This window comes from Podarcis cretensis (assembly GCF_951804945.1).
Source record: "Podarcis cretensis genome assembly, chromosome: 4".
NCBI lineage: Eukaryota > Metazoa > Chordata > Lepidosauria > Squamata > Lacertidae > Podarcis > Podarcis cretensis.
Window position 1 is genome coordinate 78,453,484 of NC_137173.1, and position 288,358 is coordinate 78,741,841.

At 43.8% G+C, this 288,358-nt stretch overlaps 5 protein-coding genes across 19 annotated transcripts; 3 read left to right on the top strand and 2 right to left on the bottom strand.

The window, feature by feature from the left end:
* Nucleotides 1-64,552: 64,552 nt before the first annotated feature.
* On the top strand, nucleotides 64,553-101,371 carry MRPS9 (mitochondrial ribosomal protein S9). Of its 2 annotated transcripts, none has more exons than XM_079972924.1 (11): nucleotides 64,553-64,709; nucleotides 72,312-72,491; nucleotides 81,821-81,883; nucleotides 81,973-82,003; nucleotides 83,546-83,625; nucleotides 90,074-90,162; nucleotides 92,653-92,728; nucleotides 95,338-95,506; nucleotides 98,282-98,390; nucleotides 99,849-100,018; nucleotides 101,167-101,371. In XM_079972924.1, the coding sequence occupies exons 1-11, from the start codon at nucleotides 64,620-64,622 to the stop codon at nucleotides 101,256-101,258; spliced, it is 1,149 nt and encodes a 382-aa protein (XP_079829050.1). In that variant the 5' UTR covers nucleotides 64,553-64,619; the 3' UTR covers nucleotides 101,259-101,371. The 2 variants fall into 2 exon arrangements, with proteins under 2 accessions (XP_079829050.1, XP_079829051.1); XM_079972925.1 differs by lacking the exon at nucleotides 64,553-64,709 and adding an exon at nucleotides 64,819-64,866.
* A 5,625-nt stretch (nucleotides 101,372-106,996) lies between these two features.
* GPR45 (G protein-coupled receptor 45) lies at nucleotides 106,997-120,854 on the top strand. Of its 8 annotated transcripts, XM_079972938.1 has the most exons (3): nucleotides 106,997-107,121; nucleotides 109,390-109,437; nucleotides 116,916-120,854. In XM_079972938.1, the coding sequence occupies exon 3, from the start codon at nucleotides 117,150-117,152 to the stop codon at nucleotides 118,284-118,286; it is 1,137 nt and encodes a 378-aa protein (XP_079829064.1). In that variant the 5' UTR covers nucleotides 106,997-107,121; nucleotides 109,390-109,437; nucleotides 116,916-117,149; the 3' UTR covers nucleotides 118,287-120,854. The 8 variants fall into 8 exon arrangements, with proteins under 8 accessions (XP_079829064.1, XP_079829062.1, XP_079829065.1 ...); XM_079972936.1 differs by lacking the exon at nucleotides 109,390-109,437; XM_079972939.1 differs by lacking the exons at nucleotides 106,997-107,121; nucleotides 109,390-109,437 and adding an exon at nucleotides 107,392-107,559.
* TGFBRAP1 (transforming growth factor beta receptor associated protein 1) lies at nucleotides 120,276-146,004 on the bottom strand. 4 transcript variants are annotated; one of them, XM_079972569.1, is made up of 13 exons: nucleotides 145,605-145,734; nucleotides 143,580-143,685; nucleotides 141,027-141,728; nucleotides 138,387-138,581; nucleotides 136,340-136,494; nucleotides 133,683-133,765; nucleotides 130,991-131,332; nucleotides 129,696-129,753; nucleotides 128,428-128,571; nucleotides 127,751-127,897; nucleotides 125,585-125,744; nucleotides 123,061-123,494; nucleotides 120,276-121,567 (listed from the first exon to the last, which is right to left on the bottom strand). In XM_079972569.1, exons 2-13 carry the CDS (start codon nucleotides 143,623-143,625, stop codon nucleotides 121,379-121,381), a joined length of 2,655 nt encoding a protein of 884 aa, XP_079828695.1. In that variant the 5' UTR covers nucleotides 143,626-143,685; nucleotides 145,605-145,734; the 3' UTR covers nucleotides 120,276-121,378. The 4 variants fall into 4 exon arrangements, with proteins under 4 accessions (XP_079828695.1, XP_079828694.1, XP_079828692.1 ...); XM_079972568.1 differs by having other exon boundaries at nucleotides 145,601-145,734; XM_079972566.1 differs by lacking the exon at nucleotides 143,580-143,685 and having other exon boundaries at nucleotides 145,605-146,004.
* A 5,184-nt stretch (nucleotides 146,005-151,188) lies between these two features.
* LOC307214281 (ashwin) lies at nucleotides 151,189-159,086 on the top strand. Of its 2 annotated transcripts, none has more exons than XM_079973100.1 (4): nucleotides 151,189-151,371; nucleotides 153,546-153,712; nucleotides 155,422-155,791; nucleotides 157,708-159,086. In XM_079973100.1, the coding sequence occupies exons 1-4, from the start codon at nucleotides 151,246-151,248 to the stop codon at nucleotides 157,762-157,764; spliced, it is 720 nt and encodes a 239-aa protein (XP_079829226.1). In that variant the 5' UTR covers nucleotides 151,189-151,245; the 3' UTR covers nucleotides 157,765-159,086. The 2 variants fall into 2 exon arrangements, with proteins under 2 accessions (XP_079829226.1, XP_079829225.1); XM_079973099.1 differs by lacking the exon at nucleotides 151,189-151,371 and adding an exon at nucleotides 151,478-151,606.
* A 4,006-nt stretch (nucleotides 159,087-163,092) lies between these two features.
* FHL2 (four and a half LIM domains 2) lies at nucleotides 163,093-200,418 on the bottom strand. Of its 3 annotated transcripts, none has more exons than XM_079973046.1 (6): nucleotides 200,262-200,418; nucleotides 175,741-175,920; nucleotides 171,393-171,567; nucleotides 165,471-165,640; nucleotides 164,874-165,060; nucleotides 163,093-164,524 (listed from the first exon to the last, which is right to left on the bottom strand). In XM_079973046.1, exons 2-6 carry the CDS (start codon nucleotides 175,894-175,896, stop codon nucleotides 164,373-164,375), a joined length of 840 nt encoding a protein of 279 aa, XP_079829172.1. In that variant the 5' UTR covers nucleotides 175,897-175,920; nucleotides 200,262-200,418; the 3' UTR covers nucleotides 163,093-164,372. The 3 variants fall into 3 exon arrangements, with proteins under 3 accessions (XP_079829172.1, XP_079829173.1, XP_079829174.1); XM_079973047.1 differs by lacking the exon at nucleotides 200,262-200,418 and adding an exon at nucleotides 191,432-191,607; XM_079973048.1 differs by lacking the exon at nucleotides 200,262-200,418 and adding an exon at nucleotides 181,331-181,432.
* Nucleotides 200,419-288,358: the final 87,940 nt, after the last annotated feature.

Consider the following 288,358-nt stretch of genomic DNA (forward strand, 5'->3'; position numbering starts at 1 on the left):
TGGTTTGAATCAGATACACAGCACAAAGAGGAGCTTGACTGCAAAAGAGCCTTCTGTTTTTGTTTGTATGGAGTATGGGGCGGTGGCAGCGGGATCGGGCAGAGATAGTTCTGAAGCTTCTTTGCTCCTGGAGCCAACCAACAGCATGCTCAATGGAATGGCGTTGCCGCAACTGCCTGCATTATAAGCACAAGCTAGCATGAAAGCAAACCTGCAGAAGAGTCACTCTACATCTGACCTGACTCTCACCATTTGAAAACAAGAACTTGCATCTTGTGCAGATGCCATAGCCCTGGGGTACCACAAAGGCGACAAGTTTAACCACAAGCAGGGGGAACCAGTAGCTACCAGGTACTGCTGGACTCATCCATCGGCCCCAGCCAACATGGCTAGTGGTCGGAGAGGGTGGAGGTGTAGACCAGCAGCAACTGGAGAGCTACAGATTCTCCATCCTTGGGTCAGAAGGATTGACTGGGAAAGACTTGGAGAAGGGCCATAGCTCAGTGGTAGAGCATCAAGACAGACGGTCCCAGATTCAATCCTGATCAGCTCCAGCTCCAGCTGATGGAGCTGGAGAGCTCGGTTGGTTGGAGCGTGGTGCTGATAATTCCAAGGCTGCAGGTTCAACCACTGTATGGGACAGCTGCATATTCCTGCACTGTACTACAATCGGTGGAATGTTGCTCTGCTTTGGTGGTGTAAGGCCACTACCTATGTTCCTATGACTTGAGATCATCTGCAAGGGAGAGCAGGAAGCCTTAGACTAAGTTCTGGGCCTCTTCCTATGCTTACCCCGCAGAGCCTTAGAGGGAATGCTTGGCTTTAATGGAGCTTGACCCTAATAATAAATAATAACAAGTTTTTATTTATACCCTGCCCTTCCCAGTTCAAAAACTGGGCTCAGGGTGGCTAACAACAAATTTAAAATGCTTAATTGATGCAACAACAAAAAAACCAGCATAAAATACAGTATAAAACATGAATAACAATAAATTCAAAATTCAAAATCTATTTAGGGGGGAAATCCATCCAATAAACATTAGATGATCACCAGGGCTAGCTGGCTAAATTAGTCCTATTTGGGCCAGCGTGGAGACCAGGGGAGAATTAGCTGTGGGATCCCAGAGCGGGTAATCTTCATAAAAAGGGGAGGGGGAGGGAAGGAAGGGGAAGAAAAGATCAGGCTAAGTTCAAGTTGAAAGCCAGGTGGAATAGCTCTGTCTTACAGGCTCTGCGGAAGGGCCCTGGTCTCATGGGACAGAGCATTCCACCAGGTCGGAGCCATCACTGAGAAGGCCCTGGCCCTGGTGGAGGATAATCTAACTTCCTTAGGGCCCAGGACCTCTAAACTATGATTATTCATGGACCTTAAGCTCCTCTGCGGGGCATACCAGGAGAGGCTAAGTACTGCTGGTTTTCATAATTGAGTGCATGGTCTCCATTTATTATATTCCAGCTGGGGAAGCAAATATAATTCTTGGCATTGGTGGATTGAAACCATTCAGGAAATAAACAGCAGAGATAATGCAGCTGGTTTTGGGTTCTTGGGCTCCATTTGCCAGTGTATGAAGATGTAAATAAATGGGGCTAGTTCAAAGATCACAGGAGTCTATGTATTTTGGGGGGCTTATCTACCACCCTTCCTCCTAAAGGAGTTCCAAAACATCACTGTTTGCAACAATAATTAAACTTCTAAAAACTATGGAACAGAAGTCGTAGTAAAACACAACAACACTGTATTTTCACTTCTGGATTCAAATTGGATTTATCTCTCCAAAGGTCACGGGAACCACTTTGTATTCAAAATGGATATCTAACTGTGAGCAGCATTTGGGACAATCACACTTCCCCAGGGATGGAATTGCAGAGTCAGGGCACTACCACGAAGAAAGCCCTATTCCAACCTGCCACATGAGCCATGCCAGTTGATGGAATCAGAATCAGAGCCTTCCCTGCTGAGGCAGTGCATACTTTGTACTGGCAATCCTCAACTGCATGTGAGAACGTCTCGATTTGATTGTCAGGAAACCATGCCACATTTAAAGTCAATGAAATACTGGAACTGCTTATAATGCATTCCCTTGAGATACCTTTTTATTCACTCATTCTGAAGATTTACACCTTTTTATTCATTTATTCTGAAGATTTATACCTAACGTTAAATCTACATTAGGGTCACCCTAAGAGCAGGGAAGGGACAGAGTTGAATTTTGATTTGGCATCAGTTCCACCTTTGACATGGACTGTGGCCTAGGTGTGACACTGTATGCCATCTATAAAATTAGAATGGAAGTGTCCTAAATTGCTTTGGCACGATCTTGCTGATATCACTGCTCAGGAACAAATAATTATAAGAATACTTTGGAGAAGAATGTGCCAGTTCTGGATTGGTCTAGTCTTCAGTCTCCCTTCCTAAGACCTCAAACATCCCCAAAGGTTAGCTAGCCAACTTTTCCTTAGAAACTTATAAGGAAAGAGATTTCAAAAATGAATAAATACAAGGGTCCTATATGTATTTTCTGCTAATCAAGGAAGCAGCTACCAATATGTATTTTGGACTTAACCAGGAATAAAATATTTTCCTCCTTTTTTCGTATTTTCCTTCCACACTCCTACCCCAACCCCATTTTGGTATGAAGATAGAGGCAACAATGTTAGAGAAGTGAAACCACTTGGAAGCCCTTCACTACAATAATTCTTTCCCCTTTGTTGATATGTGTGGTAAACAGTTATGCAAGTTTACAGAGGGGCACATGAGGATAGGGACATCTGACTAGTGCCCATGGCATCACCAAGCTGCTATCACCCACCTCGCTGGAGAAGTTTTGCAAGGATTTTGGGGGGACTTTTCATTTTACGTGGCAAGTTTCCTCCCCCAGGTGAAATGAAGACAAAGACACGTTGATTTAAGGTTAATGGGCGTAAAAGGCCACAACTTTATTGATTACGGAAATTCAATGCCTTAGGCATTGGCTTCTATCGACTACCCGGCATGGTGACCGGGAAGGGTTGAACACAAACTGCAGGAGTCCTGTTGAAGTACGCCAACTAGGATCCCACGGGTGTCAACGCTCGGGGACGTGCCGGAGGCCCTACCTCTCCAGGCTTCGGACAAGGCCACGCCCCCCCTGGGAGTCCTCTACCGGACTACCCCTTCTCCTTGGGGGAAGGTGATGGCGCTCCCTTCCCCCCTCCTTTTTCTAAACTTGCCCCATGCCAATGCCTAACCGCCAATACCCGGAAGTTGTGACGATTGCTACGAGGTAGGCGAAAAAACCAAAAGGCAGGAAGTGCGCCAATTTGGAAAAATTCCTACCAGGCCCCTTGTGGCGACCAACCGGAGTCCATAGCAAGGCCAATTCTAGCTAAACCTAAGGGTGGGTGGGATGGGAAAAAGCCGCTCAGCTGCTGGGCGAGAGGGAAAAGAGGGTGGTCGCTGGGCGTGCCTGGCCTCAAATAGCCCAGGTCGCGCCTCCCCTTGCCCGCCGATTGGCGGGCTGGGTTGCAGGCACGTCCAGGGATTCCCCAGTTCTCGCGGGGGCGAGGGAAGCCCCCGCGAATGTGGGAGTGTCCTGCCCGCAACACCCTCTCCTCTGCAGGCTCGGAAAGGGCTTTGCGTGGCAAGTTTCCTCCCCCAGGGGAAATGAAGACAAAGACACGTTGATTTAAGGTTAATGGGCGTAAAAGGCCACAACTTTATTGATTACGGAAATTGAAGGTATTGGCCTTAGGCATTGGCTTCTATCGACTACCCGGCATGGTGACCGGGAAGGGTTGAACACAAACCGCAGGAGTCCTGTTGAAGTACGCCAACTAGGATCCCACGGGTGTCACCGCTCGGGGGCGTGCCGGAGGCCCTACCTCTCCAGGCTTCGGACAAGGCCACGCCCCCCCTGGGAGTCCTCTACTGGACTACCCCTTCTCCTTGGGGGAAGGTGATGGCGCTCCCTTCCCCCCTCCTTTTTCTAAACTTGCCCCATGCCAATGCCTAACCGCCACACGAGCAAGGCTCGCCGCCAATACCCTCAAACCCGCAACCAGTCCCTAATCCCTGCTATGATGTCCCCCAACCATATGTCATTCCCCGCATCTGACAGATGCACGCCATCCCGTCTGTAGAGGGCCTCATTGCTGAACTGGATGCCGGGGTGTCCAATGATGCACCCGCCCAGATCCGCCACTCTACACTCCACAGCCCGCTCCAAGACCTTTCTTGCTTTATTAACTCCCGCCGGGCTCACACAATCCCTCCAAGTCCTCCTCTCCAACAACGAGGACCACAAGATGGTAACTTCTGGATAAACTGCGCTCAGTTCAGACAAATCGTCAAAAATACTCCATCTCAGATCGATGGCCTTGCGATATGCCAAATCATTCTCTCCTAGCTGAATTAATAATGCGTTGGGTGGCCCATCGGCGGCAGCTCTCGCCAACACCACTGGTTTGAACTCGTTCCAGCGCATCCCCCTGCGCGAAATCCAGGACAGCTCAACATTCGAAGGCAGGTTCAAATTATGCCCCAATCCGGAACTCATAGCACGGTTCCTGGCCCAGTACACTATGCTGTGGCCCACCAACCAGATCCGCACCTTCTTGGATTCTGCAAGGAAAATGAATGGGAAAACCAAGGTCAGGAATACTGCAGTTAGTCATAAGTTCTTTCTGACGTAGGCTCTGTAGGCATTAGATTTCCACCAGTGCCGTGCGCAGCACGCGTGTGAACTGGTGTCTGGCCAACGGTGACCCGTCCGCATGTATAAGAAATGGGCCGGGGCCGCTGGGTCTCAGATAGAGGAAACGCCTCGTGTCCCTTACGGGACAGGGACCCCTGCCTTGCACTGCCACTAACCGTAGAAGGGCCCCCTTTCCGAGCTGGTCCGTCTTCGAGCTCCGCACCTGGACGATTAGCTCGGACTGAGTCAGGGACAGATTACTTAATAGTAAACCCCTCTGAGCATGAGCCGTCTCACGTTCACAGACTAGCTCCCCAATGCGCAGGGCGCCAAAGAATGCAATGGAGTAGGCGGCTGAGAAAAGGCGCGCCTCATATTTTGACCAACAAATTAAACGTAACTTCTTGTGAATCTTGGCCAAAATGTCAACTGTTATGGGCCTCCTCGTGTCCACCCTGGGGGGTGCTGCCTGCGCCAACCCTCAAGCGTCTTACGCACCAAAAAAGCTGAACATGGGTCTTTGTCGAAAAAGGCCTTACAAAAATATGAAATCCCCGCGGACTGAATATTGAGTGTTTTAGGGGCCCTGCCCAATTCCCTCAGGTGTGCTAGGTAGCAGAGAACCTCCCTTGTTGAGGGAATGGAATACAGCCCAGAGTTGGGCCTACTGCTGCGAAACTTTAAGAAGTCGGCCCAGGCCTTCTTGTAAGATCTCATTGTGGAAGGGGCCACGGCGCCGAATACCCCTTTCATCACTTCTTGTTCCCAATGCTCCAAAGATGCTCCGGGAAAGGCATCGATGACTGCTCCGCCTCTGGCGCTAATGAGCGGAAGCGCTCCATCTGAAAGCGAGATAAAGCATCCGCGATGTCATTGTCAACGCCAGGTACGAATTTGGCCGAGAAGTATATATTATGCTCTAAACACAGAAGGACGAATGACCGAAGGAGATTCCCTACCCTGGTGGAACGTGCTGACTGTTTGGACAGAACCACAACTACCGCTTGATTATCCGTATTGAAACAAACCCTATGGTTGCGAAACTGCGCTGCCCAGAGATGTACAGCTACTACAATAGGGAAGAATTCCAAGAAAGTGAGGTAATGGGCTGGCCCTGCCACTCAGGGGGCCACTTTTGGGCACACCATTGTCCCCGGAAATAAACCCCAAAGCCCAGTGATCCCGTGGCGTCTGACTGAACTTGGAAGTCGGCCTTCAGAAACAAGGAATCTTGCCATAAGAATATGCCATTGTAATTGTCAAGGAATTTCAGCCACATACCCAAATCCGCCTTAACTTCCTTGGAGAGGCGTACTCTGTGCTGGGGGGCCCTAAGTCCCGCCGCCAGCCTGGCTAGGCGGCTGCAAAATGGGCGGCCTGGGGCCACCACCCTACAAGCAAAGTTTAAGTGGCCCAGCAAGGATTGGATTTGTCTCAGGGTGATCTTCCTAAGGGGCAGAAGATGCTGGATTACTGCCCTGAGGGCGGACAGCTTCTCCGTGGGCAGTCTAGACGTTTGCGCAACTGTGTCCAATTCAATGCCTAAATAGACCATGGAAGTGGCAGGACCCTCCGTTTTTTCGGCGGCCAAGGGCACACCTAATTCCTCTGACAGGGCTGTGAAAGCATCCAGGAGGTCAGAGCAGCCTTGTCTGCTATCCGCAACTAAGATAAAATCATCCAGATAATTCGAAACACCCGTAGACTGCGTTCTAAAGCGGAGGGCCCACTCGAGAAAGGTACTAAAAGACTCAAATGCCGCACAGGCTATGGAACAGCCCATAGGCATTGCCTTATCAATGAAATACTTCCCTTGAAATTTGAAGCCAAGCCAGCAAAAGTCCGCTGGGTGCACCGGGAGGAGGCGGAACGCAGACTCAATATCGCACTTGGCTAACAGCGCACCCTTCCCAAATTGATGAATCATTTTTACTGCGTGGTCAAAGGAGGCATATTTTACCGTACAAAGTTCCTGGGGGATGGCATCGTTGGCAGAGCCACCCTTAGGGTATGATAAGTTATGGATCATTCGAAATTCACCTGGGGTCTTTTTAGGAACAATGCCCAACGGAGATAGGTGAAGCCCAACCAATGGGGGCGCGGAGAAAGGGCCAGCTACCCTACCCGCCCTAATTTCTTTTTCTATCTTTTTTTTGGCTATATCAGGCCTTTCCCTAACAGACTTTTGGTTTTGCGATTCTCTGGGGGTAGGGGGAACCAAGACGGGGATCCTGAACCCCATAGAGAATCCCTCCCAGAGGTATTTTGCGGCTTTTTGGTCGGGGTATAGATTTAGCAGGGCCTTTAGGGGCTGAAGTCTGATAGGGGAATGGGCCAACCCAAGCTCGAGGTTACTGGCGGTTACTGGGTCCTTGGTGAGAGGGTCCGGGGGCAACCCTGGTGTTGCTGTGGAAGTACCCCCTGCCCCCCAAAAGGGCTGTTGTTTATTCTTGAAGCATGAGGAGGCGGGGTGGTTACCCCAGCACCGCTCGCATTCATGGGTATACTTACAAAAGGGGCGAGAACACACCCCCCGATTGAACTCCCAGCACAGGCGGCGCCTTTTTGATTCAGTCTTACCAGTTTTTGCCGAGTCCAGGTTTCTCTTTTCAATGTAAGCATTAACGTCCTCTCCCCAATAGTTAGGGTCGGTAAGGTCCCAACGGGTGGCCGGCAGGAGAGAGGCGTTCCTATGAAAATTCTCGTCATATGTTAGGGCAGCGTTTTCTCCAGCGAGCGAGAACGCCCTTCTAACGTGAGCCAGGTAGGCTACCAGATCCATGGATCGCCGGGGATAAGCGGCGCAAATGACTCCCATGAAAACCTGGTAGCCATCTAACCAATTCTCAAAGGTACGTTCGGCCCTAGGCATTCTATATCTCCGCTTTCCATAGGAGCGCCTTTTTTTCGCCCTTACCCGTTAGTTTTGCAGGGGGGAGAAGAGTAAAGATATCGACATAGTCCCCGTTGAGGATCTTGTTCCTTTTCTTTTGGGACAAATGATTCCCCAGAATGAAATCAGTTGGCTGGTTGGTGGAAACCTTAACATCCTCAACCAGCGCCCCGTCCCGCCATTCTAGCACTCCATTGAACGTTTTGTGGTGGGAATTGGCCCTCCTTTCATGAGCCCAGAGCGGGATCCCATGATTGCTCTCGCCTATACCCCAGTACCCATCCATCTGGTCCTCCGAGTCTGACTCGGAAGAGGACGTACCTGAGTCATCCTTGGTTTCCGATTGCTTGCTCCGTTTCCTCTTCACCGACGTATGTTTCTTCTTTGCCTTCCTCTTACCCCCTTGCGCCTCGATGATTGGCGCGCCTCCGCTGGCAGCCGGCTGAGCGCTTGGGGGATCTGGCTGCTCCCCCTCAGAGGCGGAACCCGCACTGTCTTCCGTTGAGCTATGCTGAGGCTGTTCCTCCTGAAAGACACTAGGGATGTCTGTGGATTGTGAGAGGGTGTTGCCACTAGTTCCTTTAGCAGGCGCCTTTCCTTTGCTGTGGCCCCTGACCGGTGCCTTCCCTTTACCTGTGCTATGGCCCGCCTTCCTAGCAATCGCTGTCTGGGCACAAGTGTTGGGGCGGCTTGCAACAGGGGGCGCTGGGAGTGCGTTGCCCCCCAAATTAGACTCTGCTCCCTGCTGCCCTTGATTAATCGGGGGAGTATCCGGTATCACGTCCTGAGATGGCTCAGGAGCCGGAAGCGCCAGAGCACCTCTAGGCCTGCATTGTCTGTAAAAGGTTTCGAATGCCATAAAAAATTGGGCGAAGGCCTGGGGGTCACAAGGCATGGCCGGCATCTGTGCAACCCCTGAACCATTGAGTGTGGGCTGGGTGCCAGAGGTGGATGGCTGCTGGTCACCGCCTGATGCCATTCTTAAATCAATGGGAAAAAGCACTGACCGTAGGATGTGGGCTACCCTAAGGGTGTATGCGTTTCCCTTATTTTATTTTATTTTATTATATTTTATTTTATTTTATTTTATTTTTTATTTTTTATTTTTTATTTTTTATTTTTTATTTTTTATTAATAAATTTATAAATTTATTTATTTGTTTATTTTTTTTTAATTGTTATCTTATTACTATTTTTTATTAATTATTGGCTATTTGTTTACTATTATTTATGCGAATTGACAATTATAAGACGCAACTCAGTATTTATTTATTATTATTATTGTTGTTGTTGTTTATTTTGTTTATTTATTCAAGTATTATTTGGTATCTGTCACTTATATATCTCTGCTTATTTAGTTTAGTTGCCTATTTATTATATTTGCTAGACTAATAGAGATTCAATTACGCATATATATCCTATCAACCACAATTATGCAAAACAATCAACCTGATAGGCACACAATCAACGGCTGCTGCCGAAATGAGGGAATAAAATTACACTTCCGAAAAGAGCTGCTATTATGTCTTCCGCCACTAGATGGGGATGTTCGCCAGGGGTTTGCCTGCAAACTCTAAAGGAGAAGCTTACAAACGCAACTTAAACTTGGAAATTTATTGCGTACCCGAAGGCTAAAGAAGCAGCAGCCACTGAAGCTGCAAAGCCTAAGGGGAATATATATAAGCGCAAAAGAATTGCAAGGCAATACTATTTAAAGATCACGTGTAATTGCTAGACCCTTTCCCTTAAGCAAAATGGACGCCCCTGCCCTCACACGTGGCTACCCAAAATGGCGGCCAGTGCCCTATTCTGCCCTTTTTCAAGATGGCGTCTCTGTCTTCAGCCCGCAGTGACAAAACAGTTCGCCAGGAGTTTGCCTGCAAACTCTAAAGGAGAAGCTTACAAACGCAACTTAAACTTGGAAATTTATTGCGTACCCGAAGGCTAAAGAAGCAGCAGCCACTGAAGCTGCAAAACCTAAGGGGAGTATATATAAGCGCAAAAGTTTTGCAAGGCAAGACTATTTAAGGATCACGTGTAATTGCTAGACCCTTTCCCTTAAGCAAAATGGATGCCCCTGCCCTCACACGGCCAGAGCCCTATTCTGCCCTTTTTCAAGATGGCATCTCTGTCTTCAGCCCACAGTGACAAAACAGTGACGACCTGTGGCTTGGGGACTCCCCGGAGCCCTGCAGGGATTCAGCTGCAATAAAGACCCGGCGCACGAGTAGAACTGGACAAAGGAAATTATTGGGGGGGGGGTGAGGAAAATTTAGCTGGCAAGCGAAACCTACGGGCAAGCCAACCTGCGGAAGAAAAGGCTGGAGAGTACAAAAAATGAAAAGAGGCACGAGCGCCGGGCGGCAAACAGCCGGGAGAGACCCCACACAGACAAGAGAGAGAAGCCCTGTAGAAGCACCAACTCTGCAGCGGTCGCAGCTGGACTTAAACTCGGCGCTGGGAAATGCAGCAGCCGGCGCGACAAGCCTGGGAAACCGGGGGGGGGGTAAAAAGGCAAGGGCAGCTACGGAAACACAAGGGGGGGGGCAAAACCTTTTCAATGAATAAAAATGAATAAAGCACACAGCTAAAGTCCGATAAATAAAGCGCCCGATGAATAAAGCACAGAGCTAAAGTGCGCTCGCTAACCGCGCGTACGTTACCCTTCTCTGATGATCCTTTATCTGCCCCACCGTCCTACGATGGACGTCGTGCTGTTGAAAGCCAGGTAAGCTCCCCCTTTCCAAGGGACCGCTTCCTCTGTGCAGGGGATCCAAAGGAAAAACCTCTTCCCAAAAAAGCAAGACAAAGAAAAAACTACCAAGAAAAAACTGCTCAGGCTCCCGAAAAAAGCCGCTCAGCTGCTGGGCGAGGGGGAAAAGAGGGTGGTCGCTGGGCGTGCCTGGCCTCAAATAGCCCAGGTCACGCCTCCCCTTGCCCGCCGATTGGCGGGCTGGGTTGCAGGCACGTCCAGGGATTCCCCAATTCTCGCGGGGGCGAGGGAAGCCCCCGCGAATGTGGGAGTGTCCTGCCCGCAACACCCTCTCCTCTGCAGGCTCGGAAAGGGCTTTATCAAAAAATTAAAAAGCAGTGGATGAACATCTAGATAAATTAATGTACATACGTGCTTTTATAAATAAAAAGGTACTCAAGCTGCTTGAAAGTCAGTATCTGACTTAAAATAATATCTGTTTTGCAAACTTTAAAGCTAGGATGAAGCTGGGTTCATGTTGCTAGTGGAGAGCCTATTCTCATTTCTCTTTTCTTGCCCTGTGCCTCATCTCAAAGTTGTGGATATCATGAACAATACCAAACAATGCGCAGAGACTACGTGGCACAGAAATGGAAAGAAGACCCCAGCAAACCAGTTAGAATATCTAGTTCAGAAGGTTTGTAGATGAAGAACAGCTTGCCGTGTCATCTGAACCCGAACAAATGTTCGTTAACTTTAATGATGCTTCAATGAAACAAGCCAACTTCAAATTGTAGTTTAAGAAGTTGGCTTCTTGCACCTGTTGCCATCTTGGGGTCCTTTGGGAGGAAGGATGGGGTGGCAATTTAATGACGAATTACTAAATAAATACAACCTCTAGGATGGGCTGGGAGAGACTCTTGCCTGAATCTCTGGAGAACAGCTGCTAATCATTGTGGACAAGGCATGGCTAGTAGAACCAGTGCTCTGACCTGGTATGGGAGAGCATCCCATGTTCCCAGTTCAAATCGCCTCACCCCAAATGAAAATATTGACATGGATAGAATAACGAGCATTAGCAGCACTAGAAGAGTAGGGGAAAGAGACGTACAGCCAGTTAAAACAAGGGCAGATGTTTTTTTTTTAAAGCCTTTTGCTATTCCAGATTGTGAACCAACAAAAGCAAATATGTTTCTGCTTTCACATATTTAAAAAAAAGTGCAGAGAAGAGCTTTGATACACTGAAAAGAAGAAGGAAAAAACATTTATGGCCCATCTACATACTGTTAAGTGAACAGAAGGCAACACGATACAAGATGCAGCCAAAGGCTTCAATCCATGTTTCAAAGAAGCCAACCACCTCCAGGATTTGGAACTGAGGAAGTTGGGAGTGATCACAAGGAAGGAGGACTGGGAAGAGCTCCGGCCAAACAGAAGAACCTTATTCATCCCACGATAAGCAGTGGTTTTTAAGCTGAGGTTGGGTGGCTGTCTGTTATGTGTGTTCTGCTTGAGATTTCTGCATTGCAGGGGGTTGGGTTATACGATCCTCAGAGTCGCTTCCAACTCTACAATTCTATGATTCTATGAAATGGCTTGATGCATGTGAGAGAGACACAAGTGTGTGGCGGGAGGGGGCAGGCTAGGAAAAAGGAAGTTGGATATTCAAAAGAACTTGCTTGAGTAAAGCGTTCAGGTAAACACAAGTCACTTTGACAGAGTTGCAACAGAAGACAGCTACTTGCAGGACATGAAAATCGGGATAATTTAGACCAAGTTCTCACTGAAGTGGTGGCCTTGTGTTTGGACTGTTACTACATGGTGCCACTTCAGACCGCAGGTGGTGGGTCACATGACTCAGTGCCTACCCATCCCATAAATAAAAACAACAGGGCGGCATGGCCATGACTGACACCCAGCAACCTCAAGCAGCAACAGAGGCCTAAGCACTTCAGCAGAGCCCAAAGGAACCTGATGTTTGGCATGACCCTCCAGCTGGTTTTCATAGGGCAGGGTAAGGGGCCGCTGGGAATGAGTTTGTGAAACCACTGATTTAAACCACTAATCACTAGTTTGGTAATTGTTTTTAAAATGTTCCATACTGTTTATGCACACCAGGGGCAGACCTTGGTAACATGCCTCCATGTGCTAGGCCAAAATTTGATGCCCTCCCTGAAGACTCCAGCTCCCATCATCCCTGACTATTGGCCACACTTGCTGGCGCTGATGGGAACCAGAGTCCAACAATATCCACAGGGCACCATGATGGTTGCTGCTGCTGTAGTGGCTCCTTTAGTTACTCCAGTGTTGCACGCTTTGCTCAGAACTGCAACTAAAAACTTTTCCCAAACTTTTTCTGAAATGTGAGGAGACTTGAAGGTTGGCTGTTGTTGTTGGTTTTGCCTATAATTACATATGAATAAATCAGACCATTTCTGTGCCACTTTTCCATGTGTTCACTCATGAATTCAATTTGCCCAGCTTCAGCATTCAACTTCTGATGTCGTTCTTTTTAATCCATGTGAAAATTCAAATACATATTTAGCACTTTTGCTTAAGAATATGTAATTTTGGTCCTTCTTTGGAGCTCAGAACTTTGGAAGTGTGAAAACCATGTGAATAAAAAAAGTTCCAAGCTGTACATTTGTGTCTGTGTATATCAGATCAAATTTGTATTGGGGTTCACAAATAAAAATACTCTCTAGGCATCCTGAGACAGAATTGGGTAAACAATGCCCAAACACGTCATTTCTGATGTTATGTAGCATCTAGAAGTACAGGCATACCTTGGATCCCAAACACCTTGGTACTTAGACGTTTAGACTCCCAAACATACCTGGAAGTGAATGTTCTGGTTTGCAAAAGTTCTTTGGAACCCGAATGTTCAGTGGGGCTTCCGTGGCTTCCGATTGGCTGCAGGAGCTTCCTGCAGCCAATCGGAAGCCATGCGTTGGTTTCCTAATGTTTTGGAAGTCAAAAGGACTTCTGGAACGGATTCCGTTCGATTTCCAAGGTTGCTTTCATTTAGAAATATGGTTATTGTTCAGTTTTAGGAAACCAATGGATTGCATGCGATTCTCAATGGTGTATGATAGTCCCTCAGTTTACAGCCAACATGGCAAAACATGAATGAAATCAAGAATGCACAGAAGATTCTTCTGGAAGCTATACTTAAAACGCAACTGTTTTATTACCAGTTTGCAAACTGCTACAAGTACTAAAAGAGTGACAACTGTGGTCCTCATTACCTTATTTTACCTCATCCGTTCCCCCCACTAGATGGCTTTGCCTCGCTGCTGTCGCTTGTCTACTTAACTTGTAAAATGCTAAACAACTTCTGATATTTACCTGTTTATGATTAAATTGCAAAATGATCTGCTTCGTTCTGTTCTAAATTAAGGTCTGCATTAAATGTCATAGCATTTATCTTTCATAAAATGAGACAGCAAGGACACTAATTTCCTAGGTATTCAATCACTGCCCTGTGCCACTCGAGAGGCGGCTTGGGAATGAGCCTGCCCACAGTTCACAGCTCACTGACAGCCCCGAGATGGAATCATAAAAGTCAATTAATCATTAAAAGCTGTTACAAGCACATATCGAACCAGTCTGGCACAAAATGTTAATCAGTCCCATATCAATATAATAAATTCGTGCAAATTGGAGTGATCGATACCCTTTAAGGCCTAATGAATCAATTGAAGGGCTCTAGGCCTCTCCTCAGGGCCTCGGGAACATGGCTGCCATGTGGCTGCGACATCTCCAGGCATGCTGCCAACAGAGGTCACCTATCCCAACAGGCTGTTCACTTCAGCAGCAGTTACCACGGTGACAGCATGTCGCCGTTGCCCTGGTGTCCTTCTAGGTAAGGTGGAAACCAATGCATCACTGCCTTTGATGGATTTGTCAATAATACTTAGCAGGGGAGGGGAACCACTCACATAACATTCGCAGGGCCGCAGTCCCTAAGCAGTTTGGGGGTGATTTAATTGTTTGAAGGGATGTGTGCTTCTGCATATATGCAGGGGCTAAACAGCGTCTGTAGAAAGCAAGGGGTAGGCCATTTGAATGGCTGCCTTCTGAAACCTTGGGAAAACACGGGCCTGTCAGCAGCAGAAGTGGCCAGCCTGGTGGTACATTAACCAAGATGCCGCGCAAGGGAGGTATAACCTGGAAATCTGTGGACTGCAAATTTATTATCTACAGAATTCTAATGCATTACTTATGAATGGCTGTGGTATTGTTTATTAACTCTCCAGGATCCGGGACAACATTTACTTACACCTTCTTATTTCCTGTCTGTCAGGCAAAAGGGTAACCAATTAAATGTCATCAGCAGAATTTAGTTCCTCTATTAGTTTTGACTTTCTATCACCTGCTAAAGATTGGCAGTTAAGGCTGCATCCCAAACATGCTTACCTGGAGTAAGTCTCCTTAAAATCAATGGGATCCCCCCCCAGTGTCATCTTCCACAAACAGACATGGTTTACTGCTTGACCAATGGCCAGTGGTCATTACCATAATACGGGGAAAGTAAATAAAATAAACCAGCAACAAAATGATAAAATGTGCCAACTGGTAAAAACTCAATCAATCTTGTCCTATTAAAGCCTATTAAAACAAGTCTGATTCAGTCCCTTCCAAGATGGTCCACCACCTTAGTCTTTGCAGGGCATTTCTCAGTTTTTCAGCAGCAAAAGCAAATTTGCTTTTCAAGTAAGCAGGTTTAAAATGGTGTGTTACGATTAATCTACATGGGTTTGGGGAAAGCATACACACACACCTCTTAAATTCATGTGATGACAGTACATGTGGTTAGCTGCAGCAAGTAAATGAATGGAAGAAACCCTGACCACTGCTTTGCAATGGGATGAACTTTGCAGAGGGCGAATGAATTACCTGCTTTGGAATGTCACCTGGTCAAGCACCTGTACGTTTGCATTAGATATATTGCTGGTAGAAATTAGATATGTGTGAACTTAGCTGGAATTCTGGAGAATCTCAAGCCCTGACCACAGACAACTGGCCTAGTAAGCTGCTGTGGACTGAATGTGCTCAGCACTGCTTAATTGTCAAGTAATATGAGGCTCCTGGATTGGCCACATCTGGTATCAATAGGAGACTGTCATACAGAGCAGTACTTCTTGCTTCGAGCTTTATGCAGTATATACTTCAGGGATCCTAAGGTGGAGACCATTCAGGTCTAGATTTAGGTCTCACCATCCATGCTTCTGGTCTGGGCAGCTCAGTAATGGAGTGTTGAAGTTACTAGGAGACAATCCTATATCTGCCATGTTTGGGGTAACTAAAGACTCCAGGAAGAAAATGCAAAATTATATGTGGAAGAACTTTGAACTTACAAGCCGTGTCTATGAAGCTTATTGTGTTCCCAAAGCTTACCTTAATTCAGCATTGAAGGTATCGTAGAGGAGAAGGAAGAATTATTACATATATGTGGATTCAGAACAAGCTCTCAAGAGATAAATACAATACTTGAAATCAGTGGTGGCCGGTGCCCATTGGAAGTGGACCACACACCTACCCGCCATGAATTTGTCTAATTATCTTTCAAAGTCTTCCCAATTTGGGGTCTTCATTGCATCTTGTTAAAGTGAATTTCATAGATCAGAATCGATACAGAAGTTTGTGGTGTTTAAATGAATAAGTAATAATAAAGCAGTAAATAACCAAGAAGACTTCTGTGAAGAGAAGGACTAATTTTGTTTGTAGGCAGACAACACTAAATGTAACTAGATGGGAACGTACCCAGAAAGTGTAAACTAGGGCAGGAACCCAGGGGTGACTGGGTCTGTTGATATGGATTCCCCCCTCAAAAAAACCCCACAATGTGTGAATTGGCACTTAGATAGGGTTGCCATACATCCGTAATCTCCTGGACATATCCAGAATACTGCAGTTGGCAGCAGTGTCTGGGCAGAAATTGGCAAAAATATCTGGGAAAATCCAGATGTATGGCAGCCCATGTCGGCAGTGCTGTTTTTGTCTGGATTTTCACTGTTTGAAATATGGCAACCCTAATTTAGGATGATAGTGATGTATGGAAGTGAGAACTGGACCATAAAGAAGGCTGATCGCCAAAGAATTGATGCTTTTGAATTATGGTGCTGGAGAAGACTCTTGAGAGTCCCATGGACTGCAAGAACATCAAACCTTTCCATCTTTAAGGAAATCAGCCCTGAGTGCTCACTGGAAGGACAGATCGTGAAGCTGAGGCTCCAATACTTTGGCCACCTCATGAGAAGAGAAGACTCCCTGGAAAAGACCCTGATGTTGGGAAAGATTGAGGGCACAAGGAGAAGGCGACGACAGAGGACCAGATGGTTGGACAGTGTTCTTGAAGCTACCAGCATGAGTTTGACCAAACTGTGGGAGGCAATGGAAGACAGGAGTGCCTGGTGTGCTCTGGTCCATGGGGTCACGAAGAGTCAGACACAACTAAACAACTAAACAACAACAATTTAGGATGAATTTACACATGACAATCGCAGGACCTAGCAATTTCACTTATGTGTGAAACAAGCCAACGCATATCAACCACACCAGACACAACTTTCATGCCCTCTTACATCATCTCCAACACGAAGCTTTTTTAGCTGGGATGGTTCACACATACACCAGGAGATCTATCAGTGACAGATCACCTACTGAGGGACATACATGTGTGAAGCAACCTGGAGCTTAAAGAAATCTCCTTTCCAAACGACCAGCGAAGTGGGTGTTCAAACAAAGTAATGCATTGCATCTCCTTAATTGCCCTGACTCTTTGCTCAGTTCCTCCAGCTATATTATGAGAGCCAGCCCCCCCCCCCCGCCGTTGCAGCCTTCTCATTGTTATTAATTGTATTCCTTTTTAAATGTAATGTCATATCGCTGCTGGCTGAACTAATGAAACATCCCCATATTACTAAAATAGGCATATTTCTTTTCTCCCTCTTTTCTCTCTCTACGGCACATTCTATCAGACCTGTCTGCTAAAGACATCCCGTTAAAGACCTTTTCAGAGAGTAATACAAAGAACATCTCAGGCACTCCAACATTTCTATTACACGATTATTAAAATGCCCAGGAGGACCAAACAATATGGTGTGAATTCAGCTAGGCTTTAGAAAGATGGGTAATTCCTGCCATTGATTTTTAGGTTAATATTAATGCCCGATTACATTGCGAGGGCTCCCAAACACAGCCACCACATACCAGTTTTCACAAAAGGAGCCACTCAGCTCTGTTCAAGAGCCGCACTCCCCTGTTGTAATGAAAATCTGAATTATTTATCTCAGCTTATTCTATGGTAGGTCACTTGACCTGACTCCCCTTTTCTGCTCTGTGGTTCATCAGGCATGAAAACAGCATTTTCCACCACAAATATCACCAGTTCTGGGCTTTCTTTCTTTTTTAAAAAAAAAGAACAGTCAACATGTTTGCACTACGTCTCCCGCAGGTAAGGAGAAGAGAACCCAGAGCCACTGGCTTGGACATCAAACACTGACACTGACCTGCTTTAAAACATCACTGGTACAACAAGTACAAAACTGAATCATGGCAGCAACTGCCCACTTTTGATGACCCAAGAAAAAACTAATAAAGTGGTACCTCGGGTTACATACACTTCAGGTTACATACACTTCAGGTTACAGACTCCGCTAATCCAGAAATAGTACCTCGGGTTAAGAACTTTGCTTCAGGATGAGAACAGAAATCGTGCTCAGGCGACACAGTGGCAGCAGGAGGCCCCATTAGCTAAAGCGGTGCTTCAGGTTAAGAACAGTTTCAGGTTAAGAACAGACCTCTGGAATGAATTAAGTACTTAACCTGAGGTACCACTGTAAACAGGTACAGTGGTGCCTCGCAAGACGAAATTAATCTGTTCTGTGAGTCTCTTCGTCTTGCGGTTTCTTCGTCTTGTGAAGCACGGCTATTAGTGGCTTAGCGGCTATTAGCGGCTTAGCGGCTATTAACGGCTTAGCGGCTTAGCGGCTTTAAGAAAAAGGAAACAAACTCGCAAGAACTCGCAAGACGTTTCGTCTTGCGAAGCAAGCCCATAGGGAAATTCGTCTTGCGGAACGACTCAAAAAATGGAAAACTCTTTCGTCTAGCGAGTTTTTCGTCTTGTGAGGCATTCGTCTTGCGGGGCACCACTGTATCTATGTAGAAAGACGTGTTTCAGGTCTAATCTGAAGCCAAAGCTTATGAAGAGTCAATCATCAAATCTATTTCCAACATCTTAGTTCACCCTGAAAAGGAAATCTCCACAGCAAGAGGTGGTCGAGGTCACTGATATAAACGATAAGGCCAACAGCCTTATGTAGGGCATCTTTGGCCCACCAGATGTTGCTGAACTGGAACCCTGGCTGTTGGTGATGCTTGCTGGGGTTAATGGGAGTTGTAGTTCAGCAACAGCTGGAAGGCCAGAGGTTCTCTACACCTGACTTACACAGATCCTTTTTGTATAGAGAAAGCCTGACTTAAATGAAGTTTGGAATGGGTGGTGTCTTCTCAACAGACCAGATGATTTACAGCTGGCTCCCTTATCTCTCCTCCAGAGAAAGCTGACAGCAGCAACTGGGAAATGCTGGGGAAGGAATTTCAGCCAGGAAGTTGATGCTCCTGGTGCTTGTCTTATTGCACTAGACTACCATTCCTATTCAGCCCTGATCACTGGACATGCTGGCAAGTAGTGGGTGGGGAAGAATTTGCAATTGCAATTTGCATTTAAAGTGAAATAGATCAGATTTGCGCTTTTCGAAACAATATGCAAACCTTCAAAATTCATACTTATCTGAATTTTGCAAGGCAGCCAACCAATGCTTACAAAAATGCACGTATTACATAAATATATGCATTTGTTAGGAGACATTTGCACTAAAAAGGATTTTTAAAAAATAAATAAATCACAGATTACTACAGAGATGTGGAGAATTGAATTTAAGGTGGGGGAAAATGAGAAACTGTGAGAAGAGAAATTGATCAATCCTTCCATCCCTCCTGGGTGGTCCTGATGGGAGTTGTAGTTCAACATCTGGAGTGCCACAGGTTCCCCATGCCCAACTATTGCTTAGTCTTTTCTTCTTCTTAGTGTTCATATGAACCCTGAGCATTGGGTGACAGGGCAAATTAGAACTCTAAATCAATAATGACTCTTGACCTTGAGTTCAGAAATCACTTTGCATCTATCAAAATTGGTACGGTTTACTTCCTGCTATTTAAAACCACTTATATCTTCGCTGGATAAGAAAGTGCAGCCTCAGCGTTCAATTTAACAAAATCTAATTTCAAACACTGAAACCTGGTTCACAATCTGAGTGATTTCAGATACATCTGGGAATATCAAAACACTATTACCCTCAAACTCAATCCTCATTTTTTTTAATTAAACATTCTTGTCCCATCTATGTACCTGAGAACTTAAAAGGCAGTAGAAGCGACAGCTGAATTTTTTTTTTCTTTTTTAAAGTTAAGAATCTAATTAACTTACAGGACAGTTCTGTAAGGAAATGCAGTTAGTAACGCGTTTGGGAACTACTGCTAAGGGCTCAGATTTGTCCTTTATTCTGTACTAGTGAGAGTTTAAATAAAAACTTTGCTGTTTTATCTTGGATTTATTCATTCATACTCGTCATCACATTAGATTTCAGGCTATTAAAAGAAACAATACAATAAAACACACTATTTTTCAATTACAATTCTGTAAATCCAAGTTGTACAATTACAATTGATTGGGCAATCTTGCACAACAAACCTGCTTCTCATAAATTTTGGACTTTTGCAACAAGGTGATAGGAAACCGCACTGAGTCATGTGGGGTAACACTTGGTGGATGCAGTGTCATCTAGCCTCCCCCTAAAATCAGGTTGAATGCCTACTAAACAGCCAACATTGTTTAGCCTTCTTGCAGACAAATTGGATGAAAGCTCCATAATCAGGTCATCTGAAAGAGCACCCACAGACCAAAAATAAAAGCAATAGATAACCCTCAAAAACATAACAAGAACATGACTGGTACTATTCATTTAAATATTAATAAAAACGCTACCATGATGTAAAAGTGCATCTCATCCTAGTTTTTATTATTTTGAGGTGACTATCTTATATTATTATTATTATTATTATTATTATTATTATTATTATTATATACACCTGCCCTTTGTTAAAAATGGCCATTAATATGAGCATTAATATGATGGGAACTACAGTGGTACCTCGGGTTACAGACGCTTCAGGTTACAGACTCCGCTAACCCAGAAATAGTACCTCGTGTTAAGAACTTTGCTTCAGGATGAGAACAGAAATCGTGCAGCAGTGGCACAGTGGCAGCAGGAGGCCCCATTACCTAAAGTGGTGCTTCAGGTTAAGAACAGTTTCAGGTTAAGAACAGACCTCCAGAACGAATTAAGTTCTTAACCCAAGGTACCACTGTAGATGCAATAATCATACTATTGCAGCCTCAATATTAAACATACTTCCTAGGGAATAGACTCCACTGAACACGGTGGGACTTACTTCAGAACAGAAGTGCAAATTATTACACCATTGAAAGTAAGTCTGTGGTGCTGTAATAAGATTTGCATTGGCTCCCACACTTTTTCGTTAGTCTTTCGGCATAAAAACAACAAATAAACCAGCAAATATCTTGCATAATGTAATAATGGGAAAAGTCTGGTGATTGTCTTTCTTTCATCCACCTTAATCATATCAACCTGTGTGCTTGCTTGAGCGTAACCAATGCCAAAAAGCCTGCTGGCATCTCACTGCCTTGCCAGTTGGTATGGCCTGTATTTCTGTCTGATTCCTTCCTGCCTAGGAAGCAAAGGATTTTGGGGAAGGCGGGCAGGGAGAATCCCTGGGGTGAAAAAATGGAAGCAAGTTAACACGTTTTTGCTTGCTGAGGCGGACAGTGACCTCAGCTCTTGGGAGATGTGTTTAATCTTTGGAAACTTCTTGCTATATTGAAGCCTCACCTTTGCAAAACCATCGTGATTTCAGACAAATCTCAAGACAGAGAAATTCAAGACACATTGGAGGAAAAGCAAGCTCCATTTGAGTTGTGAATCTGGGTCCTCCTGAAGTTTTGGGAGCAATTTGGAGGCAAATGGAACCACAGACAGTGCGCCTGCAAGAACGATAACATTCTCTTTGCTATTTGAGGCAAATGGAGAACTGTGTCTGACAGTTCTAACTTCCACACAGAGGGAATGGTTTTTTTACCAGCATTCTCCAGTCGTGGGGTTGTGCCCAGCCAAGTCAGGCAAGGACTTCCGGTTCAACAACAGAACTTCCACTCCATCTTTCTCCCCGTGTGCCCCCAAAATATGTGTCTGCTGACTTGCCTACCAGAAGAGCTGACCCCCATGTACACTGCCTGCGTGCTAATTGCCAGATTTCCGGGCAACCCCACAGGAAACTTCATGTATCTGGCACAAGGCAGATGGAATTTCCTCTGAAGAGAGTCACGCCCATTTGAGGTTCCTACCTAAAGTGTCGGCTGTCCCTTTGTGACCCCACACTTGGTGGGTTTTGCATAGTCACAAAACAGCTGATATGGGTGGGAGGTGGGGGGGGGAGAGAGGTGCCAGGACTCCATACCAGTGAGTACCACCACACACAAAAAGCCCTGCTCACCATCCCCAGAGGAAGTCCCTAAGTCCCACCTGATCCTGTGTAAGCCAATTTCCTTTTCCACCTCTAAGACAAGGGTGAATAACCTGTGACCCTCCAGATGTTGGTGGATTGGGGCATGCAGGGAAGGGGTGTGTGTGCTTGTTGTTCCAACTAAAATTGCCTGACAGAAGCTGTTATTTAGCCCCAGGGGAGAAGATGCCATTGGAATAAAAACTCATTTTATCGAATAAGAAAGACAAAGAAGTTTAAAAGTTTGGCAAAGTTTTATTTTTTATATAAACACTGCTAACAATATCCAGACTGTTTGAGTGAGATATGCCAGCGTTTCAAATGTTTGCTGCCTGCCAACTACCACTGATGACTGATGGTGAAATTTTAGATGCTGGACCTCCTGCTAAAATCTACAAAGAACAGAACTGGGGTGGGGGTGAGGGGATACTTTATGGCAACAGCATATTGTTTCCCCAGCAGGGTGGTCATTGTTTCTTCTTTTTCTTTTCTTTTTCTATTAATTTTTTTTGTTCTTTCTTTTCTGGTTACAGATATGCACATGTACCTATCTGTTGGTGGGAAATTAAATAAAAATATTACTCAATATATGAAAAAACCTGCACCCTTGATTCACTGGTGCTTGTGTGGGTGACAGTTTTTGAGAACATGAAACCACTGGGAAGTTTAAATTTTGAACCTTGCCACACAAAAAAGCACAGGGGTAACTTGCGTTCATTGGGCAAACCAGTGAACTTTTCTGGTAGGAATTGGCTAAGCTGTGGTCCTCCAAATGTTGCTGGACTCCAAATCCCATCAACCCCTGCCAGCATAGACAATTGTCAGGGGTGCTGGGAATTGTAATCCACCAACATCTGGAGGGCTGCAGGCTCCATCCCCTCCCTAGTTGGTGGGATAAAGTTTGGCATTGGCATCTAGCTTAAATTCTTGACCATTTTTTTGAAGATCTGTATGGGGCAAAGGTCAAATGAAATGCTTAAAAAATAATTATTATTATTGGTTGTGTCAGATTATAAATGTGTGTTGTAAGATCTGCCCTACAGAAGTCAGATCAAAAAGACACGTTCTAAGCACACACAGAAGGAATCTGGAATGTGGATAACTTCATGCCTTACCAAGCCCGGTTTGTGTATGAGCTGCCAACACATCATAGACTAGAGACAAACTACAGGAAAAGAAGTGTTCAGAAGTGGGGAAATGAAGCAGCTGGGATATTTCCTTTTCATCCCCTAATATGCAAGAGACTCCTTTTTCCGCCTCCTGTTTCCTAGGGCTGCTGTGATCTTGTACGGCATCTGCAACCACTCGGAGCTGTTCTTACATGACTGTATTTATTATTAAGGTGAAAGCTGCACCTGAACAGTTAAGGCTGAGCTGAGAATATAATGGGGAATAAACGCAATGTTTTTGAAACTGCACGGGGGATATTAAATTCTCTTCACAGGGGAAGGGGGTTAGCTCTCTGATCTTTCCGAGCCAACCCTCCAGGTGTATTCTGCAACATGTCCTTGATATAATAATAGTGTGTCAGTGGTGGGATTTATACTGGGCTATCCACAATCTCTTCTACTTTATTGGTACTGCAATGTTCCCCCAGTATTACCACATTAAGGACCCCGGGACGGTTAAGTCCAGTCAAAGGTGAGAGGGGGCCACTAGGGGGCGCATCGGAAGATGGCTGACGATAACATCTCTCCGACCCACACGAGGTAATTTGGAGGCTATGATGGGAGTAATTAGCCTCCCTACCCCCCCCAGGATGGTGGGGGGGGACTGCCTTGCCTGCTGTGCCCTATACCACCCCCGAATTTGAGGGGATGGGGCACTAGGCACAAAGCCCTCCTGTGGGATTCCGGTGCTCCTGGACGCCGTCCCTGATCTGCGCCACTAGCTGCAAGAACTTCAAAAGAAACAATTTGGATGAAGGAATGCACATATTTCAAGGAAGGAGGGGGAGTAAAGACTGCTAACAGAAGAGATCTCTGATAAAACAAGGCAAGATTAAATCATGAGAAGATACGCCAAGACACGCTATGGCAAATGACTGATGGGGGAGGGGGGGAAACTTTCCTTTCTTTCCTTATGTGATTAAACAAGAATCCCCTGCCATCACGAGTCAGAAATGTCGTTTTAAGGACTTAAGCTGTGGATTTAAGGCTGTGTGGAGATAAACTTTCGAACCAAAGCATGTTTTAAGAAGAGCGTGGAATGTAGAAGAGCTTTGGAATGACGCAGTTAAAAATGCCGTCGCCATATTGGGAAGTTCTGTCGGAGGACTTAAGTCTGAGAGGAGAAATAGAGAAATAGAGCTGTTTTTATATTGTGGGTGAAACTCCTCAGTGGGACTTAAGAGCGACAGTTTTGCGAGATTAATGATGGAAAGAGCGATGTTATCTATGAAGGCGATGATATATGGAAACCATCTCGATTTGAGGGTTGGAAGAATGGAAAAATTCACACAGGATTATTATTGGTGTTTATCGGCTTAAGGAGACTATCAGAAGAGATCATAAAGAAAAAAGAGAAAATATATGAACAAGATGTGATGTGGAAACAGCAAGATAAGACTGGATAGAATTATGAACTCTGTTTGGACTGATTTGGATTGATTTGGACATTAACGCAGTAGCAAGAAGATGATCAGAATCCTCCTTCGGATCTTGAAATATGGGTCCCCCCAACAAAAATTTAAAATTCGGCTTTGTAATTCGGAATTTATGTGATGTGATTTAATTTGATTTGATTGGCCAGTTAATAAAAAATTATTTAAAAAAAAGTCCAGTCAAAGGTGACTATGGGGTTGCAGCGCTCATCTCACTTTTCAGGCCGAGGGAGCCAGCATTTGTCCACAGACAGCTTTTCTGGGTCATGTGGCCAACATGACTAAACAGCTTCTGGCGCAACTGGACACTGTGATGAGTGCCAGAGCGCACGGAAACGCCATTTACCTTCTCGCTGTAGTGATACCTATTTATCTACTTGCACTGGTGTGCTTTCAAACTGCTATGTTGGCAGGAGCTGGGACAGAGCAACAGGAGCTTTGAACCACCAACCTTCTAATCAGCAAGCCCAAGAGGCTCAGTGGTTTAGACCATAGCGCCACCCACCTTCAAATTATTGCAACCTGGCAATCATAGCACAATGAAAGCTGGACAAATGAACAAAACCACCCTGCCCCATAACTTTTCTGGAATAAAAAGTTACAGTATTTCAGAAGGAAGCTACAGGGCTTGCACTGACTGAAAATGAAGCATCATGCCCTTCCCGAAACCTTTGCAGGCACAAACAGTAGTGGAAGTGGGGCTGTGTATAACTGCTCTATACCATCATGTGCACAATTCATCATGGAGGCGCAATAAAAAAGGACTTCTGCTGCTTCATCGGGAATGTACCAATCCAGGCTGCAGTTGGAGGAATGTATTGGTTAAATGCTCCTCAGTGAAAAGTGTCCCTGCAGATAGAAAATTATAATGTCTACTAGAGCTAGTGTTAGACCCTGACATTAGGTTAGTTAATCATGGGGTGGGGGATAAATTTGATTCAATTCACAATTTTTATAGGAACCTGCCTTCCCAAAACAATAATCAAACCAAATCACAGCTACTCTGGTATGTTCACACTTCCCTGCATTTTGTGATGCAGAGCTCCAACCCAACAACCTGTTTTTAAAAAGTATATGAAGGGAAAGCATGCATTTAAAAAAATGCACATATTTGTGAAAATACCACACAAAACACATTACATTAGACGAAACGGCTTACTAAAATGCTGACGAATTTTCGTGAGAACATTTTTAAATTTTTAAAAAATTCAGAAATGGGTAGAGTGAAATTTAAGATCAGAAATGTGAGAAACTGCAAGAAACTTAAACCAGCAGAATTATCCGCCCCTGGCAACTACCAAGGTCCCAGCAGAGGCGGTTTAAGGGTAATGTGATTAGTCTGGCTGCACCAGGAGCTGCGGGGGTCCCAAATTTTAGCATCGACAAGGTGCTGCTGAAATTTTGAGAGCCCCAAATCTGCCACTGTTCCCAGGGCCCTGGCAGGATTCACTACTGATGTCTGTCCTGATGCCTGAATTCCGCCCACTGCCTGACACACCAAGCAGCACTTGGAGGTTGGGTTTTAGGCAGCTTGAGATTGTCCACAGTTTCCTTGAGCCACTTCCAGTCAGGGGCATTATGGGAAAGCAAGAGGGTGCCACCATGTTGCGAGGTAAGCCCACCAGAGTCCACCATCAGAAGCGAGGACCCACCACTCTGCCTATAACCTCCTCAGATTTTGAGCCAGCTCTGCTGTCATAGAATCATAGAATCATAGAATTGTAGAGTTGGAAGGGACTCTGAGGAACATCTAGTTCTAGTCCGACCCCCCGCAATGCAGGAATATGCAGCTGTCCCACACAGGGATCAGACCTGCAACCTTGGCAGTGTCAGCACCATGCTCTAACCAACTGAGCTATTCAGTCTGGCAATAAGAAGGACTGTGTGCTGAGCTTCTTCCCTGGAATGATCAATGGCTATGGGAGTTTTATGGGTCTGAGTACACACGGTGCAGCATAAACCTTCCTTGTGCAGTGTGTGAGCGATGGGGGCAGGGGAGAGGAACATGCCAACTTCCAGCTCTCCTTATTCTAAGCTGGAAAAATCGAGATCGTGAGAAACATGGCAGCTGCAGAGAGCTGGCTGACACATTCTATGGGCGTTGCCATAGAAGGTTGTTCACTATCACTACCCTGCTTGTAATGTACTCAACATTTGATGTGGCATAATTGCATTCTGACTTTCAGAGGCACGCCCCTTGCTAAGAGCCACAACGTTGACAGATTTATTTATTTATTTAGACAATTCATCTGCCACTTAATTGCTATCCTCTCTGAGTGGTATACAAGCTCCCCAACAATACACTAAAGACAAAATCTGTTATCAAACTATAAAATTGAAATTCAGTTAAAATGCCAGTTCTTTTCTTTTTTTTAAGTAAGGGACGCGGGTGGCGCTGTGGGTTAAACGACAGAGCCTAGGGCTTGCCGATCAGAAGGTCGGTGGTTCGAATCCCCACAACGGGGTGAGCTCCCGTTGCTCGGTCCCTGCTCCTGCCAACCTAGCAGTTCGAAAGCACGTCAAAGTGCAAGCAGATAAATAGGTATCGATCCGGTGGGAAGGTAAACAGCGTTTCCGTGCGCTGCTCTGGTTCGCCAGAAGCGGCTTAGTCATGCTGGCCACATGACCTGGAAGCTGTACTCCGGCCCCCTCGGCCAATAAAGCGAGATGAGCGCCGCAACCCCAGTGGGTCATGACTGGACCTAATGGTCAGGGGTCACTTTACCTTTACCTTTAAGTGAAGAGGTTGATGAGGTTGATGACCTACAATCAGCTTATATTTAGATCCCCGTCCAAATGTAGGAAACTGCCTCAGTCTGAGTCTAACCTTACAATTCTCAGTGAAAAGCACAAACTTCTTCCCCCCCCCCCCCGTATTCTTCAAACAATGCATCCCAAGATATCACAACGACCTCAAGGAGAAAACCCCAGATCTGTGAGGGTCATATCTGACTGTGATGAGTGAAGTTATTTTCTGTTTGTTTTTACTGAACCTTGAAAATTAGGTTTAAAACCAAACAGATACATATACCTATATGTTTGACTCTGTTTCCTCTTTACAGCAAATCCAAAATTGTCCCTGAGAGTGTTCAGAAAATTTCAAATTTTCACCCATATCAAACTTTAATCATTGTCTGCTATCAAGGAAAGGTACGGAAAGCAATATTTTCCCATCAGAGATGAGCAAAATGCAGTAAAGAGATGTCACTTCTTACATGATACACCATCTGCTGAAGTCCACAGGAGTTTAGCCACAATAGAAGCTGGGAGAAAAAAGATCCCATTTTAGCATTGAAAAATGTTATTAATTTTACCTTTCTCAAAGCAATTTCACTGACATGGGGGAGGGGGAGAGAATTTCCCTTTTTGCAGCTCTCTCTTTTCTGAGCTCAAAACATTTTATACTTTCATGAGTCTGTCTTCTAAGAGTGTGAAAAATCAAAAAGAGATGGACAGCGAGATAGTCTGGTTAAAAAGATGCGCCGACTTTATAAGAAAGTGTTTGCCTGCCTAAAGTTGTCTTTTATCATCACAATGACAATAATGTCTGCTCATATGCCTGGATTTGTAGAAGTGGTTTGCTTTTAATTCATTCACAAGATGATATCTTAAGGAGAAGGAGCTACGTCTGCCTTCTTCCCCAAAACAAAATAATATTACTAAACAATACATATTGCATATCGCTTCAGAATTCCAAACATGGTCACATATAAATAGATGGTTTAGAGCTAAACTCTCCCTGAAAAAAAAGTAATTAATTGGTGCAATACACAAAAGACTTTTTTTTGGTAACCAGCACAGCTTTAATTACAAGTAATTGTTCTCAAAACCCCGCTGTTCACAAGTTCTACATTCTAGACAGTGATTATGCATCAAGACGCTAATCTATCACTTTCATTATTTTAGTCATCAGGGGTATGTTCATCAAAGTCCTGTGTGTAATCCAAACAACAAGCCAGACACATCCCAAGCTCCTTTTTAAAATCTATCTGTTTTCAACCATTTTTAATGCTTATATAAGCCAGATACCTTTGTTTTAAATGAAGACATTATGTTCAGTTCCCCTGTTCTTGATTTTTAGGGTCAATTTATTTCTTCATTTTTTAATATTGCCGTGTGTGTGTGTGTGTGTGTGTGTGTGTGTAAGACAATCAAGTCCTTTGGATTTCCCATGCATTCCGCCTATACCCAAGTCATGTAAGTAGCACGAGATCTAATCCATCCATGTTGGTGGCCATAACTACCTCTTGCGGGTAATTGCCGTAGTTTAACTATGCGCTCTGTGAAGAAGTACAGTGGTACCTCGGGTTACATACACTTCAGGTTACATACACTTCAGGTCACAGACTCCGTTGACCCAGAAATAGTGCTTCAGGTTAAGAGCTTTGCTTCAGGATGAGAACAGAAATCATGCTCCGGCGGCGCGGCAGCAGCAGGAGGCTCCATTAGCTAAAGTGGTGCTTCAGGTTAAGAACAGCTTCAGGTTAAGAATGGACCTCCGGAATGAAGTGCTTAACCAGAGGTACCACTGTACTTTATTTTGTCTGTTCCGCGTCAACCAATATTCCTATGGGGGAGGGCCCATAGGAGTCAACTCCTAGGAGCTGAGGTCCCTTTGGCCACCCTCAATAAAATTTGCCCCCAAATTGGACATTGCCATTCAAATGGTGTGGGTGCACCCTATCATGTGATCGATTGAGAGAAGTGGGGCTTACCTAAGCGCCCCCTGTTTTATTCAAGTTGGCACCCCTGGCTCCAAGTTCTAGTACTATGAAAGAGGGAGAGAGAAAAATCTTTATCCACTTTTCCCATAACCTTATATACATCTATCATAACCCTATCTTACTCATATTTTTTTCCTAAATCAAATGCCCCAAACATTGTAAATACTGTAGGCTGGATCAGGGTGACATTTATGTCTTCCTTCAAATATATGAATTGTGGTGCCTCAGACAGAAAATCCATATGGGATACCAACCACTAAACTAGCACGAGGCCTAACTCTGTACAAGCCACATTCGAAGTAAAGAAATAGCTCCTGTTTGTGGAGTTTGTGGGGTTTGTGGAGAAGAATTTCCTCATGGGATGCGCCCCACAAATCAGATCTGCCTGTCTCATGCTCTGCTACCCTGAACGGCACCCCAAATCTGCCTTTTGAGGCAGAATGTAAAACTTCAAAGCTATGTTTGTAGGGGTGAACTGCTTTCAGGGCATGGAAGCCAACTTTAGCTGAACTAGATTGTTTGTGCATGAGGTGTCTGTCAATTGATACCATAGATAGCCTGATAACCCTTTTGATAGTAGACTATCAGGGAAAGTGCTATTTGAAGTGCTAGAGCTTCAATTTGCAAGGAGGTTTACAGACTGGCTATTAGGTGACTGCACAAAGGATTATTTAACAAGTAGTGGCCTCTCTCCTGCAGTTGGTGTTGAAACCCCATGGGGAGCCAGTCCTCTGTAGCATCATACACAGTCACCTTCGGTCTGAAATCCATAGGGAAGTGTGTGAGTGGATGCCACAAATGGCAAGCCTTTCTCATTATTGCGTCCAAGTTACAGGGTAGTAAATGGTCAGCTCCTGAGCCTTTTGGAGGAAGCTAGCAAGAAGAAGATCCTTGTTTCTTACATTATGCAATAAGTCAGGGCTCCTGTGCCTTCAACACAGCTTCTTTCATCAACTTTTCGTTCTGTCTTCTACATATATCTACGAAAAGCACAGACTTTTCATTTTGTGTGGATTCCAGTAACTTCACAGCCAAATGCCTATTTCACCAGCTACGTAATGTTACAAACAATGATTTAACAATGTCACACAATGTTACAAATGATGTGCTGAAGAATACAGTGTGGCAGACACTTGCCCCAAATGGAAAATTGGGATGCGGGGCGAATCTGTAGAGCAATTGTAGTCCATAACCAAACAGAGACATAGCAGCTGATTCCGATAGAAACTGGCTTGCCTAGCGATGCCCCAGGAAATGCATAGCCGATGTGGCATAACTCCACTGGGCAAGCACCATTTCACTCTTCAAGCGCTCTCTCTATACTTCCAGAATCCCTCTATCAAGTGACTGTATGCCCTCCTCTATGACCTCCACACTCTAAGCTGACTTGCAGTGCATCACAAGTCTTGAATCGTATCTCAATAGGAATGTCACTCATGTTTACAGCTCGGCATGGCATCTTTTACCGCTCGCTAGCATTTTGTCAGACAAATATGAATAATCTGACATGTTTCTCACACTACAATAGAGCCCAAGCCGGTTCCTATTAAAATCAATAAAATGAGTACCAGGGAGGCGGGGGGGACATGGGTCTCAGCCACTGTAAATGAGACACGAGTGCGGAGCAGGGAATTGTGTTGACTGCACAGTATGGATCCGACCTTCCGATGGTGTAAAAACATAAACATTATTGACCTCGTTGGGCTCTCTCAATTTGCAGTAGCTATCTGCACCTAGAGCTCTTTTCTTTTCCGTCGTTCAAAATGAGAACCATATGCTACAAAATAAAAGGAGATCTCTACACAACAAATTAAATTATTCACCCCACCCCACCCCCGCTCTGAAGTGCCAACCGTCTTTTATTATGGTTTACATAGCAGTTTGAGCAGGGCAAGCTCGGTGTAATTTTCAATTTCTGACATCATTTTAACCATTTCAAGAAGCTGTGCAGAATCTTCTGTGCAGAATCAATGTGTATTTTCAGAAAGGAGCACTGTGCAAAGCGGAGGGCTCCTCCAGATGGGCTCTATATTGAGCACTCCTCACGATTTGTGCTCATGATGTTATCGGGCTGGTCAAACACAATCCCACTCTCAGAACCATTTGTGTCTGCAAAGGTTTTGGAGAGGCCATACTTCTTCATATGTGGTAGCTGCACGTCCCGCAGTTTCCTGCTAAAAAACCTGAAACTTTTCATATCACAAAAGTTCCAGGGTTTCTTTGGGGATATTTTGTTCTGCTTTTGTTGCGCTGTGTCCCTCCACATGGCAAAAATGGGGCAACATTTGGGAAGCATTACAGAGGAGACTCTTGAGAGTCCCACGGACTGCAAGAAGATCAAACCTATCCATTCTGAAGGAAATCAGCCCTGAGTGCTCACTGGAAGGACAGATCCTGAAGCTGAGGCTCCAATACTTTGGCCACCTCATGAGAAGAGAAGGCTCCCTGGAAAAGATGGGAAAGATGGAGGGCACAAGGAGAAGGGGACGACAGAGGACGAGATGGTTGGACAGTGTTCTCAAAGCTACCAGCATGAGTTTGACCAAACTGCGGGAGGCAGTGGAAGACAGGAGGGCCTGGCGTGCTCTGGTCTATGGGGTTATGAAGAGTCAGACACGACTAAACGACTAAACAATAACAAAGTTCTAACAACTCTCAGCACCTTTAACAAACTACAGTTCCCAGGATTCATTGCGTGAAGCCATGAAAGTGGTGTAAGAGCATTTTAAATGTATGGTGTGGATGTGAGCACAGACTCTCTTTGATAATGAAAGCACCAAATAGTCAGAGCAGACGTTGCTCCTGTCATTATTATTATTTTTTTGTCATGATCCAATGTTCAAGATGCATGATATCCAGTGCAAGGAGAGAACCACTACAGGTCAGAATAGCTTCTTGATTCCTTTCAATGAAAGGAACTGATTTGCATGTGCATTCCTTACACAGAGATCTACTTGCTCCACCAATGGAGACCTACTGTGCAGAGATTCATGAGCATGAATGAGCACTAACAGAACTGCAAATAAGGATGTCTGTGGTATATCTCAATCCCATAGACAAAGCAGGGGTGGAACCAACGTCAAGAATCTTATTATTTCGGGTAAATGCAATTTTACAAGGTAGTTGATAACACATTTTTAAACTTTCTTTTCTGAGCACACGGAGAAGGGTGTGTGAAAATTGGACTGAGTGAACCCTCTGAGTTCTGTTGATAGTACTACAGTAGCTTACGTCTCGTGGGGGAGGGAGGGAAGGTGAGCAGAGGACTCTGAAATTAACACAGTTTGGATACATCCAATTTCATTTTCACACTTTAAAAACAACAACAATCATTTCAAATTGCACAAATCTCACGAAACATTAATTCATTATCAGAAGAGGGGAGGACCCCCACCACAACCCAAAAGTGGCAAGTTGGATCTTATTAAAATGTTCAGCTAATTTAACAATTCACTTCAGGCATTTTGCAAGCTGTGAAAACAGAAGTGTTTTTAAGATAACAAATGCTGCATGTTTGTTAATGAAGTCCATATATACTTTTTTTGCCATTTGTGTGGTGTGTTCTAATGGATGCTCGCACGTGATCCTTGTCAATTGATTTACCAGTCCCAAAAAGAGAAGGGATAACATATTTTCTCCACTGCACGTATAATTGCCTTTTATGCAGGTCTGGCAGATTATTGCTAGCTGTTTACAAATCCCGCTTTAAAGACTTTGCAAGCAAAGGAGAGACACATACTTCCATTGTTTGCAAAATGACAGCTCTTAAAGGATCACATTAGCTTTCACACAAACGACGGAACCCTTCTCAGTAAATTATTATTATTTTTTTGTTCCCTTCTAGAATTTTGTTAGCTCTGGGATGTAGGTGCAAACTCCCGAGGAAACCTGAGCACACATTGAGGCTATTATAGATAATGTTTATTAAATAAGCCTCTGAGGATGTTTTTCTTGGGCCGCTCTCAAGCATTCTGAAGGAGTCATGTTCCATGTTTGAGGTCCCATGTTTCTTCCTCTCAAACTATGAGCAGCTGTAGCACATGACCTACTTCTGTAGATCTCTGTAATGATTTCCTTCCTTCAGTGGCTTCAGGAGTCCCTCTTTGCCCTGCGAAAAAAAGGGACAAATATTTTAATCCAAGCAAAATGCTAACGCAGGTTTTGTTGGTTTCAGGGAAGAAACTCAATACAGCTACATCACTGAGTGTAGGCCTCAAATTGGAACCATCTGGACTGCAGAAGCTCCACAAGTTCTTTAGGGAAAGGCATGGAGACTCCTCCCCCCCTCTTGCCTTGGGCTGTAATTCCTACACCTGCACACACACACATACACACACAAAAAGGGTGGGGGAGGCTATAATGGCAGACAAGCTGGACTAATGCAGGAATTCAACCTTTCTCACACAACTGAAAAAGCAACAGTGGCTAAAGTGCAGAGGCTGAACGGATATATTTCATAAATGCAGGCTCCGTGCAGCGTGGTTGTCACAGAAAGTTTTGGATGAGTTAAGGTCATCCAAAAGATGACTGTAAACTAAGCCCACGTCTTCTGGCCATTCCTCACCAAAGCCACTGGGCCGGCATGGAAGTCAAGGCAAAGGAAAGCTCATATGGGAACGTGCACAACACAGGCAAGGAAATATTCTAGAGAACCTTTTTTTAAAGCATAGGAAGTTGTCATTGCTCCATCCTGCTCAGTATCATCTACACGGACTGGTAGTGGTTCTCCAGGGTTCAGGCCAGAGTCTGTCCTAGCCCTGCCTGGAAACACTGGGGATTGAACCTGGAACCCCCTGGAACATACAAAGGATGTGCTCTACCACTGAACCACAACTCTAACCCATGAGGAGTCTGTTTCCTTAAAGGCTTTTGAGAATAGCAGCCCAATGGCACAAAGACGGAAAGATGCAGCCCTACCCACTATAGATGAATGGCTGATAAAAAATATTGGACTTGGCTGAGATGACAAAGTTAACATGCTTAATTAGAGAAAAATCATTATCGGCATTTATTCAGGACTGGAAACTTCCGACGGACTTTTTGCGTGAAAGAGAAAATGAACTTGTAATGTTGGGATTTGAAGGTTGAAAAAATACTGGTTTACAGAGGTTGGATTTTAAGGAGCGAATTTAGCTGCGGGGCAGAGAACCAGAAATCCTTTTATCTTCCTTTATCTCTTTTCTCTCCTTCTCTTCTTTTGTTTTCTCTTTCTTTCGGTCTCTCTTTTCCTTTTCTTCTTTCTGCCTTTGTTCATTTTAAAATTAAGCAGCTATTTCAGTGTATTATAAAAAGATACTTTGTAATGGGTATGAACTTTTGTATATTTTTGAATAAGTATCAATAAATATTTTTTATATGTATATAAAAAAGAGGGAATAGCGGCCCAATGGTATTGCTGTGCTTCTTTGCTCTGGTGACTCAAAACCATACAAAGTTGCCCTTACCTTTTCCTCCCAAAGTTAAGTCACCATATAGAATCCTTTCCGCACTTGGGGGCCTGAGTGTTTCTGAAACCCCTGCACTTGAATGAGCTAGAAATGGAATTATAACTGCGGTTCCACAGAACACTTAATACTTCCCTGTTCAAACTCTGCCCTTACAACAACAAAATCGGCATGGTTCTTTCTAATTATCGTTCTTTAATTTATGCAACCAAACTTCAGAACAAAACAAAAGGCCAAACTATTCTAAGCTTCACTTGCAGGCCACAGGGATTGACTGGGTATATAAGGGATGAGAAAGTAATAAGAAAGATGGTGAGTTGCCTAATCCCAGATTGTCCCTCTAGCCCAGTATTGTATCCTTTATGGGCAACAGCCTCTCTAGGGTCTCAGGCACAATACTTACTACCTGATTCTTGTAAACAAGCTTCCACACTTGAGTGTGGCATCGTGAGGAATGGACAGACCTGTCCAGTTCATTTCTCTGTAGCTTTCATCCCCCCCTTTCCATCCATAAATTCAGTTCTCCACATTTCCACAGCAATTTGCAATCTTAAAAAGAAATCTCATGAAAGTTTGTGAGCATATTAGTGTCCATTTCTCCCAATAAATATATATTTTTATGCAGTTTTGACTAATACACACCTTTTTTGCCAGCAATTTCCCTACTTTAATGCATTTTGTCTGATATTTTCAATAATATGTGTTTTCATGCATGTTTCCCCCCCCCCCCCCCGCCCAATATATGCATTTTCGTACATATTACTTGGCTGGAGAACTGCATCGCAAAATTCAGGGAAGTGAGAATTTTGTAGGGTAGTTGTGTCTTGGTTTGCGTGGTGGTTCAAGAAGTATGAACTAGGTAGTTTTTCATTAAATCACAAAGGAAATTGAATTTCCCCTCCATCCCTTGTCTTGACCAATGCCTTGGCAATTCGAAACAAAAAGTGTATTGTGAATACTAGTACAGGAATAGCTTTTGCTTCGTTTTCATGAAATTCTAACAATTTTAGGCAAGGCTTTAGTGTCAAACAGGAAAGTGATGAGTGGGCAATATTAGTGTATGTAAACAAGTTTTTCTTGCACCACCATGGCCATTCTGACAGTCTGCTCCCAGAGGCTGCCAAGGACCAACATCAAAACAAATTTATACAAAGCTAACTAACTAACTAACAGCGCAGGTGGCGCTGTGGGTTAAAGCCTCAGCGCCTAGGACTTGCCGATCGAAAGGTTGGCGGTTCGAATCCCTGCGGCGGGGTGCGCTCCCGCTGCTCGGTCCCAGCGCCTGCCAACCTAGCAGTTCGAAAGCACCTCCGGGTGCAAGTAGATAAATAGGGACCGCTTACCAGCGGGAAGGTAAACGGCGTTTCCGTGTGCGGCTCTGGCTCGCCAGAGCAGCGATGTCACGCTGGCCACGTGACCCGGAAGTGTCTCCGGACAGCGCTGGCCCCTGGCCTCTTAAGTGAGATGGGCGCACAACCCCAGAGTCTGTCAAGACTGGCCCGTACGGGCAGGGGTACCTTTACCTTTACCTTTAACTAACTAACTAACTAACTAACTAACTAACTAACTAACTAACTAACTAACAAAACAACAACAACAACAACAACGTGTTCTTATAACAACCCTGTAAGAAAACATGGGGTATTATCATTCCTCTTATGACAGATGTAGGACTGTAGTTGAAGGAAAGTAGCCTATCTAGTGAGTTCATGGCTGAGGTGAGATTCCAACCAGCTTTTTGCAATTCACAGCGAAGGCCACAGTTCTAGACTCACTTGCCTGGGAGTAAGTCCCACTGAATTCAATGGTTCCTACATCTGAACCGACACTTAAAGAATTGCACTTTAAGTCTCATGTACTGCAATCCTATGTATGTTTACTCATAAGTAAATCCCCGAGGTGTCCAAAGGGGCTTATTAACTAGCAAGGCAGTGGTGATGATAGAAGCAGCCTTTCCTACTATACCGCAGTAGTTAACATTTGTACTGTCTATAAGAAAAAAGCATTTATACCTAAGCTATTCTTAACTCCCCTTCTTTCTCTGTTCCATCAGTCCTCTTTTTCTCCCTCCTTGAAAAATAAGTCTGGGGTCCAGATGTTTCCCTTAATGTCTAGATATTTTCCTCTGACTTCCATCTCCATCCAGGTATAACTTTTGTTTGAGTAATTCTTTCAAGGGATATGTTTCATGAAGGCAAAGCTCACACACACACACACACACACACACACACACACACATTATCCAAAGATTTCCCACAGACTCCCTCTCCCCCCCTTTTTTTTCTTTTGGTATAGTGTCATCCAAAGTAGTAAAGACAGCTTTCAGCTAAGAAGCAAGAAAGTGGTAATACACATAGCTGCTGCAGCGGGATTATCCTCCCTGCATTACGGAAGATTTGGTGGGCCCACGAACACTTTCTACCTGTTTTAAGATTTGTAACTGGGGGAGTTGAATGGATTACCTTGTGCGCTTGATTTGCCTGCAGTTCCTCTGAGCTCTGTTGACATGATTTATGTAAATCATAAAGCGAAAGCGGCGACCTCAATTGAGTTCTCACTTGATTTTTGTGTAATGTGGAAGGAGGAGGGGGAGGAATGCTACATACGGTGAGGTGCGGCGTTATTGCGCGGGCAGGCAAGATTCGCTTCACAACGAATGTGCTTTTCCACACAACTGGTGCGCCGGCATTGGCCTCCGACGTATGTTTTGCCTCCCCCCCTTTTTGCTTTCGCTTTTCCTCTTCCGCCTTGCCCTTACTGTCAAGTGGACTTGTCAGCAACTCTCCTCTTCTCAGCGGGGGAGGAAGGGAGAGAGGTAGGGAAGCAGGACAGCTACATTTGCTGCCATTTCCAGAACAATGCTTTGGCTAATGAACAAAGGAGGCTAACAAAGCAGAAGCCAGCTCTCTCCTCTGGCAGAAGCCGGATGTGTTATCCCTGCACTGTGCTTCTGATGTCTGTTCGAATAAGGTCCCCTGGACATACGAATTCTGGCTGTTAGCACCGCTTACACCACCCCAATTAGTCTTTGCAGATAATTTAGTTTTGTTTTGTTGCTTATTTATCAGGGTTAAGGGATCTCAGACCTCTTGTCCCCCCCCTTTTGGTATTGATTATTAAAAGCAATGGGTTGTTATATTCTGCACACACACCCTTCTCTTGAAGCCTTTTGATTGTATCCTTTCTTTGCGGGGGTTCGTGGCCTCCAACTGGAACAAATTATTCAAAAGGAAAGTGGTTTGTGCTTTTCAAATGTGTTAGGCTTCTTTCCAGAAGCAACTTGCCTCTTCTCCTTCATGTGTTGTTGCTATCCCCATCAAAAGGGAACAGGGGGCAGGCAGTTATGTAGGAGAGATTTGTCGCCCTTCCTCAAATTTACTGAACTCTGCAATGTTTCAGTTTAGTTTAGCAATACTTTCAAGGGTTCCAACAATGCGGTTCATCATGGATACGTATGTCTTGTGTGTATGTATGCTCCCTTTCTTCCAAGAAATGCAAGAATTTGTAACGGAATTTTGCAGCAAGAATTTGGACCATTTCCAGACCACCGTTATATTTGGGTGGGATTCAGTCATGTATTGGCAAATTTGTGTTTGGCAACAGAAGCTGATTTGGAGATTTACTGTATTTTTCACCCTGTAGGACGCACTTTTCCCCCTCCAAAAATTAAGGGGAAATGTGTGTGCATCCTATGGAGCGAATACAGGCTCCTTGGCTTCAGCGATAGCAACGCGAAGCCTCCGAAGCGCAGAGGGAGCTCTCCCTCCATGCTCCGGAGGCTTCGCGTTGCTTTCGCTGAAGCCTGGAGAGCGAGAGGGGTTGGTGCGCACCGACCCCTCTCACTCTCCAGGCTTCAGCGAAAGCAACGCGAAGCCTCCGGAGTGCAGCGGGAACTTGCGCTGCACTCCAAAAGCTTTGGGTTCCTTTTGCTGAAGCTGGGAGAGCAACAAATGGGCTTTCTGCAAGAAGGAAAGTAGTGGGGAAATGCTCTGGAAAGTGTAGGCTTAATACTTTCTTTGACTGAATGTCAGTTAACCTCTCCACACAAAAAAATCAGAATGAAAGCATATTAAATAGCCAACTTCATCTAATATCCCTGCAAACAAATCTGAATGATGAATGTTCAATATTCAGGTTGTCTGGAAATGCCCTTAGTCAAACAGCACAGTGGAGGCAGGAGAAACTTAGATCTCTCCAGAGGAGGAGTGAACACAGTAAGACTTTTAAAGATACCTTTGTACACTCACACATACTAAATAGGTCTTTTCTTCCCGGTACTCAGAGTTGACGTTGTTGCTGCTTCATCTTTATCTTCTTCACATTCCATAGAAATGGAGGCACTTTATTTTATGCATACATGTTTGTTTATTTAAAATAGCTCTTTACAGAACAGAATGCTAGATATTTGCTCTGATCCAACAGAAAGCCACAACATTAGCAGGAGTAAGTCTCTCACGCCCCATTTCCTTCTTTTATTAATTTATGGAAAATACTTTGAGGCTGCCTTTTAAGGGCAAAAGCCCTGTCAAGCAGCCTACCAGATAAAAAATAATAATACAGCACAGCCACACGCAAAAGCCATGCTTAATAAAAACCAGTTACGTTTAAAAGATTAAAAAGAAAAACATGCCAGCCCCAAACCAATAGCTTTGCACACTCCAGACGCATCACACTCTTGAGGAATGTGCAGGGTGAACAAACACATGCAGAGATTTCATACCCACCTCAGAAGAAAAGGATAGAAATTTTGGAAGTGGAAGTAGGCAGATTCAGGCAGCAATTACATGAGAGTGAGCTCCACTTCACTCAGAGAGGCTAACTTCTGTAAAGGGTTGTAAAGTTGCACTGCTTGAAGTCCATTTCAGAGAAAGGGGGGGGACCATTTTCACCCTGGGGGCTGCATTTCCTCATGGAGAACCTTTCATGGCATTCCAGTGGTGGGTGGAGCCAGACACAAAAGTGGGTGGAGCAATGGATATGAACTTTGCCGTGCAAAAGCCAGGTGTTCCAGGCAAGCAAGCAGCCTGATCACAACTCAGTTATTTATTTCTTTATTCAATCTAAATTCCACCCTTCCTCCTGAAGGTGCCCAGGGCAGCAGGACACATTCAGGCCAGGCGAAAGCATGATGCAGGCAGGAAGCTGGCTGTGTGATGAGTGTGGCCTGGGAAGGAGAAATGTGGCCTGGGAAGGGCTGTGGTCTTAGGGCCAAACAGAGAAAAAGGTCACATCTGGCCCCCCGGGTCAGAGGTTCCACACCCCTTAGTGAGCTGGGAGAGTCTGTAGCAGAGAGAAGCCCAGAATCAGCGGCAGAAGCTGAAGCAGGAGAGTGGAAGGAGAGAGGCCAAGAGGCAGAGGTGAGTCTGGCTGGTGAAGAGTCACAAGTGTCTCCCCCTCCCACTGCGACAAACTCCCCTCCCCTATTGTCTACCAGATCCAGAAGAGGTATGAAAAGGGCAGAGGAAAGGTTAGCTGCATGCAGGCACAGTCTCCGATTGCTTGGAGAAAACCATGGAGAGGAGGGGACTGCGAGGAGGCAGGGACTCAGCAACTGATCATGGGGCTACATGCTCTGCTCATTAGGTCTGACACTCAACCAAGTCTGTGGAGATCATGGTTTTGCTAATAAAGAGTTAACTCCAACTGTGAATGGTGTGATTTACTGCCAGCACACTCCTGTGGCGGTAGAGCAACAGAAAACAATTTCCCTCCACCTTCTACATGACAGCCCTTTCGGATATTCAAAGGCAGCTGCCATATCTCCTTTTGTTCCTCCCTTCTCCAAGCCAAGCACGCCCAGCTCTTTCAACCATTCCTCATAGGGCTTGGTTTCCAGACACTTCCCCCTATCCTGGTCAGCTTCCTTTGTATACACAATCCAGTTTGTCAACATTCTTCTTAACATGGGGTGCCACAGCTGGACACAGGAATCCAGATGTTGTCTGGCCAGACTAGAATAGAATGGAACTATTTGTTCCTTTGCTGCATCAATTCACCACATGGATTGTGCAGGGACCTGAATCGCATGGGGTGCTTCCACACATAGAAGAGACCTCTGCCCCTCACAGCAGACCTTTGCCTTTCAACTTGTGAATGGCTGTAAAGGTAAAGGGACCCCTGACCATTAGGTCCAGTCGTGACCGACTCTGGAGTTGCAGCACTCATCTCGCTTTATTGGCCAAGGAAGCCGGTGTACAGCTTCCGGGTCATGTGGCCAGCATGACTAAGCCACTTCTGGCAAACCAGAGCAGTGCACAGAAACGCTGTTTACCTTCGCGCCAGAGCGGTACCTATTTATCTACTTGCACTTTGATGTGCTTTCGAACTGCTAGGTTGGCAGGAGCAGGGACCGAGCAACGGGAGCTCACCCCGTCGTGGGGATTCGAACCACTGACCTTCTGATCGGCAAGTCCTAGGCTCTGTGGTTTAACCCACAGCGCCACCCGCATCCCGGTGAATGGCTGTACACAGGAATAAAAGTGACATGCCAGAGGGGGCGGGGTTTGGCAGCATGCTCCCATTTCCCATCATGTGACTGTTTACATGCGATTGCAGTGAGGGCCCAAATGGCTCATGATGCTCCGAGAAGCCCCCATAATTTTATTCCCTCCCTTCCCTCAGACGTTTATTAAGATTATTTCCCGTAAAGTAAGGATAATCCACATTTCCGTAGGATGAACAACAAAGGAACATAGATTTTAAAAACGCACTAAAATTAACTTCCTCACCACAGAAAACACACTACAAATACATATTACATATGTAGTTGGCTTGTTATTTTGCAAAAATTATGAGATCTGCACTCTGCCACTGGAGAGGAGGAGTATGTGTCCTTCAAAGAAGCGATGAAATAAAAATGAAAGCCAGAGCTTCACAGAAATTCAAGGCATTGCCACGATGGGAGGTGATCGCTTTAGAGGTTTCCCCCACTTCTGATCATATGTATCTTAAAAAGACCAAATGAATGCTTGTCAACTTCCCAGCGAATCCATCACTATTTCAGGCCAATTAAACATCCCTTCCTGACTGTTAAGATCATCTTGTCTTAAGATGCCAGCATAAGGGAGCTTTCTGAGGTGCTGAGAAAACTAATTCTTTTGTGAAACTTACTTAAACATGGAAAGGAATTAGAAGATGTGGCATGAAGCAGAGCCCATATGAACCTGTCTGTCCATGAAGATCATCTTGGGAAGCTGTTCTCCGCTTGCCTCAGCACCTCAAAGGTAGCGATGGGAAAATCTGTCAATTTCAGTTTCTCTCCGTTTCCAGTCTTCACTTCAGTACAGTGGTACCTCAGGTTAAGTACTTAATTCATTCTGGAGGTCTGTTCTTAACCTGAAACTGTTCTTAACCTGAAGCACCACTTTAGCTAATGGGGGCCTTCTGCCGCCGCTGCACCGCCGCTGCACGATTTCTGTTCTCATCCTGAAGCAAAGTTCTTAACCCGAGGTAATATTTCTGAGTTAGCGGAGTCTTTAACCTGAAGCGTATGTAACCTGAAGTGTATGTAACCCGAGGTACCACTGTACTCTACATTTTCAAAATAGTTTGTGAATCCCCCCCCCTTTTTTTAAGTCCTCATGAAAATTTGTCACTATTTTAGTGCAAATTTCTCCTACGATACACATTTTCCCCCATACAATTTCCCCTAATATAATGCATTTTTTTTTAAAAAAAAAATTGTTATTTTCACTAATATATACATTTTAGGCATGTTACTTAGTTAAAGAACTGCATCGCAACATTCAGAGAAGCACGAATTTCAAAGGATGGTTAACGCATCAGATCGCATATCGTTTCAGAGACTGCAAATTAGGTAAAGTCACCTTTAAATGAAGGCTGAATCTAATTCGTCCACACACACCCCTTGCCCATCCCTGCTCAAAGATTAGACAGCTGGAGACCACTTCTAATGAGAAATGAGATTTTTTAAAATGAATTAATACTGCAGTTATTAATCGGCTACTGTTCTAGTCCTGTTTTATCTGATGGGGTAAATCTGAACTGATCAACAGCAGTCTGCCTTTCATGACTGTTCTGTACCAGGAATATTTTGCACATGGGTGTCATGGCACATGGCCCTATCATATGACAGCAAAGGGGGGGGGGGAGTCCTGAGACCTTGTATTGCACATGCTCAGAAGGAGGAAGAGTTGCTGAAAGAACACTGTTTCAGTGTTTATGTCTGCTGAGTGCCAGATCCATGAAATCAGCTCTAGCTTTCTTGGTTACACTGAATTTCAAAGCTTGAGGATCTGGGCAAAAATTGGGTCGTCCCCCCCTTTTCTCTCCCTCTCTCAATCTCTTTGCACACAGGCTTACCAAAACTTTCTACCTTAAGAACACTGTTTTACATTACCAGGTAAATTCCCTCCCACCTCTGCAAGTATGGAGAAACAGTGACATTCAGTGGTCAGTAAGATTTATGGCATCTTGGTTTTTTTCTTGCAAATCCCTGGGGTGTCAAATGCCCTGTGATAATCTTGTTTTGTTTTCAGCTCCTTTCATCTTTTGAGGAAGTGGGTGAAAAGGAAAGAGAATGAGAAGGAAATGCTTCGTGTTTCAGTAGTATAAAGTCACTCGAACATTAATTTCAGATTAGCTCAAATGTGTTTGTGTTGCATTTTTCAGGGGAATAAATGTAATGTAAGAAACGACACGCAAGAACAAAGAATCTCATGATGTTGCAATAAACCGCTTAGGCTTTCTTCTTGCCTGCTTCCAATCCCTTGTACTTGGAAGTAAAAAATGTATATTCAAGTCAAGGAAAGAATAAAATGCAGGGAATACTGTTTGGCTTTAGGCATTTCTATTGGGCTAAAAAGAAAAAGAAAAAAAGAGAGAAGCAATTATGCCAAAATGCAAGGAAGGGGAACCTCTGGCCCTACAAATGTTGTTCAACTCTGACTCCAATTAACCCCAGCCAACCTGGGCAATAAGAACAAAGGAAGTTGTCTCACACACTCAGACCATTAGTCCATCTAGTTCAGTATTCTTTACACCAGGCTTTCTCAACCTCGGCCCTCCAGATGTTTTTGGCCTACAACTCCCATGATCCCTAGCTACCAGGACCAGTGGTTAGGGATGATGGGAATTGTAGTCTCAAAACATCTGGAGGGCTGAGGTTGAGGAAGCCTGCTTTACATTGACTGGTCGTGGCTCTCCAGGATTTCAGAGACTGGGTCTTTCCTAGTCCTACTCTTACCGGGAGATATTGCGGATAGAACCTGGATAGAACCTTACCTTCTGCGTAAGAAGTGGATGCTCTGCCATTGAACTGCAACCTTTCCCAGGACAGTCCAATAGCATCAAAAGGGCCACCTGTTCTGCATCCCTGCCATTATTTATTTCTTTGCGGCATTATACCACCTTCTCTAAGGAGCTTGAGGTGGCACACATGGTTGTCCACCTCCTTCTTTAATCCCGCAACAACCCTGCAAGGTAGTTGAGGTGGAGAGTCAAGAAGGCCCACGGGCAGCTATTGAGCTTCATGGCCAAGTGGGGATTTGACACACTAACCATTAGACCACACTGGCTCTCAGTTATGTATATATTAGCTGTAGGGGACATTCCAGTCTCTGCCCTGTGCACTGCAATGCATGGGCTCGGATCGAAGCACATTCACACAACTTTAGGCCTGCACGTAACTCTGTGAGTGGAGGAGACATTGGTGGGGGAAGAGATGCACTTCTGTGGAAGCAGTGTGTGTGTGCGCACGCGCACACACACACACACAGCACCACACATATAAGAGAATGGGCCCCCAGTGTCCCCTAAGTTTGCAGCTCTTTTCATTCTTACTTGGAAATAAGGTCAACTATAATCAAATGAACTTGCTTCTGTGGAACGTGTTTAGGATAGATCTATTTGGATATACCGTACTTTTCTGTGCATAAGACAACCTTTTTTTACTGTAAAATAATGTTCAAAAATGGGGGTCGTCTTATACATGGATAGTGCATGGTGGGGATGGGTGATTGGTTGCAGCCGCGATCAGGAGCTTGTCAGCGGCTATTTTGTGGGCGATTGGTGGTTGCATAAACCACCATGCGTGATTTATGGATCAGTGATCCATGCGACAGTCATCTCCAGGCTTGACTACTGTAATTCGCTCTACGCGGGGCTGCCCTTGAAGCTGTCCCAGAAACTCCAGCGGGTGCAGAATGCTGCAGTGAGGCTCCTCACGGGGTCTCTGCCATGGGAGCATATTCACCCAGTGCTTTTCATGCTGCACTGGCTCCCGGTGGAGTACAGGGTCAGATTTAAGGTGCTGCTTTTGACCTTTAAAGCCCTTCACGGCCTAGGACCCTCGTACCTACAGGACCGCCTCTCCTGGTATGCCCCGCGGAGAGCCTCAAGGTCCATAAATAACAACACCCTAGTGGTCTCTGGCCCTAAGGAAGTTAGATTGGCTTCAACCAGAGCCAGGGCCTTTTCAACTCTGGCTCCGGCCTGGTGGAACGCTCTGCCTCATGAGACCAGGGTCCTGCAGGATCTGATTTCTTTCCGCAGGGCCTGTAAGACAGAGTTGTTCTGCCTGGCCTTTGGCTTGGAGCCAATTTGATTCCCTCCCTCCCTATCTTTCTTTTTTCTTTTCCTTCTCCTCCTGCGATGAGGCTACATTTTAATATTTTAATGTTCCATTATTTTAATGTTGTATTTTATTTTTGTTTTTAAGTTGTAATCATTCATCTTGTTTTTATTATTGCTTGTAAGCCGCTCTGAGCCCGGCCTTGGCTGGGGAGGGCGGGGTATAAATAAAAATTATTATTATTATTATTATTATTATTATTATCATCATCATCATTATTATTATTATAAAGTGCTGCTTTTGATTGGCTGGTGCTGTGGAAATTTGGTGGGTGATTGGTTGCTGAGGCAAGTGTTGCTCTGGATTTGCTGCTCCTTTGGTGATTGGGCTTGCATTTCCCATTTGCTGTTTGTGATCGGGCAGACGCATGTTGGCTTCAGCGACGTGAGCGATTGTCAGGGTTTGTCATTTGGGTTAGTGATTTTCTGCATCCCCCCCCCCCGAAAAGCTAAACAACCCTGTGTGCAATCCTCCCCACAAAAAGCTCAACAACTCTGGGTCATCTCCCCCCATTTTCTTAAATTTGAGTCCCCAAAAATAGGGGGCATCTTATACACAGAGGCGTGTTATACATGGAAAAATATGGTGTGTGTGTGTATAATGCTAAGAAATGGCTTTTAGTCTATAATACATCATATGGTGAACATTATTAATGTGATCGAGAAAAATGGAGGAAAGCCATTTTGAAATTGTATATTGTCAGGGGCTCAGGAGCAGAGGCACAGGGAAGAGAGGAGATGGAGAGCGAAGGAGAAGAATCCGAGGGGAGCATAGGAGAAGAGGACAGTGGACCGAGGGATTCCATGAGCCTCTCCAGCGAATCGGAAGATTCACAGAAGGGGGCGCCGGTGGCCAGGGCAAGGGGGGTCCCAAGGGGGACACCCCAGAAGCAAGGGGCCAGCGGGGACTCCCAGAGCAGCAGTTGGAAATCAGGACCAGCTTCCCCACCAGAGCATAGTGGGGGGGAAGAGTCACAGGTATCGGGAGTAGCGTCTCCCCCAGCAGGGAGAGGAGAGGAGTCAGGGCTGACCACGCCTCTATCGGAGAGTCAGACAACGGAGGGGAAGTCAGATCCGGCCAGTATCCCGGAAGAGGGAAGCAGTGACAGAAGTAGTGTAACGGTCAGGAGGAAGGTCACTGGGTTGGCGCGAGAGGCAAGTTCAAATGTACAGGAGCGTGGGACAGCAGAGAATGAGGATTGGGAACCGGGTCCTAAAGCCCGCCGGAGGCAGGGGGAGGAGCTAAGCGACTCAGCGTCAGAGGAGTCCAGAAAGGGCAATGCCCCAGCGGGCAGGAGGACCCAGAGGAGAAGAGAGCAGCGGAAAAGGTGGAGCAGGGCTAGGATCTTAAACTGGTGTCAGAGGGGAGGAGATTCAGACGGGACTTCGCCGATCTAGGGTTTAAGATGTAGGGCTGCGCGCTGCGGCTTTGAAATGGAAATTGAACTTCAATAAAGACTTTTGTACATTACGACAGCCTAGCGTTGGTCCTCTGTGAGCTGGGACCTAGAGGCAGCTCTGACATATATGCATTCCAATCAATGTAGCTTTTAATTCCACTTACAGATACAGGAAATGTTTTTTAAAAAGAGCATCATTTCTGAAGAGGCCTGGGCCAAACTGTAGACGGAAAAAGATAGTACAGTATTGCCAAAGTATCCCCAAACAGACCAGATGAGGGGAAACAGAGTGGCTTAAAGCCCAGTCCTGTGAGTCATACCAGTAAAATGGCAGTTACTGGCTGCAATGGTCACTCAAATGGCAAAACGTAACAAATTGTTTCTCCGTCAGTAAAAAACTAGGGCCTGATAAAAGGTTCTCCATATTATGCTTGTGTCTCAGTGACAGCGATGGCTGAAACTGCAAACCTGTTCCTTCAGAGAGAGTTCAATTCCGGCCAAGTTGTGAGGGTGCTTCTGGAGCCATTACTGTCACTTGAGGCTCAGGTGGCCTCGGTGCCATGGATTACCTTCCATTAACTTTGACTGGTGCTCTAGGTGCAGCCCTCTCTTGACAGGGACAGCCTAACATCTGTTGTATGTGCTCTTGTAACCACAGGTTAGATTACTGTAATGTGTTATACATGGGGCTGCCTTTGAAGATGGCTTGGAAACAGCATCTGATGCAATATTCAGATTCCTGACCATGGCAAGACGTTCTTAGCATGTAAAGCCAAATCTGGCATGACTGCACTGCCTACAGATTAGTTTCCAAGCTCAGTTCAAAACACTGTTTTTGACCTATACAGGCGTAGGCAGCTCAGGACCCTAATACCTCAAGGAACACTTCTCCCCACAGGAAGAAGAAGAAGAAGAAGAAGAAGAAGAAGAAGAAGAAGAAGAAGAGGAGGAGGAGGAGGAGGAGGAGGAGGAGGAGGAGGAGGAGTTTGGATTTGATATCCCACTTTATCACTACCCAAAGGAGTCTCAAAGCGGCTAACATTCTCCTTTCCCTTCCTCCCCCACAACAAACACTCTGTGAGGTGAGTGGGGCTGAGAGACTTCAAAGAAGTGTGACTGGCCCAAGGTCACCCAGCAGCTGCATGTGGAGGAGCGGAGACGTGAACCCAGTTCCCCAGATCACGAATCTACCGCTCTTAACCACTACACCACACTGGCTCTGGGCTCTGCATTTGGCCTTTGTGTGGAGGATGGCAACATGTCTGAAATGGGGAGTGTCCTGGATTTTTTGGGATTCCCTATGTGATTTGGAACCCGGGAAAACCAGGATTCTTAAATGCAAAGCCAGTCTCCAGGTGGAAGGAAAGCTCTCTTCAAATTGTTGCACTCCTTGGGTTGGTGGACAATGAAAACAACAAGGGTAGGGGGACAGAGCTAGCGTGTGTTAGTTTCCACTGCCCTCCTCATGTGTTTTCTTAATGGTAGCGCCTGAAGAGGGCTATAATGGCCTTTGAATCCGGTTACAGCTACCGGTTGGAATGAAACTGACATAACGTGGCAAGACAGAACTGTTCCGCTGCCTTTTAACAGAATGATGATGTAGCTATATTGATGCACTGTGGCAGCTATGCATATTTTTAGGATCTGGGTGCCAGAGCCATAACAGAGCGTTGACATATAGCTATAAAGGAACCTGCTTTGCTTAAACAGCAAAGAGCAAGTTCTGGAGTTTATGTTGTTCCTCTGTTTATTAAAAACGGATGGGAGCACTTGACAGAAAAATCAAACTTCTGGTCATGGCTCATTAATCTCGGTTGTATCTGTCAGATATGTGTGTTTAGAGTTTCAACAAGGCTCAGAAATTAAGATTACTGCTGTGCTTTTGTGTTTGCTCTAATTCTGAATGGAGAGAAGCACTACTGATAGTTTAAAATGAGAGACAAGAAAAGGGTCATTTTATTAAACGAGATATAGCGGATGACATTTACAAGTTTAACTACGTTTGTCCTCAGTTTCAGAATCAGCTGACACTTATGGCATATATTGACTGCAAATGGTGTTTGGGCAGATTAGGCTCTCTAAATATATAGCTATATCTCAAAAATTCATAATTGAAATGCATTCCTTTTTAGTTAGAATGTGATTTTCAATGACATTTCAGAAAGAGGTAGCTGCATTTTCACTTCCTGCTTTCACCTATGATGGGTTCAATTATAAGCAATATTATTGAAGACAACAGAGTTTCCCAAATAGAAACAGCATCATTATTGTTATCAGAATTTTCAGGAGAGGTGGAAATAGCTTGCTGGTGATGTTGCGTTGCTAATAGTGGGAGCCTAATATTGAAAGTGGAGAATATGAAAAGGCATGGGGCAAAAGGAAAAACATTGTGGAATTCCCCAAAACCTGTTTAATTCACCTTCTTCCCCCACTTTCTGAAATAATACTCAAGAATCTCAGAAAAATGCATAATTACTTTAATTACATAGGAGGCCACATTCAGGTACTTTCTCTACTAAGGAATTCATGCATTATTCCAAACAAATTATTTCCCCTTAGGAAGAAGACATAAAGGTATGACACTATTCAGCCTCTGCCCCGAGCTGAGTTATATGGGAAACATTATTTCTGAGTGCTAACAATTTGTATGTTTGCCTGTTCTTAGGGAAATACTGAATGATTAGTGTTAATAGTGACTTTTCATCCTCCCATGGTAGAGAGTAGGATCCTGGCCAAATTGTGTCCCCTGCAATGACGCTATTCCTCAGATTGCCTCAGCCTCTTCAATGGATTGTATTTACCACTGTGAAGGTGTTCATCTTGCTTGCTGCTCAACTTAAAGCCTGCTGGCTATTTTCTTATTACAAGGTAAGTGGAACAATTGCCATATTGTCAACTGAAGGAAAATGCAGAATATTGAAGAAGGGCAATATATGTGCCAGCCTTTGTATGTACATACCGGAAGAATGAGAAAGCAAAATTCACATGAAGAGGGTCTCAGAGCATGCTTTGCTGAGATAAACCACATAAACTATTGCCAGATCACAAATACCCTTTTGCCATTCCAGTGGCATCCTCTAAACGAAAAGGAATAGGATATGACTTCATCCTCTCTTTGAATGTAATTCTAGGGTTCTTACATACTAACAGCAAACTCATTTGCTCAGTGTGGATCCTTGCTCAAAATGGCACCGACCTTCCACATGAGGGAGGTGTCTGAAGGTTGGGGAGTGCCCCATGGTTTGTAGAAATGTGAACAGAATATTATTTGGGAGCAGGGAACCTAAGAGGGAGACACTCCAAAACAGCCTGAGCGCGCTTAGTGAGCACAAAATGTTGCCTGGTTATTGGAGGGAGGAACTGAAAAATGGCTGAGAAAGTAGACAACAAAAGAGTGTCCTGGAAAAGGGAAAGGCTACCTGGCCAAAACAAAGAACATTTTTTGGAGGGTCCCATATGTACTTTGGAATGAGCCAGTCAAAAGAAGTGTGGAATTAGCACTTTTTACGGATTCTTTGGTGATCACTCATAGCCAAGTAAGATTGTCTTCCGTGAACACAGTCTTAACTGTGAGTCCGTAAGTGACCGTGGAAGCCAATTCTGGATCCACATGTCCTTCTACTGTGGGGACATAGGTTTCTGGGTGGGAGTTGATCGTGGTGAGGGTTTGCCAAGCGTGCCTTCCTCTTAGCGCGTTTTCCCCTTTCGTTCTGAGTTTGAGCGTCTTCAAAGTCCATTACACCTTTGGTAAAGGCTGTTCTCCAATTAGAGTACTTTGGAATGAATCAGTGTGAAATTGGCACTTTTATGGATGATACATACTTGCACTTACCAGCTCTCAAGATTAGTACACATTTTTGGATATAAGTGTTGAGGGGGGAAGAAGGTGAAGGAGAGGAAGTTTGGGAACAAATATTTTTGCAACATCTCACAGGAGCGTGTGCTCTAGCACTGAGCTATGGCCCTTCCCTACAGTCCAGTACTGATAGGGCTAAAAGGAATAAAAGAGAGTTGTACTTCCTTCCCCTTTGGTACCCATTCCTGGCAGGAAATACTGTAAGAAGCATCCTTCATGCCCCTGTGGTAACAGGGTCCTATTGGACAACATCTCACTAGGAAACAGAAACAGCAGCTGCAGTGGGCCTACCCTGGAGTTCTTTGCTTTGACACTGCAAAATCCTCTTCAAAGTAACTCTAAATAAAATTGGAGTTGTGGAGGTCGGCTAATGTATACCAGAAATGAAAATGGAATGTTCTCTGAAATGTGTGAATACAGCTGATTTACATCTGGAAGCAAAGCAATTTTTTGCATCTCCCTTGTAATAGCCATGCATTTATATATATCAAAATGTGACCAACAGCAACAAAAAATTATAAACCTTGGCATGGTGAAAAAGAAAACCACAATAGGAATATTACCTAAAATGAAATAACATAAAACACCACACAATAAAACCCTGAATTTGTTTACCAGGGTGCAGACTTCTGATTGTTCTGACAATATGTATCTTATTCTCCATGTCACGTGACCTGGCTGAAGTAAGAACTTCGTTTTAAAAAAACAAAAACAAAATCTACCCCCAATTCATTTTTAACAAAACAAAAAAGCAAAGTATAAAATTTAAATGAATGCAAAAAGAAAGAAGAAAAATCAAGATATTTAATCCTTAAAATAGAGCCGGTCCAATACTATGAATATGTTTTGTTTTTATGCATTGATTTTATTATTTGCAAAGGTTCTCTTCATTTAACCCGAACACACACAGATACGCTCAAAGGTAGAAGTTAGAAAATGGATGAGGGGGGATATAGAGCAAAACATAATATAAGGAATTGTACGGTCCAGAGTGATGCATAGATATGGTTGAAGTAAGCCTGAAATCAAACCCCCTGACTGAAAACAAATGTATTTCAGTGCAGCATTACTCAGAAGTCAATGGGTTTACTCTCAGGTAAGTGGGTACAGGACTGAAGCTTCAAAGCTCATGGCTGGTTTCAACAAAGATGCATTTCGCATTCTTGCCAGCTGCATCCCCGTTAAGTGTCCCAGACAGTTGAAATAATGTGGAAGCCTGCAAACTACAGGGGCATAACGGACAGGGGAGCCCACCACAGTCCAATGTCTGGGATAATGGGAGAAAATAAACTTTCAAACACCAGGATTGAATGACTAGCCTCTGCTGGTTCAGTAGATTTCACCTCTGCACAAAGAGTTGCAGCAGAACTTATTAGCACTGCACTTTGGACTAAAGAATGAGTTAGGCTAGCCTAAAAATCAGTTTGGGAACAGCAACAGGAAGAAAGAAGAACACTTTCCATGACTAAAAATACATGTGTCTAGAAATCATTTGCCAAGTAGCTAGCAGTCACTAAAGACATAGGTCCAACAGCCATGTTCCCCCGCCCCCTGGGTACAATTCCCTTTGAGAGCAATGAGATGTCATTAAAAATTGCTCTCAGGGGAATTTGCTCTATCCCATACAAAGTGAGCAAGAAAACCTGTGTTGTATCCACTCTAGGCTGTGTGTGGCTGGATGACTTATTCTGAAGCTTTCTGAAAGGAAAACTTGAAAAAGAAAAAGACTCAGAAAATGCTGGAGCCCTTGGACCATCTCAAAAAGGTATGTGCAGGACTGTGACTTCTAAAGGGAAGGGAAGTGGACTCATGGTCCTATGTGGGTCATGTTAATTTTTGTTAAATAAATAAGAAGTGGTGCACCTGGATCAAATCAGGTGAGTTTTGTGGATTCTTCCACCATTTCTAGTAACAATATAAAGTGGAAATCTTCCATCAGCCTAGCAATAACCTGGTAATTGAAATACTTTATTGTCACTTGCACAACTTGTATACAGTGAGATTACATGAGCAACCCCTACTCAGCTCTCTTAGTCTTAATTCCCCTCATTCATTGATGCACATCCACCAAACCCGAAAGTCAGTTGCCCTGTTGTTATCTTTTCATTCAGCAGCCTAACAGCCCATGGATAGAAGCTGTTCTTTACCCTGTTGGTGCGACTAATTGTGCTTCTATATCTTCTGCCCGAGGGCAAGAAATCAAGAAAGTGCTGGCCAGGGTGTGAATCATCCCTGAGAATTTTCCTCACTCTCCTGAGGCAACGTTCTTCCGCGATGTCATCCAGTAGATTCACGGGACAGCCCATAATATCTTATGCTGTATTCACCACCCTCTGTAGGCACTTCCTATCAGTTGATGTCAAACCAGCCTACAACACCGTGATGCAGTATGAAAGGACACTTTCTATTGTGGACCGGTAGAAGGAGATAATCAAAAGTTGACTGACATCGTTCTTTCGCAATATGCTGAGGAGATGGAGTGCTGCGACTTCTACTTTTGTCAAAAAGTGAACGACTGGTTGAAAAGCCATGTCCATCATCATGACCTACCTACAATAACAGGGTCAATGAGAGACAGAAGCACATGTACTCAACATAGTATATACTGTACTTTCATGCGGGTCACCCTCTATGATATTGCTCCACCTCCAGATACCAGAGGACACATTGGCAGAAAATGACACCGCCCTATGGTTCGAAAGCTAGACACTCCATAACACCACGCACAAATGAGCAAGATATCAAATTCTTCCTGGCTCCTGCTTCTCAATCCATTTTGTTGTACACCTGTAGGCCTCCAACAGCAGAAGAGTTTGCATAGTTCAAGAGGTTATTTCAGGAGACCCTCAATGCTGAAGCTGGGTCAAGAAGAGTCAACAACTAATTGGTTCCACTGTTCTAAAGGGGATGTTGCTTACCAGCCAAAAGAAATGACAAAAGTGACAATGTCAAATAAAAAAACCCCTTCAAACTACCCATGATTCACCAGGAGAAAGGTCATGTAGGAAGATAAGAGAAACTACATCCTATGATTCTTAGAACAGCTGTGGGCCACCTCTCTACTACAATGTTTATGACAATTGCAGGGGAAAGAGAGTGAAAATTTACCCTGGTAGAACCAAATCATGTACCATCTGGCCACCACTGTCAGAGAAAACCCCATCAAGAAACTTCCAATGTAGTGTGAATAATCCCTCAGTCAGCATTCCAGATGCTCTTGCACCAAATTAATGATAATGGCTTATTGTAAACAGTGTTTAAATTTATATAAGGGGGGTGCCATTGAAATCCCCCCCAACTCAGGGCCTATAGAATCTGCTGGCTAGGTGTCAACTTCTAGAATAGGAAGATTCTATTATACATGTGCTTGCACATGTTGGAAACTATTCTTGTTTAGCAGAAGATGATAATGCTAATGCACCGGTGATGAGGATGCGCTTTATGTGACTTATTATTTGAAATCACTTAGGTCAGAGGTAGTCAATACGGGGCTCTTCAGATGTTCTAGACTACAACTCCCATCATCCACAGTCATGGGCTGATGGGAGTTGGACTCTACACGTTTGGAGGGCACCACATTGACTACCCTTGATTTAGATTATTGCTCAGTTTATGTTCCAGCACCGTTACATATTTCATGCTTAGAAAGGAGTCCAAGACTTGGACTATATCTCTACTTCTATTATTTTATTCTGGTAGGATTGTGCTTTATGCACAATTTTTTTTCAGGGCAGCAATCTTATGCGGCACCCCAAAACACATGATTTGGACCGCTGTGCCCGAAAAAAGTGCAGCCTGAAATTGTGTGAGATCACGACACCCATTTTTGCCACTGTCCTCTCACAAGAAAAGAATGGGATGTCCCGTTTTCTCCGGGGCAGTTGAGGGGTATGTGACTCTTGGACCAGTTGCTGTCTCTCAGCTTAGCCTACCTCATGGTTTGTTGTGAGGGTGAATTGTGTGGGGGGGGGCAGAATCATGTATGCTTCTTTGACCTTTTTGGAGAAAAGGTGGGATATAAATCTAATAAATTAAATGCATAATTGGTAACATCATGGAAGGAGTTACCATACATCTTCAAAACTCCATACACATTGAGAAAAGGAACTATTTCCCTTGTGGACCAACTCTTCCCTGAAATATCCACAGACATTTTTTAATTATTATATTTTCAGAGGAGAATTGGAGGGCTAAGCATGCCTCCCATCACCTAAGAACCAATGCCATTATTTCAGCAAACACAGATTTGGGGACATGTAGTTTCCAGGATGTCTGGAAGTCTGAGGGGGAAATTAGGCACCAGTCGAAATGCTATTGTGTGGCCTTGTGTGGCTTGCAGTTATAAGGAGGGTGGAGAATCAGAAATCCATTATTTGGAGAGGTACTCACATGATACAACTTATCCCTAAAACTGATCCAAAATCTAGTTAAACATTATTTTTAAATGAAGGAGGAAGAGGAGGCAGCCGTTGTGCTGTAGAGAATATTATCATGTGGACTAGTGTGCCTTGACTTTCCAACAACTAAACCATTGAGATCTATTTGTTTACTGTTATAGATATGAGCAGTATTACATATCAACATCATGGGGGTGAAGCATACACCTTCAAATCTCCCACTCCAAATCAAGAAAGAATGCAAATAAATCCATTTTAATTACAGGTGATTAATTAAAACAAGACACCAGAAAAACATTAGTTTTAAAGCTCAAAAGATATATCAGTCTGGAGACGGTCATTTTTGCCCTTTCGGAGGCTGCAGCATCAGCTCTTGAAGGTGATTAAAAGCTGTATTCCAAGATTAAAGGAATTTGTTAAAGGTATTTTATTGGGAGGGCTCTTATTTAAAGAGGTACTTCAGGAAGTAATCAGCTGTTTTACGGTTCCATTGAGAAAGCTATTTCTCTGTCAGTATAACCTCAAATAATAAGCATATAATCAGTCTAAGAAATGAGATGTGTATAATATTTCAGAACAAACTGTGTGGAAAGCATCTTGTAGAGCTGCATAATATGCCTGATTTTACACACACACACACACACACACACACACACACACACACACACACATACTTGATTAACATCAGGAGTTAGAAAGCCATCACAAATTTTTCAGCAGCAAAAGACTGCAGGGAAGGAATGTACAGCAAATATTACTGAATACAGAAAATATTAATTTCATGTTTCCTTTATATACATAATGGATAAGAAACGGGTTCTGATGGAGTTATCCACATTTATTTTTATACACACATATATTTTATCATTACTATGGTTGGGCAGTATGTCCAAATATTTTATAGGAAAAATAGGCAGTTTTCATTCAAAATTAATCTGACTGGGTATCGGAGACATTACTATTGCATTGCCTAAAGTGTAGAAAGCATAAGAGTGAAAGCCAAGGTCTTTAGGTTAGATAGATAGATAGATAGGTTTGTATTACAAATCCTTAAACTTCTGCTGGAGAACTAAACAAACTGCAGTGACCTTCAAGATAAAGCTCATACTTATTATGAGTAATGCTGATTCTAAGAATGCCATGCTATGTGATTCTGTACATATGCATTTTGGATTTTCCATTCCATTCCATTCTGACCCGAGATCATTTTGCTACACCGGTCCAGAAAAAACCATAGCGGGTCCTCTAACATTCTGGTGTAGCTTCCAGAGGCCAATATGAAGGCAGGCTCAGAAGCGCCAGAGAATTGGCAAAGGGTTAGTACCAGTGTAAACACTCAAAGGATTAAGTCACAGCTATGAGATCTGGACCTATGGCTTGTATGCTTCACTCCATTTCCCCCAGCAGGTAACAACAGCTTGGGTGTACATGAGAATGGGAAAATGGCACAGGGTATGTGTGGAATACTTTGGCCACCTCATGCGAAGAGAAGACTCCCTGGAAAAGACCCTGATGTTAGGAAAGATGGAGGGCACAAGGAGAAGGAGACGACAGAGGACGAGATGGTTGGAGGGTGTTCTGGAAGCTACCAACATGAGTTTGACCAAACTGCAGGAGGCAATGGAAGACAGGAGTGCCTGGCGTGCTCTGGTCCATGGGGTCACGAAGAGTCGGACACGACTAAACAACTAAACAACAACAACATGTGTGGAATGGTTAAACCTATCTTTTCCTCCATACCCCAATAATTGCCTAAGCAAACAAACAGGCTGCCTACCAGCAGTGGCTGAACAAAAGGAAAATATTGGGAGATCTTATCATAGTGCTCCCACATCATGAGTGGTTTGGCTGTTAGGCACCTTTCTGGAATGCAGCTTTATTTTTATTTTTTTAAAAAAAATAATATTTATTAAAGTTTTAAAAGTTACAGAAAGGAAAGAAAAAGAATTAAACATAACAAAACCATACAATACAATACAAAGACAAAAATACTACATATACATAACAAAAGTAAAACAAAAACAATTTAAAAAACCCACATCCAATACTTTCAATGTTGTTAACTTTCATTTACTTGTTTCAGCGACCTCCTCACACCTCCCTTTTTTTGTATTCCACTTCGATTAATTGTTTCAGCAAATCCTTTCCATCTTCCTCAATTTTCTGTCCTATCATTTAACTTAACAAATTCTAACATTTTTTTCCCTTTAATCCATTTACAATCTATTGTACTTAATTCTTTATAGCATTTCTGCTAAAGCCATGTAACTTCATTCCAACATCTTTCTAACATTCCTTAATTTTACAATATTTCTGTAGATAATCTTTAAATTTCTTCCAATCTTCTTCCACCATCTCTTCTCCCTGGTCTCGGATTCTGCCAGTCATTTCCGCCAATTCCATGTAGTCCATCAACTTCAACTGCCACTCTTCCCGGGTGGGTAAATCTTGAGTCTTCCAATACTTTGCGATGAGTATTCTTGCTGCTGTTGTTGCATACATAAAAAATGTTCTATCCTTCTTTGGCACCAATTGGCCGACCATGCCCAGGAGAAAGGCCTCTGGTTTCTTCAGGAAGGTATATTTAAATACCTTTTTCATTTCATTATAGATCATCTCCCAGAATGTCTTAATCCTTGGGCATGTCCACCAAAGGTGAAAGAATGTACCTTCAGTCTCATTACATTTCCAACATTTGTTTTCGGGCAAATGATAAATTTTTGCAAGCTTGACTGGTGTCATGTACCACCTGTAAATCATTTTCATTAAATTCTCTCTTAGGGCATTACATGCCATAAATTTCATACCTGTGGTCCATAACTGTTCCCAGTCAGCCATCATAATGTTATGTCCAAATATCTTGTGCCCATTTAATCATAGCAGATTTCACCATTTCATCCTGAGTGTTCCATTTCAACAGCAAGTTATACATTCTTGACAAGTTCTTAGTTTTGGGATCTAACAATTCTGTTTCCAATTTTGATTTTTCCACCTGGAAGCCCAATTTTTTATCTGTGTTATATACCTCCATTATTTGGTAGGAATGGAGCCAATCTCACACTCTATTTTTTGATTTTTCAAAACTCTGCAATTTTATTCTGTCTCCATCTTGTTCCAAAATTCCCCAATATTTCGGCCATTTGGCCTCCATATTGAGTTTTTTCTGAGCCTTCGCTTCCATTGGTGACAACCATCTTCGGGTTTTATTTTCTAACAGATCCTTGTATCTCATCCAAACATTAAACAGTGCTTTTCTAACAATATGGTTTTTAAACGCTTTGTGTGCTTTAACCTTGTCGTACCACAAATATGCATGCCAACCAAATATATTGTTAAAACCTTCCAGATCCAGCACATCAGTGTTTTCAAGAAGCAGCCATTCTTTCAGCCAGCAAAATGCAGCTGATTCATAATAAAGTTTAAGGTCTGGCAGGGCAAATCCACCTCTTTCTTTAGCATCAGTTAATATCTTAAATTTTATTCGAGGCTTCTTGCCCTGCCAGACAAATCTAGAAATATCTCTCTGCCACCTCTTGAAACAGTCCATTTTGTCTAGAATTTGCAATGTTTGAAACAAAAACAGCATCCTTGGCAATACATTCATTTTTATCACTGCAATTCATCCTAACAATGATAACTTCAAATTTGACCATATTTCTAAATCCTTTTTCACTTCAGTCCAACATTTTTCATAGTTATCCTTAAATAGATTCACATTCTTGGCAGTCATGTTTACCCCTAAGTATTTCACTTTCTTAACCAATGTTAATCCTGTCTCCTGAAACTTATCTCTCTCAATCACAGTTAGATTTTTCTCTAAAACCTTAGTTTTCATCTTGTTCAACTTAAAACCTGCAACCTGACCAAATTCTTGAATCAATTCCAATACACTTTTAGTACTAGCTTCTGGCTCCTGTTAAGTCAATACCAAATCGTCAGCAAAAGCTTTCAGTTTGTACTGTTTAGCTCCCACTTGTATACCTTTAACCAATTGGTCCTTTCTAATCATATTTAGCAGAACCTCCAGGACACTGGAATGCAGCTTTAAACCCTATCAGATCACAAGACAAGTCTGGGTGCATAGTGATTGCAATCCACAAATCAGCACTGAGGTAAGAGATTATCTGGAATTGCATCCTAAAAGCCCTATGGGATCTTAAGAAGAGTCCTCCTCAGGGACTCATGGTTACATTTCCAGTTCTCCTTCCCCTCTTTTATCTGAGAACTGCTGCTTGAAAATTCAAGTAATATAAAGGTGAGGTTACAAAGGGCTTTCTCGGTAGTATATTCTGTTGGAAGCCACCCAGAGGGGCTGGAGCAACCAGTCAAATGGGTGGGGTATAAATAACAAAATTATTATTATTAAAGGCAACCAGAAGCACAATCTACCTTTCCTAATGATTCAGAACAGGACTGGCAAAAAGAAGCACTTCTTCAAAGAGCATATACAGTGGTACCTCGGGTTAAGTACTTAATTTGTTGCAGAGGTCCGTTCTTAACCTGAAACTGTTCTTAACCTGAAGCACCACTTTAGCTAATGGGGCCTCCTGCTGCCGCTGCACTGTCGGAGCACAATTTCTGTTCTCATCTGGAAGCAAAGTTCTTAACCCGAAGTACTATTTCTGGGTTATCGGAGTCTGTAACCTGAAGCGTATGTAACCTGAATCGTATGTAACCCGAGGTACCACCGTAGTTAAGTTTTGGAATTTGCTGCCACGTGATGTAGTGCTAGCCACCAACGTGGGTAGCTTAAAAAGGGAGTTAGTGCAAATTCCTGGAGCATAAAGCTTACTAGTCACTATGGCTTGCACTATGCCAGTATGCCTCTGAACACCAATTGCTGGGGAACTTGGGCAAAGAGAGTGCTATTGCATTCAGAAATATACTCGGAGTCGAGAGTGGATTTCATGCTCTTTTTTCAGCTCATAGTGCTGAGGAGGAATGGAAGTTCCCCCACAATATCTGCTTTACATACATTATTTACACAATGGCTGCACATGGTTGGCTAATTCCGGGATTCTCCTGTAGGCCAATCAGGTTGTGGATTCACTTCCACCTGGAGCTGGATTGGGTGGCTCCTGCTGACCAATCATACTGCTGCATTGTTCTAGGACCAATCAGACTGCTGCATTCTGAATCCTATTGTTCTAGGACTAATCAGACTGCTGCATTTTGGATCCTATTCAACTCAGTACATAACACATTCAGATCCTGCTTTTGGGTTGGCCACTGTGAAAAAAGGATGCCAGACTAGATAAGCCTTTGGTTTGATCCAGCAGGACTCTTGTGCTCTGTCCTGTTGAAACGCCACATGCCTCCATGGCTCTATTACAGAAAAGACTAATTTGATCTAGGGAAGAAATGACACTATAAGAAAGTACTGCTATCATCCAATTTCTTATTTAGGAGTAAAGTACATGTCTCTGTTGTTTTTTTTATAAGGAAAATGCTGTAGCACTGTGAGCGGGGGGAAAAGGAGATCATTATCAGGTGAAGATGAAGAAATGGCCCTGCCAAGATTGGAGGGGAAATTCCTGTATCAAGACAAGAGTAATAGGCCTATCAAGAAAAGTGGCAAAGAGACAATGGACAGAGATGTGGAAGGAATAGCCCCACCAGAACCACCATTCAGTCCCTCCTTATTCAAATGTCAGGAGAAAGCAGCAAAGGAAATCATAGGATTTCAGAGAACCAAAGTTACAGATGGGGCGTCCATACGACAGTACAGTAGTGCCGTTCCGCGATTCTCTTTGTCTAGCGGTTTTTTCGTCTAGCCAGAATCTTAGTCTTAATCTTGAGCTTTTCTTGTGAATGGCTAATGTCTGTCCTTGTGAGTTGTGAACTGTGTTGTATTGCTTGTGGCTTGTACGAGTCCGCTGTTTTATTTGATTTGTTTTGTTTTGTTTTGTTTTGTTTTGTTGTGTTTCATGATGGGCGTAAAGCCGAATAAACATTTTGATTTGACGGCTTAGCGGATTAGCGCTATTAGCGGTTTAGCGGCTTTTAGCGGCTTATCGGATAAGCAGCTTAGAAAAAGGGGGGGGGAAGGGGAAAAAACCCGCAGGAACTCGCAAGACATTTTCGTCTTGCGAAGCAAGCCCATAGGAAATTCGTTTTGCGAAGCACCTCCAAAATGGAAAACTCTTTCGTCTAGCGAGTTTTCCGTCTTGCGAGGCATTCGTCTTGCGGGGCACCACTGTATAACGTTGTTATCAGAATCATATTTATTTTCAGAATGAGAGGGAAAAAGATTTGAGAATTGTGTGGTTTTATCATTTTGGCTTAGGATCTGTTTGGCAGAGAAGGGGCAAAGACCAGTCTACTCTATTTTTACTTCTCTGAACTGTTTTCTGTAACAACGTCTCCTACAACTCCCTTCATCCCTGACCATTGGCTTTGACGGTTGCAGTTGATGAGAGTTAAGAATCCCACCAACACAGAAACTGGAGAGCCACAGGCCTTTCTCTCCTGCCGCTGCATGAGGTAGCTGACCTCTGAAATCAACAGTGACCTGCAGCTTCAGAACTCTAGAAGGGGCCAGGCACGGATTAGATCCAGAGATGAAACTCGATGACCTCCAACACAAATTGGAGGTCACCCATCTTCACTGTTTTGTAGCCTAAACATCATGCAGGTTTTCTTTTATTCAGTGTCACAAGCTTGTAATGTTGGGTAAAGGTAAAGGGACCCCTGACCATTAGGTCCAGTCGTGGCCGACTCTGGGGTTGCAGCGCTCATCTCGCTTTATTGGCGGAGGGAGCCAGCGGACAGCTTCCGGGTCATGTGGCCAGCATGACTAAGCCGCTTCTGGCAAACCAGAGCAGCACACGGAAACGCCGTTTACCTTCCCGCCGGAGTGGTACCTATTTATCTACTTGCAATTTGACGTGCTTTCCAACTGCTAGGTTGGCAGGAGCAGGGACCGAGCAACGGGAGCTCACTTTGTTGCGGGGATTCGAACTGCTGACCTTCTGACTGGCAAGTCCTAGGCTCTGTGGTTTAACCCACAGTGCCACCCGCGTCCCTCTTGTAATGTTACATTTATGCAAAAATGATAAAACATTGTTCTTTTTCTGTGCCAAGCATATTTTTTTAATTGTAATTGCTGTACACTTGAAACAGAAAGAAATCCTCTGATCCAGATATTGCATTCTTGATCATTAATTCTCTCTAGGCTTGCAATCCTAGTAGGGAAGAACCTGAAATTGAGGTCTGTAGAAAGGGCATTTGAGTAAACCAAAACCAGTGTACAGAGCTCACAGATAGGTGTGGTGTCATTTCTGAAAAGTCAAAAATATTCAAAGTAATCAAGGAAATTGCACATTGAATAAATGTTGATTTTTATCAGTGCATGCAAAAGAAATGGCAGTTTTTAAACTAACTACCTGCGTTTGAAATCTTTCCCATTTACGCAGGCACATTTGAATTTGCAGCTGGCTTCCCTGGCAAGAGGGGCAGCCTATACAGCAATTGGAATGACGGAGGCGTTGCTGGATGTAATATGCACTGGTCATTCTTTCTAACGGGAAAGAGGTTTGCACTCAATATCCCCAGACAGAGATTGTACACTACATTTAGCTGCAATTATGCAGTTAAGATGCCAACATCTTCTGGAAAAGGGAGAGTGAATATATTGGAAATAGTGACGTGGTATTTGGCTGTAGATTGGATAACAACTGATTGCGAGGTTTTTAGATTTCATGTTACTGCTTCCCCATCTGTCTGTAGGTTAGAAGGCATGTGCTCTCTGAGCCAGAGCCTTTGATTTATTATTTAACAGTGGTACCTTGGGTTGCAGACACTTCAGGTTACAGACCCTTCAGGTTTCAGACTCCGCTAACCCAGAAATAGTACCTCGGGTTAAGAACTTTGCTTCGGGATGAGAACAAAAATTGTGTGGTAGCAGCGCAGCGGCAGCAGGAGGCCCCATTAGCTAAACTGGTACCTCAGGTTAAGAACAGTTTCAGGTTAAGATCGGACCTCCAGAATGAATTAAGTTCTTAACCCGAGGTACCACTGTATTTATTCAATATATGCTGCTTTTCGACCTACAGGTTCCCCAAGCAGCTAAAGTCCAATAAAATTATTATTTTAAAAATCAAACAACTTAAATACATATGACGTCCCAGCAGGTTGCACCATTTTCTGGAGGTCAAATCAGGCATTTGATTAACAGTCGCCACAACATTTTGGGCAGTATCTGACATTATTCATATATAGAGTAGATCCACTGAAATCAATACTGGATGTCACTCATTGCAGAACTATGGATTCTAGAAGCATTTGTTCTTCACTTTGCTGCAGTTCCATCTTGCAAACATGGATAAATCCAGGTCTGCTTAGCATACCATTAGTGGTAAATTGTTTGAAGATTTTGTTTTTTGGAATTTTAATACAGACATCATCTGCACTATTCATTTACACACTATACACTGTACTATACACACTATACAAGCAGTACTATACAAGCAGTATTATACCACTTTATACAGTCATGGGTCTGTCCTCCCCCCCCCCCCGAATCCTGTAGTTTTTTAGGAGTGCAGAAAGTTGCTATGGTCTCCCTCGTTACTTCACAGAGCACCGGTTCCCAGAGTTCCCTGGGCCGAAGGATTGACTGTTAGGAAACAGTGTTGGTAATAAATGTTGAGTGACTATTAGTGGCTGTTTTTCCTTTTCAATGTTGCATCACACACAAACACACAAAAAAAAGAATTTCAACTAAGCGGGGGGGGGGGGAGGAGATGCTGACTTCATTACATTTGGGCATTTTCCCAGAATGCCAACTGACCCCAAGAAGCACAAATTTTATGGTTCACGCAAATTTGCATCCCTTCTTGCACATTTCCAGGTTTAACTCAGTCCTATACTCCTAGGCAAATGTGAATAAGACGGGAGCCTTAATTTACCTTTTCCCAGCCCTGAAACTACAGAGTGTGTATCCTAATAAAATGAACAATAACAAGACACGAAGAAGCATTGGAAGCACGTTCCCCACCCCCTCAAAGAATTCTGGGAGCTGAAGTTCACCCTGCACAGAATTACAATTCCCAGCACCATTTAACAAACTACTGTACCTAGAAATCTGGGGGGGGGGGGGCAGAAAACGTGCTTTGAATGCGTTTTAAAGACACAGTATGTAGGTAGACACACCAGCCACCTGCAACCCTATCTACTTTTTTTATTGCAGAACTACTGAAGATCCAGTCGGTTATCCATAGATGTTCCTTAATAATGCTGAATATCCAACGGCTGGGAGATTACACAGCAGCCACTCATTATTTTTCTTCTAAAAATCTGGCAACTGCGGACAGTCCTGAAAAAATAGCAGCCTTTCCTCCTTCCTCGGGGTTCTGCGGCTCCCCGGGGTTCAAAACAGAACCCCGGGGGAGCAAAATATATATATGCTGCTCCCCTTCCCACTCAGACTTATGTTGCACGCGCGGCTACATAACTATGAATAGCTTTGCCGCTTCACAGCTCGAGAGTCACATGACTCCTCCTGAGGGCGGAGCGTCCTCTCTTCATCCCTCCAACACTCCCCCCGCCCGCCCGCCCGCTCGCCGCGTTTTGCGGCCAATCAGGCGGGACGTCTCCGCCGTCGTGCTGCTGTGTGTGCGACAGTTGGAGGACCGCTGAACGGAATACGGCAGATAGGGGAGGGGTCTCTCCGTTTGCCCCGCCCTTCTCTCCCTTAGCAAATATGGTAGTGGCGGCGGTTGGGCGCGTGCTGCTCGGGAGCCGCGCGTGGAGCGGGGCGGTGAGGACGGGGAAGCGGTTGGCGGGGCCGAAGGTAAGAGAGAAGGGAGGGAGGAAGAGAGAGAGAGCGCGGGGGGGGGGGGAGGGGAGTAGCCGCTCACGTAAAGAGCTGCCGGTTTCTGAGCGCTCGGCGGCGCATGCGCTGTTTTTTCTCTCCCATGCCACCTCCCCCCCACCAAGTCCCATGTGAGGTAACTTCAGTCCCCGAAATCTTTCCTTCCTCAAGGTTCAGAAAACATTGCTCCGTAGCCCGAAGTTGACTCGAGTCAACTCGCTTTCTGCCTTCCCACCTCGCATGCCTGTCAATAGGTTTATGTGGCAGGGCTGTGAAATGCCTGCGGTCGTACTTTGGCATTAAAGTCACGGCTCTCTCTACACAGACACACACATAGATACACATACTATATGTCTCTGTGTGTGTATACACACACACACATTGTGTATGTGTACATACACACACACACACACACACAGTCATAACTCGTGTTTCGTTAGGTTCATGTTGCGCCTTTCCGGCTTGCAAAGGCTGCAAGTGTATATTTCCGGGTATCGCTGCATGCGCAGAAGCGTTTTGCGCACTTCACACATGCGCAGAAGCACTCTTATCGCGCTCCACGCTTGCGCAGAAGCGCCGCTCTAGTTGCGGACATTTTGGGGTGTGAACGGCACCCCGGAATGGATCGTGTCCACAACTAGAGGTGCCAAAGTACATCCAGTCAGATGGGTGGGGTACAAATACATTATTCTTTACACACACACAAATTTGCACACATACATGGCTTCTGTGCTGTTAGGATAGGAGTTGGGCCTGCAGTCACATCTGGAAGACCACACGCCTCCCACGCCCATCATATTTTTATATACAAACGTTGTGTTCGGCTCCTTATCACAAGGGATCCCTGTATTATTATTTTTTGTGCTGTGGAGCAACTTCTTTATTTTATTTTATTTTATTATATATACTTTTCAGATATATACATTTCACTGTTTTTACAATCATTTTGACATTTTAAAACTTGACTTCCTTTCTCCCTCTTTCTGCAGTTCCTTAAATTTATTTTTAACATCTTACACATATGCAAATTAACTTATTTATCTTCTTTAAATATATACAGTACTCTTATGTAGCTGCAGGTTATTACAATAAGGATTATTACAAATGATTTCTGTAATTGTGCATTGCAACAATGTAAAATAATGAAATGCAATTAAACCATATAGGCTCACACTAATGAGAGAAGCCCAACACTACTCAGAGGGTCACAGGCAGAAATGACACGGGTAAAGTTCATTCTCTTTTTGACGATGTATTTAATCAATAATAATAATCCAACTACACTTGGATTCAAGAAAACTATTCTCAGTCCTAAATCAGGAGGGTCAGTGTGGTATAATGGGTAGAGTGCTGGATTATGACCAGAGAGACCCAGGTTCAAATCTCTGCCTAGCGATGAGCTCACTGGGTCACTGTCCTAATCTGCAAACCAAATGTTTTTAAGGTATAAGGGCAAAGGTGCGTGCATGTTTAGCCCTGGTTTAACTGGAAGAAGAATAAGGAGGGGAAACCATCATGAATCATAATGGATAATAAATGTGGTGGTTCTGTTTGTGAATATGTCTCATCTGTTTGGGTATACTTTGCTTTCAACTACAGATAAATTCTCAGCTGGGCTCTCCCATCAACCAGTTTCAGTTTTGCATAGTTCAGCTGCCACCACATCATAGCCTGGCAGGGTCAGGAGCCCCCTTGATCTCAAAAAAACTTAACTAATTTATTAATTATACCACCCTCTACCCGCAAGTCTCAGGGCAGTTCACAGAATAAAATCAAAATATAAAACCACCCAATACATAATCAAAATAACAACAACAACCCAATACCCCCCCCCCCCATTTTAAAAGAGCATAGGATCCTTAAATCAATAAACTGATTTGAGAAGAAAGAGGGGAAGAGTTGTAGGAGAGGAATCCCCAATAAGGTTCACACAAGAGCTGTAACTTAACAACCAAATGGGTTTCCGGTAGTTATACGCAAAGGGTAAAGGTAAGGATAGAAAGTATAACCATACAGAGTGGTCTCTTGAAAAAAGACTGAGTGCTGCCCTTCCAATATAATAGGGCTTGTGCTGCATCTGCTGGCTCCTTTGAAAGCCAGACCCACCACCTAGCCTTGCCAATTTCCAAAACAAGCTAACTGCAGTTGAGAGCTCTGTTCTTCTCCTGCTTCCAGTCTCTGTTGTAGAGGGAGCTTCCTTCTTGACAGGCAGCTTCTAAGGCCCAAGCTCTCAAGCCTGCCAGAGTACTTCATTGCAACAGAGGAAGGATTTAATTGGAGCTATTGGGGCATCTTTTTCTTTCTTTGGGGCTATCCTAAACACAGGTTTTTGTCTCTTGTAACTGAAAAAGTGGGCGGGGGGGGCTTTTCAGGTTGCAGAAGGTGCAAGTGCAGGTCATGCCATTGCTCACCTGCACACCTGCTCCGCTAGGCAGAGGAGAAGCCAGAATTATACCGCAAAGTACCAAGACCAAGTTTAGAAGCCAACTTTCCTTTGCTGCAATATATGGCATCTATACAGCACAGAAGAAACCCGGTTATCATTATGCAAAAAGGACTTGGGATAATCCAAGGTGTGAGACAAGAGGGCCTGTACTTGTGTTGAACAACATGTATCATTATTTACTAAAATCACATTGCACAAAATACTGTAGGAAGATAGAACTTGTAGAACTTGTAGAACAACAGTCAAAAACTGTATCTACTGTGTTAAAAATATGGGAATGTAATGCCCACTATTTCATCTGATTTTATCAGACTTTGACATTTGATGCTGGAAAAACAACCTAATTAGATAGAAAGATTAATAAAAACCAGAAATATGAGCAGTTACAGTGGTGCCCCGCAAGACGAACGCCTCGCAAGACGGAAAACCCGCTAGACGTATTTTCCCTAGCTTGCTTTATTTAATTAATTTCTGTCCCAGAGCAGGGTCACCTAATGAAATAGAAACTTGTTGCATACTGCTATCGTATCACGTGACCAACACTAAAATTCTCAGCATAGTAGTACCTAACTGTTCCTGCAAACAGCACAATCAATGCTGACTGCGCCTCCTCACAAGCCCTCCCTACCAAAAGCATCAACAAAGAAATGAGCTTTTAACTGGTAGCTAAAACCAAATAAAATTCGTGTCCGTCACATTTGAGGTGGGTGGGAGGGAGGGAGTTCCAAAATCCAAGTGCCACCAGAGAAAGGCCCCTGCTTGTTTTTTGTTTTTTTGTAATATGTATAGGCTTATATTGGTAGGATCTGTCTTACAGTGGTGCCCCGCAAGACGAATGCCTCGCAAGACGGAAAACTCGCTAGACGAAAGAGTTTTCCGTTTTGGAGGTGCTTTGCAAAACGAATTTCCTATGGGCTTGCTTCGCAAGACGAAAATGTCTTGCGGGTTCCCCCCCCTTTTTCTAAGCCGCTAAGCCGCTTATCCGTAAACCGCTAATCCGCTAAGCCGTCAATGGGCTTGCTTTGCAAGACGAAAAAACCGCTAGACGAAGAGACTCGCGGAACGGATTCTTTTCGTCTTGCGAGGCACCACTGTATCAGTCCATTGGTCCATCTAACTCAGTATTTAATAAAAATAATAATAATAATTTTTTATTTATATCCCACCCTCCCCAGCCAAAGCCGGGCTCAGAGCGGTTAACAACAAAAAAAGTAACACAGCATTCTAAAATCAATTCATTTTAAAATCAGTTCAAAATCAAATTAATGGCAACCATTGGGCTAGAGTTCTGTGAGGATTACCAAAGGAGGGAGTCAGGCTGTGCCCTGGCCAAAGGCCTGGTGGAACAGCTCTGTCTTGCAGGCCCTGCGGAAAGATGTTTGTCTGAGCTTTCTAGCAGTGGGTCTCCAGGTGTCTTCACCAGCCTTACCTGGAGATGCCAAGGACTGATGCATGCAAAGCAGATGCTCTCCCACTCACCTCTGACTCTTCCCCACTTAAATTTTGATTAATACAACTTATGCCTTATATTAATGAATGGATGCTTACAAGTCTGGGGCCATAATAACGTTCAAGGCAATGCAATATACAAAACTGTACTACCAGGATGAACAGACGGGACACTGGTCTTTAGTTGGTGGACTAGGACTTACTACCAGGTTGTGACTTGACCTAAAGTAGGTTGCAACAGCAATATTACCATCATACCAATATAGCCATATTCTAGGATTGCCATACGTCTGGATTTTCCTGGACATTACTGGGATTTCGGGGGGGGGGGGGTGTGTGCGGATTTCCGAAAGGCAGTTCTTTGTCCTGGATCTTAGGAGTCAGTTGAAAAATCTTGTTTTTTGGCTCAAAAAAGCTCAACAACTTTGGGGTTTGTCTAAAAAAAGCGCAACTATTTTCAACATAATAGTAATAAATTAGGGATCAAAATAATGCTAGCAGTGTCTTGCAGCTTTAATACAGAATTACCTGCAAATAATTAAGTAAACATCTCTTACTGTAAAATCCTATGCTTGTCTACTCAGAAATAAGCCTCTTTGAGTTTGCTTCTGTTTGACTAAAACATAATGTGTGTAGGTGGTTCCCTGTGTGGACAATTCACCTACAGGGGTTGGGTCTAAAAGCATGTGTGTGCGTGTGACAGAGACAGAGAGAGCACTCTCTCTTGCCTATTCACCAGCTTCTAACAGTTTCAGTCTAGCTGGTGGAGCCTGTAGGGGGGAGCCACAGTTTATGCAAAATCTGCCTTCTGAAGGCAGATTGATCATCCTGCTAATGCTCTGCTTATATATTTCTAAGTAATGCAAATATTACAAATACACCATAAACCTCCAGTGCCCTTCTCATCCAAATCCCTGGTGTTCTGCCTCTTGAACACCTCATATCTTGGAACTAGGGAGCACGTGACAATACTTAAAAGTATCTGGGCAGGCTAATGTATTTATCTGTCATGGATGAAAAATACTATCCAGGTTAAAAGAGAAAAGCCAAGAAATCACTTTTCCCAGTACCATTTTCTATTCCTGGAAAGTGGGAAGAGCCACTGAGCTCTGCCTCCCTAGGACTCATCACTGTCCTTGTTTCTGCAGTGGTTTTCAGACCTTGAAAGCTCATATTTAACTACATAAAAGATGGTTGGGATATCACCAAAGAAAAGCTCTTGTGTGGCATCAGGACAAGATGCCATTGGTTCTATAACTGGGGCTTGCTTTTTATGACAAAGAGTGCTACTGGTAAGGGGTAATACAAGGAATTATAGGAAGGACACTTTATTTCTTTTGGCATGAGGCCTTCGTTTGTTGCTGTTGAAAGGCCTTGATAATTCGGTTAGAGTGTGTTGCTGATATCACTAAGGTTGCAGGTTCAATGCCCGTATGGGACAGCTGCATATTCCTGCATTGTGGGGCATTGGACTAGATGATCCTTAGGGTCCCTCCCAACTCTTAAAATTTTATGATTCTAAGAAAGACTATGGAAAATATTTCATATCTGAATTCAGCACTTCAGCTATTGGACAGCAAAAAAGGCCAGAAACTTTAGCTTGTGACTTGTTGGGAATAGGCTCTCTTTTGAAATCCTTGGGACTTTCTTTTGGGTAGATCTGTATAGCTAGACACGCAAGGCACAGAACTCAAACTGAAGTAAGAATATGTGTCACATTGTAGCCTAAAAGATTTGACCACTAGATGGCCAACTCCTTAAATTGCTCTCTAGCAAAACTGTTGAGTAGATCTACAAGATTTTACCTTCCAACTTCTTTTCCACCCTCCCATTTATTTTTCTTGTTTCTTTCCAGGGAGACAACTCCAGTAATCTGTTTATGGAATAATTAGACTGCTGAGAAGCTTTGTTAATATGAACACAGGACAAATAAAGTAGTGCATAAGGATGGCTCTTTGCCAAGCTTGAGCCATTACTGCTTTGCCAGTGATTCTTCTGTTCCTTTGGCAGAGTGCTTGATTGAAATTACAGTTGTCTTACCCACTGATTATCTTGGTAAAAGAAAAACAAATCTGTCTAGCCATATCTTACAGGATTCCATAAAAGCCAGAAGATAACTGTCTTTTGGACCATTGTTTTGAGCAGAAATTGTATTCGCTAGTAGGCATTGATGGCAATTGCACTAGGGTTTTAAGAGGGAGGAAGTAAATTGCTCAGCCAAAACTGTCAGCCAGGCTTTTAAAATGGGCTGTCTTAGTCAATATGGTAGGCAAATATGCTAAAAAGCTTTGAGTCCTCATAATCTGAAGTTTTAAGAATTGGTCAACATTTACCAAGAACGGTGTAGAATTTCTTTAAAAATAAGTGTTTGCACGCATGCATTCAATACAGTATATGGTACTAAGACTGTATTCTTGTAAATTAGTTACACTGAGTTCAGTGAGACTTATTCCAAGTAAATGTGCTTATGAAATGCAGCCTTAATATATTCTCAGTGCACTCAAGAAATATATATTTCTATCATTATTTTTTTTACATCTGTTAGCTAACACATGAAAGAGGATGTGAGCCAGATTGGATTTGAGTGTGTGAAATTTGGCCTCTTGAATGTCCTGAGTTTCATTCGCTTCTGAAAAATCAGGTGCATGAAAATATTGAAAACTAAGTAACCTGTTTTACTGAAGGTGGCACATAGAATTCTAGAGGAGTGGACTCTCTTTACAGCTCCTTTTCTCTTCCTTCTTCCCATCCCACCCCTGTTTTCTTTGCCAACACTTACCATAAGTGACCTAGACCTATCTTCCACCTTCCTTATCTGTGTTCTTGCCAGAAATATCATAGGAACACGTTACCTGATTATTAGTTATATTAGTTGCGTATATGTAAATAAAATACGTCTTGTATGTTTAAAGGCAAGCATTTTGAAAAAAAAAACCAAATGATTACTTGCTTCATTGTGACATCTGTCTCAGAAAACCAAGTTTCTCGGAAAACAATAGCCCCTAATGAGAATTTATTTACAGAGCAGATGCCAGATATTTACAGAGCAATAATTAATCTTGCCACATCACTTCTTTTATAGAATAGGGCTTTTCTTCTTCTTCTAGAATAGGGATGTGGCCCCTTCAGATGCTACTGGGCTATAAGTCCCATCATCTCTTCTGCTGGCTGATGCTGGTGGGAATTGGAATCCAACATCTGGAGGATCACAAGTTTCCTACCACTACTTTAGAGCTTTATGTTTGAAAGGAACAATGAAATTTCACTCAGTTCATATAAATCACAAGCTCCAGATCCCTGGAAGTGTTCCAGTAGTATTTAACTGGAAAATTAAGTGGATTGTCTTATGTTAACATGTATTAAATTTTAAAATGTATTGGAGTTTAAGATGCATTTTAGCTCCACAGCAATAGCCCTGTGAGATGGGTTATGCATTTGGGAAAGTATAATTTATCCAAGAATTCAAGTGAGCTCACATCTGTATATGTGTTTTTCTACAGTTATATCCTGCCTATCTATCTTCTGTCAGTGAAATAAAGGCAGCATAAAAAGAGTTCCCTGGTAGTGTCTCTACCAGGCACTGAGGAGTCCAGACTCTTAGCTTCAGCACAGTTGCCGGATTCTATGCCTTGATCCATGCTGTCCTTTTTATTTTGAGGTTTGTGATCTGTGTTTCCCTTCCCTAGACATTAAGACTGATCTGCACTACCACAACAGTGCAGAGGAAAAATGTTGCCGCTTCAGGACCTGAAAAGTACACAGAAGCTTTTATCAAAAAACAGACTGAAGATTTCAACATAGGAAAGAGACATTTAGCCAACATGATGGGAGAAGATCCAGAAACTTTTACCCAAGAGGATATTGATGTAAGTATGGTTGCTCAGTTGGAGAAGTAATTTACTGCAGGGTTTCAGAATTGAAAGCTCTTTGCTTCAGCATGAGCCCCTCGGCTCTCCGTGAATTTTAATCGAACTGTCAGCGTACAAGCGAATGCTACTATACATAGAAAACATTGCAACTGTGGCTCTGAATAGAGATTCTACCCCTACTACTGTGCGAGGTCAGACACCACACTGCAGAACTCTATACTATACCTTGCTAAAGCACAGCAGGTTCTTTTTAAAACTACTAATGGATAATCCCCTTGATCTGAGGTCGTAAGAACCACTATCAAGGTTTATATAGCATTTGGAAGCATTTACCCGTAATTTGACCTGCTGGGTAGACTTATGCTGGGGTTTCATGTATGATACTATAACAGCTAGCATGGCAAGTGACCTTTTTCAACACTTAGGGCCAACACTTGGGTTGCTACTCTGCATGCTTATTTTCGAGCAAGACCTACAGGAGGTTATTCAGAGTAAACATGCCTGTTCCGCTTTTGATTTGTGACTTCAAGTACATATTTGACATTGAGCTTTAATTCTTTCTGGTTGCCCCTGTGTTAGGTGCTTTGCTGATCAAATAAAATAAAAAAAATCATTGGAACTAATATTTCCTTCTTCCCTCCAATCTAATCTCTCCCACCCCACCACATTCTACCCTGTGTTATTTTTTGATGGTATGGCACAAAATGTCAGTAGTTGTGAGCCATTGCAGTTTAATGTAACTTCCACATAAAGAAGCAGAATATCTCTGAATACTTGGTGCTGTGATGAGCAAGATGGAAGCACGTTAACTTACCTACAAATGTTGGAAAGCAGGCTGTGTAGGTGGCCATGGTTGAAAACAAAATATTGCACAACTGTTCTGATCTAGCAGGGCAATTTTAATTCTCCTTGTTGTTTCAGTTTTTTAAAATAGTGTTATCTTCCCTCTTGGTCCTATCCTTTTTCCTCATTCTTTCCAGAATGGCACATGCACCTTGCTGGTTGGTTCTGCAGTGTACAGCCAAAAGCTCTTGTGCTACTGGGACAAAGGGAGAGATTTATAATATGCTACCCCCCCCAGTACAAATTTATTTATTAGACTGGTTCTAGTTTTGACCTCCACATTGCATGCCTCAGCATGAAGCCATGTTTATATGGAGTTGCATTGATCTCTGAGCAGCTTTGATGTAAAGGCACACACTAGAGAGTCTGTGTCAGCATTAAAAACCTTATGATAAGCAAGTCAGTTCTTTAAGCTTGAATTACTTGAATTTCCTCATGTTTATTAACTTCGTTAAGGCTAACAGACCAATTCAATGCTTGTTGACCTCCCTTGAGATTGAAGGGAGATTGTTAAGATTTGGGGCACAGATTTGGCTCTGGTAAATTTAAAATGGTGGATGATTCCGTAAGCCCAGTGCCAAAAAATCTGGAACTCAGACTCCTGTGCTACTCCTAACAATGCCGCTGGTTCAAAACACATACCAGGACGCTTTTCTCTCTGATCCTAGGTAGCATGTGCCACAGCAGCCAGGAGGTGTTAGTGATGTAGCCCAAACAAGTCAGTGATGACTCCAACATTCTTTCTGCAGAAAGGAAGACTGGCCTGGAAATGAGGGTATAACAACTAATATGTAGGATGGAAAAGCTTTGATTTACACTAGCCAGGGGCAGTTACTCCAATTCATCCTGCAGTGGGAAATTTCAGCAGCCCGGACAAAGTGATTGCCAACATCCCTATTTGAATGCTGGGACTGGTAAAAATCAAAACGGAAAGTGTTACTTTCCCTTGTGTATTTGCAAAAATAGGGAACGAAGCAGTGGGCGAGAATGGGGCAGTTGAACTCATTCCTTGCCTTCTTTCTTCCCTCAGTCCCCTAACTTGGTTGACTGCCTCTCCCTCCCACCTTTGTAAGGGATAAGTTCTGATCTTGAAATCAGGCCAAGGAAAAAGCATTTGGGGAAGAGATCATTCATTCATTTTGCAGGGAGGAGGCATGGGTAGAGTGTGGAACTCTTTGCTCTTTTCTCTGCAAAAAATGATCTCCCCACCACACTGCTGCTTTTATATGTATTTACTAGTGCCTTGTGTTTTAGAACACAGCTTGCCTCCAAACAGTCTAGTTAGATAGACTCTTAAACTCACAAATGTCAGTTCTTCCCCAGCAGTTCTTTCCAATAATATTAGATGCTTTGAGGGGGGGGGGAGTCACCTGAAACTATATTGAGCCCTAATATGACGTAATCTTAAGATCCTGTACCAAACCCCAACCTTGTGGCCAAGAAACACAGGAGGTTTTAGATACAACTTTGTGGATTAGGAGTTAGGCAAACTACCTTCTCAAGAAAACTTTTCCTCGAGAAAAATGAGGTATATCCTGAAAAATCTCATTTTCTCCTTCTTGCAGATGTCAAGTATAAGACCAGTTCAACACGTTATCTTTTTTAAAAAAAGAGAAGACAACAAAGAACAACATTTTACTTAGCAAAGCATAGTACTTGTAATGCTTGTTCAAATAACATCAGGTGTTGTAAATACTTAGGCTGTATAACAGTGTCTGCTATGCATAATTAAATTTCTGTTATAAAAATATAAAAGCCGCTTAGCACTGGCAGCAGAATTATCAGGCTTTACACTTGGAATGGTAATAATTCCTTCTGATGAGTACTTATGCATCTCCTGTCGTCTACTGTTAATCAGTGTGTGTTGTGCATTTCCAAAGTAGACATCCTAGGGTTCTTTTTCTTACTGGCATTTTGGATGTGTGTGTTTTGAAACAAGTCATACAGAGAAATATGTTAACGGGGTTGTCATTGTGTTCACGAGATATTTTTTTGCGCAGAGTAGTGCTTTCCTGGTGGTTTTATTTTTTAGAAATAAAAAGTTAAGCTATAAATTACAACTGTGTGTCTTTGGGAGAGGCGGGGGGACTCCAGTAAATTGATATATAACTCTGCAGAAGTCTACCAATTGCTTTTTAATTGGTATTATAGACCGTGCTCTGAAATCCGGATGTTTTATTCTCCTATGTGTGAATATGCAGTATGAAGTTTCTCTAATTGATTCGCTTTGCCCATTCCATTTGATGTATCATTTTTCACAATATTTCATAATTTGTGCTCATTTCTAATGAACAGAGTCGTTAGGACAGGCATGTCTAAGTACAACTGACAGCTAACATTAGGTGCCAGATGCAGTTTATAAAGCTATGTAGAACTGTAGAGAACAGTTTAAATAAATTAGCACCTGTACATTAGTCTCACTTGCTGGTAATTTATAAGCGAATCAGTAGAGATGACATTTAGGTAAGTCATTGATCAAGTTAACAGCTGCATACCCGCTGCCCAGCTGGGATACCTAATTAATAGAGATTGCAGTCCTGACCTAGTGCTTTTCCCTGGGTTGAGAATGTAATCCTTTTATTTTGTGATTTCATTTTTAATGTATGGTGCAAACACACCTTAGCTTTGAACAGTTGGATGATATTAACATATAACCATTCAAAAAAAGGTAGCCCTACCAGTACCCAAGCCAACTTGGAATGATATTTTATAATCCATTAAATGCAGTCACATCATCCTGTTATTTATTTTGGACTTCTGTTGAAGACTGCTTCCTTGTTCAAAGCTTGATAAAGAAAGGTGAGAGTTGTTGGTATATGTGAGCGCTAAATAAGTTTGTGGGTAGGGTAAGCCAAACATCTGGATTGTACTGATTTGCAGACTGCCTGTAGCATTTCATGGAATCGTAGAACTGTAGATTTGGAAGGGACCATAAGGTTCATCTAGTCCAATCCCCTTTTCGCCCATTGTGGGGCTAGAACCCACAACCTAATGCATAATGACCTAATGTCTAATGCATAAATGTAAAACAAATGTTTTAAGAAACTAACTTCATTGACAAATGCCTTTTTCCAAGAGGCAGAGCAGCATAGTTCTCTCTGACGAATAATTTTATTGCGTAAATCATATTAATTAAAAGGAATAAAAGGTGTAGGGAAAGCTTCCTTTGCTCCAAAAGAACATGTCTCTCCCCTGCCCCCCCTTTTTTGCTGCAAATCTACCAAGGGGGAGGTTTATGATACCTTGATTTTTATTACAAAATATAGAGTAGCTGTAGGTTGCTTTTGAAGGGAGTTGGAAGAAAGTTGGAGGAGATGTTGTAAAGCCTGTTGGCTAAAACTCATATTTCAGAAGAGAATAAAACATCAGTTGAGAGACTCCTATAAGAAAGCATGAAAATACTTTAAATTTTTATATATTACCTATACATTTGGCTGGTAACATAACATCATTTTTTATACCCAGTTCTAAATAAAAATACTGGGGTTCATGCAGTTATGTGATGATATCACCTGGAAACAGACATCAGACCTAGTTTGTATTTGAAAACGAATTATGTGTCTTCCTCTTGATAACATTTGATAACATTTTATTGAAGCCAAAGTATCTATTTTCTTTTCATGTGAGGCTATAGTAATTCCTGCTTCCTTCAGGATCCATCAGAACATGTGATTGCAGCTCACTTAAAAAAGGGTACCAAAGTCTACATTAATTTTACCCTTAACGTTTATCCAGAGTAACGTTTTTGTGTAATTTGGGTCCTGAAAATATGGGAGTATATAACCCCCGCAGCAGTTTTAGCCTACCTATTCATCTTTCTTTTCTGCTCATATTTGATTTGGCATGTATAGGTCTATTTCTCGAGATCCGTTTCAGCTGAATGTTCAGCATAGCATAAGCTGCTGTCTCCCCACCCCAATATCAAATTGGAATATAAATAATAATTATAAAGGAACACATTTTTATGAAACAAATCAAACGCAAATTAGACGAGTACATATTACTAACTTTACAATAAAATAATATTAGGTCATTTAGAATTCTATAGCCCACCTTCAGACTTAAGATAAGCTCTGCTGCTGCTTGCACATTTATCCAAAGACGAGATAGACAAGTAAAAAACAATCAGATTAATCAAAACTGAAAAACTGTGTTGCCATAGTTGCATATGAATCTAACTATTTTTTTAAAAAAAATGTGACTAGTATTGAATACATATGCATTAAACATTTGGTAATTAATATTTTCAAGACACCTGTAATTTGCACTGGATGCTTTCTTTCAGCTTCTTTAGTTGTTTGAACAGAATTATTTGAGTGGTAGTCAACTAAGCCGTACTCAGTGTAGGCTGTTTCAATTTGTATAAGCTGCCTTGAGTTCCAATGTGAGGAAAAGGGGGGGGGGGATATAAATAAATAAAGTAATAAAATAAGAGAAATTACTGAACATGACTAAGTTAGGTCCATTAACAGTAATAATTTTATTACTTATACTCCACCCATCTGGCTGGGTTGCCCCAGCCACATTAACGGCAGTGGGATTACTTTGAGTAAAACTTACTTGAATGCCACACCTTTTCTTTAAAGTCTTGATTAAAAAATAAATTAGAACTTTTTGGTGGAGAAGAAATGAGAGGTGAGTCATCAGGAGTTTGTTTCTTTTTCATAGAAGGAATAGACTTAAAAGTGTTATTTGTAGAGTGATGGTATGCATTGGTCAGCTCACCAGCACTGCTCTAGTAGCTACCTTTTGGAAAACGTGAGGCACCTGTCTGCTACTGAAGTCCCAACCTCTAATCTTGGCACAGCGTATTTTGTCGCTTTTATGACCCTAAGACACTTGGAGAAATACATGGGCCTCCAAAGATTTTCATCATATTAATACTGAACAACATTTGTAAAACAAAGCACCTTCTTGACTTGCACTTGTGTGCCACAGTTTCTCTCTTATTTCATTCAGCATCAGGATCTTGCATTGCAGCAAAGATCACATCTGAAGCTGCCCTGAGTTTAAGGAGATGGTGTGGTGAGCTGCTTCTGTAAAGCACGGTCTTCATAAATACAGATGTCCACAAGAAATCGGGCTTTCTGCTGCGATTTTAACCATTTTAAAGTTTTCTTTAAAAAACAAAAAAGTGTTGTGGTCTGAGGGCACCAATTGCAGTAGCTTTGCTGAAGCTAAGCATCACCAGTGACTGGACCGCTTAAGAGCCCTATAGTACCTTGGGCTTCATGGTGACACGATATGAATGAAAACATTAGAATTTTCATTGGAAGCCGCATAATAAGGTGAAAAAAGTCGTGGATCTGTGGAACAGTAACAGGGTTCTGACTTAAGATTTCAGCATCCTAATAGCACTAATTGAAGGAGTCCTGATGATGGCACATGCTGGAGCAAGTTTTTTTATTCTAGCATTGCACAGTAAGTCACCTTTAGGTCGTTGTCCTTTAGAGTGCCATATGTTTGCATGATAGATATGAGCAGCACTAGCAGCTGGATCTTCCTGTGCCTGCAGTCTAGATGAACATGTCCTCCTTGCTATCTCAGATCACCCCAAAAGTATGATTTTAAGGTTGCAGGTTAGCTCAGGTTGAGCATGATAATTTAATTCTCAGGGTTGTGAGTTTGAGCCCCATGTTGGGCAAAAGATTCCTGCCGTGCAGGGGGTTGGACTAGATGACCCTCCTGGTCCCTTCCAATTCTACCATTCTATGATAAACCAGCAGAAAGTTTTGCTGTTGTCGAATCTTTTTGATAGAAATTTTATTGGAAATGCCTTACTTGGGATTGCATGTGCATGTGAATCCATTTTAGCCATTTGGTTTCAGTTCAGATTTTCAATGAGGGTCCAAGTGGATCTCTTACCATTCAGTGATGTGGGAATGCTACCAAGAAAGAAGCAGATCCTTGAAAAGTCTTGTGCAGAGCACTCATAGTTTGTGCTCATCATTGCCTTCACCTCGTTTTCTACCTCTTTAGCATGTACACAGGCAATATTCCGTTCTACTTTAATTACAGATATGTAACAGTCAGTGTTTATGCTCTTGTAGCTGAAATTATTGTTTGAATCATCAAGCAGAAGCTGGCACTGAAGAGACTGCTTAATAAGTATACATAGTCAGTCCCAGTATTCTATAATATATTCTTTTGATATGTTATTTTATATGGTGTTTAATATCCGTTGGCTTGCAGTGGGTTTTTCTATTGTCATTATAATTAATCCCCATTTGTTCACAAATGAATGTTCACCTACTCTATATATGTACAATATCCCCATTGACTAACAAATCGGAATTCATCAAGTCACTAAGAGAATCAAAATACTATTCCAGAAAATCAAGTTAATCCTTTCTGTTTGCTGCTGAATTCTCAGAATTTCTGTTTGGAATGCCAATAGGGTATTAATAAAGTAATAGGTGAGGTCTTTATACACTCCACGCATATTAAGTGGGTTGATAGCGTTGACAAACCAATCTGTGTCCACAGAAAATATTATCAGTGTGTAATAGCCTTGAGTTAATGTAACCAGCAATACAACACAATTCTTCAGAGAGAGAAATATTAACTGCAGACTTGAGACTTTTTCTTCTCATTGTAGACAAATTTTGCTTGCACTAGTATTTCTTTATGCAACAGTTCAAGGTTCAGAATCATAATGAATTTTACATAATTTTATGTAACCTCTGTGCTACATTGTAGCACAGGTACGCTATATTAGATAGCTTTAAAATTATTAAGATGTCATACTAGATATCTTCCTGGCACACCAATGTAAACACATTAGCCCAACTCAGAGCTTCATCCACTCTGCTGACATGGAGCTCAGAGCTATTACGGACTTCCTTGTTTGCTGAAAAGTTGGAAATAGCTAGCACTTGCAAGTGCTTTCACCTGCAGCCTGAACCAAGTGGGGAAAATGCATGCGTGTGCATCAGACCTTATGCAGACTTGAGGTGTCACAGAGTTGGAGCTATTTTCTTACAAGTTGATCTCAATGGGTTGGATCTAAACTGTTGGTGGATAGAACTCACTGGCAAAACCCACCTCCCACTCTTCATCTGGAGCCTCCACTGGTTCTGTGTTTCCTCCATGAAAAGACCATGTCTTTCCTATTTAAGGATGGGTGTCTGGACACAACACAGTGAAATCAGGTACTTCTTTCCAGAAGCATACACACCAATCTCTGAGCGGTGCGGGGTTTCAGGCGCTTACCCAGGATTTGGTTTCCTTGGAATGAGGGATAGCTGATACTGTGGTGTCTTTAAGATATAAGGTTTATTTACACATATAAACAACCTAAGCTTATGATGGAGGGACTCAGAGCATTAACACCCCAAGAGGGTCTTGCTTCTCTCATAGCTGCAGGCTTTGATTCAAACAGGAATCAGGCATGGTTCTGTCTCTCCCAGCTGTCTGCCCTGCAGAAGCTAGAAGCTTCTTGCTTCTAGCTCGCACACACAAATCCCAGCCCTGGCCTTTGCCTTTCTGACTCCCAGTGAGTTGAGGGAGGGGGCTGTCTGGCACAGAGCCACTTCCTTTGTTACCTTAATGGCCCATCCCTACTTAGATTTTAACCCTTACTGGATCCAGGAATTAGAAGGGACTCAGGCATATAGCCTCCCTCCTGCCCTGCAACTCGCAACAATGCAAATCATAAAATTGGTGATGATAAAAAAGGCAGCAGCCAATAAGAGTGTATCAGGGCCAGTTATTTTGACCTTCTAGAAGTCACATGATGTGGATGTACTGATGCTTTAGAGGAAGTTGCCGCTGATGTCAAGGATCACGATAGGGCTTCTCCTCTCTCTGGAAGCATAGGCCAAAGCAAAATAAGATTGTCTGGCAAACTCCCGCTGGCTGTTGGTAAACGACATTCTGTTCCCTTCTCCAGCATCCTAAAGCAAACAGAGGGTATTGGATTATACATGTTCCCAAATTAGGACGGTAGTGTATGAGTTTAACCTTGACAGTTAATATTATCTGAGTTGATGAATCGTAGGCAAATTTATGTGGCTGGCTGAAAGGAGACCATGATCTGCCAGTAGACCTCAGAGTGATTTGCAGCAGATTGACAAGTGTTTCTGTCTCCCAATCGTTGAACAATGGCAAGAACACAAAGGGTACTTTCCATCCAAAATAAGACTGCTGAAACAAAGAAGGCTTAGGAGGAAATCAGGAGTAAATTTGTGTGTGAAAGGACTGTGAGTTTTGTTCTGGGGCTTAGCATGTGCTCAGAGGCCTTGCTTCTCAATAAATACTGTATGTTGGTCCATCTGCCTCTCCAGTGGTATTTTTTATCTACCTCAACTTGGAGATCTAGTAAAAAGAAAGTCAAAGGGTAGAGATCCCACAGGCATAAAGCCTACCCATCTCTCTGAAAGATTTCCTGAGATGAGAGCTGTAATTTATGACTCTTATTATCATCAATAAAGGGTTTTTTTGTTTTTGATTTTTAACAAATTCTTATTTTTCTCTTCTTGCAGAAAGCTATTGCCTATCTCTTTCCTTCTGGTCTGTTTGACAAAAGGGCCAGACCTGTAATGAAGGTAAGAACATGATTCAGTGCTGTAGATATAAAGAGAGTTTTTGTATAAGTTGTGCTAACATTTATCTATTTTATTATATTTTTAAACAGCATCCCGAAGAAATGTTTCCAAAGCAAAGAGGTATGTGGAGGTAGACTGTGTATGTGAGACCACTTAAGTTGTTTTCTGTTATGTTCACATGTACACGAAAGCTGGGATACAAAAAGCTACTAAATGTGCATCTGGAATTTTGCCATGCCCACTGGGTTTTTATATGTTGTGGGTGGCACTGTGGGTTAAACCACAGAGCAGAAGGTCGGCAGGTTCGGATCACCGCAACGGGGTGAGCTCCCATTGCTCGGTCCCTGCTCCTGCCAACCTAGCGGTTCGAAAGCACGTCAAAAGTGCAAGTAGATAAATAGGTACCGCTCCGGCGGGAAGGTAAATGGCGTTTCCGTGCGCTGCTCCAGTTCGCCAGAAGCAGCTTAGTCATGCTGGCCACATGACCCGGAAGCTGTACGCCGGTTCCCTCGGCCAGTAAAGCGAGATGAGTGCAGCAACCCCAGAGTCGGCCACGACTGGACCTAATGGTCAGGGGTCCCTTCCTCACTAGGAAGCAAAGATACCCTTGACACATCACAGACTGCTTCGGAATACCTGTTTCAGAAGTGGCTTGCTGTGTGTCAGTGGGGGTTGAGGATATAGTAAAAATAATAAAACAAGTTCAATACTCTTTGGGTATGCAGAATAATTTGCCAGGCCCTTTGGATCCCAGGCCATATTTGTGTGATTCCTTTATTTGTTATTTTGCTCTTCTTTTAATCTTCATATGGTCATTTCTCAGTTGACCAAAGAGATAGTGAAATTTATTGGCGATCGTAACGAAAATGTAATATTGGGACAGCGGAATTCCCCACCTTTTTAACCTTGCAGGTGGTGGTTAAAGCTTTCTGCAGTCACTAATCAGTGTTTATATCTTATCCTTAAGGTTCACAAATCTTGGCCCTTAAATATCTTGACTTTTTAGATTGAGGGAAACGGTATATGTTTTTAAAAGAGCTGACCACAGCCTGTTGCTGTAGTTGCAGCTCTATATTGCTGGTATATCTTTATCTAATCTGGAGCTGCACTTTTCATACCAGTTCATTCTTGTTGGTTTCTCTTCTGTGTGTGCTTTGCTATAATTCCCTATGTAAATGTGCCTGATGCCAACTTGAGGTTGCAATACAGAGCATGAACACTTGGAAGCAAGTTCTATTTAGATCAGTGGGAGCTAGTATTGGGCTATATTATAGAAATAAGCATATTTAGCTGCAAATAGATAAGGCTGAGGTAGTATGTGCCTTTTTAATATGCTAAATGTTCCTATAAATGCTTAGTTTCTGTGACCAGTAAGACCAGGCTGAGAGGTAATAAGCTTAGAGTGAAGAACTGTCACATATTAGACAGGATCATAACCTTAGCATGGTTAAGCAGTGGGATAAATTATTAGTTGAGATTGTGGTGGCAACGTTGTCTTTTTATAAAAAATTAACAGCAGAGAATATCCTGGCATTCTCTGAACAGGGTGGGAGGGGGTTCTGGGTGCTGCATGGGGTTTTATTATTCCTGTTTAAACTATAGTTTGTTTTTTAGACTTCTGTGATTACCATTACATTTGCTTCCTTGTTTCTTTTCCTTAAGCAATCCAGTGGGACAAAGATGGCCGCCCATTTCACTTTCTCTTTTACACTGGCAAGCAGTCCTATTATTCTGTAATGCATGTAAGTAATCTAATGGTTTTTTCCTAGTGGACCAAAATAATTGTCACTTATTACATAATGTGTATGTTTGTCGTAATTTTCTTAGGGCAAACTCGTTACCAAAGGAAGGAATGACTATTAGCTTTGGTTTCCCCCATAGTTACTAAACAGGTCTTGCTACGAAAGAATTTCAGGCTGTGATAAGTAAAATACTAACCAAAGATGACCAGAGGCAAATTCGTATGGTAATCCTTTTTAAAATGTACAGTATTCTTGAAGGAAAGGAAAGTTGCAGAAGGCAGCTAGATGTTTCTTATTGACGGCCATATTAGATAATGTGTGAAGCAGGTTTAAAGCTTTAACTTACATTTCCTTGTAATAGCTTGACATTTGAGCACACAGGAAATTTGCAAGAGGCCAGTGCTGTGTTTTGACTGGCAGCTATCCTACCCTTTCAAACATGAAAATTGATGTGCGTTCCACTGGAGTTCACATTGCTTTGTTTAAAATTGGGGTCCTGAGTAAATCACTAGCCTCAACCACTTTTGCATTTTTTTACTCGGAGGCTACAAAGAACAGCCTCTCCATAGAGCATGGGTACTTTGTGGCTCTCAGTTATCTAGATCCACTTTGACACTGACTCGATGCTGGTACAAATCTGGGTAGAGAATGTGGGAGCTACCCACATGCTGTTGCCCACTACTGCATTGTGTTAGGATATGAACATCGGTAGTGGTAGAAATCCTAAGCCTCATGCCTGATCATTGTGGTTGTTGTGTTAGTCCTTAGCTTGTCCTTTCTTTCCTTTTTTCTGCTGCCTTTGCACATCTCACTTCACACATTAGGTGGTCACTAAACAAGTGAGCTGATTTCCCATCTGACTTGTTTTGTTTGCTAAGCTGTAAGAAATCTAGCTTTAATTTTATTCAATTGTCCTGCATCAGTATGGTGAAGAAAGTCTGCAGCTGCCTATTTTTTTCTTTTAAGAACAGGCATTTATGAACTTACAGACAAGTTCCTTCCCCAGGTCCAAAAGAGAATGACACCTCTGAAGTGTGGGCATGGGATTAAGGTTTTTTTGTGAAATTTGCCAGAAATTGTAAAAATTAGTAGGTAGATTAAAAGTCTGTTCAAGTACTGTCCAACACTACCCAGTAAGGTACAGGAGGAAACATCTCTCCATGCCTATCAACTGTAATCGCTAGGCATCAGACATCCGTGTTAAGTAACATTATGTCTGCCTAGCTTGCCACAGCTGAATTTCTGGATTAGATGGAATTTTGGTCAGTCCAGCATGGCAATTCTTAGTTGAGCCCATGCTGTGATTTCTAGTGACATAACAATCCACTAAAGCGTGGGTAGCTAATATAGTGCCCTTCAGATATAGCAGGACTACATTTCCTATTATTCCTGACCATTGACCATCCAAGTTGTAGCTGATGGGAGTTGGAGTCCAAGAATATCTAAGGGCATCACTAAAGAATCTCTGAACCTATTTCCTACAGAAGGAAAATATGGATAGTATTTGATGCATGTTGTCTATTTGTAGAACTTGATTCGCTGACTTTTTGGAAGAATCTAGTACAGTCATGCCTTGGGTTGCAGACGCTTTAGGTTGTGCGTTTTCGGGTTGTGCACCGCGCCAAACCTGGAAGTGCCGGAATGGGTTACTTCGGGGTTTCGGCGATCACGCATACGCAGAAGCGCTAAATCGCACTATGCACATGCACCAAATCTCAACCCATGCGTGCGCAGACACGGCGCTGCAGGTTGTGAACACTGCGGGTTGCGAACGTGCCTCCCACACGGATCACATTCGTAATATGTATATGTATATGTATATATGTAATCTGATTGATAACTTTTCAGCCTGGTGATGCCACTGAACTCTTGTTTCCCTTGGTGTCTACTTCTGGTTGCAGTACCATATAGAGGACTTCCTCTGTAAAAACAAAAACAAAAAACACTGTGGCTTTACTGTGCATTTTAGAATTATCTGGTGTGTGTTTGTACTCCACACACCCAAAGGACAAAATCCCCACTTGTCAGGTACATTTATTTCTGTAGAGGGAGAAGAGAGGAATTATTTTTTCTTTTGGTTGACCTTGGGCAAATGAGCTTCTTGCCCTGGCAGAAATGAAATGAATGATAAATGTAGAGTGTGTCTTTGCTGAGTAATGGAGCTGCAGCGTAGGCTTTCCAGAGAGGTTTTCTCCTGCACAGCCTGAGGCAGCCTGAGGACCCCTACTGTTCATTTAAATAGGTATGTCAAATCTGCCTCGAAACGCTGCTGGTTTGATCTGTGGTAATATTTGTGAAGGTTCCATATGGACTTGAGCCCCCTGCAGTGCTAAGAAATAATGTACAACGCTTCATGGTGCAGACGCAAATTTTCTCTGAAAAGGGATGCAGCGCTGCGTTTTAGCTGTCGGAGAGGATGATGGAGCTGACGCGCTAGGCCTGTCAACTTGTTACACGGATGGGTTGCACGCAGAGAGGCTGTGGAAAATCTGTGCCTTTTAGCTTTTCTACTTAATCACGGTTGTAGCATTGCCTTTAGACTGTATGCTACATTAATTCTCTTCCTGCCTTCTGCCTTTCATCCCAAGTTTCACGGAAAAAAGTAAAGCATGCAGGTCTTGTCGAGGAGCCTTATCAAGCAGCTGTCATCTGACAGGCCATTTGCATTTGTTTTGGCTGAAACAGAGCAAGCCAAGGGCAAGATGTTTTGTTGCATTCCATCATAATGAAGAAATTAAAAAAAAATATTACAAGGCGCCCAACTTTTATTAATTTTTTTACCCATTGCTTGCCTTTTGAAAGTGGCATGTGAGGTTTTCCTGAGACACACGGCCTTTTCAAAGAATAGCTGTGCTCACCACTTGATTAAAATCTTCCTGCACACGAAATCCTTTTGACAAACAGAAATGCAATCATTGTAGAATATTTGTAAATTTACTTAAGTCGTGTCAGGGCGTTTAGAGATGTCTTCATTAAAAAGAGTGATATAAATCATTTCATTAAACAGGACTCATCCCATCTTCTGCTCAGGAAATGTGAAATATGTGTAAGGGTGTTAAAGATGAGAATCGTAGGCTAATGGAAATTAGAGAGATACTTGTTAAGTGCCAAACTGACACTTTAAAAAGTAAATGTAAAATAATTTCACTTTTTTACTGTATCTTGTGCTCATAGCCTTTTATAATTTTCAATATTAAAAATTTTTATAAAATACATTTTGCCTACATGTGTCTATCACCATTTGCTTTACTGTCATATTTCAGTTATTTATTTCAGTTGAGCCAACCACCCTGCCATTTATATAGGTTACTGGATGCAATATGAATAGGCTTCCTTGTAGCATCTACACTGACCCATCATCCATCTTGTATATTCCATTTCACATGCTGCTTACATGTTAAAGCTTATTACTACTTTAGCATTTCTATTCCCAGTTTCATCTTTGTTTCTCTGTTTGTTGAAAAGAGTTTGGCTTGGGACGTAAAAGGTTTCTTTAGTTGCAAATTCGACTGCATCCTGAAATGCCTTAACCCCTTAAATTATTAAATTTGTGCGAACCATCAATTGGGAACCGCTGTACTAGAAGTCTTCAGAATATCATTCATCTTTTACAAGGTTACATCATTGGCTTGTTTAAAATGGCATTGGAAACCCAAACATGTTATGTCGTATATGTACAGCTATATGTAACAAATTAAGAAACAGAATACAAAAACAGACCAGAAGAGTGTTTTCCAACTAACAGCAACTTATAGAATCTGTGTCTGGCATTTTAAGATATTGGTTGCATATGAACTCCACCCATTTCCTCTCTCCAGTGCTTCTGAGCCTGGGGGCAAGAGAACTAAGTCTAAATGTATTGATGATGTTGATAACCTACTATGTTTGTTTAAGATATAGTTCAAAGATCCAGTAGCCTGGTACTTGCTCTTAACTTACTATTCAGCAACAGCTTTGTTTAAAACTGTCTGTCTTGTTAATTGACAAGATCGAGGATGCAGTCCTCCTGTTTTATGACAATATATATATGGCTCACAAGTATCTTATAAAATCTACTGCATAATGGCCACATTTGTAAGGGATATAGGCATGTATATTTATGACTTTGCTGTTACCTCTGGAAACTGTTAGTTAAATCTTCACCTATCCATTCTGCAGAAGCAAGAATTCCTTTCTGAAATGTTTCAGATGTGAATGTTTTCAAAGTGACATGCTTCTCAGATTCTTATACCATTGCAAGATAGCATGCATCGTTATCCTGTCCATTGATTTGTTATCCTGCAAATAATTTTGCACATGCCTTCCTTTATAGCTATGCACATCAGTAAAATTTAAGAACAGCCGAGTGTTTTGAGGAATGAAGGAAATGGGATCTGAAATGAGCAAGTAAAACTTCCCATGTCACAATGTACCCTTGTCAGTAGATAAAAACTCTTTAGGTTATCTTTTTCCACCCCATGTAGACTGTATTTGAGAAAAATAAGTGAGGGTGGTGAAATACATTTAGCCAAAGGTGAACTGAAAATGCCCATCCTTTGAGGAGCTATACAATATATTGTGGGCAATTATGACCTAGCCACATTCACACAGCATTATAACAGGGCTGGGAGAAGGGATTTTTTTTGCCAGTGTTCAGGAAGACAGCATGGTTATCGAGGTTGTGTTTGCATTGCATGCACCATTGGCTGTGAGTCTGGTGCACAGCTTGACTCTTTTTAAAAGTTTGCAGTCCTTGAATTCACAGAGAAACTTGAAAATGTCCAGGCATAGTAAGCTGAAGACTCTGAAACTAGAGAGGTTATTTGGTAAGGGCTCCCAAAACATATTGGTGTGCAAATGTCTAAAGGTTTCAGTCTGAGAAACTACAAGGCAGATCCCAAGTGTAGGTAACCATTTGTTCACTGCATGGCTACAAATGGGAAACAAGCAATTCACCATGTGGTTAGAATCATAATGGAGTAAAAGTGGCCATGTAGCTTTATGAACAAACTATAATTCCAGCTAACACAATAAGTGAAGCAACATCTTCCTCTTCTTCCATCCATGTAGAGCATCATTACCAATCTCAAGAATGAAGGACCTCGCGAGGATAATGGGACATAGCAACCTGTAATCTTCCCTCATAGGCTTGAAGGAAGTTTTCAGAGCCTGCTATCAGATTGTTATAGAGAAGAATAGAGATGAATGTGCCAGTGTGCACTGTATTTTTTATGGTTTGGCTAGCTTCATGTGACAAGCTTCCATTTTAAAAGGGTAGTCAGCAGTGTTGTATTTCTAACATGGGCAAGACCGTCTCTTATCCCACCCTCTTCCAAAGGTCCTGAATTGCCTGGGTTGCTGGTACATAGAGAAGAATGTAATAGAAATTATATCAGTCCCTGGAACCTGATTCAAAGGTGGAATCTACACACATTAAAAAAAAAATCTGAAAATGCTTTTTTTTAAAGTGTTTTTAAAAATACAATGGATTTTTCATAAGGCTTTCCATCGCCATCTAGTATCACATTCTATATTGCACTTAAAACACACTTAAAACGTTTTATTGGCAGCTGTATAGCTGAGTCCAAATGCTGAATAATTTTCTTATGAGCCAAGAAATGTAGTGAGCCAGCCCTGCCCCTGTTGACATAATCTTTCTTGATTTGGTTTTCACAAACTCAGGCCTGTTTTACATATAACATTAAAATTTAAACCATAATTAAAAATAAATCAATAAACTACAGTTTTATATGAACGAGCAGCATACTGCTTTATAGTGTGCTACTCCCCGGCTTTTGCTATTGCTGTGCTGGGAGGAAGCAAACCAACAGCTGATTTACCATTACGTGCAACTTGGACATGTGGTTTGTTTCTCTCCAAACAAACCACAATTGGAAGGCAAGGTTTGTTATCAGCTTATCACTTATGGTTTTTTTAGAGACAAATACACCATTGTCGAGTGCTCAATCAGAACCTCTTTTTAGGAAGTTGTAATCAGATAAATATCCTTGTAATCGGATAAATGTCCTTATTCTTTTGTGTTCTGGCTTAAATGGGGTGATTCTACAGCTAAAGAGCCTGAATTGTTTGAAGAATTACATTGTTTTTCTTTTGGTTATTACTACAGACAAACCACTGGTCACAATGGTTTGTCATAACTGAAATTAGTTAAGGTATGTGCTATGCCCCTTTGTACCACAGTTTTTTGGGGGGGAGAATATGGGAGTTATGATACTGTATTCTTGTGGTTGAACTTCTAACACACACAGACACAAAATTATTGTTTTTATTAAGAATTTTCTTGGGTTACAAAAGCACGTACATTGTTTCCATTTTCAGGTAATAGAGTCCTTTCTACAGATTAGTTACATTAATTGTGAGACATTAATGTTGAACTTCTAAGTGATATTTGATGCCAAAATTTTCAGCAGAAGGTTTTAAGTGGAACTCACCCTTGTACCTATTCTAGGAATTGTATGGTAAACTACTTCGTATTGAGGAACACCAAGAACGAATGCGTGCTCAAGGATTATTACCGCCTGAGAAGACATCCCAGTTGTAAGTTGTCTCTTTGTGATCATAATGAAAGTATGTTGGGGATGAGGGATGCAGATGCAGTTCTCATACAAGATTTTCAAGATATATCATGCTATGTGGTATTATTGAGGGACGCAGGTGGCGCTGTGGGTTAAAGCCTCAGTGCCTAGGACTTGCCGATCGAAAGGTCGGCGGTTCGAATCCCTGCGGCGGGATGCGCTCCCGCTGCTCGGTCCCAGCGCCTGCCAACCTAGCAGTTCGAAAGCACCTCCGGGTGCAAGTAGATAAATAGGGACCGCTTACCAGCGGGAAGGTAAACGGCGTTTCCGTGTGCGGCTCTGGCTCGCCAGAGCAGCGATGTCACGCTGGCCACGTGACCCGGAAGTGTCTCCGGACAGCGCTGGCCCCTGGCCTCTTAAGTGAGATGGGCGCACAACCCCAGAGTCTGTCAAGACTGGCCCGTACGGGCAGGGGTACTTTTACCTTTACCTTTACCTTTATGTGGTATTATTAGCCTAGGCCAGCCTTTCTCAACGTGGGTCCCCAGATGTTGTTGGATTACAACTCCCATCATTCCTAACTAGCAGGACCAGTGGTGGGAGGAGATGGTGTCAATGCAAAATGGTCTGAAATAGGTGAGAATTGGGAGGTAAGCAGAGGAGACTATTGAGGAGTGGAGACTTGATAGATACTCTGGCTTTATTGTGTTTATCCTTTCTTAAATGTAAGCTTTTCGGTGGTCTATGGGGGAGATGGATGAAGTGAAAGATTTTAGGAATGAGTCAAAGTTAAAGCAGAGATCGCTCAGGCAGTGAGTGATAAGAGTCTGTGGGAAAAGAGTATAATAATTGCCTAGCTTGGAAAAAGAACAGAACTTAGAGCAGGAAAGAAGAGCAAACACAGTGTTGACAGTGAGACTGCACATGTCACTTTTGCTAGTATCGCTGCAGTGAATGTAACAGCCCCCAAAGAGATTCTCCACAGTCTTTGCTTTGCTTTCACATTTAGAAATGATTTCCTCATGGAGGACAGCCTCCTCTGTATGCCTTCCCTCTTTGCCTTGGATTGATCGTCATCCAAATGATTGTGTGCAGAGCCAAGATATGTCAGAATGAATTGGCACTGGGACACCTTCAGGAAACTAATCGTTTGCTGAGGAGAACCAGCTGGTACCAAAGGATGAGCCATTACTTGGAGTGGTGGTGTAAGGAAGACTTATCCAAGGTGTGGATTAGGAAGGCCAAAAGAAAATGAAATTGGAGGAGGAAGTTGAAGCCGAGCACTGGAAAAACAGTGGCTGCTGAAATCCCTGACAAGAAGGTTAAAAGACTTCCAAAAAACAACAGCAACACCCCTTGTTAGGACTAGGCTTGGGGTGCATACACACCATTTAAAGCAAACCCACCCCAATAATTCTGGAAGCTGTAGCTTGTTAAGGGTGCCAGAAACTATAGCTCTTTGCAGGGTAAACTGCAGCTCCCAACCATTTTTTGATCGTTTTCCTTTGAGTGGGTGTTTTAAATGTATGGTGTGTACATAGCTTTGGTGAAACGTAAGATTTCAACTGGAGGGAAAGGTTAGCATGAAGAAACAGAATTCTTCTTGAAAAATGAAGCGAAGAGGTAGAATGAGGGATAAAAGATAAAGCCGTTCAGGAAAAGTAAGCATGAGAAGAACAGAAGGAAAGTAAACAGCCTAAAGGGCAAAGGAAGAAGCTGATAAATGAACGGCACCAAGCCCAGGGGGCGCTCATCTTTCCGCTGTCCACCATGTGGTGATATACAAGATGTATGAAACAAACAACACCAGAGAACGCCTGGTTTCTCTTTTGCCTGCAGCACATGGCAAGCCAGTAAGATAGTTATTTTTGTTTTGAAATTGTGGCTAACCCAATCCTATGCTGCCCCTACTGATGCTGCCCCTACTGTGTTTTACCACAGCTCTTTTTGATGCACGTCATCCCTGCAGGAACTGAGTGTTCTGCAATTGGCCAGCAAGTGGTCAGTCTGTCTTGCACCAGAGCTGATCTAGATAAGGTGTTGAAATCCCAGAAGACTTTGTATTCCCTTTCTACTTCAGTGCTTCACACCCTGAAATTACCACTAGATAGAAGGGAAGTGTTATGGGGAAGATAAAATACTATTTCTTGATATGTTTGCGGTCTTTTGTGTTGCGTTTTTTGAAATCTTGTGTATTAAATTTCATTCTGGTACAGCTGATTTACATAGGCAATAGAATGCTGCAGAAAGTTGCCTTTAAACTAAACTGATGCCCAGACTTTTAACTCTCAACCACTTTAGAAATATTACTTGTTAATAAAGTAAAATTATGACACTGGAGCTACTGCTCTTTGCTTTTGGGAATAGAAAGTTTGTAAATGTAACTTGCACTTTTTCAAAGTAAAAGACAAGTATATTTCCAAATGAAGTGTGACTGTATGTGTGGCCCTTTGCAATCTTAGTCTAATTGCATGATTAGTTAAAAAGAGAATATATGTGATATTTTAAACAGAAACCTGATTGGCAGCAGATGGCTGATTAAAGAGGAATTGGAAGAAATGATAGTGGAAAAACTGTCAGATCAAGATGTGAGTAATTAATCTCCTTTATTTAATGAACCTTGTATTTTAACGGAACAGCTACATGAGTTTTTCTTTAAGGATTCTGAAAAAATCTTTTCCTTGGAGACAGGAATTATTCATGTTCTTGGTCTCTTTCGTGCTCATAAACACACATATTGAAGAATCTGTATTGATTCCTATACAAATTACGTAAGCCACATTTGGACAACTTGTTCACTAAAACTGTGAGAGACTGAATGGATTCTCTCAAAGCAGCACTTCTCTTTAGTTAAATCTGTCTGACAGGAACCCAAGAGGAGATCCTTCCAATTTAACTTCTTCCCCTATTTGAACAAAGTGATAATTGTCCCAAGCATCCATCTGCAAAAGTTTCCTGTCTATTTGACCTGCTTCCTGGTGTCCCGGTTCTCTTCCTCATTGTTTGGCCTTTCCCTATCCAACCTTCTGCCACCCAAGGTGTTTCTTTTAATTTTCTTTGTATTCATTGAAACATCTCAAAGAGTCAGGCATATTCCAGGCATGCAAGCTGAACTTCCTAGCATGCTCAAAGTGTAAGGCTGGCTAGATCCTAAGTTTGTTTTAATTTTAATATGCATTCTTCTTAATCACTATTTTTTTCCTTAAATGAACTCTTATTTGGAAAACGGGAGGATTGGCTAGTTGCTTTACTTCACTGCTTTATCTCCCATGAGCCTGGCCACTCTGGCAACAGGCTTCAAGGCTTGTGGAAGCAGGAAATATGAAGAGAGGAAGTGGGCGGTTTCCTAAATCCCAAGATAAGCGCTTAAAGGCTGTGAGCTTCCCTGCTGGCAGTACTACCTAAAGGTTGGAGACCTGGAAGGCTCTTTACTTCTCACAGCGTTGGTGCAGCAGGGAACCCCGTAACAAAGAGTTTATTTATTAAGAGAAACATAAAATCAACAAGAACACTGCAGAAACAAAATAATAATGGCTCACAACGTGCTAGCCCGATATAATCCCTTGCATGTTGTGGTGGTGTTAAACAAATGTCCAACAGTGTGTGTGTGTGTGTGTGTGTGTGTGTTTGTGTAAGTGTGTAATATGCAGAATATTTTGGGTAACCTAGGATAACCTTTTCATTTGTTAGTCTCCATGTGATGGTAGTTGTGTGAAGAGAGCATGTAGGGCTGCACCCCTGACCCCACTATTGGGTCCCCTGCTGGTCCTGCCTTCCCCACTGCTCACACTTTAGGGCAGTGGTTCTCAACCTGTGGGTCCCCAGATGTTGTTGGACTACAACTCCCATCATCCCTGAGCTCTGGCCTTGCTAGCTAGGGGTGATATGAGTTGTAGTTCAACAACATCTGGGGACCCACAGGTTGAGAACCGCTGCTTTAGGGGGAATGTTTGTAAAGGGAAAGCCTATTGCGCACTCAGGCTCTCCCCACTTGGTGGGAAGTGTTTATGGGCGTCCAGTAGGCTTCTCTTTAACAGCCTTCTCCAAAATATATAGAGAGCAGGAAGGGGCAAGGATGGTGTGGCCCCAAAGGCAGTGGGTGCTGCTCCATGTGCTCTCTCCATATGATTATAATTGTGTGGAGAGGAACAAGTGAAGAGGGCTTATGCCAAACAAATACTGCTACATCTGCCAATTGGATTACTTGTAATAAAAAGGCGATGATGAGAGATCAGGTATTCTGTACAAAGAATTACCTGCATCTTCATTATGTCACCTCTGTTGCTCTCTTCTCCCCCCCCCCCCCCCCCATTAATTCTGTTCTTTATTTCTGTCTTTTGTGTGTGCACTAAACAGGTATTAAAGATCTGTGGTCATCAATACAACAATCGTCATCGACACAAACATGTGTGCCAGTGTGTGAAAGACTTTATACTTACAGCCGCTTCTTAAATTTCTTGTTGCCACAAGGCCTTCAGATAAGCCTTAATAACAAGACCATGTACTAGCAGTGCGGCGTTTTACTTTCTAATCACATGTTCACGATGTAGGGAGCGAAGCACACAGTAGCAAAGGATAATTTATTTCAAGAGATTGCCCTTTAAGTCAAGTATCTCTTGAATTTTTAAGAAGCTTGATTGTTTGGTTTAAAAAGAAAATTATAAACATTTAAAGTAACTCCCGTCTGAACAGCCAGTGGCATAGATACACATTTTCCGTATGTATTACGAAATATAATCACCTAAGAAGTGGCGTTTAGGAAAATAAAATTATTTCCATTTAAATGTACATATCAACTTGGTTTGAAATGAGTTGGGAAGCTTACCTCTTGCCACTCTTCATCAAAGAATTGGATTCTGTTTTGAGGCCTGCAAAATATTTCTTTGAAAATTAAGATGAACTTCATTTTAATGTGGTAATCCCGTCTTACAAAGAGGTTGGTTGTATTTTTTTTGAATTCTGGATTCATTTGTTGCTAGGGTTGGAAAAAAAAAGGATTAGGTATCTTTATTCACATAGAAAATGATACATCTGCATGTTGTTTTGAAAGCAGCATGCAAATGCAGAAGTGTCATCCTGTCAAAAGTTATCAATAAGAGCAGAACTGGAAAGATCAAGCATGTAAAAATAGAAGATGTTGGCAAATGCAATTACACTTGCACCCCCACCCCTTAATGATATTTTTTATTGTCTACAGTATTCACGGTGTATTCAGCTGCTAGAAAAACTGGTCGCAATGCCGTGCCATGAGATTGAAGATGATTATGTGCAAAAATTCCGTAAGCAATTACCTGTGCAATCCAAAAAGCAGAACGTAGAACCCCTACAGTATGATGAGCAGGGCCTGGCCTTCAGTGCCGCAGAAGGTAACTTTTTGTTCTTGTTTTTCCTTTGTAGAGAGAAGGGCAGTTCCTGGTAGACCTGAGAAATCAAAGATGTTCTAGTATTTTCCTAGTTGTCCATTCACAAGCATGGAAAAGGCCATAGCTCAGGGCTAGAGCATTTGCGTTGTGTACAGAAGGGCACAGAGGGACGCGGGTGGCGCTGTGGGTTAAACCACAAAGCCTAGGACTTGCCGATCAGATGGTCGGCGGTTTGAATCCCCACGATGGGGTGAGCTCCCGTTGCTCGGTCTCTGCTCCTGCCAACCTAGCAGTTCGAAAGTGCGTCAAAGTGCAAGTAGATAAATAGGTACCGCTTTGGCGGGAAGGTAAACGGCGTTTCCGTGTGCTGCTCTGGTTCGCCGGAAGTGGCTTAGTCATGCTGGCCACATGACCCAGAAGCTCTCTGCGGACAAACGCCAGTTCCCTCGGCCTGTAGAGCGAGATGGGCACATAGTAGTCCCGTTGAAGTCACTGGGCTTTACTTCTGAGTAAACACAGGCTTACGATCAGGCTGTGTATTCACCCCTGGTTTCATGATAAAAGAATACAATGCATGATGACTGTATCTATTAAGCAGTGTTTCTCATTTATGTGGTTTTTTTTAACCTGATAGTTTATTTGGGCTAGTTCAGTACCTTATTTTCTTAACAAGCAAAGCTGTTCAAATTTCACCTGTTGTTAACCCAGTTTTCACAGCACCACAGTGACTCGGATTGACAAGATTCTGGGCTTGTGTGTGTGTGTGTTAATTCTTCCATTTAATATTACTGTCTGTGCTGAGAAAGATTAGAGACTATGGCTGAATCTTCTAAACATGCTGGTGATATTGTCATACCAACGAGACTTAATCAAATACGGGTATTTGTTGAAAAGCATAATCTTTTCTTTAAAGATTTTCAGTATCCTATATGTAAAGATTATCTGAAACCTCTACAGAAAATAGTAAGGAATTTGTTTTTGAAAGCATTCTTTGTATCAGTAGTAGATTGCATCATTTTATTTTCTTGCATCCCTAAATGCATAATGGGCATGATCAAAACAATTTGTAACTGAGTTCAGCGGGACTTACTCCCAGGAAAGTGAATATGGGATTGCAGTCTTAAAAACATAGACATAGTCCCATGTATGACCTATTCACATGCCATAGTAAGCCGCAGTTACTGTTTTACTGTGAACGCAGAGATTACTCCCACATTGCTCTTCCCATACCAAGAGCAACATACCACAATCTCTAATTTAACAATACATCTGAACTGGGGATTGCAACATGCTGTGTTTGTTTGACTCCAAACTGTGATCTGAAGCCAAGAAAAAACTTGGCTTCAAATCAGGGTTGGTTTGGAGTTGAACAAACCATGATCCCTAGTTTGGAAATAACGCTAAGTCGGGGATTGTGGTTTGGTGCTCCTTTTCACCCTAGCGGAAGGGTGTTGTGTGTGCATCTGCACATTCACAGTAAACCATTAGCTATAAATTACCATGATGTATGAACACAGCCATTGATTGCGCTAATGTGTCGTTTCTGCATTGAACATTCTTCTCAGTTCGCAACAAGCTGCCTTAAGGTTCAGGTCCATCACTTCTTCATACTTATTATTTAAAATACTTATATCCTACCATTCCATTGCATTTGCTGTTCTCAATGCTGCTTACGACAGTTTTATAAACCTGTAAAATCAATCAGAAATTAATCAACAATAATCAACAGCTGGGGAAATCTCACTGCCCTAAAATCTTGCAATTGGCACATAGAGCTAACCTTAAAAATCACTTTATCTGAAGCCCTGTGGCTTTAAGCATATCTAATTTCATTTGAAGTAAATGAGACGAGCTGCTAAGTATTTATGCTTAAACAGAGTTTTGGGTCACTATTAATGAATAATTCTCCATGTATGTTGTATAGGTCTGAATCTAACTAACTATCTTATCAAAATCCAGTTTCTCTGTTGAAGATGCTGGCTGCCATTTTGAATTATCAGAGTATGCTTCCCTCTGCTGGAGGAAAAAAAGAAATATTCATAGCAATGGCGGCAATATGAATATTTTATCCACCATGTCCCATTTTTCTTTAATGGGATGAGACATTTTTGTTCTTGCTGTTTATCCCTTTTTTCAATTTATTCAGATCTTTTCAGTATTTTTATAACAACTACTTGCACGGATGGAGAGAGATTATGTGTAAAGCCTTTGTTGTTGAAAGATGCTAGTGTCTCTGCCATAAGACAATAATACTAATCTCAGGGCTTAGCCATACCACTTGGGTTTCCCAGCAGCTAAATAATAAATAATAATAATAATGCAAATTTCCTTGGTATCATTTAAGCAACCATAGATAAACAAGCAGCATCAGAACCCACTCAATGGCCAATACCTAGAATAACAGTCCCTATTTATTGGCTATGAGATGGACTCTGTTGTTTCCATGACCTGAACAGTTGAGGCAGCTTCACCCATACGGAAGTGTCAAAAGGCAGGCAACTCAAGCCTTTCCCATTCCGGAACAAATTTAGGCACTAAATCAGTATTGGGCCCCAGGATGGATAAAATAGTTTTTGTTACATTACAAATAGAAACTTTGCCTCATAGGAAAAAGAAACATGGGCAGTACTGCAATTGGCCAGGAAAGAATGCTGTGTGATGAACTTGGATTAAATATTTATTATGAGAGAATTTCACTTTTGCAAGGATTTTCCCATGATGAGCATGCCACGTGTGATTTTTGAGATGCTAAGTATAAACGTGTGTTATTTTTTCAAGGCTGGAGAAAGACAGCAAAAGCAACCGTTAAGGTTTATGACAATGGAAGTGGGAAAATTACTATAAATGGAGATGATTATATACTTTACTTTCCAGTCTTGCAGGACAGGTGAGTGAACTAAGTCAGTGTTTACTGTAGATAGTTATTTTATTAAAAACATTTCAAGGGGATATGTTGCTGAAACAAAGACTATAGCCAGTCTAGTCTTAGCAAAGACTTCTGCCCTGGGTGACTTCGAGAGGAAGGCAGGGATATGAATAGGCTTCTTAGTTTCTTCAGTTTTCATTTTTGTTTAAAGATTAAGGTTGTATTACATGTGCACACCACCCTACCATCAATACTTACAAAAAATTGGGAGCATCTTATTTCTTGCCATGGTTTAACCAAAGTCACAAATGTCTGAGTTGAACACCGCCCATCAAGAGGACTTCCAGGAAGATGATGGACTAAAGACATCTCACCTGGAGACTTTTCCATGCCACCCAATAAAACCTGGGGTCCCCGAGTGCAGGGTTGCGCTGAAAAACAACAAAGTCAAAAGCATTTGTAAACAATTAGACTATGGCTGAACGAGTGGCATAAATACTGTATATTAAAAAAAAAAAAAAATGTTTCCTGGGCTAAACTATTTCCTTCTATCACTGTATTTTTGTTTTTGTTTTTTGCACTCAAACTGGATAAGAATTCTGCATGATCTTTTGTCATAGCACCTAATACAAGTTGGAATCCTGGGGCCACCTTGAAACTGATCTGAAGCTCTGTGTTTGTTCATCTTCTCACCAAGTGGATTGTTCCACTTGAGAAAATGTACCACCCAACGTGAGAGAGTGATGATGCAAATCTATTTATCAAGCCAGGATTTCAGAGATACAGTGCACCTAGTCTCGTTAATCTTGGGCACAGATTGGAACAGAGGGGTATTCTAGGTGCCATTTATGCAAGAGCCCTACCAGATTGGAGCAAAGGCATCCTGTTTGTAACTAGGGCTAGATTAATGCATTTAAACTCACAAGAAGGCTGCAGTTTCCTTATTGGAAACTGATCTTTAGAGGCCTGCATAAGTTGTTCCCCACCAAGCCAAATGCAGCCTTTCAGAAGCTTAACAAAACTCATTTGTTTGTTGTCTGTGACACTGCAAAAGAGAGAGAGAAAGAGAAAGAGAGGGTTATGTTGGTTATCTTTCTTTCTTTGCAAATGAGCCTGTTCTAGATATTTGCTTTGGGAGTTTTCATTTGACATAGTTTTATATTAACATCATTTTGCGGGCAACCATGCTATGTTTGCCATTAAAGGCAAGCTGAATTTTATGGAATATATATATGCAACATAAAAGAAGTGAAAGGAGGGATAAAAATGCAATTACAAACCATACAGCATCTAGCACAGTGCATTACAGTTGATACAACAGGCAATAATAATAATAATCAAGCGGTCCACCCAGACCCTCTACAATTTTGTGGGGAAAGATCGGGAACCACTGATCTAGATCATTTCCACCTGTCTCCCTGAGTGTTACAACTGGACTACGCGAGCCAATAATGCTGGATGCATTTGTATGTTTTTCAGAGAACAGCTGATGTTCCCCTTCCAGTTTCTCGATCGCCTGGAGAAGCACGACATGGTCTGCTCTGTTTCTGGGGGAGGAAGAGCAGCACAGGCCGGAGCGATCCGCTTAGCTTCCGCAAGAGCGTTGTGTAGCTTCGTCACCGAAAACGAGGTGGAGTCCATGAGGCAAGGTATAATCATGAAGAAGAAAGTTGCCCTGGCTCATCTGTGTGTTTTACATTAGATACGTTTGGGCTGCATCCAGCATTGCTTAAGTGGACATCCATTCACACAGCAGGACTTCACCCTTCTTTCCTCTTCCACCCCAAGCAATCCCTTTGTACTCCTTCCCAAATTGCTCCAGAAGGTCTCCCAACTGTCCAGAGCAGATGAGGGGTAGGGAGAAAAAGAGGAATTCTTGCTGCCTGAACAGAAATTTATTTCTTGAGGCATGGAATCCATCGGCTGCAACACTTATGAAACCCACTCATGAAAAGTGGTCGTACTTCATATTTTTATTTTTTGTGTTCTTATTATTAAATTTTATTTAACATAATTATTACAAAATACAAGCAAAATACATACAAATACACACATATATATATTTTTCAGATAAGCACACATATATAAAAAAAGAACAAAAAAGAGAAAAGGATAAAAAGAAAAAAGAAAAAAATAAGAAATATTGGAAAAAGGAGAAAAATTGGAAGAATTTCCTCCAAATTCACTCCACAAATATCTCAACAATAAAACTTCATTGATTGACTTCCATTGCTTACACTGCACTTCCTATATACCCGTATTTTTCGCTCTATAACACGCACCCGACCATAACACGCACGTAGTTTTTAGAGGAGGAAAATCCGTAGGCATGCCACCCGTAGGCATACCCTCCATAACACGCACAGACATTTCCCCTTACTTTCTAGGAGGAAAAAAGTGAGTGTTATGGTGCAAAAAATACGGTACATTTTAAGCAAATTTGTATCTGTTATTCCGTATTTTTCCCATACAATCTCATACAAATATTCTAATCAGTAGGTTTTCTAGATCTTTCATAAATCTATTCTAAACACAACCAATACCTTACACTTAATCCTTGTCTGCATAAATAATCATTTAAACATTTGTCTTTGATAAGACAAAAACCAAAAAATATAATCCAGAAACAATGGAAATGTACTTCATAAAGTGTACAATCTCATCATTAGCTGATCTCATCCCTCTGGGCTTCAGCTTACACCTTCCTGTTTTCTTCTCCCAAGTTCAGCTGCTGTTCTGAGTGTAGTATAGAAGCACTGTGACTGAACTTCTTCTAACCTTTCTCTTGCCCCTGCAGCTGGTCTCCTAGCAGTTGATCCACGTGTGAGAGAGCGGAAGAAGCCCGGCCAAGCGGGATCCCGCAAAAAGTTCACCTGGCAGAAGCGCTAAGTTCAGAAGTGAAACAAAGTGCATTGCATCTGTTGCGATGGATAAATTTTAGACATGTGGATGTGTGTAAATATATATCTATATATTTGTAATTAAATTGTTTCTCTCCCACCCACCCCCAATTCCCATTCATGTTTTTTCTTCTTTTACGAAAAGGACAAAACAAAAAGAGGTATCAGTTGGAGGTATTAAACTTGCTTGATGTCAAAGTTGCTTTCCTACTGAATGAGCAGCGGGAACTAACTTTAATAAACGTGGGGACAGGATAGAGCGGAACAGAATAGAGGCAGCTAAACATGGAAGGAAGTGCAGAACGAGGCAGCAGTTGTAGGATGAATAGGGAGGCAATGTGAGTTGCTCTTCAAGAGCTCTGCCATTTGTTGTTAAAGCAGAAGGTACAAAAGTATCGAGCCTTCAGTATGAAAAAGCAGGACAATGAATTATTTCTTCCTTGGTGAAACTATTCTTTCTGAAAACAGCATGTTTGGTCTATGTTCTGTCATCATATGCAAGTCATATTTAGAATCTGTGATGCCCCAAGTCACTGTTTGCATGAAAAATGTATACCTTCTTTGCAGCTTTTAATCCACACACAAACTATTTTAATCAGTTTTTAAAATTGAATTTAATTCTGGCTGTCAATACAACCTTCTTACCACAAGATGGAGCTGTTTACAGTCTACCTTACAAAATTACATAGGTTTCCAAAGGGGGCAAAAATAAGGAAATGTGGAGATTGTGTAGAATTGCATCAGACTTTTTAACACACATATGCTTATGAAACTATTTAAATCATGAGCTTGGTTATTGTTAGAGCCCAGACTGTTTTACACAATACTTTTTTTGGCATTGCTGCCTAACTAGTGTAAGTAAGGTCACTAATTTGGAGGGTTTTTAATTGCTTGAACATTATGAGGGTTGCAATAATTAGTTGATTGGTTAGAGTAATCAATTTGCAAACCTTTTGATAAACTAAAAAGGTGTCCCTGTTAATCAGGCAGCCTGTGTTTAATACAAGTCATTACAAAAACCCCAGGAAGCAGATAGCATCTTAAGAGACATCTTCTCTAAAATAATTTGTGCTTCAACACCTGTATGCATTATCTAAAAGTGAAGAATGCTTTTTTTTTTTGCTCTCTCCAGAATTATTTTATTCGTATGCAGATTTATGCAATTATCATACAGTTAATGTACTATGATTATCTTAATTACTAGCCCTAACAATTATTATTTGGGAGGGGAGGAATGCTGTGGGAGACTTACGCTAATGTCAAAGACCCACTGAGGATAGAGGAATAATTGTGTGAGCTATACAGGAACAGATACGGTGAATTCAGGCAGAAGGTAAATAACATGTCTCTGTATTGGTGCACTGCATAATCATTATCTCTTGCCATTGTAAATAACAGCCTGGATAGCTCAGTTAGAGTGTTGTGCTGATCACGCCAAGGTTGCAAGTTGGATCCCTGTATGGGTCGACTGCACAGTCCTTCACTGCAGGGGGTTGGACTGGATGATCCTTTCCAACTCTACAATTCTAGGATTCTAAAACCATGTTGATAAATTCAATTACCAGCTGTTACAGAAAAATCTAGGTGCGAGCCTGCTCAGTCACCCAGCTCGTCGGGCAGAGCCCACGGGTCCCTGCGGAATAAAGGATGGAGTTCAGCCAGCAACCGGAGCAAATAGCTGTAGACCAAAGTTTATTGCGCAACAGGTTCAAAGAGGAATTTTGAACCCCGAGGATAGGGTGACAAGGACTTTTAAAAGTTTCTGTTTTATCCCAGCATACAGTTCATTAAGCATCATCACTACATCATTGCTACATCAGAAAAGGGGAGGGTTATACATGATTAACACAGGCGGATACTGGATATGTATTGGGAAGTACATTCTAAGCACCTACTACAAAGAGACCATAGAAATTTGGTTTGCATAGTCTGCCACCTGGGCAAGTCTGGAGGACTGCCTTTGCCCAGCGATTGACACCTCTGAGTGAGTACTCCTGTGAGTACGGCCTCCCACTTGAGGGATTATGGCGGGGACCGAATGGTTTCCAAGTCCTTGGCTGATGAAGCAAATTGGCGGCGGAATGAAGGAAACTAGCAAAGGAGTTGATTTTATATGATTTTTAAAGCTAGGTAACTTCCCTGCTAGTCGAAAGGATACATTTATGCACAATATTTGTATCATTTAACAACTTTAAAGATGTGCCCCCCACCCCCCACCCCGGTAATTTCCGTAACAAGCTTTTCTATGGACAGTGGCTTTCTATAGAGCCTAGCCTGTGAAAGGCTGGGCAGCAGCCCCAGCATCATGGAACCACGGCCTACACCGGTGACAATGCAGTAGTTGCAAGAAAAGAAGCTGGATAGTGCATTGTGGGTAACCAGTTTTGTTTTGTTGTCGTTGCATCTCCTGTAAGGATGCCCAGAGACAGCAGCTGCCTACCCTCCCAATGTAAATAATGTACTTAAAGGTGCAAGAGAAAAGCAGGTTCTGAAAAGAGGAAATCACGGCATTCCTCTCTGAGAAGCCAGCAGCACCAATATTTTGACAAGCTATTTAGACCAGCATGTCTGAACTGAACCAAAGAACACCCAACCCTTGAAATTTTAATTTGCACCAGAAGATTTTGCAGAGAAGCAAGCTGGAACACAACTTTTTTCTGACCATTGTAGGGAAGATGCTTCCACGCCACGTGCTTAGAATGGAATTGCCATTCTTCACTTGCTCTTTATGAGGTATCCGCACGACACCATCATCCAATCATTGTCATCCTGTTTTCCCCCAATGGCTCTTCTGCCAAAAAGTGAATTTTCAGAAGAACGAATGACTAACACAGGCTTGATACCTGTACGATGCCTTTAGCTTTACTCTTCCATCTTTTTAAAAAAGTATTATTATTATTTTAGAATACTGTATTTATTGAATTAAATTTGAAAGTATTTCAAAACCGCTTAATGTTTTAAACGTTTCCAAGTGGTGTGCAACAGTATGAATCCACATAAAAACATTTAAATCAATATCAAAACAGAAGCCCATTGATTCAGAGATCAGGGAAAGCTGGCACAAACAGATACATCTGAAGATATCTGAAGCAAATAATTGCTGCTTCACGTATGGCAGAGTGAAAGGCATTCCAAAGTGATGTAGCAGCAGAAAATGCCCATTTTAGAGCTATCATCCTATGTTCTGTAGAGTGGTGCCATGAGTAATGTTTCCCTGGGTGATCTTAGAAGTCTATCGGGATGAGCACCCTGCCCACAAGTTTTTGTGGGCTTTATAATGTTAATAAATGTTTACATGGCCCTGTGACTAGTCAGTAGCCAGTGCCGTTCCCTCAGCATAAAGATAATGGCTGCATGTCCAGGTATTCCACTCAACAATCACTGCAGGGTTCTGGAGCGGCTGCAGTGGGATGGACACAAAAAAACTGCGGTATTCCTGTTAGTTTGGACAAATCTGCTTGTAGATTATTGCTAACGTAGCACTAGCAAGAACCCTGTAAGGTAAGTCAGTAGAATGGAAAGTGAAATACTGGTGGACTACAAAAGAGGTTTAAATATGCTCACAAGGCAAATCTTAAAAAATGCATTTATAAGCACAGAAAATTGAGAAACACTGGCCTGCGAGTGCTCCTAATTGGGGAGCCTTTACCAAAGGCATCATGGACTTTGAAGAAGCACAAACTCGGGACAAAAAGGAGAAACAAGCTAAGAGGAAGGCACGCTTGGCAAATCCTCAAATGTGATCAACTCCTGCCTGGAAACCGATGTCCCCACTGTGGCCTCCACAGTTACTTCTGGACTCACTGTTAAGACTGTGTAATGTCAAGAAGAAAGTGGCACAATTACAGTTTACATACAGATGCAAGCTCCTTACTCTGTGTGCTTTGGGAGTGGCTCTAAATGTTCTGCAGATGTAGTTTTTGTTGTCTTTAGTTCCATTTGCTCACTTCATTGCTTTTTATTTATCGGTTGGTGATAAGGAGAGGGAAAGGGAAATGGGGGGATGTTCCATAGGAGCCACATTGTTTTCTCTTGACTGATAACTCTGTTGGTAGATCAGGAGGCTCTTAATCTCAGGTTGTGGGTTCGAGCCTCACGTCGCACAAAAGCTTTATGCATTGCAGGAAGTTAGACTATATAACCCTTGAGATCCCTTCTAGTCCTACCATTCTAGGATTCTATGAATGCAGGATGCCAGTCCTTCAATTACATTGTGGGTGGGTGTGAAAAGGCATCCATCTGTGGAGTCAAACTGTTGTGTTAGCAGCACTGAAGTGACCGCCCTGGGACACAAACTTGGGCACTGTATAGAAGTCCTGGGCTGCTGCCCAGACAAGACCTCGCTGAAATGGTCCAAAGGAAAGCAGAGCAATATGTCTGGCACCAGCTTAGTTGCAGGAGTTGCCAGAAGGAAGGTGTACAAAGCACCATCCAACCGTCTTGGGGACTGCACTCTGGATTTGTGTAGGGTTCACTCCTTAGCCTTTTCATCTCCCAAAGATATCCCACAAGGCAGTGGAGGTTTAGGATCAGAGTTTTCCTTCTCCTAGATGGGCTACCTTCCCAGGTGAATTTGCCAAAAAGACCTTCTTGACTGTTGGACCCACTATTTGTCTCCTCTATTCAATCCACTCAGCCTACCTTTGCATGCAGATTCAGCCGGCGAGTCAAAGCCACTATGGCATACACTATGGCTGGCCAGCATGGCCACTATGGCATGCTGACAATTTCTAGGAGCCACAAGAGAGAACTGGGTCCCAGGGTCATCTAGTCCAACCCCCTGCAATGCAGAAATCTCAACTAAAGCATCCATGACAGACAGCCATCAAGCCTTAGCACTTCCAATGAAGCAGAGCCCACCACTTCTTGAGGGAATGCCTTCCATTGTGGAACAGTTCTGATTTACAGTCAGAAAGTTCTTGAGATTTAGTCGGAATCTCCTTTCTGGTAACTTGAAGCCATTGGTTCGAGTCCGACCCTGCGGAGCTGGAGAAAAGAAGCTTGCTTCATCTTGTTCTTTTGTATTATTATTATTATTATTATTATTATTATTATCCGTATCATTAAAGCTATGGTTTCCCAGTAGTGATATATGGAAGTGGGAGCTGGACCACAAAGAAGGCCGATCGCTGAAGAATTGTTGCTGCTGAATTATGGTGCTGGAGGAGACTCTTGAGAGTCCCATGGACTGCAAGAAGACCAAACCTATCGATTCTGAAGGAAATCAGCCCTGAGTGCTCACTGGAAGGACAGATCCTGAAGCTGAGGCGCCAATACTTTGGCCACCTCATGAGAAGAGAAGACTCCCTGGAAAAGACCCTGATGTTGGGAAAGATGGAGGGCACAAGGAGAAGGGAACGACAGAGGACGAGATGGTTGGACAGTGTTCTCGAAGCTACCAGCATGAGTTTGACCAAACTGCGGGAGGCAGTGGAAGACAAGAGTTCCTGGCGTGCTCTGGTCCAGGGGGTTAGGAAGAGGCGGACACGACTAAACAACAACAAGAAGTATTATTATTATTATTATTATTATTATTATTATTAGCCACTGGGGATGGGAATGGTTAGCGGTATAAAGACGTACAGTATCTATTTTTGTTTCCGAAAAAGAGCGGGCCCTGGCTTGTAGGTTGTGGGCCGCGGGGTAGCGCCTGTAGAGGGGGCGCTTTCCCCTTCACCGTCCTCGGCCGCCTCCGAGCCCTGGAGCCGCTTGGGCGCGGACGGGCGCTCGGCGGGAGCGCAGAGTGCGCGCTGGATGGAGCGCGCCGGGGTCGTCGCCGTCTCGGGGGCGCAGGCGGCAGGGCGCAGCGCTCGCCTCTCCGCGGCTGCCTGCTTCCTTGCAGCGGAAACGAGGTACGTGGCTCGGATGCGCGCACGCGTTGTCTGGAGGGGCGAGCTACCGGATTTTTATTTTTTTAAGGGTTTGCGGGGAGTGGAGAAACCTCCTGCTACCTTTTAACTATGCATATTCATCTGGCCTGAATTAAACTCTCAGCAACCGGGGATCATCATGCATAGCAGAAAAAAGAGGGGGGGGGGGGGAGCCGTGCATTTCCCGGTGCTGCAAGAAACTGAAGCCCGGACTGGCTGTTTGCGTGGCGCTGCCTGCAGTAGCTGTCTAGCGCCAAGGTGCAGCACTTTGGTCTGTCTGGGAGCTCTGATGGTGCGCTTCGCTATCCTGCCGGTTTTCTTGGCAGCAGCCTGTCTCTCTTGAAAGGCATTTTTTCCAAATACTCCTCCACCACCACCACTAAATTGGGGGTGTTGCACCGATCTCTGCAAAATGCTACGGTAAGCGAGGTGCAGGAGAGGAAGCTAAACGTATTATGTAACTAGCCAGCACTTCTGCCTCATCATCTTTTCTTTTTTAAAATTGCACTTCACAGCATGTGCAGCGTAGAAACGAACGGTCAAAGCTGGTAAGGAAACACTGTATGTAGGGTCCTTATGAAGGGATGTGGTCAAAAATTTTAAGGAGAGCCGGAACTTCGCTAAAATGATGGCTCAGTTGGAAAGTCAACAGTCCCTTGTGGGGAAACCCTGTTTTTTTTATTGCAGTGGTTTTTATCTCCTTCCTTGGAGGTTTTCAAGCAGAGGTTGGATGGCCATCTGTCATGGATGCTTTGGTTGAGATTCCTGCATTGCAGGGGTTGGACCAGAATGACCCTCGAGGTCCTTTTGCAACTCTGCAATTCTGTGATTCTAAGTTGGCGAGGCAGAGTCGCCTTCATTCAAGACCATTCCCAGGCCATTCTGCTGCAAGGCAGTGGTCCGCAGAAGGGTGACACACACACACACACACACACACACACACACCCCACCACCTAGAGCGTGGCTCAAAAACAGACCCAGTTCGCCTCCCGAAGGAATTCCTAATTGATGAGGTGAGTCAGGGTCACAGAAGGACCTTCCAGACATGCATCACTACTAAAGGGAAGGCTATCGCTCCAACGCGTGCTCTCTGCCTTCAGTGTCGGAGGCAGTATTGCTCCTGAATATCACTTGCTGGAAACCACAGAATGGGAGAGTGACCTCGTGCCTGAGGGTTTTCCACAGGCATCTGGGTGGTTGCTGTGAGAACAGGATCTTGCACTAGATTAGGCTTCCTCAACCTCAGCCCTCCAGATGTTTTGAGACTACAATTCCCAGCATCCCCGACCACTGGTCCTGCTTGCTAAGGATCATGGGAGTTGTAGGCCAAAAACATCTGGAGGGCCGAGGTTGAGGAAGCCTGCACTAGATAATCGGCCTTCTGGTCTGGTGCCTGGTTTATACCTCACCTGATCCACGATTTCCAAAGATCCTGTGCACCTGGGCGTGAACTTGAGATGCTGACTTTGAAGTAAGTGCATAGAAGATTGTTCAGTACAGTGGTACCTCGGGTTAAGAACTTAATTTGTTCTGGAGGTCCGTTCTTAACCGGAAACTGTTATTAACCTGAGGTACCACTTTAGCTAATGGGGCCTCCTGCTGCCGCCACACCTCCAGAACACAATTTCTGTTCTCATCCTGAAGTAAAGTTCTTAACCCGAGGTACTGTTTCTGGGTTTGCGGAGTCTGTAACCTGAAGCATCTGTAACCTGAAGCATCTATAACCCGAGGTACCACTGTATGGTGCTAATGGTTGTGTATTGCTGTACTGCATGTTGTCTTCATGGCGGTTTGCCCAAAGGAAGCTATTTGTCAGTTTGTCTGGGTGGCTCTTACTTCAGGCATCTGATGTACAGCTTCATTGCAGAGCAAATAATTCACCTCTGGTATCTCACAGCCAAATTGCCCTAGAATCATAGAATTGTAGAGTTAGGAAGAACCTCAAGGGACCTTGCAATGCAGGAATCGCAGCTTAAGCATCCATGATGGCAGCAGAGCCCGTTTCTCCTAAATGCAGGTCTCTCCCAATTACCTATGAAACGAGGCCAGGGATCCTTTTATTTTATTATAAACAATATTTCTAAGGAGATAGAACAAAACCTTCTGGCGTCATAAACATGATGTATAAGATGACAAAGTGCAAAAGGGGGGAACACAACAGAGACATAGTAGCTCAGTCAGTGGAGCATGAGACTCAATCTCAGGGTCATGCGTTCAAGCTCACATTGTCAAAATATTCCTGCATTTTAGGGGGTTGGACTTGATGACCGTCGTGGTACCTTCCAGTTCTTCTATACTGTGAGTCTGATTCTAATACATATGCAATTAGGAAAAGTTTTTTTTTAAAAAAAGCTGAAAATTTTGTAACATAGAAAAATAAGTGACCACACAATACCTTGCTATTTATTATTCTGGACACAAAGATATTTCTGTGTTTTCTCAAATTAGCTTTCCTTAATAGTACTGTTTGCTGTTAGTAATGCTTCTTGAGCCAAACTGAAGAGGAATAAATTTTGAGAGTGAAAGGAATGTGTAGGTCAGAAGTTCTGAGTCTTCCTAACTTACCCACGTCTTAGAGGCTCGCTCTCTGTTTGATGAGGCACTTTTTCCCCACTGGAGTTGACTTCAAAGGTTGGAGCCTAACCGAGAAGAAAATGATTACTGGGAAATAGACTGTGGAGAGAGGTAAGCCTCAAATGGATGAGGGATTTTTGAGGGGAAATTTACTGAGACCTTTCATGAATGCCACAGGAGTTCCGTGTGGGCGCCAAGTTGGGAACCCCTGGGTTAAGCAGTTACCTCTTTCCCCCCGCCCCCAATAACTGGTACACTCTTTAGTGAATACACTTTCCCTCAAGTTTATATAACATATAGGTTATTAATTCTCAGGAGAATTGCCTCATCTGCAAAATAATAATAATAATGCAGCAGTTTGATGTTTTTGTCTTTCTGTTTATTTCATATTTTAGTGTGTCCTGTCTATTGATTGACCAGATTTCCAGAGTTTTGAAACCTTTCCATTTTCAGTGCTCATAACTTTGCTTCTTTCTCCCTTTCTGCCACCCCAAGTTCTTAATATTTTTACAAAACAGCCGAGCCTCTCTGGGGCAATAACAGATGGAACACCTGTTTGAAGTGGATCTCTCTAAAACATCTTCCAGCTCGGCGTCATCTCTTAAAATGCCTTTAGTTAAAAAACTAAATCCTTGACTTCCTTAGCCTTGTAACCTAGCTGAACCAAGCAGGCTGGCGTCTTAACTCACTGTGCCAGTGATTCCACCAAGATCCTGCACAGTATTTGGGTAAATCTGTGCTTCAGACTTAGGCCAGTTTAAGAGTTGTTCTTTCTCCTAGGGATTCCTGGAAACTGTCATTGCAGGGTGTAGTGTAGTTCTGGCATGCCCTCAGCCTTTCTCTCCAAAAACCTACGGTTCAGTCAGCTTCTGTTCCCTAAGGATGGGAAGACCATGTAGTCCAATGCACCAACTTAGCATCTCTCAGGGAAGCCTTGCAAATCTGGCACTAGTTATCACCAAGACAGCCCACCTCCTCTACAACTTTACAAAAATGGCCCTTTCCTGAAGTACATCTCAATCACTAGCATGCTCTAGTTATCTCCCGCTTGGACTACTGCAATGCACTTTACGTGGGGCTACCTATGAAAGTGACCCGGAAACTGCAACTAATCCAGAATGCGGCAGCTAGACTGGTGACCGGGAGTGGCCGCTGGGACCATATAACACCGGTCTTGAAAGACCTACATTGGCTCCCGGTACGTTTCCGATCACAATTCAAAGTGTTGGTGCTGACCTTCAAAGCCCTAAATGGCCTCAGCCCAGTATACCTGAGGGAACGTCTCCACCCCCATCATTCAGCCTGGACACTGAGGTCCAGCTCTGAAGGCCTTCTGGCAGTTCCCTCCCTGTGAGAAGTGAGGTTACAGGGAACCAGGCAGAGGGCCTTCATGGTAGTGATGCCTGCCCTGTGGAACACCCTCCTTGTCAGATGTCAAGGAAATAAATGACTATCCGACTTTTAGAAGACATCTGAAGGCAGCCCTGTTTAGGGAAGTTTTTAATGTTTGATGTTTTATTCTGTTTTTAATCTGTTGGGAGCCACCCAGAGTGGCTGGGGAAACCCAGCCAGTTGGGCGGGGTAGAAATGATTTTATTATTATTATTATCATTGCCTGGAAGCTGCCTGGGCACAAAGGGGCACACATCTTCATTTTGCAACTGACACCAGAAGCTTCTCAGACAAGACCATTAAGAGTAAATTTTTCTATGCTAACTTTTGCCCAGTGTAGGGTCAGACGAATGTTCTGGTTTACTGCTTTATTTTCATTTTGATTGCACAGACTTGGTGTTTCTCACCGTTACCCCATTTTCAAGACAACTTTAAAATAACCTGCTTAATTGGATACTGATTTTTGGACACACTCAAGGTTTGGTGGTTCCCCCATTTTGCTTAGAGCGTTTGGGTTAGACTAATAATACTTGATAAAGTGGCCGGGAAAGGACGCAGACTGTAGTTGTCAAGGAGGAGACTTGGATTTCTCCCTTTTTACCTACTCCTGAGTAGACCACTGAAAGGGCATTCTTCCCCCCATCAAACTCTGAGAGGCTTGAGACTGAACCAGGGACTTTCTGTGCAAGTATTCAGGCATCATTCTTTCTCAGCCCTACGCCCAAGGATTGAACCTGGGACCTTTTGCATGCAAAGCAGATTATTTATTTATCTAGACAATTTATATACCGCTTAATTACGTCTGTCTCTAAGTGGTGTATAGGAGGATCAGTACAATGGAACTGAAACGAGTGAAATCAGTGAAATCAGTATTCCATTGGAAAGCCTGTTGGAATGCCAAGCTCTTCCATGAGCACCTGACATGCAATAAGGAGGAGCCTGTCTGACCTCAGGTGGAAGGGAGTTTTGTAAAATTGGGCCCACAATACTGAACATACAGCAGCTGGTGGCTACCTAAGCCATGAGGGGGCACTACCTCTGACTCCCTTGAAAATCCTAGGGATCTGGTAGAACGATAATGGATCAGGTGGTTCCTAAGGTATCCTGGACCCAGGTTGTTCAGGGCCTAATAAACTTCTGTATCGGGAAGTTTTTAATGTTTGTTCTGTTGAAAGCTGCCCAGAGTGGCTGGGGCAGCACAGCCAGATGGCTGGGGTAGAATAATGCAAGAACGTTGGACAGATGGGTGGGGTGTAAATAATAAAATTATTATTATTATTATTATTATTATTATTATTATTATTATTATTACAGTGGTACCTCAGGTTACAGACACTTCATGTTACAGTCTCAGCTAACCCAGAAATAGTACCTCGGGTTAAGAACTTTGCTTCAGGATGAGAACAGAAATCGTGCGGTGGCAGTGGGAGGCCCCATTAGCTAAAGTGGTACCTCAGGTTAAGAACAGTTTCAGGTTAAGAACGGACCTCCAGAACGAATTAAGTTCTTAACCTGAGGTAAAGGTAAAGGGACCCCTGACCATTAGGTCCAGTCGTGACTGACTGGGGTTGCGGCGCTCATCTCGCTTTATTGGCCATGTGGCCAGCATGACTAAGCCGCTTCTGGCGAACCAGAGCAGCGCACGGAAACGCCGTTTACCTTCCTGCCAGAGCTGTACCTATTTATCTACTTGCACTTTGACGTGCTTTCGAACTGCTAGATGGGCAGGAGCTGGGACTGAACAACCGGAGCTCACCTCGTCGTGGGGATTCAAACCGCTGACCTTCTGATCGGCAAGTCCTAGGCTCTGTGGTTTAACCCACAGCACCACCCGCATCCCTAACCTGAGGTACCACTGTATTATTATGCAAGAATGTAGGGCAGATTCATTCCTACTGAGCTATAACTGATTGAACGTTGAACATTGCAGGTAAACCTCTCATTGTGGGAAGCCACCTACTTAAATAAGCCAAGATTGTGAGACCCACACTTGCCTCTCTAGTCCTTGTTTCTGGAAGTGTTCTGGTCTCATCCAGCCCAGTCGCACTTCTACTTTAGGGTGCTTCTCTCCCCCCCCCCAGCTTTGTTTTCTAATTTCCCCCCAAGTTGTCAGTTTGCTTCAAATATGCGCTATTCTTCCTTGGTTACGATGGATCGCTCACTAATTTAGCACCGAGGTCGTGTCTCCTTTTCAAGTGAGGGATTGCCATGGTGACACCTTGACGGATATGAATGCTGTTTCCTTGCCTGACAAGATCCGAGTCAACCAGCTAATGGAGCCCCGCTGAAGCCTTGCGTGGGGGAGAATGGCATGCACAGCTCTGTGCCATTCACAAAGAGCTACCTTGCTGCGACAGTTCATTGATCAGAGATAGCCCTTATCGCAAGGTTCAAGTTGGAAGCCTTGCTTTTGTCCAACATTTAACAAAGCACATTTATTTAAAGACCAATGTTTCATTTCAACGGGAAGCATTTGGAACTGTCAGGTTAAGTGGCTCATTTAAATATTGCCCATGTATCTCTGTCGTGTCAATTTCTTTAAAAAAAAAAAAAGGGGGGGCAATTTTTCACTACCAGGCCTGACAGGCAGCGGGTTATAATGACAACAGATCAGGGGGTAGGTTGTTCCACGACATCCTTTTTGAAACTTCTTCCTCAAATATTATTTTTGTTGTTTCAGAGCAAACTCGGGAAAATACCGTATTTTTTTGCTCTATAAGACTCACTTTTTCCCTCCTAAAAAGTAAGGGGAAATGTGTGTGCGTCTTATGGAGCGAATGCAGGCTGTGCAGCTATCCTAGAAGCCAGAACAGCAAGAGGGATTGCTGCTTTCACTGCGCAGCGATCCCTCTTGCTGTTCTGGCTTCTGAGATTCAGAATATTTTTTTTCTTGTTTTCCTCCTCCAAAAACTAGGTGCGTCTTGTGGTCTGGTGCGTCTTATAGAGTGAAAAATATGGTATTTAATTGGGGGGGGGGGAACCAATGTATCTTTTGTTGGGAATAAATTAAAGCAAACTTCTGGAGGGAAAAAATCAGATGGTGGGGTATAATGATCATGGTGATGTGAACAGGCTTTATTTTATATTTCTTTACAACTGATCGTGGGTCCAGATCCAAGAGTTAATGTTCTGATACCTCAGGAGGTTAGCGGTGGGGAGCTAAACCAAAAAAAGGCAATGCACAGGAAATTTATCCCTCCTTGATATTGCAGATGGTGAACTGCTAGCCTGCAGGCCGGATGTAGCTCATTGCATCTTTGGGTCCGGCTTCTAACTCCACAGCTGCACCCAGCCACTGCGCATGGTTGCTGCATGAGGCAAGTTTTATGAGGCTGACAGCACATGGAGGGGAGAGTGAACACTGAACAAGAACTGCAGGAAGCAGGACCCAGACTCAGCGGTTGTTCTAAAGGGCTAGCTCAACATTCCTCAAATCTGCCTGTGGAGGAAGGCAAGAATCAGTTGACCCCTGATTATTTTGCTGAATCAGGAGCTGGGCACCTTTGCCTTCCAGCGGTTGCTGAACTGCGGCAGCTATCAGCCCTCAAAAGCGTGGCCAGTGGCTAGGGATGATGGGAGTTGTGGTTCAGCAACCTCTGGAGGACCAAAGGTCCTCACTCCTGGGTGAAATCAACCCACCTGAGCAAACCCAAACCTGCAAGTGAATGCACTGACCATCACCCCCCCCCCTGCAGTGTTGGAAGCCGGGGGCTACATATGAGTTGCATTTGTGTGTGTTAACTTCTTAATCGTAGCAGAGCAATATTGGGGGGGGGCGGGGGGGAAGGGATTTGGAGCAAACATACTTTAAGGCAGCCTAGGACCCTACAAGAGAACTTACTCATGCCTAGGAGACCACGGGAGGTGCTTGTTTGCCGCTTGTGGAGAGAACATTGTGCAGAAAAAGAACATCTTGTTATTGCTGAGCTGATGGTTCTGCAGAAGGGAACACTGCTGTTCCAAGGCACTTTTTCCTGCTTTTGTTACTTCCGATTTCTGATGTTCCGAATTGCATTACTGAATAGACTGCATTACTTGAGCGGCCGCAATACAGTTATGTGTAGAAGTGTTTCAGTTGGTTTGTATTTATTGACAGGTAGGTCGCCGTGCTGGTCTGCCATAGTCGAAACAAAATGAAAAAATTCCTTCCAGTAGCTCCTTAGAGACCAACTAAGTTTGTTATTGCTATGAGCTTTCATGTGCATGGCACACTTCTTCAGATACCTGATGCATGCACACGAAAGCTCATACCAATAACAAATTTAGTTGGTCTCTAAGGTGCTACTATGGGACGCGGGTGGTGCTGTGGGTTAAACCACAGAGCCTAGGGCTTGCTGATCAGAAGGTCGGCGGTTTGAAGCCCCGCGACGGGGTGAGCTCCTGTTGCTCGGTCCCTGCTCCTGCCAACCTAGCAGTTCAAAAGCATGTCAAAGTGCAAGTAGATAAATAGGTACCGCTCCAGCGGGAAGGTAAACGGTGTTTCCGTGCACTGCTCTGGTTCGCCAGAAGCTGGCCACATGACCTGGAAGCTGTACACCGGCTCCCTTGGCCAATAAAGCGAGACGAGCGCCACAACCCCAGAGTAGGCCACGACGACCTAATGGTCCGGGGTCCTTAAGGTGCTACTGGAAGGAATTTTTTAATTTTGTATTTATTTGTTACACCTAGGGCAGCCATATGTGCGTGTTTAATTCAAGTGCCTGCTTTGTTCACATACAGAGAAAGGGAGAAGGAAATCCATTCTCTACAATAGGAGTGAGGAACTTGTAGCTCTCCATAAGTTGTTGGACTCCCATTAGACCCAGCCAGAATGGCCAAGGGTCAGGAATAAAGGAAGTTGTACTCCAGCAAAGATCTGGCTGGTCACAGGCCACCAACCCCTGCTCTACATGAAAGAGAGCAAAACATGCTCCCTTCTTCATCTTAGGTTGCTCCATGCTGCTATTTTAAGCATATTTTTTTCGCAGGCTGATTCCTGTATCAGAGATAGTCCTGCCCCAGCAAGGGGATTGGTTTCTGAATACAGAGCAGGATCAGCAGTTAGAGCAGCATTTAGGCCTCTGGTACAGAATGTGTTTGCTGTAGCCATCAGCAGCCATGAAACCTGATCCTGCAGTAATGAAACTAATATAATTGGCACACTGTGGAGGTAATCACAAGGTGCCAATATTTTTCAGATAATGCTGAACCATGTTACAACTCGGAAGCTTGCTTTTGCTTAATGTTTGTCCATGCAATTTTGATTTGAATATTTCAATAAGATCATTTAGAAATACTATAAACAAAAAGGTTTTAAGGTTCGTGTCGGAAGGAAGCTATTAAATGGCCAGGCAACCAGTTTCCAAGGTTTTCCCAGTCACTGAATAAGTGGCTTACCAAAGTAATAGATCTAAATGTAAGTAGAAGCTAGCTGTTGTAAACTAAGAAGTGGCACTTTGTTGTATGATACAGTGGTACCTTGGGTTACATACGCTTCAGGTTACATACACTTCAGGTTACAGACTCCGCTAACCCAGAAATAGTACCTCGGGTTAAGAACTTTGCTTCAGGATGAGAACAGAAATCGTGCTCCGGCGGCACGGTGGCAGCGGGAGGCCCCATTAGCTAAAGTGGTGCTTCAGGTTAAGAACAGTTTCAGGTTAAGAACGGACCTCCGGAACGAATTAAGGACTTAACCCGAGGTACCACTGTACTGAGTATTCAGTACCTTGCCCATACTTTTTCAATGGAAAGGAAACCATCAATGTAGACATATTACTAAAAAACCAATAGATGAGTTACCACCATATTTCTTTTCTCTGATTTTCCAGAGCCACGTCTCTCTGAAGATACGCACTTGATAATGGCCACGCTTCTATTTGGGTGTTGCAGAAGCCCGTGCTCCTCTAAAATTGCTGCAATCTGCTTTGTCAATGCTTGCTTAAGAAACATTTTTTCAGACAGACTTAGCCACAGACTAACACCTGGTTTGAGTTTGTATGGCCGATAAGATGGGAAAATGGCAGCCGCCATTGAGTTAGCAGGAAGAGGGTTTTGCATCTCGGATGCCGGCATTTTGCACTGTGATGGCATGCAACCAGACTCCTGCAGACTTCGTTGTCGCTCTGAATGTAAGCACCTGGCTCGCAGACCCCAGTTACACAGTGCTCCCAACCCCGCTCAGGATACTGCTGGCCATTATCATGCTATTCATGATTGCTGTTGGATTTCTGGGCAATGCTGTCGTCTGCCTGATTGTCTACCAGAAACCAGCCATGCGCTCGGCGATCAACCTGCTTTTAGCTACCTTGGCTTTCTCGGATATCATGCTGTCGTTGTTCTGCATGCCTTTCACCGCCGTCACTATTCTGACGGTGAGCTGGAACTTCGGGGCTCGCTTCTGCCGAATATCTGCCATGCTGTACTGGTTCTTCGTCTTGGAAGGGGTCTCGATACTCTTGATCATTAGCGTCGACCGATTCCTCATCATCGTCCAGCGCCAAGACAAACTCAACCCCCAGCGCGCCAAAGTCATGATTGCGGTTTCTTGGGCCTTTTCCTTCTGCATCTCTTTCCCTTCAGTGGTTGGGTGGATGTTCGTAGAAGTCCCGAGCCGCGCTCCCCAGTGTGTCCTGGGCTACACAGAATGCCCTGCAGACCGAGCCTATGCCGTGATGCTCCTTGTGACTGCTTTCTTCGTCCCGTTCAGCATCATGCTGTACTCTTACCTCTGCATCCTGAACACTGTCCGCCGCAACACTGTCAGAATCCACAACCACGCCGAGAGCGTCTGCTTGAGTCAGGTGAGCAAACTAGGCCTCACCGGGCTGCAGAAGCCTCGCCAGATGAACGTCGACATGAGTTTCAAGACCAGGGCCTTCACGACTATCCTCATCCTTTTCGTCGGCTTCTCTCTGTGCTGGCTTCCGCACACGGTGTTTAGCCTGATGTCTGTGTTTAGCAGAAATTTCTACTACAGCCCTTCTTTCTACATCACCAGTACCTGTGTGTTGTGGCTGAGTTACCTCAAATCCGTATTCAACCCTGTCATCTATTGTTGGAGGATCAAGAAGTTCCGCGAGGCCTGTCTGGAGTTCATGCCAAAAACATTCAAGATCTTCCCCAAAGTGCCTGGACGAACGAAAAGGAGAATAAGGCCAAGCACAATATATGTCTGTAGCGAGCACCAATCCGCAGTTTAGGAACCGTAAAAAGAAAAAATACTGAGCAGCTTGTATCTTCCGTCACTGCCCTCACAGCACCATGCTGTTTTCTTTAATGTGTTGATTGTAACCCAGAAAACTTAGGGAGTTTTGTTCTTGTTATCCATTAAATTGAAGCACTTCCCACACTAGTCTCATTGTCAGATTAAACAAGTGTTGTGGTCTTACCAAATACACTGCCAAATAAAATATACTGCCTGTATTTTCTTCTATTTTCTTCTACTTAGGAAAAAGCATCACCAACAGCCAAGCGCACACGGTGAAATAATCGGTATCGGATTTTAGCTCCATGACTCCCCATTATATTATTTAGGTTTGTCCTGCGAAGAGCAACACGCGGCAACAAATTGGCAGTGTGAAGCCCAACAAAACACAATGAGGCAGAAATCTTCCCTTGTGTTTTATCTATCATTTTGCACAATCTAGCAAAAGTGGGTTGTGATTGAAAACATTTAATTTCATGGAAGAGCCCAGGTTATGTATGTGCTGTTAAATGCAAGATCACATTTTGTTCTTTCTAGGTTTATTCTCTTAAAAATAACAGTAAGAGAGAGAGAGAGAGAGGGAGAGAGGGAGAGAGAGAGAGAGAGGGAGAGGGAGAGGGAGAGAGAGAGAGAGAGAGAGAGAGAGAGAGAGAGAGAGAGAGAGAGATATCAGTTTTGGGACCACGGAAGCTGCAGGAGATGAGCCCAACCCCCTGGCTGCTATACTGATGAAGGACCACCACCCACCATCAGTTTCGTGAACAAAGTTTCTAATGCCCACTGGAGAGAGGAGCTCTCAGGAATGGCACCCCAGTTGTGGAATACCCTTACCTGAGAGGCTCATCTGGCGCCTTTAGGTGCCAGGAGGATGTTTAATTCTCTTACACCCTTTGTGATTTTAACATCTCAGCTATAATCCACTGTTTTATGTCATGTATCTTGTTTACGGTGTGAAAACTAGTTCTCCAATATATAATTTTTGGCTGCGATTGTTTCTGTATTTATTTATTAATGTTTTAAATGGTCTTTTTATAGTTTCCTGCTTGTTTGCTGGTCGTAGGAGGTTATTAGGCAGCCATGATAAATAATGCCGCACCTAGTCTGACCCTTAAGTCTACAACTCCCATCATCCCTAAGCTAGCAGGACCAGTGGTCAGCGATGGTGGGAATTATAGTCCAAAAGCAGTTGGAGACCCAAGTTTGGGAAACTCTGCTTTAAACAATCGGTTCTATTCAGTCACTAGCTAAGCACAAGAGTTGACCGAGCCTTCTGGGAGGAGAAACCTCTTGAAACATTCATGGTACACCAATGCAACTCTGCAGCCACTCTGCCCATTTTCGTTCCAAGGACTTTTGCTTCAGGTGCAAAGTACAAAAGCCTGTATCAGGTGTGGGGGACCTTTGACCCTCCTGATACTGCTGAACTGCTCCCCCTGCCCACGATCAGTCCCAGAGAGCAGGGGACGAAGGGAGTTGTTCGGCTGTATCACACCTGCATTATAAGGTGCAGAAAAGCACCCAAAGCTTGCTTTGGGTTTTCTGGAGGAATAGCACAGCCTCCCCAAAATAAATGTAAAGGTTTCACTCAAAGAGGCAGCACTGCTTTTCCAATCTTTTAAACTGAATAAAGTGGTACCTCGGGTTACATACGCTTCAGGTTACAGACTCCGCTAACCCAGAAATAGTACCACAGGTTAAGAACTTTGCTTCAGGTTGAGAACAGAAATCGTACTCCGGTGGCGCAGCAGTAGCAGGAGGCCCCATTAGCTAAAGTGGTGCTTCAGGTTAAGAACAGTTTCAGGTTAAGAATGGACCTCTGGAACGAATTAAGTATTTAACCCGAGGTACCACTGTGTTAGGAGTGACACAGAGCAACACAGATGGGTGTGTATGTTTGTATGTATGTACAAATAATGTAGTAAAACAGCACATTACCTACACACAGTGGTGTCTTTTCAAAAAAAAAAAGTTTGGCACGCTATACTTCCGTATCCACAGAGCATTTATTAAGTGTTATCAAGCTTACTGCGCACCATCGCGATGCAACCACGGACGTTGCGGTGACTGCATCCCTTAATCCCTTTGAATGAACCCATTCTTGCAAAGGAGCTCAGAACCGCAGATTATTTCTTCACATAACCTCAGGTGTAGACTCTTCAAAAGCTATACCTGGAATTACCGGTTACATGTGTTTGCTCTAGGGGAATGCCGATATAAAAACCATTTCATTCAACTGTATTTACAGAACATCTGTATGATAATAAATAAGTCGTTACAGTTATTAAAGACTCTTCCTTCCTTCCCACCTACCCACCCACACCCACCTCCGGTCGATGGTTTATGAATCCAGGTGGCAGACCCTGGTGATTTTGCTGCAATTAGTAGTGTCAGAAACAGTGGCTTTTTCATAGCATGGTGATCCTGTCATCATGCATCCTCCCCATTTGAGCAGGAGGTCCCATGGGGTCCTAGCGCTTCGAAGAGGTTTTGTAACAAATGGACTTGCATGGCAGAGAATAAAGGACAAAGGCTCAAAAGTGCAACAAATCGTTTTTGTTTTTTTTTACAAAAAAAACAGTATCAAGAGCACAGAACAAGTTCATGACGCTGTCCCGGCAGGCAAAATTTAGACCCGGCAGAGAACATAATGCAGGCTATGCTCTACTCTCAAGAGAAAAGTGCTCCTTCATGCCACTTATTCAAGAGACAGAATCGGTTTTCTGGGGAAGAGATATTTTTGCTCATCAGCCCCTCTCCTTCCTAGACCACTTGATCACCGAATTCAGTGCACGTTTTAATATAGGTATATGTATTTTTAAAAAGCTTTTCCGTTCCCCACCCCCTCCCCAGCACCCTTACCGTGAGGAAAGTATTTGTTCGTTATATAAACACCTGCAATTTCTTGTGCTGCCTACATTCATAAGAGATCAGCAGTTTAAGAGGCCGTGTTTGACCAAAAGTCCTCCTCCATCAACCCCAGGGCAAACTCCTCTCTCCTCGACTTATTTTTGTTTCGCCCAGCAGAGTCCCCTTCGGTTACTCTAAGGAGTTAACCAACGCAGCATCTGGCACTATCTTGGGCATATTTCATGTCCGTCTGCTGGGGCTGGAGAGATGGTGGTTTGTGCTGGAATTCACATGTCGGTTCGCAGCGCAGTGTGTGTGGACCACGCTGCCGTTTGGGTACCTGACGAACGCAGGCTCGCCGAAAGGGCTTTGACACATCTGGCAGACCTTTCTGTCCGATAGAACCGTTGGGATCCCTTTTAGCTTCACCTGCAAAGCGGGAGAATCAAGCCAAAGAGCCGCTGAAAACGTGAACCGATGAGGGTGCTAAGAGGCTGTCGTTTTGTCACAGGGACTATTGCTACTCTGAATGGTATTCAGTGCTAGAGTGGAGCCATTGAAGTGAATGGACAGGAGTCATTTAGGTTCATTCATTTCAAAGGGGCTACTCGTGAGTTGGACTTAGCTGAGTGCGACCCTCTGCGTACTTCACTGGTGGCATATGCCGTCTACTAGAATTGGTGCAATGATCATTCCCTGACATGCTTTTTTGGTAAACTAATCAAGCTACAATTCCAAAGTTTCTTTCTGGAAGCCCTGACAGTAAGGGGTATTAAAAAGCTCTTTAGGGGTACAGCCATGTAGTTCATCTGTACATGAATGCAAAATTCCATATGTAGGATGTAGACGTTTGCTTTAATCTGCTTTTGGTTTATGGCCAATTTAAAATTTTAAAGAACATTTAAATAGTCGTTTTAATGAGAATTCTATTGCTTTGTTTGTTTTTAAAACTGCTTTGAGGTTTGCTTGCTTTTACAGTCAAGCAGCGTATCAACTTTATGAGACAAATAAGGTCTATGGAAGGCGGTGGTAGGGCTTATAGTTCACTATTTTATATATTATATTCTGGTAAAGATGCAAATACTCCCCTCTTCCCAACTCTGCTTCCTTCTCCCAGGGCAGCTTTGGGAGAACATCCATCACACCGGTTCTGTGTGTGTGTACAGCAGAGGTAGCCAATCTCATACCTTCTTGATGCTGCTGAACTTGAAATTCCCATCAGCTCCAACCAGCCTGGCCAAGAGGCAAGAATGATGAGAGCTACAGTTCAACAACACCTGGAGGACCGCAGGTTTCCCACCCCAATGTCTATGAAGGCTTGCCTCTTTCCCGTGGCTTATTACCTTCTGACACAGCTGAAAGCCTGCCTTAGGAAGGTGCCTCCCCGTGCCCTTGCACTAAAAAGGTTTTGCCACGTTGAACAAAAATGGCATACAGTGGACCCTCTAGTTATGTACCGCTCTGGATACGTAACTTTCAGGTTACGAATGTGGCAAAACCATTTTAGTGCAAGGGCACGGGAGGCAGCTTCCTAAGGGAGCCAATTTGATTCCCTCCCCCTCTTTCTTTTTCCTTTCTCCTCCTGTGATGAGGCTGCATTTTAATATTTTAATGTTTCAATATTTTAATGTTGTATTTTAATCTTGTTTTTAAGTTGTATTCATTCAACTTGTTTTTATTATTGCTCGTTAGCTGCCCTGAGCCTGGCCTTGGCTGGGGAGGGCGGGGTATAAATAAAAATTATTATTATTATTATTTAAACATGGCAAATACTTCCGGGTTTCGCCACGTGCGCATGTGCTGAAGCGATCTGTGCACCTCGTGCATGCACAGAAGCGGCGCCTCTGCCTACGGACTTTTCGGGTTGCGGATGGACCCCCAGAATGAATTTAATTCGTATCTGGGGGGTCCACTGTACTCACCTTCTCGTGCGTGTAAGTGAGGTTCTCCGCTTTTGCTAAGCTCAGTGCGATCTGCGTCATTCTTTGTGCATGGATGCTTTCCCGCATGGAGCCGCAGAGAAACGAGGAGAGGAGCTGCACCGACCAGGTGTCCGGTATGAGCTGCAAAACGCAGGCCGCGTCAAATTCGGCCGCATGGTTGTTTAGGAGGTCTACAGCCGCCATGGCCAGTTGGTGCTCCGATGTGCTGGAATTTAGATACTCCGAAAGGAGCATGTGGAAAAGCTTCTTCCTGTAAGGAAGGTCTTTGCTCTCCGAATTCCACACGCAGTACTCCTCCGCAGCAGCAAAGTCCTTCAGTTCGTGAACCAGGATATGCAAAGCTTTATCGTGCTGTTCCAGTTTCCCAAAGAGTATCGCACACTCCATGTGAAGATCTGTGCCGCTGATTTTATCTGCCGAATGTAACGTTTTAAGCAGAGGCCTTGTTAGAGTGCAAGAGAAAGCTATATTCCTAAGATAAGCTAGCCGTCTTAAAAGAACAACGGAAAACGAAGAGCAAGCAGAATGATAAAATCAAGAACAAAAATTCCCTCCCGACACTTGGCAGGGCAGTTACGTGTAGAATTCTGGGCTCATCGTTATGTTTCTGAATACAATGGTACCTCGGGTTAAGTACTTAATTCGTTCCGGAGGTCCGTTCTTAACCTGAAACTGTTCTTAACCTGAAGCACCACTTTAGCTAATGGAGCCTCCTGCTGCCACCGCGCCACCAGAGCACGATTTCTGTTCTCATCCTGAAGCAAAGTTCTTAACCCGAGGTACTATTTCTGGGTTAGCAGAGTCTGTAACCTGAAGCGTATGGAACCTGAAGCGTATGTAACCCGAGGTACCACCGTACAATGAGCAGGATGGAAATAAGACTCATTCACGAACAGAAGACATTCCCTTTCCGACACAGGGCTGGCATCCCACCTAACGCAGCTCTTTTACTCATTACTCTGCAGGATTCCCCCAGTTCTCAGAAACAGTTTTTGGGGAGCTACGAGGAAATGCAGCAGAAAGCAGAGCCCCGGGGAAGACTCTGGTGCAAGCCTGCTACTGGGATCCCTGCTGATATTTACCTTATTTTTGACAGTGCGGTTGCATTTAACGCATTAAACACACAGTTTAAAAGACCTATGTTCTTATGCCGCTAAAGCCACTTCTTAGAATTCATACATTGCTGGTGAGGAGATTTCACCCCTCCCATATCCAAGAATCTCCTGATGAGTCTGGTGATTTTCCAGAGAGGAGAGGCAGTGTTCTGCTCTCTACTTAATCTGCTCCAGCACCACATCAAAGAATCAGTCAGTGTGTCGGGGAGAGAGAGAGAGACTGAGTGTTAGAGATCGTGTGTATAGATAAGGTTGCTGCTAAGAGCAGCTGCAGACACTCAGTCCAGTTCAGCTTCTCCATTTAGCTCTGTATATAATTTGTATGATAGTTGTAGATAGAATAAAAGTAGTTATTCTACGGGACGCAGGTGGCGCTGTGGGTTAAAGCCTCAGTGCCTAGGGCTTGCCGATCGAAAGGTCGGCGGTTCGAATCCCTGCGGCGGGGTGCGCTCCCGCTGCTCGGTCCCAGCGCCTGCCAACCTAGCAGTTCGAAAGCACCTCCGGGTGCAAGTAGATAAATAGGGACCGCTTACCAGTGGGAAGGTAAACGGCGTTTCCGTGTGCGGCTCTGGCTCGCCAGAGCAGCGATGTCACGCTGGCCACGTGACCTGGAAGTGTCTCCGGACAGGGCTGGCCCCTGGCCTCTTAAGTGAGATGGGCACACAACCCCAGAGTCTGTCAAGACTGGCCCGTACGGGCAGGGGTACCTTTACCTTTACTAGTTATTCTACAGAGCTGCTCTCCGAGTTGTTTATGCTCTGCTATACTCTGCTGTGCGATGACTGTCTTCTTGTTGGAGTGAATCCGGTGCTCACAACTCTAAGCTGTGAGTCCACAGCACTTTGACCTGTTCCTGTGCAGAAGGTGGTCTCTGGAAGTGCTACCCAGCTCGCCTAGCCCAGTCAGGGCTGAAGTGTATGAGTCCAGTTGGTGGCACTGGCTCAAGGGCGATGCTGACAGCTGGCTGGGTTCATTTGTTGCCATACTGCAACAGGGAACAGACCCACACACTTGCCAAAATTACCTAATATGGGCTATGTCCAGTTGCCCAGGATCCCTCACTTCAGAAGTTATAGTGGAAGGATTCTGGCAATCAGGCACGTTACGCTGATGCCTGCATCAAATTCTGGAACACACTGAATTGCAGGAAGCTGCTCCTGGATCCCATAGCAAGCTGAACTAGGCCCGAGTTATCCTGACACTGTAATGATGCAACAGGAACCGGCATCAACACAAAGCATTTAGCGTTATCCCTCAGACAACTTGAGTTCAAATCACCCTTGTGCAATTCAGATGTTCTTTTCCTTTTCTCTGCCTGTGTAGCTGGTTAAAAAACAACAACACGCCCTTCATCAGACGCATATAAAATATAATTTCAGTTCTCTTACCTAAAATAAAACGAATTCTATAAAGGTCAGATTTCTGCAGAAGACTGCGTAGCTTCGCCTGCGATTTGCTCAATTCTTCACTCTTCTCTGCAGCCAGTGATTTCAGACGCAGGACTTCCTCCAGGTAAAGGACTGCCAGGTGGGTGTGGAATTTTTCCTTCTGCCAGTATAAAAGACAATATTTTAATTCCAAGACTTTCTCCATAAGTAGCTTTATTAATACTCCAACAATTTTTCAAAAACAACAAAATGGTTAAAAAGAAAACAAAACCATTTCAAAAGGACTGGGCACCTGCGCTCTGACAAATTCAGAAGTTTGAAATTCCACGTGCGCTGCAAGAGCAAAGGGATTCCGGAGCAGCACTTAAACATAATTCATTTGCCTTTCAAAATATGATCACCATTAGCAATAACTCAAGGAGCACGAATCCTATTATCTATTAATTCACATGCCACTTTTACCTTATCACAATTTTGTCACTCCTTCCTCTCATTTGCATCTCACCCATTCGAATTCAGCGGGCTTACCTAAGCCAGGGTCCTTCTTGCTTTTGGTAAAACAATTATTATATAAAATCGTGCTTCTAAAGCATTTGAAGTTATGCAAAAATTTATAATCTTGGAATTACTTCTTCCTAACCACCCACTGGCTGGCTTTTAAAAAAGAGAAAAGAAAGTGTGTGTGTGTGGGGGGGGAGCTCATCTTTTTAACAGCCTAATTCTCGAGATCCTACACTCCTAGTGCAAGGAGATAAGGCAGCTTTTGCCCCGTTGATGCAGGAGAAGTTGGGAGACACCAGTCATGCTGGAACACCCAAAACCAGAGAAAACACTTCATCAGACAAGGGAGATTTGGGCAGGGGTGGGGGATCCTTTGCAGCCCAAGGGCCACATTTACTGTGGGGAACTTTCCAGGGGCCGCATGGCAGCGATTGGTGGGGGCAGGCAAAATGAATGAAGCATTTTTAATGTTTATTTTTTTTTACAAGAGGATACATTCCAGCCATGCAAAGAGTCATCAGACAAGCAAGAGGCATCACCACAATTTAAGGACAGAATCCAACCAATTAAAAGCACTTGAGGAAGGGAAGGACCAATGAGGGATGCGGCTTGGGGGTGGGAAGAGTCTTGAAGGTCAGACAGAGGTCAGGAGGGGCACGTGTGGTCCCTGGGCCTGAGGTTCCCCGTCCTTGATGTGAAGCAGTGTTTCCCAAATTTGGGTCTTGAATTACAACTCCCATCGTCCCTAGCTAGCAGGATCAGTGGTCAGGGATGATGGGAACTGTAACAACAACAACAACAACAACAACAACAACAACAACAATAAACTTCCCTAAACAGGGCTGCCTTCAGATGTTTTTTAAAAGTAAGATAGTTGCTTACTGCCTTGACATCTGCTGGGAGGGCATTCTACAGGGCGGGCGCCACTACCGTGAAGGCCCTCTGCCTGGTTCCCTGTAACCTCACTTCTTGCAGTGAGAGAACCGCCAGAAGGCCCTCTGAGCTGGACCTCAGTGTAGAGCAGGCATAGGCAAACTCGGCCCTCCAGATGTTTTGGGACTACAACTCCCACCATCCCTGACCGCTGGCCTTGTTAGCTAGGGATCATGGGAGCTGTAGTCCCAAAACATCTGGAGGGCCAAGTTCCTTTTCTAGTCTGGTATAGAAGGACATTGTACCTTTGCCTTAGAAGCTGCCCAAGAGCACCTTTCTGGGATTAGGGGTGGGGCGGACATGCGTTTAGGGCTGCTCAAAAGCAGCCGGAGAAGGGAGCAGGATTCTATAGGAAGCATTTCCTCCTCTGCTTACGCTGCAACAGTAAATAGAACTGGGCTTCTGAGAGCAAATAATGTAAAGGGTAAGTCTTGTTTTTCCGTTGCTCCCATAGATAAGCAAAAGGGTCACCTTATGTGTGTACTTTGTGCCATAATTGCCTCCTGGTGTTAAATTATCCAGCTTGGTAATGGGCCTACTTAGAGTCTCAATAAGCAAGCAGAATGGAATAGGAGAAGTATTTTAAAGCTGCAAGTTACCATGGTTGCCCAGCAGCAATCTAGAGAACTAAAGGAACAACCTGGACTTATTTTTGAGCTTCAGACATAAACTGAACATCGAAACAGATGCACACCAGTTTTTATGCTACCAGATCCAACTATCGCCACTTACTTTCACTCTTCTTTCTAGAACCAAGAACTCTAGATATTTTACTAGTGATACGGGATATTTGTTAAGGCAGCTGATGACGTCGTCTGGATTAAAGCTGTTCTTCTGTTCTTCTTCCAAGGGTCTTCTAGTGAAGATGTACACACCAACCTAAAGCAAGATGCATTAAAAAAATATTAAGATTTGCAAAGCTTACATAAATGGCTGATGCCACACACAAGTCTCTGGTGCCAGGTTATCAATACCTGTTGCCTCATACTTGTTAAAAGGGACTGAAAATATCTGACCTTTTCTAGTGCTAATAAAATCAATGAAAACATGACAGTGTGCAACAGTGGATGTTTGAGGGAGGGAATGCACAATATTCAGTTTATACAGGATTAATGGTGGGGACACACAGCTGTGCTGCTGCCTCTCTCTTTAAAATATATATTTAATTTGAAATTATATCATGAGGCGGCCCATCTCACCTGGATCCGGGAGTGGATGACATTAAGAAATACAGATTTGTTAGACCTGGAAGGTTTCGACAACCAATATGGATGGCACACCTACCTAGGGGTTGGACTAGATGAATCTTGGGGTCCCTGCCAATGCTACAAGTCTATGGTACTCAAATATCCCAAGCAACAGCAATTTCAATTTCAAAAACCTCACCCCACAAATACCCAGCCACAAACCTCTTCACTTCGCTGCAGGACCCATTCTGCATACTTCCACACCAATTCATGGTCAGCGCAGGACGTAAGGAAGTCGACTATATACTCATAAAGATCTGTGCGTGTTGAGTCCTGGATGTCACCGTTAACAATTTTCACCCATAACTGAAGCCGAAAAGAAGCATGAAACAATCAAGTTCAGGTTTAATCCCACGGCAATAAAGCCAGCTGCTATTTTTCTTCAGGCTGTTAGTTAATATAAATTTACCCAAACCAACAGACTTAGCACACCGATGCGAAAGACTTGTGTAACAGCACCAACAGGAGCTGAGCACGGGTGCAAAGTGCAGGTCTTTCCCCTTGCCTCTGCGCTGGACTCCTAGAGCAAAAGTAAACATTCAACACAGGGCTGCCACCAAAAAGGGGACCCTGTGTCAAAATCCTTCCCTGCCCATCATCCTGGCAACAATTGGGCATGCTTACCCATGCTGTGCCATCTCCCCGATGTGATCTTCCCCGTCTACACTCCAAATCATTGCCTGCCTTCTTCCTTTTTGTATGTACAAATCTCTCCACCCCCTTTTATTCACAGAACACCAGCATTCTACCCGATTCTTAATAAGCGAACCTGCTCCCAGCTTCTAATGTTTTGGCCTGTAAGTGCAAAGATATCAGAGTGACCACAAGCGCTCCAAAGCGGATTAAAATTAGGTAGCTACTATTTCACACTGACTTATGAACCTTCCCCCACCTGCAGAGAGGCAAGAGGGACTTGTCCTGAGCTGATCTTAGATGAGCTATTGTGGTTTTAACCTCATACAATAAGCACTTTTTTTTTTTTTACTGCCGCAAGATAGGCAAACCAGAAATGTCCAGAGAAATGTCCAGAACAGCTGGACAAGGAATAGAAACAGAAGCCAGGAGACAACTAGATGATACACATGGCTAGAATGGTGGGTGACCAGCCACCTGAATAGCATGCCTGACCTTCAACTGATTTTGCCACGCGGTCACTGCTGCCGCCACCCTCTTGCCCAGATATGCTGAAAGAGCTGAAAGGTAACCAGAAAAAGGGAGCAACACAGACACACCAGGAATTCTGTTCCCCTTTCATTAGCTCAGCTCTCTACCTGGAGAGCAGCAACAACAACAGCTTTAAATGCATGAACATGCATGACAATTGCCTAATGGCCAGAACGGGAACTGAAACGTGAGTTGAAACGTTTTGCTTCGCCATGAAAGGTTTACGTGTTGCTTTGATTTCCTTGGAGACATTGCTGCGCTCTAACCTGTAGTGCCGCCGCGTCTTGACCGTTTGCGTGATACAGGAGTCCGAGCGCGAAGAACCTGTGTAAGAAGCAGTATTGTTAAAAAAAAGGCAAATGTGTAGAATCATTATTTGGCATTCTGCGTGATAAACGGGCTTAATGATTTAATTATTGAGGCTGATTTGCGATCGTAATAAAGACCAACTGAATTGGATTTGTTCTTGCAAAGTTTCTGTGAGCTGGGTCTATTTATTCCCACTTCACATGTGAAGGAGGTCACATTTCTTCCTCCTATTTGCTACTTTGGGGTGAGGTTGCAGCCTTGATTCCAGAACACAACACAGCCAGCATCTGAAGAGCGCACACAGCAGGACCAGGTGGGCCACTGGCCTGATTCATCAGGTTGTTCTCACGTTCACTTGGAAGAGAGACCGATAGTCTTCTGCCCTCTTCTCAGCTGAAGCAGGAACAAGTCAGTGGGAAGGATCGACATAGGTGGTCCTTCAAACCTTTGCTCAGCCATAAAGTTCAGGCTCCTACAGTTAACGCAACAAGCACGGCTGTATTCGGATGCCACAGTTACACAACAGCTAACAGTTCTTATGTGGGTGACTCAAGATCCTTCGGAAGAAAAGGAACATTTCTCGAAAGTTAGGCTCTCTTTTCGAGCTATGATGATGCTAAAAGGCAAAAAGGGGAAGTCACTTAGGGGTTATGAGGAAGAAATGTTTATTTTAGGAATGTGCAGTGCTTTTCTTCGGGAAAAAAAATGGTGCCAGGACTCACCATGAAGTTGCCACACTTTTAACCACTGCTTTTCTTCGAGAAAAAACAGGTGCCAGTACTGCTTACCCTTGAGCACCTCCAGAAAAAAAGCACTGGGAATATGTACTGTGCTGAGCTTGCTTTCCCCTCCTCCCTCCCATTCCGTTTTTCCTCACGTGCCATGACTTTGTGGACCAACACCCTGAGGGCAGGTACCATCTTTTGCAAGCTCCTCTAAAATCCCTTTTTTCAAAAAACAATATTAAATAATCTTACACACACACACAGAGTAGTCTCGGGAGTTGGCACTAGGGGACTTAGAATGCTATTTTGCTGCTTGCATTTTTAAAATCAAAAATGGTTATGGAGAAAAATTAGTTGCTCACTGGAGGCCTCATACCATTAAAAATGGAACATGGGCATCTAGTTAAAAGATGTTAAAAAACAACAACCCAGAAAATAATAAGGGTAGCGACTGGGCATTTCTAAGGAAACCCAATTGCTCACTTTGAGCTCTACTGGGGGTTAGTAAATGTCACCCAGAGGCTTACTTTTTGTGCTTTTCCAACCACGCGGTGCTATCGGCGAGAAGGCAGAAATTCTCGGAGACCAGCAGATCTAGCAGGCTTTCATGACCGGACTCCGCGTAGAGCTTGAGCAGGGCCGTGTCGACGTCTTCCTTGTAGCCGTTGGCCACGTCGGTGCTGCGCACTTCGTTCAGGTAGCTCATGAGGAACTGCTTGCACTTGGCCATCTTCTCTTGGTCCCCCTGCGTCAGCTGGTTCAAGTCCGCATATTCGTGGAGGGGAGGGTGAGTCCGCATGAAGGAAGAGGAAGAAGGCAGCAGGAAGGGGTAGAGAGAGATCAGCTCCCGGACGTCCAGCTGGCCGCCTCTGCAATTACAGGGTCAAACTAAATGAAGCAAAAAGAAAGGGGAAAGTATACAGAGGAGCATGCGTGCGCATGCACACAGAGGACACTTAGCTTGGTACATACTTCAATCAGTGCAGAATTCAGTGACCGGGTTGCTCACAGGAGCAGGACAGTTTGAGCATCTTACATCTATCCTGGTCCGACTGTACTGGCTACCAGTTACATTTCCAGGCCCAATTCAAAGTGCTGGTTTTGACCTATAAAGCCTTAAATGGCTCAGGACCACACAATACCACCTCTTTTCATATGAACCTACCCATGAGACCACCTTCGGAAGCCCTTCTTTGTGTGGCAGCTCCTTGTGAGATCTGGAAAGTGGCAACACGAGAATGGGGCCTTTTCCGCACTGGCTCCCCGTCTGTGGAATGCTCTCCCCAGGGAGGTTTGCCTGGTGCCTTCATTTTGCCTTTAGACACCGGGCAAAAACGTTCCCTCTCAACTGGGCCTTTGGCTGATTGACATCAGATGCCCTTTAAAAATGTGTTTGGGGGGCAGTTATTGGGGTTTTTTTGTTTTTATTATGTATTTTGCGCTTTTATTTTGCAATTTTATGTTGTAACCACCCTGAGTGGTATACAAATTGATAAATAATACTAGGGAAATGTGGACACTTGTTACAGCTGCCCATAACTTAGCATTAAGAAATCTAGATTAGAACCGCAGCGGGGGACAAAGGGTTAAAGCACTGCAAGCCCCCTCCTAGTGTCCCACTAGGACCCACAATTGGGCACCCCATGCAGATGAACGTATATGGGGAAACCCTCTCTCCCTTCTTCGATGCTCCAGGTTGCTTCCCCTGCACAAGAAGCTCTAGACTTCTCCTGCCACCTCATCCTCACTCATAAGGCAGGATCCTGCTCTTTTCTTCCTTGTTCCCCTTTCCTGAGGGGCAACTAGGAGTGTTGGCATCCTGGAAAGCAAGGCTGCAGCTGCCCTGCCCTCTTCCCTTCGTTTGAATGCCTGCAGCTCATGTGGGGAATGGCAGAGGGCAGGCCCATGGGAAGCCAAGGAAATTAATGCACACCACAAAAGTTAATATTTACTTGTTTGTTTGTTAATTAATTAATTATATTCTGCCCATCTGGCTGGGCCTCCCCAGCCACTCTGGGAGGCTTCCAACAAAATATTAAAAAACTATAATGCATCGAACATTAAAAGCTCCCCTAAACGGGGCTGCCTTCAGATCTCTTCTAAAAGCCTTGTCGTTGTTTTTCTCTTTGACATCTGGTGGGAGGGCATTCCACAGGGCGGGTGCCACTACCAAGAAGGCCCTCTGCCTGGTTCCCTGTAACCTCACTTCTTGCAGTGAGGGAAACACCAGAAGGCCCTCGGCGCTGGACCTCAGTGTCCGGGCTGAACGACTGGGGTGGAGACGCTCTTTCAGGTACACAGGACCAACGCCGTTTAGGGCTTTCAAGGTCAGCACCAACACTTTGAATTGTGCTCAGAAACTCTAGGGCAGGCAGGGGGTTTTGGAGGGTGCCCAAGAGGCAGTTGGTGTCATGGTGCCTGTGGGTGCTGTGTTGGTAATCCCAGATCTAAGCTACGTTACAAAAAGAACTCTATTTCCATATTTACCATCGCTTCCGTTGTATGTGCAACAGCAACCTAAAAGCTCAGTTCCCAGAAGCTATGCAGTTTGCCGGCACGCATACACACACAGTACCCGTCAGAATGCCTATACAGTGGTACCTGGGGTTACAGACGCTTCAGGTTACAGACGCTTCAGGTTACAGACTCCACTAACCCAGAAATAGTACCTCGGGTTAAGAACTTTGCTTCAGGATGAGAACAGAAATTGCACAGCAGCGGCAGCCCACATTAGCTAAAGTGGTGCTTCAGGTTAAGAACAGCTTCAGGTTAAGAACGGACCTCCAGAACAAATTAAGTTCTTAGCCCGAGGTACCACTGTACCAATATTAAGGGGAAAGCCAAGGCAATTGTTGCAAACACCCAGCTGATTCAAAATCAAACCTGGTACGTCAGCTGTTGCCTAGATGCAAGCAAGACGGGGCCTGTGGGCAGAACAGACGAGCACTATCTCACGGCCTTTTAACAGTTTCAGTATACAGCAATCAGGAGGACTTGGGAACACGTCAGAGAGTTTCGTCACTCATCAGCCACTACCGAATCAAAAAGGAGCAACCCCAAATTTGCTTTGGTCCACGATCCTAAACCTTTTGCCTTCTGTTTCAGTCCTGCCTCGTGACAATATTTCAGAACTCGGAAGCCTTTAAACCCAAGCACAAGGATCCAATCGGTTGCCGAGTAACACTCAAAAAGTGTTCTTCGCCCCACATGAAGGATTACCTGAAGAGTTCTTTTGCTTCTAGGAACTGAAGCTGTGCAAACTGTATAAATCCCGCTTGCTGCAAGATTCGTTTGTACATAACCTAAATGGGAAACAAAGAGGGGAAAATACCACCCGTTTAGGAAACTGATGAAAGAAAAATATATATAGCGTGGCTTATACACTAGTTGTGCCATGCTGAAACGAGGACTAAGCCAGAATCTGACTTGATTTAAAGCTCATAACTGCATGCAATTTGTACGACTTTCACAATATGGAGAACCAGAGAGTTGGGTAAGGCTGCAAGTCCACCCTGAGACTACGAAGCATAGCTATCTAGCTATCAGCTTCCCGGCAAGTCCTCTGGAGACTGCGAAAGGGTGCCAGTTGCAACAGAGAAAGAAGCACACATGAGAAACTTTTCCAGGTGACTCCAGCAATGTCTGTGCTGAGAACCTACAGGCACTTCCAAGTCAATGAGATTCCCAGAGCTGATCAATCCCATGAAGGAAACAGCATAAGAACATGTGGATTGTGTGCATACAAAGTAGCAATGTAATGTGCACACCGCAAAATGCACGTACGTGCAAGTTGCAACTGGGTTGCATGCTCTCTCAGATGTGGAAACTGTTCCAAACAGTTTTCATACCCGAAGCAAGCGTTATATGGCAGTAGAACAGTCTACAACCCAACTGCAGTGGTGCCCCGCAAGACGAACGCCTCGGAAGACGAAAAACTCGCTAGACGAAGGAGTTTTCGTTTTCTTAGCCGCTTCGCAAGACGCATCTCCCTCTGGGTTTGCTTCGCAAAACGAAGCTTGCCACGCAAACTCCGGGGATAGCGGGGAAGCGCAGCGCGTCTTCCCCGCTGTCCCCAGACCTCTTTTGAAGCAAGGGGCGGCGGGGAGAAGATCGCTTCTCCCCGTTGCCAGCCCCGCAATCTCCGGGGACAGAGGGGAAGGCGCGCGCGCCTTCCCTTCTGTCCCTGGACCCCTTTTGAAGCAAGGGGCGGCAACGGGGAGAAGCGACCACTGTACTTTGAATCGAGATGCAACGTTTTCAAAATCCACAAGTAGCACACTTATTTACACTTGTTTCCTCCATTCACTGATTTGAGCAGAAGCTAAACGTGGCAAGCTCACAATGTATTCTAGACCTATTGCAACCTTTCCCAAGCGCTCTCTTGAGATGCACCTGGACCTTGGAGCAATCATTCTGACTAAGCCACCTCACAAGACCACTGCAAGTACAAAGGGGTGTGTATGTGCGAGAGAAAGAGTGAGAGAGTGTCTGTGTGTCTGTGGAGAATCACGTAACGTTGCCTCGAGCTCCTTGGAAGAAGGATGAGATATAAATGCACCAGCAATAAATATACAAAAACATGTGAAGACGAGCGTTGGCACAAAACGAAAGGAGATGAAACAAGAGGACTCAACTGTGGCTAATGAAATAATGCTCTACGGTGAAAAGAATCTGATGTTTTAATTTGTCTTCTAAACTTTCCTGTAATTTAATTAAATTTATCTAGCCTTAAGCAATACAAAATTACACGGGGTGGGGGAATCCATGGACATGAAATAAGCTCTGGTGGTAGAGTCAAGTTATCCATCTGAAGAGCGTTCAAGCTAATGTGATTTGAAGGCAAAACGAGAAGGTGAGTGGGTGGGGAGACTGCGAAGCCCCCGACCCTTAGGTAGACTTTATGAAGGGCTGCTGGGTCAAGAAAGTTTGAACGGTCATCCTATATCCAAGAAAGCCTAAATTGTTTCAGAGAGCTGGTACAGCATAATAGCTAAGAGAAGATCTAATCAATTAATTTTATTTATAGCCCACCTTGCCTTCCAAGGAGCTCAAGGTGGTATTTTGCGTCTTCTCCTTCCCCCATTTTATCATCACAACACCCCTGCGAGGGAGGTTAGGCCAAAATATTTCAACTGCCCCATAGTCAACCATGGATTTCATGGCTGAGTGGGAATTTGAACCCTGATCTCCCAGGTCCTAGCCCAATGCTTATGAGCACAGTGCCGATGCGAGTCACTCCCACCCTCAGAGATGCAACAAAGAGATAATGATGCCAACGAACACAGATATTTACATTCCACCAATGCCTGTCACCACCTTTTACGCTTGCTAAACTACTACTCCCGCCTGGAAGCAAGATCTGTTGAAGTAAACGAAACTTGCTTTTTCACAAGAAATAGTTTAAGATTAAAGTTAGTCAGCTCAAAAGGTGGCATACGGCCTTTATATTCCAGTTGCAAATGCTTACAGGGATGTTCATCACTCAGAAAACGGAACAATCTTAACTCTTAACACACCCACTCCAGCCGCTTCTGGCAAACCAGAGCAGTGCACGGAAATGCCGTTTACCTTCCCGCTGGAGCGGTACCTGTTTATCTACTTGCACTTTGACGTGCTTTCAAACTGCTAGGTTGGCAGGAGCAGGGACCGAGCAACCGGAGCTCACCCCGTCACGGGGATTCAAACCGCCAACCTTCTGATCGGCAAGTCCTAGGCTCTGCGGTTTAATCATCCATGTCCCATCTCTCTTGCGATACCAGCACATAAATGGCTCCAGTTTCTAGATACTTCAAAATAAGACTTCCAGCTTTTCAAAGCTTGCTTGCAATTCTGATTGCCTTCACATGCCCAGATGCATTCAAAAAATACCAACAGACCTGAAATTTCTCTTTCGGAATATTTCTTCGGGCTCCCTTTGCTAAGACTAACGCCTCTTCGACTCTGTGGCTGGCCAAAAGATCCTGAATCTGTGTTTCCAGAGGTAGTGGGACCAAGATATAGACCCCTTTGGTGGTAGCCACAATTACTCTGCCTGGGGGGAAAAGAATGAAAACAAGATGTCCATTTTACATGATTGCAAATGACTTAAAAAAACAAAAACAAAATATATATAGAAAAGTCACTGAGATGCAGAAACTAAATGCAACGTAAAGAGGAAATACATTTTGAGGAAATTTGATTTTGAATTGATTTTAGAATGAAGTGATTTTAGAATGCATTTCAATTAATTGATTATGATTTTATGTAAACTGTTTTACTTTTATTGTTGTTAGCCACTCTGAGCCCGGCTTCAGCTGGGGAGGGCTGGATATAAATAAATTTATTATTATTATTATTATTATTATTATTATTATTATTATTATTATTGCAAATCCAGCGCAATGCAAACACAGCAATATATCAGATAATGTCAAAGTTAGGAAGGCACACCTGGCCTTGCAAAAATGTAGTTACCATTGGGATCAAGTATCTTTGCTGACATTTTAGTGATGGAACATGGATTTAAGTTACAAGTACACAAATGGTCGCTGATGGTTCTACAAACACGTTTTCTTCCTCCATTTTAAAATGAAGAAATGAAACTCCACATCGGTTCGGTTTAGCTAGTGCCCGGCAGTTTATTTTTAGAATATGCCAGCTGTATTTCCACATAAAAAGGAACTCGAAGCAACACTTGTACAAACAACATTAAGAGTGCTGCACTTGCACAATCTCAAATCTTGCTCATACTTTCCAAAAGCGCCAAACAAACGCTGTCAACCGCTTTATTTTTTGAGTGTCTACGATCTTCCATAGGAAGTACTTCCATGTCACCCCCACAGGAGAGATATTTTTTGTCTGATGGCAATAAATATCTTTCACGTTGGACAACAGAGCCTTATTATAGGAAGTGCAACCTCTTGAATCAACCAGCTATTTACAGCCGGCGGCCATTTTGTGTGCGTCCAAGTGACACACGAATGTGCCAACATGTGCGCCAATTTTGGCCCCAGAAGGGGGAGGAACTAGGCGGGGACACGACAGGTTGACACGCACAATGACCTGGAAAGCGACCCCTTTCGGGGGTTTGCCCGTATATGCATTTTTCAATCACTGTATGCACATTCGAAGTGTGGGTTTCCTTAGCTCCAGAGCATGATTGTTCCTCAGAACATGGATGAGGAACTCCAACTTCCATCAACCCCAGAAAGCATGGCTAAATGTCAGTGTTTATGTGTAACACCTAGAGAGTCACAGATTATACGCCCTTTCCTTAAGAGTGCGATCAGTCCTGAGAATACACAATAAAAGCCATTCAGCTCATTAGCTCCTTAGGGCATGTTTTGCGGCTACACGTAGAAGAGTAGAAGAGTTTGGATTTGATATCCCGCTTTATCACTACCCGAAGGTGTCTCAAAGCAGCTAACATTCTCCTTTCCCTTCCTCCCCCACAACAAACACTCTGTGAGGTGAGTGGGGCTGAGAGACTTCAAAGAAGTGTGACTAGCCCAAGGTCACCCAGCAGCTGCATGTGGAGGAGCGGGGAAGCGAACCCGGTTCACCAGATTACGAGTCCACTGCTCTTAACCACTACACCACACATAGGCCGAGCAGTACAGATAACCTGGGAATGTAATACAATACTTAATATTTTGAGTGAGAAATGCTGAGGACTAAGATGGGGAACCAGATTGCTGATGGACCGCAGCTCCCATCATCCTTGACAACTGGCCATGCTGGTTGGGGGCTGTTGGGAGTTCAAAAACATTGGTGAACCACAGATTCTTCATCCTTGGCTTAAGAAAAGCAGTTCAGTGGTTTGCTCTTGAGCCAGTCCCTGCCTTTTATGTTTTTAAAGACTGTAAGAAAAACACTTAGATCTTCCCCAAAGTAATTCAACACACACACACACACACACACACACGTGTGTACACAATTAGGTACCTTCAAAGTCTTGCAGGATATGACCATCCTTAAAGGGTAGTGTCTGTTTTTGCTGCTGGTCCAGCATACTATGCACCGTAATGAACTCCTCGTCCAGTGCAACTACGTAAGGAAAGCAGAGGGCTGCACCAACCACGTTTTCTGACCAGTGAACAGGAGCACGCTGGGAAATGCCGTCAACAGTTGCAAACATGCCTGCCGGTTTAGAAAGGGAGCGATGAGTTATAAGTCTGATTGGACAACCAGCTGATTGCCCGGCTTCTACATAGTTATCTGCATAAAGTTACCCACTAAGAATTCTCCATGAAAGTGCCTTCTCAGGAGCTCTGAAGAAGAGTTTCTCTCGAGCACGACAGGAACTTGCACACCGACAGGCAAAACCTACCATGCACCGTGGGAAGAAAAAGCTACACCTTTTTAAACTGTGTTAACCAGTATGGAATATTCCGTCTCACAAGTGATGTTTTAGAAACAAATAGATAAAAGGATAGGTTGTGCGAGAATCGGTTGTGTGGACTGTTGTGATGCTCTGAAGACTGACTGGAGAGATGGTCGGCTGGAGACCGCCCTACCTGGCTCTCACTCCACCCCCCCCCAGCTGGCAGCTGATTGGCTAGGCGGGGAGGGGGCGGAGCGATGGCCAGCAAGCAAAGGGGGTGTCACCCAGGCACAGGAAGCCCGTGCCAGGTTGCAAACCCCGCCCACTGCTTTGATGAGTGAGCGGTCTTTGTGCGAGAATCAGTTGTGTGGACGCTGATTTCAACCAGATGTTCGGTGCCTCAATTGCATTTAATGTTAGAACGTTGCATGACATTTCCATTTGGTCATCAGCAATGTTCTGTCCTTCACCATACGGTAGAAGGAATGGACACCTTGTGGAACAACAGTCAAGTATATTTGTTTGAAAGTAAGGTCCACAGTGTTCGGCGGTAGATACATGCCCACTGAACTATCTACGGCTATAGTGCAGTTCTCTGCAGTAGATGTGCCCCTCTGCTGGCAAAGGTCTTGCTCACTGGTGGAGAGGCCCCTCTGCTCCGTTCCTCGTCTCCTGCAGCCTGTGGATCTAGGACTTAGGGATTGCTCCATGTGCTATCAAGCCTAACAACAGTACACAGATGTTTCCTCCAGAAACAAATAGCCACCTGCCCTCTCCATAAGAACAGAAGGCTCCACTTATTAAGGAAAGCAAGAGCGGACCCTCATCTTTAACAAGCTATTTACGCCATGTAGGATTCACCTTATCTCAGGCAAAGCTGGGGGTCTTACACTGAGCTACGGCTGAGCCATAAATGCTTACGGATAGCAGCTTTACAAAAACAACCTTAATTCTACAACCTGCAAAAGGAATCCAAGCGCGTTAGAAAACAGGACAATAAATAAACAGGTATTAGCAAAGAGGTTGCGATTCCCCCCAGAGCATGCAGTTTGAATCTTGAAGCAGCACCATTGACTCCAGTGTTGGCTTAACAAAGTTACCCTGTGCTACTTACTTAGTTTGTTTCTTACAGTAGGAAGGTCCTGGCAGAATTCTGTTTACAATTCAAGCCCTGAATTGGATGAGTCAAGTAAGTTACACGGGAGGCACCCGAAATTCCAGAAAACATCAGAATTCAATTTTAGTGGAATGCCACTAACAGCCTGATCCTACAGTGAGCAAAGCAAACCCAATCCCATTGATTTCAATGGGCTCAAGCATGCCTAGCACTGATTAGGATCAGGCTGTAAGGAAGCACGAATTTCCAAGATCAGACTACTCATGTTTTCCAATATGCTACTTTTTAAAAAACAAAACAAGATTTATCAGCAGTTGCTAGAGTATTGGGGCCTTTCCACACAATTGGTTTTTAGTACAATAAGCAGCACATCTCCCTCCAGACTATGATTTTATAGCGTTTTCTCAAGTTAGAAAATAGAGTCCTGGTGGGACACAGCCTTTTACCCTGCCGATTCAATGCATTCATACCTATTACAACTGTTGCCTGGGATGTGCCTGCACAATTGTCATAAGCATTTGCTGGGCATCTTTAAATGCAGCACTCTAGCTGCCAACTTTTGCTTTTTATTTCCTTATTTCTTTTGTCGTCTGCATGCTCTCCTGCTGTGAGATCACAGCTTGTTGCACAGATATAAGGTATTGGTAAGACCAGATAAGAGGGACGCGGGTGGCGCTGTGGGTTAAACCACAGAGCCTAGGACTTGCTGATCAGAAGGTCGGTGGTTCGAATCCCCGTGATGGGGTGAGCTCCTGTTGCTCGGTCCCTGCTCCTGCCCACCTAGCAGTTCGAAAGCACGTCAAAGTGCAAGTAGATAAATAGGTACCGCTCCAGCGGAAAGGTAAACGACGTTTCCGTGCGCTGCTCTGGTTCACCAGAAGCGACTTAGTCATGCTGGCCACATGACCTGGAAGCTGTACGCCAGCTCCCTTGGCCAATAAAGCGAGATGAGTGCCACAACCCCAGAGTTGGTTACGACTGGACCTAATGGTCAGGGGTCCCTTTACCTTTACCTTTAAGACCGGATAGCACAGCACAAAGGAACAAATGGATCAAGATTTGACATATCATGGGAGGACCAAACCCTTTCTAAGCGCAGACCCAAAAACCTTCCAACAGGAGGCAGAGAACATTGTGACCTTACCTAATCCTCCAGGTCCCGCCAACAGGAATTCTTGCCTGCCTACTCTTTTCACAATGGGCCGTCTCTCTTCGCTAGAGTAAGGAAAGAGGTCCTGGGAAAGGCCAGTGTCGTAGTTCAGAATAATGTACTGGGTGGTGAGAGCGAGGCATAAATAGTGGCCGTCTATAGCCACGGCACAAGGCTGCTCCGGGGTGAGAAGCTCCTTCACAATCTGAACGCGGTCCTCATAGACCAAGAAGAGCTGGATGGTCCTGCGCTTGACCGAAACGATACAAACCTCAACGCAGAAAGGATCCCCGCTCATGGGGTTCTCGTTCAACGTGAACATCGTAGCTCCCTTGATCCTGGCCCCCGTGGGGATGGGCTCCAGGTTCATCATGTTCATCAGTGTTATGGTGTTGTCGCAAAGCACCAGGAGCCGATTGAGCGCCGAAGCGGCTTTCAGCTCCCCCACGGGCTTCCGAAAACTCAGGTATTTGTGCAGCTGTTTGGAGACGGAAAAGGACGTTTTCTCAGCTGGCGAGTTCTTTTCTTCCAGCAGGAAGTAGTAGATGGAACAGTCATTGGTTCCGATATACAGGTTCTTCCCGCAGCACTCAATGCATTCGATGTTGATCCGAGCTTTGTCGCCCATCAGCAAGTCCCGCTCAACCGCGGGGACAAGCCTGAAGGCCTTGACACTCATCGCGCTTTCCAGATGGCCTGCCGCGGAAAAGGAGAAGAGAGGCTTATTTTTATCCACACCCAAGCAGCAGGGAGAACAAACAGAACGTTTAAAGGGAATCAACCCAGACCTTCAGTTTGTTAACAGCGCCTGTAAACAGGTGCCCTTTCCGACCCGACACCAGAAATGGTACATCTGTTAACTTGTCTCTGTACGTGGCTAGCCTAAAGCTAATATAAGGCAAGCAGACTGGTGCAGATCGGCTCAAAATCTGCAGTCTATAACTTTATCGGCTCCAGGCAGACAGCAGGAAGAGGAAAAGCACCTCCCTTGGTTCACTGGGCATACAGGTTGCATGTATGTTTGTCCAAGAAACCTTTTCCGCCATGGACCACTTTAAAAACTGTTGAGAGTCTTGTCAGACCACCTAATGATTTTTCTGCCCATTGCAACAATTGTAATGTGCTGTACTAGACTCTATATGATGTTTTAATTATTTCCACTGCTTTTTAATTCTTGGATCTGGAATTCCATAGAATTCAAATTGTAATACAGCAGACTCACAACTTACTTGGGGGTTATGTTCCAGGAACAGCGCATAAAGCCATCATTGCATATAGTCAAAACACACGGGGTGCAATGGGGGGTGGGACTGCCAAAGTCCCCTCCACACACACTCATCCCCTTAAAAAATATTATTATTATTAGCATGTAAAGCTAAATGCACACAAGTTAAATGTGCATAAGTTGTGGGTCTACTGTACAATAAAATACAATATATGAAATAACCACCTGAATGTAGCTCACAGATGCTGGTTGTCCACAGACCAGTTTGGGAACCCCTGCTTTAGGATGATGTATGTAATGCACTTCTCTTTGATTTAGTACACCTTTGTTGCTTTCTTTTTTCCAAAGCAGCACACATGGCATCCCCAGGCATTCCCCAATCCAGACACTACAATATGGCTGCCTGTGCCCTGAGACCGTGTTCCTGCACAGCCGTGGCTTCCCCCTCTCCTTTTACGGCTTCAGAAATACTGTATTCACATTACCTGTACACACAGCTGCAAGGGAGTCACTTTCACTTTAATCCTGACATAAAACTGAGTATACCCTCAAAACCTTTCAAGAAAGCAAGACGGCTTCTAGATCTTCCCAATTTTTTGTATCCTAAACAGTGCCGCTCTCCAATTTTCTGACTTCCTACAGCCATCATAAGGGTTGGGAATACTTTTTGGAATTAAGAGCTCACTAGCAGTGGCTTAGCAGAGAATGTGAGGCGTGTAATCTGACTTCAAAATACCTGCATCATATTCTCCTTCTGCCACACATATTGCAGTGGTTAGAGTGTTGGACTAGGGCTTAGGAGACCAGGGTTTGATTCTCCACTCAGACATGAAGCTCACTGGGTGGCCTTAGGCCAGTCACTGCCTCTCAGCCTATCCTACCTTGCAGGGTTGTGGTGGGGTTTTAATGAGGAGGGGGGAGAATGAAAGTCACTTTGAGCTCCATGGAGGAAAAGGTGGGATAGAAATGCAACAAATAATACAAGGTGGTGTAAGAGAAGTGTGGGGAACCTCAGGCCCAGGGGACTCTCCTTTATACCCAAGTCATGCCCCTCCATTGACCCTCTTATTGAATGCTTTTGCGTGGCTGGAAAAAGCCCTCGAACTGCCTTTCACTTTCCTATATGGAGAGATGTGCAGGCACGTTGCTTCGATGAGAAATGGAGAGATGTATTGGTGTAGACACTCTGGCTTTTGTGTGTGGCTGGAATTTAACCTGTTGCTCCGCCTGCTTTTGCCTGTGGACCTGCCTACCACTGGCACGAGATACGCCTCCCCCCAAGGCTGCCCAAGAAACAATGAGGCTGAAAAAAGGTTCCCCACCTCTGATATAAGCAGTGGCTTTAAGAGGCGCGTGCCTCAGTTTCATTTGCTGAGGACACCGGTTGCCATCTTGCCTCTGGGCTTGCTAGGAGCATCTTGTAGGCCACTGTGGGGAAAAGGGTGAAAGACTAGTCACTAGGCAGGACTTTTTTCTCCTCCAGCATAGCTCTTTCCCCCCGATGTTTTCCTGAGCAATTGCCAGTTTTCAACCCATTGCATGTTGTAGCTATTTAACTGTGTATTAAGTGTGGCGATAACAACAGAGGTATACAAGGCACAGTGGTAACTCGGGTTACATACGCTTCAAGTTACATAAGCTTCAGGTTACAGACTCTGCTAACCTCGGGTTAAGAACTTTGCTTCAGGATGAGAACAGAAATTGTGCTCCGACAGCGCGGCGGCAGCAGGAGGCCCCATTAGCTAAAGTGGTGCTTCAAGTTAAGAACAGTTTCAGGTTAAGAACGGACCTCTGGAACAAATTAAGTACTTAACCCGAGGTACCACTGTATAACAATAATAGTCTTCATGTGATAACATTTCTCACCTTTCTCTCAATTCTACTGATCTTAATTCTACTGTTATAAGGAGACTTATTAAGATTTTTCTATAATGCAGGGCCTCATTGTAGATTGTTGTTTTCTTACATGTAAATTATGCCTTAAAACTTTGGATTCGTGGTTTTGCATATTTTCAAGACGCACAGAGGCTGTTGAGTAGGCGACACACAAATCTAATAAATGACAATGATGAGTATTCTGGGCTGACTAATGTGCTCTCGAGTGCCGAGGAGTTCATAGAATAAATACAACAGCAGCAGACTCAGCCACACCAATCCACAACTGAATATTGCAACACACGAATGACACAGTAGTCCACCTGCAATTGTGAAACGCAACACACCTGTGCTTCCTCCCTGGATTTTGATAACCAGAATGACTCTATGGCACCTTCCTATTATACAGATTACCTGTGTCCGCTCTATTAAGACATCAAGAACATGACATACCACAGAACAGCAGGTGATGTTGTAAGGCTTTCTAACACTGCTGCTTATGAAGAGTGTGGAACTGCTCAAACTTCTGGGGACAGTGTGACTTCCATTAAACTTGCTTACAACCAGTGTTTTTTCTACTGCCATTCTGTCCCTGCTCCAAGGGAGTCAGGAAGAAGAAGCCTGTGTGTGGAGGCGGGGTCAGTTCTTAACCTTTTCTTCCTTTAGGTGCGGAATATGGCCGTCATTACTTTTTGAAACTGCACAGAGGCAATCAGCCCAGCACAGCCCCTATACCTAGTGAGAACTTGAGCTGGTTAGCCGAAAGCTAACCAAACAAACACACAGAGAGAGCCTTGAAGTAAGGTAAAGGTAAAGGACCCCTGGACGGTTAAGTCCAGTCAAAGGTAACTATGTGGTTGCGGCACTCATCTCACTTTTCAGGCCGAGGGAGCCGGCATTTGTCCACAGACAGCTTTCCGGGTCATATGGCCAGCCATGACTAAACCTTGAAGTATAAGCAATGGGAAGATAGTAATAACGAAGTAAAGAAAGAAACATGCAGCAGAATAAGTACTGTGCATAAGGCAGCAGGTAATTGCAGGGGGTGGGGATTTCCTGCTGCCTTATGCACAGTACTTATTCTGCTGCCAAGAATGTAAGAATGGGAAGCTGAATTGCTAAGAAATTTGTTGTAAATTGCGTAAAGTTTATCAAGCCTATATAAATATATATATTGGTCTGTTTCCAACCAATGAAAACACAACAGGGCATCAAACGTATTTAAAACATTTAACAAACTTCCCTATAGAGGGATGCCTTCTAAACACCATATATAATATACATGAGCCTAATGGTGCTTAGATGGTGTCTCTGCACCATTCTTACCAAGATGCAGGGAGGAGCTCCGGCTGCTGCAGCCCAGCCCAGCCCAGCCCAGCCCACTACCACCAGACTCACCCCTCCTTCCTTTACCCCCCACCCCAGTTAAAAAAACCCCGTCCACTTGCTACACACGAGTAGTACTTACTAACCCTCCCAGATAAGGAAAGGGAAACTGCGCTTTGTACCAAGCAACGCACCAGGCCAGGCGAGCAGTCTTGGGCTAGCAGCAGCGACACCCCCAGCACCCAAGGGCACCACGCCCACCCCGGGGCGGGCGCGGGGTTGACCCCCTGCCAGCAAAGGGTGCCGGACCGAGGCAGAGGCAGGGAGACCCGGGAAGGTGCCGGGAAGGAGGAGGGGGGCGAGGAAGGCGCGGGCGTGGCGTCTTTTTCCCCCCCAGCCCCCGTTGACCGTCCGAGCCGAGGCCTCCGCAGCGAGCCGAGCCCGCTCCTCCTTCCAGGCCCCGCCGGCGCTGCTCCGCGGCTCTCCCGCCGCCGCGGTGGCGAAGCCAGCGGCAGCTGAGTCTCTCCCTCCGGGGGCGGCGGCGCCGCGGCCCTTCCGGTCACAAGGCGAGGCTGACAGACGGAGGCTCCTCCCGCTGGAAGGGAGGGAGCCGAGGGAGGGAGGACATCTAGTCCAGCCCCCTGCCGCGGGGCAGGGAGACGCAGCTGCCCCCGACGGGGATCGAACCTGCGGGCTCGGCGCCCCCTGCGCCGCGTTCCAACCGACGGAGCTATTCCAGGCTGGAGCGGAGGAGAGGGATGCTCCCCAAAGGATGTTCCTCGCGTCGCAGTCCTGCCCGAAAGGTGCCTCCGGCTGCCGGGGACAAGGGAGGAGGGGGAAACACGGATGTTCAAGGAAATAAAACAACTCTCTGGTTTTTAGAAGACGTCTGAAGGCAGCCCTGTATGGGGAAGTTTTAGATGTTGGGTGCGCTGTTGTGTTTTCATGGGTTGGGAGCCGAGCCAAGTGGCTGGGGCAACCCAGCCAACCCAATAAGAAAGTATTCTTCTTCTTCAGTCAACCCAATAAGTCTTCTTCAGTAGTCAACGCAATAATAAAGTCTTCTTCTTCCTCCTCTTCTCCTCCTCCTTCTGTCAACCCAATAATAAAGTCTTCTTCTTCTTCAGTTAACCCATAAGTCTTCTTCTTCAGTAGTCAAGCCAATAATAAAGTCTTCCTCCACCTCCTCCTCCTCCTTCTTCTGTCAACCCAGTAATAAAGTCTTCTTCTTCACCAGGAACTTTCTGGAGGTAAGAGCTGCATGGCAATGGGACGGGTGCCCTTGGAAGGTGGTAGACTGCACTTTCCTTGGGAGGTTTTTAAAGCAAAGGCCACCTGTGCTTGGTACTTCAGTTGAGATTCCTCCATTCTTGTTTATTTACTATTATTATTTAAATCTGTATACCGCCCTATACCTGCAACTCTCAGGGCGGTTCACAACATAAAAACACAAAATGTGTATAATAGAAATAAAAACAAGAGCAAGCCAATAATGCTCTCCAAAACATTTTAAAAGGGCATTGGGTGCACGGCAGGGGGTCGGGCTAGAGCTCCCGCACCCTGGTCCCTTCCAACTCTACGATTCTGCAATCTATGTTGGGATCTGCTTCCCCTGTGGATCTTGTCTGCTGAGGCAATCACCTTACCTGGCCTCATGGGTGGGCCCAGCCCTGGTTGCAGCCCTAAGGTGGGGATGGAGCCCAATGCCAAGGCATGTTAGCAGCAAAGTGATTTTCCAGGGTGTGGTCAATGGGGTTTGCTCTCTAGTAAGTGTGCCCTGAAATTTCGGTCAGACTAGGAAGTGATTTTAGTATCCGTAGCACCTTAGACAAGTTGAGCCTTTTCACCAGGTGTAATGGTGGTGAGTGCACATCAGTGGTGTCATAGCCCAAAGTGGGTGGGACACCCCTATTCAGTCTTTTGGTGCCACCATTCCCCTGCTGCTTCCTCACTATATGAAATTTGGCTGGGGACTAGTTCCCCACCCCTCTCTTAAAGTTTTATTATGGTATCTATTAACACATGACATGTACGGTATTTATTAACATGCTATAAGCTTTTCTGCTCTACAGATCCATGACGTCTTACGCTACGTTGGCAGATTTTATATATATTTATGGATATTTGAATTGTAAAGCAATGGGAAACGAGTCCAGTCCAGACTGACAATTATGTTGAAACTTAAATAGCAGTAGTTACAAACAAAGGTCAAGGAGCATTTCCATTACGTTGAAACAGATTTAAACTTACAAAGGAGTATGTCAAGAAACACTAAAAACTGTACAATAGCTTTTCAGTTGTATTTTTTTCCCCTGGTCTTAATTATATATTTTCGTATAATTTCATAAAATAAAAAATACATTTATGAAGACAAGGACCCAAAATCTGCAAGGAAGGAGGCAAACCCCAAGAAAACAATGTGGACTTAAAACTGTCTGGCCACACAGCAATCACTGAGATTCTGTAACCACTGCAATACCAAATATGTTATGATGATTCCCCTTCAGCTTACTCCAGCTACTCCCATTTAACTGGGCTAGGCAGGATCAGAAAGCAGAGTCAAACATTAACAACCAGTACAGCAAGTTTCTACGTTAATTATTTTCTTTGTGGTGATGCATCAGGTAGTTGTATGAAGTCTCCCAAGTCCTCTGAAGGATAGAGTGAAGCAGACCATATCTTAGATAGAACTATTCCAAGACTCTCATACATAGCATAAGCTCTTTATGCAAATAGTATATGAGAATGGCACCAACTAATACCTTAAAGGCTGCAATTCTAGACCCATTTATCTGGAAATGAGCTCCATTGAAAGAAGTGGAATCCATGTGGTTTTTAACAGCAGAACTAAGATACGTTCAAGTCTTTCGATACTGAGGTGATTTAAAAACTACTTATAATAAGCAGAAATATAGAGCCAGTCCACTTTTGAAAGCTGCCTATTTTCCTTCTGTGCAGTGATGCAGATTGTGCCCAGAAGGTCAGAGCAAGCGTATGGGAAGCAGTAAAGTGGAAAGGTGGGACTACTCAGAGACAGGACTTCTTGAAAACATTGTTGCCCAAGGGCTGAGCAAAACCACCTGAGTTGACACTGCTTTTTTATTTCTTAATACACAAATTTGTTGATAAGCTGTCCAGTTACGCCACTCCCATGCAGTTGCACATAGACACAACATGTGTTGTTTAAGCGCAATTTTCTGTATACACATTCTTTTTCCTTTTAATCGCCCAAATACCAGTTGGGAGTTTGTAGCAAACCCCAGGAATGAACAGGAAACCTGCAAGCAGCATGAGCTAATCAAATAAAAATACTGATTATTGCAAGGGCAGAATCTGTGCAATCAACCACTCCTATAGACTTGACCTTCTAACAATTTAAATATTAACAGTGCAATTGTATACGTACATATATACATGCTCAGAAATAAACCCCATTGTATTCAATGGAACTTAACTCCCAGATAATGCTGCAAAGGACTACAGCCTAGCAGTGCGTATATATATATATATATATATATATATATATATATATAAACACTACTCAAATACAAGTTCATTTAAGTACCAAGGTGCTTACTTGCAGGTGAAACATACTTCTGAGCAGATACACTTTGATTACAATGTTAAATATATTTGTTAGAAAAATAAGGATAATGAAATGTGAATTGGTTACTTCACAAAGCCAGCCTTGAAGTGGTTTTCAAATTACTGTACTAACATGCATATACAAACTAGTCTAAAGTATTAAAATCGTAGCCATTTCTATCATTATTCAGTCCAAGAGGTCCTTCATGATGGTGTGTGTTCATAGTTCCATCCAGTGCTTTTTTTCCTAAAAAAAATGTTTCGGGGTACTCTCATTTTGACTCAAGAAAACAACCGTTTTATACTTCAAATCAGGAAAAATAAATACAGTAAATGTACAAAAGTACAAAGACTCACAAAATGTTTAGGAGTATGTGTACCCCCAGAAAAAAGCACTGGTTCCATCCTTCACACATCAATGCCAAAGTAATATGCCTCATCATATTCAGTCAAAAACCTAATCCATGTACTGCCAATTCTATCCACAATATATTATTTTTGATGGCAACATCTTCAGGTAGTGTTTCTATGGCTTCAACAGGCGGAGGTAACTAACAAGAAAATTCAAACTCCAGCCAGGCAGCAGTGGTGCGACAAAGCGGCAGTCAATGCCACACCCACAGCACAGAGGGAGCAGAAGGTGGGAAGGCAATTCACTGCACCAGCCTGGCACTGGCACAGCAATCAAACCCAAATTGGGTTCAATTCTATTCAGTAACAGCAGGGGGATCCCCTTAGGATCCAGTGGATCCCAGGCTGGCCAAACCCTTCCACAACAGCCTGTTCGAGGGCTGCTGGCAGCACTTCTACCCACACATTTGGCAGGAGGAAAACACGCCTCTCTCTCGTTGGGTAGAGGGACACCTCCACCCACCTTCCGGGCACAAAGGGGTGTGTAAATTTCCAGCCCAATTCTGCAATCTGGTGCAGACTTATCTGGAAAGAAGGCCCACACAGTAGGCCTTACATTTTAAGTATATACAGTACAGTGGTACCTTGGGTTAGGAACTTAATTTGTTTTCGAGGTCCGTTCTGAACCTGAAACTGTTCTTAACCTGTGGTACCACTTTAGCTAAGGGGGCCTCCTGCTGGCGCTGTGCTGCCACCACACGATTCCTGTTCTCATCCTGAAGCAAAGGTTTTCCTTGTTAAATTGTTTTTATTAATTTTCCAATAAAAAACATCCAATTAACATATCAAATCATAATCCAACTAAAATTAAAAAGTTCTTAACCCAAGATACTATTTCTGGGTTAGCAGAGTCTGTAACCTGAAGCGTCTGTAACCCGAGGTACCACTGTATGCACAAGTTTGCATGATAAAAGAAATATGTGGAGTTTTCCCCCGCTGTGGGAAGCAAGTTAATAATAAAGGCAAAAGATTTTTTTAGCTGATTTCTGCCAGCCACGCAGCAGAACTGCAGACAGGACGTTTACAAACAGTTTACAAAATCAAACAGTAAAAAATAAACACATTCTGGTTTGCATCAAGATTATGAGTGAATTAGCCACCCTTTTATGTGAATTAGCCACCCTTTAGCACATCCCAATTGCCATAAAACAAAAACACGCACAGAAACCAATCCTTCTAAAAGATGCATGGTGAGCTGCAAGCGAATATTCAATAGGATTAAACAATTCAACTGGATTAAACAAATTTTAATAATGATAATGCAGCACTGTGATCAAGAATACAGAAACCTTCCCAACTGCACTCTCTCGGCACACGTAAACACAGCTCTCCAAACACGGGCGCTGCCTTGGTGGCCCGGACTCCGCCTCCTTTGCGTCATTTCTATGCGCGCAGCTCCAGGCTGTTACGTTATCTGCCCCGTTTCCCCTCCTAAAAAAAAATAAAGAAAAAAATGAAGAGTGACACACAGCCTCCACTTCCGATCGCTGCAGCCTTCCCCTCCTGGGTTGGCATCCCTTTATCTCGGAAGACAAGGGAGGACTGGTGGAAGGTTTGCAGCGCTTGCTGTGGCCGTAGTGGGAAGAGACATGTTTTGTGGAGCCCTTCTTTTAAATCGCTTTCCCAAGCGGCGCCCGGAAACTCGGCGCGGATTGCCCTCTCTTCACTTCTCCCCCCTTCTCTTATCTCTGCGGCGTCGTTGCACGCGCAGGAATTGTGGGTAACCGGAAAGAAGCCCTCCGCAGAGCAGGAGGAACGCTCAGGCGGCCAATCAGGTTCGCGTTCGGAAAGATGGCGGCGCTCGGGTCCCGAGAGCGCTCTGCGGGGGAGGGAGGCAGCGGCGCGCGGGCGGACTCGGACCTCTTGCTGCACCCGGAGCTGCTCTCGCAGGAATTCCTCCTGCTGACGCTGGAGCAGGTAAGGGGGGCGGGGGCGGGGGGCGCGTCGGTTGAAAGGGGGCGGGGCGAGAAAGGGAGGGAGGGAACCGTTAAACCGCCTCACCTGAGACCGAGCGGAGTCCGGGCTCTTCAAGCCGGGCCGGATCTCAGGTTGCCAGTTCATACCTTCCAACCTTTCTCTGATGAAAATAGGGACGTCCTGTTCAGTAATAATAATCTTGATGATGATGATGATTCAAAAAATAATAATGAAGGTAATTCTAATAATAACAAATATAATAATTCAACTAACAACAATCGTAACAATAGCAACAACAGCATTGCAAATAATAATAACGATTCAAATAATAATAATAATAATAATAATAATAATAATTTATTCATACGCCACCAGCCTGGGTTGCCCCAGCCACTCTGGGCAGCGTTCAAGGTATATGAAAATACAATAAGACATTAAACATTAAATAACTTCCCCGTACAGGTCTGCCTTCAGATGTCTTCTAAAGGTTGTATAGTTAGTTACCTCCTTGGCTCAGGGGTCGCATAACTCCATATCCTCCAATGTTTCTCCGATGAAAATAGGGACGTCCTAAGGAAAAGCAGGGATCAAATCAGAAACCGGGATGGGTTTTGTAAATCCAGGACTGTCCCTGGAAAATAGGGACATTTTGAGGGTCTGCCAGTTTAACCCAAAGGAAACCCACCTGCCTTTTAATACCTGCTAGATCTGGAAGAATCTTCCGAGGAAGCTTTATTCCTGAGTTGGAGTGTCTGTTCACAACTGAAAAATGTCTGCTGATAAAAGCGCAAGAGCAGAGCCCTGGGAGGGGGGAGAAAAACCGGCAACGCTAGGTGCCTTGGAAGCCTTCGTAGCAGCACCTGCCCTGCAATTATTCCTATGCATATTTCAGACTATACAGAGTCATAGTGTTGGAAGGGACCCCTAGGGTCATCTAATCCAACCCCTTCAACGCAGGAATTTCAACTAGATCCTACGTGACAGATGGCCATCTAACTGCTGCTTTGAAACCTCCAAGGAAGGAGAATCCAACACCTCTTTTGAGAGTCTGTTCCATTGTCGAACAGCACTTACCGTCAGATAGTTCTTCCTGATGTTTAGTCAGAATCTTCTTTCTTGTAAGTTGAGCAGGAGAAAACAGGCTTGCCCCATCCTCCAGATTTTTGAAGGGAACCATCATATCTCCTCTTAGTCTCCTCTTTACAGAAGCTTGTGGATTCATTTTGAAAATTTTGAAACTCACTTTTTAGGGAACAGTGCATCACAAAGTTTCTCCAAAACATATGAAAATACCACTGCAAGGCATGCACACACACAGCCAACCCAGCAACAGCTGAATATTACCCCCCACCCCTCCAAAAAAAGTACTTTGCAATATCTCCCTGACAGATATTCCTACCTACGACCATGGTGTACTCACACTTTACACTTGAGGACATCCTTTATTCTTCAGCAACATCTGTGCTGACATGTTTGCTCCAATTCATGATGGTTGCTCTGCACTGAGTAAAGAGACTGGTGTTACTTGCCCACACAGTGATAGGTCTATTAGGGGTGCTCCCTTTTTATGGCTTTAACAGCAGCATAATATGAGGGCATTAAGCAGGTAAAACTCTTTACACTATAGTCAGACTGAGAGGGGAAAAGGCCCATCTGCTAAATTTTTGCATGTTGGACTCTCATTAAAGGCACAGAAGCAGGGCCAGTAAAAGAAGGAACAAGCCTACTTTCAGATGAGTAGTTTAGGTCAGCTGTCTCAGTCTGGCAGCTATAGTATTACAAAAGTGTATGGGTGTACTAGGGAAACTGGCCCTTCAGCTATTACTGAACTCCAGCTTGCTTCATCCCTGACCATGCTGGTTGGATTTGATGGAAGCTGGAGTCCAGCAACATCTTGAGGGCCACAGACTCCCCACCTTGAATTTGTGGGGCACTCAGAGTCTTCAGGCTGAGGGAAGCTGCTGTTTCCACCCCCAACTCTATTTTGCTTCCTGAAGTGAGGTGAACTGTGCATCCTTCGCAGGGCACAGCAAATTTCTATGCATTTCTAACTGTTTTAATGAAGATTGCCAAGTTTATTACAAGTGATGTGATTTTTAAGTGTATTATGTACACTTGTTATCCAGAGAACATTTGCAGTCATAATGAATATTTTTTTTATTACTCCGCAACAGAAGAACATCCCAGTTGAAGATGAAGTGAAGATCAGTAAAGATGGCCTTACTGATCTCTATGTTCAACATGTCATACCATTGCCTCAACGTGAGTTACCAAAAACTAGATGGGGAAAGTTGATGGAAAAGAAGAGAGGTCAGCAGGTGTTCAAGCATGAGGTCAAAAGGTAATTTTGTTTTGCTTAGTTTGTGGATTCAAACGCAAATCCTTCCTTCCTTATACCAAGTAAAACCATCGATCCATCTAGCTCAGTATTGTATTGGCAGTGGCTCTGCTAGATTTCTGGCAAAAGCTTTTGCCAGCCCTACCTGGCAGGGGATTTAACCTTTTATCATGCAATGCATGTGCTCTGCCACTGGGTTTTGGCAAATTTTGTATTCAGAAGGGAGTTCCGTGTTTCTTTTGACCTGTTCCTCCTCGCTCAGTAACTACAACAATGGTTTTTTGTTTTTTATAGGTATTGGGGCTGCCAGCGGGATGTAGAGAATTATTATTGAAAGCAGTAGCGTAGTCAGCAGTCTGATAAATCCAGAGCGAGAGCAAATTAGATTAAGAACGGAAAAGTACTTTTCAGTGGAGTTCATGCAGAACAGAATATCTAGCTATCAAATAAATCTTTCGAATAAATTCGTTAAATGTGTGTGAGATACCACATTTATATTTTGCAAACCTGTCCTATCTCCCCAGCTGTGGCTTCTTGTTTCAGACAGAGGCTGATATGAGTTAACTTTGCCCTGCCTGCCAATCAGAAGACTGGGGAAATGGGTCTGGTCCCATTGAGGATGGGCTTTGATCAGCTGATAGGGGCTCCACTCTGGGGGAAAGAACCAAAAAACCCCCCACCAAGCCTGGCACAGTTTTTTTTGCAGTAAAGAACATTATCCCAGTCTCAAATGTAGTGAATGATAGCAACACTAGTGCTAAAGCGAGAGATCAATTTCTCTGGATTCTGGGACTTGAGCACAAAATTGTATGCTGCCCAACTCTGAACCATGACTTGGAGATAAGGTATATCATATCTTAATTGCTCTTCTGGCAGGAAAATAGAACCTGAAGGCTTCCTCTATTGAACTCCAGTTTAAATCAATCAAACTTAATTATGCTTAGCTGTGTGCTGGGGCCTTTTGTTATTTTTACTAGTTTTTTTAAAAAAATCTAATCATCAGTAACCTGTATCCATAAATAACCGCTATTTAAACGTGTCCTGTTTTTGCTTCTAGAAATAGAGTGCTTCATTCACAACTCTTAATCAAAATGGGAAATAATGCATCTATACATTTGGGTTGGTCTATTCATAATAGACTGGTTCCTATTAGCAGATTCAGTTTATTTAGGCTGCAATCGTATGCCCACTTAACTGGCAGTAAAATCCACTGAAATCGGTGGTCTTCCTTCTGGGTGGACATACTTGTGATGGGACCATTGAAGAGCATTTATGTAGACCAGGGATGTGAAACCTGTGGCTCTTCTGATGGTGTTGGACTCCCAACTCCCATCAGTTAATTTATCTGATACCCAACATTTAAGTCCACTGATTTAAATAGGCTGAGTATGATTTAATTTTTCTGACAGTGTTCATTTATTTTTTTAAAGTGTTAATGTTTTCCTGATTGCTCAAGTGAATTAAATGCAAAATAAATGAATATCAGAAAAAAGCAGCAGCAGTGCCATACCGCGCTAGATAAATTCCCAGTCTATTTCAGCGCCTGACCTGCTGATCTTAGCACAAACCCAGATAAAAGTTCCACTGAAATAAATAGGAGCCGTTTCCAAGTAGTGTGTTTGGGATAGTATAAATCTGTAATGACTGTGGTTTCATTTACATCTGTGCTGCAGTAATTAATATTGTTTCTGTGTTACCATTTCTTTGTTCAGCACTGCTCCAGCGGAAAGTCTACGGAAACGACCTCTCATTGTGTTCGATGGTAACTCAACGAGTACAAGCATAAAAGTGAGGAAGACTGAGAATGGGGCTGTTGATAGTCTAAAACTCCTTACAGCAAGAAGCGCCAGCACTACTTGTAAGGGACTGACTGTTCCTTCAAATTCTTCAGCTTGTGTGTCTGTCTCCACTTTTTCACCGGACATTAAAGTGGGGTCCAGGATTCACGAAGCTAAGCAGAATAATATTATTGTCGATAACAATATGGCACCTGGTCAAAGGTCACCCCCATTGGTGCCTTTAACAGGAACGACTGTTGTGAAATTAAAGAGAGCTGCTCCGAAAGAAGAATCTGATGCATCCGTAAGTCTTTCCACACCTGTTTCCTTTAACCAGATGTACCGTATTTTTCCTTCTATAACACGCAGATTTTTTCTCCTAAAAAGGAAGGAGAAATGTCTGTGCGTGTTATTGAGCGAATGTGTGGTCCCTGGAGCCAAATAGTGCAAGGGGAGGCAAAAAAAGCAGGCAAAAATCAAATCCCGCGTCTCCTAGAAGGGAAACATGAAAAGAGGAAGCGGCTGCTTTCCTGCATTCTGCCTCAGGGTCTTACTGCCCACCCACCTCTGTTTCCTTGCTGTGTTTGCTCAAACGGAACAAAGAGCAGGGAAAGCCCCTCCCCTCCAGGCAAGCAGAGGGGAAAGCAGAGTGAAAACATGCAGGAGGGAGAGAGAGAGAGAGTGCGAGCTGGCTGGCTTGGGTGGGTAGGTGAGGGAAAACTTTTGCCTTCCTTTCCTCCCTCCCGTTATACCCCTCTCCTGCATTCTTAGCCAGCTGCTTTTCTGCACACCCCTCTCCTGCTCCTTGTCCCTTCTGTGTTTTTCCTTCCCTCCCCACTTAAAATGTGGTTAAAAAGCATGGATCCACATGGATCCTCAGGATCTTTGCATTGGGTCAGCCCAAATTCACCATCAGATCACATAGCATGTCCATGGCTACAGCCTGCCCCCAAAAAATCACGCACCCACTGTTGCCTGGGGCTGCAGTGGTGCAAAAATGTGGTTAAAAAGCATGGATCCACATGGATCCTAAGGATCTTTGCATTGGGTCAGCCCAAATTCACCATCAGATCACATAGCATGTCCATGGCTACAGCCTGCCCCCCCCCAAAATCACGCACCCACTGTTGCCTGGGGCTGCAATGGTGCAAAAACGTGGTTAAAAAGCATGGATCTACATGGATCCTCAGGATCTTTGCATTCAGTCATCCCAAATTCACCATCAGATCACATAGCATGTCCATGGTTACAGCCTGCCCCCCAAAAACCACGCACCCACTGTTGCCTGGGGCTGCAATGGTGCAAAAACGTGGTTAAAAAGCATGGATCCACAGGGATTCTCAGGATTTTTGCATTGGGTCAGCCCAAATTCACCATCAGATCACATGTCTGTGGCCACAGCATGAAGCACAAAAATGATACATCCACTGTTTCATTCAGAATGTTTTTTCCCTTGTTTTCCTCCTCTAAAAACGATGTGCGTGTTATGGTCAGGTGCGTGTTATAGAGCGAAAAATACGGTAGTTGTTGCCATGTCTCGTAGCATAAATGTGAAAGCTGCAGCAGTATTTTGTTATCTCTGAGTTTCTGCAGGTCACTAGGATGCTGTGCACTAATTATTTGAATATTACCATATATTATACCTTGACACAACTTTACTATTGTCAAAGAACTGTAATATGGGCATAAAAGTGTTCCTTTCTAAATTACTGCATCATTATTACTGTGTAAATTATGGCCAACCAGTAACATAATTCTCTGACTCAATCTGAAATGTGAGGGTCATTATTTCGGAATGTGGCAAGCTTCATTTGGCTTTGGCTTTCAACAATGCCTATTTTTCAGGAATATGAGTTCTGTTAGGAATAGATTTTGAAATTAAGATCCTGCTTGATTTCTATGCTAGGTGAAACCCATATCCTGCTGGGTTTCTATGCTCTGCCAACTCACTCACTCGTCTGCATGCCGTTTCTTGTTCCCAAAGGTCATTGGGCGAGCGCTTAAACACAAGACTGATCTAAACATTTTCATGCTCATTTTAGAAATGGAATTGGGTGGTCTTTTGGTTATTGCTTTTCTCTTCTATGTTTAGTTACGACCGTATTTTTGTTTTAGCCACAAGATGGCATCAGAAGCCAAACTCTATAGTATAATATACAAGGTTTGTTTAAATGATTTTGGACAGGCAATCTTAACATCGTTTAAATCTTTCTCCCTCAGAACGGTCTGAAGTCTCCGGAATCAAAAAAGAAGATCCAGCATGTGAAATGGCCATGAACCAATGAGGCGCTGGAAATGTAAATAACATTTAGCCTCCATTTCAGAACAGATGAGTCATATTGAACAGGGTTGCAGATTGCGGTGGATTTTTCATAACGTTAACAATTCTACAGTACAAAGCAGGCACCATATTCTCACCCATCACCTTAAGGATATTTTCTGTATTGCACTTTGAGTCATTTACTTCCCATTTTAATGGTTGGTTTTGGTGGAACAAAATTATTCTACTAGCCCTCCTTTGGAATTCTCACTTGTACTGCAGTTCAGCCTTTGCATGGCCTGGTAAGAGAAAAGCAGTGCGCATTTATAACTATTCATGTTCAACTGTACAGCAGTATTGCTTTTCTTTTCTTTCTTTTTTTGCAAATACAGTTCTCTACACGTGTATTTAGACAGTGTGGATGACTATATTTCCCCGTTCAACTGGACTTCCCATGGTAATAGTGGCTTTTGCACAAAGTTCTGTTGGCAGGGCAAGAAAAATATTTTGAATTCTTAGGTGCTGATACCAAGTGTCTAGATGTCTTTTCCAGCCTTGTTATGAGATGGTTACCTCTTACAGACATAGGAAAAATACTGAACTGTGTAATTTCTTTGCTTCAAATTGAAGTTTTTGTTACAATTGAAGATGAATTTCTGTTGTCTTTTGAGCAGATGGAAGCACATTATAGACTGTATACGGAGAGTATTTGAGAGAAAAGTAGTGCATGAACTAGTGCCATGCTTTTGTACAGTACATGCATAAGTATTTTTTCATAAAATACGATTTAACTTGCCTGCCTACAAAATGCCTGCTAAAATTCTGGAGAAAAGCTAACACTCCACTCATTTGGGCAGTTTGAATAGAGAGATAAATTATACGGAGAGTAAGCAATTGTGGTTTGTGAAGGAGGAAGTCTTGCCTCTTTCCTATCTGTGAATAAATGTGGATTTCTTTGAAACCACATGGATCCTCTTTCATATGATGTAAAACCCAACCTAGCTGGGTATAATAGTTAGAATTGCGTACCATACACAAAGTAGTGTTCAGTCAAATTCAGGCTGCCATCCTGTACATGCCTGCCGCAGAATATGGACTTAGTGGTATTTACTTCTGAGTAGACATGGTTATAACTGCATTGTTGGTGCACGACTTCCACTAGATCATGATCAGAGATTTGGAAAGAATGGTGTGTTTGAGGTGTATTTTGAGTTTCCCTCTTCCTGAACACGTGTGCAAGTTTTGTACTTTAGTACAGCACAGTTTAATTTTGTGTGTTTTGTATCTGAGCTGTCTTTTTAGTAGCCTCACCTGATTCAAATAAATTGATTTAAACTGATGGTGTATTAAATTGTGTGGACCATCTCTGTTCTACAGGACTGGAGACAAACACCTGTTATCCCAGTCTTCAAAAGGGTTTGAGGAAACCGTACACTGGTCCAGGGGTCACCAGTCCAGCACCCATGGGTGCCGTGGTGTGTGCAGAGGCCTTCATTGGCACCCTCAGGCAGGGACCCCAGATTCTGAGCTTTCATTAAAAAAAATAAATCACTAGCACTTTAAAAAAGAAATGTGTAGAAGAAACCATTCTAAGCAATTTCTGCAAAATGAGCCAGCCTATCCCGCCTATCAGTGTTTCAGCCAGCGAGTGACAGAGCTGCGATAAGTCACTTGTTTGGACATCAGGCAGTTAACAGCCTGGGGTCCTAAAGATATAACCCAATTTTGTTGTTGGAAAGAAATCTTAAAACTTGGAGTTCACCATTTGTTTTATATACAAGCATCCCCTCAGGCGGGGGTTACGTTCTGGGCCCTCATGTGCGTTAGTGAAATCATGTAAAGTGGGGAGGCCTCTCTAAACACTCTTTAAGTGCAGTCTTTGCCACTCTCTCTTCAATTCATACTAAAAATACTGGATCCCAAAATAAACCACAACTAGAATCAAAGCTCTGGGCCGCCTGGAGGATTCACAGGAAAGTGGCTTCTGTCTCTGCCGTATTCTGCACATCAGCTATTAGGCAGGGAGGCTGCGCAGCCTAAAGAAAGCCCCACTGTGCCTCAGGTCCCTTTGGGGCCTCCTCTGCCCTCACCAACATCCTCTTCAGGCTCCGGGGAGGGTCTCCTCATGAGCCACGAGGACTCTCCAGCATTCTCCCGCCATTTCCGGGTTTGACTGAATTATTAAATTATTTCTCAGTGCCTTATATATATGTGGTCACAGGTGACTCGATCAGGGGTGTGGGTGCGTGCCCGTATACTTGATTTTTGGCTTGGCTACATTATTCTTTAACAGCATATTTGATCTGCAGAGCCGCACATTCTCAGTACTGCAAAACTGGTTTTGGTGTGGCGCATTGTCCTCAATCCTTGCAGGATGCGTTCAAAATAAGCAGGTCCTCTCTGTCTTCCCCATGCTCCAACACCCTGTTTGAAGAGAGCTTTTTCAAAAGTCGGCTGCACCAAAAACAAAATGGGTAGTGAACGTGGAAGTACAGTGGTACCTCGGGTTACATACGCTTCAGGTTACATACGCTTCAGGTTACACACTCTGCTAACCCAGAAATAGTGCTTTAGGTTAAGAACTTTGCTTCAGGATAAGAACAGAAATCGGGCTAAAGTGGTGCTTCAGGTTAAGAGCAGTGTCAGGTTAAGAACGGACCTCCAGAACGAATTAAGTACTTAATCTGAGGTACCACTGTAGTAAAAAAAATTGCTTTTCACTTTTAAGTCAATGGGATCATTCCCACAGATCCCAGAGCGTATCTGTCCTGCAGCCAGCCAAATGAAGCACAAACAATGTGGGTTTTCATATCCCTGTCTTGAAGATGGTGAGGAGAAAGCAGTATTCGCAACCCCAAGTACTTGTTCAGAAGATCGTTTCTTTGCCCCTGTGTTGCCTTTTCTGATACAGCAATGAGAGATTTTCAAGCATTTTAAGATGATTTGCTTGATACCATTCTAAACAGAGACTGAGTTAATGGGCAGCACATCGTAAACCTTGTCAATACCCAAGACACATGGTTGCCACCAACAACATCCATTCATTACCATGTTTGATGAAATGCAAAAAGCAGCTGCTACCGATTCATACCATCAAAGAAAGCTGCAGGAGCAGCGCTCTTGGAGTCAGTAAGGTGAACTTTATATTTTTGGACAAATATAAAAAGGTTTCATCTCATGGTACCTTTCATGCAGACGCCATGACATATATTGTGGCACACTGCATAGCAAGCATCACATTACATTCCTCTGCAGTAGGACTGTACCTCTCTCTGAGCCATCGGTACAGAATTTTACTACGTTATCTTAGAACAGGGGTAGGCAAACTAAGGCTCAGGGGCTTGATCCGGCCCAATCGCCTTCTAAATCCAGCCCGTGGACAGTCCAGGAAGCAGCGTGTTTTTACATGAGTAGAATGTGTGCATTTATTTAAAATGGATCTCTGGGTTATTTGTGGGGCATAGGAATTTGTTCATTTCCCCCACCAAAATATAGTCCGGCCTCCCACAAGGTCTGAGGGACAGTGGATCAGCTGAAAAAGTTTGCTGACCTCTGTCTTAGAACCTATGCAAGAGGTTAAGTACATACATTCCAGCAACTTCATGAGTGGCAACGACCGACCGTGCTGCTTCCCAGAATTAGCCTCAGGTTCTGCACAGGAGCATGTGAGAGAGGGCAACAAATGCCAACGAAGGCTAATGTGAATATGGTCTTTGACACAAAGTAATTTGGCCAATAGGGGAATCGATTGTAAGTGGATTATGACAGTGATCTAAACATTAGCTTATCAGATTATCAGGTTGTCAGTGGCCTGAAGATATGCTTCTAAATTCTCAACCTCATTAATGTATAAATGGCTATATAACTTCTTCAAGGTAACAGTGCAATCCTACACATGTTTGCTCGGTCCTCTTGCCTTTACATTTTTAAAAAGAGCTATAGATTGGTCATAGTAAGGGAACTTTGGTTGTCAGTCTCCGTATAAAGATAACAATTGGGATAATCTCTTGGGTGGGTGAAGTTAAGCGAGATTGTGATTAACGGTATGTATTTCTGGTAGAAAAAGATTCCCTCTGGGGAAAATAAAGTTGTTAAATAATTTTATGTATGCTTCCATCTGGGAAATAGAAAAAAAAGATCAAGATTGATTCGGGGTTTCCTTTTCATTATTTGTTTTGTTCTAGAGCCTGCCTTGAATTCCTCAGCAGCAACTACCGGTATATGTGATGAGCAGCTTCCATGACTGGTAGAAATACACACAGAACTGCTGGGTCAAAGTTTAATATTTGGCTTGGGGATAGAGATCAAGCTTTTATGGTCTTCTCTTAAGAGTATATATGGATTTTAAATCTTCTGCATTAATCGCTGGAGAGCTTATGTTTTTATTGTAGAAAAGAAACAGCATATGCCAGAAATGGATTTACATAATTCTTCCCCAAAATTATAATTTGCCTGAAAAGGCTAACATTATAAATAATTGCACATTTTTGGGTTGCGCAACATGCCGAGCCCGGAAGTACCGGAATGGGTTACTTCCGGGTTTCGGTGCTCGCGCATGCACCTAAATACTAAATTGCGCTTTGCGCATGTGCAGAAATGCCGAATTGCGACCCACACATGCGCAGACGCAGCGCTGCAGGTTGCAAACATGCTTCCCGCACAGATCACGTTCGCAACCCGAGCATCCACTGTATACATTTTCTTCGGACCTGTTTTCCAGAGCTGAGATAAAACAAACCCCATGTTTTCGTAAAGCGGACAAACTATCTACCTAATATAATTGGACACAAAGTGAAAATGAATGTACTGCAGTAGCAGGAGCTGACTCCTGGCTACCTTATCCTTAAGCTAGGAAGATAAAGCCTTCTCAGGCCCTACTAATAGTTATGCATAACAGTATAAATCTGAGGAAGCTGCGATCTCATCTGCCTCTTGCTTATTTATGATTTCAGAATCTGTTTTGATCAGCGCCTGAAGTTACTGATTGCGAAAGTATGATGAACAGCAGACACTGGAGCAATATTGTACAAGCACTGCAGCTACACTACTGGAAATACCTGGAACAGGAATGTAGCTGCTCTCAATTTCCATGATTGCCTAATATTTCAGAAAATAAGGGCAATTTTCTGTTTGTACCAGTAGCAGCCAGTGATTGGGCTGTTACTTTCTGAACATGTAATGCTTCTGTTTTTTAATGGCCTCACCGAGATTTGGGGTTTTGTTTTGTTGTTCATATGGATCCATCCTTTTTAAATAAAAGGAGTTTATCCACGCCTTACCTCAAATGCTAACATTTATTGAAAGTTAAGTCTTTAAGATGTCAACTTCACCAAAATACAGCAAACTTCATTAGAAATACGTTTATTACTTCATAAAATACAAGGTGCAATGGAATTTCAAAACGAGTACTAAAAACGAAAAATGTACTTTGCAAAATGGCCTTGCAGTATCATGCAATAATGTGTTGCAGATTCACATCAATTTAAACCTCATGCAGTCTGTTCCTGTGTACATTTATGTCGAAGAACGTCCCAATCAATTTAATGGGAGTAATTCCAGTGAAAGTATGCATAGAATTGTAGCCTCAAAACCCTTATTTTAAGGCATAACCCAAAACTTTCTATCTAACTTTCTATCACTGATTGAACCAACATACCCTACTTTTAAATTATCACCTACTTGGACATGATGAACATTGATACTTGATCTATCAATACCAAACAGTAGTTCCTGTAATCTTTCCAGAATCCCCAAGTCGAATATGTTATCAGTTTTAAACTACATACATATTTTGAAGAGAAATTTGTATTGCTAAGAATGTAACAGCCCTGTTGAATCAAACCAAAGGCCCAGCTACGTCAGAACCCTGTGTTGTGTGGTAGCCAAGCAGATTATTATGGGAAGTCGACAAGCAGGGTATGAGCTAAATTAGGGTTGCCATATTTCAAAAAGTGAAAATCCAGACACAGAAGCTGTTGAGCTCTGCTCTTTTTGGCAAAGTTGTTGAGTTGTTGAGCTTTCCCCCCACGAAATCTCAACAACAACAAAAAATGTGTTTTTGAGCTATTTTTTAAATTAAAATTGCCTAAATCTACACTACCAACATGGGCTGCCATATGTCCAGATTTTCCTGGACATTTAAGCAATTTCCGCCTGGACGCTGCTTAAGGGGGATGAATGCTGACTATGTCTGGAAAATTCCAGGCGTATGGCAACGCTATCTCAATACCACACTTCCTGTTGTGTTCTCCAGCACCTGGCAGTCAGAGTTCACACTGTCTCTAAACCTGGAGATAATAATTAGCCATCTTCACTGGTAGCTTTTATCCTCTAAATATCTGAGCAACTCACAACTCCGTATTTGAACTGGACTCGATTCATAAATGTATTGCCTAGCAGTCAATGTCAAAACCACCTCCCCACCCTTTTGTCTTTCCCTTCTCTAAAGCATTTCTACAACCTAGAAAAAGAAAAAGAAAAAAAAATCCTGATGACTATATATTGCAGGGGGAGAAACCCAAACACTTTTTTCACTTCTGGTCAAAACCCACAGCTGTCATTGCTTATTTGAGAAAATATATGCACTTGTGAGAGCTGATGGTGGTGGTTTTATTCTTTTCACATTTTAAATGTCCTTCCCACACTCAGGACACAGGATGTCATCCCTTTCTGTGAGGAAACCGCGGCCCACCAACGACAGGGAACACTTCTTGCAGTTGAAGCAATCGTTGTGCCACTGGCGTTCCTCAAAGGAGATGTACTTGGTTCCTCCAAGTCCTGAAAAGGCAAAACAAGTATTTAAGAAGAAAACACAGGAACACCTTCTGTAAGGTCATTTGGGTCAGATTCCCACATCGTTTCCAGTTGTGAATAAACTTCCTTGGACTTAAACATGTGGGAAAGTTGCATTTAAACACATCATTGACATAACTTTGTCACAGCTGAGTCTTCATGCAGAATTCGAGATTCCTGTCAGTCCCTAGATCAGAGATGAGGACCCTGTGGCCCTCCAGGAAAAGCAGCAAATAAATAAAATGAACGAATGAACTTTATTCTGAACTGATTGATGCTGTTTTTGAGGTGCTTTTTTTCTGTCTGCAAAGGAAAACGGTAACACGAGACTTACCACTGATTGGATTAGTGCATCCTGCACACTTCTTGGCATAGAGGCTGCAGTAGCAGTTCAAACAATAGGCAAACTCATCCCGGGAAGTAAAGCGTTGCCCAGAGAGCTGTTTTTTGCACCCAGTGCACACAAAACACTCCTTGTGCCATGGCTGCTCCCGGTAAGTAATTCCTCCTGTAGTAATTGGCTGTGAAATGAAAAGAAAAATGGGAATGAAAAAGAAAAGAAAAAAGGAATTCCTATTGATTTTGTGCCCCATTTCCGTTCACCTTGCAAATCTTTTAAGCAATAGGTAGCAGAACTAGTCTCATGCTGAACCCCTCACACCTTTTCTGCGAAGCCCCTGACAACCTTCTTTGTTCCTGTGTCTTTCTGTCTTTTAGGTAAGCCAAAATACGCATGACTTCAAAGCATTGCACAGCCTGATATAGTTCAATGCTCTGGAACGTGTTGGAGCAAAAGTATACGCATAACTGGATTGCAGTTTTGCTTTGAACTAAAGCAGACAAGTGTGTGTGTGTGTGTGTGTGTGTGTGTGTGTGTGTGTGTGTGTCGCTTTCGGTTTAATAGTCATTTGCATGAAGCAATAAACAATACCTTCTTGCACTGGACACACTGCATAGCAAACTGCTTTTCGTAGCAGGGCACGCAGAAATTTTGACTGTCTTTGGGAATGAAACTCTTTGTTCCGATTGGCTGTTGGCACCGATGGCAGATAAAGCAGGTCTCATGCCAGCTGTTTCCTTTATATTCCATCTTGCGGGTACCTAGGAGGAGACCACAGCATGAGATTTCTACCTTGGCTTTCAAGCTGCTGTGTAGGGAAAAGGTAAGTAGAAACTGTGTTCCATTTTCCAGTTAGCATATGAGGAGAAGCTGGACACACTTTTAGCAGAAACTTGGTTTTTTGTGGGAGCAACAAAAGTATAAATTCCTGCAGCTATTACACTCCTCAGATCCATTCTGACGTTTAAGATGTGCAGGTGAGCTGCATGAAGAGCCCCTTTTCGAGTGACTCTCTCAATAGACTATGAAAACAATTCAGGTTGTGGGGTTTTGTGGCCTTTCATCAACATTTACTAGTGGCCTTTGCTCGGGGTGAAACACTCCTTTCTCCTAGTTTTGAGTTCCTCTCATCCTTTCCCGTTGTTCCCTTTCTGGGGGCTGGCATCAGTCCCACCTCTCAGCACTGGAGATAGATTCTAGCTTTTTTGGGTTGTGCCAAGTGGAATTTGGCACCTTCATGACCATGTTGATGCAAAATACCAAGACGCCAATGAGACTGGTCCTTTGGTGCTTCTCTCGAGAACTGAGGAGAAGTCAATCTCTTAGAGCTGCTGAGAAAATTTCCAAGTACTGAAGAGACTGCCCTCACCTAAGTGGAAAACCTCATCATGCAGCTCTAGCACAGGGCAACTGGAGATGGCCATTCCCCCAAAACAAGGTCTGAACTCTGTAGCTCCTTCCTGGTTACATTCTGGTCCAAATACAACATGCACTTATTGCATCTTATATTTGTATCTTCTCTTTTCTGATTATTGGCTGATTACCTAACCCTCTTTTGCCTCTCTGACTTTCTAGGTTCCGTTACAAATGCTTAAAACCATTTTTTCCTCTACTTCTGTTTTCCTACTGTCTTCAGCATTTTTCCAGCCCATTTTCTGCCTTAGACAGTTTTGAGTTTGGGTGTAGGACTGAATTAACCCAGCTGTGATGGCCTGGGATTCAGACTCGGAGGCTAAACCTGAGGAATCCCAGCCTGCACAGGAGTCCCCACCTCCAGAACCGGCTGAGCCGAGGCTGGGGCATGAGCCTGATGGGTCCTCACCTGTGCTGGATCCTCAGGTGCAGGCACCAGCTGAGTCTGCTCTGGCTCCTGAGGTGATGGAGGACCCATTGCCTGCAGGTGCTCCACTCTCAGCTGAGGTTGCCTCTGGGTCCGGTAACCCTCCAGCCTCTCCTGACCTGCAGAGGCTCAGGGCAGAGAGGCGGAGGGAACTAAATTCCCACAGGAGGAGTGCTCGCCTCCAGGCCAGGAAAGGCAAGTCACCTGTGGACCGGGGCAGATAAAGCCAGCCAGCCCCAGTCCCAGGTTGTTGGTGGCCTGTTCCTGCCTGCACCCTGTCCTGCTTTCCTGCCAGAGTTCCTGACCTCACCCGACTCCCTGCCTTGGACCCTGCTTCAGCTTTGACAGACAGCCTCCATACCATACCCTCGACCTCGGACTGGACTCGGACCTCGCCACACGGTTAACCCTCGGGACCAGCACACCAGCCCTTCCAAAAAAACAAAAACAAAAAAACCCAACCAACCAACCAAACAAACAAACAACAAAAACACCACCCATTTTGACCCTGGCTGTAAAAAGAGACTTGCTAGAGTATGTCAAACCATTTGGGCATGTGTAACCTGGAATACTTGTTCGCAAGCTTTGTGGAATGGGTTACAACGATAAAAAAAATGCAATATTAAAAAACAGTAAAAGCAGATAACAACCAAGAGCACAGAATGTGTTCTAAAATATATCTTGGGTGTCAAAAAGAGGTCAGTGGGGAATCTTCAGCAGATAATGAAAGACACAATAAAGGTGTCAAATGCTCCTTGGGTAGGAAATCCACAGCTTAGAAATTGCCACAGAGAATGTCCTTGCTCAAGCTACGCACACCCTGGGTTTCTGAGTGCAATGGAACTACCATGTTCAATGAATGGGCTGTCTGAAAGAGACCATGTTCTGAATTTTTCTCACAAATGCAGGAGATATCTCATTTTCACATATGGATTCCCCCTAATGTTAGCACTTGCTCATTCATTCAGTGGTTGACTTTGGGCTCTCAAACTTCAGTGGTGTCCTATGCAACGCTAAAATTCAACACTGCATTTTTGTGTGTGTCCCCTGCATCATGGCGCCCACCGTGACAGCACTTGGTTGAGCCACCCTAAAACCACCTCCGATTCATTCCCTCTCTGGAAAGAAACCAGAGCAGAAGAAGCCCAGGCCAAAACGAAAGAGGAATTTTTGCATTTAAATATTTCAAGCACACCTTGTGAGGTCTTTGAAAAGCCAATGTTGAAGGGCATCCTAGTTAAATCAACCACATTATTGTTGGGCGGCAGTTTAAAGGCAAAGTGCTATTACCTCTGTATGATTTGCAAGCAGCTTTCAGTGATATTAACATCATTTATCAGATGGGAGGATTTGTCCCTCTTAGAGTAAGCGCTACATTGAAAGAGACTTAAAAAATTATTAAGTGAGCTCTAATTGGCATAAAAGCAATGTAGCAAATGTGTTAACAGATTATTATCTTGCTCTATGACATTTTAAATGGCTTTTCACATCTTATCAGTTTATTAATGTGCTATATTAATAAAGCTATAATTATGCTACGTTTAGTGCTTATGTGATTTTTTTATTATTAAAAAAAAAAAGAATTAGGTAGACTTGAGAGCTGAAGAAATGAAAGGATGCCCTGTTAAACAAAGCAGATCTGATAACTAACAGAGCTGGGCGGCTTCACAAGTTCCCATCTTTGAAGTACTGCTGAGATGTTTTCAGTTCTTATTCCATCCCTACTATGAGGGTATAATTTTATTGCATTCTGTTTGGACCACTGCAACCTGCTTAGATCAGAGATAGCAACAACATCTGCCCACCTGCGATGCACTTCTCAGCCCACATTGCACAAGCCAGCAAGAGCTATTATACTACCACATTTAATAACCACACTGGAAAATCCAGAGCCTGTAGCATCTGCCTTTCCTATGCAGAAAGGGGTCATGTTTCATTCATCTCTACTATTATATTTATTATATTGCATTGCATGCTGTAAGCACACAGTGCAGGCACGCACTATGAAGCTGCATCTGGATGGATTTGTGTGTACAATTATTTTCATAATTTCTGTTCTGTTTAATTATATGAGGTGATATCTAGAGTTACCTATGCTCAGAGTAGACCTGTTTAAATATATGGGCTTAAAAACTTTGATTTCAGTGATTTCTGATGGTAGGATTGGAGGAGGACCTCAGTTCAGCAGGGCTACCACCGTGCCCCCCCCCCGACGGAACTTGCCAGAACTCAGTTCTGGCATCTCTCAGGTGTTCACCATTATAGGAGAACAAGGGAGAAGTTCATGGTGAGTTACGGCACCTCTTTTTCTATAAAAACAGCACTGGCTACCATGGTCCTTTTATAGTTGCCAGACTCTGTGCAGAACAGTTCTGATGGTATAAGATTAGTCTGTGATACATGTGTCCTCAGTTGATTATATATATATTTTTTAACCCTCACATTTTTTAATGCTTTTTTGTGTGTGTGTCATTTTTTTTATTTTTGGCTCGGGTCTCAAAAGCTGGAAGTGGCCTGGGTCTCTCCATACCTTTGAGAGGGCCTGGCAATCCCCACCCCTCAACATCTGCTGCCTGATGTGGCCACCTCACTTTGGCCAATGGTAGGGCCAGCCCTGCTGCCAGGGACTGGACTGAGGAGGAATGGTGGGGATCACAGCCCCTTCTCCTAAACCTTCCCAAGGACAGGAGGACAGCATAGATTTAGAACAGTGGTTTGCAGAAGGTCATATTTCAGAGGCTGCAGAGGATATACGCTGGGATATACTGGAAGAGGAATAGCAGGAAGAGGAAACACCAGGGGAGAGATAGCTGACAGACGCAGTGTCCTTTGAAAGCATTCTTGACCCTCCTCCCCATCCTAAGACAAGGCAGGCATTGAGGGTAGCAGAAGAGAAAGCTCAGCGGTAGAAAGCTCATATTAGCCAACGTAGCGGTGACGCAGAATAGTAGAGACGGAGAGAAGAAGAAGCGTTTGGGTTTGATATCCCGCTTTATCACTACCCGAAGGAGTCTCAAAGCGGCTAACATTCTCCTTTCCCTTCCTCCCCCACAACAAACACTCTGTGAGGTGAGTGAGGCTGAGAGACTTCAGAGAAGTATGACTAGCCCAAGGTCACCCAGCAGCTGCATGTGGAGGAGCAGGGAAGCGAACCCAGTTCACCAGATTAAGAGTCCACCGCTCTTAACCACTACACCACACTGGCACACTGGAGGGGATGGAACTTTTCTTGGAGCAAAACCATTTCTAGAGAGAGACGCATTCTTTTGTCTCTCCCTTTGATTGTTGAGTAAACCAATTGGTAAGAACTCTTCTATTCTTTTATCTGCTTCTTTGCTGCCACCGGGGAAGGGATCTGAGTCCCCGAAACCTGACACCCGCCTGCCAAAGGTGTTTCTGTTTCCTCGTCCCACATCATGTCATACAGGTTCCGTTTCAAAAGCGAACGCTAGCGGCCATTTAAAACATGAAAACCAGAGTCCTTGCAGATAATTCCCAGATGATAAAGGGCACCTTTTGTGGACTCTGGGGTATGCTTTTGGACAAACACTTGTCCCCCCCCCTTGCATCTCCCAAATGTGTGGTTTCATTTAAGCCTTGAATCAAGCCTCTGTAATCTCCACAAGCACTTTAACACACCACTTAGGACATTTGCCATTATACATAGCAGGGTTGGCGGTGGTGGTGTTGGGGAGAGACCTGTAGCTAATGCAAAATTGCAGCGGATTTTGGTCATCTGCTTTGAATATAGCTGCATAGTTGTGGTTTCTGCTTTCCTATCCTGTAACCCAAACCTCTCTAATTTTAATGTCATGGCTAATCAAGCATAAAAATTAATTTGAGGAAAAGCGACACAAGAGGCAATTCAAAAAGTTTTTTTTTTTTTACTAGTGATCATCTGCTGATTACACATCGACTTCCTGACTCATAAAAAAACTGGTTTTCCCCTGCCTTCTATTTTCAGCACAGCCATCAGACTCTGCCAGCAAAAACACCCGTATCAGCCAAGCTATTGCATACTATTCAGCAAGTAAAATCAAACCACATTTAATTGGGCTTTGAATCCATTATTCAGGATGTTGGGAGGCTGCTAGTTTGGGGGCAGTGAAACCTGAGCATGAAGCATGCTCAGTTTCCAGGGTTTCAGAGAGTGCCTTTTTCTGATTTTCATATAAAAGCAGATAAACTGCATGCCTTCTGATAGCCCCAGTTAAAAGTCAGAAAGTCAGGGAAAAAACCCTGCTGCTTAAAAATAATAATTATGTACTTAATTTTCAAAGTATGGAGAATACGTCTTGCCTCCAGGTAAGCTTTTTCATTTATATTAAAATTTATGAAACCTTTATTTTTATTTTTATTTTTAAAGTAACGGGTCTTTGGGTTGCTTCTAGTATTCCTCTGCAATCAATGTAGGGCATTATCTACTTCACAGACTTAAGCAATAGCAACAAACTGATATAATGAAGCACAACCAGCCAAGATTCAGGGATTTCATTATCAGGATCTATCTCCTGCATTTTTAAAATGTTAGAAGCATGAGCGCTTGAGCATCTCCTCCTGCCCCATCACCCTGGCTTTCAGAAATGAAATTGTGGAAGAGCCTCCCATTGGCCTTGAATTCGGTCCCCAAAAGACACTCCCATCCCCATCCTGAAAGTGGACCAAGTCCTAACCTGGCATGATGGTCTTCTTGCACTCGCTACACTTGGAGGAGTATTCATTGGAGTAGCATTCCGTGCAGAGAAGATGTTCTTCTTTTGCTGCAAAAGGTTTGTCCACCAGCGAGTTCTTGCACTGGAAGCAGTGGAAGCAAGTTTCGTGCCAGTGCCGATCCTTGTAGGACAGATCCTGTAGAAATCCCAAACCACAAAGGAGGCTTAGTAAAGAGCTTACTAAGAGAAATGGAGGAGAATTTACTCAAGACTATGCAAGGGAAGAAGTAGGTCAGGGCTACTGAGGTTATTAATATTGCAGTTGGGTGAACAGAAACTGAAATAAATATTATCCAGTCCAAATATAGGGTACAAAAGCTTCACTTACAGAACTTCAACTCCAAACAACTTAAAACAATTGCAGTTAAGTTCAGCTAGTTGCAGAATTTTGTATACCTTTCCCAGCACACATAATAATAAATAAATAATAATAAATTTTATTTATATCCCGCCCTCCCCAGCCGAAGCTGGGCTCAGGGCGGCTAACAACAATCAAAATAATCCAACGATTCTAAAAACATTTCATTATAAAAATTAATTAAAATCAAATTGATGGCAACCATTAAGCAAAATTCTGTGCAGATTGCCAGAGGAGGGGGGTCAGGCTGCACCCTGACCAAAGACCTGGTGGAACAGCTCTGTCTTGCAGGCCCTGCGGAAAGATGTCAAGTCCCACAGGACCCTAGTCTCCTGTGACAGAGCGTTCCACTAGATTGGAGCCGCGGCCGAGAAGGCCCTGGCTCTAGTTGAGGCCAGCCTAACCTCTCTGTGGCCTGGGATCTTCAAGATGTTTTTATTTGCAGACCATAAGTTCCTCTGTGGGACATACCAGTAGAGGCGGTCCCGTATGTACGAGGGTCCTAGGCCGTATAGGGCTTTAAGGGTTAAAACCAGCACCTTAAACCTGATCCTGTACTCCACCAGGAGCCAGTGCAGCTGGTATAGTACCGGATGAATGTGATCTCGCAGCGAAGACCCCATAAGGAGTCTCGCCGCGGCATTCTGCACCCGCTGGAGTTTCTTGCCTATGCTTAACGAGCTGCCCCCCAGTTTTTAAGAAAAGTTCATTTATTATTCCTTATTATAACAAACAAACAAACAAACAAACAAACGCACCAAAGAGTATTTTAATGGCATACTCCCCCCCCCACAAAAAAATAAACCAAATGCAAGCCCTGAAACACAGAATCTGTCATTATCAGAACTGCCCAGTGACTCTCGAGCAAAAGAGTAATATTAATTGTTCGTTTAGTACTGAAAATTCAACAATTTTCCTTTGCAGGAAATTACCTCATATAATCCTGATAGTATCTCTGGAAAGGAATTTTTATGGAAAACAGCAACTTGGAGCCAAATGGAATATGTGCAATGTGCAATGTCCCTTCAGTTATCTAAAGAAGTGTGCATGCACACGAAAGTTCATACCAAGAACAAACTTAGTTGGTCTCTAAGGTGCTACTGGACATTATATATATATATATATATATATATATATATATATATATATATATATTTCTCCTGCCATGAAACAATGGCAGTTTGTGAAAACTTAGGTGTATAAAAATGATCAAGTTCCTTTATTTGCATTTGCTGTCTTCTGCATTTTTCTTCCTTCTCATTTTATTTTTGCCTCCCTCTGTTTGTCTACCAAAGTAGTAGCATCTTTTTTTAAATACAAAATTCAAGAAAAGAAAGCCCCATCTGATTACTGTTCCCTTGATAGGAATGTGTTCTTTTAGGGCTTTAGCCTTCTAATTTCCTGCTGAGCTGTGTGGGCAAATAAAACCATACTTCCACATACAGAAGCCGGCTGAACTGGTCCTTGAATCTTACTTCAGCAATGGTGATGGGATAATGTCCTCCTTGGAACCCGAGGCAGCAGGCTAGTTGGAAGCGGGGGCAAAACATTTTGCACATAGCACACACAGGCATGTCCTCCGATGGAGGGGAATGGCAGAGCAGCTTAGGAAGGACAGACAGGAGGGCTATGGCTACTGCCTCTCAGCTTCTGCTGCCTGAGGTGGTTGCCTCATTTTGCCTAATGGTAGGGCTGGCATAGACTTCCTTGGGACTTAGGTATGCATAACTGCATAATGGACTATGGACTTTCAAGGGATTTCAAAATGCAGTTTTCAGGAGGGTCTGCTGATGAAGAAACTTGTAAAGCAAGTTTTCTGTCCCACAGAAGAGTTTGTGGCATGTACTCAGGCCATATTCCATGAGGAGTATACACATCAAAACTGATCCATAGTTGATATGGAATGCTGTTGCCACATTATGGGCGAAGTTTATTCCGGCAGTTGCTAAATGAGGATCACAGAAGTTTAATTGGCAGAAAGAGATATGAATCACAAACACATCTTTGTTATTCTCTCCTGTTAAGTCACTCTTGTCAGCTTCTGTGTGTACATGTGAGTGTTCAAGTGGGAATATGTGTGTGCATATTTTTTCTTATCTATAGCAATATATTCCTAATCCTTCACTGGGGGGAAAACAACCACCACCAATCTTCTGGCTATCAAGTACTTTATCTGTCCTTGCAGAAAGTCTTGTTTTTTGTTTTGTTAAAAAAAACACCATAGAGATCTGATAACACCTACACCCCCCAAATCCATCAGTCTGGGTTGAAAAGTTCAGCTGATTAATTCCATGCTCTGAAATTTGTTGGCGCTTAGTCAAGTTTAGGGATTCTTGAATGTCAACACATTCAAAGTCCCCAAGGGATGTAAAAGATCTTAGAAGTAGACTCACCAAAGAAACTGCTGCCTTCTTTCTGCTTGGCAACTCAGATAATCTTTGCACATGTATGTTAATAGGGATGGGAAGAAATTAGACTAGGTTGGCAGTTCCATGAGAAACTGCCTAACTCACACATTTTTAAACTAATACACAAATCAAAACACAACTATCCTCCAAAATTCGCACTTCTTTGAATTTTGAAGTGCAATTTCTCCAACCAAAAAATGTGTGCAAAATTGCATTAAAAATGCATAGGATTTTGGAAATTTGTTTGCAAAATTGTGCACATTAGCCAAAGCTGTATAAAAATGTGTGTATTAGGATAAATTCACAATAAGTGCTGATTATTATTATTATTAATAATCATTTATTGCTACAGAGAACTGAATTTAAGCCTGGAAAAATGAGAAATTGAGAGAAACCAAAACTGTGTTATTGAAAAAGAAGAAGACTTGAGACCAACCAAAGGAGATGTGGGAGATCTGTGATTAGATCATCTGATATGTTCATGTTTACCTTAAAGCAGTCAATGGGTGTTCCACTTTTGATTGGCTCAGTAAGCGCTGGAAGAGGGAGGGTTTCAACCTTTCCCCCCCCAAACTGTTTTCCTGATCTATATCATCACTCCAAAGCTGCTCTTAGATGTGCAGTAGGAAACAGAGTTTCTGTACTCCCCCAGCACCTAAGGCTAATAGCTTTAAGGATGATTTTGAACACGGACAGTGGCACAAGAGGAAAAATTCTAAAACTCAGCACTACCAGAGCCCAGTGCTTGATGAAGGAAAGACTGACTTTCCCCAAAAATATTATCTTAGGGTGCTTCCAGACACAGGCTTAATATTGTGAATGGGTCATTGGCAACTGCTATTTTTAAATTATCAGATTTCCCTAATCTATATGTAGATTGGACCAGAAAGAAACATGGGTTGGTGTTGTGATGCCAAAGGCGTTGTAGGGATGCTATGAAAAGTTTGTGTACATGAGCAACAGAAATCCTACAATAAACATGACCCATCTCATCAGTGCCGGAGCTTCATGCTCTGGCACCGGGGGGCAGAGATCAGGTGGGGGCGGGGCATGCCACCTGCAGGGGTGTGGTGCGCGTCCTGGGGGCATGGCACACATCCTGGGGGCGTGGCGTGTGTCCTAGGGGCGTGATGCACTGCCCGCAAGGGTGTGGCACCCGGCACGGGTGGGGGGCAGCTGCGATGGCGCCCCACTGGCATCACGTTGCCGGGGGGCGGTGCGCTCCCCCCGCACTTCTCTTCCTCCGCCAGTGCATCTCCTTAGAGTAGGAGAGATGTGATGTAAAGCCCAGCAGCCACAAGGAAACTTCTGCTTGAAATTTAGTAGCAGCAATAGTTGTGATTGTGGTGGTAGCAGTAGTATTGTTTGGTTCTTTTGAATCTGGACTTTATCTTCTATTTGTACATTCCTTTTTGTTGGGACCTGCAAACGGCTTACATGTTTCTGCTGGACTAGGGAGCGCTGTATAAAACAAACAAACAAACAAAATGCACATTAATTGTGATCCAAGAACGAGGCCGGTTGAAATGCGCATCCGAAGTACCTTACAGTCGCAGCCAATCGGCTTTTTGCATTCCTCGCATGTGTTGGAGTAGAGGCTGTCGTAGCACTTGATGCAGTAGGGGCTGTCCTCCCTCAAAATGTACTTCTTGCCAAACAGCGTCTCCTTGCAGTAGTGGCAGTCAAAGCGCTCTGTCATTTTGACATCTAGGATTCTGCCTGCCTGTCAACAAGAAAACAAGCAGCTTTGGATTAAAAACCAGGGCTTTTTTCCAGCAGGAACTCACCGGAACACAGTCCCGGCACCTCTCAAGTGGGTGCCATTGCCATCCTAAGAGAATGAGGGAGGCGTTGTTGGTGAGTTCCGGCACCTCTTTTTCTAGAAAAATAGCACTGATAAACATTGTGTCTCCTTGAATGTCAGAGAGAGAAAGGTCTGTTTTGTTTGTTTGTTTTGTTGTGAGGTGTCATTTACTTATCATATTTGTACCCCACCATCCTGCTAAGATGTTTTGGGGTTTGGCAACGTGTGGTTATTCCACCTAAGCCCTCAAAAGAGGTATATTAGGGTGACAGATCACCCAAAGCCATGCCATGAGCTAAGCAGGTATAAAAACTCTGGTTCAAACAGATCACATTGGAGACTTCCGGGTTGGCGCCTCCGGCAATGGCGGAGTTCCTCCGATCGGGAGGAATTTGCTCCGTGGAAATCAGGGTCTGACCGCCACGGTGAAGGTGGAGACCCACTAAAATCACAGGTGGGAGAAGCTTGTGAACGTGGGATTCGGCTGGCACCCTTTGCGTCTCCCCTGCTCACGGGGAAACCCAGTTTCGGGGATCCGGAGCGACGTGGGGTGAGTGGCGCGGTGCTTCGAATTGACTGCTTTTTTCACAGAGGGAAGCCGCATTGCTGTTGCCGGAGAGCGCTGACTTTTTCCTGTGGACAATTTGACTCTAAACAACTACCCGTGAGTAGAACGGAAAATTGGATTTACAAACGTCTTAATTTGGTACCGAAACAGGAAGGTTTCAAACAGGAAGTCCGCCTTCCCCTTTTGTAAATAGATTGAAGCAAAGAAGATGCAAGCTAAGGTCTTGGAAAGCCTTATGTAAAGGATTAAACTTCCATCGATTAAAATCATTAAACCCCCCTTGGAAGCAGGAGAAGAGGGAGAAAATTTTGGATCGTGTAAGCCTGCAGGAGAGAGTGATAAAAATTAAATTACCACTGCTCTGAACCTGGAAACGGGCTGCCAGTAGATTGACGTTTTGGGAGAGTTCATTGACTGTGAATAAAACGTATGTTGACAGTTAGTTAAATAAGAGAAATATATTGTTTCCATTGCCCTCTTCTGCGTTTAAAAAGGAGGAAAAGTAACTGAAAATTGAAACTAACTTTACTTTTGGAACTGTGCTTGAAAGGATTGATACAAGTGGAGACTGTTTCCCTCTAGAGGGAGCTTTTGAAACTGTTACAAGAGTGGAGCTGGGGAATCTCCAGCTGCAGGATAAGAACTGTGAGAATCAAGGATTGACCCTGGACCATTTAAGAATGTCGACAGGAGAAGCCTTAGTGACTGCATTATGCAAGATAAGCTATTCATTGGAACAGCTTCACAAGAAGACGGATGTTATGGCTACTAAAATTGATAACTTTGGACAAAAAGTGATTAATTTGGGACAAAAAGTGAGCACCAATACAGAAATTATTCAGGATTTGCTACAGGAATCTACTTTAGCAGAACGAAATGTGGAGAAGGAGAAGGAGAAAGTTGTTGTTGTCGAACCTAAAGTAATACAAGTGGGAGCCTCAGCCTTGCAGAGGCAAATTGAGGACTATAAGTTGAGGCCTTTTATGATTGAATCTAGAAAAAGTCAGATTTTGAGGATCGGAGCCCTGCCTGGACTGGAGAAGGAAAGCTGGAAAGATCCCTCCATGCAGGGATTAACTGACTTTTGTTTTGTTTTTTTTAATAATATTTATTGAACATTTTCAAATATAACAAAAAAAAGAAAAGAAATAAAACATCCATTTCATAGCCTTATTTCCATTGGCATCTTTCCAGGACTTCCCCATCCCACCCCCTCTTGTATTCCAATTCCTTCAAATAGATTCAACAAGTTCTTACCCCAAATTTTAAACGTATTATAATTAACCCAATGTTAATAATGTTTTTCCATCCCCTAAAATCGACCCCGCTCCCTTCCACGAGTTCCCCTCTTTAATATGCAGAACAGATTAAAATAAAAGAAAATAGAAAATAGAATAAAATATAATTTAACACCCTTTGGATTCCAAATTTCCCTCCCCCCTTTCCCGGTTGCGTTCCCCAATGTCCATCAATGCCTGTTGTCATCCTGGAGATTCCACTTCTAGGCCGAAATCCTTCACAAGTCCACTTTGCCGTCTTTTTAATAGTCTTTGCCTTCTTTTTAATCATCTTTAGTTTCGAGCGTCCAATCTCAGAAAAACTCTATCTCAAAAAGGTCCATTTTTTCCATCCAGATCTCTGTATTTAAGAGTAAAACTCCAATTTTGTTTCTTTAAACCTTTCAAATCTGGATGTCCCAAATGTTCCCACTTCCAACTTTATCCAATTCTTGTTGTTCATGTTGTTCTTATTATTCTCTCTCCTCACTTTCCTCTAGTTTCTTTTCCTGCTCTCCTGCAAAAATGTTCCAATTCCAAAAGCTTCTAAATCCCCTACAGAGGCTTTGTTATTCAGGAACAAAACTTTACGTCAAGTCCCTTCCATTCTTCAATAGATAAATCTATTGTCTCCTTTAGTGTAGAGACCTCTGTAGACAAAACAGTGTTCCATTTCTGCAGTTTCCCAGGAGATAAAAAGTCCAATTTAAATTCCATGCCAACAATACTTGTAATGTCCCACAGCCCCTCTAGAGGGATTATAGTAACTCAGTTTCCTTCCAGATCGCACCCAACAGTCAAAGTAAACTTGTTATTCCTTGTTTTAAACAATTTATATCTAATTTGTAACAAATGTAACCGGCAAAGTCCTCATAACAAAATTCTCTTTTTATTCTTCAGCTTTGACAGCTCCTTTGACAGCTGTCAAAGCCTCTGTTTCTCCTCTCCCGGCGCTCTCGCAGATCGCTCCTGGTTCCCGGGGGGGGGGGGGTTGCATTTTAGCTCACGTTCTACTTTTCTCCTCCAGCCCAGTCTTATAATTTTCCATTGTTAACTGACTTTGGGGACATGGACTTGGGTCAGGAGGAGACTGGCGTTCTGGGGGCCTTTGGATTTGGAGGAACCTTGAAACATGTCCTGAAATACTTCATGGATTTTAGCTTTAACTATGGAAATTTGGCTGACCTGTCGAGAAGGAACAAAAGTATTGTTAGGTCGGAGTTTCCCCGAGATCTGCTCTATAGCATCAAAGAATATGAAGAAGACCTGCAGAAGGGACTTGGAAAAGAGTTAAGAGCCTCGGACATAAGATCTCCAGGTTGATGGACTGTATGGAGTTGACAGAAGAGACTGGCAGAGTCCGAGACCGGGGAGAGGAGATGGTGGAAGAAGATTGGAAAATTTAAAGTCTATATATAGAAATATGGTAAAATTAATGAGTGATAGAAAAATGTTGGAATGAAATTTTATGGCCTTAGTAGAAATGTTATAAGGAGTTAAGCTTAAATAAGTATACTAGTTTTAATGGAAATAAGATTAAAAATATGTTAAGACATTTATATGATAGAAAATAGAGAAAGATGAAAAGGAATTGCTGAAACAATTAATGGAAGTGGAATACAAAGAGGGAGGTGAGAGGAGGTCGATGAAACAAGGGAATGAAAGATAGAGTATGGAAAAGGTATGATGTATGCTTTTAAATTGTTTTTGTTTTGTTTTGTTTTGTTTATTGTGTTTAGTTTAATGTGTTAAGGTTGTGTTTTGTATTGTTTATATATTGTATTGTATTGTTTTCTCTTTTTTGTTTTCTTTCTCTTCTTTCTTTTTTGTAAGCTTTAAAAGTAATAAATATTATTTAAAAAAACAACAACAGATCACATTGTATGTACCCCTACCCTAGCCATCAGTTTGGTCTTTCATGTGAAATTGTTAGTTTCCTTTATTTTAGGCAAATTGCTTAATGGTGCATAAACAAATAAGAAAATGCCTGATGCATCTTCTTCCCAGAACTTAGCCTCCCTCATACTATTTATCATGCAAGCAGACATAGGCCCCATCTGTTCCATGGGTTCAAAGCATGATGCTGTGAAGTGTCAGGAGTCTTGAGAGGTGCTAAGAGTTGTTAGGAGACACCAGGGTGTTTACAGTTGTTAGGAGACCCCCCCCCCATTCCCCTCACAGAGCTACAATTCTCAGTGTGGTTTAACAGCCAATTCCTGTTCCCAGGGAACCTCTCAGTACAACCCTCACAGAGCTACAAGTCCCAGAACCCCAAAAAACTACAGTTCCCAGGATTCTTTGGGGGGAATCACATGGTTCAAATGAGCTTCAAATGAATAGTGTGGATGTGACAAGAAGTTATTTCCATGCCGCCATGCGAGGGTGCCAACTTGAATAAAATATTGGGGGATCCCAGGTAAGCCCCACCCTGCACAACTGATCACATGACATACTGCACACACAGTCCAGTGTTTGAATGACAATGCCCATAAACTTTGAGGGGGCCTCGGTCCCTTCAAATATTTTATGGGGAGTGCTGAAAGGACCTCGACCCCTAGGAGTTGTATGTGTTTGTGGTTTGTATTTGCATTGCTAATGTTAAAATTGGCGGGAGGCTGGTTCATGGAGGCGTTATGTCAGTGGAGCTGCCTCCATGTGGTTGGTTTTGAGAGGTTCCTTGCAGTGCTGAATGGTCAAGTGAACTGGTTTTTAAATGTACAACAGGAAATGCAGGTGAGATTTCTCTCTCTCTCTCTCTCTCTCTCTCTCTCTCTCTCTCTCTGTCTCTCTGATAGTAGCAGCCCACACATTTCAAGTGCGTTCAAGAAGACTTATTCCTGCATGCAAATATAACACATAGCATTCCTTGGACAGTGTCACCAATTGCAGATCACATGAGGGAGTGCTGGAAAAAAAATCCTTGCACTCAAAGAGCAAAGGGAGTGGCTAGGCTAAACTTATGCTTGCTCTATATACACAGGGAGGTTTTGTCACAAGGAAAAAAATTGAAATATATAACTCTTCCCTCCCACCTGCAGGCTATAGTAGAAGCCAGTTCAGGAAGGTCCGTACTATAATTTCTGTAGGGTTGCATAGGTTTTGATTCTGGAATCTTTCCTAACTAAACCCCAACTATTTTAACTATTGTGTGGGAATTTTTTTCGAAAACATAAATCGTGCTCTCGTTAGCATTATAGTAAAATATGAAAATATGCCCTCTCTGTATTCCTATAACAATCCCAGAAACATTATAACACACAAGGGAAATATAGAAATTCCATGGCAGCCGTACTCTTTTAATTTGCCTTGAAGAAAAAGCAGATCTTAAGCACACCACACACAAAGACACACACACAATTTTCTCTGTTTTCTGCTGTATTAAGTAAGTAAGAAAGATATTGTTTACAGTCCCCAGAGAAGAAGGCTGGGCCCTAACCAAGCACATTTCCTGAAGAGTACCCCCACTGAACATAATTAGACTTACGTCCAAGTAAACATGTGTATGATTACACTGTAATAACAGGGCACTCTTGAGTTTGACCCTTCATAATTCCCCTGAGGCAAGTATGGTACACTTATGCGAACTTCTGCACCGAAAAGCAGATTTAATAAAAGAAAAAGCTGTTGAAACCAGAGGCAAAAAGCTTAAGTAAAAATGATGACGGGGAGTTTAGATGCCGACAATAAGCGACCACAGAACTTGAAGCAGGACAGGAGCTATGGGGGTCAGTCCCAATTCCCTCCTTCTTGCCGGGGCATTGATTTGAAGAGACAACTTGCTGCATGTAATTTGAGTCAGGGAATCAAGTGATATAAGGTAATTTCCAGATGCTCATTCACAGTGATTTGTTTGCACAAAGCTTGCAGGGAGGTTAGATGATGTTGGTTATTTATGTAGCATTTATACTGAGCTGCTTGTGGGGAGGTTTTTTTTTTAAAAAAAATATTCATACAGTTTACAGAGGTACCTCAGGTTAAGAACTTAATTCATTCTGGAGATCCGTTCTTAAGCTGAAACTGTTCTTAACCTGGTACCATTTTAGCTAATGGGGCCTCCCACAGCCGCCGCCACACGGTTTCTGTTCTCATCCTGAAGCAAAGTTCTTAACCCGAGGTATTATTTCTGGGTTAGCGGAGTCTGTAACCTGAAGCGTCTGTAACCTGAAGCGTCTGTAACCCGAGGTACCACTGTATATACCACTTGATTGATGGCATTGCATCATGCAAGCGTTATATCCCACTTTCCTGTGCATCATCTCACTGCTTCCCTTATCGCAAGAAGTCTAATTCTGAGGGGAAATTTTTGAGGGGGAAACCCTCAAATTTCCCAGTATGGGAACAACAAACCACCAGAAAGCTCCCAGCCCTGCGGCATTCCCTGAATTTGGTCAGGTTTGCTCTTTATTACATTTGTCATCTCTTCCCGCACCTACCTCCTCTAAGCATTTGCCTGCCTTTGGACCTCAGTGCCAGACAGGGCTTTTTGTCAGTCAGAACTTGCCGGAACTCAGTTCTGGCACCTCTCAGGTGGGTGCCATTGCCATCCTAAGAGAACAAGGGAGGTGTTCATGGTGAGTTCCGGCATCCCTTTTTCTAGAAAAATAGCACTGGTGCTAGACATTGTCCAAACACCTTTCTTGTTGCGATACTCTCAGGGAAGTATCAGGCCAAAAAGGGAGATGTGTGAATTTCAGATGTACACTGGTACCTCTGTGTAATGGGATTAGGGGTTGCTTGTGCGTAAGCGCCGAACTGCTCCAAGCTGAGTAGTGGGCTAAAACTTTCCCTGACCGGACAGCCCTTACTTCGTGGCTGCCTTAATCGCTGGCAGAATCCGTCAGTGGGCGTTTCCTGAACTTCTTCCAACATAAGAGCTCCTTGACAGAAAGTCTCCTCCTTGATTCCCTGCGCGACAGCCTTCTGCGCAGAGTGGGCGTCCCCAGGGGAGGTCCTGATCTCTCTCCACTGGTCTCACTGGAAGCATCCCTGTGCCTTCCCTCCAACTCCTCCTCCTTCCCTTCTTCCTCAGCGGAAGCTCTCCCTCTTTCCCTGCTGGTTCCCTCCCCAGCATCCGAGAGCCTCTCCACTCCCCTGCGCTCCGATGGCAGTTCCCTGACCCTCTGTTTAAGAACTTAATTCGTTCTGGAGGTCTGTTCTTAACCTGAAACAGTTCTTAACCTGAGGTACCACTTTAGCTAATGGGGCTTCCTGCTGCTGCTGCTGCCGCACCACCACCACACAATTTCTGTTCTCATCCTGAAGCAAAGTTCTTACTATTTCTCGGTTAGCAGAGTCTGTAACATGAAGCGTCTGTAACCCGAGGTACCACTGTATCAGTGTGTTTTTAACTTAAATAGAAAGCAGGATTAGAATTGGAAAATGGGGAGGGGGCTTAACTCATACTACCGACACTGCATTGCTGAGGAAAATTTTCCCCATGTTGCCATTAGTCCTAGGAGTTAAACCACAGTCCCAGTAATGATCTCCCAGGCCCCTCTCGTGGCCTCATAGTTCATGAGACTGACAGACTAGTATACAATTCTATGCAGGAATGTAGTTTTTCTTCACAGTTATTTTGGGGTTTTGTTTTGTTTTACTGGTGTGAGCCTATTGTAAGGCATTCATGATTTGTGCTCAATGTACACCCCCCCTCTTTGTTTTCCTTCTTGAAAGAAAGGAAGATTTGTATCTGGAACATTTCAGACATAAATCCACGCAGGAAGAGGTGTTTGGAAAGGATTTTTGTTATTGTTTCAAAAGCTGTAAAGATTTACAAGGTCCTCTTTTTGTTACAGCCTAGCAAAACTGAACTACCGGGAGTAGCTCATTTTTCAGTCCCCTACCAGTTTGTTGGCACAAACATTGCCTCTCATTGCTTCGCGAGAACTTTATGTCCTCCTTCCAAGAACTCTAATCCATTTTCCGATCAAAGCTACAAATCCCTGCAAACAAGAATGGAATGAAGAGACTGGAAAATAAGAAAAGATGGTATGTGTGTGCTGATGATAAATAGATGATGATAGATAGCTAGATAGATGATGATAGATAGATAGATAGATAGATAGATAGATAGATAGATAGATAGATAGATGATAGATGATTGATAGATAGATATAGATAGATAGATAGATGATTGATAGATAGATAGATGATAGATAGATAGATAGATAGATAGATGATAGATAGATGATAGATAGATAGATAGATAGATAGATGATAGATAGATAGATAGATAGATAGATATAGATAGATAGATAGATAGATAGATGATAGATAGATAGATAGATAGAGATAGATAGATAGATAGATAGATGATAGATATAGATAGATAGATAGATGATAGATAGATAGATAGATAGAGATAGATAGATAGATAGATAGATAGATAGATGATAGATATAGATAGATAGATAGATAGATAGATAGATAGATAGATAGATATAGATAGATAGATGATAGATAGATAGATGATAGAAATAGATAGATAAATGATAGATAGACAGACAGATGATAGATATGGATAGATAGATGATAGATAGATAGATAGATAGATAGATAGATAGATAGATAGATAGATGATAGATGATAGATAGATGATGATAGATATAGATGATAGATAGATAGATAGATAGATAGATAGATAGATAGATAGATGATAGATAGATAGATAGATGATAGATAGATATAGACAGATAGATAGATAGCTGATTGCTATCGATCCATCTATCTGTAGAGTAGTTAGCAGGATGCAGATGCAAACATGTAAATGTTATTCACAATTTTCCATGTCACACTTTTGTGTGTGTGTGTGTGGGGGGGGGGAAGTATAGACTTTTTATATCTCTTCACTCCTCAGAACAGTCAGTATCCCAGAACCCCAACCCTGCATAATCCATCATATTTCCATCTTTAATTAGGAGCAATGAAACTAGGCTGCTTCAGCCAAAGTTCAGGTGGTTTGTCTATTTTGCCGCATAGTGTCATTTCCGGCTAGCCGTGACTCTCAAAGGTCCTGGGTTCAAGAGAGGCCTTTCCCATCACTTGCTCTTTCATCCTTTCGGCTAGAGATGTTGAGGATTGAACCTGGAATTTTCTGCATGCAAGCAATTGGCTTCCCCCCTCTCGCAAGACGCACCCTGGGAAATTAGAGGGTGCTTTGGGGCTCAGGTGGTTCTCATTATAAGGGGCAACTTTACACCTGGTTCCAAAGCATCCAGGGATTTCAAAAGCATTTAGAACTGGACCCAGAAACAGCTGTTTGTATTAAACCAGTGATAGGAAACCCTTTTCAGCTCAAGGGCCACATGTTCTTGGGTGCAATCATGTGGGGGCCACACGCCAAGGTTGTGTAGGACGATAGGTCAAAAATGGGTGGCACCAGAGCTAAAAGGTGGACAAAGCAATGGATGTGGCTGTTTCTTTTGCATTGTGAGCTATGTGCCAAATATGCAAAAGCCAGAGGTATCTGCAGGCACAACTCTTCATCCTATACCCAGGCAAGCAAGAGGTCTTATCAAGGATGCAAAAGCTCTGGAGGAAGGTACAGAGCTGTTCCAGTGAAGATTGCAACCTGGGCTGAGATTTGGGCCTGGGAGAATCCTGAAGGCTGACTGGGGAAACCAAGAAGGTCTCATTTGGTACCCAGGCCTGAGGTTCCACATCCCTGTCTTAAAACATGTGCCATATTTTTCTGTGTATAAGACGCCCCCATATATAAGACGGCCCCTATTTTTTAAAACCCAAAATTAATAAATTAATTGGGGGGGGGGCAGGTCATTTCCGCCAATCGCTCACCCGCCTGCCCGCCACTGCTGATCGCTTGCCGCAGCCACTGCCGATCACACACCTTGCCGCAGCCGTCAATCGCTTGCCTGCCTTGCCACAGCCACCAGTCACCTGCCCAATTGCTGCAGCCACAGCCAATCGCCAGCAGGCCTTGCCACAGCTACCAGTCACCCGCCCAATTGCTGCTGCCAATCTCCTGCTTGCTGCTGCCATTAATCGCACGTCCCCCCTCTGCATTCATTCTCCATGTATAAGACACTCAATTTTTGCCTATTTTTTTTTAGCAAAAAGCATCGTCTTATACATGGAAAAGTACGGTATCTTCCCTCTCCAACTTGATGGTTCTTGCTGCTCTAGAGTGCATCAAGAAAACAACGTGGTTCTGTTTACTTACACACTAAAAAGATACAGGCTGCTCTTCAAAGAAAATTCTTCCCAAACCTGTTCACTGAAAATGCACGCAAGCAAACCATAATACAGTTTTAAAAACAGATGCAAGCATACATTTCACAGCATGCTCAGCAGTATGAAATACTGCTAAAACCAGCATGAACCAGTGCGGCCATGCAAGAAACCAAGGCACAGCCACAGGCTAGGTACTACATGCAGAAGTAGATTCATGGGTCTTTCTTTAATGCCCCTTTGAAGGAATCAAGTTCAAGTGGAATAGAGTTCAATAACTGTGGGGACACCAAGAAGGCCCTGTTTCATTTACCTGTCATCTTAGTTGCCTAGGCACTTAAAGAGGGCCTCTGAAGTGGATCTTAAGACTTAGACAGGTTGATTCAGGTATGGGTATTCTTTGAGGTAACCTTGTGTGAGGGTGAAGGAAAAGCAAGGCCAATTGCTCATGCTTGCTTTGGCGTTCCCCCTTGCAGTTGACCTGATTGTAAAAAAATGGGTGGGTCAGAAAAGGAATGTCAGTGGGAAAGTGAGTCAAAGGAGATGTTCTAGCATGTACTGTGGCGTCACAAAAGGCAGTCATTGGGAGGAACAGATATGATTGTTGGCCAGGAGTGAGACAGGACTGAGAATCTAAGGATGGATGAAAGGAGTACAAGTCTTTAAACAGGTGGGAGGGAATCTCATTCAGGTGAGGCTTAAAGAGAAAAACCCAGATGGAGAAAAAGGGAATTGTGTTATGCAAAGGGGAGAAGGACCAGGCAGAAAATGCTGTGGGTTGCTGGGGATTAACTTGATTTTTGTTTAATGAGCTAACAAGAGAATCTTTGTGATGTGTAGGAACTTGACCTTTCATGAAACTGAGGGATCCACCAGGTACAGGGATCCACCAGGTACAGGGATCCACAGTGTGTTCTGTGGCTTTCAGGGGATACTTTACAAAGTGTTCTGGGATTTAAAAGCATTTAACCAGATGCCATCTAGCCCCAAACAACAGCTGGGTGCCTTCATTTTGTCCTTGTTGAAGTTTCTGAACTACCTTCAAAAGCAGCCCCACATGAATTATATTGCAGTAATCCAGACTAAGGGGACGCGGGAGGTGTTGTGGGTCAAACCACTGAGCCTCTTGGGCTTGCCGATTGAAAGGTTGGTGGTTCGAATCCCCTTGACGGAGTGAGCTCCCGTTGCTCGGTCCCTGCTCCTGCCAACCTAGCAGTTCGAAAGTACGCCAAAGTGCAAGTAGATAAATAGGTACCGCTCCGGCGGAAGGTAAATGGCATTTCCGTGTGCTGCTCTGGTTTGCCAGAAGCGGCTTGGTCATGCTGGCCACATGACCTGGAAAAACTGTCTGTGGACAAACATCAGCTCCCTTGGCCAGTAAAGCAAGATGAGTGCCACAACCCCAGAGTTGTTTGCGACTGGACGTAACTGTCAGGGGTCCTTTACCAGACTAGGTGCTACTAGTGCATGTATAGGAGAGGCAAGGTTTATTCCACCACTTGAGCTTCCCAGTTGACTCAAATAGCACTCCCAAACTGGACATCACCAAGGACCGAAGGTAAAGCTGGCTCCGTAAGAGTTGGTTTCCCCACCTACAGGGCTTCTGTCCTATCTGCTTCAAGCACTTCCACATCATTCAGCCCCAATTCAGAGGTCCAGCATTCTCCTTGGGATGAGTAGATGGGGAAAGAATAGATCTGTATAATGGTTACGCTTCAGCACAAACCTCCAGATGACTTTCCCCCCACCAATTTCGTGTAGATGTTAAAGAGCATGGAGAACAGAATAGAAGCCCATAGGCCATCAACCAGGGGGTGGAATAAAAGCACCCAGAACAAACCTCCAAGACTGGTTCCCTAGGCAGTACTGGAGGCAATGTTACACGGGCCCAACCCAAACAACCAATCCTGAGGGATGCTATGGTCAATGGTATTGGAAATTTCTTTTGTGTCCAGATTAAAAGGAAAAGAAACCTTGGTTTAAGGATGTGAGATGAATGCTCCCACTATTGCTGCATTTGGCCAGTCACCAACCAAAATTATTACAGTGTTGTAGAAGTTTTGCAGTTGTTATGCATGGCTTGGAAGCTGTAGATCCTAACAGTTCAGTGTCTTTTGCTACCCGTTAAACTGGAAAGTGTTGGTCAAGAAGTACAGTGTGTAAAATCACCTCGATATTTGGCAAGTAATTGCCAAAATAACAGTAATTGGTTTACCAGAAACACACACAGAGAGAGATTAGATAGAGCTGGATAATTTACTGAAAGTGTTATTCTTATTTAAGAACCCACCCAATATGCCTACCCAGGTTTAACTGATAATTACATGTGGGTCTAGTTGAAGCATGGTGTTTTCTTATCTATGCATTTGGGAAAACAGGGCAACAATGAGAAGAGGTTGCTGCACTTGCTTTTTGCTGCTGCTGCCCAGCCTTGTTGGTCAGGAAGGCTTTTAGAGAGGACCAAGGAATGCTAGGATCCTCTTTCCTCTTTCCTTACCTTACCTTCCTAAGAAAAGGAGTGGGGATCCAGGATATTGAAGAGGGATGGGGAACCTATGCCCTCCAGATGTGGGATTCTAGCGCCCATAAATCCTTGACCATTGATTTTGCAGACTGCAGCTGATGAGAGCAGTAGCCCCAAAATAGCCTCAGGTTCCCCATCGCTACCATAGCAGTTTAGAGAGGCATTTGAGAAATGCCTATCCACACTCTTTCAGGAGGAAAGGACCTGTCAGCTATGCGTGGCAGGAACACACAGGCAGTCCATTTTGAAAATTGCTACACCCTATTCTGCTGTCTCCATGAACTTTTGAGACTTGTGGGTGGTTCTGTAAGCCAACCATAGTTTGTTTAGCCATGAGTATGTGCCAGACAGCATTGGGCCATTTAATCACGGCCATGTTCAGAATGTGCGTATACTCCAGCCTTTTCAATAGTGACTCCTGAGCCACAGCTTTGATCAGATGAATGAAGCGCTTGCATAGTTTATGCGCTTTTCAAGGCTGTGGTTGTCCATTTTGCCCCAACTTTTCTTTTACCTGGGTTCTACAATAGGTGGCTTAAAAGTGCAGATGAACCAAAAGTCCCAAAGCTGAATGCACCATTGGATTGCTTCCGCATAGGAACTTGAAGTCCTTATTAGTATGTATAGATTCTAACCTTCCCAGTCTTGAAGTAAGACACCCTAAACAACAAAACAGACACTCTGTACACACCATTTTTGAAAGCATATCCTCTGTTCATTTATTATATTACATTATATATTGCTTAAGGGGAAACCTCCTTTTTAATGTATTAAGCAGCAGGTAAATGGCAGGAGATATAATCAAATAATGTGGGGGAAATCATCCTATGTCGTTTGGTCCACAGTGTATGGGGTGTTAAGGAAAGGATGGTCCACCTTTGGTCTCTATCCTGCAGTTACCTGTACTTTCTAGAAGCTGTCAGCATGTGACAGCGGTCACAACCTGGGAATGGCTATGACCAGCTAAACCAGGTGAGGGTAGTCAATGGGTCTTAAACCCTCAGTTTCTTAGGGAATACCTCTGCACGCAAAAACAGGCTCTGGCAAATTGAATGGATGAAACCAATGGTGGGTCCAGCAGTTAAGAAGGCGGTTTCTGCACATATTGTAAAGGAAAGTGAGGGGTAGATGGGGCTCATTAACCTGAGAAGGTAGCCCATCTAGGAGAAGGAAAGCTGATCCTAAACCTCTGTTGCCTTGTGGGATATCTTCAGGAGAAGAAAAGGCTAAGGAGTAAAGAAGAAGAAGAAGAGTTTGGATTTGATATCCCGCTTTATCACTACTCTAAGGAGTCTCAAAGCGGCTAACAATCTCCTTTCCCTTCCTCACCCACAACAAACACTCTGTGAGGTGAGTGGGGCTGAGAGACTTCAGAGAAGCATGACTAGCCCAATGTCACCCAGCAGCTGCATATTGAGGAGCGGGGAATCGAACCCGGTTCACCAGATTACGAGTCCACCGCTCTTAACCACTACACCACACTGGCGCACATCCAGAGTGGAGTCCCTAAGACGGTTGGAAGGAGCCTTGTGCACCTCCTTCCGGCAACTCCTGCAGCCAAGCTGGTGCCAAACGTATTTCTCTGCTTTTCTTTGGACCACATCAGTGAGGCCGAGAGGCGGATCTTGTTGACTGGGCAGCCCTGAATCTCTATACACACTGCCCAGGTTTGCACCCCATGGAGGTCACTTTGGTGCTGCTAACACAGCGGTTTGACTTCATCCATGGAGTCATTGTCTCTTGAGACTGACAGATGCCAACAACAACAAAGCCAGTTAGTTTTGAGTCCATATCACTGATATCAATGGAACTAAAATGCCTTGGCAATTTATTCTTATTGAGTTAAATGGGACTTTAACTCTCTCTCTCTTTCTTTTCTTGGTTCTCCTGAATTTATCTTTTAAAAATTGCATTTCATGCATGACTACTCATATGGCAACTGTTCAATCTAATCATCAGTTTGTTTTAACAACCTCCAGAAATTGTTTCATCTGGCATGTGCAGTAACCCAAGGTGTTTTGATTCAAGGGTAAAGGTATTGTGGTGGGAAATAGGAAGGGAGGAAGTGACCCATTAATACAGAAATATACACAAAGCTGCCTTGGAAGCCTGCTAAGTCAGAAAGAGGGGACATTAATATTTATAATTGAATGAAAATGACAAGATACAAAAGTTGCTGCTGTCAACTCACATGCATTTTTTCAGTTACAAACATAGAAGAAGCATGGCAGGGATTAAACATTAAATAAACAAATGAAAGGAAGAAAAGAACCGTGTACCTTCCATTTAAATATCTTGAAACAATAGCGATGCACTTTAGAGGACTCTCTGTCTTTTAGTTATTTTGTGTTCGTGCGTGAGAGAGAGAGACAGCAAAGAGGCAAGGCTACCTTTGTTTCCTCTGATTCTGCTACTGGAAAGAATTAATGAGGTCTTTTGTTGCTTTGGGAAGCAGGAAGTGTTCACAGAGGTGTAAAAGAAACCAATATCTGAACTCTCATTTATGAGCTTCCCCAGGGCTTATCCAGCATGTCACTGGGGAGTGAAAATTGTCGCGATGGGATCTGACACAATGCCATACCTCCCTGCTCACATGTCACATTCAGACACCGAACATTCCCCCTGAAGACAACACCATTATTCTTACCCGACCTCTTTCTATAGCCCATATTTGCTAAAAAAAACAAAGGGCCAGCCCTGTCACCGTATATAACACAGACAGCTAGGGCTGTTGCTGCATCTTGGGCAAACCATTGTTCTGCCTCAACATCACACCCTGTTCTCCCCATCACACCCTTTTGTTATTTATAGCAGATGCTCCAAAGGTTTGTTGTTGGCTGTTGCAGGGAGGGACAAAAAGGGACGTCTACTTACAGACAGGCAGTTAATGGTACCCTCTGGAGTTGGGATGGGGAGTCACATCCATTAATAAATGGGCAACACAGTGACCTGCTGGCAGAGGAGAGGAGAGATGTACAGCTAGCCGGGGATTCCTCCAGTTCTGAGCAAGCGGCTCTTCTGATTTCTGCTCAGCCGTCTGTGTTGTGTGGAAACAGGCGTCTGCCTTCACAGCCTAGTGAAAAACCCCTGTGTATCATTTTACCATATAAGGAGAAAAAAGCACTAGAGGCACTCACTCTTTGAGGCTCAGTGCAGCTGGCATTCAACACTATCCGAGGGAACAGATCCTTCGCACCCCTAAATCCCCACGCCTTATTTTGTTGACTCTGCCCCTAGGTGTTCTTTTTATATGAAAAACAACAAAATAAGTGGGGTTTCCACTCTCATACTTGCCCCCCCTTTTGGGGGAGGTTTTGTTAAAAATAATCTCTGTTTTAAATTCTGCATTGCTTCTAAGCAATGCCAGCCAACTGAAACAATTGCCGCCCACACAAAGAAAAATGCATAAGCGTTTGAATCTTGCACAAGCAGACATCCTGGCACACCTTTCCCCCATTAATCTTGTGTGCCTCTTCACCTGGTTAATGTCCTAAACAGGGTTATGATGTTACCTGTTTGTGCCCCCTTGTATTGGCCATGCTTTATTGTTCAAGAGAGTCAGGGTGGCCAAAGGTCATAAGTCTCAGCAACGTGTCTGGTGAGACTGAGGGCCAGTTCACGCTAGCCATCAATCCCCAAATGAGGATTTGACTACCAAGCCTCACAACAAGAGAATTCTGGGTGCTAAGTTCTGAGAATTGCCAACAGAGACTTTACAGCACCATCAAGAAACGGGGATTCTTGCATTTCATTAGGCAGTTCATAAACAGCTCTTGACTGGAAAGCTAGTTTTGAATCATTTTAAACATACAAGGTTGAAGCACTGTTAGCGCACCTGAACACTGGTGTGCAGGCACATTAATGTCCTGTTCAAATTCTTTTTGAACTCCATTCCTTGAGTTGGCAGAGAGTGGCGCAAGCTAAATGGGGAGTGCGTCAGGCGTTGATTGTTACAGAATTCAGGAGGCATTGCCTTCATTGAGTTTGTAATCATGTAAAACCTTCCTTGGCCAGCATGCTCATTTCCTCTTTCACAGGAAAAAGAATCAGCCATTAACATAAATAATGGGAATGAGGCTCAAAGGTGAAAATCCTCATCATAAAATTACTTGCAGTTTAAATTTAGTGCCAAATGTAGAGCAGTGGGGCTGATCTAAGAGTGAGAAGACCATATTACATCCAGACATACGTAATTTTGTTTAATCTCCAAGTGGAAGGGTGGCGGGGTGTGTGTAAACTGTTCTGTAAGTTTGGAAAAAAGGGGGGAAAAGTGGACAGTGCACATAGTCCCCCTAGTTCATCGATAGGCAAACTAAGACCCGCCTTCTAAATCCGGCCTGCAAACGGTCTGGGAATCAGCGTGTTTTTACATGAGTAGAACGTGTCCTTTTATTTAAAATGCACCTCTGGGTTATTTGTAGGGCCTGCCTGGTGTTTTTACATGAGTAGAATGTGTGCTTTTATTCAAAATGCATCTCTGGGTTATTTGTGGGACATAGGAATTTGTTCATCCCCCCCCCCTTCAAAATATAGTCCGACCCCCCACAAGGTCTGAGGGACAGTGGACCGGCCCCCTGCTGAAAAAGTTTGCTGACCCCTGCGAGAAGTTTTGCAACATTTCAAAAATGTTTCCACTTAAAAAAAAAAAGGGAAGAGAGAGAAACGTATAAATGCACATCACAGGGTGCCAAAAAATAGAGTGTGTGGGGAAGATTGACAGCTAATCAATTTTTTGACTTGCTAGGCTATGTGGCTGCCCCACAGATTGGAAGCCAGGAGGAAATCAGGCTTGCACTGCAGGTGAGAAAACCTGCTGTGATTTCTCCTTACATTTTATATATGTTTCCCACCCCAAGAGACAGTGATTGCTAGAAAAGATGGATACAGGACTTTGGCTATGCAAAACTAATGACACGAAGTCTGTTTCATAATCGGGCCCTGTTCTCAAGCATAATGTGACCAGAGGCAGATTTAGGGGAGCACAGCCGGATCGGTCGCACTGGGGGCGGAGTCTCGGGGGGGGAACCCCTATCAACGCTGCAACTATGCTTTGAAATGGAGTGAGGGAGGCAGAGGGGTACTGAATTTTGGCATCACACAGAGTACCACTGAAATTCGAGAACTCAAGATCTGCCACTGACACAGTCCAAATAGAATGTGACACAGCAGAATGTGGGGGTGGGGGGCTTGGACACCCATCCCAAAAACATTTTGAACAGCCTTTGATTGGAGAAGTGGGATATGCACAGGTAAGGAGGTATAGGGGAGAAATCTGCCGCAGCCAAACTCAAGCATGGCTTTGCCACAGTTTGCACATCTGCCTTGTGTGAGGACCGGTGCCTTTCGCACAGATTCTGACAGCTTTCGCTAATACCATTAAAAATATATATATATATATATAAAGTCAGCTAACTTTACAATGCCATTAACTAAGCGAGGTCAGTTTCAATGTTGGTTGCATTTTGCTTCCGTTAACTTGTTTGGGTGTCTCCTGCACTGGTACTTTGGCAAATCTCAATCAGCAGGAGAGCCAAGCCACCATGCAAACGAATATAGTGGTGTAGCATGGGTTGCTGGCAGCTGGGGTAAGGCAAGTATCCATGGCACTGTCTGCTGATAGGCTGGAATGAAGGGGCAATAGCTTGGCGACCTACCCAAGTGGCAGCCACTGTGCCCCATGGGTGTCAAGCACAGTGGAGAGCAGGATGGGATATTGGTTGGGAGTGTGTATCTTTCTAAAGCCGCACAAAGAGTGCCCTAGCACTATTGCTCCCCTTTTTTTCCATTTGAAATTTTGCACCCCTAAGAATTTTGTGCCCAGGCAACTGCCCCTGTTTAACTTGTTTGTTAGGATTCTAATAATGGCATTGGTTACGAAGTACAAAATTCATTTCATTTTTTAAAAAAGATAATAAAAGAAAGGTACCCACAACATAGCTAAATAATTTAAAGCATACATCCTAAACTTAGGAATTCACAGCACGGGCCTCACTTCAGTCTGAAATAATCACTAAATGTCACAGTGTAATCCGCAGAGCTTCGGGAGGACACAGCAGGCAGACACAGACTGGATCAGTGGCAAGGGCAGCATGAAAATCTATCTAGTTTCCCAGTCTGTGGCAGACCCAAACAGCAAATCTCCAGATTCCCACTTGAGAGTGGGAGAGAAAGATCTTGGGAAAAGGCTGCATATTTTGCATTGCTTGACACCTTAAGGCAGGGCTGGTGACCCTGTAGCTTTCAAGAGGTTGTGGACATCAGGCCCAGCCAGTTAAAGTTCAGGGATGCTAGGTGTTTGGGGTCCAGTGGCATCAGGAGGGCCACAGGTCTCTCAGTCCTTTTTAAAGGTAAAGGTAAAGGGACCCCTGACCGTTAGGTCCAGTTGCGGCCGACTCTGGGGTTGCGGCGCTCATCTCGCTTTACTGGCCGAGGGAGCTGGTGTACAGCTTCCGGGTCACATGGCCATCATGACTAAGCCGTTTCTAGCAAAACCAGAGCAGCACATGGAAACACTCTTTACCTTCCCACCGGAGCGGTACCTAATTATCTACTTGCACTTTGACGTGCTTTTGAACTGCTAGGTTGGCAGGGACTGAGCAATGGGAGCTCACCCCATCGCGGGGATTCGAACTGCTGACCTTCTGATCAGCAAGTCCTAGGCTCTGTGGTTTAGACCACAGCGCCACCTGCGTCCCATTTTTTACCATAGACCGGCTTTGTAATGCTGTGGAAGGAACACACTTTTCACCTATTCGCTTTTCTCACTCCCATTCTTAAGGTTCAGCTTGTGGATAGCTTTCTACACTGAACCACTCAGAAACACATTCTTTTAGGACTCAGACTCCGGACTTGTTGATTCGAATGTCTCCAAAATTTCAACTAAATGCAAGTTCCTCTGAGATAATGGCTCTGTGAAGAAGAAGAAAAATGTTTATTCTAGCCTTGAAACAAACACCAAAAAACATGGAGAAAATAAGTGCTGTATCCCCACACTGATCAAACTATGAGTGGTGTGGGGGAAACATCTCAAAATCTTCCACTTTCTTTAAAAATAGCAACTGTGCAGCATTTTTTCCACTGTGACATGTGTTTAAGAGCATTTCGGGTCAAGAAGGAGGAGGAATAACTATAATGTTTTGATTCAGGAGGCTGGAAAGAAGCAATGATGACCTCAAAATGAAGCAGGCAGCACCATGGGTTGGATCCAGACCTAGTATCTCTGATAGCCACCTGCTGGGCCTCATCCAGCAGAGGCATCTGGAGAAGGTCCACAGAAGATGACCTTGAGGTCCAGGTAGGTATATAGGAGTAGGCAGGGAAGGGGCAGTTCCGCTGTTCAAAGGAAAAAGTAAAAAAATAAAGAAATCCTGGACACATGGAAGTCCTCAGGTAGGGTGCGAGGACTCTCCCTAGCAAAGTGTCCTTTGGTTTACTCTCTCCTACACCTCTGGGTCTCCCATGGAGGCTTACCTGCTGAGGGATGGGCAGCAATAGCAGTGGTGTAATCAGCAGCAGGCTACTTGCAGATTGAGCTGCCTGGTATGAGGAAACCAAGGTTATTGACAGTGTTGTTCTCTGTGGGTATCCCAGCAGCTGCCCAAGAGTTCCAGATGTTGGCGCTGGCCCTGTCCATTAGGTCCAGTTACGGATGACTCTGGGGTTGCGGCGCTCATCTCGCTTTATTGGCCGAGGGAGCCGACGTACAGCTTCCGGGTGATGTGGCCAGCATGACTAAGCCGCTTCTGGCGAACCAGAGCAGCGCACAGAAATGCCGTTTACCGGTACCTTCCCACCAGAGCGGTACCTATTTATTTACTTGCACTTTGACGTGCTTTCAAACTGCTAGGTTGGCAGGAGCAGGGACCAAGCAATGGGAGCTCACCCCATCACGGGGATTCGAACCACCAACCTTCTGATCGGCAAGTCCTAGGCTCTGTGGTTTAACCCACAGCGCCACCTGCGTCCCATGGCCCCGTCCCTGGGAGAGGCTAAATGCAAGATGCAAGACTTTACACAGGGTGGCTGGGCTCAGATGTTTGGGATTTTCCCAGTTATGAAGAGGAGGAGGAAGAGGAGGAGTTTGGACTTGATACCCTGCCTTTCACTCCCCTTAAGGAGTCTCAAAGCGGCTAACAATCTCCTTTCCCTTCCTCCCCCACAACAAACACTCTGTGAGGTGAGTGAGTCTGAGAGACTTCAGAGAAGCGTGACTAGTCCAAGGTCACCCAGCAGCTGCATGTGGAGGAGCGGGGAATCGAACCTGGTTCACCAGATTACAAGTCCACCGCTCTTAACCACTACACCACACTGACTTACAGTGAACTTATATTAGGCAAGGTGCACATTCAGAGGCAAGTGTCTTTATTTCCTTTATACACAGTCTATTCCCTACCATAAGAGTCACACACTCACATAAATAGTGCAAAAGCAGTAATTTAAACCTCACGGGAGATGAACACTGTCTATGCCTTCTAGAACACTGCAGATTATGGTTGCTGCACTGTTTTCTGCAGCAAATGTCAATGTAAAATATATTATGTATTATGTACATGTCTCCCAAACCAGGTTTTCCAAATGCATGCATGAGCAAGCAGATTTGACTTTCATATGTTATGTATTTGCTGGTGTGATATTGGTGTAACAAATGTAACATGTCGTGCCACACTGCCATATGATTTTCCTGAAATGCAGCTATCTGATCCTAGGGCCACTTGGAGTTTAGTAGCAGAAAAAGCAGCACATACATAAATCACTATTACAATCATAGTATTATTGAGAGAAAGCAGCTATCTCCATTCATACTCAATTTATAAAATCCATAAACCATGAAACCTTCTCAGCTAGGTTTCACTCAGCTAATCAGCACTGCCTGGCTTACTGATGTGGTCAAACTGGGTGCTAGATTTATTGCAAGATAACTCAGCTTAGAGGAAGTCTGCAGACAGAACTCTCTGTGTAATAATCATTTCTCTTATTTAAAAAATGAATGGATGTTATTTAAAACACACACAGCCACAACTCTTTATATTGGCAACGCGCTTTTTGGTCAGGCTTAGCAAGGTAATTCTTACGAAGAAATCAATAAAATAAAAATTGGCTTGCACATAGAGAACAAGCACTCTTAGGAGGAGAGTTAGGGCAAAGCCATTCTGCCTGGCAAGCTACTTTTCTATGCACAAGCCAAATTCACGACAATGGAACTTGGGTTAGATATGAGGCCAGGATCAGATGCAGGTGTCTTATTTTTCACAGGTGTGTATTTTATTTATTTAGTTAATTCCCATTGGTTAGCATGTGCTTAACCATGGGGGTGCAGGGGCAGGGAAGCTGCCCCCCTTAAATCAAGTAAATAAATAAATATGCTTAACTAACTGACCAAATGCGTTGCTGATAACTCAGTTCTGCCTCCCAACATAATGCCTGCCCCCCCCAATAAATCCTGGCTATGCCCATGTTGTTTAGTGGAAGCATATTTTCCTTTTTATTAAAATCAATAGTAGATCAGGACACAACCTAATCAAATAAAGCAATATAGCATCAACAACTATGGGTGAAATTATATGTAGAAGTTAGGCTGGTTATATTTTGATCCATTATAATGCACACACATATTTTTTTTGGTGGGTGGGAGGGAGATCTGATTTAACCTTGATGTCTAGAACTGGGATAACAGGGTTTCCTCGCTCAGAAGTTCTTGGTCCCAGAACTATAATGCACACTGCAAACAAAAACAATTACCGTACTGTATTAATTTACACAGCCTACAAATACCAGTACAATCACTCTAACTTCCCCCATGCAAACATCATTTGCAGACAAAACGTAGCACTCCCTTGAGATCACTTTAAAAGCAATTCAGGGTGATGAACACTTTACAGTGCATGTTTCGGCAGCTGTTAATGCTATTTTGCACAATCATTATGATGAAGTATTCTCCCGTCACAAGTCACACACAGTTTAGTTGGGGTTTTTTTTTAAAGTCTCCTTTAGCACAGCTTCTATTACCTCTAATGCAAAGCTGTTTAAATATATTATCAGGTTCGTTCTCCAAAGCCATCAGGAAGCAACGGGAAGGGGGAAAAAATTCAGAAGGCTATGCATATAACTAAGGGTATGCTACCTTTTCATTTTCCAATGTCCAAACATTCCACTGCAATGGGAAAACTGAAACTAATGAAAGGGCATTTCACCTAGAATACTATTCTGTCTCCTGTGCACTTAGAGGAAGAACTTGATTCTTTCTAAGTTTACTCAGTATGCAGAAAGTCCAATTAAGTTCAAGGGGATAGACTCCCCCAAAAGTATTCAAAGAATAGTAGCTGAAAATTCTACATGGTACACGTGAGGGTTCTGATGTTCTACAAAAGTATACAGTTTGCTAAAACTGGGGCACCCCTTATTTTCAGATGTATTTTATTTTGCGAAAACCACCCATCCTGGCTCAAAGAAGATGGAACAGAACTTTGGCTTCCTTTTGTAAGCTTCTTTGAAAAACAAACTTTTTGGAAATTGGGATAGAAATAATGGAAACAATCAAATGAGCACACCCACCCAGACAGTATGTAATTATACTGGGTAACCCCATTTGCCAGGCAAATTAGTCTGTGTTTGGTGATGAAGCTGATGCCTTTCAACACACTGAAGTAAATTAAATTAAAGTAACAGAGATGGGATGTATGGAAGTGAGAGCTGGACCATAAAGAAGGCTGATCGCCGAAGAATTGATGCTTTTGAATTATGGTGCTGGAGGAGACTCTTGAGAGTCCCGTGGACTGCAAGAAGATCAAAGCTATCCATTCTGAAGGAAATCAGCCCTGAGTGCTCACTGGAAGGACAGATCGTGAAGTTGAGGCTCCAATACTTTGGCCACCTCTTGAGAAGAGAAGACTCCCTGGAAAAGACCCTGATGCTGGGAAAGATGGAGGGCACAAGGAGAAGGGAACGACAAAGGACGAGATGGTTGGACAGTGTTCTCGAAGCTACCAGCATGAGTTTGACAGAACTGTGGGAGGCAGTGGAAGACAGGAGTTCCTGGCGTGCTCTGGTCCATGGGGTCACGAAGAGTCGGACACAACTAAACGACTAAACAACAACAACAGAGATGGGTGAATATGTAGATTTCAGTTTCACTCTGTTTCTCATTTTGCTAATTCTAAATTTAGTCCTCCACTTTTTTTGCGACAATCTGCATTTTTTTCCTATAAAAAGAATAACAATGAAAAGTCGCTAGCATTTTAGCACAGGTTTCTCCTAATATGCACATTTCTATTCACAGTTTTGGGACACATGACATGGCTGGAGAACCTCACTGAAAAAAATCAGGTAGGTGTGAATTTCAAAGGACGTCTCATTTCTCACATTGTTTAATGCAATGTGAATTTAGGCAGGTTTGGCTTTAAATGTGAACTGAGTCAAATTTGTCAGTTCCTTTACACATGAAGCAAAAACATGATGAGGCATCAACTGCAACTGAGATCATCCCACAGCAACACAAAAGCAAGCAAAGTTCATCAGAGGGGAATCAGGCCAATGGGCTATCTGGCTTCTGTCTGTGAGAAGTGACAAAAACATCTTGTGCATGCTGGTGTTCCTTAGGGTTCAAAAGAAAAATATACCAAGATTCCCTTAAGCCCCGTTCTCTTTGTAGCAGCAAGACTGAAGGGTAGCTGGAAAAGATACGTATACATGCTCTTTTTGCTCTTACCTTGCTGAACGGTGCCTGCGTGTCCCAGTCAGCGAATGAGGAGACAAAAGGCTGGTACTGAGGCTTATTCCTTTATTGGATTACCCAAACTATGTATTTAGCAATTAGACTGTCAAGAGTTCGTTTGTCAGATGAGCTATAAATACAGTATCTCCAAAGAAGCAGCCGTCCTGAGAGATAAGAGCCAACAGCATCACTGTGAAGGGCTTGCCTTTTAAGGAATCGTCATGAACAGGAGCACAGGTCTGCCGCGGAAAGGATGGCCTTGGTCCCAGTTAGAGCAGCCCTCCAGTTTCTTTGCCAGAGGCAGCCACACTTGTATCTATGCATATATGGACAGTTGTACAAACAATGAGTCCCGAGGCAGTTTAAAGACTGTCCAATTTATTGCTGCATAAGCTTTTATAAACTGCTTCATCAGGCGCATGATCTAGTTTGTAATGTGCTATATAGTTTATCTACAAAGGGTCAAACTAGATGTGAGGTTGTCTGGGCACCCGGTACTTGGGATTCTTTTCTTCTTTTTTAAACCTAGCTGCATCTGATCCTGATCAGGGCAATAGTGCAAAGGGAGGAGATATTAATCCTTACTCCCTGCTGTTTCCAGCAAAATAAAAATAAAAATCTCCCAAGCTGCTGTTTACTTGCTAAGCCACCATATGCTACAAATAGCATCTCTAGGAGGGATTTTTCAGCAGCCAAAGGGTTAAAAAAATACCTTCCTCCATGCTTTGGACCCCATTTGGATTGGGGGGCCCTGTAGCTGCTATGAGATTAAAAGACAAAGAAGAGTCTCATGCTCTACCAAGGCCGCTACACTTCCTTGTGGGGCAGTGTTGCGGGCAGACTACATGGTCTCCCCCACACAGCAGTGGTGTGGCAAAGCCCCGCATCATGGGGGACTTCCTGCCGCGTCACGGCCCCCGGCCAACCAATCCGGTTGGCTGGAGGGCATGGCTTAGCGAATCTAAGCAGCCGGGAAGATTCCCTCCTTGTTTCCTGCTTCCGTGGCTCTCCCGCCCTTCCACCCTCTTTTTAAGCGTTCGTCATCTTGGCCTTGCTATGGGCCTCGGTTGGTCGCCTAGCTGAAGGGGCCTGGTAGGAATTTTCCCACTTGGCAAATTGGCACCAACCATTTGGTTTTCGTCTACCTCGTAGCAATCCTCACAACTTTTGTAAGGTTTGGCGGTTAGGCATTGGTAAAGCCTGGTTCAGAGGAGGGGAGGTTGCCACATTGATGTTAGAATTCCTGCTCCATGATTGCAGTCATGGGATTTTTGTCTATCACATGACAGTATATGTTTTGAGTCCACAGACTAGGAAGTGACGGAGACAGGATGTTTGTGTTACTGTGTTCCGTAAAGTGGGACTATTGTCCTTTGTTCTTTTTCTCTTTGCTGTCTGATGCTAGAGAGAGAGGGAGCTATGTTGCAGTGCTCCGTGTGTGTTTATATGTAAATAAAGTAGATTAGCCAAAATGCTGAGTTGCTGAGGTCTGTTACGCAAGCTGCAAAGACTGTGGATCCCTAAGTGTGCCGATGTCTGTTGGCATCAGTCGCTGTGATGTTCGGGCAGAAGAAAGCTTTTGAAGCTCCCAAATGATAGTCCAGTAGGGAGAGAACATGCCAGTCGGGCATGTGTCTCTCCCAGGGTCTTACTCGAGAGTAGGATGAGCTCCTGACAACCACCTGCCCCTCCAATTTAAGGGTATTCCATTAAAGGGATCCGGGTGTGTGGCTCTTGTCCGAAGCCCGGGTAGGGGCTAGGGCCATGCCATGACCCCATCAGGGACACTGGGGGAGCTCTTAGTTGATGTGCATCAACAGGGCTCCCCCTGTTGGTGGTTGACCCTTACTGGACTACCTGCATGGCGGGCAGGAGTCAGGTATAGTCGGTTCAATTCTAGTGCCCAAGCCAATACCACTCACATTCTGTAACCAATAAAGTTGTGGCTTTTATTTGCCCATTAACCTAAAATACTGTGTCCAGGTGTGGCTATTCAACATAAGGGGGAGGCTCAGGGTCTTGACACGCAAATAAGCTATATTGGGTTCAATCAGATAGAACAAAATGGCTTCTTTCTCTGTGGGTACCGATCCTTTCTAATTGGTCAGCAAAAATAATTAGGGTCTCAACAGGCTAGCCATGTGTCCTATTTGACTGTCCTTTACCTGAAGAGCTATCATGGTACATTCCTTTGCTCCTCCTTTGGAATGAGCTATTGGGTCCAACTCTGCTCTATAGTAATTATCTACCTTTTATTTCAAGTGGGGGCAGTGATGCATCAGTGGCTGCCCTGGATCTATTTCTGAACTTCAAAATATTATTAATCATGGAAAGGATCTGATTTCAGAAACTTTGTGTACTCTTACAAGACCACAAGTAACTAAAAGAATCACCTTTCTCCTGCCACATTCCCAGCACAGTTCATTACAATTCTTATTGATGGCCTAGCGTGTTAAATGGCAGTGTGCAATTAACTGATAGCAATTCTCTCTTAAACCTGGGGAAAATATTCAGCTGTCTGTTTTCTCCTAAATGTGTTTCTACTTTGATAAGCCAAGGTTGCTTTTTCATTTGTGCAAATATCTGGCGGTCCACTTTCTTCTGAGTCTAATAATATCGGGTGTACATCAGATAATGAGTCGCTAGGCTCATTTAAGGCAATCCTTTCCGACTGGAAGTGTGCCCACAGCCCTGATCTCCTTAACCACTTAGGTGAAAAGTTAAGCACTTTGAAAGCTGCAATCCCAAGCACAATTTGTTGGGGGAAAGTCCCAGCAAAATCATTGGGGGGCTTGCTTCCAAGACACTCCAAAGATTCACAAATAGCCCTCAAGGTGAGTAATGGGCCAACAGGTAAGGCCAACAGGAACTGCAAGTGAAGTAGACAGGAACTACAGTTCTTCCTGCTTACCACTGGGTGGTAGTGTCCAACAGGGCGAAATATGGGTACATTTGGTTATCAATTAACACATGAGATGTAGGTCCATACTAGACGTGACAATGGCAGCTGGATGCTTTCCATGTGTTGTCTTTTCGCACATCTACCCCATCCATATGTAAAGTGGGGGTGGGGGTGGCGGGGGGAGAGAGACATCACTTCTCCTTCTCCTGTGTTTTACCTTCCATCAGTTTTGTGGTCCAAGCTCTTCCCATTTCCCCAATTCAAATAGTGGAAGAGAATGGGAGATCAGGGTTGGGGAATACATTTGATCCAGTTCACATTGCTATGCACAGCTACAGAATTCACCCTTTCCAAAACAATACAGAACTGAAACACAATAGCTCACTCGATTAGAGCGTGGTGCTGACAACGCCAAGGTTGCAGGTTCGATTCCCATATGGGACAGCTGCATGTTCCCGCATTGCAGGGGTTGGACTAGATGATCCTCAGAACCCCTTTGCGCTGCAATTCTCCAGCCTGGTAACGTATACAATCATGCATATGCACATACTAGGGTGACATGTGTACAGAAGTGTGTGTGTGTGTGTGTGTGTGTGTGTGTTAGTGAAAACAGCACACAAAATGCATTATTAAAGGGGAGATTGCTTTACAAAAACGTGTGTTATGAGAAAATCCCACGATAATGCTGCTGAATTTTCAATGGGACTTGTGTTGTTCTTGTTTTAAAATGCCAGTGGAGGCAGAAATGCGGAGAACTGGGAAACAAGAACCTGAGCAAAAACAGGATTGACAGATTCGCCCTTTCCTACAGGAGACAGACAGAGAAAAGTGCTTGGATCAGATCAGGCCAGATTTGTTGATTTGCATTTTGTCATCAGACCACCACAAAAGAAAAGTTTAACAGGATGAAAGTAACATGGGGTAACAGCTTGGCTCAATGGTCTGAAGTATAGGGCAGGCAGAGGTTTCAGTCCCCCCCCCCCATTCAATGTATGTTTTACAGTGTTTCTCAAACTTGAGTCGCCAGCTCTTGTTAAACTACAACTCCTATCATCTGTTACCACTGGTCCTGCTAGCCAGGGATGATGGGAGTTGTAGTCCAACAACAGCTGGGGAGCCAAGCTTGAGTAATAGTGGTTTAGAGAAAGATACTCATACCTCGCTTTATGCGAATGGGAGATTGTACAGGTTATGTCTCGTACGACCTTCAAGTGGCCTTTAAACCTCTCTTGCTATTTACGTCAACAACTTCTTGAAGTGGGAGAGAAAACAGGAGAGAGGCACTTGTGTTGTAAATAGCCATTCTGAGCAAAGCAGGTTTTACATTTGCACTTACAAATTCAGCTGAAGCAAGAGCCACCTTCAGCCTCATGTGAAATTGTCTTGTTTATTTCAAGGAGAGAGTTAGCTTAGCCTTACATCTCTCCAGAGTCCATGGCACTCAAGAATTAGTGTCTGCTGCATTGGCTGGAATGGCGGAGTAGGTCTGGGGAGATCCAGGTTTGAAAGCTCACTGAGGGCGCTTGACTCAGTCACCCGTTCCAGCCTAACCTCCCTCACCCAGTTGCTTGTGAAAGGACAACCTGGCAAGTTGGGAGAGAACCACGTGCCCTTTCTTGAGCTCCTTTGAGGAATGGTGTGATATAAATTTAAGGAATGAATAAATTAGGTAAGCACTTTTGAACTTTGGCTAGAGTGAACTGTCACAGCGGTGGTGTCCTAGTGGCCATGAAAATGGGTTTTCAAGGGACATTTGGCAATGCCCCTGTCTCTAGGATGTTTACAGTAGTTTGAATCAGGGCACCCCATAGCCACACAATGGCCTGGGTGGAGTCTTTAGCCAGTGTGGTGTAGTGGTTAAGAGTGGTAGTCTCGTAATCTGGTGAACTGGGTTCGCGTCTCCGCTCCTCCACATGTAGCTGCTGGGTGACCTTGGGCTAGTCACACTTCTCTGAAGTCTCTCAGCCCCACTCACCTCACAGAGTGTTTGTTGTGGGGGAGGAAGGGAAAGGAGAATGTTAGCCGCTTTGAGACTCCTTTGGGTAGTGATAAAGCAGGATATCAAATCCAAACTCTTCTTCTTCTTCTCTTCTCTATCAGAGACCCTCTGTACATGTGCAGAGTGTATTTCATCTCATCACCAATGAACGACACCAGCCCTAACACATTGGGAATGAAAAGCCATGTGGCTGCCATGCCAAACAGGTGTGGGCTGAAGTCAGATTTGAGTCCCAGCACCTCCCGCTGCTGAAGGAAAGAACTCTCTTCCTAATACAATACAGTTAGTTAGCATTTGGGCATGCCAACAGCAGAAAGTTAAGGGATCTTATCTTGCAGGTGCCTGTGAATTTCCCCCAAGGCTGGGTCACAGAGGGGGGGGGGGTGACAATCTGAAATAAGTAGCAATAACAAGATTATATCAGAAAGCACTGACTGAATACCACATTCTTCATCTAGGAAAAGAGCTTCCCAGAGAGGTATTTGTGGGAATCTGACGTCACTATCCTGCTGCTCACAAGGAGCACAATGGATTAAACGCTGCATTGCAATGCCGTTGAGCCTTTAATCTAATTTGGTAGATTTAAGAGGTAAGGACAATACATGATATTCCAAGGGACCCGAGGACAGAGCTGGTAAAGAGAAAGCAGCATGCACAAATGTCAGCAACCTATTGTTCTGGGAACTTTTCACCCAGTGTTTGTTTGGAAGAAAAACTTTCTCCCTCTAAAATGAATGGAGGGAGTCAGTGCATTAGAACAGAGCAGGCATAGGCAAACTCCGGCCCTCCAGATGTTTGGGACTACAATTCCCATTATCCCTGACCAGTGGTCCTGTTAGCTAGGGATGATGGGAATTGTAGTCCCAAACAACTGGAGGGCTGAAGTTTGCCTATGCCTGGAATAGAGCTTGTTGTCTTGTGCATTTGTGTTGCTCTTTGTTCCTCATCACCTTGCAATTTCTCAGCATTTAATTCTTGGGCTGCTCCCTAGCAGCCTCCTGTACACGGGTGCATGATACCTGAGTTGGTTTTCACAGGATTTGTTAACCACCTGCGTATGTACATGGCTGGTACTATCCCCAAGGAGATTAGGACTAGAGGTTTTCGCAGCCCGATCCAAATCAGCCTAGGACAAATATTGAACTTTTCACCAGTGTTTATTGGTTAAGATAAAGGCTGGTGTTTTGATTGGACGGGAGCCCTATATAAGTAGCAAGGAAATTCAGTCCTGAATATTCCACTGGTGTGTGCAGAGTTTTCCTAACATGATCTGCAGGACTTGCTTCAAAATGTTATGCATGGAACCTATTCCCTGCTTCCACTCACGCACTGTACAGAACTTTCTTAATCTTTGTGCAGTTGTGGTTTGCAGTTGTATCTGCACTGATTATACCTAGTTCTTGCATCTCTGGCTGGAAGACCTCATCTCTTCCCATTCCCTCTGTGTCCCATGAGCTTCTAAGTGCCTCCGAAGTGCAGCGCATCTGAAAATGGATGCAAACAGAAGAGGCAGGTGTACAAAATGTCAACAAATGTCAGTGGATGTCTATTGGTCCACCTATGAGGAGAAGAAAACTTGCAACCACAACTATGATTTTCAGTGCCTTAAATTGTACAGGTTTCCCCTGACAAACTCCCCTATGTTCAAAATGCAATGGAGAACTCGTTTGTATACATTCACAGGGTGAGAGGTGTGGGGTCAGGTGTGTAGAAACTACAGCCATTTGCATGGCTGGGATGGAACCTACCGTCCAAAGGTAAGAATCATATCCATAGTTTTGGCCACTTTTGCCTCTAGCCTCACCCACCATGCATGTGGCTCCCAGATGGCTGCCCACAAGGGAACATGCAAGTGCAGCATTGCACATGGGAAAAGAAGAAGGGAAAGGGAAGAAGGGCAGAAGGGAAAAGAAGAAGGGAAAGTTCCATTGTGTGAGCGGAAGTCGTTCCTTTGCGCAACACTGTTGTTGGGTGAAGTCCAGTATATGAAAGAATGCACCCAAAGCACATTCTTTTGTCTTTTGTCAACCATCTACATACCTATGAATAAGCTTCTGTACTTTGGGAGAATGAATGAGTTTTCTAGTCCTAATTTTATTAATCCCTACTCTCCCCTTCTCTCTCTCTCTCTCTCCTCTGCAAATAGTATGATTTATAAAAGCTTCTGTTTTGCAGCTGCTTCTGGCTCTCCCAGGCTGTCTCCATTGTTTGTTCCTTCTTCTGTAGATTCTGTTTAGAGAACACGCTCAAATAACTTTGGTCCAAATCTATATTCATCTCATAATCCACCCATCTAAATCCTCATTAATCTCGACAAGTTTTCATTTGGATGTAATCATCTGTTGGTTGTGACAGCAAAAGTAACCGGTTGCAAACCAAAACAAAGTTTAAATGTCAGAAAACTTCATTCAAGTGATCTCCTCACAGTCCTCCACTTGCTTTCATTAATTTATGCAGCAGTCTTTGATGAGGTTGCATGCAATTAGAGGCCAAGGGAACATTTATTTCATTAGATAGTTTCGTGCTTACCTGCTTTTAGGCAATTTATTTTTATTTAATTAAGCAAGACTTAATTTCTGCGAAATGTTACCAACCGGTTGCTATCGCTGATGTGTGGTTGTTGTTTTTAATGTGAAGAATGAGTTGTATTCACAAGAATATGGCTGTCTTGCGAGATATAGGCCATTTTATAGAGTCTTTGGGACAGCGGTTCCTGGCCTTCTTTGGCAATAACTCTAAGCATAGTTTTCTCCAAGCTCCAGGAGAGCCAATTCAACTCAACAACCCCCAATCTGCACTTCCCGTGTGTTTACCTGTTGTAATTCTCAGTATAGGTAAAGGTAAAGGTACCCCTGACCATTAGGTCCAGTCGCGAACGACTCTGGGGTTGTGCGCTCATCTCGCTCTATAGGCTGAGGGAGCCGGTGTTTGTCCGCAGACAGCTTCCGGGTCATGTGGCCAGCATGACTAAGCCACTTCTGGTGAGCCAGAACAGCGCACGGAAATGCCATTTTCCTTCCTGCCGGAGCAGTACCTATTTATCTACTTGCACTTGACGTGCTTTCAAACTGCTAGGTGGGCAGGAGCTGGGACCGAGCAACAGGAGCTCACCCCATTGCGGGGATTCAAACTGCTGACCTTCTGATCGGCAAGCCCTAGGCTCTGTGGTTTATACCACAGCGGCACCCATGTCACATAATTCTCAGTATAGGGGCCCTGCATTTTGCAGTTCTGTGAAGAGGTTGCAGGTCTCTGATGGAAGGTTCTTAATGCCCTCATAATATTGTGTTCCCAGTAGGGGTGTGCAGCAGATTCCAAGCTGAAGTTGTTAAAAAATAAGTACCACCTCATTCTAATAGGGTGTCTTAAAAATGCAGGCAATGCCCCTCGTTTCTAGAATGCAAGTGTGACTCTAAAAATATAATTTTAATGGGAACAAACAGGCTAATTGAATTAAACCCTTCATTTATTAAAAATTCGGAGAGTAGCATTTGCAATATCTGGAAAGTATGAGGACAGATAACTACATTAACTAACGAGCCAAAAGGGCAGAGTAAAACAAGAAAGGCAGATTGACCAGTGTCCTCCAAGCTCTCAAATCCCGGGATTATAACGCTATTCTTGCCCTGTTGTGAAATGCTGCAGAAATGTCAGGCTATAACGGTTTGTTTGCTTGCAAACCATTTCACTTCTTTTGCTTTTGTCTACTTATCATTTAAAGTGATAGTCGGTATACACTTAATGCCAGCTTGGGATAGTGAAACAACAAACTGTTTGGGATTACCTGGGAGACTAATGACAGTGCATACGTTTGGGATTTAAAAATAAAATAAAATAAAGATACATAGGTCTTGCACAATACCTCTATCATTCATGTGGATGATTTCACTGTTTCTTTAAAGAGAAAAATAAACCCAAATGCCGAAATGGATATGTGTATTTTAATATTTTGTGTATTTTACTATTTTGTTGGAAGCCACCCAGAGTGGCTAGGAAAGCCCAGCCAGATGGGCCGGGTAAAAATAATAAATAATAAATTATTATTATTATTATTATTATTATTATTATTGATATTATATCACCTCCTCCCCTCAAAAAACAGCATAAACCTCCATTTTGGCCATTGGGAAACTGTCTGGGCAAGGCTGATAATGCTTGTTCTTGTGCACTTCCTGGAATTTATTTATTTTTAATGCATGCACATAGATAAAGAAATAGCTGCAACCATTTCCAGGATGGAAACAGATACCTGGAGTGCAGGGGAGGGGTGGCTGAGTGAAGAGACAGCAAAACACAGCCCAGATACATTGCATGGTATCAGACTATCTGCTGAAGTTAATGAACATGACTACCGGTAAGTCAAGTCCATTGATTTCAACAGGTCTACTGTAAGTATCACTCTGCCGAAAGCCTCCCATTCTGTCACGTTCCGTCCACTAGCGTGGATGGCAAGCAGCAAAACAGCATTGAGTATTCTGACTGTGGGAGGGCCAGTGGGAGGAAGAGGAATGTGTAGAAGCTAATATATAAGGTCCCCTTTATAAGGTATATAAGGTCCCCATCGGGCAGGACCAGCCCTATACATTTTGCTGCCTAAGGCGAAGGACAGAATGGGGGGGGGGTTCCTCCTCCCTATTCCTCCTACAAAAGCCCCCTTTACAGAACTGGTTTGCAAGTCCCGATTTTATCTTCTATGCATACCAAAGACAGAACATGACTCTTGCATGAGTCTTACCACAAATGTGTGTGTGTGTGTGATCTGAGTGGGAGAGAAGTTTTGCACTGTGCTACCTGCACTGTGCAATCGTTCCCCTCCCCCCCTTCCCTGTTGGTCTTGCTGTGCTCTGCTTGCAGCTCTGAGACTCTCCAGATTGCTCAATACACATACATTTTCGGGTTATTGATTAGTTGATGCATGCCACCTTGGGTATCCAAGTAGACAGCTCCACAAAGAGTTTTAACCGGGCAATGGAACATCCCCACCTTCTCCTCCCCCTGCACATCCCTGCCCTGGAGAGTTGGGGAAATCCCCAGAGCAGATATAGGAATAGCACAGGGGGCATTTGGGGGGGATGAGAGAGTGGAGAAGTTCCTTGTACAGCTAAATCTCATTGCACTATGGGAACTATTTAGTTAGATACCACCCAATATCTATCTAAAAGGTAAAGGTAAAAGGATGCCGACCATTAGGTCCAGTCGCGGATGACTCTGGGGTTGCGGCACTCATCTTGCTTTATTGGCTAAGGGAGCCGGCGTACAGCTTCCTGGTCATGTGGCCAGCATGACTAAGCCGTTTCTGGCGAACCAGAGCAGTGCACGGAAACGCCGTTTACCTTCCCACCGGAGCGGTACCTGTTTATCTACTTGCACTTTGACATGCTTTCGAACTGCTAGATTGGCTGGAGAAGGGACTGAGCAACACAACAGGAGCTCACCCCGTTGCAGGGATTCGAACTGCCAACCTTCTGATTGGCAAGCCCTAGGCTCGCTCTATCTGTCTGTCTATCTATCATCTATCTATCTATCATCTATCTATCTATCATCTATCATCTATCTATCTATCAATCCTCTATCATCTATCTATCTATCTATCTATCTATCTATCTATCATCTATCATCTATCATCTATCTATCATCTATCTATCATCTATCTATCTATCTATCTATCTATCTATCTATCATCTATCTATCTATCTATCTCTATCTATCTATCTATCTATCATCTATCTATCTATCTATCTATCTATCTATCTATCTATATCTACCTATCTATCTATCTATCATCTATCAATCATCTATCTATCATCTATCTATCTATCATCTATCTATCTATCATCTATCATCTATATCTATCTATCTATCTATCTATCTATCTATCTATCTATCTATCATCTATCTATCATCTATCTATCATCTATCTGTCTGTCTATCTATCTATCTATCTATCTATCTATCTATCATCTATCTATCTATCTAATCTATCTATCTATCTATCTATCTATCTATCTATCTATCTCTATCATCATCTATCTATCATCTATCATCTACTGTACTTTTCCATGTATAAAATGAGGGTTTTTTTTTACTATAAAATAAAGTTTAAAAACTGGGGGCGTCTTATACACGGGCAGTGGGTAGGGGTGATGGGTGATTGGTTGCAGCCGTGAGCTGCAGATTGTCATTGGCGATTTTGTGTGTGATTGGTGGCTGCAGCAAGGGTTGCTTTGTATTGGCTGATGCTGTGTTAAATGGGTCTTTGATTGGTTGCTGCGTCAAGGGCTGCTGTGGATTGGCTGCCACGGCGGCAATTGTGCTTGCTATTTCCTGCCGCCATTTGCGATCGGGCAGACGCTTGTTGCAGACTCGAGCGATTGTCAGCGAGCTGTGCGAGCAATTGCAACCATCAGGTTAGTGATTTACGGCATTCCTCCCCCCCCAAAAAAAAAAAACCATCAACAACCTCTGGCAAAACAAAGCTCCACAACTCTGGGTCATTTTCTTAAATTGTAGTTCCCCAAAATAGGGGGCGTCTTATACACGGGGGTGTCTTATACACAGAAAACTACAGTATTTATCTATCTATTCACACAGGTTACTTCCAGAGGTGGACGATTCAGCAGCACCCAGTCATTGCACTTCTGCTTCAAAGTGGAAGTGAAATTGCTGCTCAGCTTCCAGGCTTCTATTTGGCCTCTGACTTGCAACCAGGTGAGCAGTCTCCCTTTCCCTGGCTCCAAATGTTAATGGGGGGCAATTTTCAATGGGATCACTGCCTGTGGGGAAAGGGTTGAATACTCTCTTTCTCCCTCATGGCACTCCTGATCATGACTGTGCCCCTGCTGCAATATAAATCAAACTGATTTTCATGTCTAATGTAAGCAGGGCTCCCCCTCCCCTCGTGGGAACTCGGCGGAACTCAGTTCTGGCACCTCTCAAGTGAGCTCCGTAACCTCTCAGGTGAGTTCTGGCACCTCTCAGGTGGGTGCCATTGCCATTCTGAGAGAAAGAGGGTGGTGTCCGTGGTGAGTTCGGGAACCTCTTTTTCTAGAAAAAATATCACTGAATGTAAGCATGTACCTATTGTTAGGGTGTGAAACCTTAGACGCTGGCAAGTTAGCAATGTCATGTGACTTTAAGTAGTCAAGCTCGTTAAGTTGTTAAGTTGCTCATTATATAAAGAGTGTTTGTTTTCTCTGCCTGTGGGGGGCGTGAGGCAAAAATGTCTGAAAGCTCCGGAGGTGTTTCTGTTATCTTTCTGCAATAAACCTGTCTTTGGAAAGACAGGCTTCCCTGTGTCGTTATTTCTTTGCTGCGGAGACTCTGAAGCTTGTACTGCAACAAGAATCTCTGCACTGGACTTAATCAATGCTCTGCAAAGAGAACTGTTGCTGGTTGCGCAGTGGAAGCGTTTACTGGACCAGTACACAGACTCTCTTACCTATGTCTCTGACACAATTGCTCTAATGTCCACGCTGGTCTCCAAGCCACTGGAGATGCAGGTACTGAGATTCCAGTGTACACACTACAGTGGTACCTCAGGTTACATACTCTTCAGGTTACAGACTCCGCTAACCCAGAAATAGTGCTTCAGGTTAAAAACTTTGCTTCAGGATGAGAACAGAAATTGTGCTCTGGCACCGCGGCGGCAGCAGGAGGCCCCATTAGCTAAAGTGGTGCTTCAGGTTAAGAACAGTTTCAGGTTAAGAACAGACCCCCAGAACAAATTAAGTACTTAACCCGAGGTACCATGGTATAACTTTGAAGCACATTCAAAGTACATTCTTCCCCTTAGAGAATTCTGGGCCCTGCGGTTTTCCCCTTCACAGAGTTACAATACCCAGCAACCCTTAACAAACTACAGTGCCCATAATTCTCTGAGGGAAAGAATGTGCTTTGAATGTGTTTTAAAGGTACAGCGTGTGCACAGCCTTTGTCCTAGTTTTGAGTCGAGGACCCACAACCTGTGTAGGGGTAAATAAGACACAAGGACACATGTATTTTAGGTTAATGGGCTAAAGAAGCATGTGAGTGGTATTGGCTTAGGCATTGGATCAAACAATCTATATATCAAAACAGAATGAGGCGCGGGGCTGCCGCGGCCGCTTGAATGCAGCTAGACCCCGCCCCCAAGCCAACCCTATTGGCTGGCCTGATGGGCACGGTGCGGCAGCCGGGAAAATGATGCAGGGGGCTGAATACGCCCCCTTGCTGACGCGGGAACAGCTCCCGCTCACAACACCTCCCCTCTGGGAGGAGAGGCTTTGCGGACTGAGATGTTAATCAGAACTTTTTCAAATGTGCCTAAAATATACAACCATGTGGAAAGGAGTAGCAGAGTTTTTAAACTGTGCAATGGTTTGGCGGGGGTTGCCCTGAAACAGCAAGCTAGTACAGGACAGACCGAGAGTACGAAATGGCAGGGGAAAGGGGGCTTATGAGGGACAACCAGAGGTCTGTCACTGCTGCTGCCCCCAGAATCTGCATGGTGTATCTTCCGTGGTGGAAAACACAAGCCCATCTCCACATTCTTTGCCATGTGCAACATGTTTTTGGAATGCTGTTACCAGGGGCTCAATTTTAAATGAAAGGCAGCTGGTTCCTATTAGATGCTATCAGCCTTTCTCTCGAATGACCTTGCTAAAATGATTTCTTGTGCAAGACCTAATGCCTAATCCTAGCTAGCAATTTCTTGCATCACTTCCAGAGCAGACATCTCAGCTACAAAATACTCCCAGATACTTAGATATTATAACTACCAGGCTCTACTTGGAATTTTTTTGACGTGATACGTCAACATCTTCTTCTTCTAAACAATGTTTTGAAATGCCAGACAAATATTTGGACAGTCTACAGTGCAGATTTTACACACTTCGCTGAAGGGAAATTTAGGGACATCAGTAGTGACTGGAGGAAAAAGAGGTGGGTGGAGAGATCTGTAAACACTGTATCTTGAGGCTTTAGTGAGGGTGGAGATATAATCAAAACCAGCAGTAGTTTCAGTCCACCGGCCAAAATGAAGATAAAACGCAGGGAATAATATTTTAAACAAATTGTTTCTTATGTCCACCTTCTTCAAGAAGTTGTTACCAAATTGTCTTTTAAGGAATGTCACGTTGCTGATATTGTTGCCTGTTGCTTCAGGTCTACTTCTTTCCATGAACAATGCGCACAGTAGTGCTCATGCGATAAGATGTCATTAGTTTGGAGCAGCTTTTCATGGTTGTTTAAAAAGAAGACGATCTAGGTCATCTGGGCCTGAGTGGGAAAGGTCTCAAAGCAGCAGAGTACAGAGAGATTAAATGAGGCAGCTATTGCTCCAATTCCCTTATTTTGTTTCAAAGTACTCAGAGCTCACTCAGTGCCCAAAGTGATGAAATTTACCAGTGTGTAACATGTCTTCGTACGGACCGTATTCCCAGTCATGCTCTTTCCTATTCTGAGCCAGTGTGGTGTAGTGGTTAAGAGCGGTAGACTCGTAATCTGGTGAACCGGGTTTGGGTCTCCGCTCCTCCACATGCAGCTGCTGGGTGACCTTGGGCTAGTCACACTTCTCTGAAGTCTCTCAGCCCCACTCACCTCACAGTGTTTGTTGTGGGGGAGGAAGGGAAAAGAGAATGTTAGCCACTTTGAGACTCCTTGTGATAAAGCGGGATATCAAATCCAAACTCTTCTTCTGTGCCAGACTAAGAGAACTGGTACAGGGCTATCTGTTCACTCTTCTTCCTCAGTTATATATGGTTAGGAAAATGTAATGCAAATCTTCATTCTGCTGCATCAGAATAAGCCATCCAAGGCTTGCAGCCTCTGGGATCAGCTGCACACTCAGTCATTACAAGTGGAGAAAGAGACCTCAGCAGAATCCCCTCCTCCACTTGCCCCGCCATTTCGGAGCTCCTGGTCCACTTGCCTACCAACACCTTGACAAGAGTCACGTACTCCATGTATGAAATTAGAAGAGTTCAGCCTTCTGACTGGAGGTTATCTGGGCGACGAGAGCAATGCTATTTCAGGCACTTTGCTGGGCAAAACATTAGCAAACCGATAAATCTCTTATCTGTGGCTGAGCCCATCATTTGATATTTTGACCTAGGCAAGTTGGCGTGACTGAGCGCTGTCTGATTTGGTAGCCTGTGCTTCACAAAGTAGGACAGAAAAGGCCAAATTTTGCTCTTAGCTTTACACAGAAACTGGAATGGAGTGGACAAACGTTGACTGCTTTCTCATCAAATCTAGGGCTGGAAAGTGGTTCGTTCGTATAGTGCTCAGAGCTTTCTTTGTCAAGTCCACTGATTAATTAGGGGTCAATTTTTAATTAAAAGCCTTAGCCGATTAACTGCATTGTTGAGTCCTGCCATGTAGCAAGCAAAATGACTCGATTTGGGCAGCAAGAAGGAGGACTGGCCCTCCTTCTTGATGTCTGAACAGTGCAGCAATTTGGGCTCTGCTTCATGCAGGAAAATGTCTTAGGCCAGCGCTGGATTTAATAAAAGCAGGAGCAATCTTCAGCCTTTCAGGTCCTACCCACTACCCCCAGCCTGGAATGTAGAAGTCACATCATCATCATGATGTCCCTATTCTCTCCAGAAAGCTAAAACAAACAGAGAGAAAATGGCACCAGTGAGATTGTGCCAATGCCTGCTGAGCAACCGAGGACAGATCCACTGGATTCTTGGGAAGTGGGGAGTAATGTGCTTTAAATGTGCATTAGATTTGTTTTGAATGCATGGTGTGGATCTGTCCCCATTGCTGGGGCCCAGCCATGGGCACCTACATGGATTTTTCCAGTGTGGGAGGCCAAATTGGAATACTGAAAGGGAAAGCAGACTGCCAGTAGTTTCTCACATGCAAAAATAAGAATAGTGACAGTACATTTTGCCTGATACGTTGAGGTTCCAAAAATGCTAAAAACTCTCTCTCTCTTTTAATGAAAGTTGGGAACCTGGGAGGTCCAGTTTAACTGGGGGAAGAAACTGCCCCTCTTGCCCCCTCCCATGGACACCCAAGGTCCCAGCACACCCTTTGAAGAGAGGAATGTATTATCCCTCCTTTATTCACCCATAAGGAAGTCTCTGTGGTGCCTCAGCTGTTGCCCTTTTTAAGTCAACGTGCAGCCATGTGTCTTATCAGGGTTGCATTTGGACATGTGCCTAATCTTGGCTTTGATGCCTGGCTGCTACTGCTGCCGTCTGAGGTGTCACTTCGTGTATTCACAGTTTGCACCCTGGCCCTTCTCTCGCTCCTCAGCCTTTACAAGAAAACAGATTCTGAGAACTGCCTCTGCTTCTCTGGCCTGTATCTGCTCCTCTCGCTCTCTGAGGCTGGCTGATTCATCTCCAGAGGTGATGAATTGCTGCTGATGTTTTCAAGGTAGTAAACAGCGCATTGGAGAACCGTGTAAGGCACACGACCCCCTTCAGAGTTTCTATATATAAATCTGCCTGAGGGATAACAGTTGTTCTCATGATATGCTCATGAGATACAGTGAGGTATCTGAAATAACTTTCTACCAAACAGAGCGGTGGAAGGTCCAAGGGTGATGCCGTTTTATGTATTCCCGTTACTAGCAGAGCTCTGCCTCAGATTCCAAACCATCACCAGCGTTGCCTAAAGTATATGCCACATAGTTCAGCACTGGCCTGCAAGCTGAGTTCTAGGCTTTGAAAATGCATGCATCACCCACCTTCTGCATTAAACCTAAATTCTGTGCAAAGAAAAAACTGAATTCTGCAACCTGAATGATTTAAGGAAATTTACATTTGCTTATTTTGTATAATTTGGTTCTGGCTCTCCTTGTCATAAGATTGGACAAACGAGTGTGCAGGAGACTGAAGCCACCAATCCCTGGCTACTATTCAGAACATGCGCCATGCCTCATGTCACAGGCCCCATGTGATGATTTTTCCGGAGCATATCTTTGCTCAGCTTGCTGGTTTTACACAGACAGCCAACCATAAGAAATGGGGGGTGGGGGATGGGATGGGTTAATGATGACGCATGCATGCCAGGGACACAACTTCATTTCTAATCAGCATTATCATCATCAGCATCCAATATGTCATGCATATGGCCAGGGTATACATTGCATTGCAGGGGGCTGAACTACTGGGACCCAACTGGACTACTGCAAAGAGTTCTACGTGGGGCTACCTTTGAAGGTGACCCAGAAACTGCAACTAATCCTGAATGCGGCAGCTAGACTGGTGACTGGGAGTGGCCGCCGAGACCATATAACACTGGTCCTGAAAGACCTACATTGGCTCCCAGTACATTTCCAAGCACAATTCAAAGGCTTGGTGCTTACCTTCAAAGCCCTAAACAGGTGTGGCCCTATATCTGAAGGAGCATCTCCACCCCCATCATTCAGCCAACTGAGGTCCATCTCTGAGAGCCTTCTGGCGGTTCCCTCACTGCGAGAAGTGAGGTTACAGGGGACCAGGCAGAGGGCCTTCTCAGTAGTGGCGCCCTACCTGTGGAATGCCTTCCCATCAGATGTCAGGAAATAAACAACTATCTGACTTTTGGAAGGCGTCTGAAGGCAGCCCTGTTTAGGGAAGTTTTAAATGTTTGATGTTTTATCTTGTTTTTCATATTCTGTTGGGAGCTGCCCAGAATGGCTGGGGAAACCCAGCCAGATGTGCAAGGTGAAAGAAAGAAAGAAAGAAAGAAAGAAAGAAAGAAAGAAAGAAAGAAAGAAAGAAAATATTTCAATTCTGTGGTAACATAGTTCACCAAAGGTATGTTCATATAACGTAAGATTCAGCAAAGTCCAAAGACAGATACATGCAAAATGTCAGCATTCCCATCTCCTTCGTGGGGGGAGTTTGTTCAATGCAGATTGCAGACTTCTGGGTTCTTGACATCAAAAGGTTACCATTTCACTGCTCTCACCATGAGATTGGGGCCTCCATGTTGGCAACAGGTATTTAAACAGCAGCAGCAGCACTTTATACATAGTTAATGGATTGTTTGGTTTGACCCTGAGATACTTCTCCGCAGTGGAGAATGTTTATTTCCCCTGAACAGCCTCCACCACAAGTTGTCAAAGATCTCCTCTTTCTGTGCCTCTTGCTAGGGTAGGGAAGAGGGAGTCTAAACCCCATTGGCCTCAGCCTGCACGGCCAAAGGTCTGGACTCTGAAATGATGGGAGTCATTGTCCAACGTCTGCAGGGCCACAGAGTCCCCATCCCTCCACTGGGATGACATCAGCAGTTGCCTGCATCTGGAGAGAGGTTGTTTCAGAATGACTGTCCCATTATTCCCTTAGGGCAGAGGTTGTGACTGAGCTAGAGGATATGACGGAGTTGGAAAGGAAAGGAAACTGTTTCGCCGGGGAAAGCGGGAACATCTGTCGGTTGCTTGTGGCACAGAAAGTTGTAGAGAACAAATTGGAAGGCTTTAGTGTGGATTTAGACTGTCTTTCTGGCAAACAAAATGTTCCCGGAAAACGTTTTTCTGCTGTTGTTTTTTTCAAAAAGAAAGAAGAAAAATTCCCAGAAAGTACTTTGTTTCAAAGGAAATAGCAATCAGTTAAAATGACTTTGTGTTCTCAAGAAAGGGGCTGAATAAACTCTCATCATACCTTATTAGGAAAACTGTCCTTCAAACATTCTTCAGACATTTCAGATATAGCGAAACGGAATCCAATCCTGAATTCCAGCTACAAATACACTATCATGGAATGATAGAAGGGGAGGAAATGTAATTCATATTTCCATACACTGGTTTGCCATATTCCATCTGGGGAATGCAACCACGTGTGTGATAGAGCTTTGGAGATATTGTGCAATTCAAGTCTGTGCATGTGTTGGTCTTCCTGCAGTCTAGCCCCCTTTTTCTTCCAGGTGGCTGCTTTGTGCTGAAATTTCTCAAGAAGTCTGTACCACATAACTTTCCTCAGTCACTCCACTAATATCATGGGTGATGCTGAGTACACAATGTGCCTTGTCCTTTTTCTTGAAAGATGGTGGGTGTCAGAGTTGTCAGCAGGAAAGAAGCTTAATCAAGAGATTGCCTTGAAGACATCTTTAGCTATGCAGATGTACACAGGTGGGGAAGACATAAGAGAGAGGGCAGAAAATGAGATGTATGGGGAGAAAAACTATTTCATTGTTTTATTGGATGTAGTTCATTCTCAGGAATGATTGTGTTCCAAATTATAAGTCGGAAAGAGCAGCCTATTATGAAACCCTTTGTGGCTGAAACCTCCCCAAACTTTTAAAAGAAGTTAATGGGCAGGTGTTTGGCTCTGTAGTTGTTGCCCGCTGAGCAATCTTGGACCATAGCTATGATGGCCTGGGATTTGGATTCGGATGCTGAACCTGAAGAATCCCAGCCTGCACAGGATTCCCCGCCTCCAGAACCAGCTGAGCCGGGGCTGGGGCCTGAGCCTGAAGGGTTCTCACCTGTGCTGGATCCTCAGGTGCAGGCACCAGCTGAGTTTGCTCGGGCTCCTGAGGGGTGGGGGACCCATTGCCTGCAGGTGCTCCACTCTCAGCCCCGTCAGGGGAAGCTGAGGTTGCCTCTGGGTCTGGTAACCCTCCAGCTTCTCCTGAGCTGCAGAGGCTCAGGGCAGAGAGGCAGAGGGAACTAAGTTCCCGCAGGAGGAGTGCTCGCCTCCAGGCCAGGAGAGGCAAGTCTCCTGAGGATTGGGGCTGCCCTGTGCCTCAGGGCAGATAAAAGCCAGCCAGTCGCAGTCCCAAGTTGCGGGACCAACTTTGTTGGTTGACAGTTCCTGCCTGAACCCTGTCCTGCTATCCTGCCGGAGCGCCTGACCTCACCCGATTACCTGCCCTGCATCCAGCTTCAACTTTTACAGACTGCCTCCATACTGCACCTTTGACCTTGGACTGGACTCAGACCTCACCTCTCGGTTAGCCCACAGGACCAGCATAATAGCTGTCAACTTACAGATTTGAAAATAAGGGACCAGCAGCCTCGAAAATAAGGGATCAGCAGCCAAAATAAGGGATTTTAGTCAACCAGCAGCCAAACAAAGCCTCAAGTGGTGGTTCCCACACTCGGCAACCCGGCAAAAGGGATACAGCAAGGAAAACCACCATCACCTCTCCGCTGGGAAGCGCTGAGCAAAGGTGAGTCCCCACACAATGTGGCCGATTTGATTGGCACAAGGCATGCAAGCTCCACTCCCCAGTCGTTCTTAGACTCCTTATTGGGTGAGCAATGCAGCCAAGCAACACAGTTGGAGCCTCCCTCCTCCCTGGCCGGCAGGGAGGGAGGGAGAGGAGCTGCTTCCTTTGAAACCTGGGAAATTTAAGGGACATCATCAGTCTGGGACAGCAGCGGGAAACGGCGCTGGGATAAGGGAGTTTCCAGCCAAATAACTAATGGTTGACAGCTATGTCTTGGACCAGTCACTACTTTTCAGCCTGGCAGTGTTGTGAAGACAAAATAGTGACGGGAATAGTGCATGATACCTGTTCCTCCTTGGATGAAGTGCAGGATAAAAATGTACTAGTACAGTCGTACCTTGGTTTTCAAACAGCTAAAGTGGTGCTTCAGGTTAAGAACACTTCCAGGTTAAGAACAGACCTCCGGAACGAATTAAGTACTTAACCCGAGATACCATGGTATAACTTTGAAGCACATCTCGAAGTGACTGTTCCGGTTTGCGAACTATTTTTGGAAGCCAATCAGAAGCCACACTTTGGTTTCTGAACGTTTTGGAAGTCGAACGGACTTCCGGAAAAGATTCCGTTTGACTTCCAAGGTATGACTGTACTCATAATTACATCATCATCATCATCATCATCATCAGTGGAATCATTATTGTTAGTAGTGATAGAACCAGAAAATGCATGTCTTGAGACTGAGACCTACCTTGGTGAGTCCCCTGGGACCGTGTTCCCAGGCTTTCTTCAGGTACTGGGTGGTCTAGGTTCAATAAAGGACTAATCTATACTGGTGAGTTATAACATTATAAATGCATTTTTAAAAAATGGCACCAGGGGCCACTGTACAGTAGTCAATGTAAATTTGCTATAGAATGTTTCTTTACCTTAGCGTTTTTTTTAGATCAGTATAGATCCAGCCCATATAACTCAAGCAGGGTTGGCAGAGAGTTTTGTCCCTCTCCCTTGGGAGACATAATGGAGGCTGCTCCACAGCCGGCCGTGCCACTTAGTCTGCTACAGTATTCTGCATTTTCAAGAATGATGGATTATTTGAGGGAGGTACAACCTCCCGCCTCCATTCTAGTATCCAAGATCTGTAGCAGAAAGAGGCTTATTACTATACTATATAGTCATCATGTTCAGAGACGGTACACTATTCAGTGTGATTTAAGTGTATAATTGGATAGCCCTCTCCATGGTTATAGCATCTGAAATGGGAGCAGGCAAGTGAAAATAGCTTGTTAGTATAACCGTGTGAATAGAATACAGAGAGAACTATAATTGCAGACCACAATACGGTTGATTGGATGCGACTGAAATATGAAGGGGACAAAGAAGAGAGTCAAATCACAGGGTGGGTAGCCAGGTGGACATGGACGGCTCAGGATACTGAGCTATTGTGTACAAGCAGAGATGGGCAAATGCTGATAGGATAAGAGGTGATCAAAAATAGATGTAAGAGGAAACAAGAGGCATTAAGAGGCATTAAATAAAACAAAATTCAGCACTATAACATGTGAGTGCCTCACAGTTCTTCAGATGTTTCTTCCAGCGGCATACTTAGGATGTGCAGATCTGGCCAAAGATGCACAACATTTTTCCACCTGGGGGTTAACATCCTCTTGGAGCAGTTTTAGCCTATTGCTCTTTTATACCTAGCTCCCAAACATACTTACATAATTGCTAATCCCAGTAATTTTACCAGTGCTGGCTAAGACTGAAATCTTATGCGCACTTCTCCAATGGTAAGTTTCACTGGAAACAGCAGGAAATGCTTCCCGGGACATGGCTGAGCTGTTAGTGTTTCTGTTGTCCCAAAGCTCTGATGAAACGCAGAGGGATCTGGGAGCAGAGGGTCTTGAGTTCAAGTCTTGACTCAGCCGCGGACATCTCAAACAGCCTTGACACAAATGCGTGAGATTACCTTACGGGGAAAATAAATGTTGTTGTTGTTGTTTAGTGGTTTAGTCGTGTCCGACTCTTCGTGACCCCATGTACCAGAGCACGCCAGGCACTCCTGTCTTCCACTGCCTCCCGCAGTTTGGTCAAACTCATGCTGGTAGCTTCGAGAACACTGGCCAACCATCTCGTCCTCTGTCATCCCCATCTCCTTGTGCCCTCCATCTTTCCCAACATCAGGGTCTTTTCCAGGGAATCTTCTCTTCTCATGAGGTAGCCAAAGTATTGCAGCCTCAGCTTCACGATCTGTCCTTCCAGTGAGCACTCAGGGCTGATTTCCTTAAGAATGGAGAGGTTTGATCTTCTTGCAGTCCATGGGACTCTCAAGAGTCTCCTCCAGCACCATAATTCAAAAGCATCAATTCTTCAGCGATCAGCCTTCTTTATGGTCCAGCTCCCACTTCCATCATCACTACTGGGAAAACCATAGCTTTAGCTATACAGGCCTTTGTTGGCAAGATGATGTCTCTGCTTATTAAGATGCTGTCTAGGTTTGTCATTGCTTTTCTCCTAAGAAGCAGGCGTCTTTTAATTTCATGGCTGCTGTCACCATCTGCAGTGATCATGGAGCCCAAGAAAGTAAAAACTGCCTCCATTTCTTCCCCTTCTATTTGCCAGGACGTGATGGGACCAGTGGCCATGATCTTCGTTTAAAAATAAATGAATAAGTACAGGTAAATCAATAAAAATGTTAATGGTGTGACAATTTCAGTCGTTGATGGCATGAGTGCATGTGTGTCACCTGACCTTTCCCTTGCTGTGTCTCTACTGCATACAAAGAAGTGTAATGAGATAGTTGTGGGTGGGAATTCGGCAGCAGGAGAACCAGATCAACTCCACCTATGCGTTTGCACCACACTGACCTCAGTACCACCTCTCCTCACAATGGATCAGCAAAGGTTTCTGACTCCTTTTTGTTTTTTATCAATAGCTTCTCTACAGCAAGAGATAATTTGCTTGTATAAAAACATAGCATATGCAAATGGTATGCAAACTTGTATCTTATTTTTTCGGGATGTGTAAGTGGTCACCCTACAAAAACTTGCAAGCCTGAAGTCTGCTCTTGCATGCTTTCAAAGATGTCTCAAGTCCTCTTGAGAGCCAGTGTGGTGTAGTGGTTAGGAGCAGTAGACTCGTAATCTGGTGAACCGGGTTCGATTCCCCGCTCCTCCACATGCAGCTGCTGGGTGACCTTGGGCTAGTCACACTTCTCTGAAGTCTCTCAGCCCCACTCACCTCACAGAGTGTTTATTGTGGGGGAGGACGGGTAAGGAGAATGTTAGCCGCTTTGAGACTCCTTCAGGTAGTGATAAAGCAGGATATCAAATCCAAACTCCTCCTCCTCCTCCTCTGCCAGGGTGTAAGGCTTGCACAGAAGACAAGTCAATGCAGAAAGTGTTCCCTGCAGGTAGAAAGTCTGAAAACCACTGTCCTAGATTGATGGAGAGATAGATACCTGTGTTTTGGCAAGCGAAGAGCATTTTGAAATCTAAACTTGTTTTTTCCCCACCCTGCAACTAGCATTAGACAGGGACTTAAGTCTAAAAACAACAACACATAATTAACAGCATGTGTTTACTGACCACTAAAGCCGTAATGCAGTGCGACTTTTCTTTTTTAGTTTGCAAATCACACATGAACACACGTTTCCTTGACAAATACGTGATGTAGCATTGGGCTGCTATGCGAAATGCGCAATTCAGATCTCGTGCTTTATGACGCTTGAGTGCTGTATAGACAGACTTCCGCTTACATATCCATCATTTGATATTGACAGCGTACATCTTTAACCTTTCGGGCAGATTTAAATATCATAATGAAAGCAGAAACAGTTCTGCCCTCTTCTGGCCAAGTCTGCTACTGCATGGTTTTCTATGCTGCAAAATATATTTAAAATGCATGTTTAAATATAGTAAAATGCAGCTGGGTGGTATCTTAAGATTCCTTGGAAAACAGAAAGAAGGTAAGCATGTATAGTTAAGTATCAGAAAAATATTTTTTGTATTAATCACTGTTTCTTTTCTTTTCCTTTTTTAAAAAAAGAGCTTTCCTTTTATATCATAGAATTGTTGAGTTGGAAGTGATCTTGAGGATCACCCAGTCCAATCTCCTGTGATCTGGTACACATTTACCTGAAAGCATTATGTAATGACACCTGTGAAACTTACTTCAAAGTGACTGACTCCAACAAAAGGGCTCAGGGTTTTATCTTAGATCTAAGAGCAGAGACGCTTCCCACATTACAGATAGTGATGTCGCCACATGTTTAATATGTGCTTTTTGCAATGACTCCTGCAGTGTTCATCTCACCCCGTGTTCACCATGAAAATGTGTTATGGAGAACCTCGGCTTATTGTAGTGTGAAGGTGTTATATTCTCAAGTGAACAAAATTAGAAATAGATGTAGCTGCCATATAAGGTTCATCACACACACACACACACACACACACACCCATATGGAGGGTAGGTAATTAATCCTGCAATGTTTGAAGCAATCCTGAAAATCCAAGCTCCTAGATTCTAAATTGCAGTTTCTCAGGTTTGCAAGGGAAAGAAGCGGGGGGGAATATACCGGTATTTTTTGCTAAATGTTTGGGAGTGAGATACTGGGAGTATAACAGCAGGGGGCAGTGAAGGGCTTAAAATACAACTAGATTAATCAGTGCAGCACCTAAATGAGATATGAGATATTCATGATGGTCATTCCTAACATTCCCTTTATTTGTTTAAAGCATCCACAAAGCAGGGCTCCAGCATTGCCAATGGGGTGGTTAATCCTTTCTCTTGCACCCATCTTCCCCATTCATTTTCAGTTTTGCTATATACCCCACTGGGAATTTCATAGTTCTTCCTTGTGGCTGTTTCTAAAGTGAAATTCAGTTTCCCAGCTAACATATCATTTGGTCCTGGGAAATAAGCTAGGGTGGGCTGGGAGATTGTTATCCATTAGCAGGAAATACAAGTGCATTTGTATTCCACTTCCATGACTCAGGGAAATCCAAGACCAGACACCTGCAAAGCCAGAGCATAGCTGTCAACTGTCCCTTATTTGGTGGGAAACTCCCACCAGCGCCGTGTCCCGCTGCTGTCCCTTATTGATGATGTCCCTTAAATTTGCCGGGTTTCATGCTCACCCGGCTCGGGAGAGAAGCAGCAGCTCAGGGTCCTCTGCCTCGAGAGAGAGAGCGCGCACGAGCTGCCACATCTCCGTCTCTCCCTTTTCCTCCTCAGGGGTGCGTCGTGAGGAGACGGGTGGCGGCAGGCGAGCAGGCAGCCCCTCTCTTGCGAGACTTCTGCCGTGCTGCCAGGGGAAGCCGGAGGCGGCAGCGGCGGCTGAGGAGGCGGCCTGAGGGAGGAGGGGATGGGGAGGGACGCAGAAGGGTGGCAGCCGCCGCGGTGCCACAACCGCCTCATGCCGGGCTCGTGGACGGCGTGGGTGAGAGTCTCTCTCCCTCCCCCCCTCTCTCGGGCGGGGAAGGGCCAATGGGACTCCTCGCGCCAGGACGACGGCAGCCCCGACATACTGCTTAGCATACCCTCCAACCCGTGCAGCATCTTAATGTAGTGATTTCCCCCTCTGCATCCCTTTCATAACTCTGTTTTTATAAATCATTTGTCCATCCATAGTTCAAATTTTTAGTACAAGTTTTCTGTCAATCCTACCAATGTATGTAACTCTTTACAATAGCTTTTCAACTAAATTATAAACTTTCCCCATTCTTTATTAAAGAGGTCCTCTTCCTGGTTTCCAATTCTGCCTGTAAGCTTTGCCATATCGACGTTGTTCATCAGTTTTGTCTGCCACTCTTCTTTGGTGGGAGTTGTAGACCCTTAGGATCATCTAGTCCAACCCCCTGCAAAACACAGTCAGCGCAGCCAAAGCAGCATGGCTCCATCAGTGGTGGATTTCTGTATAAGCTAAGCAAAATCCCTTATTTTGGCTGCTGATCCCTTATTTTCGAGGCTGCTGGTCCCTTATTTTCAAATCTGTAAGTTGACAGCTATGAGCCAGAGTTGAATCATTGCAGAGGGTTGGACTAGGTGACCCTCATGGTCCCTTGCATGGTTCTTTGAAATTAAATTCCTTTACGTTCCCTCCTCCGTTTACCTCTCTTTCTTTCCTTTCTCAATAATTTCTTCACAAACAAGGCTTCAGTTGGCTTCATGTTAAAATGGCTTCCACAATGAATGTAAATTCTACATTGACTTTGATATCTCTCCTAAAATATCACTGGTTTGCTCATTTCTATATATAGGGGGCCTACATTCTGCATGGACTGGTTGCATGTCAACATGCACAAATGGCTTTAGATACCTATTACAGTGGTGCCTCGCAAGACGAAATTAATCCGTTCCGTGAGGCTCTTCGTATAGCGGTTTTTTCGTCTTGCGAAGCAAGCCCATTGACAGCTTAGCGGATTAGCGCTATTAGCGGTTTAGCGGCTTTTAGCGGATCAGCTGATAAGCAGCTTAGGGCTTAGGAAAAGGGGGGGAAAGGGGAAAAAACCTGCAGGAACTCGCAAGACATTTTCGTCTTGCGAAGCAAGCCCATAGGGAAATTCGTTTTGCGAAGCGCCTCCAAAACGGAAAACCCTTTCGTCTAGCGGGTTTTCCATCTTGCGAGGCGTTCGTCTTGCGGGGCACCACTGTAGGTCCATAAATTACCATATAGCATATATTCAACACACAAAAACAGCGACAATTTGTTGTTGACAAAGGACAGCTGGACATATAAAGGGCCCCATTACCTTCTGTAGCTTAGGGTCTCATCAAACCTAAATCTGGCCCTGCTGGTGAGATGTGATATATTGCAAATACGATACATTGTGGTGGGCCAGAATGCTTGCATTGTTGCTGTGGGTTGCCTTTCTTTCATGAGAACAAAACCATCTCTTTCCCTCCCCATTCCAATACTGTATGTACCTGCTTCATTCTATATTTCCCAGCTCCATGAATTGAGGGGGGGGGGGATATTATTTTGGTAGAACTCGATTTCCTTCTATGAATTAATCAGCCCTGACAGATTTGCGACTTTCCGTGACCCTTAAATTTTACTGTCTGCTAGCGTGTCAGGCACCGATTTTCTTCTACCCTTACCCTAGAGCACACACATGGCAATGATCTTCCTCTAACCTGACAAGGGCAAGGACTCATGCCCAATAAAAGGGCATCGCCTGTATCTCTGTAGGGCAACTGAGGTCAGAGAAGGAGGCTGGTGGAAATAATAAGGGCAGGCTGAAGCTGACTCGGTTTGAAGAGACATAATACGTTCCTTTGGGCCAGCCTCACTCCCTTCCTATTTCATTTGCCTAGATAGACCTACAAACAATGTTCAGAATCATAAGAGTTAGAAGGAGGCCAGCCACCTGGAAATAGCTATGGGAAAAGGTTTCACGTTCTTCCTAAGGCATTATTGCTAAACCACCCTTAGGCGTGCCATATATTCATCCACTTTAATCAATGCTTTATTTTGAAAGGTGGTGCCATATCTCAGAGGCTTTGCACACAAAGTCGTTTCTATGCTCAAAAATATTTTGTTTATTTATTTATACTTTTCAAGTTTATACATTTCACTAATTTTATACATTTCACAAATGTCACCATCATTTTGACATTTCAAAACTCGACTTCCTTCCCCCTCTTTCTGCGGTTCCTGAAATTTGTTTTTTAAATATCTTCTGCATATCCAAATTAATTTAATTTGTTCATTTATTCATCTTTAAATGCAATAATCCTGCCAATGTTTTTATCTGTTTATAATTTATCAATAATTATTCAATAAACCATTTCTATTCATTCATATATATATATATATATATATATATGTAGTGTTATCTTGATTTCTTATTCTTCCATTAAGTTTTGCCATTTCTGCATATTCCATAAGTTTTTGTATCCATTCTTCCTTTGCTGGGACTTCTGCTTCTTTCTGCTTTGGGGCAAATAACATTCTTGCCACTGTTGTAGCATACGTGAGTAAGTTTCTATACATTTTGCATGCAAAATCTTGTCCTGAAGACACCAGTGGTTTGGGTGCTACACTTGCAGGGATGACTCAAGAAAGGTTGTTGCCTGAGGTAAACAAGATGGCATCTCCCAGCCCCACTCTATATTCCATGTATAGATGGACAGTGGAATCTAAGACCCATTTAGGAGGCAAGTGGCACACACAGATCAGTCGTCTAACACCTTGGTCCTTTCCCCTACCTGCCTTCATCTGCTACCAGAGGCAGCCACCTAATGATAGAGGCGGCTCTGGATATTTCCGCTGCTGTGGAGACAAGCCTTTTTCTGTAGTAAGCTATCATTATGCATATGATGAGACAACACTGGAAGAACACGATTTAAAGGGGAATTAGCATGAACGATACCGTCCTGTGCACAATAATTTGTGGACTCTGGTTATGTAAAATGCAGAGTTTCTTTCTTAACTGTTAGCTAATATGTTCTACTCTGAGATGGGTTAAAGACAAGTCCTGTTTAAAGAGCAGGATTTCTAGGTCACCTGCGTATCACCCGAGCTCGTGTGGGCTTCCAGGTTTCACAGAGAATCTGAAAGAGCTGGAGTGCAATACAAGATTGTTGCTATGGCAACACGCAGACGGCATCAGAAATGACAAAGTTGCTTCATTTTGCTGCACACTCTGTGACATCTGTTTCGCCCAGGAAGAAGAACCTATCTTGCAAATCCACACACCTTCTCCAGAACAGTGGTGGATAATTTGTACATATGACATGAGTGACATGTAACAGGGAGCAACTGAGGGCAAATGCTGAAAGCATAATGAAAAAGGGAGGCATCAGGCAACACACGCTTGGGAATGATGAAACAAAAATAGTTGGCTCTCACAACACAATTACGCCACACCTCTAAGAATATGAAGTGCTGACAGCAGGCCCTCCATGTGTCCCTATTTTCCAGGGACAGTCCTGGATTTACAGAAGCTGTCCTGGTTTCTGATTTGGTCCTGGAATGTCCCACTTTTCCTTAGGATGTCCCTATTTCCATCACAGCAATGTTGGAGGGTATGGTAGGACGTCACTGTTTTCTTCAGAGGGTATGGAGCTATGTGAGCCCTGAGCCAAGGAGATATGTAACTCTGCAACCTTTAGAAGACTTCTGAAGCCAGCTCTGTACAGTCGTACCTCGGAAGTTGAACAGCTTAGTTCCCGAACATTTTGGCTTCCGAACGTCGCAAACCTGGAAGTAACTGTTCCGGTTTGCGAACTGTTTTTGGATACCAAACGTCCGACAGGGATTTTGCGGCTTCTGATTGGCTGCAGGAGCTTCCTGCAGCCAATTGGAAGCCGTGTTTTGGTTTTGGAAATCGAACGGACTTCCAGAACAGATTCCGTTCGACTTCTAAGGTACGACTGTATAAGGAAGTTTTTTTAATGTTTAATGCTTTTATATATGTTGGAGGCTACCCAGTGTAGCTGGGGCAACCCAGTCAGATGGGCAAGCTAATAATAATAATAATAAATAAATAATAATAATAATGGGACGCCCCTATTTTCATCAGAGAAATGTTGGAGAGCATATGAGAGGACAGTTCTCGCTTTCTCGTCAGCTTCCGCTATGCTCCCCCCCCCATCCCTCACTCATTGTGACAGGATGCCTGAAACGACTCGCTAAATCTGTAACTGACAGCTAGAAGAGGGGAGAGAGAAGGCCTGGTTCTTAAGATACTAAGCTGAGTTGATTTACTAAAACAGGAGCCTCGGGGCATCCCAGTCTAATTCATGGCTCTGACATGCACTCCCCGGTTGACCTTGAGCAAATCACTTAGGCCATGTTCGTACTCGATGTCTCCGGTGACCCTCGGTTCAACAGCAATCAGAGGTCCAGAGCCAAGAACCGTAGGCCTTTCCACACATTGCCAGGGCCTCCTTTGTTCTCTGCAGAGGTGTGCTGGAATCAGACAGAGGCTTGCACCTTTCCCCTTTGGGTTTAGCAACGGGCATGTTCCTTCAACTTTTCCATTAGTCATACGACCGAAAATGAGAGAGGCAGATGGCCAGGAACAAAGGATTCCGACGCTCCCATACTGAGGCCCTGGGGTTGCGGCTGAACTCAGGGTTGCAGGAAGCATTATATATAAACCTGCCCTTAGGCATTTTGGGGAAACTGTGTTTTTAAAACGGCCTTAAAGAAGAAAAAAATTCACTATATGTGCAGTGCTCCCTGGTAAAAAGTACCAGGTGCCTAGGTGCTAATTTTACACATTAAGGAAAACCGGGGAGGAAGTCAGAACTGGCTAATCAAAAGTTACAAAGGTCAAGCATTGTGGTCCCAGGGATAAAAGGTTTGAATTCAGTTGGATTGTGCCTTTTGTGTGCAAACCTGGCACTAGCATGGTGGGAGCGAATTGGAGGGGTGGGGAGTTAGAGATTGGCAAATCTGTCCGTGTCGGCTTATCCCAATTTCTCATTTTTCCCGTCTTCTATTCGGCTCTTCACACATTTCCACATCTGTTTCCTATTTACTTATTTATTAAAAGATATCCTCATGGAAATTCATCAACTTCTTCATGTGTGCATCTCCTTAATATACATTTTTTTTTGCATGCAGTTTTGCCTAACATGCACAGTTTTGCAAAGCATTTTCCATAATGTAAAGCATCTTTGTATTTTATTTTTATGAACATATACTGTATACAGCACTTTTTTTCAGTTGCAACTCACAGGAACTCAGTTCTGGCACCTCTCAGGTAAGTAACATTGCTATTCTAAGAGAACGAGAGAGGTGTTCATGGTGAGTTCCGGCACCTCTTTCTCTAGAAAAATAGCACCGACTCTGTCTCTGTGTGCATGTGTGCATGTGTGCGTGCCTTTTTGTGCATGCTTTGCTCTAGTCTGTGAATTTTTGCATGCGCTACTTGGCTGGAGAACCGCGCTGTGAAATCTGGAGCAGCGTGTATCTTGAAAAGTGATCATGTCTCAGTTCACACACATTGTTTCAAAAAGTTTTGGTTTGTGAACTGAATCCAATTTCTCCTGCATCCTTAGTGAGAAGGAATGGGCATCACAGGACAGCCACATTTGGGGGGTGGGGGTGGGCAAGGAGGCAACCCACAAGTTTACTGAATGCAGCATACAAGGAGCAAGGCAGAGCAGACAGGAAAAGGAACCTGTTTGTGATTACCCACGTGCTTGGCGAATCCTACTGTTATGTACTGAAGTTCTCACCCTGGGCCAGCAGGGGGATACTGTAGATAGTTATGCAAATGAAGGATTGAAAAGTGACGTTCAGTGATTGGATAGTTTTGTATGCAAATGAAGGATCGAAAAGTGACGTTCAGTGATTGGATAGTTTTAGAAAAGTTACAATTGTTCAGGAGCTCTATATAAGCAGGCTGACTGAGCCCTCAGCTTAGTTCTGTTCTGACATCTGAATAAAGAAGAGCTGTTTGAAGAATCGCTGTGTCGTCTGCTATGTTCGCCCACAACTTAACACCTACTATTGGGTGGAGACTGGAAAGAGGAAAACAACAGCCACCCAATTTCCTGAAACCACTAAAATGGCCTTGTCCATGCCCTGTGCCTCTGAAGCCTGTTAGGGGCTGGGAATCTCCCCAGCCTGAAGCCCTGAAGACCTGCTGCCTGTCAGTGTTGACAACACTGATGTAGATAGACCAAAAGTCTGACTTGGCTATGTTCCTATTCTGATGCACACTGGATATCACTTAATGTGTCTTCTGGGCTTAAAATGCTACACTGAGTGTTTTTGATCAGGATACTCTGATCATCTAGTGTGGAATGATGATTAAAAGCATGAGCTTCAGAGCTCACTTCAGACATGAACTCACTCCTTTTATTATTATTATTAAAACATTTTCCTATCTCACCTATGTATTGGAAAGACTCCAAGGCAGGTAAAAATAGAATCTGTTCAACAATGCAGCATTAAGCGGCCATTATCTCTCAACTCTCTTACGAGATTAATATATGCGGAGCACGTAGGGGAAAGCACTGCATAAAACAGTAATTATTATTATCGATCTCAAGTGACTACAAATATTTGTACTCATAACCAGCCGTGCTATCCTTGCAGCGGAATAATAACTATCTTTTAGACACTGGAGGGTGCAGAATTCAGGGCAGCTAGAAAAATTGCAATAGATCTGCTAACAAGAGACGCTGGTCCAATAAAGTGCTTTCTTGTTCTTTGGAGCAAACTTGCCAACACGCAGTACTAAGCATTTTTCATGCACTTTTCTTCTCCTGCCACAAGAGGTCATCTTCTAAATATCCCACTATAACAATCATCAGCCATCAATCTCTGCAGAAATTAGAACACACAAAGGAAGCAGCTGCACAGTATTCTTTTCCAGATATAAAACTATTTTGGGGGGGGGGGGGTGATTTTATGTCGTTTTAAATTTTGCATAGTGTTGCGTTTTCATATTAGCATTGCATTTTAATTGTTGCACCTTAGGGCGAAGGGTGGGTCATATAAATTGTAACAACAGCAACATCTCTCATGGGTTTGAAAAGTGGGCGAGGAATAATAACAATCTGTGCTAACTGCTGCATCTGAGGGTGGAGGTATCGCATCTATCTGAAGCAAAATACAACAAGTGTGTGGGCCCTTAAAGATGGGAGCTGCCTTATTTGAGCATGTGCATCTGTAGGAGAAAGTCAGTGAGATGCGTGAAGTGGGCCGAACAGTTATGTCTGTTATACGGTGTTTGCGCGCACACATTATTGTAATATAGGGTTGCCATACATGTGGGGAAACCCGGACATGTCCTCTTTTGGGGGGCCAACATGCCCATCCAGGTGGATTTTTACATTTTTAAGGAAATGTCCAGTTTTTTGGGGGGGAGGCTTGGGCTTTGGGGGTTGGGCTCGGGCTGCTATGCACACCATGGTCACTGCCAGCCAGAGTTGGTGAAAGAAGCATGTGGACACGGTGGCCGTCCTGCAGTACTGCGGGCCTCCCCCCCCCCCCGGCTCGGACTAGCAGTGGCTTGGGCTGTCCTCTTCTTTGCTCTTTGAGATGTTGTTGTTGTTTAGTCGTGTCTGACTCTTCGTGACCCCATGGACCAGAGCACGCCAGGCACTCCTGTCTTCCACCGTCTCCCGCAGTTTGGTCAAACTCATGCTGGTAGCTTTGAGAACATTGTCCAACCATCTCGTCCTCTGTCGTCCCCTTCTCCTTGTGCCCTCAATCTTTCCCAACATCAGGGTCTTTTCCAGGGAGTCTTCTCTTCTCACGAGGTGGCCAAAGTCTTGGAGCCTCAGCTTCACGATCTGTCCTTCCAGTGAGCACTCAGGGCTGACTAATATCTCCTAACTTCATGAACTGTACCATTTTCTTCTTTCTTTCTGCTTGAATGTTGCTGTTGCTATTGCTGTTGCTGTTGTTGCTGTTGTTGAATCTACTCCAAAGTTCATATGCAGCCTTTAAAAATCAGAAAGAAGAAATCCTAGATTGAATGATATTGATGTGGACGGGAGCTACGTCTCATCAGGAGCAGATGGAGTAAGGACAGTAGAATAGAACCAAGGTTAGATGGAAGAGACAAGAGGCAGACAACTGGGGCTGTCACTACCTTTCCCAGTGCTCACATTTTCCTTCAGGTCACTTCTGGGGAATCCTCAAGCAGTTGAAAGAAGCTAACCTGTTTCCTGCCATTTGGATCTAGGGCATTTCTCACAAAATAATCTTTTGCTGAGAAACCTTTTTTATTTTTTGGAGCTGTCCCTGGACCAGAAGCAGCTCACCCAGTGGGGAGCAGCCATAAAGCTAGCTTCCTGGCATTTTACCAGGAGGAAGATGGGAGGTATATAACACAGCTTGGTGTGGATGTTCTCCAGCAGTACATCCTCCCTGACCTCTCTGCCACTCCTCCTCTCCACCTCTCCCTCCTGGTCAGCGCCAGCAACGTTGCCAATCCATAAACTTCGGCACAGCTGTGGATTTGGTTTTCATATCCTCTAACTTGATTCTACTGTTTTTAGCGGAAGCAATGGCCTTTTCCCTTCCTCTTCCATTTCTCTGATGAAAATAGGGACATCCTATTCCATACCCTCCAACTTTCTCCAATGAAAATAGGTAAAGGCAAAGGTAACCCTGACCGTTAGGTCCAGTCACAGATGACTCTGGGGTTGCAGCACTCATCTCGCTTTACTGCCCGAGGGAGCCGGCATACAGCTTCCGGGTCATGTGGCCAGCATGACTAAGCCGCTTCTGGTGAACCAGAGCAGTGCACAGAAACACTATTTACTTTCCCGCCGGAGTGGTACCTATTTATTTACTTGCACTTGACGTGCTTTCAAACTTCTAGGTGAGCAAGAGCTGGGACCGAGCAACGGGATCTCACCCCGTCGCAATAATAATAATAATAATAATAATAATAATAATAATAATAATAATAATTAAAGCCCACCCATCTGACTGGGTTGCCCCAGCTACTCTGGGTGGCTTCCAAAATATATAAAAACATAATTAAACAAACAAACAAAAAACTTTCCTATACAGGGCTGCCTTCAGATATCTTCTAAAGGTTGTATATCATCTTGGCTCAGAGGTCACATAACTGCATACCCTCCAACATTTCTCCAATGAAAATAGCAACGTCTTAAGGAAAAGCAGGACATTCCTGTTTATCAAATCAGAAACCGGGACAGCTTCTGTCAATCTAGACTGTCCATTGAAAATAGGGACACTTGGAGGATCTATTCCATACCCTCCGACATTTCTCCGATTAAAATAGGGACGGCGTAAGGAAAAGCGGGACATTCCAGGGTCAAATTGGAAACCAGGACGGCTTCTGTAAATCTGGGACTGTCCCTGGAAAATAGGGATACTTGAAGGGCCTGCCATTATCCCCTCACAGAGCTATGATTCCCAGTGTACCCTGGGAAGAGGGAGGGATTGTTAAGCCACTTTGGGGTGAATCTCTGAGAGATCTCCTAACAGCTCCCATCACCCGTAACAAACTTCAGTTCCCAGGTTTCTTTGGGCAAAGAAGTGACTGCTCAAATGGCGTCACAGTAGCTTTTGAAGATAGCTTAGTCCACCCTTCCATCTGCTGCTCGCGACACCGATAGCCCACAGCTGTCTTCCAAGTAAGATTAGCACTTTCTCCTTAATGTGGGCTCCTGAGGGTGGCCTCTCCTCGCTGACTATAATTAAGCTCATGTTTACAGGCAATGCAAGATTTCATTATTTCAAGGAGCGTTTGCGGCTGAGGGGAAGCGAGCGGATTTATTTCGCTCTTAGGTTTCACAGGTAGCGTTAGTCGGAATTTCCGCATTCTCGGTACGTGCGGTGATTTTCAGCTTGAAGCCTAATGGGACTGGAGTTGGGGGCTGGGAGATGTGATTAAAATGGGCCTGCATTGCATCGAGGGAGTCCGGCTTTTGAATTAATCTAATACCCTTCATTAATTATTGACCAAAATAGTTATTCCTACTTCCACACTAGTTCATTACATACGAGGGAAATCGCAGGGGAGATAGCGCAGCAACAATAATAAGCCGTAAACTAAAACTCTTTCCCGTTACTGCTTCATTTCTTTCCCTTCCCTTCCCAGATAAGGATATGGGTAAGAACACACGAAGGCATAAGAAATAAAGGAGTAATTAACAATTAAAGACCCTGGGCAGAGAAAGAAAAACCTGACTAAAAACCTTCCCTCAGAGTGGAAACGGCGTGCATTTTGACGTGGAGTGCTCCGTTATTACGGACAGTAAAATTCAATTTATATTCCAATATTGGCAAGGCTTAAGGGTTGGGAACAACAAATGAGAACGAAGGTTTCTGCCAGGAGTGAATTATTTTTTACTTTTTTTTTTTTTTTTTTTGAAAGAGGGGTTTATTACCGCCATCTTGACAGATCATTAACTATATTTGTATGAACGGAAGGAAGGAAATAAATTGTCTGTTGCCCCTTTATCCTCACAGCAAAGCCAGAGTAAAACAAATTAGCTATTTACTTCTCACACGCACTATATTTGCTATAATTAAATGCCATCTGTTATTCCTAATGCATGATTTCAAAGTAGCAATGGAAATATGGCATATAATAGTTATCCCTTCAGTCTTAGTGGGCCACGTGCAAGCAGGCAATGATTAGGGCTCTGCACCCACCATTGGTTGCATAAATTAAAAGGAAATTTGGAATTCATAGGTACGTCTAGCGACAGTGGACGGACACTTTTGCTGAAAGCAATTAGTCTGCCATTTGATAATGATGTGATTAAAACCTGTAAATGACTTCAGCTTCAGCCTCTTGCAGTTCAATTAGGGTATGCACATGATGGATTGATGTGGAAGATATTTATAGTGCACAGTGGAGGACAGAGAGAGAGATGGCCAATTGGCCTGAAAACTCATTGATGGAAGTTCAGATTTAGGCCTGAGAACTGAAAACAAAAGAAAACACACACTTATTTATCCCATTATTATTATTATTATTATTATTATTATTATTATTTCCTGAATAGTCTTATTCTGCAAGGTCAATGAATTTTCGAATACTTCAATCATGCAGTTTCAAAACACGGACTTGCCAAATGTAATTCAGTGCCTGCTCATTCATTTAGTAAGCGTGTACTAAAATGTTTGCCTTGTTTGTTGGATAGAAATGTGTATATAATTACATATTGTATGTTGTGCCTTACAGAGCAACTTGGGACCCAGCTATACAGCTGCAAATATAACGTTTTAAAGTGTTTTAAGTGCGTTATACAAATGTGACACTAGGTGGCGATGATGAGCTAATGACAAATTCCATATCCTACGGGGTTTGTTTGTTTTTTGTAAAAAAAAAAAAAAAAAGCATTTTCACAGTGTTTTTTAATATCTGTGTAGATTCAGCCTTGGTGTTACCCTGAGTCACAACCAGACTTAGAGAGGTTCTTCCTAACACTGGCTTCCTTTCTGAAGATGGCTCCTGAGTGACCTTGGCTACTGTACTTGAGACGGCTCTGTTTTGTGGGTGGGTGGTTTTGGTTCTATGAGAAGCAATGTGTTTCGTCTGAAGCCAGAGTATGCTGGTCACTCACTCTAGGCTAAAAGAAATTAAAATATGCTGCATCTAATCAGAGGTGCTTTTTGCAAGCTTCTTAATAGTGTACTTTTTCTTACTTGGCATATCTCCTCCTCCTCCTCCTGTTAGTTCTGGGGAGGAGCAACGAGCTGGGCAGCGAATCCTCCCACCTGGCTTCTGAGATTTCACTAAACGTCGCCCCCATTTTCATGCATACCTTCACAATCATATGGCCTAGAAACTTAGGCTGAACATACACCATGCATTTAGAGCACATTCAATGCATGTGTCCCCCCCCCCTTTAATTTGCCTAATCCTTCTCTAGAGTAATCTAAGCATGGCTTTCATCACATACTTTGACAGCATAGGCGTAGCCAGACTTTATTGGAGGGGCAAGCTTTATGTTGGGAAGGGGCAGAACCGGGTTATCTGTGACACAATTGGTCAGTTAGTTATTTTTATTTATTTCCTTGATTTAGGGGCCACAGATGCTCACCCTGCCCCCCAGGCTACACACAGTTTGATAGTGATTTGGGGTGGGGTGGGCAGTTTATAGACTCATAGAATTGTAGAGTTGTGAATGACCCCATGGGTCATTTAGTCCAACCCCCTGCAGTGCAGGAATCTTTTGCCCAGCATGGGGCTCGAACCCACAACCCTGAGATTGAGAGTCTCATGCTCTACTCACTATCTTGAACGCTCCAAAGATTTAGGGACCGGGAGCTGCAAGGGAGAGTGGCAATCGCTGGAAACTGCTTCCCTTCCCTTTCTGCCGCTGATGGAAGTCTTGTGTCAGCCAAGCAACCCAGGACTCCACTACATTGGGAAAGAAAAAACACTTTATATGCGTCATTTATGCATTCTAACACTGTGGCACCAGATGGCGCTGTGGAGTTCCGTTTTTGCCAACCTGATTTCTCACACAAAGTTTACGGCGGGTGTAACTGAAACGCTTCTTTGATGTGTCTAGATACAGCAACAATTGGACAGAACTCAGCCGACAACTCCTGGATTTAAAGGGTTTGGGTTTTTTGTTTGAATGAGCAGATCCAGTTTTTCTCCACACCACAACTTTCCCCCCTGAAGCAATCCCTCCCCCAGTTCCTTTATGGCTAGGATTGGCTCCCCTTGCTTCACAGAGATAGCTGTCTATTCACAGCCTTTGCCCCATCTGTTAAAGTAGCAAGTAATTAAGGGTAGGACATTATCTATGGGTTAGGGAAGCAGGCACTAGAAGGTTTAGCGCTTAAGCTAATTCCATAAATCCATGGCAAAACCAGGGATGGAATTACAAAACCTGACCACTCTTGAGTATCTTGCTGACATATCCGAGCGAACACCCACCTCGATCCATCTGCAAGCCTATTTTTCTGTGGAGGGGAAAAAATGGAAACATAAGCCTTTCCTAGAGGACATATGGATAGTTAGTTGAAATTTAATGAACTGGGGCTGCTGTATTAGTCAGTATGAGCAGCGCACTGGTCAATAGGCAATCTGATTAAGGAGATTAGGGATCAGGAAGAAAGTGCTCTTATTTTCCACACATTTATTTTCTCAGCCAGACTTTTCACCATGAGTAATAGGGTGCACTCCCTTCGGAACTGTAGACACCACTAAAGTGCTTTGGCTAAGAAAATTTTGCCCATCCATTATGCGGACGGGCAAAATAATTTAGCCATGATATGTGCTTGTACAGAAACACAACAAAGGATTGATCTCCTGTGCGTTTGCTGACTGCTCAAGCCGCAGGCCATCTCAATCTCATCCTTCTTTTGGCAATATTTACAGAGTTTTCTGTGCACTTAAGCCAGCGAGCTCTGCCCTGGCTGGTTCTTATTTTTAATGAACTATAACCATTAATTCTGAAGAGAGCATCCTTTCCCATATGTATATATATATATAATATATATCTGGAGTTCTGTCAGAGTCCTAACTACTTGACATCTCCACATGTCCAACTGTGGTGGTTCAAAGAGCGAGTAGATCATGCTTTCACCACTAGAACTGAATGAAACTGATAGCTAGCAGGGAAAATATATGCAGACAATCTCTTGCCAATTCCAGCTCCTTTCAATAAGTGAAGAGTGGGGTATCTCCAGGCTCCTTGGGACCATTGTGGCCCTCCATGTCTGCCCACCTGGCCCTCATTACTCTCCATAAGCCAGTGTTTCCCAAACCTAGGTCTCCAGCTGTTTGGGGACTACAGTTCCCATCAGTGCTTTTTTTTCCTGGGGGGGACGCAGGGTTACGCATACCCCTAAACATTTTGTGAATCTACGTTTGGCCTCATTGAGGGGCAGTATTTCAATATGAGTAGGAAAATGAGAGTACCCCTAAACATTCTTTTAAGGAAAAAAAACACTGGTTCCCATCATCCCTGACCAGTGGTCTTGCTAGCTAGGAATGATAGGAGTTGTAGTCCAAAAACAGCTGGAGACCCAAATTTGGGAAATACTGCCCTAAGCCATCAACCATATTTTGATGTTGAGCTGCAAAATATGGTCTGAAGCTCAACATCAAAAAAACGAAGATCATGGCTACTGGTCCCATCACCTCCTGGCAAATAGAAGGGGAAGAAATGGAGGCAGTGAGAGATTTTACTTTCTTGGGCTCCATGATCACTGCAGATGGTGACAGCAGCCACAAAATTAAAAGACGCCTGCTTCTTGGGAGAAGGGCAATGACAGGCCTAGACAGCATCTTGAGAAGTAGAGACATCACCTTGCCAACAAAGGTCCGTATAGTTAAAGCTATGGTTTTCCCAGTAGTGATGTATGGAAGTGAGAGCTGGACCATAAAGAAGGCTGATCGCCGAAGAATTGATGCTTTTGAATTATGGTGCTGGAGGAGACTCTTGAGAGTCCCATGGACTGCAAGAAGATCAAACCTCTCCATTCTGAAGGAAATCAGCCCTGAGTGCTCACTGGAAGGACAGATTGTGAAGCTGAGGCTCCAGTACTTTGGCCACCTCATGAGAAGAGAAGACTCCCTGGAGAAGACCCTGATGTTGGGAAAGATGGAGGGCACAAGGAGAAGGGGGCGACAGAGGACGAGATGGTTGGATAGTGTTTTCGAGGTTACCAGCATGAGTCTGACCAAGCTGCGGGGGGCAGTGGAGGACAGGAGTGCCTGGCGTTCTCTGGTCCATGGGTTCACGAAGAGTCGGACACGACTAAACGACTAAACAACAACAACAGCCCTAAGCCATGATCCCTCTCCAGGTCATATCTCCTCGCTAGTCCTGCTTTACATACTACTGGAATGCTCTTGCCTGGCTGGAATGTGTCACTGAACTCTTGTCATGCCTCTTTCTTGCTTGAATGGAGAATGAAGAAATATGTCATAGTGGGGGTGTGCACATGCAGAAACATACATTTGACTTTGGTGTGGCTGGGATGTAGCTTAATGTGCATCCCTTTCTTTTGCCTCTGGCTCTGCTCATCCTTACCCCTGGTTTTGCCCACCACTGGCTCCCCATGAAGAGCCACCTGGCAGACCCCCATAGGATTCTGCGGAAGAAAATGCCATTCTCTTGCTGAAAAAGTTTCCGCACTCCAGCTAGAAAAACTTGTGCAAAATAGGTATTTAGGTTTCCATTGGCATACCTCTCTCTGTTAGACCTTAAGATCAACATAGTAGAATTTGACCGGGAGCAGGTCTTGCCATTCATCCACCCTTGCGTCAAATGCATACCCTCCAACATTTCTCCTCTGAAATCGGCCTTTCCGTGCGCTGCTCTGGTTCGCCAGAAGCGGCTTAGTCATGCTGGCCACATGACCCGGAAGCTGTACGCCAGCTCCCTTGGCCAATAAAGCGAGATGAGCACCGCAACCCCAGAGTTGGCCACGACTGGACCTAATGGTCAGGGGTCCCTTTACCTTTACCTATTCCATAATTACAGTTTTATGATTTATACCCCGCCCATCTGACTGGGTTGCCCCAGCCACTCTAGGTGGCTTCCAACATATATAAAAACATAATAAAACATTAAGCATTTTTTAAAAAAACCCTTCCCTATACAGGGCTGCCTTCAGATGGCTCAGGGGTCGGATAACTCCACATACCTCTGATGTAAATAGAGAGGTCCTAAAGGAAAGCGGGACATTCCGGGATCAAATCAGAAACCAGAACAGATTCTGTCAATCTGGGACCGCCCCTGGAAAATAGGGACACTTGGTGTGTGTGCAAATGTTTACAACCTAATTATGAAATTGCCGCACAGCCTCACTATAGACCTGTTTGTCTTTGGCTTGAAATTGGCCATGTGATAGTATCAATCTGGCTTTTCCAGCCAGTGAAATTAAGCTGATTTTGTCCTGTTGATTTCAATGACTGTGTAGATGGAACTGAAAGAATCCACCAGAAATTTGCAGGTTGCTGTCTACAGGAGCAGCTGCACACAATACCAATGGATGGATGATATGGTGACATTAACACAACATGGGGAGGGCCGCAGCTCAGTGGTAGAGCATCTGATTTGCACGCAGGTCACAGGTGTGATTTCCATCACCTTCCAGAAGGGCTAGAAGAGACCCTTGCCTGAAATCCCAGAGAGCTCTTGCCAGTCAATACAGCATAGATAATACTGACCTAGATCAGACAGCTTCCTATGTTCTGACAAATATCACCAGCTCTTAGCAATGCAGACGAAAGGGTTCAAAGAGTATTGCTCATCTAGTTTGCCTCCATGTGTGTTAAGCACTTGAAATAAAAGGGAACTAAGAAATAAAACTTGCTTGGAATTCCGAATACAAATGAGAAACCAGTCTAGACCCTTTTCTAAATGAACTGTAAAAAAAAATCCTACTACTGCAAATTCCAAGAAGATGGAAATATAAAACCCAAGTAGTACAATATTATTGGCATGTTAGGCTTCAGAAGAATGTCTGCTGCTTCAGAAGACTCATGCAAAGTGTTCAGCGAAACACAAAATAAAATGAGCCACGTAATCAAATATCTCCTTCAGTAAGAGACATATGGTTTAAAAATATGCCACTGATAGAGGATTCCAAAGGCTCCTTTGCAGTAGTGCTCAAAGTCTTAGTATGTGATCGAAATTCACTGGTGTATGGATTTTGAACGTGCAATTCTATACGTAGTGCCAAACAAGCGACATGCAAATTGAAAACATGCCACGATGGATGCAAATCTGGTGCCTGAGAATAATAGGAAGTATGTAAGAGGATACTTAAAAACAAAGCAAACAACTGAGGCAGATACAGAAAATGGTCTGTAGGTGATGCAATGTAGTTCAAACACCATTAAAATCAAGAGGAATTTTTTGCTATAGGCTTCTATGAAATGCAAACTGGATCCTTTATGTAAATCTCATGCCCCCAAATTGTAGTTGTTATAACCTGAAAAAAATAGGATATTTTTTCAAGTGTTTAAGGTTGCAAAATACCTTGTTTTTACTTTTTCATGTCTTGCACAAATGGAAAAGACAGTATGAAATATATTTCACAACAGCAGGCAAGATTATCAGTCTCCAGTTTTACCATTGTCCCCCCACCCTTAGCATGCATTTGATAATCATCTGGATTTGTACTCCTTCCTTGGAGCACTGACAGCTTCTGACCTGCTCATGACACTTGTGAGCAGATGTGAAAACTTTCATCCACACCAAAGAAGATGAACACCAGGTACAATGGCTGAACACCAGTAAATCTCCCACTATCAGATGGGATTCATCTAGGATATTGTCAGCATTACAGTGTGGATGAGTCTAAACCACTGAGCCTCTTGGGCTTGCTGACCGGAAGGTTGGTGGTTCGAATCCGCGTGACGGCGTGAGCTCCTGTTATTCTGTCCCAGCTCCTGCCAACCTAGCCGTTCAAAAGTATACCAGTGCAAGCAGATAAATAGGTACTGCTGTGGTGGGAAGGTAAACAGCATTTTTGTGCGCTCTGCATTCCATTGAGCCAGAAGCGGTTTAGTCATGCTGATCACATGACCCAGAAAGCTGTCTGTGGACAAACGCCTGCTCCCTCGGCCTGAAAGCGAGATGAGTGCCGCAACCCCATAGTCGCCTTTGACTGGACTTAACTGTCCAGGCCTCCTTTACCTTTACCTTTTTTTTTACCTTGTAAAAGCCATCCGTAACATTTGCAAAAGCGATATACATTATCTCTCCATGATGCATTCGTCTTTAAAGAAGATAAAAGGCTATTTCATTTCCTGTTGTAAATTTTGCATTTTATTGCACAACGGTGTTTTAAAGGCAAGCATTCATAAAAGGAAATGAAGGACTTGTCTGAGACAGAAACTCTGCAGATTATGCAACAGAGAACAAGGTGTGCAGACAAAGACATCATCAGACAGGCCCTCAAGCATGGACTACCCTTCAAAGTCCCATAGGAAGGAACAACATGCCAATGGAAGCAGGCAAATACTGTAGTGACTGCTGTAACTTAGAGACACCTCCTCCGGACCCTCCAAGTGTCCGTATTTTCCTGGGGTAGTGCTGGATTTACAGAAGCAGTCAGGTTTCTGATCCCAGAATGCCCCACTTTTCCTTAGGACGTCCCTATTTTCATCGGAGAAATGTTGGGAGGGTGAGCCAAGCATATAAGTAACTATACAACCTTTAGAACCCATTATTATTATTATTATTATTATTATTATTATTAATATTGAATAGGATGTCCCTATTTTCATCGGAGAAATGTTGGAGGGTATGTTCCTTACAAGCAAGTTAGTGGTGGGAGTTTAGAAAGGATCCCTGGATGGTGGAGAAATCTCAATGTGGTTTTCACGTGAGCAAGCCCTCAACACAATAACTTGATTTGCAGATCATGGTAAACCAAAGTACATCCTTAGTTACTGGGACCATGTGGATGCTATGGCTGCCCTACTTTTCTCCTTGCCTACAGATTATGGTTAAGGTGACACACTAAGACAGGTGTGGGGACCCTATGGACCTCTAGATGTTGGTGAACCTCAGCTCCCATCACCCCTGGTTATTGACCATGCTTGTTGAGGCTGTTGGGAGTTGCAGTTTAGCAATATCTAGAAGGCCTAAGGATCCCCTAAGCCAGGGGTGGCCAAACTTGGCACTCCAGCTGTTTTGGGACTACAATTCCCATCATTCCTGACCGCTGGTCCTGTTAGCTAGGGATGATGGGAGTTGTAGTCCCCAAACAGCAGGAGGACCAAGTTTGGCCATCACTGCCCTAAGCCATACTTTAGCTTAGCTGCCGTGATGAGCTAAAAGGACCAGAGATGAGCAAAACGGCTGCAATTTCTTCTGGGGATCCAGCATGTCTGTGCTATGCCATGATTTGGCTTCGCGTTATGTGTGAACACAGCCATTACAAGGTGTTATGAGTAGAGGCCAAACAGACTTTTGAAGCAGGAGTAGGGGCAGCTAGGACTTGAGGAGCTGTGGCAACCTTCAGATGTCTGGCAATATTGCAGAAAACCGGAGAAAACTCCTACCAAGATACTAACTTTTATCTGGTTTCTCCCAGGAGTGGGAGGAGGGGGGAAAAAACCTGACAAAATGAAATCCTTCCACCTTGCTGCATGTGGGGGGAGAGGAAGTGTTGGAGGTTTACAAGAATTTCCAGAGGAAGTCGGGGCACACAGCCTTCAAAGAACGCGATAATGGAATAAAAGATACAATGTTCAGAAAACTACAGAGGGAAACTGCTGTCCGCCCACTTCATTTTAGAAGGCTACATGAGTGCCAATGCTTGAGTGATAAATCAAGGAAAGCCTCAGTATCTAGTCTATTTTTTTCTCTTCAGAAAAAATAATAATGAAATTTTTGGATAGTCACACAGGATGCTGCCTGCATAGAACTTATGTTGCACCAGGAGTAAGGATTTAGCTGTGCTGCTTACAGCTAGGGTATAACACTCTTATTCCTTGCATCTCCGCCATGTTTCACAATTGCAAGCGATGTAATTGGGGGGGGGGTCAACCTTCAGTTTTCTCTGTGATTAAATTAATATTTGCCATTTGAGTGCTTGGTGTGTGTGTTGGGGGGGGTTATATTCCCAAAACAGGACCACCCTTAACAACTGACAACCATTACATCTTAATTTTTTCCTGCTTGGCAGGGGGTTGGACTCGATGGCCCTTGTGGTCTCTTCCAACTCTATGATTCTATGATTTATGATTCTAAGCAAAAGAGCAACAGTTTCCCAGAAGTCCCCCAAATGCCCAACTCAAAGGAACTGCATCACAGAGCTATCACACAGAGTTAACCCAATCGTATTTTTAATGCATTTAAGGAGCGGAAGGAACTGTCGGAATAGGGGGGTTGATAGGCCAGCTGACTCGGTTCCAGCTGGTGCGTCTCCCCTTAGCCTTGCCGCTGCAGAGTTCCATCAACCTCTGCTCCGACGTACATCAGTGACTCAAGATTGCAGACATGAGCACACTTTACTCAGACATGCGCAACAGAAGAGGCTTGAGGCTGTAGACACATATTAAACTACGCATTTATTATACATAAATCAGGACAAAGAAAACATGGCATCTCTCCATGCCGTCTTCTCGGAGAGAGACTAAAAACGAAAGCAATACAGAGCGGAAGTTCTGCTCACGCCAGCAATCTGTGCTGGAATGTAAACAGACATGTGACACGGAACAATCCCATGTCTGCAGCAAAAGGTGGAATGGAATCCCAACAGGAACCATTCTTGATCCCCTCATCTGACTCCTTGACCGAAATCTTTTATTTAGTCATTCCTGCCTCAAATGGAGATATTTTTGGCTACACTCCTACACTTATCCCCGATTTAATGTGCTAGGCTTAATTCTCTCCTGTATCTCCACCTACCACGTGCATTTATGATTATAATTAGGTTGTCTCAGTAGGATGAGTAACACAAGCGTAATTAGGTTGCTTGGCTCCAAGGTGTGTTTCTTTAAATTAAATCAGGAAGTGAATAAGGGAAGCATAGGTGTAGGGCTAGAGCTGTTATGTGTTGTGTGCAAGCGGATGAGTAATGAGGCAGTATTATGCGCTGTGAAGTGACAGCTCTGCATTCCATTTCTGGAATGTACGGCAAATAAAGAGATGAGGTGTTAACCTTCCCACACAGAAATGAAGTAGGCGGCTGGGCCCAGCCTGCAAGAATTGAAAGGGACAACTCAGCCACCAAAGGAAGTTTATCCTTGCCATGTTTTATTGGAGGTATGGGAAGCCTGTGGCCTTCTATGTGATGTTGGATTCCACCTCCCATCAGCTCTGGTCAGGATGGCCAAGGGTCAGAGATGATGGGAATTGGAATGTACTAGAATCTGAAGAATCACAGGCCTTCATTCCTGCTTCACCACAATTGGGACAAGAATTACTAAGAGAGAGAAAAGGAATCTAGTGAAACATTTTTGTCGTTTGCCAACAAATACAGAACTATTTGTGACTCTTGCCCTTTTTAATGTACACAGCACAGTTACATTGACTTATTCACTTTTGAGTAATAACTGAATGTTGCTCTCCTACACTTATGGAAAGAGCCCACACAGCCTGTGCTGTTGTATCAGTTTCTCTTTGGCTCAGGGAACCAACAGTGGGCAAAATTCAAACGAGGCTGCATACATACCATATACCGGTATTTAAAGTAGATTCAAAGCACATTGCTTCCCCCAAAAGATTCCTGAGAACTGTAGTTAACTCTCCACAGAGTTGCAAATCCCAGCACCCTTAACAAGCTACAGTTCCCAGGATTCTTTGGAGCAAATAATGTGCTTTCAACGTATAGTGTATACGCCACCTGGAGTACTTTTTGTTGTCAGGCTTTCTAACTTCAGAGAACCCTTTCCATTTGTCACTTCAGCCAAGCAAAACCCAGCAACATTGCAAAGGGCTCTGCAAGCAGTGGCGGAGGAAGGGGGTTTGATAGGGGTGGTCTGCCCCGGGTATCACCACTGAGGGGGGTGACAAACTGGGAAAAATAAGTATTTTAAAAATAAACTCATTGAAGCTCCTCTCCGAGAGGTGGGCGGGGCTTCCCGGGTCCGGGATGCCACCCTCCTTGCCTTGGGACCTTCAACCCGCCCCCAACCCAGCTGGCCAATCGGCTAGGGGCTGGGGGGCGGGGCGAAGGCAAGGAAAGGGCTGGTGCTGTTGAGGCCGACTTCCCGATGCTGCTGAGGACAACTTCCTTAGCCCCCCGCCAGCAGCGATTGCGTTTTTTGGGCCGCTGCGGTGGCCTGCTGAGGAAGCAGCGGCCTACAGAGTCCAAGGCTTCTTGTGGAGGCTGAGGAGGCCGCCAACAGCGGTTGGGCTCTGGGGCGCGCGGTCGCTGCGGATGACCTCCTGGTTTGCTAAGCCAAAGCTGCTTATGCTCACAATGTTCAGTAAATAAACCAGAAAATAACCCTTGAGGTTACATACTCCGCTAACTCAGAAATAGTACCTCAGGTTAAGAACTTTGCTTCAGGATGAGAACAGAAATTGTGATCCGGTGGTGCAGTGGTAGCAGGAGGCCCCATTAGCTAAAGTGGTGCTTCAGGTTAAGAACGGACCTCCAGAACGAATTAAGTTCTTAACCCAAGGTACCACTGTATCTTATTTTTCCTTCTTTTAATAATTTCAATGGGGTGGGGGGAGTGACAATAAATTTTCTGCACGGGGTACCACTTGACCTTACTATGCCTCTGTCTGCAAGGAGTGCTTCAGAATTCCTGCCAGCAGCAGAGTAGAGAGGAGATCAGTGCTGTGCAAAGATATCGGCTGGAGTTAGTGCCACAATGCCTGCACTGGTGCACCACCCTGCCAGTTGAGCCAGGATGGAGGATTTATCCAACACAACTTTGGCCGAATTGGGATGAGCCCTGGCTGAGCCCAGCCAGCTCAGCCAGAGATCTGTGGATTCCAAACTCTCTTCATTCTTGTGAGGATTTGGGTTTGGACTGCAGCCTAAACTATTAGAGGCTCAAAAAAGGTCAATTCCCTCCCTTTCCATTTTCTGGTTTTCTACCCCTGTCCCTTGCCCCAGCACTACTTCTATTGACCCATGGCTCAATGGCCCTCAACTCCCTGTAGTCAACTGAACTGCTGTCAGGTGTTTGGAGTGGCTTAAAATTTTTTTGTTAACCATCAAGACCTGATTATGTACACTTAAGCATGTCAATGGCCCATGAGGTGAAAACAAAGAAGTAGGCCACACCTCTGCTGTATGCAACCAGTGTGGTTTACCTGTGTCGGTTTCCAAACAGAGGTGAGTGGGTGAAAAGGATGTGCTTTGTTTGCTCCCGCTCTTGCAATACCTTGCAGGGAGCACATGATGTAAGGCATAAAAGCTTTCCTAGGGAGGAAAAAGGAGACAGGTTGGCTATCTAATCAGGCCATACTTGTACTGTTGGTCACCACACTGCTCTCTATTGCAGTATTGGTTGCCACTGCCAGCACAATTGTATCTTATCAATGGTGCCCGTTCTCGTGTATTAAAAAAGACACATTGATGGGCACAGCATAATTCATGAAATTACGTTGCTGTTGATCATTCTAGGGCACAGGTATACTAATAAAGGCAACCAAGTGTATTTCCTGTTCAGAGATTTGTGCTTTACTTTTGTAATAGCTTTTTTAAAAGGTCATCTGCCAAGAAAGGGGATAACTAACATACACTTTTCTGTGTCCACCAAGCTTGTTCTCCAACTGCAGCAAATGTTGATGGCTTTGGCTGCTCCTTATCACCAGCTGGATCAGTGACATCAGTACTGGACAAAGGTGAGGATGACAAGAATAAAGTTTCTCCCCACTTTACAACAGTAGGTCATAAGAATTCAACATGCCTCAGGCCTAAATACAATAAGAAAGTCTGAAAAGAGAATGAATCATTGATTTATTCTTTTTGCAATTTGTGGTTTGTGTGTGTCTAACTGGGGGCTCTTGTCACAGGCTGTGTCCCAAACTAGGACTTTGAAATCAGGCTTCAGCAGGCATGGGTGAATCTGTCAATTTCAGTTTGTGTCTTGTTTTTCAAACCTGCAGTCCAGTTCTTCACATTTCCACATCAGTTTGTTACTTTAAAAAAAAAGTTCCCATGAAAATTCACCATTTAGTGCAATTTTTTTTAAGCCAATTTCCCCCTAAAATAATGCATTTTTATATGTTGTTTTCACCAATATATTCTTTTTTTATGCACCCTAGTAAATGCATTTTTGAAGACATAAATATTTTCCTGGAAAGCTGCATTGCAAAATTTTGAGAAGTGCAAATTTCAGACAATGACATGTTTCGGTTCTGCTTTTCTTTTGCTACGCAGCTTAGGTTGGTCCACCTTCAAATGTGAACTAAACCCAAATTCTGTTCCATTCATAGTCTTCAGAGACCAAATAGTTCTGCTGCTGGCAGAGTGATGGCTTTATTTGAAAGGCAGCCTCAGTGACTTCACACAGGGCTAGGGTTGCCATATTTTGAAGGGCCAAAAAAAAGAGGACACATTTGCCAACTTCTACTTTTAACTATGATGACTCTCATTTTACATACCCATGGAAAAGAGGACATGTCCTGGAAAAAGAGGACATATGGCAACCCTAAATAGCACAACAGGGAAAAGCGGTGGCATGCCTCATTATCAGCCTGCCCTGCCGTGGCAATTTGGTGCCATATCAAGGAAGGAGGCTGTGCTGGCAGTGCCATCACAATACTCAGAGGGTGACCAGCAAAGGACAGAAGATGTACAAAAGAATGCTAGGACTCCAGAGACTGCTACATCCATATATAGAAGTAACTTCTAATACCTCGGAAAGTAATAATTATCGGTTTTCCCTCAACTGGCAGAGATTGCAGTGAGGATGACGGAATCTGTAATTATGTGTGCTATCTGCAGTTCAAATCTATATTAGAAACAGACTCTAGGTGAGAAAAGAACAACTAAGAGATCCAGGCCAGAAATGCATGCTAGGGAGAAACAGCAAGGAGTTTATATGCCTCTGTTCTACTATTTTAGAGGGGATACAGAATCCAAAATACAGGCATAATTTAGAACTTGTAGTTGACTTTCTTTTACTTTTACACACACACAAAATATCTATATATTGATAGATTGTGTGTGTGTGTGTGTGTGTGTGTGTGTGTGTGTAGGTTGCAGTCCAGACCTTGACTGAGATACCACTGCATCTGCTCCCTGATGCTTCTGCCAACCAGCAGAGATTTTTTTTGTTCCCTTTCTGAGGGGAAAGAGATATCACTGCTCCAGCTAACAGCTGGCACAGCAATCACACCTGATGCTCTAGCATAGACCTGGAACTTTCTGCATGCCAAGCAGGTGTTCTCACACTGAGCTGTGGCATACCCTCCAACATTTATCTAATGAAAATAGGGATGTCCTATATTATTATTATTATTATTATTATTATTATTATTATCTGCCCATCTTTGGCTGGATTGCCCCAGCCACTTTGGGTGGTTTACAACATATATGAAAACATAATAAAACATTAAACTTTTTTAAAAAAACTTCCCTATACAGGGCTGCCTTCAGATATCTTCTAAAGGTTATACAGTAGTACGTCTGGTTATGAACTTAATTCGTTCCAGAGGTCCATTCTTAACCTGAAACCATTCTTAACCTGAGGCACACTTTCGCTAATGGGGCCTCTCGCTGCCACCGCACAATTTCTGTTCTCATCCTGAGGTAAAGTTCTTAACCCAAGCTACTACTTCCGGGTTAGCAGAGTCTGTAACCCAAAGTGTTTGTAACCCGAGGTGTTTGTAACCTGAGTGTGATGGGATGATGAGCTGCTTGTGCGTAAAGCTTAGTCCCTCAGAGTTTGGCTTGGTTATCAAAGCTCTGTCTATAGCGGAGCCCCTTAAACATGACTCCCTCAATCGCTGGCAGAATCCAACAGTGGGCGTTTGCGGAAGCGCTTCCAACATAGAAGCTCCTTAACGGAAACGCGTCTTCGGGATTCTCGGCGCGACAGTTTACGGCGAGGGGTGGGTGTCCCTATAGGAGGTCCTGAAACTTCCCCACTGTTTTCGCTGGAAGTCTCTCTGAGCCATCCCTCCGACTCACTTTCCCTTGGAGCTCCTTCTCTCCCCCTGCTGGTTCCCTCCTCTGCTGCCGAGTCTCTCCTAACCTCCGTGAGCCCTTCCACCACCTGCCCTCCTGATGGCAGTTCCCTGACACTGAGGTACCACTGTATGGTTACTTCTTTCCTTGGCTCGGGGGTCACCAACATTTCTCCAATGAAAACAGGGACATCCTAAAGAAAAGCAGGGCATTCTGGTATCAAATCAGAAACCAGGACAGTTTCTGTAAATCTGGGACTGTCCCTGGAAAATAGGGTCACTTGGAGGGTTTGCTATGGTGCCTTCCTCCTTTGAAGTGTTATGCTAGTTTGCTTGAGGACCAAGTTTGCTTGAGGTCGACTAAGAAAAAAGGAGTTGTACACAACAGACAATAACAACATATACTGTAGATCTGAGCCATAAGAGACTTCATTACGGTGCATAGGCTACAGCTAATTAAGTTGAATTTTAAAGAAGTCTTGCGTAGCTTTGGTTCTCCGATACTGTCTGGCTGTCTGATATTGAAACTCTCCCATCAGGTATTAAATAATGAAGAGTGGTTTAGGCATCATAATAACTAGCTAACAGTGGATTAGACATCACAACACTGAATTAATATGACATGCCTACGCATTTAAAAGTGGAGCAGTCCAACAGGTCTGGGTGTCTCCCACGACTCTGTGTTGTTCTCAAGTTAATTGTTTGTGGCGTTGTAGGTATCTAGTAATAAAACAAAAAAAAGGGGGTGTAGTTCATTCAGGCAGTAATTCCACTACAGCACTTTGATTGTGTTGTATCTCCTACAATCTGCATTATCTATTATCTCCAGACCTAGAAATGTATGTCAACTGCTGCCACCTTCCCCACTCCCTTTTTATATTCAGGAAGCAGTTAAAAAAAAATCAAAAAGAAAATATCAGAGCTATGGGATGTGTGGGTGACAAATAATAAGAAGAGGTAATTGCTGTGCAACTGAGCTAAGTATAGAGCATTGTGAGTAGCATTTGTTGTGTGTTTCCTGTCATAATTTGGAAATAAGAAGATGGAACATAAGATAACTTTGGCTGAATAAGGTTTTGCTTTCATGCTACTGAAGAAAATTGGACTAAATGTATTAGCCACATATTAGCAGCATCAGACACCTACTGAAGTCTTAAGTCTTCGAAAGACATTGCAGGGAGAAGGGCCAGTGTGTTTGACAAGTCCCATGCAATAGATATTGCACTTCAGGCTCGTGGGATCTACTTTGTTTTTGACTAGAATCTCAAAGTCCGCCAACTAGAGCCAAGGGCAAAACAATGACGTGGGGAGGGTGGTGTCAGCTTTAAATTGGTGAACCAGGAGATGGAGTTAATCACTGCACACACGCACACACACACACACACCATACAACTCTACATCTGTGTTACTATAGTTTGGGGTCTCGAACACAGAACTTCCAGACTGGCTAATACAACTACACAAGCAACTCAGTCAAAGGCAACCAATTAATACCCCAGGTGAGGAATAATAATTATAATAATAATTTATTATTTATACCCTGCCCATTTGACTGAGTTTCCCCAGCCACTCTGGGCGGCTCCCAATCGAGTGTTAAAAACAATACAGCAACTGGAACACCTGAGAGACAAGCACTTGGTACATGCAGTGCTACTCTTCTATAAAAAGAGGTGCCAGAACTCACTGTGAACGCCTCCCTTGTTCTCTTATACAGGGGTACCTTGGTTCTCAAACTTAATCCGTTCCAGAAGTCTGTTCCAAAACCAAAGCATTCCAAAACCAAGTCATGCTTTCCCATAGAAAGTAATGCAAAATGGATTAATCTGGTCCAGACTTTTAAAAACAACCCCTTAAAAAAGCAATTTAACATGAATTTTTCTATCTAACCATAAAATGAAAGCAATAATCAATGTAATGTACTATAAAATAAATAAGACAGTATTGTAGATGATAAAAAGTAAAATTATTTTTTTTTCTTACCTGCACTGATGATAGTCATTGTTTGGATGGGGGGCTTTTATCCATTTCTGCAGTCACACAATCAATCAGTAGCTGAACTAGGTTCCACACAGTCACAAAAACAAATTAACCGAAAAAAGCCTCAAAAACAACAAAAAAACAAAACAAAACGTGTTGTCCCTAAAATGAGAGCACGGGTTGCAGTGTGGGCCGCCAGGCCAGCCCTGTGTTGCCAGGCAGGTTAATGGCTATTGCCTGGTGCAACGATTAGCTGACCGGGTTGCTGGGGCAAATTGCATGTAGCAAATTGGTGGGTGGGACCATAGTCTTTAAATATTGGGGCACTCTGCCTTTTGCTTTCTCTTTAGCAGAGTGCATCGGATCACCCACCCACCCGCCCTGTGTTCCGGTTGACCTTGCTTTGCCTGTCATGGGGTCATCTGCCTTGGTGCAGGGGCCTAGTAGGAATTTTGCCATTTGGCTGATTGGTTGGTGCCATTTGGTTTTTGCCTACTACTTAGCAATTCACCACAACTTGTAAGGTTGCGGTTAGGCATTGGTTATAAAAAGCTGGTGGTGGAGGGGTCAGGATAGGCTGTGCCTGCGCCTCCAATGGTGCTGGAAGGGAATTCCGTTAAAGGAATCCTGGGGCTTGCCACGATTTCGTCCAATCCCTGAAATGGGACCAGGGCCGGCAAGCCTTGGGGAGCTGGTTGGGTGAGCAGTTGGGTGAGGGACTGATGCTCAGCTCAACTGATCCCCAACATTGTCTTTCCCTTCAACTGGCTTCCGATGGAGTTCGGAATGTCAGTTGTGTCCCAGGCAGGGGGACAGATAGTCATAACCAATGTCTAAGCAACCACTCACAGATTTTGTATTTTAATAAAGTTGTGGCCAAAATAGTGCCCAAAAACCTAAAACTAAAATTACGTATGATGTGTGAATTATTTTGAGGGGTGGCTTGGGGACCTACACACCCAAAATAGATAGAAAAAACAAAAGCGCCAAACTTAATGTGTTCCGGAAGTCCGTTTGACTTCCGAAATGTTCGAAAAAAAAGGCGCAGCTTCTGATTGGTGCAGGTGCTGCGGAAGTAATAGCCAACAACTATATTGGACATTCGGCTTCTGAAAAACGTTTGAAAACCGGAATACTTACTTCTGGGTTTTTGGCATTTGGGAACCAAGCCGTTTGAGTACCAAGGTATTTGAGAACCAAAGTACCACTGTAATGGCAATGGTGCCCACCTGAGAGGTGCCGGAACTGAATTCCAGTGAGTTCTGGCTGGAAAAAGCCCTGAGTGCATGACTAACCATTAGCAAAAGTTTATTTATATTTTAGCATCTTAAAAAGCAGAGACATCACCTTGCCGACAAAGGTCCGTATAGTTAAAGCTATGGTTTTCCCAGTAGTGATGTATGGAAGTGAGAGCTGGACCATAAAGAAGGCTGATCGCCGAAGAATTGATGCTTTTGAATTATGGTGCTGGAGGAGACTCTTGAGAGTCCCATGGACTGCAAGAAGATCAAACCTATCCATTCTGAAGGAAATCAGCCCTGAGTGCTCACTGGAAGGACAGATCCTGAAGCTGAGGCTCCAGTACTTTGGCCACCTCATGAGAAGAGAAGACTCCCTGGAAAAGACCCTGATGTTGGGAAAGATGGAGGGCACAAGGAGAAGGGGATGACAGAGGACGAGATGGTTGGGCAGTGTTCTCGAAGCTACCAGCATGAGTTTGACCAAACTGCGGGAGGCAGTGGAAGACAGGAGTGCCTGGCGTGCTCTGGTCCATGGGGTCACGAAGAGTCGGACACGACTAAACGACTAAACAACAACATTTATATTTTACATGGGCAAACAGGAACGGCATCACAAATTGCTATTAAGAAATTTATCAGAGAATGCTTCTCTGGAAACATCCTGCTAGCAAGTGAAATGCCCGTTTATGTATTTGCAGGTGCTGTTGGTTCCATTTACAGGGATGGGGAAGGGAAGGGCAGGACAGTGGCGAAGTCGGGGTTGTGTGGGCACAGGGGCAACACCAATCCTGCGCTCTGGCTGGCGCACTTGGGGCTTGGGCAGCCCCAAGCTTGCTGTAACCCTGCTCCTCCCAGTCCTCCCAGTGGCAGTGCCCCTGTTGGGAAGGTGGCTGTGTGACCCCACACTGGCTGCTCCTAAGTTTGTATGATGCACAAGTGCCAAAATTACACTTGTTTGTTGCAACAGCTTCCCAGCCATGGCCATTCTCATTTTACTTCAGTCCTAGCAGTCCCCTGGCGCAAGACGCCTGCAAATTGCTCTCCCTGGCTGTTTACTCCAACTCCTGTGCTCTGGAGGGAGGGAAAGCAGACTGGGCAGGGGGGCTGCTCTATTTCTTTATCAGCACAAGCTGTTGCCTTCCAAACGTCAGCCCTCACCCCCTTAGTTCCGTAGCTGCGTATTTGCCTCCCATCAACACCTGTCTCCTTTTCAAATCAATTCTAAGTCAATCAATAACCTAAACAGATAAGCCATGTGTCTTCTTGGCTTAACATGCACGCATTCAATACAACTTAGTTAAATAATCAAATGATGAGTCAACGGCTCTTTTGCCGAACGTCTGGAACTCTTGACACTGTCCAATCTGTTCCACTCCCAGAGACTTTATTTTTCATGTCAACAATAGAGCCCTGTCCCCTAGAAACGCTGCTATCGGTGCATTCGGGCACAGATTAATTTTCAACCTGATTGCTGGTGACACACATGCATGCTCTGTAGCACAGACCATCTGACAGCTCACACTCTCGATTAGGCCAGTTTAGACCACATATTTGTGTTGGTTGAGCACACACCGACACTGGCCTTTGTAAGTTTGGCACAACTTCTGAACACGGCCTCTACACATGCATTTTATGTGTTCAGCCACAATTTCGGGGGCAGGAGAGTCTGTAGCTCAGGAAGAGAGCACCTGCTGTCCGGGCATAACTTTCTAGACAGAAAGTTGTATCTTCCTATTAACAAATCTGTCTGGAAAAAGAGAAATACACATGCACCAAGGTAAAACTGTGTGTTAAGCTAATACTTAGAATGCATAGATCATACAGAAAAGTCAGGTGCTCCCAGGTGAGAGCTGGGACGGCTCACCCTTTTTCTGTTTGGAACTAAAGTTGAGATATACCTGTGAGAGAAGGCTGAATTCTTCTGTCTTCTTTTTCTTTTCTTTCTTTCTTTTTCCATTTCTTGTTTTTCCTTATTTTTGTGCTTAGATATATTTTTTTTATTGTGTTATGAAAAGTCCTAATACAACTTGATCGTGAAAGAAAGATCATGTAGGAAAGTCAAGATACTTTCCACACATTATCTCATTAATCCATCTGACAACCGTATAAGGTTGTCAAGCCAATATTACTATTTAATATATTGAGGGTGGGGTATGAGAAAAGACTCGATTGTCAAGGCCAACTAGGGAGCTCTCGGGAGAGGCAAAATATGAACCAAAGGGTTCCTATTGCACAACTCAGACTCATCATCCTCTTTCTCTCTAGTGATGCATCGTATCTGGCCTTCATCATTGGCTGGGGCTGATGGGAAACTGTAGTCCAAAATTTTTGGAGAGCATCAGGTCGAGGATGAATGGGTTAAACCCTTCAGCACTTTACTAAAGCTGCACAAGTCCATTCGCACAGTGTGGCAAGACTATTTTTCCTGTTTTGTATTTATGAAAAGCAACCTAGTAAAAAAGACATGAAAGTAACAAGCAGATAAAAGTATTTTACTATATATATTATATATGCAGAGGCGAATGTTGAAGACCTGTTACTGCTCCAGTCCTGTTGCAATCTACAAAACAACTGGCTGAAGACATCTTACTATCTTTAAAAGTATACAAAAAGGTGGGGTTTTTTTAATAAACTAAAATGCATAATTACTGTTTTCTGGTACAGAATTCTCTATGTCTATCAAGTGCAGTACTGTTGGTTTATTTGTTTAAAAGCATTTATATACCATTAAATATTTCTTTCTTTCTTGCGTTTTAAATGCTTTATTATTCATTTTCCATATGTATACAACATGTAGCTATCTTCATTTTAATCAGTCCAATAACCATTTAATATTTCAATCCTATTAGGGTTGCTACTCCCCCCCACTTACATAATTCTGGTGCTTTTAGTAAGCAACAATTCAATAGATGAAGCTTTTTCTCCCACAGAGAAGTGGGAGCAGCTTCCCGTGCCAAATTTCTGTTCACCTTGCAACTATTAAGAACCCTTCCATAAAACAGCAGACCTGTGATTTGTCGCTTATCTTTACTGGCATCTCGATGGCATAGAAATGTTCCACTTCATTTACACAATTTGTTTTTTATTTCCTGAGGTAAACCGGCGAGTGTGCCTTGTATCCTTCAGCAAAAGTTTGCCTTCGTGGGTCCTGCAGGAAACTTGGTTGAATAGAGTCTATTTAATAAGGTTCCCAACCTCTGCTCCCTTAAGTGAAGCTTGATCTGCAGATTTGAGAAGAAGGGCAGGGAACCTGCCAGCTCCCGTAATATTTGACTGGCTAGGGGTGGTGGAATTGGAGTCCAACAACACAGGGAGGGCCACATATCCCTCCACTCCCTGCCTAGAACAAGATGGCACTAATCTTTGTATCATGAAGGGTTTAACAGGAGCTTGATCTGCAGAAATTCCCAAGTTAAAGGTATAAACACAAATCATGTTTTGTGCTTTTTCTTGTTTTGGTGGTCGATGCCACCTTCCCTGGAGAAATTAAACAGTCCCATTCAGCGATGGCCTTTTGGATCTCAGTGAAGGCCGTATCATTCCAAGAAGTTGAGGGAATCTCAATGTGGTTCGATAGCCATGCATGCATATTTCTAAAACTACTGTTTGTTCATTAGGATTGCAGGGCAATGTGCAATTCAAACAGAAAAGAACAACTGTGTAGAACATCCCTGAGAAAGTTATTTTTTAAAAAAAAGTCCTCAAAAAACAGTTCATCCTTCAAATCAGATAAAACCAACCAACAGAGCAATCCTAAAAACACTCAAATGCACTCAGATTGCTCTCCCAGGTATGTCTGTGTAAAGATGTGTGTCTTCACTTGCTAACACAATTGCTAAAAAAATATATACCAGAAAGGGGGATATTTTGTCATTCCAGGTCATGGTAATACATACCAGGTCATCCACAATTGAATCATGGCTGACTAATCCTTTGTTATGGACTGACAAAGTATTTGTTAATAGCATCACCAGGTGGAAAAGTTGATTAGACTGACAACCCAAACCTTGCCGGTCAAGGGATAGCCTGGAAGAGATGACAACCTTTGTATATATTTGTTGACCCTTCTTGTCACCTGACTAGGCCACCCTGCCTGACACCATACTTCTTGCTTCTCTAAGGGTCCCTCAAGAAACTTCCCCTTCTCCCTAGCCTTTTAAAAATTATTGTATTGGGGAAAGCGAATGACCGCTATAGGTTTTTATCCCTGTTTTCTGTTTTTCATTCTGTTTTCCTGATAGGTTATTGTGATGGTTTTATATTTTACAATTGAGGGCTTTTTAAAGTCGGGGGGGGGGAATATAAAAATGAAAAATAACAAGCCAAACTACCATCCTCCGTATTAAAATGCTACATCTCAGAAGAGTAAGGTTAAGCACATCTTGCAGAGCAGAGAGCCCCGTTTAAGTATCAGATAATGGTTCACTCTCTTCTAACATCTAGGTAAATTACTTCTTACCTATGCATATTATCAAGAAACCATTTCACTCCTCCCACACTGAAGAGAATGGTGGAAAAGTTACCTGGGGTTAAACTTAACATCCAAGAATGTGAACTTATTTAAGGATAATTATGAAAAAAGTTGGTCAGAAGTAAAGAAGGATCTGGAAATATGGTCAAGGTTGAAACTTTCCTTGTTAGGCCGAATTGCTACTATTAAGATGAATGTATTGCCTAGAATGCTGTTTTTATTCCAGACGTTGCAGATTGTGGACAAGATGGACTGTTTCAAGAAGTGGCAGAAAGACATATCAAAATTTGTCTGGCAGGGCAAAAAGCCCAGAATTAAATTTAAGATCTTAACTGATGCAAAGGATAGAGGGGGGTTTGCCCTGCCGGACTTAAGACTTTACTATGAATCGGCAGCTTTCTGCTGGTTGAAACACTGGCTACTTCTTGAGAACACTGACATTTTGGATCTGGAAGGGTACGACAATAGTTTTGGTTGGCATGCATACTTATGGTACGACAAGGCAAAGGTGTATAAAAGCTTTAAAAACCATATTGTAAGGAAAGCACTGTATAACGTTTGGATTAGATACAAAGATTTGTTGGAAAGTAAAACCCCTAGGTGGGTGTCACCAATGGAAGCTAGGGAAGTAAAAAAGCTTAATATGGACTCTAAATGGCCAAAATATCATGAGATTTTAGAACATGATGGTGAAAGGGTGAAACTTCAGAGTTATGAGAAACTAAAGCCTAAGGTTCGAGATTGGTTGCATTACCATCAGATAAATGAGACATTTAAACAGGACAGGAAAATAGGATTTCAGAAAGAGAAGTCAAAACTAGAAACAGAACTGTTGGAACCCAATACTAAGAACTTATCAAAAATGTATAACTTGCTGTTGAAATGGAATACACAGGATGAAACGGTGAAATCAGCTATGATTAAATGGGCACAAGATATCGGTCATGATATTATGTTTGCTGACTGGGAACAGTTATGGACCACCGGTATTAAATTTACTGCATGTAATGCCTTAAAAGAAAATATTATGAAAATGATCTATCGGTGGTACATGACCCCAGTCAAGCTTGCAAAAATTTACCATTTGCCTAATAATAAGTGTTGGAAATGTAATGAGACTGAAGGCACTTTCTACCACCTTTGGTGGACCTGCCCAAAGGTTAAAGCTTTCTGGGAAATGATCTATAATGAAATTAAGAAGGTCCTTAAGTGGACTTTTCCTAAGAAACCAGAGGCTTTCCTCTTGGGCATGGTGGGCCAAGTGGTGTCAAGGAAGGATAGGATTTTCTTTATGTATGCCACTACAGCAGCAAGAATTCTACTGGCAAAGTATTGGAAGACGCAAGAACTACCTACTCTGGAAGAATGGCAAACAAAGGTGATTGACTTCATGGGACTGGCCGAGATGACGGGCAGAATCCGTGACCAGGGGAAAGAGACAGTGGAAGAGGACTGGAAGAAATTTAAAATATATCTTAAAAATAATTGCAAAATCGAGGAATATTAAGATGTCAGGGGGTAAGAGGTAAAGAATTGCAGCAGTAATCAAAAAAACTAAAGGAATTTTGATGAAAGGGAATCAAGACAATGGGCTTAAGGGTTGCTAAAGAACTATTAAACAAGGATGCAGGGATGGGGAGGTATGGGGAAGTCAAAAGAAAGAAGGGTATGAAATGATGAGTTTGAAGTTATATTGTTCTATATTGTTTTTATTATCTGTTTGAAAAACGAATAAAAATTATTAAAAAAAAAAAAAGAGAATGGTGGAAAAGTGAGGGTGGGAGGCTGGCTTGATCAGTTTTAGCTCTCCTTTTCAGGCAAAAGCACCACCAGTTGTATTTCCATTGTAAATAAGCATTGCAAATTAGTTTTTAGCCAACTTTCCATTTGCGGTTTCTAAGTGCCATGATAGTAAACCACTATGGTGCTGCACCTGCTTTCATCTGTTTATATATTTAAAAAATCCTTTATATGATGTGCATGGAAATTTGAGGTCTTGGGGCCAGACCCCCATGTGTTTCCAATCTGACCCCAAGCATTGTCCATGACCACAAGGACTCATCTACTTGTGCTTCTCAGCTGCTTTCTATCAAACTAAGGCATATGCCAGTGTTTATCACCATGCCATGAAAAGCTTCACCTCCTACTGACTTCCTATCAAATCTCTAGAGAAGGTAAGGCAATGTTTTCTTTCCCTGATCAGATACGACAACCCTGCTGTTGACTCACATGAGTCAGCAAGCATAGTGTTCATCCTTCCGTTCAACCCAGGGTATTTTTCCTGTATTCAGATATCGATATCTCTCTCTCTCTCTCTCTCTGTGTGTGTGTGTGTGTGTGATATTTATATTTAAAGGGCAGCATATGCACGGACAGCTTGTAATTCTAACACACTGTATTTCACCAAGAAAAGTAATAATAACCAAGAAATAAAAGCAAAATAAGCTGCATGCAACTTACTGTGTTGTATCCAACCCTGCTGTTTTACACGTGCAGCAGACTTCTGCATGTGCAATGGAATTATCTCATCTGTGAGTGGCAAGGAAAATTAGGTATATATACAAGAGATTTATATGACTGGCAAGATCATACAATGCATTGGATGCAGTGCATTCAAATGGCTCCTTGTGAGTAAGATTACTCCTAGTGAGGAAGGCCTGTCAGAACACCTGTGAGCACTGGCAGCTGGGATTAGGTATACTTATAAAAACATAAGAAGAGCCTGCAGGATCAGGCCAATGGCCCATCTAGTCCAACATCCTGTTCTCACAGTGGCCAACCAGATGCCAGCAGGATCCGAGCACAAGAGCACTCTCCCCTCCTGAGGTTTTCAGCAACTAGTATTCAGAAGCATTGCAGCCTCCGAATGCAGAAGCAGAGCGCAGCCATCACAGCTAGTAGCCACTGATAACCCTCTTCTCCGTGAATTTGTCTAATCCTCATCCCATTTGTCTTCGGCTTTGCATGCTTATTATGCCAGTGTTTTGCAATCTTGTTGGATTTATTGGACTCTGTAGGCTTGGGGGCTACCCCGATGCGACACCTGCAGAAACTGGGCAGCTTGATCTGTAACTGTTGGGTTCTGTTGAACTGTAAAGGTAAAGGGACCCCTGACCATTAGGTCCAGTTGTGACCGACTCTGGGGTTGGGGCGCTCATCTCGCTTTATTGGCCGAGGGAGCCGGCGTACAGCTTCCGGGTCATGTGGCCAGCATGACTAAGCCGCTTCTGGCGAACCAGAGCAGCGCACAGAAACACCGTTTACCTTCCCGCCAGAGCGGTACCTATTTATCTACTTGCATTTTGACGTGCTTTCGAACTGCTAGGTTGGCAGGAGCAGGGACCGAGCAACGGGAGCTCACCCCGTCATGGGGATTCGAACCGCCGACCTTCTGATCGGCAAGTCCTAGGCTCTGTGGTTTAACCCACAGCACCACCCGCGTCCCCCTGTTGAACTGTAGGCATGTATTAATAATAACTTAATTTGTTCACATCTCCCTTGACTGCAGTGTAACAATCCCCATTTTATTCTTTGCTGCAATGTTCTTGGAAGTAGCGCTTCAGATTTACATATATGAGAGATAATTGAAGGTTCTGAAGCATCTTCTGCTATTTTAGGTACATCTCCCTTGTTCCTGTATTCTTCTGATGTGCCCTGGCAGCTGCACTATCAATCTGATATTGGAATGAGAGCACCCTCTAATTCACCGATTGATTATCAGGATGTGAGGACATAGAGCTGCCGATCCTTATCCTTGTCTGGTCATGTTGGTTTTGATAGTTTATCAGATCAATCACTTAGCAAATCTATCAGCCAGGGTTTCTGCTTCAACATTCTCTGTACTGGGGAGACAGGATCTGGGAAATTGAGTTTGATAGTTTAATACCAGTTTTGATGACTGTGTGACAACCCACTTTCAGCTGAAAGTAAGACTTAAAGCTTAGACATATGAACCCCAGGAAAGCAATGATTGGTTGAAAGTGACAAATGTAAATACTGTTGGATTTGGTGACCAAAGAAACAAAGAAGACAGCTACCAGCTATTAGTGAGCTACATAGATGAGTTACCATATTTTTCGCTCCATAGGGCGCACCGGACCTTAGGGGGGAAATTAAGGGGGGGAATTATTTTTTTTCCCAGCCCCAAAGAGCAAAGAAGCCAAGACAGCCAGTGGGATCCATCCCGCTGACTGTCTTGGCTTCCTCTTTAGCCACGCACAACCTCACCAGCCGGGAGAGGCTGTGCACGGCTTTGGCAGAAGCCAAGACAGTGAGCTGGATGGATCCTGCTCACTGTCTTGGCTTTGTTTTTAGCTGTGGGGCTGCCCCCAGAACAGGTCTGCTGTTCCCCTGACCCCAGCCCCTGCAGAACAGGGTGAACTGATCATTAATGGAGTTGAAATATAGTAGTTTCCAACAAATGATGTCAGCATTGCTAAGAATGCCAACATGAATGAACAAAAAAATTCCTTCCAGTAGCACCTTAAAGACCAACTAAGTCAGTTCTTGGTATGAGCTTTCGTGTGCATGCACACTTCTTCAGATGTATCTGAAGAAGTGTGCATGCACACGAAAGCTCATACCAAGAACTGACTTAGTTGGTCTTTAATGTGCTACTGGAAGGAATTTTTTTGTTTTGACTATGACAGACCAACACGGCTACCTATCTGTAACATGAATGAACATTCGCCATTTGCTGGAGTGGGGAGCATGGAAGAGGTAAAGATAGGAACCAAAACAGGAAAAGCTCTCCCATACCTTTCATAGAAGTGCAGAGAGAGAATCACTGTGATTTTGTAAAGCTCTGGGAAATGTACAAAAAGAGAAGATTTGAGAGCAAACATCCACATGTCCTTGTGCCATGACAAACTGCAATTAGAAGAGATGGACTTCCAATACGCTGGTCTAAAAAACAAACCTGTCAGGATCCCAGGAAGTCTACAGAACACTTATGAAGCTAAACAACACGGATTCCTTGGTGAATTGCAGCGGAAAGAAGATGTGCAATCTCAGTCTCAAAATTGGCAAGGAGTCACACACGCCTGGATAATATTGGCATCCAACATATCCTTTCGTAGCCCCTTTGCTAGCTGATATAATGGAAGTGGAATAGTATGATTCCCCCACCCTTTGGCTGGGTGATGATTTGTGACAATTCAATGTCTTGCTCATTTGGCTCTACCCAAATCTAGGGGGTGATGTTGGGGGCAGGGAATACGACCATGCCTTTCCAATAGCCTCAATACATTTGTCTCACGTGCATAGCTTGCACTTCACTTGTACGATCTTTCCCCCAGATGCCATTTCTCTCGTCTAGCGCTCTTCTGGCTCGCAAACTGGCACCTGTGCTTCATGCTGTGCAAGCACGGTCTTCTCATTTATCCCTCATATCCATCCTTGTGCAACAGCTCGTCACAGATAAACAGTTACAGGGTACTTTGCCGGATTTCAGCATGGAAGACAAACTGGGATTGTAAAACCATTTCAGCATGGAAGACAAACTGGGATTGTAAAACCATTTTTGATCCTTCTAGGACTCCACAAGATACAAAACTGGTACCTGTTGAAATTTTCTACCTGTCCATCCTGAAACTCTTTCTTCTATATTAGGTTCAGTTATCACAGCTGCCTCTTCATGAGCTTCTCCTAAATTTTCTGTTGCTCAATCACAACATTTAGCACAGCTTGCCAGTTTCTCCTAATAACTACCCTCATTAAGCAGTACTGCTATGTTTTCCGCATCTTCCTAATAATGCTGTGGTGCATTAGTTCCTATTACTACACTGAGGGAAGCTCTGATAGTGAGCAATCTCCTTGATGGTCCACTTCCTTTCCCGTGATCTCTGTTCCCATTTCCATATAACCAGTCTGTGAAGTGGTGCCAGCATTTCCAGCTACAACTTGCACCAATCTCTCAGTAGCTTGGCAACCCATTTTACCACCGCAATAACAGAAGAGTATTCCATGCCACCTGCACTCCACGGCAAAACAGGTCTTACATTCCTGTTACAGCAATATATCCTCCTGTCTCTGTGTCAGGATGTTGTCATTGGCTCCCAGCTGGTTGGCCAGGAAAGTATAAAGACAAGGAGAAGTTGCTTGCAGTCCTTTTTTATTTCAGTCTTTACAGAGAGAGTCTATAAAAACCGGCCTCTTGAATAATGGCGTTGTCCAGAGTGAATCTCCACCCCCCTCCCGTCTCACCCACTTCCTCATTCCTCATTCTCATCGTCTCCTCTACGGATGCCACTAAGTGCTCTCTGTCTTCAGGCTCTTTGCTCTCCTACTTTTAAGGCTCACCGGGTTCTGGGAGATGGTAGGTCTGGAATGCTTTCTAATGACGTGTCAGTCAGCTGTTCTGGCTCTCCCATCATTTCCCAACTTTCCCCCTCATTTGCCTCTGAGCTGTGACCTTCCTAATAATAATAATAATAATAATAATAATAATAATTTATTATTTGTACCCCGCCCATCTGGCTGGGTTTCCCCAGCCACTCTGGGCGGCTTCCACAAAGACCAAAAATACACCAAGATGTCACACATTAAAAACTTCCCTGAACAGGGCTGCCTTAAGATGTCTTCTGAATGCCAGGTAGTTGTTTATCTCTTTGACATCTGAAGGGAGGGCGTTCCACAGGGCGGGCGCCACTACCGAGAAGGCCCTCTGCCTGGTTCCCTGTAGCTTTGCTTCTTGCAATGTGGGAACTGCCAGAAGGCCCTTGGTGCTGGACCTCAGTGTCCGGGCAGAATGATGGGGGTGGAGAAGCTCCTTCAGGTATACTGGGCCGAGGCCGTTTAGGGCTTTTAAGGTCAACACCAACACTTTAACCTCAAACAGCTGTTGTAAATCTATACTGCCTTCCTCCTCCCTGGAAGGGTAAGGCTGGGGAGGTGGTCTCCACCATCCCTCCTCTGCCCAGTCCTTGACATTCTGGTTTCCTTCTTTCATTGCTGCAGTTCCAGTATAAAATTTTGAGTTAATTTTTTTGACATCAGTTGATCCTCTGCAATAAATTGCCATAGACGTTTTCTCCTTTGGAAACAATAGTCTTACTTTCATTCTCAAGGTTCTTCTTTGCAGATGCTTTAGGGTGTTATCATAATGTTCGTAACTTTGTTATACCATTCAAAACTTTCCCTTAGACTCCACGGCTCAGACTCTGGATAGACACATCTCAAGCAGTGTCCCTCCCAGTACCTGCCAGGAAATACTTCCTCTCTTTGGGTGAAGCTCTAATTGCCTCAAGCTCCCATCTCCAAAGGTTTCCTGTGTCTGTGACCTGCTTCCTGCTATCCTGGGTCTTCTCCTCATTGAGGTTACTCTAACCCTTTCTCAAGTATTTCTTGCATTCCTTGTAGGTTCTGTGTGGAGCACAGAATGGCAAAAACACCACAGAATATAAAGGCAGAATATTTTGCTTTGCAGTTATTTCTTTGGGCAAAATAGGCAATTCTCATAGCTTACATCAATTAGTTTTTTCTACCTTTATTCCTGCCTCAGTCTAAGAACAACTCTGAGGGCACCAGAGGACTTCTTTGAGGGGCAAGAAAATAGCTCAGTGGCAGAACCTGGCAGGTTCCAGGTTCAATCCTCAGCGACTTCCGGGAGGACCAGAAGAGACTTCTGTCTGAAATCCTAGAGAGGCACTAGCAGTCAGATAACACTGAGCTAGACGAATTAATGACCTCATTCGGTATAAGGGAGCATCCTTGTTGCTATGAAAAGAGGCTTAATTCCTGTCTCTTAGTAATGCAGATGAACAGGTTAGTCAGCTAGTTTTGTTAGGTTGTTCTTAGTCTCCAGGTGTGTGAAGCAATTCTTGCACTTGAAATAAAATGGAACTTAAAAGCAAACTGCTTGCAGCCAGGTGGGCGGGGTATAAATAATAAATTATCATTATATTATTATTATGAAATCCTGGAGAGCCATTGTCAATGGACAATATGGAGCTTGATGGATCCGCTAGTCTGACTCTGTATAAGATAGCTTTGTATCTTCATATGTTTAAGCTCTGAAAATTTCAGAATTCTAAAAAACATAGAAAAGCTTCCTAGATCAACCCAACATGCCATCTACTTTGTCATCCTGTTCTCAGCTATGTTGAGCCAAATGCCTCTGAGAAGCTCACCAAAATGAACAGTATATAGTCTCACATTGCAGAGGGTTGAGATAGATCAATGTTTCACAAACTTGGGTCTCCAGCTGTTTTGGGACTACAACTCCCACCATCCTTAGCTATCAAGACCAGTGGTCAGGGATGATGGGAACTGTAGTTCAAAAACATCTGGAGACCCATGTTTGAGAAGCACTGGACTGGATGACCCTTTGGGTCCCTTCTAATGATTCTATATACCAGACTTGCCCAACTTCATACCCTCCAGATGTTTTGGATTACAATTTCCCATCTGCCCCAGCCAGCATGGCTAATGGTCAGGGATGATGGGAATTGTGATCTAAAACATCTGGTGGGCACTAGAGTGAGGAAGCCTGGGCATACCCAGTATACTGGCATGGAATGCCTCTGAATATGAAAGTTTATGCTCAAGATCTTTTGTTCTTGAGATGCGAGAGATATTCCTTCCAATGGCATATTTGTATACCACTGAATTGTTGTTGTTTTTATTCAAGCTGATAAATTTCTTTGTGGACTGTCATGAGGAAAGGAAGCAAAGCCCTCATTTCAATGTCTCTTTGTGGTTGCTTTAAACCATTTGTCATGCAGCCAAACTTTCTGCAGCGCTGAATTAGTGAAATTCCAACCTGAATGCTAGAATTGTAAATGACACGCGTTAGCTCCGGGGTTTAAAAATATGCCATTACTCAGTATGTAGTGTCACCTAAAGCAGTATTCATGGATGCACATGCAATTAAGAGCTATTTCTCTCAGACTTTGATTCACAACTGTTTAATACCAATGACCTGGAGACAAACGACTTCCTTCGTTGTCAGCATAGCTTGGTGTGGTTGCAGCATATAAACCTAAGGAGAAACTCAGACCAAGACAGAAAGCACTTTCTTTATCAAATGCAATCCAGTTTTGAGCCTAGATACATGTGAGGAGGCAGAGAAATCCTTCAGGCTACAAGTCAACAGAACACAATGAACTGAAGGATTATTTTCAGATGATGAAATATTACCCTGCATCTTAACACAAGTTCCAAATTTTAAATGGCTCCCCTTCTGATGCTTGTTCATAGTAAGTAACCCAATAATGGCTTCACATAATCTTATTTCCCAAAGTAAGTTGAGGGCAGTTGCTATTAATCAACCAACAGTCAATATTAAAATACTTCTGAAAGTTTAAGAAAGATTTGACAGGAGTTCAGATGGGTTAACGCAAGTACAGAAGTCTGCAAAACCCAATGCATTTGTTTGCATTCAGAACTGTGTAGAGTATTATGAAGTACGGTACATAAATCTGGATATATATGGTGCAAAGATAAAGAAGAAATTTGGCTTCTGTCATTTCTTTTTGGGTCAGTAAATGGCAACATTCACCACATTTATGGAATGTGCCGCAACGTTTATGTTTGTAGGGTTGCCACTCTTTTTCTAACTAAAGTGTTGTGTTTTAAACAACTCCATGACAAGTAGAAATGGGTGTATCTGTCAATTTTGGTTTTTAGCTTTTCATTTTTCCCAGTTATAATTCATTTCTCCACATTTCCACATCCATTTGCAAACTCCTTTTTTAAAAAATTCGCAAGCATTTGAGTCCAAATTTCTCCTAACATACATATTTGGAAATGCAATTTGCTTGATACAGTAAGCCCGCAACTTACACGCATTTAACTTGTGCGCACTCAGCTTTACACACACAGCCAAGAAAATATAAATAAAGAAAAAGGGGACAAAAAGAGGGCGGGGTTCCGGAAAAAATGAATTTGGCAATCCTATCTGCCATTGAACCCAATGCGTCTTGACTATACATGATTCTGCCTTTAGGAGTGATCCCTGGAATGTAATCCTCGTGCAAGTTGCGGGCCTACTGTATACAGATTTTTGAAAGCAAATTCACAAGAAATGTAACGCATTTCCATACACCGTTTTCCCCACTATACGCATTTTGTGCACAGATTATATGCATTTTTGTACACGTTGCTTCATTGGAGCACTGCGCTGCAAATTTCAGAGAAAGATGTGACTGCATTTCAGTTCCCATATTGCTTCAGGAAATGTGAATTGGGTAGGTTTGCCTTTAAAATGCAAACTGAACCAAATGTCTCCCCCATCCTTAGTGATAGGATGGAATCCTCCATCAAGAAGTTTTCCACCCATCACACATTCTCAGGAACAGCAGAATCTCTACCTGTTGTGCAGCTACTGAAGGGATAGAGCTTTTTTTTTTTTCAAGACACAGGGAATGGTACAAATCCTAGACACAAATGGTCCAAAAAATGTCAGATAGTAAACCTTATTAAATCCATCCTGATGCTTACTTTAAATCAGGGGTCAGCAAACTTTTGGAGCAGGAAGCTGCTGTCCCTCAGACCTTTTGGGGGGCCGGACTATATTTTGGAAAAAAATAATGAACGAATTTCTATGCCCCACAAATAACCCAGAGATGCATTTTAAATAAAAGCACACATTCTACTCATGCAAAAACACCAGGCAGGCCCCACAAATAACCCAGAGGTGCATTTTAAATAAAAGACCACATTCTACTCATGTAAAAGCACGCTGATTCCGTCTACGGGCCAGATTTAGAAGGCGATTGGGCCGGATCCGGCCCCTGGGCCTTAGTTTGCCTACCCATGCTTTAAATAACTTGAAACGACAGTTACATCCACTCTCAAGCACCACAAACGTTACTTATTGATGCCAGAGAGCATCAAACTAAACCTACATTGCAGCCCTCCCTGCAGCCTCCCTGGAAATCTCATTTTGTGAAACAAGGTTGTATTGTGCCTTTGATGCATTCGCTGTAGAGAGAGAGCCTGCAGCTCAGCCAGAGGGTTTGGTGTGGCACACAATCAGGTGACATTCTTTTAATTGAGTGTGTTGTCTCCACAGTTCTCATGCAGTGATGAATGTAGACATATATTTGGAAGTTTTGTCATTACATCATTTTTGGTCAATTGATCTGCCTTGCTCAGTTCGGACGACTAGATCCATCAATTGCCCGCGAAAAGAAAAGTGTGAACAGGTCTTAATCAATTAAACTTGGAAGTAGTGCTTGACAGCGCCCTCAGGGATTCGGGCTGCTCTAGACATGGCTGTGAGAGCAAGAATTAGCAGCTTCCAGAACTAAAAATCTGACCTTGAAGGGGAAAAGGTAAAGCTCTCTGTAAATGTCAGTGGAACATTGTTGCGAAGAAGAGCAAAACAAACCTCTTTGTCTCGTTTTCTGGTGATTGCGAATGCTGTCCAATAAATGCTGTCAATCTAGCTCAGTTTACAATAACATAATAGTTTTCAACTTCCAAAGGCTGCTTCTTGCTTGGTTAGAGAGATAGGGTGTGCTTTTGTAAACTTCTCTGTTTGGAGGCCCAAAGGATGCTGCCTCACATCATGACATACCATTGGCCCACCTGGCTCAATATTGCCTGCAAAGACTTTTGGTAGCTCTCCAGAGTTTCAGTCCAAGCTATCTCCCAGCCTTACCTGAAAACGCTGGACCTGGGACCTTCTGTACACAAAGCAGGTGTTCTCCCACCGAGACATGTCCCTTCCCCTAAACCTGGTCTACATCAGGGTTCGAAATTAGCAGGGTGCCAGGAGCATTTTGTGCCTAAAGATTCTCCAGGTTTAAAAAAAGAAATTTTATGTATGTATGCCACTTCTACGGCCCGTGTTTTGTTAGCCGCAAAATGGAAAACGAGCGAGGTCCCAACCAAAGAAGAATGGCAACTTAAATTGATGGAATATGTGCAGCTTGCGGACCTCACATATAGAATATGAGAACAAGAAGAACATATGTTTAAAGAAGATTGGAAAATGTTTATTGAATATATGGGGGGGGGGGAATTGTGTACATCTGAAAACGTTGGCAGGATTAAGATAAATTCAACAGTGTAAATAAGTTTGGATGGATGTAATAATGGAATACTGAATGGTTTAGTTTGTGTAAAATATGCAGGGATTTATCTTATGCAAAATGAACCATGGAAAGAGAAGATATTTTAAGGTTGTTTAAATGAATATTCTAAACTGTAAAACAGAAAATTTAATAAAAATTATAGATATAGATAGATAGATAGATGATAGATAGATAGATAGATAGATGATAGATAGATAGATAGATAGATAGATAGATATAGATATAGATAGATGATAGATAGATAGATAGATGATAGATAGATGATAGATAGATAGATAGATAGATAGATGATAGATAGATAGATGATAGATAGATAGATGATTGATAGATAGATAGATGATAGATAGATAGATAATAGATAGATATAGATAGATGATAGATAGATGATAGATAGATAGATGATGATAGATAGATAGATAGATAGATAGATGATAAATAGATAGATAGATAGATAGATAGATAGATGATAGATAGATAGATACATAGATAGATAGATGATAGATAGATAGATAGATAGATAGATAGATAGATAGATAGATAGGTAATAGATAGATGATAGATAGATAGATAGATAGATAGATAGATAGATAGATAGATGATAGATGATAGATAGATATAGATAGATGATAGATAGATTCTCCATTTGCGAGCATCTCCAAAAGTCATTTTTTGCACCTGGCTGACACTCAAGGATTACTGAAATATATGTGCTAAGGAAGTATAGGCTAAGGATAGGCTTGAAGTATAGGCTAAGCCTTTGAAGCCTTGAAGTACAGACTAAGGAGTTTAACAATAAAGAATAGAGTGTTTTGAAAACTGAAGTATGGTACCTATATTTTTTATTGTAAACACCAAATTAAAAATATATTAACAATTTATGCTAAAATGTGCTACTTATGTGAATTGCATATTAATTTATGCATATCAAAATATTAAATAAAAAATGTTGCCAACCACCCTACTCCCAAAGTGGTGACTAGACATTCTGTTTTGGCGCCCACAACCCAGGTCCCAGAAGCCATTTGGCTCCTAGCTTTTCTACCCCAGTTTCTAACACTGGTGTACATGTAGGACTCTCCCTCTATGTTCTTGTTTACGAATACCCACACAAACCTCATGGGGTGAGATAGGCTGACCTTATAATCCAGCCATACCGGAACACAAATACAGTAGTTGAAGCAGTAAACCTATGTTCATAGAAAACAATGCCCAGAACTAGTAGTCCTTTTGTGCCGTATACTGATATAAGGGACGTGGGTGGCGCTGTGGGTTAAACCACAGAGCCTAGGACTTGCCGATCAGAAGGTCGGCGGTTTGAATCCCTGCAACAGGGTGAGCTCCCGTTGCTCGGTCCCTGCTCCAGCCCACCTAGCAGTTCAAAAGCACGTCAAAGTGCAAGTAAATAAATAGGTACCGCTCTGGTGGGAAGGTAAACGGCATTTCCGTGCGCTGCTCTGGTTTGCCAGAAGCGGCTTAGTCATGCTGGCCACATGACCCGGAAACTGTACGCCTGCTCCCTCAGCCAATAAAGCGAGATGAGTGCCGCAACCCCATAGTCGGCCGTGACTGGACCTAATGGGCAGGAGTCCCTTTGCCTTTACCTTTACTGATGTAAAAGATCTAATATCTGAACCTAACACAAGTGGCTCTCCCCCTTAACAGCTATCCTAATTCTTTGCCCCTATGCTTACCTTCTCCTCTGCATCCCATTCAGTTGCCTCCCGCAGCAGCTCTCCAGCTGCCATTCACAACAGGTCCTTGCCAACTGTCTGTCGCTCACAAACGGCACCCATCAGTCCATCTCCTGCTGCCCAGCATTTTTCATCAACAATCATTAATAGTGGAGAGAGTGAGCTGGGAGCAAGCTCTTCTCTGCCTTCCTGCTTCTGTTTTCTAGGATTCTTCCCATGGGGCAGCTGGTGGTATTTATTTATTTATTTATTTATTTATTTATTTAATATGGCCCTGTGAAGGGAAGAGACAGTGCAGCTGAGTAGGCTCAGGGCAGTTGGTGGTAGCTGGCTTCTTCTTTTCCTGCTCCCCTCCCTCTCCTGAGATCCATCCCACAGAGTATATATACAGTATATGACTGACAGCAGAACTATTTTCATGATAGACGCTTCTCCTTCATTGCGATTGACCTCTTTCTGTGTTCTTCCCTTTCTGTGTTCTCTTCTTCCTCGTAACTGCTGGTCCAATGCTTACCTCGGCCCAATTCAACAAATGGTAATTTTAGTAACGGCAGAGATTTCACCCAGTTGTCACATTCGGATGCTGTCCTGTAGGATTTTCCTCCTCTGGCTTCCTCTCTTTCTCTGACCGGCGAAGATCTCCCAACTATTAACTGGGCTTGTTCTTTCATCAGGCTCTATCTCAGAACTAGTGGCCCAGCGGCTATGCAGCCATCGCATGCGGAACACACACACCCCTCCGCACACTCTTGCAAATTGGTTGCCATAGCAACTCGCCATGTGCTCAGAGCCTGAAACTCCACAGTATGGATTTGTTTCTCAAAGGTAGATTCTGAAGCACAGACAAAATCAGCCAGGAAATTAGATCTAAACTGTGTAAGTCTGGGGGGGACGGACCCACACAGCAGCTAGAAAGTTGAGAGAGAATCCTCATGACTCCTCACTTTAAGCACCTCGTGTCATGCAGATGGCTTATGAACTGAAGAGTCCTAGGGCCTACCTAACCCTGTCTGCAACAAGACAATATGCCTCCAAGTTGAATTTCCTATGTCTAGTAGATTCTTTAAAAATGGAATGGGTTAAAGACACACAACTATTTTTTAGGAAAGGCACGAACAGGTTAATGTTGCTGGAGAGCATTATCTCCCCCAAAGAACCTGGGTGCATAGGTTATGTTTTGTCTATTAAGAATCTAGCAAACTAGGACAAAGTACACTTGAACATGACCCACCCAAACCCTCTATTGAAATGGACAGGGGAATATCCACTGGACACACCCTCTGTGGTGTGGGATCAGATGTCTTCTATTGATTGGCTATGGAGAGTTCAGCAGACCCTCCAAGTGTTCCTGTTTTCCAGGGATGTCCCTGATTTAGAGAAGCCGTCCCGATTTCTGATTTGATCCCGGAATGTCCCACTTTTCCTTAGGATGTCCCTATTTTCATTGGAGAAATGTTGGAGGGTATGGTGTTATCCGACCCCTGAGCCGTCTGAAGGCAATCCTGTATAGGGAAGGGTATTTTTAAATGTTCAATGTTTTATTATGTCTTTATATGTGTTGGAAGCTGCCCAGAGTGGCTGGGGCAACCCAGTAAGATGTGAGGGGTACAAATACAGTAGCACCTCGGCTTACGTTACCCCAGGGTAACGTAAACTTCGGGTTGTGAAAGCGGCAAACCCAGAAGTGTTTTGCCGTGTGTGCATGCGCAGAAGCACTCTACCGCACCATGCACATGCGCAGAAGCAGTCTGCTGCCACACATGCATGCGCAGAAGCTGTCACTCCAGTTGCAGAAACCTTGGGATCTGACTGGAGTTCCGGAAAGGATCCCGTCCGCAACCGGAGGTACCACTGTAGTACAATTATCATGATGGAGTGGGAAGTCCCTATTTTCATTGGAGAAATGTTGGAGGGTATGGTCCAGTGCCGTTAACAATAAGTATGTTAAACTCCAATCTAAGACTACCATGTCTTTTGCTAAGCAGTAACAAGGCAATCATTTCTTCCTGTGCCATCAAAAGCTGTAACTGCCTCAGAGCTCCTGGACTCTGCAAGTTTCCTGTCCGCCACAAGCCTCCTGTGTTTCCCTTGCATCCTTCATTCTGCTGGCATTCACTCTGCATATCTAAGTTTTGGGACTTCCTGGCAAAGTCCCTGCACTTGCATCTCTGAACTACTAAATTCCATGTGGTTCCTGGTGAATATTTGCTGGGATAAACACAGCCTGGCTGAAATAGGTCTTCTTTGGGTTCCTTCTTTCTGTGCTTCCATTTCTAGTGAGCTCCATCAGGTTGTGGACCAAAGGTAAAGGTATAGGGACCCCTGACCATTAGGTCCAGTTGTGACCGACTCTGGGGTTGCGGCGCTCATCTTGCTTTATTGGCCAAGGGAGCCGGCGTACCGCTTCCGAGTCATGTGGCCAGCATAACTAAACCACTTCTGGCGAACCAGAGCAGCGCACGGAAACGCCGTTTACCTTCCCGCCGGAGCGGTACCTATTTATCTACTTGCACTTTGATGCGCTTTCAAACTGCTAGGTTGGCAGGAGCAGGGACCAAGCAATGGGAGCTCACGCTGTTGCGGGGATTCAAACCACCGACCTTCTGATCGGCAAGTCCTAGGCTCTGTGGTTTAACCCACAGCGCCACCCTTGGTTGTGGACTAAAAGGTAAAGGTAAAGGTACCCCTGCCCATACGGGCCAGTCTTGACAGACTCTGGGGTTGTGCGCCCATCTCACTTAAGAGGCCAGGGGCCAGCACTGTCCGGAGACACTTCCGGGTCACGTGGCCAGCGTGACATCGCTGCTCTGGCGAGCCAGAGCCGCACACGGAAACGCCGTTTACCTTCCCGCTGGTAAGCGGTCCCTATTTATCTACTTGCACCCGGAGGTGCTTTCGAACTGCTAGGTTGGCAGGCGCTGGGACCGAGCAGCGGGAGCGCACCCCGCCGCAGGGATTCGAACCGCCGACCTTTCGATCGGCAAGCCCTAGGTGCTGAGGCTTTAACCCACAGCGCCACCTGCGTCCCTGGTTGTGGACTAGGCATGTCTTATTTTTTTGATTTATTCTGACACTCAGGAGCCCCACACCCAAAGGATAAGAGAGGACAGATGGAACCCTTTCCCCCTTTTCAGAAACCATACAATCACCAGGCAGCCTCTATGGCTGGCAACCACTTCACCTCTCCTCCTCTGTATCTGGGACACCTTCTAGGCAACTATTTAATTGTCATTTTGTTATATTTTGTCAATAACCTTTGCTTTCTGGAAAGGCCCTGATCTCTCCTGGTCTCTGAGTACCGTACAAGGGCACTCTGCTACTTGACTAACCTACCCAAGACTATGGATTCAGTCTTCCTTTGTATTTGGAAACTGTGATCGTTTCTAGGCTAGCTCTACTAGACCAGGCACCCCCAACCTGCGGCCCTCCAGATGGTTTGGCCTACAACTCCCATGATCCCTAGCTAGCAGGACCAGTGGTCAGGGATGATGAGAACTGTAGTCCAAAACATCTGGAGGGCCAAAGGTTGGGGATGCCCGTACTAGACAGACATCAGCCTGTCCTCTAGTAGAATAAAGCCAGGGTTGCAGGGGGAGAGAGATTCCCCCAGCACATTGGACTTTAATCCTCCCCACAACCATCATTCTTGTTCTGAAAGAACTTCTTCCCTGAACATAGTCCACAGGTGTGTATTTAGATGTGTAACCATGCTTACTTGATTTCAGAAGAAGCTCAGTGGTACTGAGGCTTTCCTAGAGGGACCAACGTTCTCAGGATGGCTTCTACCCAGAGGATCTAAACCGTGGGCATTGCCCCATGTGGGAGTTACGAAACTGTACAAGGAAGATTTCCAGGTGAAGATCTTGAAAGGGTTTCCTGTATCTTTAAGAGTTCCTATGAACTTCATCAGGGGTACAGCTTTTCCCTACAGTGCTGCAGTGAGAGGCAAAGTTGTATGTTTCCAGTGACGTAGCATGGGTTGCCAGTGCCAGGGGCCATATGGAGGGGAGCTGTGAAGAAGGGAAACAGACAGAGTACACATGCACATTCAACTGCCTAACAGCATCCACATCACCCAGGAGATCGCAGCCATAGAGATAAGAAAATAAGAGTCATTCCATTGTCTGGAGAGGTTCACAGGGAGAAGCCATTTTCAGTGGAGCCCAGTAACAGAAGCGTGCAGCTCTATGATGCAGAACTGGGTGTTGAAATTTTGAAGCCCTAACAACTTCTCCCCAACAAGGCTTCAAGGGGTGGGAAAGTAATACTACTACTACTACTACTACTAATAATAATAATAATAATAATATATTATTTATACCCCACCCATCTGGCTGGGTTTCCCCAGCCACTCTGGGCGGCTTCCAACAAAACACTAAAATACAATAACCTGTTAAACATTAAAAGCTTCCCTAAACAGGCTGCCTTTAGATGTCTTCTAAAAGTTTGGTAGTTATTTTTCTCTTTGACATCTGGTGGGAGGGCGTTCCACAGGGTGGGTGCTACTACCGAGAAGGCCCTCTGTCTGATTCCCTGTAACTTGGCTTCTCGCAGCGAGGGAACCGCCAGAAGGCCCTCGGTGCTGGACCTCAGTGTCCGGACAGAACAATGGAGGTGGAGACGCTCCTTCGGGTATACTGGACCGAGGCCATTTAGGGCTTTAAAGGTCAGCACCAACACTTTGAACTGAGCTCAGAAACGTACTGAGAGCCAGTGTAGGTCTTTAACCAACATTAGTCTTTTGGCAGATACAGTAATATGCTTGTAGGGGAGAGACATTACCTGTTTCCTCAGGACTGCAATGAGTTCCAAGTTTATGTGCACACACAGGAATCTGAATTACAGTTTGGAGATATGAGAGCAACATGTCAAGCAATTTCCTGTGCTGCAGAAATCTAATATAGGATTGGGAAGGAACCTTTCATGCACCTAAACTCCCTTCAGAAACTGGCCTTGTCCAGTATGTTTTTAGGGGGTAAACACAGGATTCCTTGCATTCATCCATCTATATCTCATGCCTTGTCCTTGAATTATTATATGCAAAAAGATCCATTTCCTCATGTTGGATAGTGTCAGAGCTGCCTCCAGGTCCCAGCTCACAGAGGACCAACACTAGGCTGTAGTTATGTACAAAAGTCTTTATTGAGGTTCAGTTTCCATTTTAAAGCCGCAGCGTGCAGCTCTACGTCTCGACCTTAGACCGGCGAAGTCCCGTCTGAGTCTCCGCCCCCTCCACACAAGTTTAAGACTCTCGCTTTGCTCCACCTCTTCCTAAGTTCCTTTCTCCTCTGGGCCCTCCTGCCCGCTAGGGTTTCATCCTTCCTGGACTCCTCTGACGCTGACCCTGATGATTCTTCCCCCTCCTTCCGGCGGGCTTTAGGACCTGGTTCCCTATCCGGGCTACCTTCTGTGCCGCTCGCCTGTACATTTGAACTTGGCGCGCGCGCCCAGCCGGCAACTTTCCTCTTGACCGTTCCCTCGCTCTCCGATGGAGGCGTGGCCAACCCTGACTCATCTTCTCTCGCTGGTGGTGCATATGTGGGCTCTGATACCTGGGACTCCTCCCCCCCACTACGCTCTGGTGGGGAAGCTGGTCCTGATTTCCAACTGCTGCTCTGGGAGTCCCCGCTGGCCCCTTGCTTCTGGGGTGTCCCCCTTGGGTCGCCCCTTGCCCTGCCCATCGGCGCCCCCTTCTGTGAATCTTCCGATTCGCTGGAGAGGCTCATGGAATCTATCGGGCTGCTGTCATCTTCTCCTACGCTGCCCTCGGATTGCTCCCCCTCGCTCTCCATCTCCTCTCCTCCCTGCGCTCCCGCTGAGTCCCTGACAGATAGGCTACCAATATTTTAATTTTCAGCATTTGAGGAATTAGTGTCATGCTCCAAAGTGAACCGAGTTGTAAAGGAGCCCATTTTAACAGCAGGATAAAAATACTCTTACTACCAGTTTGGGTGGAGCCATGAGCTATAGTTTATTTAGCATAATAGCTAATCCATTCCTAATGCCTGCTCTAAATAAAAGCCACTCCACCCTTCAGAATTATGTGCACACATTATGCAGCAGTGTTTAATTGTATAGCTCCAATATGTATGTTTATTCATTATGTAACAGTTTTTCATTGTGCTTCCTTTATCTTATCTGTATGGGCAGCCGTGATGGGAATCAGTACTGTGATTTCTGTGTGTGTAATGAGTACTTGAAAACTACACCCTGAATGTTCAACTTGAAACCAAGAAATCTATTATATACCTTGGTAAGCAAGTCCCCATCAGTATGATATTATAAAGTTTTAATATTCTATATCCTCAAATTCTCCATGGTATAGTTAACTATTTTCTTTACAGTATTTCTTAACTCACTTTTTATCCAAAGATCTCTAGGGTGGCATGCAAAAGTCTGAGAACAATTCCCACACTTCTCTGGAAATCCATATGATATTTGTTGGTGGACATTGCTCAACTGAGTGCCAAGTGACATCTTCAGACTATCAACGATGGGGTTATTGCTAAATTTTCCTGGTTCTCAGAACTTTCCGACAGGAAGACAAAATTGAACGAAGTATTTTGGACAGTTATGGATTGGAAACCGCAGGTTGAGCAGCGAATGGCTTTTTTGATATCATACTGGAATTGGCTGGGAAGAATTATGTGTTTCTGATTTTTGCACGGAAGGCTGCTCACTCACGGCTATTGCCTGCCAAAGAACATGTCACTGTATTGCTGGAAAGAACACAGAACAGAACCTAAAAATAACAAGGGAGAAATGTCCAGCTGTGGTGTCTGGCTCCAGTCCACAATAATAGAGTTTCTAATTTAACCGTGCAATACTCGCTTTTCTAAATATAATTGATGACTGAAAACAAGAGTTTCAAAGCCTGCTTGCCCAGTGTAATTATGAAGGTATCAGGAGGCCTGGCCTGCAGCAAACACAGCACAACTGTGGTGGATGGCCCAGGGTCTATTGTTCAGCATAGGCTGTACTATAGACATGGTACAGAGGTGTCATTATAAACGTGTTTGCCTGGCTAAAATGAAGGCTTGAACTGTGATAATGCCCTTGCTTGCCTTGATGGGGCCAGAGAGGCATAAGGCGAGTGTGTTTGGAAACTAGCTGGCTCTACAAAGATAAAATTTACATGCATTGTTTCTGCCAAGTTTGGGAATGCAGCCCCTGGAAGGTGGCTTAGAAAAGATGGAACCTTCCAGCTAAAAATAATTATCCACCCTGGATTTACCTTCAGAACAGCTGGGCGGGGGACAGACCATAAAACCACAAGGTGTGGATCATTCGCTCATCCATCAGTTGAATGAATTGTCCTATTTTTCAGAGCAGCCACTTGAAAAACATGGATGGCAGCAGTAAGCATCTTTTGTTATGAGAAGAGTTGGGCCTAGTTTCATTGGACGGAAGGTGTTGGGTTTTTTTAATGGCAAAGAAGAAGAAAAGAAACTACAGTGGGCAGCTGTTGCAGACTCAAAGGACTAGCAAATAGCAGACTGGGGGAAGAAATGGTAGAACTATCAAAGAGTTCTCATGTGGGATTGGATGAAACATCTGTGAAATGACAGCTACAGCTAAATATGAATCATTAAAGAAGTTTCTTATAACTATTTTCAGGGTTTCTCTGTGACCTAGATAATAGAGAACTGAAACACAGGGAGTGCCGCTGCAGAACAATTACTTCCTACCTGGTACAGAGAAACTAAGTCAGGCCAGTGGCTGCGGCTCAGTGGTAAATGACATGCTATCATTCTGCTGCCTGGCTAATGGAACGTGATCATTCCCTAGGACTCAAAGCACTGATAGAGAAGGGGTGGTGCTCCACAGAGGTATTGATGGCTAAATGATACCATCAATGTGCACAGTAAGTTCTACCTTGCCTCAAAAGGCATAGCTCTGGGTGTAGTTTCCTCCCCTCCACATCTCTCATCACTGGCCTGCTGTTTCATTTGAACTGCTTCCGCAGCTAACCTGTTGGCAGCAGCATAGGTCCACATGCCTCTTGCTAGAATTAAGCAAACAGAGAGATCACTCAAAAATAAACCATTTTAATTGGGGGTGGGCGAAAGAGTTATATTGTATGGGGAAGTACTTTGAAGGATTTTGTGTTGGGGGGCAGGGAGCCCGCAATATCCTGAAAGCATACCAAACAATGGGTGGAAAGCAGAGGGCATTTTATCAAGTGGTGACTTACCACTTTGTGGATATAAAGGTAAAGGACCCCTGGATGGTTAAGTCCAGTCAAAGGCGACTATGGGATGCGGCACTTATCTCACTTTCAGGCTGAGGGAGCCAGCATTTGTCCACAGGCAGCTTTCTGGGTCATACGGCCAGCATGATTAAACTGCTTCTGGCACAACGGGACACCGTGACGAGTGCCTGAGCACACAGAAACGCCGTTTACCTTCTTGCTGCAGCGATACCTATTTATCTACTTGGGTTGGCATGCTTTCAAACTGCTAGGTTGGCAGGAGCTGGGACAAAGCGACGGGAGTTCACCACCGTTGCATGGATTCGAACCGCCAAGCTTCCAATCAGCAAGCCCAAGAGGCTCAGTAGTGTGAGCAGGTTGTTTGCATTGCCCCAGCATAGTGGCAAAGATATTGATGACATGACTTCTTGCACAGATTTCTGATCAGCATGATCTTGCAAGAAAATACTTCTCAACATTTACAAAGGCCATTGTAGATGACCAGCTTACAACATGATTATGCTATATACTGTTCAATGTACCACCCAGTAAATGATCCTCGGCCCTTACTCTCTCTTAGCTGAGAATGATCAAGGCAAGGGAAAGAGATGGTCTAATGGTCCTTGAGCAAGAAATTCTGGCCATTTTTTCATTTGCATATGTACATTCATTGACACAGGTCAGTTGTTCATTACTAGCTATAGGAGGCTGATTGTAAATCTGTCAAAGAGCATAAAAGCACCTTGTTAGCTCGTTCAGCCTGTTGAAAACCAGTTTGGTATCAGCTATGAGGCATCGTGTAAGTATTGGCAATAAATGTCTTTAGGAATGATAAAGGCGAAAAAGAATTCTTGAAACTCAGATTAGCAAGTGCTCAGCAAAGAGGCAGGGAGAAAAAAAGAGCATATAACATATTTCAGAAAAAAGTGAAACCATAATGAATTAACACTGTTGATGTAGGGTGTACTTTTGAACTAGCAAGAAAAATAAGGGAAAGTGATAGATTCAATTAGGAATTGTAGCTGTGGATAAAGAGTAACTAAGAAAAAAATGAATGTATGTTAATCAGCAGGCCTGACCCCGGCCATATACATCCCAGAGTGTCAGCAAAATTAACTAGCAATTAGCAATGTTTATTCCTTCGAAACCTGAGAGGAAAGGGAGAAATACACAAGCAGATGGGGAAAGTAAATCTTTTGCTAATTAGTTTAACAGGAGAAGTAGCAGTTATGGCAAGTACTGCCTAGTAAAACTAACCTAAATTCTGACTTAATAGAGAACAGTGCCTGAACAATTTCTATGCATGAGAGAGAGAAAACAGCAAATCAGTAGTTAAAATGAAACAACATTGTACCTGCCTGCAAAATAACAGTTTAAGATTTGGGCTGCAGAAACAAAAGCCAATATGGACTGAGGATAATCACAGAAGGAGATTTATATTTGCCATGAACATTGGTGGCCCCAGAACATTGGTGGTGGGGCAGGAGGACAAGTATCTGCCTCCCCCCCCCACAACGAGATCACCTTCCATTTGCCCCCATTTCTATGCTCCTGACATTAGCATATGTGGTATTATTTTTGTCGTCCACCTAGAAATATACTTTGCCCCTGCTGTGGACCCCCTCCCACCCCATTATCCAACTGATGAGAGATTTCAGGTGTATCAGCCCATACTGCAGTGTGGCTTTCCTTGGAACTGAGGCCACTGGAGACTGTGTTATCTTTGTGATGTACGGTTTTATTTACACATACATACAGGCTAAGCATGGGACGGGGGTGGCACTGTGGGTTAAACCACAGAGCCTAGGACTTGCTGATCAGAAGGTTGGCGGTTCGAATCCCTGTGACGGGGTGAGCTCCCGTTGCTCGGTCCCTGCTCCTGCCAACCTAGCAGTTCGAAAGCACGTCAAAATGCAAGTAGATAAATAGGTACCGCTCCGGCGGGAAGGTAAACGGTGTTTCCGTGCGCTGCTCTGGTTCGCCAGAAGCGGCTTAGTCATGCTGGCCACATGACCCAGAAGCTGTACGCCGGCTCCCTTGGCCAATAAAGCGAGATGAGTGCCACAACCCCAGAGTTGGCCATGACTGGACCTAATGGTCAGGGGTCCCTTTACCTTTACCTTACAGGCTAAGCGTAAGGTGGAGGGGCTCATAGTGTGAACACCCCAGCAGAACTTGTTCTCCCATTAGGTTTGTAGGATGATCCCCAAATTCATAGTTTTGGTTTCAGAACAGCGAGCAGGTCAAGCCCATGTCTTCTAAGCCCAGGCAAGACTAGACAAAGACTAGCCCCGGGTCTGTTGTTCTCCTGCCTTTAGGATGACATGACCTCCGGGCAAGTCAAGAGGGAAGGCCTGTACCCCTCCTTCTGGAATCATCACCAGCTAGTTGTTTCCATGGCAACATACCTGTTCTTGACCAACTCTTTAGACATGTAAAAAAGGTGCTTAACAGGCCTGGTGAGGCCATTACTTTTCCTTCTTTTTCTGTATCACTTTATTTCTTTTAATTGAAATCACTTCAATAAAATATATTTTTTTAAAAAAAAACTTAACAAGGAGAATGGTCTGACCTTTTTAGAAGTTCATTCTGTTGCAGACTCCCATCTTACAAATGTTACACAGGTTTGGATGGGATCCAAACCAACCCTCCAGTCCTACAACACTATAAAAACCCTTTTCTCTGCCAGTCCCCCACCGACCCCTTCTGTCAGTAATGTGAGGGGGGGGGGAGGGAAATAAAGTGTGACTATGTAAACTGGCTGAAACCTGGCAAAGAAGAGAACTTTGCTATGTTTGTGCTCAAACTCAATAAAGGTGTGCCTTATTCTTCTTAGCTTAGAAATGCTTACTGCATTTCGCTTGTGCTCTACTGCATACAGCCTAGTTTGAGAAACCAGATTTTGAAAGCAAGCCAAAAATGCCTCCATCAACGCCTTTCCTCTTGATCTCTAGTTACCCATCATTTCAGCAACCATTCACTTCTTTTTCCATGTTAGCTTAAGCTGCCTGTACAAATCAAATTACAAGGATGTTTCATAAAACAAAAAGTAATATTTCTGGAGCTTGTGTGGAAACATATAGGTGCACACCTGAACAGCTGTAATACCTGAGGTGAGTCCTCTATTTGATTTAGCATTCTACCTCAAAAACTGCTAAGTAATATAAATAGCCTTCGGAAAGATAAATCTACTGATAGCTTTCATCTGCTTAATTATAGGTATTCTGCCTGCATTTTATAACACTTTTGTAAAGTACAGAACAGGTAACATATCCATTTTAAATATTTAGAAATCATAGACTGAGATTTGAAAATCTGCATGAGGTTACATAACCAGTCAGTCGCAGAGTTAAGATGCTTTTCATAACCAGTCAATTGCAGAGTTAAGATGTGGCTTGGGAGTTCTATGAAACAAACTAACAAAAAACCAGGGCAGTTTTGACATGCTCCTTTGGCCATCTTTATTCAAAATGACATCCAGTTATATCCAAACTCAGCTGAAAACCTTCTGCTTGATCTCAGGAATCATAATACAAAATTGGTTATGATATCTGAACTGGTGTCCAAAGACACAACAGTTTTCTAAAATATACAGTAGAAGTGAAAATATGATAGTTTGGAAACCTTGAAGGCAGAAATCATAACATTTTTGCTTTTTAATCTCTAGTTCACTACTCTTGGTTTTGTGGCGTCATCAATCTGCAACTCCACCCTTGTTCCCGCCACAATTTTGATTGAACCATTCTGAAGTTACCTTGGTCCATGAACTAGCTAAGTGAGACTAAGTCCTAATTGAACTCAATGGAACAAGCAAGTCAAGACTAACATTAGTTACTTTGAAGCCACACAAATTATCTTCCACCTGCATACTTTAAAATGTAAAATCTTTTTACAGATCTACAGTAAGAGACAAAAGCAACACTTATGTAATGGATGTAGTGAATTAGTTAATTTGTTAGAACACATATATTATGCTAGTCCCTATTATGCTACAGCATATCTTGTATTTTAACAAAGTACACTGTCATGAAACAGATTATGGATGTCCTGTTTTTCAGGCAATAAATTATATTTCTCTGATACTATGCCAAGAGACAGGTTCAGTATTATCCATAAAATGTCACCTGTTTGGAGATAATTTGATGTTTGCTTAAGCTGGTTAATTCATCAATTAAACTGACTGAGCAGGACAGTTAATCAACTGAAAATCATTAATCAGGTCAACCCCGTATGCAACGGACATTGGTATAATTATCAGCATAATCCACCAAGGCAAAGGTGGATTTAGTGTTTCAGTGATTTAACTTTGAAAACAAGGCTATACATACTGTAATCCTTGCTCTAGCCATTTGCAAACTCAACTGGCAGGACCAGAGCCACCATTTGTGCCAAAAATAAAATAAAATAGGCATTTAGTCCAATACTAAGTTTCCTATAATCCAGGCTTAGCATTATATATATATCACAAGATAAATAGTGGCCTTGTGTTTTTTGCTCCTAATTATTTCTAATTATTAAAAAGGTAAAGGGACCCCTGACCATTAGGTCCAGTCGTGACCGACTCTGGGGTTGCGGTGTTCATCTTGCTTTATTGGCTGAGGGAGCTGGCGTACAGCTTCCAGATCATGTGGCCAGCATGACTAAGCCGCTTCTGGTGAACCAGAGCAGTGCACGGAAACGCCATTTACCTTCCCGCCAGAGTGGTACCTATTTATCTACTTGCACTTTGACGTGCTTTCGAACTGCTAGGTTGGCAGGAGCAGGGACCAAGCAACGGGAGCTCACCCCATTGCGGGGATTCGAACTGCCAACCTTCTGATCAGCAAGTCCTAGGGTCTGTGGTTTAACCCACAGCGCCACCCAATTACTTAGCAGCAAAGTTTTTGGTTGTCTTCTGACTTCTTTTCCAAAACACATTCCAAAATTAATGTGTACAAGATTTTCTTTTCCGTTTCAGTGGACTGAAAGGCAGCTCAATATAGCATTGGTGTGAGATGTCTTAGTGTTTTCACCCATGATCTTCCACCGAAAGTGTTATATTTTGCCCGTAAACTGATGCAGTAGCAAAAGCTTCAAGCTATAAACCACTCCAGCAAATTATTCATTTCCATGGACTGCCTAGCAAGAAGAAACATAAATATTGGCATTATGTTAATATGAAAAGTGACTATTGTATAATGTGTCAGGAGCTTTGGTACAGTGGCTTCATTGTTATTCATTCATTGCTGGGCTGTTCCGTGTCCTCTGCAGCAGTTTCAGTTCAGCGCTTAAACACTGTGAAGTATTCCTTAAGTGAAAAAAAGGACTTTGCGTCCTCAACCCACTTTAATAGCAGAAAGCTATTTGTGAAGACTGCATGTCCTCTGCTGATATTGGTTAGATCATCACTGTCACTGTGCAGATGGCCAGGGACATGCAGGGGATAAATATAGTGCCAAAGCCTTCGTATCGCTACATTTTGCTATGGATTTGTCTGGCTTGATCATTGTGAATGAGACATCAGGGATATAGCTGAACAGTTTAATGGTTGCTCCAGGAAAGAGGCAACAACAGGCCTTAAATACAACAGTATTTTGTTAAGAATCTGTAAGAACCATTGTTCTCTCTCCTACTGCCTGAACCTACTGAGAGCTGACCCTCTTGACCCTTGGGCCTGACTTCCAGAAATCTATTATGGAGATGTCCTTAAAGATTCGAGTAAAACTATTATCCTAATATACTACCTTTCTAGAGTAATATGAACTCAGCGCTTTACATTGCCATATCAAGAATGTTTTATAAATGTGCTAGGGGGCTTCATGATTAGGTTGGACTGATGCTTTCGGGGTGGGGTGTTAAAATTGTGATGCCAGGACTCATATATTGATAAAAAATGCTGTGGGTACCGGCCCAAAATGGCTGCCATGGGCAACCAAAATATAAAAACATAGGTACTGGTAATGTCACACACAAATAGCCCTGGGTTTTTCATATTTCTCATTTATGTATTGCATTTCTATACCATATTTCTGCCAAGGCAGTTTTTAATGGTAAAATACTAAAACAAACAAATGAAATCAAATGTAGAGTTGGTCCTGTGGTGAAGAGCAGACAATCCAACCAAGGCAGGCCCTGAGGTTGTCTTTGTCCACCTCCCATCCTTTCCTCTTCCTTCCCACAGGCCAGGTGATCCATTAGCCCAGCTGTGGAGGGAGGGGACAGTCCAGTTTTGCCTCCTTCCCTCACTCCGAAGCATCATCTTTTGAGTGCTGGCTTGCTTGCTCTGTTGTTGTCTTCAGCCATGCTTCATTCTGCGTTTTACCTTTGGATCCTTCCTCTCCTTTGGGAATCTGTAGGAGGGAAATTGCGAAGAACGTCTTACACAAGGGACTCCAAAACGATCCAATAATGAAAGAGTCTGGATAGCTCAGTTGGTTAGAGCATGGTGCTGTTAATGCCAAAGTTGCAAGTTCGATTCCCATATGGGACTTATTCCTGCATTGCAGGGGGCTGGGAAAAGGGTCTGAATCTCAAAAGGGAAATGTTTGAGAGGCAGAATTTTGACTGGAGGTTGAAAACAGTTATTTGTGATGGAGAAATGCATTTGCAATATGTGAAGAGCTATCCATGTATATGTGTGTGTGTGTGAGTGAGTGAGAGAGAGAGAGAGAGAGAGAGAGAGAGAGAGAGAGAGAGATTTGTCTGGCTTGACTCTGAACAGTCCTGACAAAGAAAACATTATTCTCAGTGCACAATTCACCTACAGAGATGGTGTCTCTGAGACAATTACTCTGCAGGTATGTACATATGTGGGAAACAGCCAGTTTTAGTTTGAAATTAAATAGAGACACAGGACCAGATACAACAAGGCACTATTCATGCAATTCTCCCATTTATTAACTTAATGGTTTTTAAAAAAAAATAGCAGAAAGTGAGCTTGGTGGAAAGAGTACAAAAGTCCACTGGAAGGTACAAAGGTCCATTGCCCTTTTGAAAGCTGGTAGCGGAACTCAAACCTAAATTTGATGAGTGTAAAGCATCAGTGCAAGTCTTGGGCAGTGACTGTATGGGTTTCTAAGGGGTTGCTCGTGTGTAAGCAGGTACCTATCTCCCTGACTGGGTGCGAACACCTGGCTGGGCTGCCAAAGTGAACCTCATCTGTCCGGACAGCCACTCACCCGTGGCTGACTCAGTCGCTGGCAGAATCCGTGAGTGGACATTTCTTAAACTTCTTCCAGCAAAGAAGCTCTTTGACGCCTAGTCTCTGCCTACCCTCTCTGCGCGAAAGCCTTCTGCGCAGGGAGGGCGTGGGCAACAGAGGACCCCTACTCTCCCCGCTGGTCCCCGGCAAGGAGTCATGGGACCGCCTCGCCGCTTCCCCCATCTGCCCCCCTTCTCCACTGGTGCTACGCTGATTCTCTTCCCCAGAAGATGGGCTGCTTCTCCCGATCCCTGGACACACTCTGGAATCACTCTGGCTTTTGTGCTCTCCCTCCAGTACTGATGGCAGTTCCCTGACAGTGACCCTAGC

Excerpts from the sequence above, each read along its gene's own strand:
- MRPS9 (XM_079972924.1), top strand. The coding sequence starts at position 64,620 with ATGGTAGTGGCGGCGGTTGGGCGCGTGCTGCTCGGGAGCCGCGCGTGG. Across the intron at positions 90,163-92,652 it reads CCTGAGAAGACATCCCAGTT|AAACCTGATTGGCAGCAGAT; the intron begins GTAAGTTGTCTC and ends TATTTTAAACAG. Across the intron at positions 95,507-98,281 it reads GGCCTTCAGTGCCGCAGAAG|GCTGGAGAAAGACAGCAAAA; the intron begins GTAACTTTTTGT and ends TATTTTTTCAAG.
- GPR45 (XM_079972938.1), top strand. The coding sequence starts at position 117,150 with ATGCCGGCATTTTGCACTGTGATGGCATGCAACCAGACTCCTGCAGAC.
- TGFBRAP1 (XM_079972569.1), bottom strand. The coding sequence starts at position 143,625 with ATGAAACTGAGGCACGCGCCTCTTAAAGCCACTGCTTATATCAGAG. Across the intron at positions 127,898-128,427 it reads TCCTGCAGCGAAGTGAAGAG|GTTGGTGTGTACATCTTCAC; the intron begins GTTTGTGGCTGG and ends ATCTTGCTTTAG. Across the intron at positions 125,745-127,750 it reads TTCTAGAAAGAAGAGTGAAA|AAGGAAAAATTCCACACCCA; the intron begins GTAAGTGGCGAT and ends TTATACTGGCAG.
- LOC307214281 (XM_079973100.1), top strand. The coding sequence starts at position 151,246 with ATGGCGGCGCTCGGGTCCCGAGAGCGCTCTGCGGGGGAGGGAGGCAGC. Across the intron at positions 153,713-155,421 it reads TTCAAGCATGAGGTCAAAAG|CACTGCTCCAGCGGAAAGTC; the intron begins GTAATTTTGTTT and ends TTCTTTGTTCAG. Across the intron at positions 155,792-157,707 it reads AAGAAGAATCTGATGCATCC|AACGGTCTGAAGTCTCCGGA; the intron begins GTAAGTCTTTCC and ends TTTCTCCCTCAG.
- FHL2 (XM_079973046.1), bottom strand. The coding sequence starts at position 175,896 with ATGACAGAGCGCTTTGACTGCCACTACTGCAAGGAGACGCTGTTTGGC. Across the intron at positions 165,641-171,392 it reads CAAGAAGACCATCATGCCAG|GTACCCGCAAGATGGAATAT; the intron begins GTTAGGACTTGG and ends GTCTCCTCCTAG. Across the intron at positions 164,525-164,873 it reads ATGCACTAATCCAATCAGTG|GACTTGGAGGAACCAAGTAC; the intron begins GTAAGTCTCGTG and ends TTGCCTTTTCAG.